At 42.5% G+C, this 230,425-nt stretch overlaps 2 protein-coding genes and 2 long non-coding RNA genes across 6 annotated transcripts; 3 read left to right on the top strand and 1 right to left on the bottom strand.

The window, feature by feature from the left end:
- The first annotated feature begins 11,270 nt into the window (after window positions 1-11,270).
- Window positions 11,271-183,289, top strand: BRF1 (BRF1 RNA polymerase III transcription initiation factor subunit). 2 transcript variants are annotated; one of them, XM_064422875.1, is made up of 18 exons: window positions 11,271-11,569; window positions 25,725-25,805; window positions 55,003-55,176; window positions 80,631-80,662; window positions 89,447-89,519; window positions 98,413-98,562; window positions 100,078-100,171; window positions 109,775-109,901; window positions 110,876-110,915; window positions 111,005-111,097; window positions 111,783-112,061; window positions 135,495-135,556; window positions 137,683-137,764; window positions 137,863-137,918; window positions 139,708-139,964; window positions 174,235-174,286; window positions 177,319-177,487; window positions 179,647-183,289. In XM_064422875.1, the coding sequence occupies exons 1-18, from the start codon at window positions 11,383-11,385 to the stop codon at window positions 179,682-179,684; spliced, it is 2,046 nt and encodes a 681-aa protein (XP_064278945.1). In that variant the 5' UTR covers window positions 11,271-11,382; the 3' UTR covers window positions 179,685-183,289. The 2 variants fall into 2 exon arrangements, with proteins under 2 accessions (XP_064278945.1, XP_064278946.1); XM_064422876.1 differs by lacking the exons at window positions 11,271-11,569; window positions 25,725-25,805; window positions 55,003-55,176; window positions 80,631-80,662; window positions 89,447-89,519 and adding an exon at window positions 95,415-96,115.
- LOC135302447 (uncharacterized) lies at window positions 11,645-19,917 on the top strand. Its single transcript, XR_010364055.1, has 2 exons — window positions 11,645-17,284; window positions 18,136-19,917. It is a non-coding gene; the product is annotated as an uncharacterized LOC135302447 (long non-coding RNA).
- BTBD6 (BTB domain containing 6) lies at window positions 91,369-94,853 on the bottom strand. 2 transcript variants are annotated; one of them, XM_064422878.1, is made up of 5 exons: window positions 94,223-94,837; window positions 93,675-93,972; window positions 93,391-93,481; window positions 92,991-93,109; window positions 91,369-92,759 (listed from the first exon to the last, which is right to left on the bottom strand). In XM_064422878.1, exons 2-5 carry the CDS (start codon window positions 93,881-93,883, stop codon window positions 91,727-91,729), a joined length of 1,452 nt encoding a protein of 483 aa, XP_064278948.1. In that variant the 5' UTR covers window positions 93,884-93,972; window positions 94,223-94,837; the 3' UTR covers window positions 91,369-91,726. The 2 variants fall into 2 exon arrangements, with proteins under 2 accessions (XP_064278948.1, XP_064278947.1); XM_064422877.1 differs by having other exon boundaries at window positions 93,675-94,853.
- A 39,239-nt stretch (window positions 183,290-222,528) lies between the features above and the next one.
- LOC135302026 (uncharacterized) lies at window positions 222,529-225,409 on the top strand. The gene is made up of 3 exons (XR_010363714.1): window positions 222,529-222,725; window positions 224,150-224,334; window positions 225,049-225,409. It is a non-coding gene; the product is annotated as an uncharacterized LOC135302026 (long non-coding RNA).
- Window positions 225,410-230,425: the final 5,016 nt, after the last annotated feature.

Raw genomic sequence — 230,425 nt, 5'->3', positions numbered from 1 at the left:
ATGAGCCTCCTCTGGGGGTACAGAGCATGAGTGAAACCCCCAAACTGGACCCTGCCAGAGGGGGCTGCTGAAGAGACCCTGTGACTGCAAAGGAGGGGGAAAATGAAGAGTCCATACAGGTGCTGGTAATTTACCTGGGATCTTCACAGCTCTGAGAATGTGGCAGATGTTGGATATCCAGCAGTGCTACTCACAGTGTACTCATAAGTGGGTCCCAGCCCCTCAGTGTCACCATCTTGGAGGGACAGAGAGGAGCCCCATGGCTTCTGAAGCCACACAGGCTTTTTGCCTCTCAGGAGAAGACAAGGGCCTGGCTGGAAATAGCCAGTACCCGACAGCCAGGGGAAGGTCCTGTCAGTGAACAGCATGGAGTTATTTTGGTCTCACACAATGCACTAGCTTTGCTATTTATCCTCGAGTGTCTTTTCCTAGCAGTGTGTTTATTTATACTCACACAGCTATAGCCCCCTCGGGGACAATGTCAATAATTCTCAATGCAATGGCACTTGGAGTGGAGAGCAAAATGCAGGAGCTGGTCCCTGTCAGTGGCAAAGTGTCCAGGGACAACAGCAGAGAACCAGAGAACTCTGTAATTCTTGACTTGCTCTTACCTGGAAAAGAAACAGAAGGAGGGAAATGGAGATCAAAAAGGCAAGTCACCAAGGTATCCCCATAAAGGCTTAGCAGTTTTGCCAAGAGAATTAAAATGTTTTACAAGGAATCAGGTAAGTTTATAGGAAATTTGGAGACCTGTGTATGTCAAGGACTCCTCATCCTTACCAGGCAAAGCTGTTGATACTGCACTTTTTAAAGGTACTTCCTCAGTATTCTAGTGATGGCATTCCAGTTTGGCAAAAGGGAAATTCATTGTGTCTGACAACATATAATTTTATTCTCTTTGGGAAAGAATTGATTCTGTGAGAGGGCAGATTCAACAGCCTCAGTTAATATTTACATCAAAGAAATGAGCTGATCCTTTTACTGACCTCTGAAAACTGAAGCTGTATTTCTTTGAGCAGGGCATTTTAAAGGTTTTTTTAAAATCCTATTTGGTAATATGATACAATAATCAAGGCACACAGAGCACCTGGACCTGTATGCTCTGTTGGTAAGTGTGCCTGCCTGTTTAGAGTGGCACAAATTTCCTGGCACCAACGAGAGTGATACCTCAGGGCTTTTTGAGGATTAAGCCTTGGTTCCCTGTGCTGACATTCTCCATAAAGGTCAGTTAGCTTTTCCCATGTTCCCTGTCAAACTCTCTGACACTGAGCCCCTCTCCTTTGCTAAAGATGATTCAAACCCTGGAATATGCCCTTGACTAAGGAGCTATTTTGGTTTCAGAACCTGCTGTTTTTCTGGTGCAAATCGTTGTAGCTCTGATTTAAGTCAAAAGAGACGAGCTTGGCTTTGACAGTAAAACTTACACCCTCCTCCCAGGTGGGTCTGTTGTCCCTACAGTGCTAATGCCCCCTGCAGCAATCCCTGTCCCCCAGCTCCAACTCCATGCCACCTGCATGGATGAAAATTCTCCTTCAGCCCCCAGGCTTGCCAGAGCTGTGCTTTGTTTCTTGGATCAAATCACATTAATCTCTGGGAGGATTCTTACACCTCATCCCTCCCTTCCCTCATGGTCAAAGAAATCTCCGTCTTGGTCCATGGCTCTGTTTAACAATATAGGAGAACCAACCAAAACAGAGTGGGGGTCTTCAGCTAAACTTATCTTCATTGTATAGCTGGATGACCTGGGGTTGGCAGTATCTGGTGAGTAGCCCAAGGTCATAAAGAAAGTCTGTGTCAGAGCCTGCAATTTTATCCAGCTTTCCTGAATCTTAGACCCTTATCTTAGTTATTAGAGCACCTATAACAGGTGCTCTAATAACTTTTCTACACTTCTCCCTTCATGTATTAATGAATAGTGCATATTTAACAGTTTCAGTCATGAACTCTTTATTTTGTACTCAGATGCTGCCAGAAAAGTCCATGTTTTCCCTTTACTAAGGCAATGGAATCATATATATCTGATGAAATTTGGCTTCTGCAGCCAATGGATCAGCAAAGCTTTTTCTGCTGCTGTATTTTCCTTGGTTCTTGAAATCAGCACTGAGACTAGTCCATTTGTGTGACATGCACTTATAAATTGGGATCATGAATATAAAATCCAGACTTCTTAGATCAGTCTGAACATACCAGACATTCTCTAGGTCAGCATTTGGAGCAAGCTGTCACAGGCAGCTTATAGCACAGGAGTGGATTTCATACATATGACTTATAATCTAGTTTTAGTGTAGGAATATCTGAAGCATGTATCAGTGACTCATTTGTTCAAATACTGAGACTTGAAGCAAGAAAGTTGTCTCGCTGATTGTGTTTTTATGCTTTCTAATATGTGTCATGGAAAAATTTGACTGTCATGCCAAACTTTGCCTCCTTTAGCACCTGTTGATTAACACAATACCTGAAACACCCTTCCTTACTGTTAATTATTAAGCATGATTGAAACCTATCTGTTTATTTCTAATAGTTTCTGGCATGCTGAGATAGTAGATATTTACCTGTTCTGGCCTGCTGGGCTAGAACAATCCAGAAGTAGTCATTTGTTTACATTAAGATTCCCATTCTGATGAAGTTTTCCCAGAAGACTTGACAGTGTTGTATTGATAAATGTCCTGATCAGCACTTTGCTGCTCTCCCAGACCTCCTCAGGGCTGGTTAGTTTTTGTCATTTCAGTCTTTCAGGACCTTTTCTAGTAGAAAACCTCTTACATCCAGGAGGAGATGTCACCTAGGGGGGATTACGTGACAGTGATAGGCTGAAGTGTTGAGGATAGAAAACTCTGATAGGTCGTGATCCTGTGGCGAATTAGAGGTTGAAAACCATGCATGAGCTCCCCAGTGGAATTGCATGGACTTAGGTGACACCCTGGCTCTCCCTCCAAGACCCTGTAGTGCAGAGGTAGCTGTCCATGGACCGTGGGGCAGGAGGACACAGGTACAGAAGGAAAGAGGCCATGGCCTGGTACCACAGAATGTGTGCTGTGAGCTCGTCTGCAGAGGAGTTTGGCTGGAAAAGTCTCACCTTCAATCCCAGAAGCTGCTGGATTGGATTGGGCTGATGAAGACATGCAGGGCAAGCCGTGTCCTCGTGGGTGCTGCATGTCAGCATCCCTCATGTCAGTAGAGGAAGGCAAAGCTCTGTTGAAGGGGAGAATACATGTCTGCAGCCAGTTACATCAGCTCTGTCCAGGCTGCCAGGCCCGTCATGGCAGAAATGCAGGATTTCAGCAATGCTGCTCAAGGTTCATGAGCTTTTCAAGAGAATTGTCAATGCAGGCCAGTGCTGTTTTCACTGAGTGAAAAATAGTGTGGAGGGAACATAAATCAGCAGGTTAGGATTTATTTCCAAACTGGAAAATGAATATTTGCCTTGTGATTTTCCAGCTTGTACTTTATGTGCACATAGATCAATTTTTTTTCATTACTGCTATAATTTAATTGTGGGATTTGCTTTTACTCTTTGGAAAAAATCAAACCAAACCAAAACACCACATCAACCTTTCAGTTCTGTTATTCAGAAGAAAATTTGTTAGCAGGATATGTGCACTTCTTAAATTAGAATGTTTATTAGTTGCTCATTTACTCCTTAAACTATGAGAGGAAGTTTTCTTTTTTTCTTCTTTCCCAATCTAGTTCTGTCTGGGAAAGCTGATAAAATCTCACTTTTAAACTACAATTTCTCCTCCTGTTTTTAGCAGACTTGATGATTGCAAATGAAAGGTGACCACAGAGGGAGTGCCTAAATTGTCATCGTTGTACAGGCTGATGATCATTAGTCATGGTATATATTGGGAAAGGCTCCTCATAATTTTATATGCCATAAAAATAATTTGGTTTTGCTCCGAGTCCACTAAATTGCTGTTTCAGCTGGATATTTGTTGCAGCTTGCTGCATTACAAAATCTTTGCTCATCTGGATAGTATGTCTGCAGCATGGGTGAGAAGTCATGGTAGTAGCTCTAAAGCTTTATTAGGAAGAAAGTTCCACAGTTACTGTTTAGAATGGGATAAACTAGGAAGGGAAGATGGTTTATTTGTTAGAAATGCCAGCACTATAATTTTATTCTTTTTTTGGATGTCCTTTCTACTGACATCATATATAAAAGCTCTTTCAGTAGGGGCTTTCTATATGTAAAATATCATAGGCGGAAAATGTATAGGAACATCCTTTTCTAGCTTTCCCTTCCAAAGAAAAGCATAGAGTAGTTAAGCTCTACATTTTCTGAAATGTTGCATGCATGTGGATGTGGAATTAAACATCCTAAGAGCTCTCTGAAATACTTCTCATACGGATATAAATATACACATTTTACTAACAACTTGACAACTTATTGACAACATTGTTGTCTACTGTACTCATTTAAAAAATAATGGTTTTGTGTAATTCTCAGCAATATGATAGAAACATAACCCCTGTAATGAAAACTGGTTCAAAAAAGGGACTGAAGACCTCATTGTTTGGTCGAATACATAATCTGCTGACTGCTCTGTTCAATTTGGGCTCCAGACTGTAAACTCCTGGGTCAGGTTTTTTATAATCTTGGTGTGAGCTGACTGATTGAAGCACAGACAATGGAAGGGCAAGCCAAAGGCTCCAGATCTTACTGGCATATTGTTATATCAGATTCCCACTTTGAATTTACAGGGAAAAAAAAAGTTTTTAACTCATGAGACGGGGAATGAGAACATAAAACTGTGATTTTAATAGGGACAGGTGGCAGTGTGAATCTGCAGCACCTGGAAACAGAACCAAGAGATGGGAACCAACAGATCCTCCCAGGGAAGTGTTAATTTTCAGACCTGTCCCTCACTCACATCATCAGTTCTGTGGCTCCCAATTCACAACTAAGTAAGGTGAACGGTAAAATACAGAGGAGAGAGATGATCCCAGCTCCTTCTGAGGAAAGCAGAGATTGGTACAGCTGTGGTGATAGCATTCCCCCCTTGTGCTACAGACGTGGTCTTTTTTTTTCTGAAAAAATGGCAAGATTGCCTCTTTGGGGATGGATCCTGTTTAAGAAACTTCCTGGGGTAGGATTGGGGAAGAGAAGATGTGCTTGCACAGTACTAAAATTTTTCTCTTCAGCTATTTTATAATTTTTAAAAAATACACTCATGGAGACCTAAGCTGACGATAAATGTCTCATTTTGGAAATTGTCACAGATTTTCCCTTTGATAACTCCATGCTTAAAGAAAATATAAGTGATTTTCTTTTCTCCTTCTTCTTCTTCTTCTTCTTCTTCTTCTTCTTCTTCTTCTTCTTCTTTTTCTTTTTTAATTTAAGCTGACTCAATTTACTGGTATGAAACAACTTGATTTACTCAAGACATTTTTACGTCTGCCCTCTGAAAAATGTTACTTGTCTAATTTATTCAAGTAATTCAAACTAGGAAATCTGCCAAATTCTTGAAAATTCTCCAGTGACAAGAAATTATTATACTGTGACTTCTCTAAGTCTCATGGTGTTTTTATTTAGCCTGCTCATAGTTTTAGACAGTAGACAGCAACTTGCAGTTTTGACTGATGGTTTCTTTGGCACTTGGGTAACTTTGGCATATTTGAGGCACTGGGACTCTTCTGTTGGAAAAGCAGGCAATGACACACGGCTCATTCAAAGGACAATTCTCTGATGTCCTCTATGACCCAAACAGGTGAGAACTGGCCTCACCCACAGGCCAGCCTGTACTTCCCCAAGCTGCTTGCTCCACCATAACTTTCCCCAGTGTGTGAAGGAGGACACTGTGTTCTTACCCTGCTTCCAGCCTCTCCTCCATGCTGGAAAGAGCAGAGGCTTGAGTGTGGCTGCAGCAATGTTCTCTCAACGCTGCAGGTTTCAGCCTGAAGGGAGTCCCTGGTGGCCAAAGGGCTCATGACATTAAAAATACACACTTTTGAGTCTGTGTTGACACACAGGCATTCATGGTCTTCAATAACACTTCCCTGGCATGCTCTCCTTCGATGCCAGCACACCCATTCTGGCCATGGCAGACTTCTGCCTAAGAAATGCCAATAAAGAGAGTTTAATTATTAATACTGCCTGGTGACAGCAGGGTTTTTAATGTCCTGACTCAATGCTAGTGAACTTCTGCTTAAGTGGCTGTCTTTTCTCCTAATCCTATTTGCAACTTGCCAGGTATAATTTATAAATGGTCAGCACTATCTTAGGTACTTTACAGAGTTTATAGTATATATACTTTTTAACTACACTGAATTTACTGCACTGAATTTACCTCAATTCTCAAGCAGATAATGAACCACTCCACAGCTATTTTTTCAAACTTATTCTTCAGAACTCAAGGAGGCTCATATTTACTTTCTGATGCTTCCAACTCATTTAGTCTGAATTTCTGGCTTTCGGTTCCAAATTTGGGAAAACAATAGGAACACTCTGTGAGATCTGTGGTATGCCTATGTGTTTGAGTATGCAAAACCACACAGTGTCAAGTCCCTGGTTTTTTACCCTTTCACATCAATATTTATTGAAGGCATCATTTTTAGGCTATACAGAAGACATATTTGCATTAAAGTATCAAGTGTACACACAGAAATGAGACCTGTAGCCTGGAATTTCCTCATTTCAGTTCAATTTCCTTATGCAGACAGTTGCTTAAATAGGCAGTTTGCTGACTGGAATGGTTCTGTGATGGTGAGTGATGAATCCATTAGTGTTTTAATAAATAATGTTTTGTCTTCAGAATACAAGAGATGCAGACAATCAGAATTGCATTTTTACAACAATATTTGCCTGTGCTTATATCCCCAAGTGATGGAGGCCTGTAGTAACATAACCTATGTTTCACTAAAAAGGGGTTCCTGTTAAATGACTCCCTGAACAGATTATTTTCTGTTAGGACTGTCTGATCAGCATCACATTATTTATCTGGAGAAAGAGATGCTCTTTCTTTTAGATGCTCTAAAACAGGAGTAAATAATCCCAACTGACATGAAGGAAGTGTGATGGGAGCAACTCTTCACCACTGACTGTAGCACAAGAACAGGATTGCCAAGTGAAATGTTTAGACCATTTTTAAACTTTTTCACTTGCTCCCCAGCTATACTGTGATACACCTCAAAGCACCAGATGTTGTAGTTGTTGAAAGCATACACAGACAAAAAAAATTATTAAAGAGATAAAAAGTCTGCTAGTGTTTATGAGCCTTCTGCTGGTGAAGCCTTAAATTGCAGATTGCTAGAAACTAGGAGGACACATCTATTTTTACTTTGCTTACATCCTTCTTAAAAGCACCCACTGACAATTCATGCATCTTCAAGTGGTGTGTTGGCAGGGGCAGATGTTCAGAGCAAAATAGCTGCTCACAGCTTCCAGCTTGTGAGAGACTTCCTCAAGTGGTGGTAGCTTCTGGCTCTTTGTGCTCAATACCTTTGGACTTTTCCTCTGCTAATTTCTGAGCAGATTTTCTAAGTGACAGAATTTGTGCTTTCTGCTGTTCTCATCTACTATCAGGCACAGATCCTGGGAAAGAAACTGGGAAAGCCACGGGGTCTCTGCCACATACTCAGGAATCAAGGTGAGCCATCAAGTGCTAGCTCTGGCCAGCAGTGATGTGATTTAGCAGATGCCAAAATCTTTTCTTCTTGGAATGTTCCTCTCAAAGCTTTTGCAATTACCATTCATTGATAAGCGTCATGAAAACAATGTGAGGAAATAATTACAAAAAAAGCAGACAAAAAAAGAAGAAAAAAAAATTTAAAAAAAAGAAAAGAAAACAGATGGAAAACCAGCCTGAACTTTGGGAACACTGCAGCTCCTCGACGATTTCATTTCCTTGGGTGCCCCCTCGTGTCCATCACCAGTGTAGCCGAATGCTACAGTTTGAAATGACACAGACAAAAACCCAAAGTATCCACTTGCTATCACCTTATAAGGTTAATTCATTTCGAAATCTTTTTCCCACCTCTCTGTCTAGAAACCCTATGACTTCATCTCCAAAGTGTAAATTTTCAGGTTGAGCGCATAGTCTATGCCTTATCTTGGACTGTCCAAAACCAAAAAAGGCTTCCTCTGCTCGTCTTTTGCCTCAAGTTTTGTGCATTTTCAAACTTCTTGAGTGACTTCATCAATGCTCTTAGGCATGATTTGAGGAGGAACAATTCCAGCTGAAATGCCAGAAAGCTGAGGATACTCACAGAAGCAGATCATATTAAAGGATTAAGTTTTGTTCACCTCAAGTATGAAAATATTTCCCATGCAGGCTGGTGTGTTGGGAAACTCAGTGCCCAGAAAGTTGAGTTACACAGAAAAGCTCCGGCTTTTTTTGTCATATGGTACTGAAGTATCTGCTTCCAATCCTAATGTTCATAGAGGAGGGTCTGTCTCTTGTGGAAATTCATCAGCTTGCCCTGATATACTTCCTGTTGTGCTGCACAGCATTTGCAGCATTCCCTCACACTCCAGGCTGGATTTGTACAGCCCACTTCCATTCTTCCTGATGCTGTAAGAGCAGTAGGGAAAAAAACCCCAACATACATATATATATATATATATATATATATATATATATATATATATATAATTTTCAAGCAAATAAGAACAGCTCTTGTCTTTGAAACCTCAACAACTGAATGTCAAAACTGTACACCCACAGGTGGATTGTATTTGATGTTTTTGGAGGCATGGCAGGAAGGAAATTGGTTGGTCTGGGCTAACAGACATCCTGATCATCACTTTTTGGCACACTTAGGAGTCAAAATAAGAGATACTAAACATGAGTAGGCGAAATGGAAAACAGGTCCTTTCCTCCTCTTGACTAAAACGACAAAATAATGCAGGGAAAGGGGCTTTGTCAATACAAATTTTTAAATGACCAGCTCGTACTCTCAGGCCTAGGACAATTTAATAAAAGGTTATTTTTTAGCCTAAATAAACCAACCTAGGGGTTATTAATTCAGCAGGCTCAATGCTATAAGTCAAAAGAAGTTTAGTTAATCCTCTAGCAAGCAGAATGGGAAAAGAACTTGAAGAGATGAAAAATTGCTTATATTTTGGCTGGTGGAAAACAGTCCTGTGGAAATGTCTGAAATATTTAAGGGGTATTGTATATGAAAATTTTCATGAGTGGGAGGCAAAGACTGAAGTCTCCTGGACTGGGAACCCATTTTTTTTAACATCATTGACCTCACCTTATAAGAATATAAAAATTGAACAGACATCTTTCTTCAGTATGACTTTAAATGAGATTCTTTCTTTGGACAGCAGCTGTATCTTAGGCTTTCACAAGTGTCCTTTGCTGCTCACATTCCAAGTGAAACACTCTGAACTTGTTTGGGACTCACAAAAATGTCTTGCAACACTTAACTGAAGCAGCAGCAATTTTGAAAGGGATGTAAAACCTAAGTCCTCACGGGACAGGATTACATTAGTCTCTACCTAAGTAAGGCAAAAAGAAACTTTTTAATGGAAAGATATTTCAAAACTGCTCACTGCAGGATTTCTTGTGTTCGTGCTGGCCTTTGTCAGAGCCTATCAGTGATTGTTTATCAGGAATATAATTTTGCCCTGATATTATCTACACAGTGCATAATTTTGTGAGATCATGCTTGGCTACTGTGGCACTCATTATCTCATCATCAGCAGGAGGAACTTCAGGAAGGAAATAACCTCCAGAAGCAGAAGGAATTTGGAGAGACCCAACGTTCGTATTTTAAAAAATACACCTCTGTGAACAGAATAAAAAGAAAGACCAACTCTGTACATAGTGGTACAATCTCCATTATGATATTGCTTTTTTTTCTTTTCCAAAGCACAGAATCTTAAGATTTTTAGGTAAATTACATAATTTGAGGCCTGTAAGACGCTGAGCTTTCTGGATGGAAAGATATTGCTTTAGTGCATGCCCCAGTGTGCCTCTAAATGAACAAATCATTTTGTACCATGTTCCTGGTCAGTTCATGGAGGTCTGCACCTGATCCCTGGCTGCAGCTGAGTCATTTGGTGGAAGACAGATACTGACAGTATTGAGTTTTACAAGGTGAAAATTTCCGCTTCTGCATTAATTGTTAATTAATTCTGCATTTCAAAAGCCGACAGATGGAAGTCTATACAAACATCCAGCTACAGCAGCTATTCTGCTCAGCTTCCTTCCCGTCTGTGTTATGGCGCTGATTTGCTACATGTGGGTTGAGTGCTAAAGTGAGCAATAACTTGGATGAAAACTGATTTCTTTGATTCAGTGATTCTGTGAATCATTGAGGACATCAACCCCTTGGAGTAAGTCCAGAGGAGGCCACCAAGACAATCAGAGGGATGGAGCACCTCTCCTCTGTGAAAGCCTGGGAAAATGGGGATTGTTCAGCTTGGAAAAGAGAAGGCTTTGGGGCGATCTAATTACAGTACCTGAAAGCACCCTACAAGAAAGATGGACAGAGACTATTTACAAGGGCATGTAGTGACAGGACAAAGGGGAATGGATTCAAAATGAGACACAGTATGTTTAGATTAAATATTAGATTAAATTAGATTAATTAAAGTAGATTAATTTAGATTAAATATTAGCAATAAGTTCTTTGCTGTGGCCATGCTGAGGCCCTGGCACAGGGTGCCCAGAGCAGCTGTGGCTGTCCCATCCCTGGAAGTGTCCAAGGCCAGGCTGGATGGGGCTCTGAGCAACCTGGGATAGTGGGAAGTGTCCTTGTCCAAGACAGAAGGATTGGAACCAGATGATCTCTAAGGTCCCTTCCAACCCAAACCATTCTGTAATTCTACAATAATAAACAAGGAGTTCCAAAGCACCAGACTTCAACTTTACGCTGCCTTTGGCAGGCAGGGCACAAAGTGCTGTAATGAAATAAATTCATTAGGCCTCAACAACTTTCACCTCAGCATTACAGAACGATTGAATAGATTTAAGTGACGAATTTGACTGACGAATTTTATTGATGAATTTGACTGATGCCCAGAGGGTGCTGAGGCCCTGGCACAGGCTGCCCGGAGAAGCTGCGGACGCCGCATCCCCGGGAGCGTTCAGGGCCAGGCTGGACGGGGCTCTGAGCAGCCTGGCCCGGTGTAAAGCATCCCTGCCCGCGGCGGAGGGCCGGAGCCAGGCGCTGGGAGCAGCAGGAGCGGCACAGAGCGCGACCCCGGCGGCACGGGCACCGGCGCGGCTGTGAGGGAGGAGCGCGCCGGAGGGGCGGGAGCGGCGGGCGAAGCCTCGCGAGAGCGGGCGGGGTGGCGGCGGCCGCCGCGCTCCTCCCCGTGCCGGTGCCGGCGAGCGAGGCCTGCGCGGGCCCGGGCCGGGCTGTGCCGGGCTGTGCCGAGCTGTGCCGGGCAGTGCGGGCGGCGGCCGGGCCCGTCCCGGTGCAGCGGGCAGGATGCCGGGCGGGCGGGTGTGCGGCGCCTGCGGGTGCGCGGAGATCGAGGTGGACGCGGCGCGCGGGGACGCGGTGTGCACGGGCTGCGGCTCCGTGCTGGAGGACAACATCATCGTGTCCGAGGTGCAGTTCGTGGAGAACAGCGGCGGCGGCTCCTCCGCCGTGGGGCAGTTCGTGTCGCTGGACGGTGAGTGCGGCCGGGCCGGGAGGGGCCCGGGGGCACAGGGAACGGGGTGCGGGGAATAGCGGGCGGTGTATGAGGAGAGGGTGTAGCGGGGACGGGCACGTGGCAGGAGGGAAAGGCAGCTGCAGGAGGCGTGGACAGGGAAAGGGCTGCGAGCAGCGTGGGGACAGGGACAGAGCACAGGGATGAGCGACCCAGCGGAAAAGCACCTGGGGGTGCTGATCGACAGCGGCGGAACGGGAGCCCAAGGCGTGCCCGGGTGGGTGGGAAGGCCGGCGGCATCCTGGCCTCCGTCGGGAATAGCGTGGCCAGCAGAACCAGGATCGTCCCCCTGTGCTGGGCACTGGTGAGACCACACTGAGTGCTGTGCCCAGTTCTGAGCCCCTCAGTTCGGGAAGGACGCTGAGGGGCTGGAGCACAGCCAGAGAAGGGCAGCGGAGCCGGGGAAGGTCTGGAGCACGGGTCTGCGGGTGTTCAGCCTGGAGAAGAGGAGGCTCAGGGGGCACTTAGCGCTCCACAACTCCCTGACAGGAGGGTGGAACCAGGTGTGGGTCGGGCTCTGCTCCCAGGGAATAAGTGACAGGACGAGGGGACATAGTCTTCTGCTGCACCAGGGGAGGTTTAGATCGGACGTAAGAAAGATTTCCTCATGGAAGGGGTGATTAGACATTAGAATGGACTGGCCAGGGCAGCGGTGGAGCCGCTGTCCCCAGAGGTGTGTAAGGAAAGGCTGGCCACGGCACTCCGTGCCACGGTCTGCTTGGCAGCGTGGTGTTCAGTCAGAGGCTGGACTCGGGGATCTTGGAGGTCTTTTCCAACCTAATTGATTGTGTGATTCTGTGAGGTCAGGGACAGGGCATGGGGCTGAGGGAGCAGTGGGCAGTGTGGGGAAAGGGATGGGGAGATGCTGTGCCTGAGCGTGGGGTCTTGCAGTGAGTACCCCTTGTGTGAGGACACGAGGCTTGACTCCATTTTCATCAGAAGGCTGATTTATTATGTTATATATTATATTAAAATACTACATTACAACTATACTAAAAGAACAAAGAGAAGAAGATCAGAAGGCTACAAAGACAAGAATAGAATAGGAATCAATAACAAAATCCTGTGACTTATATGCAGTATATTAATTCTACATTGATATCAATAAATATTTTTCATATTTTGTCTAATTGTCCAATTATACTTTCTGTTTGGAATCAGACTATAGGGAAATTTCACCAGTAAAGAAATGTGTATGGACTTTTTTTATTTACGTGTCTGTGCATTTGTTTCCTCTTGGAATACAGAAATTTAAGAGTCAAGGTGTCCCTGTAGCTGATCCTGATCACAGCTGTCCCTGTCCCTTGGCACAGGTGGCTGTGAGTGGTCACCAACTGAAAACAATCCACAAGGACCAATGGAAGATGCACCTGTGGCATTCCACAGCAGCACACAGTTATTGTTTACATTTCTTTCCTGAGGCTCTCAGCTCCGCAGGACAGGAAAAATCCTAGCAGAGGCTTTTTCACTAAAATATCATAGCTACAGTGGGGTTATGGGGATGCTGCATGGGGGAGTGAGGACAATATATAGGGGAGATAAGGACAATGTATAGGAGAAAGGGTGCTGTGCAAAGGGTGTGAGGACAGACTGTGGGAAACCATGTGGTGCAAAGAAGGGATATGGATGGTGCATGTGGGAACTGGTGCTGCACAGAGTGGAGAGGCAGTGCATGGGGAGAAGGAGAGCATGCTCTGCAGGGAGTGGGAGGCTAGGGTGAATAGGAGAAAATAGCTGTGCAGGATGAGAGAGATGCTCTGAGTGTGATGGAGTACGTGTGTGAGGGACTGGGGCAGGTGTGTGAGAAAGTTTGGGGCTCTGTGGAAGGGCTGGGTGCACAGGAAATGGGGAGGTAGGTGAAATTATTTGGGATAGAGGACAGCAAAGGTTGGGTTGGGTGTTTAATGGACAGAGGGGACATGCAGGGGCACAAGGAGAAGAAACAGACTGGACATGAAGGGTCAAGGGTCTCTTGTCAGGTTGGGGTGATTGTGTGAATGCTCTGGAGGATAAAACATGGAAAAAGGCCACATCAAGAAGACAACAGCATTTAAAAGGGGAGAGAAGGAAAATGGTGTGGGAAGGATATCGTGTTTGAAAGGGGAGAAATGGAAAATCTGTACAGGGAATGTGTATAAGGAGAAAGAAACATAAGCAAAAGCATGGGAAAGAGCTTAGCAGTGAAACAAGCGGCTCTGATGGATGGTATAGCTGTGGGGAAGAAAGAGGAATTCTTTCTGTGGTGGAGAATGCAGCACTGCAAATTGGAGTTTGGGAGTTTACTGTAGGCTAGGAGTTGTCGGATGCCATTCCTGTCTTCCAGCTCAGGGTGCTGGCATTACTTTTTTTACAGCTTATGAGCAGCTCTTGTATCCTTCACTTTTTCCTGTTTTGATGTGGAGACTACGTTTTTAAGGGCTTTTTCTGCTTTTTCCCTCCCACCCAAAATTACGCAGGACAGATGGCGTGCAAGCTAGAGCGCATTTTGGGATGCCTTTATCCTTAAAAAATAAATCTGAAGGAAAAGAGAGAAGTGCACCATACTGAGGTTTTTTTACCCTTATGGATGAATTGCACAGTACTTAAAATTTCTTTAAGGTATAGCCTTTCTTTTTTTGTGTAAGTCCTGAGATGTGATTGTAAGTCTTGAGTCTGTGATTTTGTGAGTGCAGGCCTTGTTTCACACCAGAAATATTTTAAGGAAATTAGGATATGGATGACTTACACTGGTACAGTTCTTTATGTCCCAAAACAGATGCTTCTGTTGTGGATAATTTTTTTTTCCTCAGTATAAACTGAGTGATGCAAGCTAGTCTGAAAAGACGTATTTGTGCTGCAATAAGTGTCTTCATCATGTGTGCTTGTATATTAATATGTTTATGACTGATTAAAATCCTCTGGAATGGGGAGAAAAGTAATTTACTATGTAAGAAGGACTTTGTATCTCCCCAAAGGGTGGAGAATTTACAAAGGAATGTATATTTCTTTTAAGTCAGAAACCATGTACTTTCTGAAAGCAACATTTTCTGGTAAGTTACACCTTTCAGAGACTTTTGATTACGTTAGTAAATTTCCACCAAAATTGAATGAAACGCCTTGGTCTGAGACTTCTTGGATTGTGTGGTCTGATGATCTCAGAGACTCTTACCGTGTGGAGCATTTGCAGTGTCAGAGGTGCCTGGGGTGCTGTTTTTGGGTCCCTGGCTCATGGTTGGTAGGGCTGGGTGTCTCAGAGAACATTGTCTAAGGTTTGCAGAGGATGAGGGATGTCAGGTTCTTTATTGCAGGGCTGGGAATTGAATGGGGCTTTTGGTATCTGTGGAGTTCAGAGCTACTGGTTGTGCAAAAATATTCCTCACATCTTTTCAAGATCCACAGCAGCTTCTGTGTGTGTGTTATTACATGTTGAATACAGATGCATTTATTAATAATTTTTTTTACATTCATAATAAAAAGCAAAAGGGAGTGGAAAGCTCTGAGACACTGATTTTTCTTTTTACATGTAGCAAAACCTTTTATTCTGCCAAGCTACATGTTAAGATTTTAGAATCTTGCATCTGTTTACTGAAGGAGTGAGTCCTCTACTTCTCTATATTAATATGAAATGGCCAAGTTCTTGCTAATAAGTCATGTAGAATCCCTATAAAACATTGGAAATCCCTTCTTTTATTCTCTCAGGGTTGGAGGAAGGTGTGAGATCACAGTTACGTTTTCTCTGGCAGTATTTACATTGAGCTAATTATGTGCCTGGTGTAGGAAGCCTCAACACTGATGCCTTTCACAGAGGAGAAGTTTGGTGTAGCCAGTATTTTCCAGTGCAGATGTGTGAGTCCTTTAGAAAGTTCCTTTCCTTTTTTTTTGATGTTTTAGCAGTTGAGATTTTGGTGTGCTGAGAAAGCGTGGGCTTGTGCTTGGATGTGAATGAGGGAATTTGCTTTGCTCTCCATGAAGTCTTGGGAAAATGCAGTCTTGTTAAGTGTGTTGGACAAGAGGGTAGAATCATAGAATCATTTAGGTTGTAGGAGAACTTTAAGATGATCAAGTTCAGCTGTTAACCCAGCACTGCCAAGTCCATCACTGAACCATGTTCCTGAGTGCCACAGCTACATGCACAAGATGAACCAAGAAGGTGGAAGTAAGTGAAGGACAAAAAATATGTGTTCTGCACAGGGTAACAATGCTTTTTGGCAAAATGGCTCGCCTTGAAGATCCTTTGGAGCTTTTTTAAGGAAGTTGGTAAGTGGGCAGAGCAGATAGTTGGATTTTCAAGGGAAGGTCAGCAAGATCTTCCACCAGAAGCCTTTTAGGTAAGTGGACAAAGCAGAAAGTTGGATTTTCAAGGCAAAGTCAGCAGGATCCTTCACCAGAAGCTTTTATAGAATCTGAGCTGTCATTGATAAGGAAAAGTTTTTACAGAGCAGAGTAGCTCTTCAAATGATAACAGATATAATCTAGAGAGTACAGAAGGAGGTGCCAGCGAAATTCCATAGAATCTGGACTGATGATCTGGAAAACAGGTGACTGGTGAGTTAGTGAGGTTTGTGGGCAATACTGAATTGATTGGGGTAGTAAATACTGCAGAAGAAATACTGTTGCTTTTAGTGGATGGGTGGTAGGATAGCAGATGGGGTCAGGAGTTGCTGTGAGAGTTAGCATTGTTCCTTTCTTTCACATGTGGGATGGTTTCTTTTTCTACATCCAGACTGGCTAGGGTAACATTGGAAGGAAATCCCTAGGTCATAATGGATAGCTTTATAAAAACAAATTGCTCAATGTTCATTCATGGTACAAAAGAACCTGGGTGGGGAGGGGGTTGTTAAAAGAGCCCATACAGCATGCCTCTACACTGTTACATATCCACAGTGTTACCTCCAGCTGAAATGCTGTTTGCAGTTCTGGTGGGTTTTTCCTTTCCTCCCCCTCCCCAGGAAAAACCTCTAATAAAGCTAGAAAAGATACAGAGAGGAAGATGGAGTGATTAAGAGGAGAGCTTCCCGAAGTGCTTCTCAGTTAGGCTGACTGAATAGACTCAGCCTCTTCAGACTGGAAAAGAGATGATTGAATGGGGCCATAGCAGAGATTTGTAAATGCAGTAAAATAACAGAGCAAGGATGAGCAACTGCTCAGGGTCACATAATGAAAAGCTAGAGAGGGCTAAGAAATCAAGCAGCTAACTGATTGCAGTGGTAGTGGGTAGGAGGTTCAGAAGCATTAGGAGGTTTTGTTTGGTTGGTTTTGGTTTTTACAGAAACCCCCATGTGAATCCAAAGTTGTGAATGTTAAAAGTTTACATGAGCTTAAAATGATTGGGCAGACAGAATAAAAACGTGTCGTGGCCATTAAAGAATACTTATTTCTGATTCAGGAAATCCTTGAGCCACAGATCTCTAGACACTGGGAGATTATATGAGAGGACTATCACAGCAAGCTTTCCTCCTGTATTTTGTGTTACCCTTGTAGTCATGTATATTAATGGGCTTTCTCATTCAGAGGTGAGATACTGGACTAGTTTTTCAGTCTGATTTGCCACAGCTGTTCTTTTGACACTTCACAGGAAGATCATGTTCTTTGAGCTTTACAGAGCTAATCCCACCATTCCTTTCAATGCTGTCTGTCTGAAACACTGGCAAGTCAGCTCTTCTTGCAAAGTACCTGTCACTTCTGGGTTGTGAGCTGGTAAGTTATTTCACTAGCAAGGGAATAACCCCTTCATGCTGTAGAAGGAGCTGCTCTGTATGGTTTTGTTGATCTTTTGAGAGGAAAGTCCTCTGAAAGCTTTGATATGCCCCATATTGGTCTAGTTGGGTGTAATTCTTAACTCTGTTGTGAGTGGTCACAGTCAGGAAAGAATCCAGCCTCAACACTCCACCCTAGCTATGTTACTGCTTTGAAGCTTGTGAAGGCCCTGCCTTGAAATTTGGTTTCTGCACCTGGCTGATTTGACCCTGGATAAGTCAGGAAGTAGTGGAGAAGGGTTATCATGCCTGTTTTAGCTCCAAGGAACTCTGCTGATTGCACAGAAAGTGTTTGAGGCATGAGCTTTTCCTAGCTGAGTCTAGTTTTGAACAATAACTATTCACTTTATAATTGATAGCCAGTTCAGACTAGCCAAATAGATTGTTCACTCTGACTTCTTAACTTAAATTTGGAGAGCTTTTGAATCCTGCTAATTGCAATGAATGTGTCTTGCTTTTTATTGTTCTTCATACCCAAGTTTTTAACAGCCTATCAGTTGCTGCATTTGAACACATCCCAGCAGGAAGTGTCTGAGGGTCTGAGAGCAAAGTACATTTCTCCCTCTCCATTATGCTGTAATTGCATCCTGGAGGATGGAGTTACACCGAGCCCTTTGCCAGTTTGCACTGGTTTGATGGCTGCTGCTTTTGTAGAAAGGCAAGTTAAGAGCTGTGTGCCATGTCTGAAGGTCTGGAGTTCTCTGATTGCTCTTTCACTGTGTTGGGGTGGGAGTCCCCTGTCTTATGGTAATTGCTGGGTGGAACTGTTTTCATAAGTTGTTTTTTTTTAAGCTGACAGGAGAAAAACTGAAGCTGAAGAGAGTAAGAGAAAGCTGAGCATGGAGCAAACCTGACAGCCCAGATCTCTCTTCAGGTTTTTGTTTAAAGAAGCTGAAAAAGGTGAAGGCTGGGACTTCTGACACTAATCAAAGGAGAAGAAAAGTCCCACCTGGAAAGGTTGATGTGCAGGCAGCAAGCTGGAAGATGTAACTGAGAAATACAGCACAAAGAAACAATGCTGCAAGGTGTACTGAGCTTGTGATCCTCAAGCATACTGTCTGGGGAAGCTCAGCTTCTTTTGTTCCAGAAATTCCCTTTAGATGCTTGGTAGTAAGTTGAGAAAAACAGATCTGATAAGCCTCTTGGTCACAAACCAGGTACTGCTGGTTCTTGCTGTTCCTGACCAGCTTCTCTCTGGGGTTCCCCAAGGCTGCTCATGGCCCAGGAGCCCATCCCAGTCCTCAGGGATGTCAGCCCCTGTCCCAGGGACTGCACAGCAGGGCAGGTCTCCAGCTCCCCACTGCCTTGCCCTGCCCACCCACTGACCCTGTAGAGCCAGGCCCGTGTGCTGTCTGGCCTCAGCCCATCCTTGTGGCCCTGTTTGGACACTGTGGGGCTGTGTCTGACCCTGTTCCCCTTGCTGGGCCTGACCCTGGCCCCCCTGTGCAGTCTGATGTCCTGCCTGGCCCAGCCCATCCCTGGACCCATGGAGCTGCCTGATGCCCTCAGCTCTGCCTGTCCCTGCCCTGCTGTAGAATTCAGAGTCACATCTTTAGTACAAATTTAAATGAGAATTATTAATAGATCTTTTAACTTACTTAGTGACAAAAGCCTGGAGGTTTTAGGGCAGTGACAAATACACAGACACAGTCACAGAAACAGGATTCTGCAGTGGGCACTGACAGCATCAGTTCTTCAGCAGTGAGTCAGGTTCTCTGGCTCTGGTACAGCAAACATGCATTAACACTCTGCATCTCCCAATGTACACGAGTTTGCAGTGCACTAATTTGAGGCTGGGGGAGATTATTTTCTTGCTTTTGCTCATAAGGGGAAAAGGAAGTTGTGAACTGGTAATCCTTAACACACCAACAAGGGTTTGTTAAAGTTTTTGGTGTAGGAGGTTCCACAACATTTTTAAGTGGCCTGCTTCAAATTTTAGAACATCAGGGAAGAGTTTATTTCTATTATTACAGGGTTTTTTTTTTCAAGTGACTTACAATGAAATTACTACAGAGACCTCTTAGCACTGCCACAAATTCTGAATGTGTACTGTCACTCTTCAGTGTCCCATGACAGGTTTAATGTATCCTTAGCTCTTTTACTAAAGCTGTGGTATGCTCCATGTTTTAGATATACCAGTGGGAGCTTACTGAAGTATTTTCTTTACTATTTTATCCTTAAAATCTTTATGTTTTTACATCAAGGCATGTGAGCTACATTGACCTTGCATGTAGAACTTGACAAGAGTTTGCCTTGATGTAAACATTTGTATTTTGGAGATTGTGAAAATGAAAAGTTATGGTCAACAAACTGGGAAGAAGAGAGGGACTGACTACACAGAGAAAAAAGCTTATGTAAAATTTAAGCTGAGCTTATTAGTCATTCATCTTCTCTACCTTTTTGTCCTGTAACACTTTTTAAGATGATCAATTACTGTCACAGTGATTGCTAGTGAGGCGGTTGGGAAAGGGGATAAACTCTGTATTTGTGTAGGATTCTGTGCTTTTGTCTGCTTGGTTCATATGTACAATAAAGGATTCTCGTGTATTTTCAAATATTAAAAAAGTGAAAGGAGTAAGGGTTTTGTTTTTAATTCGTAGTTGTTAATTGGTTTTTCTGTAAGATATTGACAGACCAAGTCCTGACATTAAATGTTTCTTACAATGCAGCCTCAAATAGTCCTGAACTGGGCTCTGCCAATAATACACATGCTAAACTTGAAATGAAAACACTTGCTACTGAAAAGTTAAAATAACATTAATACCAACAAGTTTCCTTATATTTGTGGCCCAGCTTTTTAGAGATTACTCCAGTTCATGGTTAATTTTAAGTTATGCAGAGTGATCATGATGTCAATTGCAGTACAGAGGAAGGGAGTATAAGTATGCTGGATTTGCAGACCCTTTGATGGAAATCCTGAAGAGTATTTACCTCATTTATCCTGTGTCAGATTACAAAACTAATTCATAATCATGCTGTGGTGGGAAGGAAGAGGGGGAACTTCCATCATCTGCTGTATGTTTTAGTGAGAGGAATCAAATCAATTTTGCTTCTCTCCCCAAATCCTCCAGGTGGCAATCGTGCACCAGAGTTAATATGAAGCTTTTTCTGGCATTGAGTCTTTTCCATACTGTCCCTGGGATGGCAGCAGCAGAGGGTGCTGCTGTCAGCTGTGGCAGGGCAGAACAGTGCAGATAATTGGGATGCAGACTGATTTCACAGAGTTGGGCAGTCCTAAGTTGGGTTGTGGTGAATGCAACTATATTTATCTCTACAGTTGGTAGTTAGGAAAATAAGCTATGATGGAATAGATTTAAAGTTTGTCTATGTAAGTTTATTTGGCAGTGCTGTTTCAGCAGGCTCTGGTGCCTGCAGTCCTGTTCACTTCCCTGGAAAAATGAGTGAGAAAAGAATTGTTTCAGTTCCAAACTTCAGAACTTGAGTCACCTAATTTTGCTTTTTTAGGTATAATTTGTAGTGGGAGGCTTACTTATCCTCCTTTTTACTTTTATGGTCTAACTTCAGTAGGAAGCTCATTGGTTTTTTTATATTAAATTACCTTGTCTTCCCCAATTATGAAGCCATTGGTGTGATGCAGTCTGCATTTTTTATCAGACTTTACCAGATTTTATGCTGTATCTGTAAATAGATGTATTTGAAAGAGAAGGTTTGCCCCTACCTTGTCCTGAAGAAAGGACTGGTGGCTTTTGGGTTTAATTTTACAGGGAATGATTTTGGTAGGATTGGTCCTATCAGATAGCGGGTGCATTTCAGTTCAGGTTACAAGCAGCTTCATTCCCTGTCTTCACTTGCTCATTTATGTAGAGGAAGCAAAATCTTAATGCTGAGACTGAATCTGTTTCTCCTGCAGGTGTTGAATCTGAAACTCAGCATGTCACTGCCTGATAGAAAAGTGTCCTTCAAGCTGCAGATGCCCAAGTGGCTGCTCTTTGCCTCCACTCTGTGGAGTGATTTGATAAGTGCTGTTCCTGTTACCTGTGGTTTTTTGTTGCTGTTCGAGTTTACCCCAGACTTCAGGCTTTGCTTGCACCTTTTACAGCTTGAGGAACAGTTCTATTCAGAGTGATGTGACTTTGTTAGGGAGTTGGTGGAGCAAAACAAACTGCTGAGGTGCTTGTGCTGTGAGCAGCAGAGTGGGAATGGCTGCTTTTGGCTGATGGAGTGATAGTCACTCTAGAACCGTGTAATTGTCCTTAAGATTGTAGAGTCCACATGTTAACCCAGCTCTGACAAGTAGTTTTAACACTCGAATGATGCAGGGTTACGGTCTGGGTCTGGACCTGTGTGAGCTTAGACTATCATCAAGTTTCCAGACATGATTTCTTGCATCTTCAGTTCTGTTGGGTTAAGGCAGTGTAGCTCACTGAGAGTACCACACAAAAACTGGAGTTGCTCTATTTCTGAGCTGCCTAACACATCTCTCCACACCTTCTGTTGTCCAAAATTTCATGTAAATGTCCAAAGCAAACTTGAAAAGGAAGCTTCAGTTATGTGAAGCTGCAAATCTGAGTGAGTCTCTAAAAGTAATCATAGAATATCCTGTGTTGGAAGGGGACCCACAAGGATCATGAAAGTCCCTGCACAGGACACCCTAAGAATCACAGCAAATGTCTGAGTGTTGTCCAAATGTCCCTTGAATTCTGCCAGTTTTGGTGCTGTGACCAGTTCTCTAGGGACCCTGTTCCTGTTCCAAACCATCCTCTGGGTGAAAAGCTTTTTCCTAGAAGCCAATCTAAAGCTCTCCTGACGTGCCTTCATGCTGTTCCCTCAGGTCCTGTGACAGGTCACCAGGGAGAACAGCTCGGTGTGTGCCCTCCTCTTCCCCCCAGGAGGAAGCTGTAGCTGCAGTGAGCTCTCCCCTCAATCTCCTCCAGGCTGAGCAGACCAAGTGCCCTCAGCTGCTGCTCGTGTGGCTTCACTCTGGACCCTTCACTGTCTCCTTAGCCCTCCTTTGGACACTCTCATGGCTTTATGTGTTCTTAACATTGTGGTGCCCAAAACTGCCCCCAGGAGTGGAGGTGAGGCTGTCCCAGAGTAGAGTGGGACAGTCCCCTCCCTCACCCAGCTGTGATGCTGTGCCTGATGTCCCCAGGACACAGCTGGCCCTCCTTGGCATGGCAATGGACCTGGGAGTGCATTTGAGTTGCCTCAGGGAGATGGTAGTGTTAATGTTGAAGATTTGGCAGGCAGTACTTGAAGACACCAAATACTTCTCGGATATATTTTTGTACGTCTTGAAAGCTGAATGTGAAAAACCAAAAGCCTGCTTAATTCACTTTTGAAGTTGTGGGGGAAGAATGGAAAAGGTCAAGAAATGTAAAAATTGCAGTTAAGCTGGGATGTTAATTTGGTTGTGCCTAGCAATTGCTGTTCCTTTCCTTTGTACTTTTTAAATTGCTAGCTTTGTAGGGATTTTTGTCTTTAAATGAATTTGATGATTTCAGTTTTCTTTTTTTTAAGAGTTTATCTTTTTATTACCCGGCCGAACAATTATGATAATGAATTTGGTTTGCATTTTGCTTGTAAGATTAAAGCTGATGGTGAGACTACATAGTCAATGGCAACATTAGTTTGCAGTTCTGAGAGTGTAAGTGCTCAACACACTAGTTTTGTGTCAGTTTTCAAAGACAAATGCTAAGTAGAGATGTTCAGCCTTTCCAGTTAACTTGCTGAAAAATGGGTACATCAATTCTGATAGCAGAATCTGTCTTTCAGATAGCTCTGCTGGTATCTGCTGCAGTCTCTATAGCTTGGAAAGAAATTACTTTATGTATGATGTTAGAGCTTGATGGCTAATGAAAAAGAGTCTTAAAGAACAAAATCATTGAAATCTCAACTTAATTCCATTTTGTTTATATTATTTTGGATTTTAACTCCTGAGTAACTTAAATTATTTAGTTATTAGTATTGTTCATCACCACTGTAAGATTGTTTTTTGCAAGCTTTTTAGTACTAACAGGGAAACATTTTAAAGTGTTGTTTTGCCAATGATAGTCCAATGCAGTTCAGTATTTTGATATATTCCATATAGAGGGGACTGGGAAGTGCAGCCTTTGCGTACAGGAGGGGCCAACAGTGCCTTTGACACAAATCCTGGGTGGGCCCCCTGCCTCCACCTGCTTGCTCATGCTCCTGCCCTGTGGTTGGTGTCCTCCTTGCATGTACTGATGCTCCAGTGTGGGCTCTCCTGATGCAAATCACACTAGTGAGGAAGCCTGTAGTAAAGCAAACCTTAAAACAATTAAAAAAAAAAGGAAAATGGGATGTGGATTTTCTATTTAGATTTGCTACTGAAGAAAAGGAATGTAAAACTATTTCCATTATCAATATATTTTCTGCCAGGTAAACCATTCTCACTAAATGTACACAAAAAATGTTATGCCTTCTTTTTAGCTTGGTCACCTCACTGGTTTGCTGCGTTAGTTTGTTTACAAGTGTTTGTGGAAATACAAGGTTGTACCTGTAAGAGTGGCAAGGAGACGTTGCTGTTTCTGATGGTCGAACACAGAGTTGGGAGAGTTACCTCTGTACCCAGTGAGGAGATCACTATTGAATATTTCTCCCTTTTTATTAGGATTATTATTAGATCAAGATCATTTAATCTGTGGGGCATTTAGATGAGAGCTTGTTACGTGAGGTCGTCGGTCGGAGACAAGGGAGGGCACAAACTCACCGAGTGTCTTGGACAAACAATGTGTTTTATTGTTCAATTCTTCTTTTTACAGGGGGCTTGCATTTCCCAAGCTCAGAGCTGAGGTCTCTCTCTGCCCAGATCTCTGGCCAGTGGTGTTTCTGCACCTGGGCTTGAACAGGATTGGCTGTGGGTCCCCTGTATAGGTTTGAATCCAGCCTATCTGGGGAATATTTATCTGTTTTCCTGGAAAGAACCAGGCTAGCCAAATTGGATTTGTGTTATATCTAGATTTACCTTGCCCAGCTACAGACCAGCTGCACTGTGGTAGCACTGCAACAAGAGATGATTATTGTTTGTTGAAGGATGTGTTAATGAAGTGAAGTTGGTTTCTGTTGTGGATAGCACTGGAAACCTAATTTAAAGGTTATATGGAAAAATAAGCTTTGAAGGCTGATAGTAATTATGCAGGAATATTTGCTTATTAGCTTTTCTGGGTTTTGGTTTTGTTTGGTTTTTGTTTTTTTTCTCAGTACTGATGTACATTAAGTGCAACTGAGAGGAGACCAGAGCTTCAAAAGTCTGGTAAGAGTGAGCAGTTCAGGTCACAGTTTCTCATCAGTTGTAGCTGCCATGGAAGTATCTTGTTCAGGTGTGCACAAGAAATGCCTGAACTGCTTTAAAGAGCGACTTCATTCCCCTCTCTGTGTCTGTCCCAAAGCCTTTCTAGTTTGTTCTGAAGAGCTAGTCTGAGAGGAGGAAACAGCCACAAGAACTTGAGGAAAAGCTGTAGGCATCATAGACAACAAGATGGCTTTTTCCCCTATCCTGAAGAACAGACTACTTGAATTAAGTACACGTCCATTACTAACAAATTGCTTGTTTTCAGTCCTGTGCAATTTAGCTTTTTGGTCTCACTTGCTGTTAAGCTGATAGATTCAGATATCCTGCTTGAGGTACCCTGATTGTTTTTAAAAAAACCTTCCTGCTTTAGTGAGAGACTATTTTTGTCCTTGGTAGTTTAATTCACTGTTCTGCAAGATTGGTTTGCATGAGTAGTTCCACTGACTCCCAGCAATCTCTGCATTCAGGCTGCTCTGCATTGGCATGGATGCCCAAACCAGACTGTAGTTTATGCTGATTTACAGCTCAGACTTCTTTTAAGTCTCCAGCCTTTCAGGGTGTAAAAGTAGCAGCTCCAGACTTGCAGTTTTTGTAGCCTAAGTGTTGCTGTGTTTACCTAATGACAAACTGAAGTTATTTTAAAATAAGTGTTATGTCTGTAATAGCCAATTCAGTCATTATTGAATGCTAAACATGTTTTATGTTCTGTAATGCCAATAATTACCTATTAAAATTCTGTAAATTCTTCATTGAATATTCTTCAGACAAAAATAGTAGCTAAGCAATTTTTTCCTCCTTTATTTTGAGAAATGTTTTACGGTACTGATTTTCATGTTCTTCTTAAAATAGATATTGGGAGATTTTTGTAGTTTATTTGGCACTGAGATTGGGAGGGCTTATGGAGCCATGTAATTCTTATGGTACCCCAAGAAAGAAATAATTTGCACAGTATTGGTACTTGATGTCTTAAGACCTTCTTCATGTAGTTTGGCATATTGTAGATGATACAGACACTGACTATATTGGCAAAATACGTTTTGTTTTAATATTTTAATTAAGTTATTCTCTTTGACATGTCTGGTGTTTGTTTTTTTTCCCCTAATAGGTGCAGGGAAAACACCGACTTTAGGAGGAGGATTCCACGCCAATCTGGGAAAGGAGTCACGAGCAAAAACTCTACAGAATGGTACTAGCAAATTTTAGTCTTGCTGATATGAATTATTTTTATTAATATGGTTGATACAATTAATTTTTAGTTTTCAATGTGACCTCAAAACCTTGGCAGGCCCCTCATTATTCAGTGGACAAGTCTGCTTAGTGCTGATTTTTCATTGTGCTCTCATTTGGCTGCTGCACCTGATTTATGAGTTCATGTGGCTGACTGACAAAGGGTAATGGCACCTGACACTGTTACTGTGGTTTAAAAGGGCTTTTTCAAGGTTGACATGCCCATTGCACCTTTTTATTATCTGTTGAACCTATTGTGGCTCTTTATTTAGTTCATTTTCAGGGTTCTTGAAATACTTTATTCATGTTTATTTAAAAGTATAATTCTTCAAATATTTTTGTTCTTAAGCAATGCAAGTGTGAGATAATGCATATAAGTAATCATGTGCTTAATACGGGATCATTGAATAGGGAGAGGAAAAATGGAAAAAAGGTTTTAGTGCACAGATGACATTAAAATAAATATTCTCATTACATGCTTTACATTTTAATTGAGATCTCCATATTCTACACTCTTTAAAGAGGGTGAATAAAACCACCTTTTATTCCTGGAGCAGAATGGTCTTCCAGTTTGCTGTTGTTCATATCAAGGGACAGGAGTTGTCATTTTTTTGTTAATTAATACTCCTGTCTCATGACTCTTGGAGATGACAGCTGATGGACTGTCATAGCAAAGTCTCAGAAGCTGACATATAATTAACCATGGATCTAAATGGGTTTTATGATAAGGTACTCATTTGGGGGAGATATGTTAGAGAAAGTTATTTTCCTAAATTAATCTTATATTTGCAACTCAACACACAAAAATCTTGCCTATATTATGCCTTCATAGGTATATGAAAAGTAAGATTGATCTGATGTTATATCTTCATAGGCATAGAGAGGCTAAGATTGATCTGTGTCATTAAAGTATAGTCAGATTACTCTACTCAGCATTATTCAGCTGATATATATACATGTTATTTTATATATAGAATGTTTTATTCAGCTGTTTTTACTTAAGAGTATTGAGCCCTGTTTGTTTGGCAAAGTAAAGCTTGCGCTTTAGGTGAGCTAGTGTCAGTGTCAGGTCTGAAGTTAGTATCTTAGGAATTTTAAATTTCCTGTCTAACGTGTAACCTATATAAGCAGTGGGATAAAGCCACTAAACTTAATGAAGTCTGGTTTTGGATTAAGGCACTTTAATCAAAACTGTAATTTTGAACAGGCATTTTAAAAATAAATTGGCTTTTTGTGCATAAGAACTTCACAGTTGTCTGTAATTGTAGAAAAGTAAAATGCTGATGGAAGGAAATCTGTCTTGTTGCTTCGTGGAGTGTTTGAATCCTTCAAAAGCCCTTTTGGTTATGCCAAAAGGTAATCACAAGTAAAGACAGTGTAGGCGTTTTTCTAGAATCTAAACACAGCTTTTTTCTTGGATGAGTGTTTGCTGGGGAATATGTCTGAGCATCTTCCTTCCCCACAGCTCTTGTGTGGGGGGCCTCCCTGATTAAAAACAATGATTGTGACTTGGCTAAAGTATATCAGCATTGTATACAAAAAAATTTAGTTGCTTTACATGAACTTATCTCCCAAACAGTCTTGAAACAGGAAAATAATTTGTCTTTTTAGTTACACCTCTCTGAAGCCCTTTGCAGGTTTTCTTCTATTTTTTTTCCCAGTGTCTATCCTTTATATAAGGAGCAAGTATTTGGTCTTTGATTTGTGTAGCCAACCTGCATTTGTCATGCTGCCAATCTATCTCTGGGAAAGTTCTTTTCAGTGAGCTAAGTAATGTTCTTGCTCAGTCCCAGGCATGACAACAGCAGCTGATATTTCAGGTAGAGCAATTGGTGTTTGAAAGGCTTTTCTTTTCTGTCGCTGAATAATGAGCCGGTTGTCTGCTGCTTTTAATCACACTTCTGGCTTTACATAGTTTTTAATTGCAAATTGAGCTATGGCAATGAGCTTACAAAATCTCACCCTGTCAGTGTGGGCCCATGATCATGGCTTTTTTTGGGGTGAAATTATGTTAAATATCCATCATGGTTAGACATGAAAATGCAGCAAGGTAAATGAAATTATTGGATGTGTTTTAAAGGAGAGGTATGGAGTTGTTTTGTCCACTGAATGAAACTGAAGTGCACTGGTTGTTGGCTGTATGAAAAATGAGCAGTTATAAAAAATGCAGAGCTACTTATTTATTTGCTGGTGCCACTGTGTTGGCACTTCCAAAGTTAACTGTGCTGCAGGTGAAGTGCTGAACATCCCGCGGGGATGCTGGCACAGGACAGCCCGCGAGGGCAGCCACTGGTGGCTCTAACATCAAGGCTGCTGCTGCTGCTGCCTTCTTCTCTCCTGTACTATCAGTGCTCCTGCTGAAGGGAAGAGCCAGGCCCTGGGAAGCAGGGATGGGCTGTGGATGAAGTCCCCGGAGTGCTGGAGAGCAGCTGAGAGCCCGTGTGTGGTCCGGGAGCGCTGGCAGGTCTCGCTCTGCGCCTGCTCTGCTTGCCAGCAACCTGCAGGGAAAAGTCCAGCCGTGGAGCAGGGACTTGCTGGGTTTAAAAAAACAACCACCTCCCCCTGCTATCCCTCCTTCCCCCCACTCCTTCCCCATGTAGTTTGGGCCAAATTCTTTACTGTAAAGTCTGTCTTTCCAGGGGAGGTGGAAGGGAGGTGATCTGGACTCACTGTCTCTTACTTAATTACCAGCAAAGCAGCTGGGCTTGGCTGAGTGTATGATGCTGCTGTTTTTTGAGGCTTTTAATGAAAGGATGTTTAGAATTAGATGAAGAACAGTTTTGCATTAGAGTGCTTAAGGTAATAATTTTTTTTTTCATGCATTTCATGCATTCTGAAGTGAAGAAATGCAAAAGTAAAATCTCCCAGCAACTGCTCATCAGTTCTGCACTCTTCTACAAAATTATGATGTGCATTGGTGTTTTTATAAATACGTATATTTATGCTCTAAACAAAGCCATGGGCAAACCCTGAACATTTGGTAGTTTTCAGGTTTGTGTAAGAATGTCCATTACACAGAACTAGTCTCCCTTAGCACACATGCCTTTGCTGTACCTTTCCTCACTATTTATAATGCAGGAGGGCATGGCTGTTCAGTTTCTCCCTTTCTTTTCTGAACCAGCTGATGTTTGTGTGTGTTTGTTTGGGAATGGCTGCTTACAGAAACTGGAGTCTTGTTTACACTTGCTAAAATATTTATGCAGAGAAGATTTAATACTGTTGTATTTGTTCGTAATCACTTTGATTTTCAGAGTGCAGTACTGTGCTAATTGAGTGTATAAAGTTCCACGAGTTCAACAAGCTCAGGCCCACAAAATGCTTTGTATCTGTACCTACAGACCTCATTTTTGTAGTAAAAACCTGCACACCTGTGAGATGATGTGGTGTTTCAGCTTCAACTTTGTTTGAAGGGATATGGCAAAATAGCGAAATACTACTGATTTTCTGAAATCTGAAAAAGAAGATTTATGAGTAAAATACCAGCTCAGAGGGGAGATTCTGACAAGACATCTTCCTCTGTTCCTGAGCCTCTTCAAATTTCTACAGTCAACACTTCTATTGATCAACACTTAGAGTTACTTCCAGAGCTGAAAAGCAGAGTGGTGTCTCTTTAAATCTCATTTTACTGTTCCGTGCTGCATTACATAATCTCTCTAAATAGCCAGTTTATTCTTGTTTCCTTGCAGGCAATCTGCTCTCTCTGTATCAGTGTCAGAGTCGTTGTTACAAGGGAGTTGTTCTTGACTTGGAGCTCTGATACTTTCTATAGTCTTCAGTGACCAAAAAGAAAAGGGACAGGGGAAGGAGGGTCAATAGCATGATTATATATATTATATGATTACTGGAAGTTTCAGTTGCAGATATTCAACTTTGGTCTAAACTAAGTTTGAAGATTGCAGCTGCATCTAGTGTAATCCAATTTCTGAACTGTTGTGTTTTTAATTATTTCTTTAAATGAATGTGTTTTCCCTCAGTCCTCTTAAATACCAAAACATAGCTAACAGTATTTTAATACTAAATGGAGAGTGTTTCTGAAGATGGTCTGTGATGCATTTTTTGCTGTTTATATTTAAACTATTTGCTTAATTCTTTAACATCTGCTGTCATCACTCATTTTATAGCTGGTTTGTTACAAGTCATCATGGAGGGTTCTGCTTCCTCCCAGAACTATACATTGTCACTTAGAACAGGACAATATATTACACATGTGAAGAGCAGAAGTATCCAAAGGGGAGGAACAGAGAGCACTGTTTAACAAAACTAGAACAGCAAGGGAAGGGAGAAGAGTGGAATCCTAGAATAACTGAGATTGGAAGAGACCTCTGGAGGCTGACAAAACGGTGCCTTTGAAGTTGCATTAAGCTGCTGAGGGCCTAGGGCAGCTGAGCTCCAGTTATTACCAAGGAAGGGTATGACAGTTTCCCTGGACAACCTGTTCTCCAATGGTTGGCCACTCTCACTGTGAGGGATTTTTTCCTTGTGTTGAGTCAGAACTTATTTTGATGAAATGCAACACTTCTTGTCCTTTTGCTGTGCATCTCAGGTGATGCAGCTCTGGCTGCATCTTTATAACCTCCTACTGCAAAGCTGAAGGCACCAAAGAGAATTTATTGGGACCCAGCAAATTCATCTGTCAGCCTCATCCATGTTCTGCAGTCTCCAAATCATCATAGGGACTCTCTGCTGGACTTGCTCCAATGTGCCAGTGCCTCTTCTGCAGAGGAGCCCTGAACTGGACAAAGTACTCTAAATATAGTCTCACAAGGGATGATAATCACTTCTCTGGACCTGCTGGCTGCAGTTTTAATAACGTGGCTCTGGGATGAAATTAACCTTCACCATTGTGACTGTGTGCTGCTGAGCCATGTTCAGCTTTTTGTCCATGAGGAACCTAGACCCTTGTCTGCAAAAAAATCAAACAGTCCCCACCCTGTGTTTTTGCCCTGCAGTTTTTCTGTCCCAGATGCAGAAAAATTGCATTTGGCTCATGAGACTTCTGTCTGCTCATTTCTGCAGCATGTTAAGATTCCTCTGAATAGTGGCAGTGCCCATCAGCATATTGGCCACTGTTCCAATGGGATGTCATCTGTAGGCTGGCAAAGGAAACCTCCTGGCCTATTGTTCATGTTGTTAAGGCAGGCATTAAACAGTGTTGATCCCAGTGTAAGTCTGATGGTGAAAGTGCTGAGCACTGCTGTTTGAACCAGGCCAGCCTTGCACCCAAGTTGCTGTTCACTGGCCTAGCCAGATCTCTGCAGTTTGGCTACCAGGGAGAATGATGAAATGGGATGAGGGAAGAGCTATAGTCAGAATTTATTTTGTCTGCATTCTAGCTGTTGCAGCTGGCCATGATCTACCCTCACTGAATCTGTGCTGGCAATTCCTAGTAACCTTCTTGGGTTTTGTGGGTCTGGAAATGGTTTCCAGGTAGATTTGTAGACTTCAAGAGGCTGAGAGGAGCCTGACTCATCTTTGGAGTCCTACTTCTCCTTCTGGAAGAGAAGCCTGATGCTTGCTGCCTTCTAGTCAGAGGGAACCTCTTCGAATTCCTACAACTTTTTGATGATGGCAGAGATTACTCTTTTTACTGTCTCCCTTTGCATTCTCAGATGTGTCCTATCAAGTCAAAATAACTGTGTGTAGATTGTGCTTAAGGGAGCCCTTGCTCAGTCTTTCTTTACCTTGGATAGTTGCCTACCTCTTCTCTGAACCAACTGCAGCCCTCTGAAATCCAGTGTTGTAATTATGCTACCCATCTTTCTCACATCCCTCAAAATCTTGTTTATCTTTGGTTGCTGTAACCAAGCCTGCCGTCAGATTTCACAACCTCCACCACCTCTTCCTTTCCAAAGAGTGGTGGGTGTAGCACAGCTTCTGCTTGACCTGCTCTGGAATTCCACTGGATTTCCTGTGACCCACTGTGGTTCCTCTACAGCAGCTGCTGGGGTGGATGCAGTTCACCATGAGAACCTGGAGGTCTTCCTGCTTTCTAAAGAAAGCTTCATCTTCAGGATCAGATGGTCTGTGGCAGGTGCTCGTGATTGTTTCTTTTGGCCTTGCCTCTCATCCAGACCTATTTACTTTTCATTGGCCTGTCAATCATTTTTCAGCAGAGCTTCACTCTTTCAGGCTGTTTCTCTGTATAGAATGAATCCCTGTTACCTTCCCTGTCTGTCCTTGTGCAGCCTGTTACCATCCATCTCACCACTCCAGGCACGTGAGCTGTTCCACAGTGTGTCTGTAACTCCCCAGTGAATTTGTAGTTTTGCAGCTGTGCATAGGCTTTGAAGTCTTCCAGACTGTTTCCTTTATTAGATGCAATCTTTTCTTTGACTCTTCCTCCTGTATCAATTCCTGTCCCCAGCTTTGATTTCAATAATGAAACTTCTAGTCTAGGCTCTCTGCCATGATCTTGTCCTTCTTGCCTTAATTTCTGTTGTGATAGAAGCTAACCCTAATCCTCTCATCTCTGTCTTTATTAGCACCACATTGAGTTTTCTCTTGTTGTCTTTTAAACTAATCATTGCTTAAAGTTCTCCTTTTCTGGTTTGCCTCATATCTTCCTAAATTTCTTTACTCACTAAGGGTTTGAAAGACTTCCTCTTCTAGCCAGACCATTACTTTACTTTTACCCTTTGATCTGCCCTGCCTTGTCCCTTACGAGTCCTCTGTTATCATTAGCAATTTCTCTCTCATCCATTTCCTTCATCTTCACATTTCATATGGTAACTTCCCCCATCTCTCTTTGAAGGAGGATAAGGGGGCATCTTCTCCTTTTCATTTGGGATGATATTACATGTTTTCCATGTGTGGGTGTGTTTGGTTGGGTGATGGATTTTTGTTGTTTGTTTTGTTTGCTGGTTTGATGTTTCAAGTGCAACCTTTTCCCTTGGTAAACTTCTTCAACCTCAATATACCTCTTCCATCTAGTCCTGTATCATGGCTGGACATGAGTGGCAAAATTTAGATGTCTGTGTGAGCTCCTGTTTCTCATCTCCTTTCAGAGGTTCTGCATAGAGGCAGACAGATTTAGGGTGTGATTAATTTAATCCGAAGGGAAGTCAATGACTCATTCTGTGATGCGTCTGTTTCTCTTCACTCACTGAAAGGAAGTCTATATTGACTAAGCCCAGTCACTCATCTCTGAAGATAAGGGTGATGAATTGTAGGCTTTGGTGTCTGCTGAGTCTGTCTGTATTTGTGTATCTCCTTGTTGACATAGAGTTAACATGGCCAAAACTGAACTACGAATTGCATCCAACTGTTCTGGCCTTTTGCACGTTAGCAAGTTCAAACTTCTTCCCACTGAGGCCACTCACAGCTTTCTTTCCTCCTGTCTTGTAGGTCCACCCTCTCCAGCATCTGCTAAACCATGGATGTGTCCTAGCCATAACACTCACATACTTGTTTCTTGAATAAGTGTTTCTTGACTTTCATTACTCTTTCTCTCTCATCAGAACATTCTCCAGAGCCAGGAATGCAGAAAAGTTGTGACCTGGAATGCTAATTCTTTGGTCCTTAACTTCTTCATCAAACAATTTTTAAAGGAATGTTGTTTTCCCCACTTGTTTGCTCTTTCACATTTGTGATTGCTGTTACTGATCACATAACAATTCAACAATTCAACTTCCCTGGTGTTACTGGGCTGTTGTGTTTGACTTCCAGCCTGCTGGGTATCTGTGCTTCTGAGGCTTTTTTGGATGTCAGTAGGTGTGGGCTTTCCTGGTCCTCTGCTTCAGGGTAGGCTTTGGTAAGTTGCACAGCTTGATGCTGGACTCCCTGGTGGGTGAATCTTCGGAGTATCTCAGTATCTTGCACACTTTTCTCAGAGCTTTGTGTTCCAGGGTTTGCAGGCAAATCCACTAATCAGCAAAGACTTGAAGAGATAGAAAAAACACTTAAGGAAAACAAACAAAAAACCTCAGGGGCAGAAAACCTACTCTTTAGCCAGCATGAGTTACTGCAAGAATTTGGGTAAAAGCAGAAAATTGTACTTCCCTGCCTGTTTCCTTGTTACTCTAGAGTGTGATTCAGAGGTCTCTGAGGAAGCTGGGATCCTTCTGGTTGGTATTCTTGGTCTCCTTAGGCACATGGAGAATCTCTTCAATCTCATTTTGCTAATGAGACCCTGTTCTTCATCATCTCCAGTTACCTTTGTTAAAAGACCAGTTGAGTTCATCAGGGACAGTTGAGATCAGGGACAACCTTTTGGTTATACATTGATTAATTAGTTTCTACTTGAGTTGAAGTTTGGAAATTTTTATTGTCTTAAATCTTAGCCATATTTGTGTTTCACTGGGGAATGATGAATAAAGTACCTGTCTTGGAGATGCTTTTGATGTGCTCTTTATCCTTACAGGGACAGTTTAATGGAGAGGAATCCATGTGTCCTTTAATGAGTTCTGTTTTGTTTCTAAGAAGAAGATCTGGGATCCTGTAAGAGTAGAGGATCTGCTGGAGATAATGCCCAAATTTTGCCCAGAGGCTGATTGACAACTTAAAACTTTGAGCACAGCAGTCCATTGGGTAGAAATATGTGAGTCAAGCTTTGCTGGTCTTCGTAACTTTGTTCTTTGTGTTTGCTTAGCCAGAAAAGGGAAAAACTAGAAAAGGCATTTCTAAAATTCCTCAGAGGTGTTGGTTCAGTCTGTATGTGACTGAATAAACAGAGAGATTGTCTTGTGACTGAGGACAGTCTCCGTTGTTACTTTTTCTTTTAATTTTGAAGGTTGTCTTTGAAGTTGAAAAAAAAAAAAAAATTGCAGTCTTAATCAAATGAGTTAACATGACTTGTGTTGACTTAACTAATAACTAGAAATATTTGCATGTTCAGCGGCTTTGAACTGGCCTGTTTGAGACTCTGGAGTTAAAAGCATCTTTCATGATTCCTTTACTCTGTCTCCTCTCCGGTCTCTGCTCTGTCTCTTGGTTTATTAGCTGGCTGTGGGCAAGAGAACTCTTGTGGCAGGGAAGCACAAGTCTCTCCTTTATTTTATCAAACAAGAGAAGAAATGCCCTCTAAAGTTCTGCACACTTGTGAAATTTCTTGCTTGGATATTAAAGTTTTGGCCTTTTTTATCTCCAAATTTGTCTCTGTTAAATTTGACCATTTCTCTGTGACAAAGAGTAGCATGGTACTGATCCCATTTGTGGAATTCACTGATGGAGATTTATCTCCCTGCAGCCTTGTGTAGGTAATTGAAACCTGTCATTTCTCTTGAGATCAATTCTGTAGTTAGTTTACCTAGTAGGCTAATGTTTTTTAAAAAATTTGCTTTTAATAGTACTATTCACAAGGAAATGAACTTGGGTATTAATAGGTTTATCTTCCTTGTACAGTGTGGCAGAAAATAGGTGACTGCCTCTCTCCTTCCTCCCCCTCTAGTAATATCTATAAATTTCAGAGCTAGTAATGTGCCTCTTCTAAGAAGCATCTGAATTAAGCCATTTTGGCTTTGCAATATTGTCAGACAAGCAGGTAATACTCCAGGTAATATAGCTTTGGTCTAAGTTCCATGTAACTGCTGCTTTTTTTTTATAATGAAAGAACATGTACGTGACTTTTTGGCATAGGACTGTCTTAAACATTGAAATGTGAGTTTTGAAGTGTTTGTGTCATTTTATAGGCACTGTGGCTCAAAACTTGAGAGGAGGAACGTTCCTGTTGCTTTTTACTGCTGTGTTCTCTGATAGTGCTGAGTTCTTGTCATGTGTTGAAAGTGCTTTTTGTTTTGCTCTGTGGAATAAGTGTGCTGGTGATGTGACAGTACAGGAAAGAATTCCCTAAGCCCAAGGGTCTTGCAAGTGTGATTTGCTTTTGGAGCTATTGCATTTTTCTTGAAGATTGTTTTTCTGAAATGATGGCCACAGCATTAAACTTCTGGACCTCTGTAGAAATAACAACAGAAAAAATTCAGAAACTGCTGGGTTTCTCTATCAGGTGTGAAATGTGTGTCAGTGGGAGCTTCCTGTATCCAGTACAGCAAATTTATTAGCAGACTGACCTATGTCACCCCCTGCTTAAAAAAAAAACCAAAAAAAAACCCCAAACACCAAAAACCTCAAAACCAAGCCCTGGCCCCAGCCTGAGCAGCAGCTCTGTGCACACATGCAAGTTCTCTTTGAGCTGGCTGTTTGCAGTCCTGGGCTTGCTGCCCTCCCTGCAGGTTGTCCTGTCAGCCCAGAGGGCTGATTTGGTGCAGTGTGTGGGTGGAAGGAGCTGTTGTGTAAAGGGTTGGGAACTCCTCTGAGTGGTATTGCCATCGGAACCTGCAGCTCTGGAGTCCAGTTCCACCTTGTAACAGCAGAGCCAGTTCAATCCCAGCCTTTCCCATCCCTCAACTGCCCCTTCCCACCCCTTCCAAATGTAGCTTGGGCAATGCACCTCTTTGCTGGGGCAGTGAAAAGATCTGGGTTTCACAAGCAAAATTTAAAAAAAATAAAGAACCAAGCCTTGTTTTGCTTTTATCATTTCACTCCTCCACATGCCACCATGGATTGGAGGAGGGAATGGTGACGCAGAGATGAGCAGGAGCCTCTCAAACCCGTTCTGCAGCACGAGAGGCTGAACGCAGAGCTGCGTAGTGAGCTCCTCTCTCTTCTTTTTTCTCTTAGTGTTTTTAAACATTTATTTATAACCCACTGTCCTGTTACGTTCAGTCCTGCACAGTCAGAGTGAAGGAAGGTGTTTTCTGTTCTTTTGGCTTGACTTACTGTGAGTGGGAAGACTTTTAGCAATGTTCTGTTCATTGACTGCTGCTGGCAGATGGATGCTCTCCGCTTGAAGTGCCTCAGGCCTTGATATCTTCCGTTTTCTCCCCCTCCCTCCTCCCAGCACACACCCCGGAGTGTGCAGGCTGTGCTAATTTAGTCACAACTTAAAAGGAGTGATGAAGAAGAAATGCTCAGCTCTAATAGAATTCTTGTCGCTCATGACATCTTTGGGGAGTACATTTTCATTTCAGGATCCCTAAGGATTTTTTCCAGCCGTGTGTATTAGATGTTCTGTGATGCTTCGATGGAGCAGCAGTAAAATTTGTGATGCATTTTAGGACCAAGATGCTAATTCTGTTTATATATTAATCAGTTTAGAAAATACAGCATACATGACATCCAGTTTGATATTTTTGAAGTGTTTTAGTACCCCAGGCTTGACTGTTTCTGGTTCTGAGGTGACTTTTCTATCTGTCTAAACTGCAAAGCAAACCTTTAAACAATCATTTGGTTAACTGATATGTTCAAACATTTGAACCAATTACTGTATTTTACTAAACTGAGTGTTCCTATGTCAAGAGTTTTCCTTACACCATCAGAAGGCAGCTGATGTTAGGTCTGAGGAGTTTGATTAATTTTTCAACAGAATCACAAAATTTTACCATTTGCTCGTAAAAATTGCATGTATTTTTAATGGAAAAAAAAGCCAAATTATACCCAACCAGACTTAAAAGCTGTTCTTCTCTGCTGATGACTGTGCCTTAACTTAGGGGATGTTTTCAAAATCCTGTACAGCCTCAATCACCAGGTGGTGCTGTTACACACTGCTCAAAACATGAAAATAAGTTTAGATTCTGCCATTGCTGTACTTATTCAAGTGTAATTTCATGAGAAGAGTGGTGAGAAAGAGAATTTCTTTCTTTAACTATGTCTTTAAAGTAGACCTTTCCTGGTAATTTTAGGTTTGCTCTTGTGAGAGCTGCTCAGAGCAGAATTTTCTCTCACATGTTTTGTGACTGTGTTTGATGTAAAAAATGTTGTGTGGGATAATTTAGGAGGTTGGATGCTGGCTGTGTGGGACCATGTCTGGGTTGTAGCCAGTGTGAGTCCTTCTTGGGTGCTGAGGTTATGAAGGCTTGCAATAAGGAATGAAGGAGTGTAACACGCAAATATTGAATGTTTTAGCAAAGGTGAAATGCTGAGCAATGCTGTCTCTTCATAAGCTGGACATAACCTGTTTCATGAATGAGATGTAGTTTAACCTGGTGAATTTGGAAAGGCAAGAACTCCAGTCTCCTCTGGAAAGAAGCTCTTTAAGAAGAGAAATCCAAGCGCCTAATGCACAATTTCTTTTCAATGTCTTCAGTAAATGTAATGCTTTTACTCTTATTTAGAAAATAAACTTTGCAACATACATATAAAATGTAGTAATTTTTTCCCCCTCAGCAGTTGTAAAGTAATTAGAGTTGTAAAGAAAGTTGCTTTTTTTCCTAAGGCTTTGCAGAACTGGTTGTTTATGGGTAAATGTGGAATGGGAAATAATGAGTTTAAAGTTGCAAACTCTTCCTTTAGATGAAGATGTTTTCCCCCTCTTTGTCTGTTTTTATTCAAATAATTGAATCATTTTGGACAATAAAAACAGCTAAGTACTGTGCTGCTTAGACTAAACCTAAGTAGTGCTAAACATGTAGATAGAAATGAAAGAAGTTTAAGTAATTGCAGGAGGGGGGAAGAAGTCTCAAATGCATACCCCTCCTGAAGGCATTATTATTGCTGTAATTTTAGATGTAATTTCATACATTAAGACTATAACACTTGAAAAATTAATGTTATTATTTCCTACACAGTGATTTTTCTTTTAACTTTGTTTTCTAATAGACATTATAAACAAATGACACTTAAACAGAGAGAAACCCAGGCTCCAGTGTGGCAAGCTGGGTTTAGCATACTTAAGCCTGGTTTTGATCCATGCTTTGTAAACCTGCCCTGGCTGTCAGCAGGAGCTGTATTTGCTTGGCATTAGTGCTTGGGACACCAAGTATGTACCTAGAAGATGGCTTTAATCACCAAGATTTAAAGCCTTCATGCTGTTACAACAAAGCTGTCCCAAACAAACACAGTGAAAATTAATTGGAAAGGCCATTGATTGCTTAGGTGTTTAATGTCAGTTCAGAGGATTCCTGCGTTTTCCACACAAAGAGGCTTCTCTTAAGTTTGAACAATGGAAAAATCAAACATGGATCTTTCTTCAAAGAAAGGTCATTAGCACTGAATGCCACAAAACAAGTGGCTAATTATATCCAAATGTGTGACTCCCTAAGAAGTTATATTATGTGAATGAGCATGTAAATGGATTTTTAATAAAATCAATTAGAAATTAGATTTTTAGAACAAAGCTGTGTACTCTTCCTTTATGTGCCCTAATGTCACTCAGTTGATTATTTATACTTTTGGGTAGTATATTATGAAATGCATAATATGAGGAAAGGAGATTAGTGTCACAGCTCCAATTTCTGAGTTTCTGTGTTTGTGGAATCACTTAAGATGTACAGGAATTATACCCACACCTTCTCCTGTATGGCTGCCGTTCCACAGAGAGAATGTATTGATTAGTGTTTCCATTGTATCTTGATATTTTTACATATATATATATATATATATATGTCTATCTATATATATATTTATCTATCAGATATGCTTCTTGATTGCTCTTGTAAATCAGTAGTCAGGGAAAGCACTCTGTGCATTTATATGGTAGGAATCATGAATTTGCTACTTTGCTTTGTAATCCATCCACTTAAGATGAATTTCTGAGAATGGGTTGCTCTGCAGACACTGGTCATTAGGTCTGGTCTGAGGCTTGATGGTTTTTTTGGTAACAATATGAACTAAGGAACCTGAGGTTGCTTGTTTCCTGTCCTTACAAAATTGATGCATAAGACAAAGCCACTTTCAATGTCCTTCCTTTTTAGAAAGCATCACATTATCTTGTCTAAAAGGGAGACATAAATATTGTGGTTTCTAGCCACACTCTCATGGGTTTGCACAGGTGCTAAAGTCATCTTATTCCATACTTATTTCCAGAGTTTGGCAGAGCCAGCTGATGCATTTCTGGTTCCATTGGGCACGTGTGCATATGTGTGCAAGCTCAGGTGCATAGAAACACTTCTACATGGAAAAGACAATTTGTAAATTAGTTTGGGTGATGGATGTCTTTGCTCATGGCATGCAGTGACAGGACAAGGGGGAATGGCTTTAAGCTGAAGGAGGTTAGCTTTAGATTAGATATTAGGAAGGAATTCTTCCCTTTTAGGGTGATGAGACAGCGACTGATGCTGCTTGGAGAAGTCGTGGCTGCCCCTGGAAGTGTTCAAGGCCAGGTTGGATGGTGCTTGGAGCAGCCTGGTCTGGTGTCCCTGCCCATGGCAGAGGGGTTGGAGCTTGATTCTCTTTAAGGTCCCTTCCAGCCCAAGCCATTCTGTGATCCCGTGATGTTTCAGAAGTTGTGTGTTACTGATGAGCTTCACTCAAGGCTTGTGGCTGCACTTCTTGCCAAGGCTTGTCTCACTTCTCTTTCTTGCTCTGGCTGATGCCTGTAGAAAATGGACTGTTTGTCTTTTTCCTTGGTTTGTGTCTCAGCACCAAATCTTCAGAGCACTGGGAGCTGGTGCAAGGGGTGGTGGTGGGATGGATGGGTGGATGTTGGATTTCCCCTTTCAACTGCCTCCAGCAACTTCATCCTCTGCTATTTTACCTGATTTACTACGAAAGAAAAAAGTAGATTTCTTCTAATCCAAGAAGGATAGGGAAAATACTCTTACAAAAAAACAAAATGATGCAAAGCACAGGCGTAGCTGGTCCAGCTGAATCTAGTCTTCAGGCTGAGGTTTTTGTGTGTCCTCTCCTGCTTTTTACTCTGCGTTTGCTGTGGAGTGGAGAGAGGAAAACAGACTTCATAGGAAAACGCAGTAAATCACTAATAGCTCTTAATTTATCATTCACTCCTCTCTAATTACCACCTCCATTTTAAATGTGAGATGAATCCTCACAATTTGCTAATCCAAATTCATCCTCATTTTCAAAGGTGAGGATGAAGCTGTCCTCTTATTGTCAGCAAATCAGCATCTATAAATTAGGAGATTTTAGAGGGGTTGCCTTATTATCCTGAGCCCCATGCAACTTGCCAGATCCAAGCAGGTGTTGTTTGCTTGCTCCCTCATTGTGAAAGCTCAGGGAAAATAGCTAGAAATAAAATTATTGAATGTCAGCAGAAATCTTGTAAGTGATTTCGCAGCAGTGCTAATGTGGGTGAATAGCTTTGCAAATACGGTCCCTTTCTACCTTAAAAAATATTTCTGTATCTAAAGGTTTCTTTTTAGAAGGTTGGAGGTGGAGAAATAATCTGACATATTTAGCTACATGAAATCTTGTTTTTAAACTGAAATACAAGGAAAATAATTTACAAGGTTGCTTAGTGATACTGTGGGAGAACGTGTATCTTGAGACTATTCTAAGGCATCTCAAAGTAGATTTAGAAACTATGGTTCCTGACAAGCACTAGAAAAAAAAAAATACTGCTTCTGGTGCAAGCTGAATCAGTCCTTGAGTGTGTCAAGAAAGAATACCACTTTTCAAGTGATTTTTGGAACAAATCCAGGGTGCTTGTGAGGTGACGTTTGTTGTCTGAGTGGTCTGTGTTATTCCAGCTGGCCCTATACTAAAAGTTAACTCTTGCTTGCTGCCAGCTTCTTTCTTGAGAGCAAATGGGTATCTGTAGCTTTGGTCAAAATAAAGTTGTTAGACATCCTGTGGATCATAAACATACTTCTGTTTCTTTGTGTTCTCTGTCCATGGTGAGTCCTCCATGCATTGATGGCAGATGGTCTCCTCAAGGGTGGTTTGCACCCTATTGTAGATCTGGGGGAACTGAGAATAGAAAAAAATGTTCATTTTGCAGGATTACAGCGGTGCTCAGATGCTCTTTTTGCCATCAGGTACACAGTTTTCTACTGCATGTGTGGATGGTTTGTTACCCCCAGCATTGCTCTTTGCTTTTTGATCTGACGTGTATAATAAATTTTATTCTGAGATCATTGCAGTGTTTGATTCCAGCTTTAAGAAGAAGAGGAAACTTGATGTTGATCAAGGTCTTCGACATAGAGGGAAAAAAAGCTTTGAGGTTGTTTTGGATTTCTGAAAAACACTGATTTGTCATGCCAGCAAAGTTGAGTTGTGGGATTACAGTGACACTGAATATTGCATACCAAATTCAATATCCTAAGAAAACTTCAGCAGAGAAAAAGGGGAGCATAAGGGAATGCAAGCAGTCACATGGAAATGAAAATCAAGTTCTTAAAAAAGTACATGTGGAGTGAATTGTCTCTTCTGCATTTTGCAGCAGAAGTCGAGGGCTGTCACCTGCCTCCGTGGCTCAGCTCGGGGGATCGTGTGTGGTTTTCCAGCTCCTCTAGGGGCACTTGCTCCCTGTTAAGCTAAGAAGGATCCTTGTGTCACATATCCATTCCTGATTCGGTCTGTAAAAGCATAAAAAGGAGATGACATAATAACAGCCACTTGCAACAAGATGTTGTTAAAGTTTGAGTGCTCTGATTTCAAAATGATAACAGGCGCTGTTACTAGAGGGTGAAACCACAGCTGAGTTGAGGCCCTCAGAAATGTTTGGTTGTGCCAAGCTCAGCTTCCCATGCATAGGGGCATGGCTTTCAGTAGGAGTTGAGTGCTTAAGATAATAAAAGCTGGGTTAAACAAAGCAGCACCTATGCTTCTTGTTGTAGGACAGTGCAGCAGGATGGCAATTGACCATGGGGAAATGTGAACTTGGCTGTGTCCTGTGGCTGTTGTAGCTGCCAGGGACATGGATACCTGGATGTAAGGTTATCTTGCACAAAGCTAGGCAGAATTTCATCAGCCTGTCTGCTTTTCATAACACTCAAGTAAAATACAAAAGGTAGGAAAGGCCAGGTTATAATTGTTTTGCAGAGGGAAAACATGGTCCTTGAGGCTGATTAATGTAGCAATAGAACTTCTGAGACCTTCAGTGAGGAACTTGCTTGTAGCATAAACAGGTCTCAGGCAGGCAGTTGATTGAAGTGTTTGTTTATTTTTGTGGATCTTGAAATAGGTCAGTAAATAGAATTTACTCTGTGGACTGTATTGAAGCAATATGTTAGTTAGGTACAAGATGATGCTGATGTTAAGCGATTCCTTAGGGCAGCTTCATTGATTACAGCTCCACAAAGTCAAAGAAAAAGCTCATTTTGGTGTTCACAGCACCTGCCTGATTGAAACTCTGAGGCAGGTTGTGTTTTATATTCAGCTTATTTAAAAAAAATTCTAAACACTGTCACCAATCAGAAAATGCTATAAAATTTAGACCTGTCTGTAGTCAGACCTGGGAAATATTAAATTCAGATAGATCATCCTCTCAGCTGGTCTCAGAACTATTTTGGGGTTTTGTTGCAATCAATTCTCTTTCTTTTGCTGAGCATCCTGTAGGAGCAGTGGCAGTATCAGGGGAGAAGAATCCATGTCTCCTTTAATGAGATCCGTTAGGATGCTACATAGCAATCATCACAGAAATCCACTGATTTCTGTTTAAGTCTTTAGTAGGCAGTATGTTCTCTGGTAGCTATTTTTCACCATGCCATATTACCTAGAGGAAAAGGAATTAATAATGCATCTAGTCTTGGATATGTATGTTTAATGGATGATCTCACATCCTATCTTGGAGTCAGGCTGCACAGAAAAAGCCCTTTTGTAATTGATCTTTGAGGTTCAGCACATAAAGAACAGAAAAATGTAATTGTGCTTACCTAAAATTTTCTTTAACTACTAAAGGCTGGCACACAGGAGGTAAGTGGATCATCTAGAAGAGCAAAGGAAGTTGGTATCTGAAGATGTGGTTACGGAGAAAATTTCTCAGATTTTGTCGCATGAACAAGTGTTGAGATTTTTTTTTTTTTTGTGGGATGTGCTGTTAATACAATATTTAATAAATAATGAATGCCATTTAATACTTAATAAATATTTAATTTAGGAAAACTAGAATGGAGTGGTGACTGGAAAAAAAACTTTAAGAGGCAGAAACTTGAGTAGGTGGATCTTTGCTGTCCAGGTCAGGCTGTTCTGTGTGACTGACAGGGGCTCTGTGCTGTTCTGGGTCAAACTGAGCATGCTGAAGGCTGTTGTAGAGTCAGCAGTGGTGGCTACTTGGGGAGGAAAGGGTGGAGGGATTTTTTTTCTTTGTTTTAACCACTCAGAATACAGAATGATTCTGTCATGCAATGCAGCCTCTCTTTGAAGGTTACAGTTTTGCAAAATCATAAGAACTTCCTTTGACCTAGTAAATAATAGCCCATTTTTCTTACATAGCATCATTCCATATCATGAATTTTTCTTGTGCTTTGCCCTTACTGGATTCATATGTTCCAGGCAGTGGGAGTTTCCACCAGTTCCCTTGGGAAACTATTATGAGGTCCAGTGAGTTTTGTTGTAAGGTCCTGTTAACATAGTGCTTACATTTTCCATTAATTTAATGTTATTAGCCCTTAAGCATGAACTCATGCTTATATCTATTTATGGCTTAAACTTCCCTCATCTTCCAGAGATCTAATGATCTTCTGCTTTCCTCTTAACAAATCATGTCTGATAATTAGGTGAAGGTTCTAAGTTCAGTCTCTGGGTCTTTAAACATCCACCCTCTATTTCCCAGCCATGCTCTCAATCTTTTATTCTAGGGTGACCAGGGCTCCAGAGAAGAAGACCAAAGTCTGGTGAGAATTTCCTCATCCCAAACAGTTGTTGATGTATGACATACCATACATAAATTGTAGCCTCATATAAATGGACGCATCACAAACATACAGATAAATATTATTCAGAGATGCCAAATACATTCTAAGAGGGCCACGTTAGCTCACTAGAGATATGTAGATGGCATTGTAATTTTAATTCCTTACTGAAACAGTCTGTACATCTTACTTACACAAATGTTATTGTTTAAAGAAATACAAGGCTGTTCCTGAAATATGTGCATTCTGTCTTTGAACATAAATCTCTTTCCAACTCCAGGCTGAAGTAGATACCACAAGAGACTGACTTGATAAATGGCATCACTGATTCACTACATGGCTTAGCTGAGATGTGTGGCAACCTTCAGTTATGCTTAGTTTAAAAGGGAAGGAAATGCAAAATAGAGACTGAAGCCCTGTCCATAATGTCTTCTGTCATCTCTGGGCAGGACAGAGGTGCAATTACCAAGGGCAGCTGTAGCTTTGATCTAAATAAGCCGTTTGTGGTGCTAAAGGGGAGCAGCCCCTGCACAATCACTCTGCTTGCATGAATGCTGTAGCTGATGGACTCAGCTGCCAGGGACAAGCTCAGGGCAGAATTTAATTCTTCAGCTGCTGTCTTACCTAACTGCCAGGTTTCTTATCCCTTCTGTGTAAAGGAATAAGTATTTGACCACTCGTCAGCTTCATATAAAAATACCTTAAATAAGTATTAACCTAATACAGTCTTTCTTGCTTTTGTAACAGCTCTGTGCTTTTCCCTGCTTGATTTCAGTTCTTTCTTTCTGCTTCCATTTTTAGACCATGTTTTATCTTTTATCCCTTTGATATCTTTAATAACTCCCTCTTTTTCTTCACCCCCTCAGCTACTTCTCTCTGCATCCTTTTACCTTGATGCCTTCTCATTGTATCTCCCTGTGTTTTGATGATTTAAGAAATTTGCCAATTAGTTGATATTTATGAAATTTTTACTTTGGAAATGACTGTGTCATCTTCTTTGGCTGCCAGCTGGGTAGGGTCTGGATGTGGAGAGAGTGCCCTTTGTTAGATGTGTATGTGGAATTACAGGGGAAGAGAAAGGAGAGAAAACCTCAAAGCCCAAAAAACAAACCCCACAATGAAAATCAGAGCCTGAAAGTAACTTTGGGCTCACAGGCCTTTTTCAGTGCTGAGGAAGCAGCAGCAACCTTAAGTAGAGGCTGAGAGCAGAGTGGGCATTAGTGTCTGTCTGTATGGTCCTTCCTGCCTGCACAGTTGGATGGTGGAGAGTGGGAATAACTTACCACTGGCAGTTGTATTTTGACAGAACAACTGGTGTGCAGAGGAGCAGGGCTGAACTCTAGGAGAGGAAAATTGTTCTGCATGTGTCTGAGGACAAGTAAATTCTCAGACATGTTATAAAAGGTGAGTGTTAAAGGTGGACAACGAAAGTAGGGAAGGTTCACAGGGATATACAGGGGCCTCTTGGCAGGAAAAGGGAAAGGCTGGACTGGCTTTTATAGCAGGGAATATGGATTAAACAGGAAGGTTGGTTTTGTTTGTTTTATTTTTAAACAATCTTAGTATATGTGACCTTATCTAATGGCTGCTGCAGTGCAGCTGGGAAGTGGTAATTGTTCAGCTGTGGTAACTCAATTACTTCTGCTCCTGTCCCTGTCCCTTGGTCTCAGTGGCAGTTCTGGCAGGGGATGCCATCAGCTCCTGCATCCCCTGCTCTGTGAGATGCTCTGGGACTCCTGTGGGCTTCCGTGGTGTTTGCAAGGCTGAAAAATGGCTCCTGTCAGCTTTCACTCTGCTGTGCCCGATCTGCAGGGAAGGCAGGAGAGCTGGCTGTCAGCGAGCAGATAACACTGCACTGATTTATATGCTGCTCGCATCTGCAAAGTTTTCCACTGCAGCAATGGATCCCTTTGTGTTCACTCTTAATTTTTGTTTTGTTTTAAAGATTTTGGTAACTTTTACCAATCCACAGTGGAATTTTTCTCCTGTATTGTGGTGTATTCATGAATTTTTCTAGCTGGGTAGATTGATGGCAGTTGCTTCTTAATTAAATGCTTTTTACGTTGTAAAAGTATGAAACAGGTTCTATCATTATCAAAATACTAGAATTGCAGGTTTTTAAAACTTTGGAAAAGTGATTTTTTTTTTTTTGCAGTGATGTAAAAATGATTTTGGGTGGTTGAAGGTAGTGCTTGGATCAGCAGTAATGCTGTGTGACAGCAAAAATGTTCAGTTTCTTGTTGTGACAAGAGTAACAACTAGTAATTGATAAGTAATTGATAACTGTAATTGATAAGGGAAAGTAATTGATAAGGAAAAAGGTTTACATGTATATAGATATAGAAAAATCTCTAAGAATAACTGTCCTTTAAAATGTAATTAAAAAAAAAAAAATTGCTGCCCAAACAATACAGAGGAAGATTAAAGCAAGGCCTAACTGGTGCTGCTTTCAGAAGGAAATCTTGCATGTCCAAAAGCTACCACTGTCTAAAAGTTCTTGGTATTTTAATTTTTTCTTTCCAATTCCCTTAATGTGAGACAGGTAAGGGTTATGCTACATTAATCATACATGTGCTCACAGTTCTTGCCAGTAGTGCAGCTTTCCAGCTGTTTCAACTTTGAAACAGCTGCAAATCTTCTGTGAGTAAAAAAAGTTCAGTTAGCTAAACTTTTGGATATAAAAAAGCCCATATTTGCTTTCTTCCAAAATGAATCTGAAATGACCTGAATCATTGTACTAGACAAATAACTAATGAGCACGATAGCATTTGTTTAAACTGTGGTAATCAGACTTTTGTGCAAGCTGCCTTGCACAGGAGGAGCAGTGAGGGCTGGCAGCAGTAGCAGGGAAGCAGGAGGAAGCCTAGGGATAGTGTGTACTTTTCTCTTTGACCCATTTAGGCTTCAGTCTCACATTTCTTTAAGTTGATCCACGTGTATGTGGCTGCTGACAGCATTTCTCCTCGCCCCTGCCACATTCTGCTGCCATTGGGGCTTGGGAGGCTGCTTGTTGAGTTACATGAGGGAGCTGGTCCAAATGAAAATTCGGCTTTTTTTGTTGTTTGGGTTGATTTTCAGCACAGCAAATTCCCTCATCTGTTTCAGTGTGTGGCCATGTAAATGCCATGTTGGAGGTGGGAACGCTGTCTGCAGGAAGAGTTGGGCTTTAGCTTCACTTAAAACAGTTGTGATCCAATTCCTTCAGTGCTGGTGAATCAAAAGATAAGGGTTTTGTTGGGGTTTTCTTGCTTTTGTTTTCTTTTAATGTCAGCATTGACTGTGGTTTTCCAACATGACGCCATAAGTGAAGTTCAGTGAGGACTTTATGAGCAAGCAGTTCTTGAGCTGTGCTGAAAAGAATAATTAAGCAGGGTTAAGAAATGAGCAGGCTGCTGTCTTGAGGATGCTGGGCAAGATTAGCAATAGGTTAAGTGCAGCCCCTGCATCAGCTGCATGGCTCCTAGTCTGTTGTTGAGGTGTGGGTAGCAGTTAGATGGATAATGGGAATGAAATGGCAGCAGTAGCAGTGCTACCTGTGAGGGAAGCAGAATTCCAGGAACTGCATGCAGAAAATCAGAAAATCACTTGTGATGCCAGATTTTTCAGAGTGGTTAAAACAAATTAATTCAAATGGACAGTTGCTGTATATGCAAATAGGGAGTGGTATCATAGGATCAGGGAATGGAAAATGTGCTTGAGGAGAAGTTGTGTGGGTGCTTTGGCATTAGTAGAATACAAGGGCCGATTTTGAGGGAATGAATACTTAAAGAAGTACGAGTAAGTGCTGAGAAGATATGTTAACAGCAAATTTTCTAGGTGAAAGAAAAGTAGCTTAGTATCAAATATTTAAAAAGTGGTTGCAGCAGTGACCACCATCTGAATTTTTAAGCCATTAATCTTAAAGATGCATGGTTGTTCTCTTTAGCTGAATGAGTGAATGAGCCTTTGACGTGCTCTGGAAGGGCTTTGCCAGGACAGAAGGGACCTGCACCTGGTGGATGGGGCACTCTCATGGGAGGCAAAATGGATGGGTTGGATTGTTGTCAGCGGGCAGAGAAATTGAATACAGGTCTCTGCACTCAGCTAGTCTGGGTCTGGCCCTACAGAGATAAAGAGGAGGCATCAATCCTTCAGTAAACAGGTCTGGATTAAGTCTGTTTTATTTCACAAGGTTATTTTTAACACAGGTCAGTTTACTGGTTTGGTTTTCTGTTCATTGCCACAAACAGTTTTGCTGGCACAGTTGGTGAAATATCGCAGGGAGAGGGCCAGGAACTGTTTTATTCTGCTGAGATAACAGGAACAGAGTGTACCCTTGGGCAGCCCCTGCAGCAGGTCTGCCAAGGTGACACGGGCACTGGGGATGCATCAGTCAGAGCGGGGCCAAGTGATCCCCGGCTCCAGGTTGCTCAGCCTGGAGACTGACACATCCCATAGGGGAACTGGGGAGTTCTTGTGTGAAGAGCCTGGGTTTGGGCATGTGGATGAACCCAGAAGCAGATGGCAAGATAGGGACTTGGAGCTGGGCTCGAGTTAGGCAGAGCGTGGGCACGAGGCCAGCATGGTCATCACTTTCCTCACGGGCAATTAGGTGTTACTGGGAATAACTCTTAGCTAACCTTGATAAAATTAAACTTGTTATTGTGCTGGGTCAGCACTGCTGCAGTGTCCTGCTGTGCTGCTACTTTTACTGCTCGTTGGCCTTTTTCCTTACAGGCTCGCAGGGATGAAGCTGTTCCTCACTCCCAGTATTGCGTGTGTGGCTGGAGATGCTCGGTGTGAGCGCTGCAGCCTCGCTTCCCTCCCTTTAAATGTGTTCTTGTCTTTGATCACAGGACTCTCCCCTTGATTAGGCTGCTGGGACCGGCCTTCACGAGTGTATCCCCACTGGTCTGCCCCTTTTGTGCCTTTGTTTGTTTGTTTTACTGATTTGTAATACAAATAACATAGAAGCCTGGCATAGAGCAAAGAGCAGGAAATTCATTCAGGCTTTGAGCTGGGAATTGCTGAAATTGAAAGATGTGACAAAGCATGCAGGGATGCTCACACATAAGAACTGCTCTTTTTCCTCTTTTTTTTGGAGTTCTTTTGGGCAGCCTTTTCAAAGAAAGAAAAGGAAAGAAAACCCAAATGCAGGACGAAATCTGCACATAAAATTTAGTTGGTAAAGCAATTCAAATGCTGGAAATGAATATCCAAGTGAAAACCATCCGAAATATTTCTTTTAATAGAATCTAGTGTTTGTTACCATAACAATCCTTTTTTGCAAAAGAAGGATTAGTGCTGTTAACATGACTCTCTTCCCTGCTTCAGGTAGCACTAGTTTTCAGGGCCCCTTGAGCAAATTGCAGAAAGGGAGGAAAATCCATATGCCTGGATTTTGATGATGCACTTTAGTATTGTAATAACAATTCATTTAGGCTCTGGCTTTGTACTGCCTGTTATTTCCCTAGAAACTTATGATTCATCCTGACAAGTATATGAAATAGCAGTGTCACAGCCTCTGTCAGACTGAAGGGAAGGCTGCAGATGAGCAGGCAGAAGCCAGATAAGAGTAATGTAGGGCTGTAGCTGCTTGACATTACTGACTTTTAAGGGGTCCAAAAAAAGGTATGATTCCTCTTCCACAGAGGAAGAGAACAAGATGTTTCTGTAGTAACGAAATCATAAAAGAAAGAAAATTGCTTGTAAAGAATATGTCTGATTTTCCCTCTTTCTCTACTTTGCTTCTATTATAACTTAAGCTGCAGTTTTGCTTTCAACTGCCTCTTGTGTAAGCATTTAATAGAACCAAGATATTCTGCAAATCTATTTTCTTGACAGTGATTTCTGGCCTACACATTTTGTTTTGTAATAACCACTGTTTCCTCTGTCAAAAGAATGGAAATTATCTGAAATAAAAGGATAGTAGTGTTCTGTGGTCCTATGTGAACTTGTCACTTTAGGTCTGCTGTGCCAGTTCAAAGCATTGAGCTTGGCATGGGATGAGAAGATGATGGTGTTTTTTTCAGCATGCTGGGAGTAGATGGGTAGAAACACTTTTTTTTTTTTTAGTAGGCTTGGAACTAAAAGCTGAAAAGAGCCTTTTGTTTTTTGATGCAGATTCAGGAGCGTGATAAACTTTACTACTTGGTAGCCTGGGAACTTGATTTTGTGTGTTGATTACAGAAGTGCAAACTTCTCTCTTTCTCTCGCTTCTCCCCCTGCCTCCCCCTCCACCCGATGGTATGATGAGCCTTTGAGAAATAAATGGGAATTGCGTGGTGTGTGCTCTGTGCATTGCAAAATTTCTGTAGTTTCCAGACTTTTGTTCTTTTGCTCTGTAAAAGACAATTTATTACTTTATACTGCTAAGGGATGGGGGAGGATTTTTGAAACCTTGCTGTTGGGCCTGTCCTGCCTTTTTAAAAAGACATTGTTCCCTGCCCTGCTCCCAAAGGTACTTAGATACCAATTTTCTTGCTGTCACTGAATTGCAAGGGTAGCATGAAATGTAAGCTTTGACCTCAAAGGTGCTATTTCTTGTGGTTTAAAAAAAGAATCCCAGCATCTGTCAGAAACCTGTAAGGCCCAAAAGAGACAAGGCTTATTGCAAGTTACTAATAAAAGATGCATCTACTAAGAGAGTTGTATTACCCCTATATATTTTGTGTTATAGCTTGTGCTTCTACGTAGAAATTTAAAAAAAAAATTGCAATACTTAATTCCAACTGTTCCATGTGATGATATTACTTTTTTGTACTGAGATAGTAGCTGCAGGTTTTTAGAGCAGGGTCACATTGAAACTTTTTAAAAAGCTGTCCTGCAGGATAAAATGGATAAGAAAGTCAGGAAGGTGTTGTTGTGAGTGTTCTATAATCCAGATCATGGTAGGGTTTAAAGGTGTATCAGTTCTTTCCCATCCATTATAGAATCTCAGTTCATTGGAGTTTGTAGCACTGTGATGGAATCAGGTGAACACTGAGTGGAGCAGATTGCTAATAAACTGCTCTGTGGTGTTGGATATTCCCACTGTTTTGGCTGAGATCCTCAGGCCTGTAGCATCCCTGCAGCTGGCTGGAGCAGCCCACTGGGAGCACAGGTGAGAGTGGCAGTGCAGGCACTGAAGCCACGCTGGCACGAGAGCAAAGATGGGCACGGGAGGGAAGCAGCAAGTGCAAGGTTCTACAATGCCACCCAGCTAGCCAGGAGCAGTGGGAGTGGGAGGACGTTCCAGGGCTGATGCCATAATGCAGTGCTGTAGGTCTGCTGGAGGGAATTGCTCATCCTCCCAGCCCTGGAGCTTGCAGCTGCTCAGCAGCTCCTCCTGCACGGACCCTGCTGCTGGGGGAGCAGCTTCCCAAGGCTTAGCAGGGCTTGTGGCTGCCACTGCTCAGTTTTGGGGGGTTCTCATGTTGAGCACTGGCAGTATGAATGAGTATTTGGACTCTTTTCTTGTTTGTCAGCAGTAACTGGAGCATTGGATAGAGTTTATTTTGATCAGTTGTTTTCTTAAAGCCTAGTTTCTCTATGTATGAACATCTGCTCATCAGATACCAACAGATTAAATCACTGTATTTATAGTTAAATAAAATGTTACAGAGGCACATTTTTCAGCTCTGGAAATGTCAGATTGGCCAGCTAGGCAGAAAAGGTTGGAAGTCACACAATGACATACATTTGGTTGTCATCTGACTAGGGTGAGGGCCCTCTACAGTGGCTTGGTTGTGTACTGCAGTGCTGGGGTGACAGCCATCTAGCTGATTCCTGCCTTTTCTTGGGCTCTCTGAAGTGCATTCTTGAATCTGGGATGGAACCAGAAGGAGTAAAGGGTAGCTTGAAGTTTCCTGTGGAGAAGTCTAGAAGCACAGTTGCTAATGCTAACTTTTCCAGCTATTTTTTTTTTCTTAGTGTTACATAAGATAACAGAAAAATAGAATTTTGTTGTCATGTTAAATTCAAGGGGCGGAGGTGGTGATGGGGAAACAACAAAGCTTTTGATCTTTCTTTAGTAAATAGGAGACTGGTTGCAGAATGTAAATGTTTGTCTTAGATGATGCTGTGAGCAGTACATTTCTTTCTCTCTTCTCGCAAATAAGTACAAAACCAAGTTAGTCATCAAGATACACATAATTTCTAGGATGATTCTTGTCCTGAATTAAGTTGTTCATTTTGGAGATGAGCAGCAGTGTAACAGTTGCCTTGTTTTTCCACAAACTGTATGACTGATATAATACCACAGGGCAGCTTGAGGGAGTCCTAGCACACAGAATTAAAGCCTTCTCTGGTCTGCAGAAGGCTGAGTAAAGCATTCAGAGAAATAGCATTTCCTAAGTAGACAAGTACCTTTCTCTTAGATCACTTTGGTATTTTTTCAGTAGACAATTACCCCTAAAGTAATTCTACTTTAAAATATTGATGGTGGATGAAGAGTTCAGCTAAAAGAGCAGGTATTACTCAAACAAGGATACTGTTTTCTTAGGATGGATTATGATGAATTAATTATATTTTAACATTTGAAATTAGGAAAAGGTTAAATACTCAGAATATTAATGGTGTCTTGGGGATGGAAGCAGCTCAGTGGTGAAAATAGCTTATGAAAGAAATTAATTTCAAGTATCTTTCACTGTGTTATTCTTTTTTTTGTGTGTGGTGAAAATAGCTTATGAAAGAAATTAATTTCAAGTATCTTCTTCTATGTTATTCTTTTTTGTGTGTGTGCTCTTTGTTTTTGAAGGGAAGCTGGTTTGCTGCTGCTGCAAAATGAGTTTTTAGTACTGAAGTATACTTTTTTCCCTCCCCAAATAAGTATAAACTGATTCTTTCTTAGGGACAGAAGAAGCAGCATACAGACTGTAGAGTGCGAAATAAAATTGTGGAAAGACCAGGTGCTAGTTACTACCTTAATTTTAGGAAGATGTGGTATTTGTATTCAAGGCTGGTGTGGTATTTGTATTTGATCCTGAGTTAGCACCTAGTTAGTGCTTTAATTTTAGGAAGATGTGGTATTTTTATTCAAGGCTGGTGTGGTATTTGTATTTGATCCTGAGTTAGCACCTAGTTAGTACCTTAATTTTAGGAAGATGTGGTATTTGTATTCAAGGCTGGTGTGGTATTTGTATTTGATCCTCAGTTAGTACCTAGTTAGTGCTTTAATTTTAGGAAGATGTGGTATTTGTATTCAAGGCTGGTGAGTCCAGGGCCTGCTGATGGCAGTGGAAAAACTGTTCACCTGATGGGCTTTGGATTACCCTTGAGTAGCTTATCGTGCCCACACCTCCCGTGGAGGGTGCTGGATCCTTCCTCTGCTCTTACTTCACCGTCCAAACGTGTTGCACCTGGTTGACCTGTGTGCCTTAGAGGATCTCTTGGTGCTGAGTGCAGTGATTTCCAGGAAGGAGAAGCTGCTGCTTTGTGGCAGCTCCTGTTTGGCTGGAGTCCTGCTGACCCCAGCTGCCTGGCTGGATCACTTCTTGTTCAAACCAGCATCTTTGGCAAAGGGGTGTTCAGAGGTGAAGCTTTTTTACCATGGTGTTAGTGATGGTGGTGTAGGGATTTGCATTAAATTAAGATGTGTGGTCCGTGCAGGAGCTGGTGGTGTTCTGGGAAGCACTGTGTGGTTGCCATCTCTTCCTGTGAGCAGTGGTGGGCATGGCAGGCACCTTTGTGCCCCTTCCACAAGCTGCTCCTGACATCTCTGAAGGGAACAGATGAGAGTTTCCTGTAAATACGTCTGCTGGAAACATCTGCCCGGCACATTGAATGAAAGGATTTTTCTTGGTGTGCTGTCTGACCCCGTATGCTGAGGAGCTTGAGTGCTCTGTTTTCCTCATGACTTCCCCCATCTTTTTCTTAAGCTGTCTTTTCGGCACATCCTTCTGAAGCTGGAGCTCTGGGGACGGGTTGGACCTCGCTTCCCGCATCTGTCCCAGCAGCTGGACCACTTCCTGCCATGAATCATCCCAAACACACTTTTTTCTTTTTATTGTTTTACTTAAGGGTGAAGGCACATTTGTTTCCTGAAGCCACAAGCTAATCTAAGTAGTCTGGCAGGCAAGACTCAAATGAAGGCTGGGGTGTGAACGTGTTTGGAGGAAGGAAGTGCCTCCCATCGTTGGGTTCTTGGGTGAGCCAGGAGCAGAGCTCTGTCCTTGTGGACTTCATTTGTGGTCAGAGGAACAGCAAACTCCATCACTTCTTGGAGAGCTGCAGCAAAACGTCTTCTCTGTTTGCACGTCAGTGTCAAACACATCATGACCTCTGGTTTTTGGCTGCAGCTAATCAAGTGCTAATTGGCAAGTGACGTTAAGGGAGAGGGGCATAATCTTTTGTCTGAGAAGTCTTGGCTGTAGCTTGGATCCTCTGTGGGACTGATCTTTGTGGCTTAGTTTTCCAGAGCTCATTGATTGCATGTGTTTCAATTTTAGCAGTCCAAAACAAGGTTTTTGGGTTTTGGTTTTTTTTTTCCTGAGGAACTCAGGCTAAATAGTTCCTGAAACTTGAGAGATCATTGTATTTCACAAAGAGATGAAATCCAAAATCCGCCTCCTTAATTTTGTCTTCAAAAATCACCCCAACACTAAAAGACCCCAGCCTAAAAGCACATTAACAGCATAGTTGTTAAGCTATTGTTTTCCTTGTTAATTTTCCTAGGGAAGCGTCAGATTCACCACTTGGGAAACCAGCTTCAACTCAATCAGCATTGTCTGGATACTGCCTTCAATTTTTTCAAGATGGCTGTGAGCAAACATCTCACACGGGGCAGAAAGAGGACCCACGTCATTGCTGCCTGTCTCTACCTGGTGTGTAGGACAGAAGGAACTCCTCGTATCCTTTCACAGTTATCAAATACAAATAAATACAAGACCCACTTTTAGCAAGCCAACTATCCCAGTCAGACCTTGTTTCAAAATGTGGAAAGGTAAGTGTTTGAAAGCCAGCTTGGTCATTGCTGGTTTTATCCATGGGAGTGAATGGGAGTGTTTCCTGTGGTTCAAGTAAATTTGTTCCCTGTCTAAATGTACAATACTTAGTGTATTTAATGCTATAAATGTCACTCTGCCTTTTATCACTAACTCTGAATTTCTTCTTTTGCAACATTTGCTTCAAGTAAAAAATTGCACTTCCCCTGTGCTTTGCTAGGGTTTATTATTTATGGAGTATTTTTTTTGTTTATTTTGTTTTTCTCTTTTAAAGTAAATGACAGTTAACCCCAAACCTCCTGCAGTGTCAGCATCAAAGAACAGATAGGGTTCCAGTGGGTTTTTCATCAACATATTTGGATTTCCTTCTTCTGATACTTACAGGAAGGACAGTATCACTCCTGTTTTAGTTCTTGAAAAAAAAAGATGTTTCATAAATTCTGAAATTTGCTCAAAAATCATACAGGAAATCAGTGGCTGGAGGTGCACACAGGACAGATTTCCAAGTGAGTACTCCCTGCTTTACCATCCCTATTTTTGTCTTGGGGGGGCTTAATTAAAATCCCCATAAGCTGTAAATACTGATGACCATTCAAATTAATTTGTCTTATATATTTTTATTTCTTTTATTATTTGTTTTAGTTGCTGGAGTTCAGAGTTTAGTATTAAACCATTACTTCTGTTGTTCTGGCTCTGAGCAACCTAGTCTAGTGAAAGGTGTCCCTGCTTATGGCAGGGGTATTGGAACTGGATGTATTTTAAGGCTCCTTCTACCCCCCAAATCATTCTCTCATTTCATCATTCTACAATTCTGTGTTTAGTTCCTTCCTACTTTAAAATAGTATATCCACATCTTCGGTATTCTGATTTGATGCTTTTTCTAGATTGCTGCTCTCATTCTATATTTTTGCAGTTAAACAGTTTAGCTTTCCTTTTAAGATTGAGATGATTTTTTTGTCGCTTCAGAAAATATATTCAGTATTCTAAAAGTAGTTCTTTCTGATCTTGTAGTAGTGCTATGGTAATTGTATTTGCATGTTTAAAAAATATGGTTTTGCAGGAATCATGGAATTAAAAGGCAGGCTTGCCTATTAGACTGGTTTTTCCTACTGTAAAGTCTCCATGTGAACTTTGAACAGTAGCACTCTATCATTGCCATAAAGACAGTGTTGATTTTAAGGTGTTACCAATATTTTGATAATATATCTTCCGGGTAACTGCCTGAAAGAGGGTGGGATTAGATTAGCTATTAAAAAATTATTTACAGTGAGGAACCTGAGGGCTTGGCACAGGTTGTCCAGAGCAGCTGTGGCTGCCCCATTCCTGGGAGTGTTCAAGGCCAGCCTGGATAGGGCTCTGGTCTGGTGCAAGGTGTCCCTGCCCACGGCAGGGATGTTGAAAATAAATTACCTCTAAGATCCCTTTTATGATTTTGTGTTATATTTATGCTCCTGTCATGTTAAAAGTAATTTTTTTACAGTTGTTATTTGATACTTCTGAATGATAGCCCAGCTGTAATTTGCAAATCCATTTTTCCCTACTGATAGGGATAAAAAGCATTTGAAGAAATGTGGGCTGTGAGAGGCAGGAAGGTACACTGCAATGGGCAGCCATGTGTGCAGCAAGAGCAGCTAACATGTAGCAAACAAATAAAGCAAAAATAATTTACTTGTTTTTTAACCTTCTTTAAAGTATTTCAGCGTGTATCTCACTTCTGTGAAAGATGTACTGATCTGGTTGACACTTAATAAATCCCTAAATGAATTTCCCAGCTTTCTTTGTTAAATGGAGATGATGTCCTGTGTGATACTTTCACATGAAATACCAGCAGTAAAGTATGAATAAAACTGCAAAGATGAGTTCTGTCTTTCTATACCAATAATACTCTACCCTCTTTTGCATAGTTACTGTGTTGCTTGGGAGTGAAAAGGTTGTTGTGCATGTCCATAAAGCCCAATTTTTTTAGTTTTTTTTTTTTAACCTTTGCCACTTAGGGAGAGGGAGTTCATTCAGCTTCTGCCTGTGTTCTGCTATGGTTTTGTTTGTTTGTTTTGTCTTGTATTACTATTTAAAATCTGGTGTAGTATAAAAAACAAAGCCCAAATAAATGATGGACCCTCAATAGTGAAATACAAATTCCTTTTCCTGGTATCTTTTCCTTTCAGAGAAACTTGAAAACCTGAGGGCTGTGGGTGCAAATTGCTGACCTTTGAAATTCAAATATGTTCAAGGCTCCGTAGATTAATTATGATGATCATTATCAGCATGTTGTACTTGTTCCCAGATTAAATCTGGCAGTACAGACCTGGGCCACAGGAGGCAGGGCTGTTCCCAGGCCTTTGGAGCAGAGGGGCCAAGAGCAGGTGTAGAGAGGATGGCCATGTGACAAAGTGCTTTATCAAGAATTAAAATCCATATTCAGGGTAATAAACCCGCCATTGGTTTTTTCTTTTTGTTCAAGGTGCTGAGGAGGGCTTGGAAAGAGGAGCAGTACATTGATTAATTCTGTACAAAGGAGAATTGCAGTATTTTTAACACTCCAACATTTAAATGCACTGCTCAGCTGAGTTCCTGAGTTTAAAGTGTTCATTGTCATTGTGTTCATTTTAGAATTCTAACAAAGAACTGTGGGAGAAATTTAGAAAAGGAAGGTGAAAGCTGAAGCTGGTGAAAGTATTTTAGAGGAAAGAGGTGACATGGAAGATGTAGTGAAGGGCAGCAGCATCCTCAGAACTGAGGAACACCTCACTAATTTTGGCTGGCCCAAATGAGTTATCCAAGTGACCAGGGAGTTGTGGAGGCAAGAGATGTTACCTGGGAACAGAATGGTGTTAACAGTAGAAGACATCACATTTCTTAAAATGTTGTGTAGTAGAAGGAGAAAGAATGCCTGGGGAGGTACAGGGAGATGCAGTAAGGGACTGAAGTGACAAGAAATGTTGTGTTCTTGTGGCAGAACTAAAGGAGTGGGAAGCATTTGGAGAGGGAAAAGAGAATTTAATTGTGTCTGCAAGTTCACTTTGAGGGAGTGGAATGTTTTTATCTGACATGGTTATCTGCTTAGTCTTCTTTTTTTCATAATGTACATGTCGCCAGCCAGCCTCTGTGAAAATGTGAAGAATACTTTAGCCAAGTCTACTAGAGCAGTCTGAATTATGCCTGCATAAACCTCAGCCTGAAATAGGAATACATTATGTCCTCCTTGGTTCTTATGTGTTATTTAATTAATGCAAAAATGCAGAATATTCTAGTAACTCAAATTTTTTTGATCTGAAAAAAATAGTTCCATAACTTAAGGAGAAAATAAAAAATTACTAATGAGAAGAGCAGCTTTTATTTGTAATCCTTTGGAAAGTTTTGTATGTATTATTTGATATGTGAATTGATTTTACATCAGTTTATAGTTTTTCTTAGATTATGTGACACAAACCCCCCCAGTGCAGCCACTTTGGCATAGCTTTTCATTTGCCTTCCTTTATTGCTTGTCAGTGTTAATGTTTTCCAGGGAAAACAGCTTGCTAACTATTAGCTGGATCTGGGAGGTGTTTCATCCTTCTGATGAGTTGCCTATAAAAGCTTCAATTTATTATTCTCTTTATAAAATGTGTCAATGTGTCTGTATTATCAGTGTCAGAAGTAAAGATACAATGCAGAAAATCCATCTGAAGGAGACAGTGGTTTTTAAACAAACCCTCAGGTGTGATGGAACCTGTTGTCCCTCTCCCAGGGACTGAGTGATGCTGAGCCTTTCCAGTGACGTCTGACTTCGGCACTGCCAGCGCCCTGGGCAGTTCAGACTCTGCCTTTTCATTTGTTTCTTGGAATAGCAGCAGCCCTGAGTTGTTTCTCCCTAATGTTTTGAACAGCTTTTCCACCCTGCACGTGTTAGAATGGAAACAAAGGGCGCTTTAGCTGGTCTCACATTCCCAAGAGAGAGAATTTGGGAAGAGCCAGGCAGGGTGTCTGAGTGACTTATGGGCTGGGCTGTAACCTGTGGCTGCCCCAGCTCACTCAGGAACAATGACAGCCTGGCCAGGATTTTCCAGGTGGGATATCAGTTTGTTTTAATCAAGGAACATTTCATTCTGTTTGTAATCCTGTTACTGTACACAGCGGTTAGAAAAACTGTACAACTGTCCACTCTTTTGTGTAATATTTTCCAGTGCTACCACCTGGGGTCTTTTATAGCAACATTTTACGTGGTAAATGTCTTTTATCCCACACACACATACACCTTTTTATACTATTTATTTATTCTTTTCCTTTGAAGCTCTCTGAAAAATGCACCTTTAGTTGTAAACCAAATCCTGTCTTGTCAGAGCATAGTAAATAAAACCTTTTCCACATGAGAAGAGTCCCTGCAAATTTCCCTCACTAGCTATCTTGTGTAAATATCCCTCTGTGTGCCTCTGAAGGTAAATTCAGGGCAGGTTTTTCTCCCTCCAGTAAAGCTGATCAGTCTTGATGATGGGGGGCTCTGGGCTGGGCAGCCTCTGAGACTGAGGTTGAATTATTCAGGGGATCTTTGGTAGCTTTTTTTTTTTTGTCAGAGAACGAGGTGGGATCCTCCTGGGGTCAGACCAAGGCAGCCAAGTGAGGCCTCTCTCCTGAGTTTGCAAAAGAACATTTCTGAGAAATGTATAAGAAAAATGACCTCTTGAGTTTGGGTGTTGGGAGCAGAAGGCTGTCAGGAGAACATTTGGTGCCTACAAGTCTTTCAGATGTAAACTTGAGCTGGGTGGGAAAGCACAAGGAGCTTTTCCTCCCTGGCTTCCTCTGCCCTGTGAACCTCCCTTTTGTTTGAGGGAAGATCACGAAGGCATTGCCGGATCCCAGCAGGCAAGAAGGGTTTGGGAAAAAGCTGGGCAGCTGAATGGGGCAGCACTTTGTTATTTCCTATCTGTCTGCAGTACTTGTTCTTTATTGCCAAGCTATTTGAAAGTCTCCTGCTTTAATGTGTTTATTTTCATGTCACAGAAAGGGAAGTTGCGAGTATTTATCTTCATTTCCAGGTGCAGAACTGACACGTTCAGAGTTACCCAGAAAATCTGTGATGGAATGAGGAGCTGGTCTCTTTAATCCTTGGCTAGGCAGCAGCTCCTGGGCTTTTCTGCCATCTTGGTCTCTGCAAGAAGAGTTCAGCTAATTCCCTGCAAGCTTTAGCAGCTCTGTCAGCTCCGTGTTGTCTTGGGAAGCTTTGTACGGCCTCGCCATGAGAACCTTTGATGGATACAATCTTTGTTTCTCTACTAACACTTCAAGGTCTGTCTTTGCAAGGAAAGGGGCAAGACTTCCTTTTTTATTAGAAATGAAAAATTAGATCTCCAGCAATCTTTTGACCTCGACTAAAATTTCCTGGAGCCAGCAGGCCCTAGTGTTCCTGATTAAAAAGTTAACTTTTGAAATTAGGCTTTAATCAAGAAAATTTTAAAGCTGTGGTTAGGGAGGTTAATAAAACCAGTTTCTATTTCTCTCTGGTTAAGGACTTTCTTTTTAGTAACTGACCTTTTACTTTTTTTTTCCTTAACTGGTCTTGCATTGAAAATGTGTTTTGTTCAAATGTGGAGTGTGACAAGGACATATGAGCATAAAAATGGATTTTAAATTGCACGGTTAAAATACATATAATATTTACTGAGGCAAATTACTTCATTTCACTGTGTGGAAAGAGATGCCAAGATCTTTGTAGTAAGTTGAATAGAATATTTTCAGTTGGAACTGACCTACGATGATTATCCAGTCCAAGTGCTTGACCAGTTTAGGGCTGACCAAAAGTTATACCATGTTGTTAAGGGCATTTTCCACATGCTTCTTTAGCACTGACAGCCTGAGGGCTTTGACCACCTCTCTAGGAACCCTGTTCCAGTGTTTGACCACATTCTTAGTGAAGAAATGTTTTCTAATGAAGCATTTGCTTGAACTTGAAGGCTTGCAAAAGCCTTGTTCACTTAATTTCAAAATGAAGCCTTAAAATTGCTGTGTTTTTGAGTGGATGAATTTTAGCTGGAAGAGCTTCATCTATTAAGAAAAAATTGCTGCCTTAAATAGGGTGTGACTGCTGTTGCCCCATGTTATTTCCATAGATTTCCAAAGAGTTAGGTGTTTGGTAATGCTTGGCTTTTGTGATCATTCCTATTTAGTACCACACGAGAAAATGCTGGAGATGTAGGGAAGAGGGCAGCCAGGGACAGCAATAGAAATTTAATTTCTGCACCTTAATTTCTCCCCATCACCCTCTCCTCCAGCCAGGGCTGGACCTGTTGAATTTCAGCAGCAGGTCTCATGACCTGAAGCCTGCATATCCAGCTGCTTTTCCATGGAATGGAAGAGAATCATATCATCTTTCACTTGCAGTGCTGCCTCACACATTTTTTTCCCCTATAAAGCGGTATGTATAAAGCAAGTGTGGTGCTGAAAGAATGACATGTTTCATGTTTCCAGTTGATGGGAAAGCAATATTTTCCTTTCCATGTGCTCACTGACATTGTGATTCCACTGCGTGGCTCTGTCCTCTTCCCTGCTGCACCCTCTTACTGCCAGGGCTGCTCATGGGTGGGCAGCAGTGGGGCAGTGAGGCAGAAGGAGCCTCTCAGATAACTCACCTGGCCTCCAGCTGTGTTGCAGGAGAGCCTGTGTTTCCTCAGGATGTCTTTGTGGCATCTGAAGTGGTGCTGGGTACTTGAATTGCTCCACTTGCGTCTGGTGCTTTGCATTGTTTTTAATTTTAAAGAGAATTCCTTCTTGAGGAGATAATAACCTGAAGCCTTTCAAACTGGTTGTGTGGCTCTGCACCCTGGGGGACAGGGCTGGGGACATGATTAGTGGCCCTCAGGTTCTCCTCTCATCCCTTGGAGGGGAAAGCCATAAACCTTGCTTGTGCCTGAGTCAGATGTGGCAGGAGAACAGGGAGCGTGATTGCTGACTGGAATTATCCTGCGGGGTGCCCTGCTCTGGAATCATCGAAGCTTTCTGCTGGGAGCCTGCAATTTTAATGTGGAGATTCTGTACTTGGGTGATTTCCTTTGTTCCTTTCAGATTCTGAAAAATATAAAAGGGGAAGGGAACTTTACATTGTGGTTTGTGTCAACTCAACATCCGACTGTTTAAATCCTTGTGCTAAATGCCCATCATGGATGCTGCAGGGAGGGAGGGGAAAAGCTGCTGTAAGTGCAGTAGTGATAATTGACCCACTTAAGAGAGCTGCTCTAATTTTGCATGTTACAGCATCCTGGAAATTCAGATAAGAATGTTGATCTCTCCAGCTAATAGGATTTCTAAATATATCATCCAAAAGAAGCAGGAGGACTGCAATTTTGCACGCATATGTGTGTGCTCAGGCTAGTGTTTTGTTTAAGAACTGCACACTCTGAAAATTTGCTTTTCTGTTCACTTGTTACTAACTCTGGATAAAATAGAGCTTGACCTTTGGTCCTGCCAAGGGGAGACCTGATCATGCCCCATTAAATTCACTGATGAAATTCTCACCAGCTTTTGTGTAGAGGGGTGACCAACTTTTTTCCTTTCAGGATGTTGGTACACAGCAGGTGGCTCAAATTGTCAGCTTTTCCATAATGCAGCATTAAACAAACCATCTGCAGAGGTGGAGAGGGGGACAGGGTCACAAGATGGCCTATCAAGATTACAGGTTTTGGCTGCTGTTGATAGCTTTGTTTTCCTCATTTAAGGGAAATTTTGAACAGTAGAGGTCAAAATAATACACTCTTGAAATCCGTCTGCAGAAATACTTTATTGCTTTGCAGAGCAGAGTGTTTCAGGTCTCTCTCTGGGCAGTTTTTTTCTCAAAGCACAGCTCTGCAGTGGCCTCATCTCCAGTCCTGGGTGCAGTTTTGGGCCCCAAAATATAAAAAAAAAGCATGAAGTTGTTAGAGTGTCCAAAGGAGGGCCATGAGGATGGTGAACAGCTCTGAGGGGAGGCCCCATGAGGGGCAGCTGAGGTCTTGGGGGTTGTTCAGCCTGGAAAAGAGGAGGCCGAGGGGAGAGCTCATTGCAGCCTGTAACTTCCTCATGGGGGAAGAGCAGGGGCAGACACTGATGTCTTTGCTGTAGTGGCAGGACCCAAGGGAATGGCCTGAAGCTGTGTCCGGGGAGGTTTAGGTTGGATATCAGGAAAAGGTTCTTCACCCAGGGAGTGACTGGGCACTGGAACAGCTCCCCGGGGAAGTGATCACAACACAAAGCCTGACAGAGCTCAAGAAACGTTTGGACAATGCTCTTGGACATATGGTGTGATTCTTGAGATGTCCTGTGCAGGGTCGGGAGTTGGGCTTTGATGATTCTTGTGGGTCCTTTTGAACTCAGATGTTCTGTGACTGCTGAAAACCTTGGGGTTTACAGTCAGTAGAGCTGCTGCACCTACACTGTTTTAACTCTGGAGGTCCTTTGCCCTTGCCCATCATATCTTCCTGTGTTGGGACAAACAAGAATCACTGTTCTGTTGCCTTTTGAAATGAAGGGACAGGCTTCTGGAGTAGGTTCACTGAAGCCTTTGGGACTGTGGGCTTGAATTACGTGATGTGTGGGTAGGAGAAGTGTTTGGCAACCCTGTGCTCCATCACCACGTCAGGCCTTGTGTAACTCATAAATACTAAGAGCAGAAGCCTCTGAGCCAGATTTTTAATGTGTGCAATACTAGTCTGCTATTGTATGCATAAAAATAATAATTAATGAAATGAATTGCATGGTCTGTTGTCTTAGTAATTAGCTTCCAGTTTGGGGTGTCTGAACTGGTGAGACATTCTCATGGTAAAGGTGAAACAAGGTGAGAACCAGAAGCAGGGAGTGGGAGACATACAAAGGCATCAGTAATTCTGGGGAAGAAATACAAGGGACAGCCCTCGCTGGCAGCACTGAGAGGGGGTGAAGCTGGTGGCAAAGGCAGGGGGATAACCACAGGAACAACATCAGGATGAGTTCTGGGTGATGGATGAGGGGAGGGAAGTGTGATGGCAGGGAGGCCTCCTTCCAGGGAAATAAATACAAAGGAGGGATGATAAGGAAGGGATCACACCTCTCATGTCTTTGACCTTCAGTGATCCTTGCATGCTTGTGAAAATAAATATTTAACAATCTTCTTAAAGCTTGTTTAAAAGAGGAAATAATTAAGTTGGCTCTCTGCTTAATACGGTTTATCTCTGCATCTGAATTTTGGGGCTTAAGTCAGCAAAACCAGAATTATAACTGGGTGGTGTTTTGACCTGATGAGAGCTAATATGTTGCTAACACCAGCTGAATAAAAGCAGTGGGGTACAGCCGGTCATTGTGCAGCACATTCTTGCTTTTGTCAGAGGATATGCTGGATATGGTGTGGGATGAGGAGGAGACTCTTCCCCTTCCTTCCCTGCATGGCCATGCTCCCCTTAAGAAAAAAAAACAAAAAAAAAAGAAGAAAAAAAAAGTATTACTTGATGTTTTGTTAAAATAAATCCTGATAGCAAACATGATCAATTATGGTTGATGTTTTTGATTCAGTTACTGAAAAATATTCCTGGTTGTAGCCATCACTAATATTTTATGCATTTTAATACTTTTAAAGTCAATTAGAAAATTAAACGCTTTCTTTCATTAAAATACGAGATTGTGTATTTGAATTTTAATGCAGTAAGAATGCTGCCTCAGAACACAAATTCATTTTATTAGATTAATTAAGATCAGTAATGCAAAATAGGGTGAACAAAAGCCAGTGCATTGAGACCTATAAGCCCTTCTGTGCTTGCTATCTGCAAATATTTTAGCTTGAGGTTTTCTCAAATTGTGTCCACTTTCATCCTTTTCTTAGGTCTTACACAGCTTTTTTTTTGTCTTGGCAGTTTTTGATGTGTTAAGAACAAAGTGAAGGTATATCAGAGAAACAATATTACCTGTCAAATTTGTTTTGTAAAAACAGGATTCATTCTCACACCTGACCTGGCCTTATATCTTGAAAGTGGTCTTGATAATAATTTCTCACATCCTAGTAAAGTATAAGCCTTTTAAAAATGTGTAAAGGTCCTTCTCAAGAGCTCCTTCTTTCCTTCAGATGTTTGTCACTAGGATTTTGTTTGCATGATGTAATTTTCTTACTCAAACCTCACACTGGAATTGCTTCTCGATGAAATATTTTTAGCATTTTGTAATTCATGCCAAGTGCAGTGGAGAGCTGAGCCTTTTCTAACTTTTCCCTGTTCATCTGCCTTTACAAGTCCATGTCCTTCCTCGAAGGCAAAGAAAATGTCTTTTCAGTTCAACTGCCAGACTGGCTCAGTATTGTTGTAAGTATGAATGATGTAATACTCAATCACATGGTGGTATGTCTGCTATTTTCCCTTCTTTGAGAGAGAGAATAATCTTTCCATCTCATCCAGTTTCAAGAGTCTGGGAAAATAGCAGCCCTAAATGAGGCCCAAAAGAACCAAAATCTTGATTTCTTCCAGAGCTTTTCTTTTGAAGCCAGATGTTCCCCATATCTTCTTTATTTTGACTTGCTAATTGGAAATAAGATGTTAAAGATAACGTGTGCTCTGAAGCTTGTGTATTGTGTATTTTATTTAGATTTAATCCTTTAAACATTTGAGAATAAAACATAAATTGCGGAGCTCTCATCTTTAGATCAGCTGTAAGTGAATCATTTAAGTTTTCAACATCCTTCCAGTTTGGGAGAAACACAGTAGTCTCAGTGATGTTTTGGCTGCATGTGTTAGTAAAGTGCTGTAAGATTTGCTAATCAGTATTTTTTTAATGGAGATATATTGCTGTTTCTTCAATGAAGGAGCAGCTTAGCTCCCAAAAATAAAGTCTTAGCTTATGCTTAAGCAGGGAGTAGAAATCTGAGTTCTCTTCAGGTTCCTTCAGGTGATATGCAAGGAGGAATAGTGGACAATATATTTTATGTTGTCATATATCGTAATGAAAAGCGAATTTTGAAAGAGGGGAGTTATACAGACTGAAAAAAAGAAGCCTTTTAGTGTGGACAAAAAATAGCATGTAACTTCTACTGAGCTATAATATTTTTCATATGAACAGAAGACTGTGCAGTGTAAATGCATATTCAGCAACATGACATGTACTAACTGAAATGGAAAAGTCCTTATTACATAAAAACAAGAACTCCAAACGTTGCCTCTGTCTTATTATCAGGAGAAATTCTTACCTTATCTGTTTTACAGTATTTTTCCTTCTGCTATTGGTCTTTAAACTTTTTATTGTGCCTGTAGTGGCCTTGCAGCTTCCAAGGGAAAACAAAGTTGGTTTTGTCATTTCAGGGGCTGTGATGTGTGGCACAACCCTAGGGCAAACAAGGAGCTGGTGTTTCAAATTAGACTGCAGAAAATTTGAGAGGTTACCTGAACCTGCTTGTTTCTGAGAAAGCACCACTATGCCCTTGCTTTGCAAGGATTTTGCCTCGTTCTAGTTCACTTGCATTAAAAATACTCTTCTTTTCTTTCCTTAATGAATCCAGAGTAATGCAGTTCTACTTATCCATCTCTGAAGACTGTGAGATTATAGATGCTTTTCTTGCTTTTGGACAAAAGAGGTAGGCTGTCTAAATTGAGACTATTTCTTTTGAAATTTACCATTGAAATCACCAGTGGACCATCCTTGATCTCCAGGGAAATGAGGAAAGAAATGCAAAATAATTTTTAGTCATTACTGAGGAAATCTTCTTTTAAAGAGACATTGGGAGGTTGCAGCTGCTGCCTCTCACTTGGTGCCTGGGATCAGAGAACATTCAATTTGTATTTATCTGGAGTTCAAAGTCTGGTTTTCCCATGTAAGTGCTTTTAACTTGTGCAGAATCTGAGCTGAATTCTCTTTTCCATTTGAAAACTTGTGGTCCTTAAAGGATCAGTCTTCTAGAGGATGCACCAGCTGGACTGCATCTGTGCTGCTGCCTCTGAGGGACTCCCAGATCTCTGCATTCTTGTCCCATCTGGAGGACCCAGTTCATTGCCAATAATTATTTCCACTGCATATTCAGATTATAGTTTTTCAGTGGAAAAAAAATTTTTGTCAATGTCCAGTTTAATATTTATTATCATTCACCTTGACTCTAAGGTCTCCCTGTGGCAGAGGAAAGCGACTCAAGTGTTGACTGCTGCTGTTCTCATTCCTCAGACTTTGAATGGGTGGCTTCAGCATCTCAGCTCTTTCTCACAGTCATTCAATGGTGAAACAAGAGAATGTTCCAGTCCTTGATTTCTGCTGATAATGTTGGCAGCCCTCCCAGCAGAGCTGTGAACTGGTCACTTTTCCTCCTGTTTCAACTGGAAAATTTGGGAGCACCATCAGGAGCAGAGAACATTGGCTGAGAGGTAGTATCTACAACATGAGGGCAGCATCAAAAAAAGAAGCTTCAAAATGTAGCTTGACAGAAGTATTTTATTACAACAGTTCATCCTACTGACAGGGTCTAGGGTAGGATGAAAGACAATACAGTGTATTTTCCACTCCAGCAGTCAGAGGTGTGATACAGGGAAATGTTTGTATAGGTAATGTATCTGAAGGTGATGAAATATGTAGAAAACCCTCTGTCCTATACAGGATTGTAGAATAATTTAGATTAGAAGGGGCCTATGGAAGTAATTTCTCCATTCCCTGCTTACATGCTCAGTAGATTCCTGAAGACCTGCTCTGGTTGAATGTTGTCTTTAGCAATGGACATATTATGTTCTCTCTGGGCTTTACTACCATCATGCCAAAGGGGTTTTTTTCTAAATATGCAAACAGATTTTTCCTTGCTACAATTTGCTTCTGAGAAGAATTTGGCTCCTCTGTATCCTCTTACTAGGCAGACAGTGTTAGATGTTCCCTAAAGCCAGGCTGACAAGCCAGGCTCTCTCAGCTTTTCCTTGTAAATCCCGTGTTCCAGCCCCTCAACCATGTCAGTGTCACACTGACGTTGTACTGGAGAAGCCAGATCTGACCAAGGCTCTCCAGGTGCAGCCTCACTGGTAGTCAATAGAGGGGAATATCCACTTCCCTGGACTGCTGGCTGCACTTTTGTTAACACAACTGAGTACCTGTTTGGCCTTTCTCAGTGCAAGAGCCCAGTGCTGCTGCTGCTCAGCTTTTCTGTGGGACATGCAGCTCCTTTGTGCCGGCTGTTCTTTCCCCGGTCAGCCCCAGCCTGTACTGTAGCAAAGGGTTATTCTGCCTTTGCCTGTGAGGCTTTTTAGGAAGTTGGAAGACAGATGCAGCTCCTGTCAGCCCAGTTCTCCAGCCTCCTAAAGTCCCTCTGCTGCAGGACTGCTCTCAGCTCTGTGCCACCTGCATCCCTGCCTGGGGTGCCTCTGCCTCCCTGTCTCACTACTGCTGGGCACACCATTGTCCCCAAGGGATGCCTGCAGCAGCTCTCTGCTAATTGCACTTTGTGCTATTAACCACAGCCCTTCAAACCTGGCAGCCCAGCCAAGTCAATGCTTGCCTAGGCCAGAAAGCCAGACCATGATGTCTCAACAACTTGGCTTTAAGAGCACCGTGGCAGAACACGTGTTCAGCTGTGCTGAAGTCACAGTGAGCAGCTGCCATTGCAGTGCCAGTGTCCCTGAGCTGGTGTTGGCTGGGGCCACGTAGAACTGATGGGTAGGTGACACTTTGCACAGGGGTGTCTGTGCACGGAGCAGTTTTTTTGGCTTGTGCTCTGCGTGGAGAATTTCTTTTTGTTCAGAGTCTGGAGCTATCTGTCTTCTGATGGGCAACACAGCAGGTGCTCATTGATTTAATGTCAGGGTTTTTTTAAAGTACCGGTGACTAAAACCTGTTCCTGGCTTGCACAAACCCACATTCACATCTGTAAGGGGAGTTAAAAGCTGAGAGGGGAGTCAGGGCCGAACACTGCCCATTCTCCTTTTGAAGCTGTTGTTGCTGTGCAATCTGAAACACGGGAATTGTGAGGCCAGGAGAAAGGCAAACAAATGGAATCTTTTGTAGGTGAAATGGCCAAGCTTAGAGAGGGCGTGGGTATACCTAGTTCAGCTTCTTTCTCTAAGGTTACTCTTGTGTGTTTCTTTTTTTACAAATGTATTAATTATATATTATTCTCTTGACCTAATGCATAGTCAGTCGTGGCAGTAGGACTGTCATTCCAGTTTGCCTCCTCCCAGCTGAGGGTCCTGCTGGTGGAGGTGTACAATTTGTAGTGTTTTATGGAGAAGGTCATTATTCTCATCTTCTGATTGGAGAAACTGAGGCATAGAAGGGAAGCAAAACAACTTGTTCATCAAGATGTAGATATTTTTGTGTTCTGTGTGCATCTATACCTCTTAATGCTGCCTCCCATAATGTAGGAGCCCTATTGTACATATTGCTTTCTATTTAATTATTGTAAGATGCTAGGCTATACTTTTCCAAGTATATTGGCTAAATACGTTGGAATTTTTAGCTAAAATTTCCAAGAGGAGCAAGTTCTGCACTGAGCTTGTTAGCTAAATTCTAGGCTGAATTTATAAATCTCACTGGTGAGAAAAAAGTTATCTTTTTTTTTTTGAGAGCTTTGCAAATATGACACAATCAGTGAGCAGCTGTAAACATGAGACTCACAATAGCATTCTCAGTTGTTCAGAGCAGAGCTGTATTTTAGGAGCTTGCCATCAGCGTGCTGGATAATGTTATTTGAAATCACACTGCTGGGTTACAATAAAACTGCTGCAAGACGCCGTGAAAGGCGTCTAAGGAGATCTTTCCCAGCATATCACTGGCAGTTTTTATTTTCCCAGAGGCAGATGATATGTACATCATTACTGACTTTTTTTTTTTTGCTTTCTCTCATGAAGAATTCCAACCGCTGAGATAAGTTTACAGCTTCTTAAAAACTGATAATGACAGAGCAGTCTCTGTGCTGTAAGAGAGACGTGAGATAAGTGCTTGCCATTGCTACAGCATTCAAAAGAAGATAATAAAAGGATAAAAGTTTAAAATGACACTTCAGGAAAACACCTTATTTTCCAGCTTGATTAAAGCTATTTAATGAAAGTTGTTAACTTTTAAGAATATGGGAAATACCATTTGCAAGTAAATTGACTTCAGTATGTTCACTAACTCATGCTGTGCAACATTGTCTTGAGATGCTTTGAGAGTTCCTACCCAAGTGAGGGAAATATTGACAGTAATGCCAACAGAATTCCAGTATCTTTGACAAGTGAATTGTACCAGATTGCTTAGTGAATTTTCAGTAGGATATCAGTGGGGTATTCTGTCCCCTTCCTACCCTCTGTTCTCCCCACACACCTTGCCCCAGTAAAGACTTTTCCTGTATCCTTAATGATCCCTTCATAAAGATGTGTAACCAATAACAAAGAGCTCACTTTATCTTTTTTTTTTAAACACTGAAAATTGATATGTGTGGTAACAAAGTGATCGTAGAGCAAATTGATGCAAAATAGAATTTAATATTAAACTGAATAAAGGATTTAAAAGTTGTTGTAGGAGGTGCTTAGCTATGTGTGTTGGACAATAGAAGCATGAAAATTAGGACTGTCATACTTGAAAGGAGGGACTGAATCTGTGATATCTCTTGCATCTCTTTATTCTAAGGAGTCCAGGATGTCTCTTAGCTGTTAAACCCTTTTGCATGTTTTGCACAGGGGGACAGATTTCTTTGTTGATTTGCATAGAAAAGCTGTAGCTTGGGTCTTTCAAAGGCAGAGAGCTGGTTTGAAAAAGAACTGTTGCCCATAAAGTTAGTCGCCTGCTGGGGTATTATAGCTGAAATACATTTGAAAGCTTGTTTCTGTGACCTTTTGGGGAGACTCGGGAACCCCAGAGTCAAAATGTGTATTATAGTAGTAAGATAATCAGGATATTTCAGAGCATTTTACCAAGGAAGGGGAAACTGTTATCTTCATTACAAAAACATTATAAAGGATGGAATGTTTTTTGTCGGGCAGTGGCAGAAATGGAAACAGAAATCCAGAGTCCTGAGGCACAGCCAAGAGTCCCTCTGGGTTATGCCTTTCAATTTCTTGGGAAAGATAGATTCCCAAGGGAAGCATTTGTTTCCCATCCTTTTGTGTAGATAAAATACAAAGTGTATCAAATGCCTGTGACTGTATTTTCCCTGCTTAATAGATCACCTCAAAGATTTATTCTTGTAATTTAACTCTCTGAAAAGTTAGCTGCCTTTAAAATCTCAAATATGGAAACTCCTCCCTCCACCTGCTCTATTATGCTTGTTCAAGGACCAAATTTAATCTTGTTCTAGAGACAAGCTTTTGAGACATAAATTTGTTTTAACTTTAAAATCCAGTATATTAGGTCCTTGAAGAGAATGTGTCGTGTTGAGAATTGTATTAATTTCAAAGTATGTTGCATCACTTTTCCCTAGCCCTGAAAGGTATTTTAAATTGCTATTTGGTAGTTTGAAAGTTAGAAAAGCTGTTGAAGTTATTTTTGGGGCTTTTTTAGTTCTTATTGGGCTTTGCTCAGTTGGGCTGAACAGAAAATATCAGTGAAAGTATCTTCTTACCCTGCCAGTGACAGCTAAAGGCAATCTCTCACTTGGGCATTGCTGGGAAGTAGAAGTGAAGATGTGTTTATATATTGCATTTTGTCCATAGGTTGGTAACTTCAGATGTGCTAACTCAGTGCTTCTGTCTGTTACCATATCCCAAGATACCTGGGTAGCTGTCCGGGGGGATAATTTGCATTTTCTCCTCTCTTATTGCCCAATAAACCTCCCTTGAACACTCCTCCAGTGGTACTCTAAAGGGCAAGATGCATTATTATATAATTTGGTGGAATGCTTTATTAGTATCATTTGGGATATGCTGCTATTTATGAACCATAAGGCAACTCTGTAATACAAACCAAATTCAGCATACCTCAGTGCTGTTAGGACTTACATGGTTTTCTGTAACAGTGAGCATGCAGGAATCTTTTTTTAGGTTTAGTGTAGGCATTTCTTAAGTTGAAAGCACGGGCTGAGGAATTTTCAACACACTGATGCAGTGCATCAGTTCAGCTTCCTGTATTTGTATTAATTTTATTGATAATCCCTAAACCAAGCTACTTTGAGGGGTTCAGCCACTGTAAAAGTGGGGTGTTCTCCTGGCAGGCAAGCTCAGGTGAGCTTGTCCTGAGTTTCCAGCTCCACACCGAGTTCAAGTTCTGTAAGAAACACAGGTGATTGGAGAAGTTGCTGTGAGTTACTGTAATGCCTTTAATCGAACTTTGATTACTGCAAGAATAATAATTAACAGTTTGGCAGCATCTGTGGAAGCATTGCTCCACCCATGCCCCAAGAGAGGGCCAGCCATGCATGGAGCCATGACACCTGACATTTTCCCAGTGGAGTGCTGTGGGTGTGAGGGAGGGTGAGAACACAGAGAGCTCTTCCACCTGCCCGGGTGAGGTTTCCTGATCAGCAGGAATACACCATCAGTGGGAAAGGTACTCCTGTAGTGCCCACTTCCAGAACACAAGGGCTCCCTTTGGTGCCGTTCAGGTAATGAAAGGTTTCTGCAGGTGTGTGCCTGTGGGCATCTGATAGAGAAAGGTTTGTCATTGTGTTATGTGATACATGCAGAGATGGTTCTCTAAAGGCCTTTGAGAGTGGGAAATTTAACACATCCCATTGTTGTACTTGCCACCAAAGGCCATTAAGAGCCAGCAGCCTTGGAAGGGCAAGGATGCAATTAATTCCTTTTGAAGCTGTATTTTCTCTTAAAACAAAGGCTCTAGTGTCAGAATTTTTAAATTTTTTTTCCTAAATAAGTGGCAGTGTTTTATGTGCATGATATTAGATCATGCCTATGCCTGGATAAATCAAGTCCACTGATCCTGGCAGAAAAGCAGCATCTGAGTTTATGTGCATGTCCCAGTGCAGGGACAACAGCTGCCATGCTCCCATCCCAGCAAATGTCTGCTGAGATAATTCACCCAGGAGCACTTAATACCAGTGCATTTGCCTCAGTGTGGGTATGAAAACTAAGATGTAACACTTGGGAAATGTAAAACATTCTGTGTCCACAGAATTTGGTTTAACTCTGGTTTAATTGAGCACTGTAATGCTGCTTTTTTAGGAAGTATAGGTGAGTGCCTGCTGGGGTAAAACCAGAGTGGTACTGTGACAACTCTCACACAGGAGCTGTGTTTGTACTTCAAACAAGGGAGGTGTTACCAGTTTTATAACATTTTGGTTTCTATAAAGCAGTAACTCTGCAGTAACTGCTTACTTGTTTTTTCTCCTTAGTTTTTTTTTTTTTTTTTGGCTTCTCTTTCAGATAAGGTAGGTCTTTGTGTTTTGGAGCAAGCTGGGAAAAACCGTGCAAACTTTGAAGAGAAATTTGAGAAGGCGGGATGGGTGACAGAGAGATTGTCTCAGGCTCTAGTTTTGGAGAATGTGTTAAGCCGCTGTGAGCTGGCACAGCCTCAGAAAGAAGTTATCTTGCTTTGGCCTTGCTTTCCCAGTCCTCCCTCAGTCCATCCCCTGCCTTCTATCAGCCCAGGTGTTGATGCAGTTACATGTGAACTGGGGAGTTAATCCAGCTGAAAACAGGCAAAAAGACAAGACTGTTCATTTCAGACAGTTCCTTTGGCTGGTTTGCCAGGTTGCTGCACAAATAGCAGCCATGGGGAGGGGGTGGTAATGAACTGCAATCAAGCTACTTATGGCAGATTTTTTTTCCGTATTTTTACATATTTCCAAACTTGCATTTGGAGTTTTCTGAAAAAGCAGAGTTATCAGGCTGATGACTCTGCTGGTTTTCCTCTGTCACCTCTGAGCAGGCAGTGATTTTCCTCTGCTGCTTCCAAATGTGTGCACTGCTGCTGTGCTGAATACTTGAGAGCCATCTCAGAATAGTTCTTCTAAGTCTGCACCTCTGACTTCTTTGGAACTTTTCTTTCACTGTTAGTACAAGAGTCGTAACCTTTGTAGACTTTGTACACACATAAAAGAGAGAGAACTGAGCTCCTTTACATTTACTTAAATCTTTACTATCAATGTCCTCCTTCCCAGCTCCTTTGTAAAAGCCCACTTTATTATCAAATTGTCACTCTGTGCAGATTTTTGTACTGTGCACTTTCATACCTGCTTGTGTTTTCTGCAGTAATTTTGCAATTTATTCTGGTTTATTTTTCCCCTTGCAGCTTGAGCTTTGCTCCTTTCCTGCTGCCTCTCTCCCATTCTCATCTGCCAGCCCTGCTCTTTCAAGTTCTTCCTTAAACCTTGCTTCTCCTAGCAACCTCTCTTGTTTTCCCTTGCCAGTGCTTGTTCAATTTACTGTTCAGAGGATGGGGTCTCTCTTTTCTTGTTTGGAGACTTTTTGTTGTTTGAATATAGCCAACTGTTATTTATACGTGGCCACATCATTCAAGTTGAAGATTAACCTCATGTCTCTCAGAACTTTTAAATTAATATTTACATTCTCATTCTATGCCTAAATTTTCTTTTCCCTAAGCAAATATACTAACTAGATTATCTTTTAGGGGCTTAGTATGGATATTCTTTGCATATTTTATCCCTTTGATACCCTGTATAATTGCAAGTTGACTGTACAAGCATTCTGAGACAAGAAATATATTTTTTACTTTTTTTTTTCTGTTGTGTTGCACCCTGTTATAAATTTACATGTCACTATTAAAAATTTACATGTAACTGTGTAAATATTTGGCCCTACCCCACAAAGCAGGTTTTTTACTTGAAGTTGGTAACACTGGGAGCACAGCTTAGCTGTGCTTGCCCTTTGAAGACCACGTTCTCCAAGAGCAGCATTTCCAGAAATGCTGAACGCTCCCTGCATATTCAGCCAGCCTGGGTGCTTTGGAAAGTGTTCCTCTAAATGACAATGACTCTGAAGACAATTATTGAGGAAAAAAAAGCTGCAGCATTAATTTAGGATAGAGTGAACTGTAGGTGTGTTGGAGCCTGGGGGCTGATGTAGCTCACAGGCTTTGGATCCCTCCTGTCTGCAGCAGCCCAGGTTTGTCTGCTGGAGAGGCAGGTGGGGAGAACTGGTGTCAAAGGCTGCTCAGGTCTTAGGTGAGCCAGAAGGGCCCACTTGTAACCCTTCCAGTTAATGGCAGGCTGAATGCAGCCCCAAGTGCCTTTGATCTGCCTGGTGCTGGCACGATGCTGAATTACTGCTGCTGACTTTGCCTGGGCTGTGCAGGCAGTGAGGCTGCACGTGCTGAAAGAGAACTGCTGCAGAAACATCCTGATGGACGTGGGGAAGGAGTGGGACACTGCTTTTTGTTTTCAGATTGGGGATTTTAGAATACAGAATTTAGAGCAATACACTCCTATGAAGCTTCTTTGCACACAGTCATACAGCTGTGTGCAAAGAAGGAAAAAACGCCGCAGACCAAAATGCAGTTCTTTTTTTATCGTGCATTAATCTACACATAAATAAAGATTGCTTTTCATAAAAACAGCATTTGTGCTTAGCAGTTTCATTTGTTAAGTGCTGTTTTTATTTGTGTACTCGAGTGCAGCCTGTGCTGTGTGGACTTCTTTGCAGAGGCAAAATTGGAGACTGAAGAAATTTTGGAAGCTGGCTCTGTGGGAATTCAGCCTTGAGGCAAAACTTTCATTAGAGTTGTCAGAAATGAGTTTTCTACAAAAGAATTGAGTTTGGGTATTATTTTCTAATTGTTTTAGTTCGGTGTCATTGGAAAGAGAAATGTTTACTTTAAACAATTAGTGTTGTCAGTCAGTCTCAATTAACGGCTAATTAAAATGGTGACAGTTTGTAAAGCAGCAGAGGTATAATCATGGTACGTCATAATCAGAAATCATATGGAATATGAAATTGTGGAAGGGGAAGGATGTGAATTGGATGTTGATCTGAAAGGCTGGAAACTGGGTTCTGGGCCATACAAAGCTGTCACTAGTTTTTCACCCTGGTATCACCCCACTTCTGTGTTCAGCCTCCCTTTTGTCTTTTCTCCATGTGTTTGTTAAGGAAAGTGCTTCTGGGAAGTTCTCATTTGTTATGTTGTTTATCCAGAACCCTGACACTGAAATTGCAAATATTTATTTTTGTTAAGAACTTGAGAAAATTTTGTTGTAATATTCAGATTTTTTTTCTTTTCAGACATGTTTCCTATTAGGCTTTGCTTTTTTATTTGCAACCAACAGAATTGCTGCTGTTGAGTATAGAAAGTGAGATTATGTTTAAATATTTTATATGTTTAATGGATCTGGTTTTAGTTTTTGTGAGAAACAGAAAGCATTTTAGCTTAAGCTGAATAAAGGTGACACTTCATTACAGCAGCAGGACTTTTATGGATGTCAAATTTCTCCTGAGTGGCTTGCAGTCACAGTTCCTTGACACCAGTCCTCCTTTCATGCCATGGCTGCTTTTGTAGTAAGCTTGTAAAAATAAGTAAAAAATGTTCCAAGGGTAACTTACAAAAACTAACTGAATAACTAAAATCAATGCTAGACTCTTTGTCTTCTCCCTGATTCTTAATACTGGCCTATGTCTCCCAGACACACTATGCTACCCAGTGGAAGAACTTTGAAACAGAAGCATGAAATAATCTGAAGATTTCCTGATTATTGTAGATTGTCAGACACCAAAGATTTTATTTTTTTTTTTTAAGATTTCTTTAGGAGGGGTAACAATTGTATTGTAAATGGTAGTTGTTATTTTAACAGCATCTTGCACAATTTATTCCTGCCAATGGCAGATTTGCCTCCTGCTAGATGTTATTCTTGAAAATCAGGGGGATTTTGCTGCACAAGTACTTTAGGATTGCTAGAATATGTAAAATGTAGGTCTCTCTGAAGTACAAATGCATGCTTGTTTTGGTATTTTGGGTTTTAGGTTTCCGGTACTATTCATTTCTTCATGAACTTTTTTTTCCTCTGGTGCTGAGAATGAGATCATTATTGCAGTGAATCATGGAGTTCTCATATTATCCACATTATAAAGGCAGCAAAGGAACATTTTGGCCACTCAGTCTGACCTTTTACATCATGTTGGCCAAAGGATTCCCTTGAATTTAATTTTTTGAAATAATGCATTTAGACTTGACTTATTTTGATTTAGTAATTTCTTTTTTACATTTTTACTGACAGACAGTTGTATACCTTGGTGAAACTTGCTTAAAGACTTAATGGCAAAGGAAAACCAGTTTAAACTGTTAATACTTTTTCTTTTCCATTTATTTTTTTTAACTTGGGCCCATTTATAACCAAAATCCCCTTGTGCCTTGTTATTTTCATGGGTATTTCTACAGTACCAGTAGCTTTCCATCCCTTCAGGAGCTTTTCCATGTGGGTAGCAGTCTCCATATGTAAAATGATCATTGTTTTCTTCCAGCCTCAAAGAAAACATTTGTCTTACGATTGTATAATTTTTGAATACATATTAAGTATTATCTGCTGTTTTCAGCTGTTGTTGTATGTTCTCCTGGACCGTTCCAGCTCTGAAAAGGAGTTTGAAAACAACGGCTGTTTTTACAACCACTTCCTGCTGATAATCGTGCCCACAACGTTCATAGTAAAGGCCAACCCAGTGCTACTGCATGACTCAAGTTTCCCCTTTTGCTTTGCTGTAGTAGCTCCACATCTAATCAGGGAGAGAGATTGCTGGAGGCTACCTTAAATGAAATCCAGAAGCACCGCATTTTTATTGTGACCTTTGCTTACAATTTCGGTGGACATTTGAACCAAACTTCTCTAAGGAGCAAGGGAACTGTATGTTAAAGCATCTATAGTGTAGCTCCAAATTGATTCAGAGTTGCCTGAACCTGCTTGTGAATTTCCCAATGCTTAGCTCTGATCTTGTGTCATTATAAATGCATAAAAGGTGGGTTTGTTTTCGTTGCAGTAATAAAGCCTAAGCGTTTGTAATGTGTTAGTAAGTTTAGATTTTCCATCAGAGTGTGTTCAACAGTTTGAGGAGGTTGAAGAATACTCTGGTATGCAGATTTCATGACGGTAACTGAAATGCCTGGGTTAGAAAAGTACCTCTCTGGCTCACCTAAAATCTGAATTAGCATTTGGCACTGATGCTCCTTCCGACTCCTCTTCTGTCTCCAGTGACAGCAGCCAGGCTAAGGACCACTCAGTTATTCACTTTGTGCCTCAGTAACCTATGAGATGCATTTCTTTTGGTGTTTCAGGGGTTTTTTTCCTCCTAAATTGAGGTGAGATCTATCAGATATCAGTGATAATTTTGCTTTGTCTCACTGGGGACAGTATCTCAGGGTGGGCAAAGAATAATCAGGCACTTCAAGTCAATAATGAGCTGGGAACATTTTCAGACTTAGAATATTTCTTGAGCACAAAATTGGCATAGTGATTTCTTCCTAGATCTGTTTGATGAGCTGACAATTATTATGGTTCCTTGGCAATTGCATTGCTAACGTCTTTCCATTTTCTCTTTTTTCACTTTTACAAAAAATTTGCACTGAATTCAGTATTGCTCTGTGTAGATTTCTAAGCTGTGTATTTTACAGATGGTTTTTGTTAGCAGTTCCCTTACTGTGTTAAAATTTCAGATTACTGTAATGTCTTGCATAATACTACCTATAATGGATTTCTGATTTTTTTTTTCAGAGCCATACTGAATTTTCAGCTAATTAACTACCCAGCATTGCTATGGTTTTTAATGTGGAAATTAATTTCGACCAAATAATATTAACATAATGTATTAAATTTTGTAACAAATTTGGAGTGCATTCATACAATTTTGAATGCAAACTGAGGGTAGAAATGCTCAAGGATAAAAGTTCTTAGCAAGGAGAATGTTTATGTTTAAACTGATTACGTTATCTGAATTACTCTCCTTCCACAGCTGATAATGTTTAGGAGAAATGTGCACTGTATTACTCTGGCTTACTTGAAGAACATTCACTAATTCTTATGTTACCACAGCATGCACCAAACTACACTGGTGTCCCTGCGTTTTATTTAATGCTGGATTTCTTTGCACATTGCTGCATGCAAAAACTCACACACAGCCCTGCATATATATTTTTTTGCGTGCCTCACTCTCTGCCCTTCTCTCACACTTTACCTTGACACTCCTTTTAATAATAAAACCCTTTTACAACATGTGAGCCACACCTGAGTAGCTGATAGGACATCCAGCATGTGCTCATTAACAGCAGGAAGAGAGCTACCTTTGTACCTTGGGCCTCATGGTGCTTTCTTTTATTTTTTCCTCCTCTATTTTGGATACTGTTTAGACAATGCACCCATAACTGTGCTTGCTTTCAGTTAATTCTAATGGAAACTTATAGTGGTTTGGCTTGTTTTTAACTATTATGTTTTCCAAGTGTGCCCATAATGAGTAGGTGGTGACCTAACATTTTGCAGCAGCACAGGATATCATGAAGGGAGTGAAAACTAAAAGGTAACACTGGATTTGCTTGGCTGGAGAAGGGAGCAGCCAAAGCAGCTTTCTCTTCCCAGCTCTTTGACGTGTCCTCATAGAAGAGAGCAAAAGAAACTTAGTTCAGTTTTCTTAGTTTGCTCTTCCATCTGTGTTTCTGGGCTCATAAGCTGACATAGGAGATTGATGATACTTGATATTCTAAAGTGTAATAAGGGTGTTCTGTCTTGAACCTATTCCTGCTTTTAGTTATCACAGAATAATAGAATGGCCTGAGTTGGAGTTAAGGGTCATCCAGTTCCACCCCCTGTCTCGTGCAGGGACACCTTCCACTAGTCCAGGTTGCTCCAAGCCCCATCCAGCCTGGCCTTGAACACTTCCAGGGATGGAGCATCTGCAGCTTCTCTGGGTAACCTGCGGCAGGGCCTCAGCACCCTCACCCTAACAAATTCCTTCCCAATATCCAATCTAACCATGCTCTCAGTTTGAAGCCATTCCCCCAGGTCCTGTCACAAGCTCTTCTCCATATTTCTTGTAGGCTCCCTTCAGGTACCATAAGGCAGCAATTAGGTCATTCCAAAACCTTCTCTTTTCCAGGCTGAATAATCCCAATTATCTCAGCCTTTCCTCATAGCAGAGCTGCTCCATCCCTCTGACCATCTTGGTGGCCTCCCCTGAACTCTCTCCAGCAGTTCTGTGTCCTTCCAGTGCTGGGATCCCAGCACTGGGGTGGGCTCTGAGCAGAGCAGAGGACCCCCTTACCTTGGTCTTTCTTGGGCTGCAGGATATGGTGAGTGTTGTAGGTCTCACAGTTGCTGGCTTGCTCTTTGAGACCCTCACTTCACTGTGTCAGCTTGAGCAGTGATTTCAGCAGGTGCTGGCAGGGTGTTTTGGGCAGCTGAACAATTAACTGGATGTTGGATGTTAGCAGAAGTGGTGAATTGTCCTAACCCATATTTGGCTTCTTTAGCAGTTAACCTGGGTTTATTTCTTCCCTTTCTTTGGCTTGCTAATGAGGTGAAATGAAGAAATACTGTCACGTTCAAGAAGCGTGTATATTCCTTGACTTCTTTCACAGATATGTTACTTGACCTCAGCGACCTTCTTCAGGTATTGTACCCTATTTATTTTGACTTTTTTTTTAATTGTTAAAGTTTAAGATGTTTTAATTTTTCTCTAAAAATTCTGAGTGGAGAATCACCGTATTTGAAAATCTGAGTAATTTTTCAGTAAAATTAAATGTCAAAAAAATTTTATGCTTTTAATGCTGCAAACAACATAGCAAGAGTTAGCATTATCCTTTCATCAGGATTCAGAGTCACTGCAGTGGCACAGGGTCAGATGCTGCATATTTTTAAAACAACAGTTGTTGACGACAGAAATAACCTTTTTGGTAGGTAATGCTGCGTAAATGTATTCGTGCACTTCAGAAATGTGTTTTATAAAATGTATTTTGAGAGAAATACGAACTTGCTCTGTCTGTGGAAACAGAAAGCTCCACTGACATATGTTGTCTTAGCCTCATTCTCTCTGTTACAACTGTTTTACATACAATGCGAGTAGGTTACTTGCATCTATTTTTGTCCTCCCAGCTGTCTTGGTAAATGGCATTCCTCTGAAGACTATTTATTGCTTGAAGCAATCTGCTGGAATTGCAATAATCAAATGCATCTTTAATTGTGAAATTTAGTAACTTTCTTCTCTTTTCTAAACTCTGATTGAATTATTTTGATTGCTCACGACCAAACAGTACATGTATAGAATGGGAGGTTTGTTTCCTTTTAAACACAGGTAATTTTTCATGGTGAGGGTTTTGAAATAGAATGATCACAGTGTATGAAGAACAGTCACAATGTGAACTAGAATAAGGGGTATTGTATCTGTAAGAAGAAAAAGAAAAGATGTATTGTCAGCAGAAACAGACAAGAAAGATTGATTTGTGTTTTCCCCTCTGTGCATTCCAGCAAGAAAAGATTCTGAGATGAGACTTATGGGGGACCAAAAGGTTAAAGAGGAGTAACTGAGGAGATGGGAGAGACAGAAATATATTAGTAGTAGGGAAATAATCAACCCCTGAAAGAGAAAAATCCAAGATTTCAGTATCTTGATTTGCATTTAACTGTGTCTTCTGATGAGCTCTACTTTGTGGCTTCTTTAAGGTGAATCTGAGCAAACAGGGATGTTGAATGTTATTGTTAACTCTACCTATCCAGAAAGTCCTGTTTAAGAATACATATGTGAGTTTTTCAGGTTCTAACTTGATGGTTTTTTCTTCCTCCCCAAGTTTGTTTAAAAAAAATCAAACCAACCCCCACAAACAAAACCACAAACCAAACAGAAAACCACAGCTACAAACTGAGCCAATAAAAACCCAAAAAACAAAAACCCCAAAAAAACAAATCCAAAAAAAACCACCCAAGCCACCTTGGTAGCAAAACATTTGTGGCCCAGGAGGTAAATTTCAGTACATTCTGCTTTAGATAAGTTTTTGCCCACAAAACCTAAAAAAGAATTAGTTTGTTTAAAATAGTCAATTAGATGATACTATTTTACTTTGAAGTGACTCCTTTTTCCAAGGACTACTCTCCCATCCTGAAGTTTGGATGTAAATGTTCTTAAGGAAGAAGAGTTGAGACGAGCAGTAGTAGTGGTGGCAGCAAGTTAAATACTTTCCAAAATATTTAATTTGTTCATACTCATCTGTACAAAATTTGTCGTAGTGGTCCAGGTAACTGTTTTTCTTGGTGAGATGAAAAAAGTGTTGACTTTATATCACAAAAAAAAAATCACATTTGAAGTCTAAAAAATGAGCTGCTGCTGAGCTGCATCAACTCTTGCTTGGAAACTGATAGTGAATGTTGAGATTTTTCTTCAGAATGTTCCTGATGCAGCTCAGTTGCAGAGGGAGGGGAGGGACCTGCAGGTCTCTCTGTCATCTGGCTGCAGGAATTTTGTGAGAAAGTCACCACATGAAACATCTTTACAGATTGTCTTCATGGAGGCCTCTGACTGAATTACTGAGCAGCCTGAAACAGGTTTTAGTGCATTTCAGGGTGAAAAAAATCATAGAATCATTAAGGGTGGAAAAGACTTCCAAGATCACCAAGTCCAGCCATCAACCACCATCATTTAACCAAGTGCTGAATCTGCTGTTACCTGCAACTCAGTATTTGTTTAATGGCACATCTTATATTCTTTCTCTCTTGCTGCTCTTTAGAAAAAAGTGGCAGAGGAAATCCTAAGAATGCCCTCCTAGGCTGTGGTTTGTACTTGTTGTACAACCCCTCTTCCTGTCTTTCTTGAATTTCTTTGGGACTTAAAGATATAAAAAAAATAAAAAGCTGTCCCCTACAGTGTAATGTGCTTTTAGGATAGTATTGTGCTGCTAAAACTTAGCAATAGAGGAGACTAATTTTTACTGTTAATGCAGTCTGTTTAAAAAGTCATATCAGTTTTCTTCTGGTGCTGATGACTGAGATGTGGGAGTTTGTCTTGTTCCACTGGGGGCCTGCTGCATTTTCATAATAATTTTTGGAGCTTCAAAATTGCTGCCATCTTGGGAAAAGATAAAAAGTCTTTTTTTTTTTGTAATTTTTTTTAAATTGGAAAGGCAATTTCCTTGGTGTTTTATCTTCATGTAAAATACATCTTACATCTTGGAAATCTCCTGTTGAAAGTGTTGTCGGATCCAGAATGCCTCTGATACGTTTGGACTTCAAAGCATGATCTGAAATGAACTGAAAATGTCCAGAGCCCTGCTACAAATCAGGCGCCTTCCCTGTGCCGAGCAGTCGTGCTGCTTGTTGATTGAGTTGGAAGGACAGGGAAAGTACTTGCTTATATTTTCAGATCCTGCATTTTACTTGCAAATATAGTCCTTAGAGAGGTCTGCAATCAGGCCTTTTGTTTGCTTTTTTGTTAGTCCAATCTAAGCGACAGGCCTGGCTTGTTTAGGAGAGCTGCAAAGCCTGTCTAGCCTTGGCCAAGTTTTGAACAGTTTAGGTTTTCTCCCATCTTTCCAAGCATCCCATTCCTTGCACCTGGAGGACTATTTGGCTGAAGTTTCATCTCAGTGTGGTGAAAGGCTGCCTTTCACAGGCTCAGAAATGCCTGGGGTTTTTTAGTCTCTTGTCATCTCCAGTGTCATGGTCTTTGCAATGGGGTTGTGGGGAAGGGGTTGGCATTGCTCTGATCCCCAGTTTCAGCCTAGTAGAATATAATTTTTAGCATGCCTTGTGGTTAAACAAGGAAGTGTAACAAGGATGATGTTCACTGTTAAACCAGGATGATGTTCACTGAAGAGATCTTAGACATCTGAAGAGCCAGGCTCTTTGTAAGAGCGTGCAGCAGGAAAATTATGAGCAATGGATGTAATTAATTACAATGGGATGTCTCCACTTGATATCAAGAAAAGGTTTTTCACTATGAGGACAGCTAAGTGTGGAAACAAGTAGTTTAGAGCAGTTTTAAAGTTTTTATCCATCAAGGCTCTCCAGATCCAGAGCAACCTGGTGTGCTTTTGTGGCTGAGCCTGCTTGGAGCAGGAGGTTGGGCTGGAGACCTGATGTGATCCATTGCCATCTGAACTACACTGTGGTTCTAGGTAAGGGAAGAGGATGCACAAGAAGTGAAAATCAGTAACTAGTACTTGCTTGGTCTCTCTTCCAATTCAGAACACAACTCTCAACCCTGTTTCTTCATCTGCAGTTTATCTAGTACTTGCTTGTCTAGAAGGATTTTTATTGTGAATTACTTTTGAACACTTGTTTTCATTTATTTAATCTAAAGGCAGAATTGAGCTCCCTCTCCCTGACTCCTCTATGATTATTGCAAATTATTGCTCTTTGACTTTCTTGCATAGATGGTTTGGTAATGGCTTATTGTACTGCTGTGGTATTGGAGGAAGAACTCCAGGACTGCCATGGATGTGACTAGCAGAAGAGTCTCCTTTGGAGTCCCCTGACTGAAGGCAGTGCTTTAAAGCCCAGTATGAGAGGGAATCTGCTTAATTTTGATTTGTGTCTCTTTTGAAGGACAGCCTGACAAGCTGAGATTGGTACTTGTTTGTATTTTTGTGTGTTACCTTTTGACTGCTCTAAATGCAGTATGGATCAAAAAAATTAGGAAGTTTGAGTTTATTGTATGGAGAAAGGTAAAATAGAGTAGTCTTTTAAAGACTGTACTGGTTTGCTTCAGTTTTTAATACCCTTTTTTCATATAAAGTTATTAACATGTTGACTGTATTTGCCTTTATTGCCCCTATGCAAATTACTGTTGATTGAGTTAATTTAAACAACCTGTTTGGGACCTTCAGGCATTACTACACTAGAAATGTTAATAATGAATCAAACAACCACAGGTGCCTCTTTCCCCAGCAACAGACACTCTCCTTAAAAACTCATTTGCTTTTCATGCTTGTTTAATTATTTAGGCAGGCAGCCATGGATGTTTCACAGTGTGAATTCTCATCGTGTTCCAACTGCCCGGTCTTTGTCTTTCTAGAGGAATATCTTAACCACTGTCACCATTTGTTGTACTTTGCCAGAATGCCACACTATGGTCTTGAAAAGCCTTTTTGGAAATTGCTTGTAGAAGGGTTATTGTTTTATAACTTTATGGAGCTTACAGTCAAACAGAAACTTCCATTCAATGGTAGCAGCTTTATTTTTTGCTACTCTCCAGAAGTTAAAGTGACCTGGTAACCTGGTAACTGTATGAATGGGAGATTCTCTGTTTCCCCAGGAGAGTTTAAAATTCTGGAGGGTGTTAGACTGACGAATTCCTGTGTTCCTGGAAATGAGGTGTTTGTTGTTATTTCTGAAAGTGGAAGTATATTGGTATTTGTGAACAGATCAGGCATGATGTGAAAGCAAGAGGAAATTATGAAAGGATAAGAGTCTCTCTGGAAGTGTCCCTTTGAAATCAGTGTCTGATGACTGACAGATGTGAAATGAAAAGACTGTCTCCAAAAAACACTGTGAAGGGCAAAGAGCATAACAAGTAGAAGGATCTTGTTGTGAAGATGTAACTGAATAATTGGAAGCCATTCCTTCACTAAATGCCCCTTTTAATTAACATAATGTGTTTGATAATGAGAACAGAAATTAACTATTGGTAAAGGACAACATCTTAGAGAATCTTAAGGGCTCCTGTAAAAAGAGGTTTTTGCAGTGCCTTGGTGAGCACATATTTCTTTCTTTGAAAAATGTCTTCCTGCTAAAGAAGCTGCTTGGTTTTTGTTTTGCCTCTTTTTTTTTAATAAAAAAAAATCAGTGATGGGTCCACATGCTTGTAAACTCACTCTGTTAAATATGAGTTGAATCTAAGAGAATATGGTAAAAACTATCAGGGTATGCAGATATTTTAAAATCTCCCCTCTAACAGAGGTTGACTCCCCTCTTTTGCATTAGGTGTTGATGCTTAAACCTAGTGATTGCATCAAGTTTAGGAGATTTTAATATATGGTGAAAATCTGCAGAAAAGACCACAAGTCTTATGAAAGTATATAAAGCAATTGTCTCACTTCAACAGTTTTGATTGGGGAGAGTTTGGAGAAATACTGTTTTTCAGTATGATCCTTTTAAATTAAGGGGAAAAGAGGCTGAAGTTGATGTGGTAAGCTTTAAAGCTGCACCAGTTTAAGTTTAAGCCAGAGACACCCTTTTAGAAGGGCATTTTTGTTTATTCACTATTCTAAGAACTCATATAAAATTAGGTTTTATAAATGCAAATGTCATATGATTCTAAATTTGGAACGTTAAGCTTTTGATGGATTGGAGTATATGAATTTTTATAAGAAGTTCTTAATGAAGAAAGAACTAGAAATTAAAGTAGGCCTCTAAATTAATTCTCCTAATTTTCTAAGCTTAATGGAGTGCAGAAAAACCAAATGATGAGAATAAAGAAAGACCTCTCTAAATGCCTATTTTATATCATATCTCTTCTATCACAGGATCTGTGTGTGTGTGTGAGTAATAGCTGAAATCAGTGATAGCAGAATAAAATTTTAGTGAAAGGGCCACATTCCACTAAACCCAGGAGATCTTAGGTATCATGTTTCAGGAGTTCAGTGGCATTACAGATTTCTGGGTGAACTTTATGCCATCTTTAATTTTTTATTTATGAGAAATGCCCCAGAACCTGTGAATCTGTTGACTTTTAAAGTTGAGAAGAATATTGTTTGAGAGGGCCTGAAGTCTTTATTCCTACTGATTTTCCAGAAGAACTGGAAGCAATTAAATATTCCTGATTCTTTTTGTGACCCTGGCATTAAAAATGTGTGAGCTTCTTGAGAAAAACAATACAGAACATGCACTGTACTGTATATTTTGCTTTCTTTCTAAATTGATAATTACCAAAAGCTACAAAGAAATGGGCTTGTGAGCAAAAGAAAGAAAGTCCTTCATTTACCATTTCTTTCTGTTTTAATTTTTTATTTTGTGCAAATACATTGCCTGCACCTTGAAGTCAGTCATAAAACACTGATGATGTGGGTGAAGTGGAAAAGCAGGTTAGATTTAAGTGCATTACTTCTCAAATAAGCCATAGATCAGGAGACTTTTAGTTAGGCCAAGGAAAGAAGGATAAATAGTAATTGAGCACATTTATTATTCATTTGTCTTTGCTTTCGATTTAATTTGGAAATCACTTTGATTGTTAGAACTTCACTAGAAAAAAAATACCTGCTTCTTTATGCCTCTTCATATTTATTTGCTATTTATTATTGCATTTATGGAAAGTTTGCTTGGGAGGAGTTTCTTAGGGAGTGACGTGGTTTGATGGTGACAAACATCAAGTGTTTGGATGTCGTGACAAGGAAAAAGGCTAGAAGGAAAAAATGCTTGTTTGGATTAGAGTTTTATGGGTTTTTTTAGTTTTTTTCCTAGACTAGTATGAGAACTAGATGAGTTTGTGAAGCCTCTCATGGAAACATCATATGTACTTGGCTGCACTGAAGTAACTTTATTGATTTGTGCCGTGAAGTCGTCCTTGCAGAACAAGATCTAAGTGATGAGGTTCAAGATTTATAGAAACTTGGTCTGCCAGCTTAGAAGGCTGAAATTACAGCCAAACACTCATTCTTTATGTTAATATTTTTTAGACAAAAGGTCAAAACAGCCCTTTTTGAGCTTGCAGTGAATCTAAAGCCAGCTGAAATGCTGCAGACATTTTGCTTTAGTGATATCTGTTCTGTCTCAGTGGCTCGTGGAAAGTCACACGCTCTCAGGCTCCAGTATGAATTGCCAGATTCAGTAGGTGTGTGGTTTTTTTCTGTATAAAACTTGGTGATTTACTTCCTAGAAAATAGACTTCTCATTCAGAGGGTATATTTTGCTCTTTTCTTTCCCCTAGAATAGTGCTTCTATGTTGTCTGCTATTTCAGGAAGAAAAAGGACAGTAAAATTTAAGGCTGTATTTTTGCATCTTCTAGGCCAGTCCAACCATTGGTCAGACACAGCACGAAATACACTCATTTCTCACTAAATATGGAATGAATTACTGTTATACCATGTATAATTGATTGCACAGTCATTTTCAGGATATGTGATCATTCTGAGGATATCTTTGAAGTTCTAATTTCTGATTTTTTTAATATATTTGAGAAAAATACATGTTAAGAATATTTTCATGTAAACATTTTGAAGGGCTAGGTGAACATATGTCAGTTGTTTGGGGGTTTGGTTGTTGTTGAGATACATATATTTTAGCTAGGTTGGTAGAAACATCCATAAACTTGGGAGGAAAGCCTGCTTTTAACCTAATGTTGGCACAGCTCTTTGATGAAATGGAAAGAGCAATGGTTCTTGGCTTGTGCCATAATCATCACTCAGTTGTGTAATTGACTGCTAAGTAAACACCTTCACCATCCAGCCATAGGAAAGAGAGGGGCAGTTTTGTTCCATAAAAGCAACAGAGTATATACCATTGTTCAAAACAAACCAAAAACCTACTTGCTTGGAGTGTAGGAGGATGGATTTTTTTATACTAACCTTGACCTTTACATATGCCTTGGGGGAAGCAAGGTGTTCATGGAGCTCCGTGGGAATGTTTGAGACTGATTGGGAACTGGAGTATATCCTGCCTTTCTTGCTGACCACAAAAACACATCTTAAGATAGAGAAAGAAAACTTCCTCAGACTTGTAAAATACAAATATGGTTGTCTGTGCTATAAATTGCAAATCAGAGTATGAAGTGTAACTCCTACCCTCAATTTACATCCTCCTGGGTGCAGTGAAGAAGGGGATGGGAGCAGAGCTCTGTCCCTGGTGCCTGAGCAGGTTTAGTGTGGTTTAGGGCTTTTCTGATTTTTTGGTGCTGTTTTTTGTTTTATTCTCAATGGTTTTAATGTGATCTGAGGCAATGTCCAAACAGCAAGATATGACAAATAACCCTTGAGGCATGTAGCACCACTCCTTGATTTGGTGAAAAGTTTGGTGTGTGCTTGTGCAATACTTAATTATGCCACTACAGATGATCATGCAGAACTGAAATTTGCACTGACTTGTATTTGCTCAGGTTTTGTAATGGTACGAGATAAATGACACTTTATATATTCTGATATTACATTTATGCCTACTTAATGCCTTATGATGTAACGTGACAACTGAAAAACTGTGCTACAGAGCAGCACTGAGCCCACTGAAGAGCATGATGAACAACTTTTTTTAATTTCTTCAATATAAACTTATGCTTTGATTTACAATGCTAATTTGTGCAGATTTTGACAGGCACTGAGTATTATCCTGTACATATGAATATTGCTTGTATAACTTGATTTTTTTTTAAGCAGGTTAAGATTTTGAAAGTTGGGGTTTTCTCCTTTCCATATAAATGTTCTATTAAAAACATTTGTGGTTTATGATCTACATAATGCTTTTTTTGTCTTTTAATAGGTGAATGTCTATGTGCTGGGAAAAACCTTCCTTGTGCTGGCCAGAGAACTCTGCATAAATGCTCCAGCCATAGGTATTTTATTAATGATTTGACTTTTGACTATTTGAGTCTTTTATTCCTATGGTTACTTGAAAAAAATGTATGTATGTATATATACACAGTATTGTATGTTAATACTCAAGTAGAAACTTTATAGTGAAGCTGGAATCAATCCAGGCTGAGGAGCATTGCTGACTATAAGAGCCTGTTCTCCTTCATGGAAGAGCTTTTTTGGAACTAGATGCTGTTTTCTTTTGCAAATAGTTTTGTTGCTTTTTCCAAGAGTAATTTGGGCTATACTAAGACAATGGACTGACATGTAACAAATTTGTGTGTGTCAGCAAGCTCCTACAGGCCTGTCACGCTTCAATTCCACAGATGCAACATTTGATAAGTATTTGCCAAATTTATTATCTGTCCATCACCTGTAGCTGAGCTGTTCAGAGTGGCTTGGTGGAAAATGAGGAGCAACTTTTTTCAAACATATGAGTAATTTCTAATAAGTCAACACTGAAATCATAACACTGATAGGAAGGTGGCTTTTAACCTGTTGAAAGGGTATAGAAGCCATTCTCTTGGTTGTGGGTTTAAGCCAAGGGAATTTGTGCCAATTCCAGTTAAAAGAGTGCATTTATACTGAGATCTTGTGACTGTTATCCACCTCTGAGCAGGAATTATCTGCCTGCATCTTTACCCACTCTCACTCCCACTCTCTTTAATCTGTACCAAGAGAATCAGATGGCAGTGTTGCAGAAGGACAAGACAGGCACACCCCTCAGCTGTGCTGGGCTGGCACAGGGCTGCTGCCTCTGCAGCAGGGGAGCAGCAGCTCGCACACGGAGCATGGCGGCACAGCTCCAGCTCTGCTGCAGAGGTCTTGTTCTCAGCAATTCGCTTCCCTTCTTACTTTTCGTTACTTTTTTGGTCTCTTTTTTGGAGGGAGAAAACAGGCAGGATTTGCATTGCAGCTTAGTTTCAAGGTGAAAATTAATGCAGCTTGGGAAAAGGCAAACGTGTTAGATGTAGAGGTACTTGTTATACACGGAAAAAATACTGGCTTAGAGTGTTTGAGCACTCTCTTCCGAGCTCACCCTAAGATTTACAAAATCCCATAAATGTTTCTAATTGGCTTAGCTATCATCATGAGACCTTTGAGAAAAAACTTTTATCATTTTCTGAGAAAAGTACTAGCATAGAGTGATTGCTGATAATGCCTGAGACTGTGTTTTCCAAAAAAGAGCAGGAGGAAAGATCCAACAGCCTTTTTTTTTTTAAGGTGGCTTATTTCTAATTAGTAATCTTAAGTGAGCCTAGACACCATCTTGCAAGTGTTTCTCTAATGCCTGCTGCTCTGTATAAGGATGGGATGTAAATTCAGATAGTGTCTGCCAGTAATACAGCCCTGGGCTAAATTTGTGATGCAGCCCTGTCACTGCATCACTGCATTAATTAACTTCATCTGTGTGTCTTGACTCTGGACATTCAAGGGGGGGTGTAGTTTGACAGGTGCAAGTGGCTGTGTTGCTGTTTGGTGGGAAGGCTGGAGGATAACAGAGATGCTGCATGTGAAGGGGCATTAGGAGTTTTCAAATATAACCACAGGATGATTTTGATCAGTTTTGATTACACTGATGGTTTGTCTATCATCTTCAGCTTGGGCAACACACAAAAAACCCTAAGCTTCTTCAAATGTCAGCTCCTTTTCTCATGAAGGGAAAATAAAGGCTGCTGGTGGATAGTTTCAGTTACCAAGAGAGGGAACCTTCCTATTTGCTGGGTGTGGATACACACAGGGACCAGACTACAGTGTCATCACCCCTGTTAGCTGTACATGAATTAACACACACAAGCCATAACGTCAGCAAAGATCAAGTACACAGGATTTAGGGCAAGTAAAAATGTTTTATATTTCACAGATTCTTAAACTGCTCTAGTTTAGAACATTCTGTTTGAGTCAGCTGCAGTCTGCAAGTTAGTTATCTATATACAAAATAAATGCACAGTACGTGCAAAATTTAACATTTTTCTGCATGTTGCAGTCTTAATAATTAAGTCAAATAGCTTATGAATAAATAAAATAAGATTAAATTCAAGAGCATTCCTTCACTTATTTGTATAGCCTGATGTAGCAGATAGGTAAGTAGCATAACATTCCATACTGCTGCAGAGTTCGTAGTAAAACCGAAAAATCCCTTAATGTGCATCATTGCAGCACTGGAATACAATCAAGGTGAAATGCATCATGCATAGAAAATGAGCTCAGGTATTTGTCCTCCTTGTACTCCGGTTCCATTGGTACTGTCCGAGGAGCACTGGAACTGGAACGTCACTTTCCCGCACTGCACTTCAGTCATTCCCTCTTGTCCAAAGTAACTGAGTTCGTTACCATCGAGAATAGCACTTACATTGTAAAACGTGTCTTGCTCAACCTGCACGGGGTGTTCAAACCACACAGAGAAGGTGTTACTGGAGCCGTCAGAGGTAAACTTTGTCAGATTTTGAGCAAGCACAACGCCTAAGCGCTTCAGTTCGATTTTGACGCTGTATTCAGCTTTGCCACAGCTTGACCCGTACAATCCCAGTCCTGCTATAAATATCCGTTTGTCTACGGCAAACTGAATACTGTCACATCGCCCCCGGTACCTCCACTGATTGCTGCGATACGCAGACGACTGAAACCGGTGGCAGCGCTGAGGCACGAGTCCTTTTCTTTTCGTCAGGGGGAACTCTAATTTGGGTTTATTTGCGGCTGTGTACCATAGGAATATGTTGTGAGTCTCCTCGAGGGTGAGGATGTCGGACTGGGCAGCTCCGTTGGCAAACTCTTCCAAAGTCATGGTTGGAATCCGCACCAAGTACAAAGCTTTCCCCAATACATTCCTCTTGTTGCGTGGCGTAACCGGCAGCCCTTGCCTTTTGCATTCAGCCTCTGCCCAGTTGAGAACAGCCTCGAAAACTACCACTTCCTTGGTGTTGAGCGCTTCCCGGGTTACAATGATCTCTAGTGTTTGTTGATCTATCTCACAGAAGCCCTCTGACTTCAGTGCCATTTCTGCCTGAGCATCAATCACTTCCCAGCAGCGCTGCGTCAGCTCTGGCTCCTCGAAGAGCCTGCTCTGAGACAGCAGGACACAGGCGTTCTTCGCTTCTAAGCTGGTCTCCAAAAAATTGACGCAAGCCTTTGCTAGGGCCGGCACGATGTACTTCTTGGCAGCATACAGTGTAGCCAGAACTGTGTCAGCTTCCAGGTCTATTTCATCACTGTACATGTATCTAGACGGAAGGGGTGAAAAAAAAATTAGTTTCTCAGAGAAAAAAAAAAAGTAGGCCATGAAAATAATCTATATTCGTCTTTGCTGGCAGTGAATCTGACATTCAGTATTTGTCAGCACATTAAGTAAACAGCAATAAGTGCATATTGCACAATGTCAATTAGGAGATGTATATTTTATAAGCTACTTTGATTCTGTCCGTGTAATTAGCAGACTTGTAGTGGCCACTTACTTTAATAGGATTAGAAAGGCTGCAGGTTCCACATCTGGTATATGGATTTCAGATTTGACCTCTGCGAGATCGCCATAAAACATAGCATAGAAGACAGAGCTACCAACTGCCAAAACATACTGGAAAATAAAGAGAGAGAAACCTCAGTAACATGGATCAGGAACAGCTGAGCGTGCTGGCTTTCCTAAGAGCTACATTTAGCAAAAGTTACAAGCTGCAGAGGATGCAGAACACTGCCTTAGACTGCTTCCTTTAATTGCAGTGTATGTGAATTACTTCTGGGATTAGACAAGAGCTATAATTAGGAAAAAAAAAAAAAAAAGTGGAACCTAGTTGTAAGGCACGGGGAAAAGGCGACCTGCACAGCAGCATTAAAAAGCCAAAAATTATCTGCACAAACCTTATGGGCAGGAACTTTCTTGGATGCCCCTGGCGGGCCCACGATGAAGTGAACGTCAGCCATGAGTTCGTTATTGAACATCAGCGCGTTCCTGCAAGCAGGGGAGGGGGGAGAAGCCCGGTTAGCCGCGGGCTGCCCCTCGCCCGGTGCCCCAGCCTCCCGCCGGCGGCCCCGGGGCTCCAGCCCAGCCCTGCTCACGCCTGGCCGGGGCGCAGGTGCACAGGGCGGGCGCCGCTCTCCGTCTCCCGCCCGCCCGGGGAGGGTCCGGCGGGCCTGGCCCTTACCTCTCCCGCAGCGTGGGATGGAAGGATTGCCAGTTGGCGCTCTCCAAGTTGTTGTTGTTGAGGTTTTGGAGCTGGGGCGGCGGGGGCGGCTGGGCGCTCTGCTGGAGCTGCAGGGCGTTCTTCTTGCTGTTGGCAGCGGTGGCGGCGGCGGCGGCGTTGCTGTTTGCAATGTTAGTGTTGGTGCTGGCAGGGTAAAGTTCTGCAGCCATCTTCTTCTTCAGGGACAGGGGCACTATCTCATAGCATCCTGGCACCTTGCCGTTTGACCTCACACTCTTTTTGGACTTCTTTAAGGTCTCTGGAAGCAGAAGAAAAAAAGTCAAACACTTCATGATCCTGCCATTGAAGCAACCAGGGGGCAGTGGCATGAGCAAGAGAACTAACAGATCCCAAATGCGAGTCCCACTATCAGGATATTTTGTACGCTTCTAGATGCAGGGTGGCCTTTGGTTTTTTTTTGAGTGTGTGCCCGCTCTTTGGTTACCGGCCCGACGCACCTTTCCGGGGGGAAAGGGGTGATGCTGTGTCGGATCAGTGCCAGCGCTCACCTTGGCTTGTGGGGGGGTCCCAGCCTCCACGGCACTGCCACGACTGCAGCGGGGAGCCCGAGCGGGGCCGGCAGGCAGTTCCTTCCCCAAAGAACGGGGAGAGAAAAATTAAAAAAAGAAAAAAAAAAAAAAAGCAAAACCGAAAAAAAAAAAAAAGCCAAAATCCAGCAACAAAACCCCAGGAATCCGGCAGAGGCGGTGGGTCAGGAGCGAGAGTCAATCCACAAATCCTCCGAGTGCAGCAGCCCGGCGAGGGTGAAGCGCAGCCAGCCGCCCGATCCCCGCTGCCAGTGCTCCGCTCCGTCCTTCCCGGCCCGCCGGGGGCACATCCGCGGCGGCCGGGCCGAGCCGAGGCGGCGGCTCCCTGCAGTCCCGCTCCCGGGCGGCCCCGCCGCCGCTCGCACCAACTTTGCTCCGGTCCCCGCGGCGGCCGCCGCCGTTGCTGCCGCTCCTCCGCGCTCCTCCCGCCCGCGCCAGGGGCGCTGCTGCCCGCGGGGCGCCCCGGCTCCTCCGCGGCGGGCGGGAGGGATGCGGCGCTGCCCTGGGCGCTCCCTCGGCGGTGGGATGCAGCGCTGCGCGGCCGGGTTCGGCGCGGCTCTGCCGGGCCCTGCCTCCGCCTCCCGCACTAAGAGGCAGCGGCCGCGCCGCGCGTCACGGCCGCCCTCGCCAATGGCGAGCGCCGGGGCGCGGCGGGGAAAGAGCCGCCCCCCGCCTGCCCGTCACCCGCCCCCCCGCGCCTACGTGCGCAGCGCCGGGCGCCCGCCGGCAGCGAGCCCCGCGGTCCCCCACGAGCGGTCCCCCTGCGCCGCTCGGCGTCCCCGCTGCGGCCGCGGCGGGACGGGCGCGGAGGGACGCGGGGCAGCGCGGGGGGACTGCGGCGGGGCGGAGGGGGCGGCCCCGAGCGCGCAGCGCCGTTCCCGGGCGGCCCGGGCGGGGGCGCCGCCGCTCCGCGCAGCGCCGGGCGGGGGAGCCGCGCTGCCCCCGGGGACACCCAGCGCCCGGGGCGCGGGGCACGGCCGCGGAGGGGCTGCTCCCGGCCAGGGACGCTGCTGGGGTTCCTCCCCTTTCCCCGCAGCCGCCGTGCCCTCCCGAGCCGTCCCAGTTCTCCGGGACTGTCCCCCGCGCTGTGCCCGTTCCCTGGGGGTGACTGCAGCGGGGATCGGCGCTCGCTTCGCTGCGGGCCCTGCCGCTTTCGGTGGGGAGCAGTCTTTGGAGCACAACTCGAAATTGTTCTTGCGTCCCTCTTAGTGACCGTGTGGCATCAAAGTTCTTCCAAAAGTCCAAGTTCCGAATCAGAATTGGGATCAGGAGAGAAGGGAAAGTCTTCAGCAGCACACGTGCTCCTTTCTTAAAACATGAAATAATGTTTTTGTTGTGATCTGCTTCGTGGCCCCCAACATCCTCTTTGAGGCAAACCAACTTGCTCGCGTGTGTGTGTGCAGTTGCAGCCCCAGGGGTCACCCAAAGTCAAGGGGGACCCTGCTGCCAGCAGGTGCACCCGTGCTGATTTGGTGCCCCTGGAACGAAGCAATGTGTTTGGGGTTTGCAGCTTCTGAAGTTCTTATTTATTTATTTTCAAGTGTTTTTATCCATGGAGGACCTGTATATGCTAACCTGGGCTCAGCCTCTGATTTATATGTTCACTGTCCTACTTTTTTTGGTTTCTTTAAGGCTTGCTATTTAAAACCCACCCACGTATTCATTTTCTGACTGTTTGGTAGCTTCAGAATTCAAATTAACGATGTGCAATGTTTTGTCAAATGACCTGTGGGCATGAATGCCAGCGCAAATGTCTGAATAGCTACAATGCAAATGTGTAAAGGCTCCCGAAATTCAGCTCTGAAACTCAGCTCCAGAGAGAGAGCTGAAAGTTGCTCCTCAAAATCTGGTGAGGTATGTGATGAGAAGAATTGAGGTAATTCTGGTCCAATTGGTAGTATTATTAAACTGGCCAAAGTTTGGTCCTGTGAAGTTTGACTCCATATAAACAATGGATTGCTTGAGGAGTGATAGCTGAAAAGGGGGCTTTCCTAAAGGTGAACGTATTTGTTTGCATTGTGTACTACTATTATTACTTCAGCCCAATTACTAGAAGGTACCCCTAACAATGGTAAGTGTAATTGTTGTAGCTCTTCAAAGCGAGCTATTGAAGGTTACTTGGTTTGTGCTGAAACCAATAACAAGGTTACAAAGAAAATTGCCAAGGGAGGGAGGTCTTGGGCTGTACATCCCTTCCAAAGATGCCAGGTGGATTTTACCAAAATACCCTGAGTGGCAAGATTTAAATTTCTTCTGGTAATAGTGTGTCAGGGTGGCCAGAAGCATTTCCAACTGTTTCAGCAACTACAGTTATTAAAGTACTTTTGAAACAAATAATTCCAAGATACGGGATTGTGGAAGCAATAGACTCAGATAGAGGAACTCATTTTACAGGAAAGATTATGACTGCTTTAGGAATACATTGGAACCTCCATATCCTCTGGCACCCCCAGAGCTGTGGCTGGGTTGAAAGAATAAATGGAGAAATAAAGAAACACCTTTTGAAGCTGGTGATAGATACTAAGATTCCATGGGTACGGCTCTTGCCACTGGCTTTGGCAAGAATAAGGGCCAGACCCAGAGGAGATATTCAGTTATGTCCCTTTGAACTGATGCTGGAATTCCTTACCTTTGTAATTCTCATCCTACTGGGGGGATGGAAATAAGTGATGTATATTTAAAACATTATGTGGCCAGGATGCTGTCTGCTCCAGGAGCTGAAGCTCGGCACTCTCTGGATAAGAAGAGATGGAAAAGCAAACCAGGCATTGCTACATGTTCCTGTAGTACCAAGAGCAAAGTTTAAATGCATGTTGAAACCCAGGCTATGGCTTCTAAAAGGTTGGGTTTTTTTGTTGTTGAATTTGGAATATGTAATTTCTCTAAAGTAGAGCTTCATAAAGTCGTACTTGGAAGTGCAGAACACCTGTCCTTAGGATCATGGGGATTGATAAAGTTCTCCTAAACCTTTGGTTTTTTGAGTCATGTTTGGGTCATGTTTGCAGCCTGGAATTTCTTCAGTTTTGAGGGAATTTGAGGTTGGAAGTTCTTGCTTTATAAGTGCTTTCATTTAAATGCTTCTGCAGGGCTGACAGGCATTATCACCTATGGTGTGATCTTGGTAATTACGGATAGCAACAGGGCATCATTGCTAGAACTTGGTGCTAAATGAAACTGCTTTGATTAGTTGTAAGATTTTTACAGTATTTTGAGGTGAATTTTCATCTTTATCGGTTTAAGTGCCCACGTAGGGGATCAGCAGAGGAAATTGAGTTGAGACTAATAGTTAACAATTTACCGTACATCATGGATTTTCGGTCAAGTGATAAAAGGCTGGCAGGAAATGAGAAATTGATATCTCAACTAAGAGTAAACATGTGTTAAGTGTAGCTCTTACAAGATTGTTTGATAAATTATAAATTGGTTTAGGCAGAGCACAATCTGTACTGACATATTTTGGTTAGTTTGAAGCTGTTAACACCAACGCTTGAAATAAGTTTATACATCTGGAGGCAGATCTGTGGCCGATGTAAATTGTCATAGTGCTAATGATGTTAATTGGGTTCCAGCACTTTATGCTGATGGAAGTCTGCCTTAGTGTCTGTAATAAACAGTGTTTTGTATTCTTGGAATGTGAGTCTGAGAAGCAGCTGGAATTATCTTGGAAGGTAACTAGATTTTTGTTAGGGAGGATTTTAAGCATATGAATTTTTTCAAGCTTAGTTGGTAGTTAGCTTTGAGATGAAACATACAAGTTACCTTGTTACTTTTTGAGAGATGTTGGAAGAGAGATGTTAGATGTTTTGGGCCTAAATCCTGTCCTCATTCTGCAAAAGCTTTTGTAAATGCTTCACTTTGGGCATGATTTCCTTGATACCAGTAACACAGCTCACATGTCACAGTCAGCGTGTGCAGCCTTGGATGCTGAAAAGCGTGTAGGAATGTTTGTGCAGTGCTTTAAAGAACTCCTGTCTAGAAAGCAAGGAATCATTTGTTTTAGGTTATCTAAAAAAGTGCTTTTAAAGCTCAGTGGCAGAGGAGCACAGTCGGAGTTTGCTGAGGTGAAGCCAGACAAGCCCAGCAGCCTCGCTGCGCTGCATTTCCTAAATCGATGTTAGGGTTAGGCATAACTGTGCTACTTTCTGTTGCAGATCCGTGTTTGTATATTCCCCGTTTTGCACACATGCTGGAGTTCGGGGATAAGAACCACGAGGTGTCCATGACGGCTCTGAGGCTGCTGCAGAGGATGAAGAGGGACTGGATGCACACCGGGCGCCGGCCCTCGGGGCTCTGCGGGGCAGGTACGTCAGACCTGGACCAGATGAGCCCTTCCCCTTCTCACGGGTGCTATCCACCTGCTAGGGGGTTTGTTCTGTCAGGCATCTACACATTATATAGGTCTTCATCGAAATAGTTTCTGAAACTATAACTTCATTTTTGCCCTTGCTCCTACAGTGCTTGCTCAGACCCTTTGTAGCTTATAGTTTGAATTTTTTTTTAAGCTCCTTTCTGGTGCTTTTCTTGCCCCCACTCCACAGGCTCTAGCTGCTAAAAGGGTTTTTTTGTCAGCTAAAATGACACCATTAGTACAAGCACTTTGATTTGTGTCTTTACACAGAGTCTTATGCAAGAAGTGCCCTCTTTGACCTGTTTTCTGAAACTATTTTTTTCTCTTTCTTCATCTTTTTCCAAGATCCATCACTGTCATGGTGCTTGCATAAAACCTATGGGTTTGGGAGGACTAGGTTAAAAGACAGTAGCCAGTGGGGTCAGAGTAATGAAGAGTATAGGTAGTCACAGAGTTCATATATGTGCTTTATTTTATTTGAAAGTTCTTATATGTTTATGCATGGATGGGAAGTAATGCTCAAACGTTTGAGAACCCAGGGCTATGCAAAATTTTTTTTTGACATTTCTAGCCCCTTTTTGTTAATAGTACTTGATTGTTGCACATTGCTAAAAATTTGAATATAGGCTATGGGAGAGCAGTCTGCTCTTTGACGTGCTACATGGGCTATATCCACACAAGCAAGTAATTTAATTCAACAGGCATGGATCAATAGAGGGAAGCAGGTGGTGCTGAGCCCCCTCCATCACTCTATGCAATATGCAACTCACATGTTGGACTGTGGACTGGGTTTAGTTTGGTTCCCTGGCTTAAAAGTCTGTGCTACACATAGCTCAAATGGCCAATTGTTAGTTCAGCCCTGATGTTCCTGTTAGGAGCACTTCAAACATATACCAGGACTGGAGCTCTGGTTTAGTTTCCTCTATTAAAAACCACTTTTTTATGCCTAAAACTGCTCTGTGCAGTGAGCTACTATATGATGAGTGGGGGTGGTGCTTCAAACCAGAGCTGGTGCTCTGAATCAAGACACCAGGTAAATTCAGCTGGTTATCTGGCTGTGTAGAGAGTCTTGCAGGAGAGCACTTGGGCACCAGCAAGTCAGGGATAGTAGTGGCAGCAATGAGGAGACCAGCATAGGCACATTCAGTGCTTCTCTGGAGATCTTTTCATTCAGGACAGAATTCAGTGAGTCCTGCTAAAAGGGTGGTAGCTGAAAATCATTGAAATATTCTTGTGCTGTAGATAACTGTGGTTTCCCAAATGTTAAAGCACAGAATTTTTCAGGGTGCAACTTGCACTGGGCTTAGTGGGTAGAAAGCAAAGTTTGTGAAGTCAGGTCCATGAGCAGTATTCAGGGACACAGCTGAGCATAGGCATTTACAGCTCTTCAGCTGAAGGCAGGGACAAACTGCTTTTTTTCAGGAAATTTCCATCTTTCTGATATGAACTTTCTCTGCTTGTTCTCTAGCTCTGCTAGTGGCAGCAAGAATGCATGATTTCCGACGGACTGTTAAAGAGGTCATCAGGGTGGTGAAGGTTTGTGAGTCTACATTAAGGAAAAGGTCAGTGCAGTCTTACTGCTTTTATCTTTGGTTTACAGTACTGAGCAGTGATATAGTCTAAAATAAATGGATATTGGAGAAAACCAGGTTATTTTTGTTAAAGTGCCATGAATCAATAAGTATTTGTTTTAGCTGGTCATTTTAAAGTACTGACACCTTATGTAAGGCCTCAAATACTCAGCAAAGATGGTAAGGAGCACTGTGCCTATTTAACAGGTGAAGACTTGAAGGCAAAATAATGCTATGTCAGTAATATTGACAGTATTGTCATGTCCTCAGAAAAAATAATTTATTGATTCTCAAAGCTGATAGTCTGCTGTGAGATTTTTTTTTCATTAATCCAGAAGCCAGGTGATGAAAAGTCTTGTCTTTAAGCTGTTGAACAGAACTTTTCAAAATATTTTGCTGAAGTGTTCATTTTTGGTAATGTTGCACTGCTAATAAATAGAAGATAGCACAGTGAACCTAATGCTAAGTTCAGTGAAGGATCCTCTGAAAGAGGGAATTTTCCAAGTACCTTTTGTGTGTTTATTTTTTAAAAGATCAAGTAATGTTTTCCATAGTTTAATGATGCAAGCAGATACCCAGTTTCAGTCATTTTACTTTTGAAAAGTTGTAACATAATCCTTCCCATAGATTAAGTTAAAAATGACCTAACTGAAATGCCATTATTTCTGTTGCCCACAGCTGGAAATTCTTCTATCACCAATATATTCTGATGTTTGTTTCCCCAAAGCCTTTAGAAAGCTTCCTTAGTCTCTCTTTACCTTGCTGGGATCAGCTTAAGCACATCCAACTGAGCCTAATATTTGTTACAAATATTCACTTATTAATTGTGAAAAATGTTTTTCTCCCAGGTCTTCACTGGTGGAACAGGAATGAGGCTATTTTCCAGCTGTGCATGGGTGGTACAGGGATAAATTTAAAGTGTTTTAAATGTTTCAAGGTACTACAGCTATAAGGATGGAAGAGTACCAATGCCACCTTTTTTTCTCAGGCCAAGAGGTCATGTGTTTCAGTCGTGCATTTTGTATGATTAATGAGTTATGCACCACAATCTACTCCAAGATGCTTTGGTTAAATAGCTAAAGAGCTTGTACTTACTAAGAAAATAAGCATAATAAATTAGAGTTGGAAGGGAAATTAATTTGAGCAATTGTTTCAAGCGAGAAAATCTTACTTCAAAATTCATGCTTTGAAATGTTTACTCAAGTCACACACATCAACTAAAATGACAGCCTTATTTACTTTGACAGGGTAAACGTGACAGCTGAATTATTTTCAGGCAGCTATAATTACAACTATTTATCACGAATCTATAAATTTGATTGATGTTTTTCAAATAAGAGCACGTTATATAGTATTTAACGAAGGAAAATAAAAAAAATACCTTTGAATAACTCTTTCTGCACTCTAGCTTTTTTCCTCTTCTTTCAAGAATTCCTTTCAAAATGCCATCAAATAGAATTTGTCTAAATGAATAAGAACTTATTTCACATTCTTTAAAATTCCTTTGCTTCTCAGTTTGATGTGCAGTTTTATTTCCTTTTAATTATAGTTACTCTGCTTGGTAAAGAGTAGCTGCTGCTGTGTTTTATGAAGGTGTTGGATGCTGTGCTCACTGCTGATGGCTTTGCCCTGACAGCTCCAGAAGTGAAACCCAACATGAGTCCAGATAATGCTGGCACTTCCAGCCTGCAGGTCCTGCTGTGTGGTTTGGTTTAGCTCCCAGCTGGCTTCCTGGGCAAGCACAGGCCATTGGAAGCTGGGTTTGCTTTGGTGCCCGTGGCAGAAATCTGCAAGGGAAGGTCCCACATGATGTGTGTTTGCCTGGGAGGGACAGGAATGTGTGGATGAGGATGCAGGAATGATGCTCTTTAAGAAATCCTGATTGGGAATCCCTAGGAATGTTTGGGGAGGACCCTCAGCAAGGAGTGGCAGCCCTTCCCTGAGAAGGGCACTATTTCTGGTGGGGCTGGATTAGTTCACCCTGTGAACTGGAGAGCACCAAGCCCCCTGCCTGGAGGCTGTGTCCTCTTCCACTGCTCTGAGCTGGAGGAGGTTCACAAAAATGTGAAGTATCTCCAGGTCATAAAAATTCATGACCTGATCATAAGGGGAATCTGTTTTGAAAAGAAAAAGTGACAAATCATGGCCCTTGTGTGCTGTCACTCGTCTTCCAACTAAGAGCTCTTAATTTGGGCATCGATTTGGTTAAAAAGCAGGGCTTGTTTATTTTTAATGTGAGTGGGTTTTTGGTTATATTGGTAGAGAAAACTTTGTAGTCACTTTGCAGGGTCTTCTAGCTTTATGTTTTGAAGCACACAATTAAAATGTAAAGCTTGTTACTGTTGTTGAAAGCGAACTTATTAAATATTAATAAATGCACTGATAATTCTATCTCATTTCCAGTCTAATTGAAATTATATTAACTTATATATCACTTTATGTATTCAAAGTACTGTACAAATATTAGCTAATTAGTCAAATTGTTATTTTCTATGTAATCATCCGTGGAGGTAGCAGAAATTAACTTTTAATAAACCCAGTCCTTCTATTTAGTTCAGTCCTTACATTTGTACCTGTGTTCAGTGCACCTGTCTTTGCCTCTGTCTTTTTAACCTTTAAATACTTTGCCCCTTCATCTTTTTATTCACCTCTTGCATGCTTTCTCTGTGTTCCACATTTTGTGTTATCTTCAGTAAGAATAATTCTTGTGATACTTGTCCATTGTGCGTTATCTAATACTGTGCAGTCCTTATGCCTGTTTGGAGATTTTAGGCACTTCTTCCATAGAATTTTTTTTAAAAAATCAGCTTATCTTTCTTAACATTTGCATTTTGCTGCTTTGACTTGCTCACTTTATCTTTAAATTGAACTGGTTTTTGCATAAAAAATACTTCTTCTCAGTTCCATAAAGTACTGTCTGCTAAAAAACTTATTTGTGATGAACTTCAGAAGCAGTAAAGCTTCATTTAGAAGAAATTGGAACGAACGGCCAGAATGGGTTTAAATCACTTTTTTTTGGGGTGAATGTTTTTTTCTCACAACCTCATAGTGTTTTGGAAAGGAAGACAAGACTTGTTACAAAGAAGCTTCATTTACCAGTTGTAGATGCTGCAGGGACTTTCATAAATGGGGTCCTTTGCTTATATCCTGTGAGCCCTGTTACAGCTCTTTCAATGACTGCAGTGGTACTTTTCTGGAAAAATTAACAATTTATGCATAGAGATAAATGCCCTGAATATACTGCCTGCAGCTTTTTTTTTTTTTTTTTAAATTTCTGCAATATGTGGCTGGCATAAACCTTGCATCTGTCTCAAGTTGGACAGATGCCTGAGAGAGCAGGCAAAGAGAGGAGCCATACATGAGTCAGGGTGAGAAGGGAAGGTAACAGGGACATGGGTAGCTGTGAGGTGACTGTGAGGTTGTTATTCAAAACACCAAAGCCCCATCAAGGGCAGGACTGAAGGGAAAGGTGTGTAGGAGTCAGTGGTGGGCTGTGATCCAAGTACAGCCGTGCTGAAATTCTGTGGAGGGTATCCAGTGAATCAGGGAGAGCTGGCCTCCTGAGGGGTTTGAGCGTGGAGGGGCTGAGGATGCTCAGAATGTCAGAGTCTTGTAAGGGCTCTTGCTTGAAGTGTGATGTGGAGAGAAGCATTTAGAAAGCCAGGGAATTTATTTCATGTAAAAGACCTGGTGGTGGTGTCTGCTCTGATCTCAGCTCAGCAGCTGAGCAGCTCCTTTGCTGGCTGCCATAAGCTAAATTGAGAAATGTCTCATGTCTCCAGTTCAATCACTTCAAGTGGCTTACAGATGATTTCAGAAACCTTTCTAGTATGGTGAGTAAAATACAACTTGATCCATGTGGGCTGATATTGCATACCTTTGTAAGTTGGATGGTCTGGTTTAATAAAAAAAAGGTTTTATTTCTGAGGAATCCAATTTCACAGGCAATGTTCCTTTTTATAAATCCAGCTTCTATACAGTTAGCAAACTAATACATTAATTAGATTCCTAATATATTTTAGTACATCATACTTAAAGATACAATTTCAAAATTATTTGGTGACTCTTACTTTTGAAACAATCAGTAACTTGTTTGCACTAACTGAGGCTTAGATCTTGTAAATAGTTTTCCTGTGTTTGACTTTCCTCATCTGAGTGGCTGTTGAGAAATTAAGCAGCTCTATTTTTCTTTTCCAGGAGATCATAGAGTGCTTTTGACAGACCATAGCAGAGAAACCAATGCTAATGAAGCAGAATTTTAAGGAATGCTAAGACATTTTGTTTCATTAGAATGGTGTGAGCATTTGAATCAGAGGGGAGAAAAGAGGAAAAATTTTCAGGTGGTTTAAACTGACAGAATTCTGGGAGGGCCAGGGAGGTGCTGGTGGGATGATCCAGGGGCTGATAGTGGGTCACAAGTCTTAATGCAAGTTAACTCTGTGTATAAGCATTTGTAGAATGAGAGCCTTAAAATTTATGTTAATGAATTTGTGGCAGTTTTAAATTTCTGTGTTGGTGTGAGCAAGTAACAGGAACTAATTCTAAAGGGTGCTTTATTTAGTACAATCTGTAGAGGTACCTGTTCTTAATACTTAGAGAAACATCAGAGAGTTGCCAGCAAATGAGCCCCATAAATTATCAGTCACCTATTAATTGGAAGTAAATTACTCTTAGTCCTTTGCAAAAAGAGATGATGTGTGTTAATGTTGGAAGTTGTGTAAAGGGAGAATATTTCTCTTTAAGAGCTGCATTTGGCCAGGAACAGACAGAATAATTTAGCACAGCTCAGGTGATAAGTTGTAAGTTGTAAAACCACAGCAGCTGGATCACCTCTGATTTTGTCCTTACTTTTGATAATGAGATACTCATTTATACAGGGTTAAAACTACCTTTTATATAACTGCAAATACATGTAAAATTGTATATATGTACAATGTTTACATATCTGATTACTCTTCTATTTATTTACATACTGGTGGCTGCTGGAGAACTTTTTGTTATGTCATGTAGGAAGCATTTAATAACTATTTCAGATATATGTTCTATATTAAGTATCACTTTTAGTGTATGTGTTTATATACTTCCATAAATAGTTCATGTGTAAACATTGTATGGCTTGGAAAAAAATAAAGAGAGAAAGATGATGCAACAGACTGTTAGATTTGTAGTGTAGAAATAGGGATGGTTTGAGCACCAGTGTGAATTCTGAGCTTCTCTGCTGTGAGTGCACAGGTTTGGAGTGGCAGGAAGCACTGATGAGGGTTAAATTAAAACAGAGGGGATGTTCTGCAATATTCTGGTTCTTCACTAAGACACTGAAGTATGTCCCTTACTTTTCCAGAGTCTGGAATTGTCTGAGGTGTCAGAACAGCTGATCTATTGCTAGAATGTTTGTAGTTGGTACAACAGTTAAGATTATATAGATATCATGTAAGTTATTACTTATTGTTTTAATTCTATTGTAATTTGGGAAAACTCAGGGGAGTTTAGTTGCTAGCACCAGTTTATCTTGCAATAAAGGTTATTTTTTGTATATTTCTGCTAACAGTGTGGCATATTCAGTTTATTATTTTTCTAATCCATTGAGAAAATACTTTAAGTACTTTAAAAAGATCTCTCACAACAGGTAACTTAGAGGCTGATGGCTCAGGCTAAACCCCACGCTCCCTCTTTAACAAAACAGCTCTCTCTGCTGTTGTAATTTGTTTGCCCTTCTGTATGGAGATACCTCTGCTCATGCTGCCTGCTTTCTGGAGCTCGATGCTGATTTTGTGTAGGCAGAAGGACACCGTGGCTGTTCCTGAATGGTCTCTGCTTAGAAGTCCCTCCTGGGCTTTGAACTTGGGCTCCTGAAGGATTTGTGAGTTGGAGTCCAGAAGTCCTTGTTCTTTTGTGTTCTTTGTTGCACCCCACTGCTGCAGAATCTCAATTAAACGCTAAACCCGAGCCCTTTGCACACATAAGTCTGTTTTTTCTGTCACTGCAGACTGGATTCAGGAGTCTCCACTGGAGGGTATCCCTGGAACAAAACAAAGTAAAAAGGACATTGCATGTAACTTCAAAATGATTGACCCATTTTCCCTTATTGGGAGTTAAATTAAGTGTGAATAGAATCGGTTTACTGGTTTGTGCGCAAAAGTGCTTTATCAGAAGAAGAGGTGTGGTTTTGTCTGTAAATGGATGAAACAACAACTGTGGAAATTTTTCTTTTTAAAAATGGTTGGGGTTAGAGGCAGATGACACCAGGCTGTGGAAAAACTTTTCTCCCAAAGGAATTTTATTGAAAGAGTTTGCTGTGAGAAACTGTAAGAGGACGGTTTATACTGGAAGTTGAATCTTAGCCTGAGCTTTAGTGGTTGCCTCTGCTTTGACTATAAATAGAAAATCCTTGTCTGCCAAATTTCAATTTTTAAAGCCTTTTTGAATTTGTGCCAAGGAAATAATATTTTAATTTGTATATCTGTTTATTTTCCCTCTGTCTGTGCATAACTTAAAGTGGCAACTCTTACTAGATTTTTTTAGGTTAGCAAAAGTGAAAAATTAACTTGGATAGCATTTTTATGTGGGACTTAAAAAATAGCCTGTAGCTATTTTTTTTTTTCCATGAAGCCACTCCCTTGCCCCTGAAATTATTGTGTTTATAATTAAGGTTGTGTCAGTTTTTCTTAACTGCCAAACTAATGTTGCTTTGTTTCATGTGGTGCAGACTGCTGCAGCATCAGTTTGTTGCCTTGGTGGCATGTGTCCAAACACTGGATAAAATTAAAGAATGTTTAAAAATATGTAGACAGGATATCAGCCAATGTAAAATGTTGAGGCAGGCATATGGTTGACAAACACAGGTATTTATTTATATCAAGTTAAAGGAGAAAATGTTGAGTGTGCAGCTTGCTCTCCCACTGAGATGATGCTCAAGCTGGGATCCTGACCATCAGGGATGGTTCCTCATTTTAGGAGAAGGATTAGAGCCTTGGGGGCAGGACTTGAGAGAAGTGAAAAAATACCATTCTGCTCTAAATTCGCATCACCACCAGCCTGTGCTTAAACTGTGATGCTGGCAGCCCTCCCCCTGGGTGGGCTTGGATCCCCCTGCTTGGCTTGGATCAGGGCTGAGGAAAGGAGGGAGGGTAGGGGTGTGGGACGGGTGGCCTGGTCAGATGGGTGAACTGTGCTGTGCTGTGGATTTGAGCTCCTTGGCAGCAAACATGATGTAGCTCTGCCCTGTCCTCGTGCAGCCACACTGAAGGTGTTGGGAGAGCCCCTTCCTGCCTTGTGGTGGGAGCTGGGGCTTGCCTGGAGCTCCTGCTAACTCACCCCAGGGCTGACACCTGATGGGTGCAGGTACGTGACGTGAGTCAGGTGACACTGTGGCCAGGAGAGGGACAGAGAGCCTGAGCTGTCTGCAGGGGTTAGGTACTGACACCCAACCACAGTCATCTTGTCCCCAGCCTGGCTTGGTGGGTTTTGCTCCTGGTGTTTTCCTGGCTGCTCGGCATGCCCAGAGGTGGTGCTGCTTTGGTGGGGCTCTGGCAGCTCATCTCAGACTCAGAGCAAGTGTTGGATAAATAAACTGTGTGTTTTTGCCAAAGTGCACCTTGGCTTTTAACACTGGGAGGAGAGTTATATTTTAATAAGGTGAGGCTGGATGGGAGGAAGAGTCTTGCTGAAGTGGGGCTGCCTGTGAGTACATGGTTCATTCGTGGATGGCTGTTCTTTAATTATTGTGACTGGGAAGAGCCATGCTCCTCAAATGATACATGGGTTTGGCATTAAGTGAATCCTGAATTTAAATAATAATAATAATAATAATAATAATAGTGCCCTAGCCAGGTTTTCCCTCTAACCCGGTAGATGTGGCTCCCTCCTGGAAGGTGGGTAATGCATGCTGGAAGCCCGTTAGTGCCAAGAAAGATTTCTAGTCTTTTAATTAAAAGCTGGGTGCTGCTGCTGCCAACAGCATCCTCCTCTCCTTTCCAATTTGATCTGAAAGAGAGGAGGAGGGAGCTGGTCCCTGCTACTCTGAGGGAAGGGTTTGGGCTGTCAGTCACTCTTAAGTACATGGCTAATTTGGGGCTTTGTGGAGATGCTTGAATTCCAAAAGCAAGTCTAGTTTTCAGAAGCTTTCTCCTCAGCAGCACTAACTCTGGCATAGCCATGCATGGGCTTAGTGTGCTGCTTGCTGTTGGAGTCACACAGGGGTGCCTGGCTCTCTCTGTGCATTTCATGGCATGAGATGCTGCCTCTGGCCTCTGGCCCCTGCTGCAGGAGTGGGATGTTTCCAGGCAAAGTGTCCTGCAGTTGCAGCCTGCCTACACTCCTCCTTATGGGCTGTCTTTTCTCGCTCCTGAATTTGTAAAGGAAGAAACACAGAGACTGATGAGGATATAGTAGGAGAGTGTGGCCCTGTGCTCCTGGCTTTGACCCTGGTGTTGGCTAGAAACTGAATTTCTGTCCTAGAGAAAATTTCCTCTTCAGAGAGACTTTTTTGCAACCAGAGGTAGAGAACTGAGGAGAAAACCACAGCTGTTTTTAGGGGGAGAGAAATGCAGAAAGGTCCTGTGCTGATAGCACTGAATCACCATTTTTAGTTCCCTAGCTTTGCAGATGGAAGCTGTTGTCAGCTCTGCTTCCTCTGAAAGATGGGAATATTCCAGTGAAGCAGCTGCAGACCCATCATTGCCATTTTCCCATGGAAAATGTTGATATTATTAAAAGGGCACTTTCTGTCAGAGAAGCATTCTGCCAGACGTTTCCTGACCTGGCTTTGTACTTAACCTTTTGTCTCATTTTCTCCATCTGTAAAATGGATGTGCTTATTCTCAGCCACCTGTATAAAATGCTGGTATTTGTGGATTAAGTTATGACCACGTGGTCTTATTTAAGATTGAATTCCTGTGAAAGACTCATCTGCTTTCATGGCAATTCCCCATGGAGCCAGTCCGATCTCTCACATAGGTAGGAACTTTAAAAATGCAAACATTAAACAAATCCAAAGTTTATTATTGTCAAATTATGTTCCTCCATCTATTTAATCTGTGTGATGTGCAAATGATCAATTTATTTTACCACTGCTTCTGTGTGTCCTGGGAAGATTATTTCTTGTCCCTCTTCCAGCCTGCTGAAGAGATGTTACTTTAACATTTGCTTTGTGTAAATTAATCATGATGACATATCAACAAGATTTTTGAGCAAACTTCTCAACCAGGATGACAGATATTTTATTTGGTGAATCCGTTTTGTTGTTGGTGTTGATAACAAAAGCAAGGAGAGGGGAGGAATGAGCTGTGTTTCTTGTCTCAGTTTTGTCTGTACCTAATTGACTGTAGGGGCTGCAGTATTTCTGTTTAGTCTTTGTTCATCAAAAAAAAGTATGTTACAAACTCTAATAAATCAAAAGCTAATCTGGGATATGAAAAGACACTTTCTTTGCAGCAGATGAAACAATTAGTAGCAGCTCAGTTTTAATGTAGTCTGTGTTAGAGCCAGAGCTGCTAAGGATGATGTGTTTATTCCATAGCTTGGCAGTTTGCAAATTTTGTTACTTTCAAAGGAGTTCTTACGGATGTTTTGGTCATGTGCTGTTTGCTTTGGTAGGTTGACAGAGTTTCAAGATACACCAACCAGTCAGCTGACCATAGATGAGTTTATGAAAATTGACTTGGAGGAAGAATGTGATCCTCCTTCGTTTACAGCTGGTCAAAAAAAATTGAAGATACAGCAGGTAAATTCTGAATTGAATGCTGTCTGTGGTTCTTTCCTCTCTCCTCCCTCTGTGCATTCCCTTTTGAATTTAGTTAATGCTAAATCCTAACTGACCAGCCCTTGGTAAGATTTAGTACATTTATTTTGAGGTTCTTGAGAGAGGGATGAGTATTAGTGCATACGGTACCCATTAACTAAAGATATTTTTTGGTTTATTGGCAAAGGAATTTGGAGTTTCCCAATTAAAAATGTCATTGGATTAGAAACCATGCACTGTTTTTAAGGTGATACCTGTGGTTAGAAGAAGTGACATTACAGAGAACTTCTTAAAAATAGATATGAAAACAATAACCCATTTACTTTAATGGGACTGCTGGTGGTTTGGTGTGGTACAACACCCACTTCCACAGAGATCAGTTCTCATGTGGCTTAATTGTTTTACAAATCATGAACTAAAGCTGGCAGCAGAGGAGAAGATTTTACTGCTGTCATAGCCAATTCTTATATTATTGGTTGGTTAGGGTTTTTGCTTGCTGTAGCTGTGCTATCATTTAAGGTCTGTAGGGGTGTTAGTGATGTTCTCAAGAGCCAGCCTGGTGCTGTAGGTCAGAGCTTCCCTCTGCCATCACCCATGTGCTCTGACTGGTGTGGGCACTCCAGTCTCAGCACTGTCCTTGCACTTCTCACATCTACAGGCACAGTCACAGGATCTGACTGCTGGAGAATGAGGCCTTTATTTACAGCTTGCCAGACTGGAGGCTCTTTTTTAAGTATAAAGATGGGGGAGATAACATTTTGAAATTGGTCAGTGTTTTGAAACCTGTCTGTCATGGCTGTCTGACATTACAAAGTAATTTCAGTGGTGATTCAAAACCTGCTTATGCTTTTGAAATACCCAGCTATTCTCTGTCTCTATGTACAGCTCACAAACAGTTTACAATTGTGCCTATTTTTTTAGTAATTTCATGTTTATTTTGTCTATTGTCATTTCAGCTTGAAAAGGCATTATCAAAAAAGCTGGAGGATTTTGAAGGTATGAGTTGTGTTTAGTGTAACATATCACTCATTTCTTCAATATTACATCAATGATTGCTGAGTTTTATTTTTATTTCAACACCACAGGAGAAATATCGAGCTACCAAGATGAAATAGAGAGTGAATTAGAAAACAGTAGACCGAAAGCAAAAGGCGTATTTGCAAATTTCACTAAAGATGGTAAGTCTATAAAGTCTTATGACTCCTTAAATAGTATTGAGCTCAGATCTGGCAGTCTGGAGTGTATGAACGTTATGGTGATAAATGTGATCATATATATACTTGCATAGTACAAGATCTCTTGTGTTGGGGGTCTCTCTGCCAAATAGGTGGTTCATAAATCAGTCCTCAAAACAACCACATTGTTCATTTCAGGGATAGTTCATTAATGATTTCAGTTGTTTCTCTTTCCTGGTGTGGTATAAACTTGGCACTGGCACCTGAGAATGTTTCTTTTTATCACTGAAGGTGCAGTGGACCAGTATCTAGACCCTTCTGTTGCCAAATTCCCCAGTTGACTTCCCATATGGAAGGGCTTTGTGCAGGTTTAACTGGCTATTTTTAATTTGTAATTATACCAGGAAATAGCTGACTTCTCTCACAAAGCCCTTTTACCTAATATGATAAGATGATGCTTCTATTTTAAATGGTGACTGTAGTCACAAAAATACATTTTAATAGTCAAGGTAATGAGTTTGAAGAGCATCTGGAAACTCCATGTATTTATACACTGAAGTAAAATATTGTGTATTTCTTTTACAGATTTCTTCTAAAGATTTCTATTCTTTAAGTGAGCGCCTCTCTATTTATTTAGTTTCTGTAACAGATGGTATGCAATGATCTGTTGGGTTTTTTCCCCTTACAGATTCTATAGATGATAATGCCTCTAGCATTTTTGGAGAGGAGGAGGCAGAAGATGAGGAACTAGAAGCAGCTGCTAATCACTTAAACAAGGACTTCTATGATGAACTTAATGAGAAGGATAGAGGTAAAAGGAATGAAGATGGGGAATGCAGAAATGGAAATGAAACTCTTGTAAGACCCCCTGCACTGGAATCCTTGCTTGGCCCACTGCCCACCGCTGCTAGTCTTGGCATAACAGAGTCCATCAGGGAGTGCATATCCACAAAGGACCAAGAGCCTGGTGAGTAGGAGTTCAGCTCAGAGCAGAAACTGGACACAGGCAGCCAGCTGTGGGTTTGTTGTGTCATTTCCATGAATCTTGTTGGTTACTGTGGTAGCAATTCCGTGAATTGCTGAGACGTCAGGGTGCAGGAGCTGCGAGGCTGGATGGGACCAGTGGTCTTGGTTGTTGATGTGGTTGTTGACATCTGCTCTTCTGGAAGCCGCAGGAAAATCTGGGGTGCCTAATTATTTTCTGAAGCCTGAGAATGTGTATCTCTTGGTTAAGCTGATAGCTGATTTGCAGTCATATGATAGCTGATGGGCATATTTCAAGCCATGCACTCTCAATTAGGAAATTGGAGGAAGCAGGTTCCTGTAAATATGACTGGAAATTAAAACCCAAGTATGAGAATCTTAGATCAAGGCAGACTTTCTCAGGAGACATTTTACTGGAGTCAAACATGATGCAGTCTGTCTCTGATTGAGAGACAAATGGCAAACATTTAAAATGTTTGCAAGAGGAAATAACTGGTGTTGTGCTTTTTTCTTTGATATGAACTTCAGTGTGTATTGTGCTGGTTTTGCTCCGTTTTTCTTAAAACTCACAGATCTGTTTGCATCATACAGCTCTGTATAGCACAGTGGGAGTAGGACTGATCAACTAAAGAAGCCAGTTTTGCCAGAGCCAGTATTGCAAACAGTCATCCAGGCATGTTTGTTTGCTTTTTTGTACACGTGCTTGAACTTTGTGGAGACAGCTTTTTTTTTTAATTCCTTTTGCATCCTAATGACTCTGAAAAAAACATATCTAAGAGGCATTTTATTCTTTATCACAGTTAATTTTTCCATCATAAGACACACCCATCTGAATCTGTTTTGTCAGCTTACTTGAAGGTCTGTGCAGCAGAACATTTTGTTATCCAAACTGTTGTGATGCTGATTCCTGTTCAACAGTAGATGAACTGAACGCATTCAGATTCTTACTACTTAGTGTTCAGTCTCCAGAAACATAGCAGGATGACTGCACGTTTTTATTTTGTACAAACAAATTGATATAGAAACAGTTGAGTGGCTTTGGTTTTGCTTTGATTACGATGAAGAAAATGGATGGCTCATGGCTTGTCTTTCTCCTGGAAATCAGCGTTTCGTGTCGCAGAGAGGTCAGCCATGGCTAGAAGCTGTTGTTGTCTGGGTGGCCAGTGACCTGTATAAAAGGAGTTCCCAGTGATGGACATTTCTCAGCTGGCATTGCTATTGACCATTTTAATGGGCAGGCTGAGGACTGAGTGTAAGATGAAGCTAAGCTGGTTAGCCAGGGAGGTTCCTCTGGGTTGGGCTTCAGGCGGGTGGGCAGGAGAGTGCAGGGCTGCTCATGCCATGGCTTGTCTGCCTTTGCTGTTTGTTTTCTTGCAAAAGTGGAGGATGTGCCAAATGAACTGAATTTCGAAACCAAGCAGGTTTCAGTATGTTCACCCTCTTCTCCTGCGTCTGAGAAATCATTGCAGGTGTTTGAACAAGTACTTATTTTCTTAACATGTTATGAAGCACATATGCAAAATTACTGTTTTGTTTTCATTTTGATTATAAATGCTGCCCCAATCTTTGTTGGATTTGGAGATTTTCTTTGGGTGGTGAGGAGGGTGTTTGAAGGAGTTTTGGGTGGATTTCTTCGTTGTTTTATTTTGTTTTTGTGACTCTGCTAATTTATTTTAACAATTTAGAAGTCGTGTGATAAGTCCAATTCAGTTTGGTTATGCCTGCACTGCAGGGTAGTCAATCTGGGTGCAGTTCCCAGTCTCCAGGCCCTTGCCATGCAGTGCCTGTGTGGTGTGGGTGCATCCCAGTGACGCGTGCATCATCCCCCTGAGGACCTGGTTTCCTTGGGGAAATCATCTGTGCTCAGGAGCTGTAATGGAACCTTGTGTTTTGGGTGAGTGGGAACCAGGTCTAGCAGACAGGTTGGGAGGTACATCTGGCTTGCAGTTGGCTTGTTATTATGTAGAATAAAGAAAAGCTCTTAAGATGCCTCATGCTGGTTACCTTTGTGTCGTAGCTGTGAACCTGATGAAAACCAGTGCAGATCATTCTGGCACCTCAGGCAATGTTGTTGAGTTCTGCCTCATAGCTCTGGGAAGTCTGAGAAGGTATTATTTTCTTCTGTCAGACCAACTGGTACAGTTGTAAAACTTAGACATTTTCCAGGTTTGTGGGCCTTTTTTCAGGCCTGAAAAAGAAATGACAGTTTTCAAAACTAAATACAGGATGAGAGCAGTTGCTCAGAGTTTAAATTGAGATAGCACAGTTATAGACTGTCTTGAAACAAAAGTAGTTGGTAAGCATGGAGGGAGGAGGAAAAGCTCACAAAATTTCCTGCATTTATCCTGTGTATTTGAATTTGGTTTAGTGCAGTTTATATTGTGAATTGCGGCTGGCCATGGCTTTGTTGTGGTAGTTCATGTTCCAATATCTAAGTTTACTGAGGAGGGAGAGATCTCCTGCTGGGCTCCCCACGTTGGATGGGTGAATCATGTCCAGCCAGTTCAGCAGCTGGAAGCAGCATGCCTGGTGCTGCATGGTGAGGATGCCCAGCAAACTCTTGTGGTGATGTGCTGCAGACAGAGCAGGTGGCTCCTAAATAGGAGCTCAGCAAACAGGTGCAATGTTTGGCCTCCTTGAGTGCAGGGTATCTCTCCTCCTCGCTGTAATGATCTCTCTTCCTCAAAAAACCTCTGCTGCAGGTACCTTCTACAAAGTTTGGCTTTGGCATGTGGTAATTCAGTTTATAATTGCCTACATCAGCTGCTTTGGGAAATCTTCCACCTTTGTGCTGCAGTGGCAGCAGCAGCAGGTTTCTCACAAACTGCTTATGCGGACAAGACTTAGGTGCAGAGCTGAAATATTAGGAAAAAGTAAGTGTATTTTTGCTCCACTTACAATTGGTATTTGTGCAGTGTGAGCTTGTCTGTATGAATGTTTTATGAAAAGCACAGTATTTTAACAAATTTGCATGACAAAGACAGCATGTAAGGTACCCGGTTAATGAGTCTGAGGCAGTAAAGTGCTTAGAATAAACACTGCATTTGACTGTTTTTTCCTACAAAATGTATTAATTTGCAGCGATTTTAAGATGAAAACTATTTCTCTCTTATTCTTCATGATAAAAGTGCTTTATGGTGAGATGTCAGTTTCAGAGATGGAGACCAGGTACATCAGTCTGCCTGTTTTCCTGGCCATGCAGCATCCCAGCATCCTCTCCACACTCGATATGCTCTTTTGGATTCACAGTTCCTCCAAAAAAAGTGCATCATTTCTTTTAGGAGACTATCACAGTCAATATAATTGAGTTTGTTCTCAAGAAATAACATCCTTTGGTGTGAAATTTCTCTCTGCAATTTATTTTATGTCTTTTTTCATACCATTTCAAATATTTTATCATCTTCCTTGGTGTTTCTGTCATTTTGCTGTTTGCTGGCTGTCACCTTGTCCTTCCCACACTTGGCTGTACACTGCCAGTTCATCTCTTGCCACACGAAGAAAACGTGGGGAAGGTCTGATGATAGCAGAGATAAAGGTAAAATACAGGGTGTAAATTACTGAATGACTTTATATAACTTCCCCTTCATAATCTAGGTAAGGTTTGAGACCTGATTTATGTTTTGTTTTGAGTCAAAAATTCACATGCAGTCATGCAGGGCAGTAATTTCAGGTAATGTGTGTGCGGTGGGTGGTAACGTGCTCCTGCACGTCCTCATGAAAGCAAGCGGCTTCAGCAGTGAGCAATCCCTGTGCAAGTACCATCTTGTGCCTGCTCAGGCACCCCGCACTCACTCCTGCTTCACAGAGAATACATGGGAAAGCTTCACAATTAGCAGTTTGCTCATTTATTGCTGCTCGTATCTATGCCTCCATTAGTGCTGCAAGCGTGATCTGGCAGGGGCTGAGGTTGAAGGATATTGCCATTGATTTCCCTGGGTGTTAAAGACCCCGTGCAGGCAGTGCTCATTGATCGTGGTCCTTGTCCTGTGTGCCAGCACTGTTCAGCTCCTTACTCCAGGAGGATGGGAAAAATGGCCAAAGGTGATCTGATCTGAGGTGGGGATGGGCTCATCCTCCTGGGTCTTACTCTTGTCTTCTGCATTTCATCTCCTGCAGCCTCCAGTTCCTACTTTCTACTTCATCCTGGCCTTGGGGTTTCACCAGTTCTTCTGTGAGCAGATTCAGCTCCCTTACCCAGCAAGAACAACACGTGTGTTCTATCCTCCTCCTTTTTTTGACAGCAGCAGATGACCAGTGCCAGCAGCACTGTGGGCAGGGGAGATGGCAGAAATGTGACATTTCTGGCGGGGTCTGAGCTGCCATGGAAGGATGCTTGAGGGTCTGCAGGCATGTGCCAAGGAGAGTTGTTGACCCCACCTGGGATCCCAGCATGGATTGCAGGATGGTGAGCAGCAGGCTCACTGCTGGTGCTGTTGTTGCTCCATCATTGGTTGGGTGTTAGATCCCTCTTTGGACTGATTTCTTCTTCCAGCATCCTTTCTTTCTCAGATTTTGTCTGAACACATCAGTGCAAACTGTTTGGAAATATATAAATGTATATGTTACATACAAAAGATTGTTCAATTGTTTCAATTGTTCAGTCTTTAGAACAGATGTGTTAGAGGAGGCTTATCACCATGTTCCAGTATTTAAAGGGTGTGTACAGAGAGGATGGAGATCATTTTGTGCAAGGAGTCAAATGGAAAAGACAAGGGGTAATGGGTGAGATTTTTATTGGGCAGAAATGAAAATTTTTTCATGGTGAGATCATCCTTTGGATTAATCTCCCCGGGGAAGTGATGGATACTCCAAAATAGGACACTGATAAGATTTGCCTGGACAGAGTGCTGGCCCATCTTGTGTTGACTATGAAAAGTTGGCCCAGATGATCCTTAATATCTCTTCCAACCTGTTATTCTTTGATTCTATGATATAATCAGTAGAGAGAACATTAGGAAGCCCTACTGCAAATAATTGCTGCATACATGAGAAATAAAGCTGCTGAGTTTAGTGCTAATTGTGTTACATACTGAGGGGACACTTGGTCATCAGTGCAAGCGTGCGTGTCCCCATCCTGATTGCTCCTCTGGCCTCTGGCTTCAGCACTCCCATTGCTTCAGTGGTTTTATGCCCCACCTGTGGAAATGAGCCCTGTGCATGACCTGCTTGGTGCCACCTTCCTTGTGCACAGCCTTCCAAGCACTTCGAGGGTTTGATCTTTGTCTCCGTGTGCCGTTTGCTCGCTGGAAAATATTTTCTGTGGCAGGACTAGCTCTTTCCCAATTCCAAGATCTAAACAATAAAAACCTTGGTACAAGCTGATCTTTCTCCTCTGGCCTCTGTGTGCCAGTGCTTGGCAGTCTTGATAGGCTGTATCCCTGATTGAGCCTTCATTACGCCGTTAATGAGATGTGAAGAGCTTGCTGCAGCCAGCACGGTAATACAAGACCACCAGCTGCTTTGAGTGCAGTTTTTTGATACCTGGAGTCTTGGGTGTGAATTACAGATGACAGGATTTTCTTACTTGGCTATGTATGTCACTCGCACACAAGTACTGCGTGTGCGTGTCTCACTCCAGAATCCATGTGAGTGCTTTTTCATGCAGGATCTTTGCATTTCATTAAGGGATAGGAATGCCATAAATTCATTCCATATTCATGCCTTGAGTAACTAGAAAGGTTAAGGGATGAAAACTAATCATAGAGTTTGGCTGAAGTATTTTTAAACAAATTGAGATGGGGTTTTGGAGAGAGACCTGCAGTTTGTTAGAGCCATCAAGGGGATAAATTTGAATGAAAGCATAAGCTGCATCATGTGAATACATTTTTATAGCATTTGTGGCTGTTTTAGGAATTTTCCAAAGGATTAGGTTGTCAATACAGACACTCCCTATAGGAAAATTTGTGTCATTTTTGTCAGAAGTCTTGGTCAAAAAGAAGTGCCCCAGAGTAATGGGTGCTGGGGTCAGGAAAAGATACTGGAAATTTGGGTTCAGGTTCCTGAGCCAAGTGAAGAAGACCCATCTGTTAAACATTACTTGGCTATGTTGCCTGTGAATAAAGGCCCTTAGCACCTGGCTGACCAGCCTGTCCTGTTATCCCTCTCCTACCCCAGCTGTTTTAGAGGAGAGGGTTTCTTTCTTTCTTTCTTTTGGTTTGATAAAATTCTGGTCTGGAATGGGGAATGTTAAAATCCTGAAAGATTTTCCAGGCTTGGATTTTTATATTTTTGTTTTTGCCTGCTGTGTTGTGACTGCAGTGTCTTTTCTGTCTTGAATTTCTCTAATAAAAGCATGGTGGAAAATGAGCTTTATTTTCAGTTTGAGTAGCATAAAAGCCTTGCATTGCTCTTTGATGAGTCTAGCCAGCCTCTCAAGGCCTCATCCTCCCTTGCTTGAGGGGAAAAAAGGGCAAAAAGCTGCATTTTCCTCTGGCTGCTTCAGCTGGCTGCTGGCCACAGGCTCTTTGGAGAAGGAGGTGGCAGCAGGGCTGTGTCTCTGGCTTGCAGAGGTTGGACATGTGGAAAAGGGGCTCTGTGGTGTCATTCCATGTGAGATAATTGACATGTGTGTGCTGTGGCACTCATCCTGCTTTCTAGAGGAGCAAGGAGAAGCAGCCAGCCCTAGCAGGTTTTTTATCCATTGTTTTCCATTGTGTTGATGGGAAGTCCAGGACTGCTGTCACCTGCTCTGGGTTTAGGATTAAGGAGGACAAGGCTAGGCCAGCAGGGAGGAGAAGCTCAGTTCGAGCTTTAGAAATGGACTTTTTTTCTGTGCCTAAATAACAGAATTGCATAAACAGTTGTTCCCCAGATACTAAGGGGGGGTTGTGTCCTGTGGTTGACTGACATGCCTCACCATTTGTAGGTGCCAGTCCAAGGTTTTCCTTCTGTTGTGCTTTCTTTTCAAGATTCTCTCCTCTCTGTACTCCCAAGCATCTGAAAAGATGCTAGTTCTCTGCATGGGATATCCTTTCAGGGGCATTTTTATTTCTCCTGTCTTTCTGGGGGTCAATTCTCAAGGAATCTGTGGAAGTTCAACCATCTAAAGAATCACTATCCTGCTCCTAATCCTTGGCTAAAATAGAATCATGGAGTTACAGAATGGTTTGGGTTGGAGAGGACCTTTAAAGGTCATCTAGTCCAAGCCCCCTGCAGTGAGCAGGGACATCTTCAACAGCATCAGGTTGCTCAGAGTCCCATCCAACCTGACCTTGGATGTTTCCAGGCATGGGATATCCACCACCCTTTCCAGGGCAACCTGTTCCAGTGTTTTACCACCCTCAGCCCCATAAACTGCAGATTAAAACAAGACTGGGGAGGTGATGTTTGGTGGTGATGACTCAGACACCTACAGGCACTCAGAAAACCTGGCTAAAAGAACTCCCTGCTGGTATAAGAATTATTTGATCCTTTTCTGCCCCTGCCAGAGCTGGAGCCCAGTAATGCTCCCAGTTATTTTGGTGGGTGGCCCCTTTGCAGAAGAAACAGACATTCCTGCCCTGCCCTTCTGCCAAAAAGGAAGAAAAATAATCAAAAAACTCAAGTGATAACCAAAATTTTTCTTCAAAGAGCTGTGGAAAGTGAAATATATGGAAGCTACAGAAAGGACCTTAGGTTTGCAGGGAAAGCTGACTGCTGAGGGGGATGTTATCCAAGCAATCCATCACAGTATCTGAAATGTCAGGAGTGGAGGCCTGGGTTCAGTTCAGGGAGTCTCCGTGGTCCCAGTTGTTATTGAGAATAAAGACTTATTAACCCAGGTCAAGGAGCCACAAAACGTGGCCCTGGAAGAGGGAAATACAGCGCCAGGAGATTTGCAAGGCTTAGCTACTTTGGGTTTAACACCGTGGGTGATAAATCTGTGTGCAGTGCTGTGGTGGATCCCAACCACTCGGGTTTGTCTGAAAAAGCTAAAATAATCCTCCGTTTAGTGCTTTATTTTCTGGTGGTACAGGTTCAGCTGGTAAAGGCGGTACCTGGAAACTGAAAATCCACCAAAGTAAGCCCTTTAAATGGAGTGCTGTTTCTGCAAGGTTTTAATGGTTTTGTGCAGCAGTTGTGTTGTTTTGCTTTTGTTCGGTAGCTCTGAATTTAGTTTGAAAAACTAATTCCTATATCCTCTTAAGGATTAACTTCATCACACCCCTAAACACTTCATCTGTTTTGTTTGTTGGTCTTAAATCTGTGGGACTGTCACAGCAGGCAGGATGCATGGGCTGGACTGTGACTTGTGTAGATGACCCTTGTAATTAGGGATTTCAGCTGTGGCACTGTGGACTCGGGATGAAAACAGCCCTGAGTTTAGCCTTGTATAATTGTAGTTTGACATTTTTAGTTTGCTAAATGCTTTCATAACTGAAAGGGATTTATTATCCAATAGGAAGACTATTAATGTTGACACTGTTGGCAATTAAAAACAATCCTGGAAACGGAATTTTACTTCTCCTGATTGCTTTTGAAATAATTTGTTTTTCAATGTTACTTTAGGATTGGTTCATTTATTAGGTCTTTTTTCCTTGTGTGACAATGAGATAATTGCTATTTATTTTTTATCCCGCAAGCAATTATAATCAAAGCAGCCAAATATAGAGTCTGCTTTGACCTGGAATCAGAGTGACCTGTCAACATGAGGCTACTGTAGTCTTTAGCTTTTCAATTTAATTTTATTTCATAGGCACTCACCAGAATGCATTTAGCAGGGCTGAAAAAATTCTGGGTAGAGTTTTGGGTGTTCATTAATTACAGTGGTGCAGAGCCAAGGAAGTGGGCAGATAAGAACAACTTTGGGTTGGTTATTAATAGCAAAAATTGTGATCTTTTATCTCGGGTTGGGTGGACTGTGTTGGACCAATGTCCCAAGCGCTCAGAGGAGGAGATGCTGGCAGCCTGCCAAGGGAGGGGTAGCTGCAAATTAAGGGAAAATTGCAAACAATTGTCTCTAGGGAGTTTCTGCAGCCAAGTTTTGCTGAAAGGAAGCAGAAGATACTTTATTTTTGAACTAAGCAGTTTTAAGGTAAAGCTTGACTCTTATATTGAAACACACATGAACACATAAGAATGTAGAAGTTGTTTTCTGTTATGAAAGACCTGGACATCTACAACTGTGTATCAGGAATAAGGGAATGAATATGAAATAAGAGTGAGTAAATAATGCTGTTAAGTAGTACCTGGAAAGAAATTTGCAGGAAGGAACGAGGCTCTTGAGACAGGTAGAAGCACAGAAGCCAGAAGTAAACAGCTGTGCAGGGGGCAGAAGGGTACCATTTTTCAGCAAATTCACTACTTACATGCCAGGTTTGATTTAGTTATGGTGGGGAAGCCACTGTGTGCTCACAGATGGGAAGGAAGTAAGACAGTGCTCTGTGACCAAATCCTTAGCACTAGCATGGGATCAGGGCAAAAGGCTGATTTGGGGAGTTGTGCTTAATGGTTCTTAATAATTCTGGCTAAAAGTGAAAAATGCAAATCCACACTACCATTGAAGTCACATATTGAAATGCCAGGAGCATCTTATCAGCATGAAATTATGTCCCTGGTGGCAGTATTATATTTTGGCAGTGGCTTCCATGAAATAAAACACACTTCAGTAAGAAGTTGCTTTTCCATCAAGTCTCTCTTCTCACTTCAACCCAGAGTTTTCTGCACTTAGTGGGAGCAATTCTTTTGAGTCTCATGGCTCGGTAGCTGCTGCAAGACTATCTCAAAGCTCCTGTCCCAAGTTCTTTCCCTGTTTTACACTGCACTGTTTGGATTTGGCCTCCAGTCTAAGACAGAGCAGATTTGTTGGGATGTTGTGGGTGCTGTTGGTTGAGCTCAAGAAGTTCCTTGCCTCACTGGCTCATCCCCCTCCTATCTCCTGGCATCAGTGTGGTTGCCTCCCTCACCAGGTCTGTCAAAAATGTCACAGGTTTTGCAGGCTTTTTTAACGGCAGGGTTATTTTGATGGATGTGTGTTAGGGAATGACACCTTGGCAGGTGCAGTGGAAGGTGGGGGGCAGCAGAAGGAGGGGGCACAGGGCTGAGTAGGGGGGAAGGAACCAGCTCCCCCAGTTCAGCTGGGGCTGCAGGAGCATTTCAGAGCATGTCTTTGCAGCAGCAAAGAACATGTATTTTGGAGGCTGAGAGTGGCATTTGTGCTTCTGCTGAGGTTCCAGTGCTGGAAAAATTTTTACAATCCATCAGTGACTTGGAATTGACAATTTCAGGTATGCTCTTGCCCGAGGTCACTTTACATGCAGGGTCTTTTTAGAGAGTAAGGTTGTTTCTCAGAAGTTCAGCTCCTGAAATGCAACATTTTGAAATCTGGGAGCAATGGAGAAGTTTGGTTTAACAAGTGGGGAGGGAATTCAAAAAAGGTATGCCAAATTCTCTCCTGAAAAAGCCTCCTTTTAAATTCAAAGTTTATTGCTTTATCTTGACTTTTAGAAAACCCGCATGAAACTTCCTTGCCTTTGAAAGCTTGATAGAAACTCTTGAAGTACTTTGACTGAAACAGAAAATTTAATAGTGAGGCATTTTGAACACCGAACGATGTTTGTGGGCAGGTAATTTAAACAGGTACTAATATGGAACAGTGTTGTACTTGAAAGGCTACAACTGGTGTATACACATAAATGGGGGAAATATCACTGGGAGCAATAAAATCTAGGGATGCTTCATACTTCTTTCATTGCAAACAATTTTTATGGTATGGCCTGTGAAGCAATTGAAATGCAGAGAGCTGGCACATCACTAGATTGATAATTCTTCTTGCTTCTTATAGCTTATTCTCAGTACAGATGTCCCCAATTCTTTCTTTCTATCACATTAAAGTTTCTTGTCTGCTTCAATTTCATGCCTGCCTCAAACGTAGCATTTTTCAAAATTGTCCCTCCAATTTATTTTTTTCCTCTTTAAAAGTTTATATCAGATGAAACCTAACTGCTAGTTTCTATCCCAAGGTTTACACTTAAATTTTTAACAAGCTCGTTTTTAAGATTGGTCTTCCTTGAGAGAGCACTTGGCTGATCCATCAATAATTATGTAGTAATAAAGCAACTGTGTAAAAATGGCACCTTCGTGCTGAACAGATTGGTTTGCAGTGCCACTGACAAAGATGAATGTTTATTACAATTTACTACTTTTGGTTCTGCAGATGCAATAGAGCTATTTTCTTTTTGGCTTAAGTGTCACGAAAAGTAATTTCCAATTGTGGAATCTTTATGATAATAAGGATGTATAACTAGGAGAGATCAGACTAAGTTTCAAATACCAGCATCAGTTTGCAAGGCTGGTAATTTAGGAAAAAAAATAAATAGAAAATTATTTACTTCATTTTGTTGCTGAAAAAATTTTTTAAGAACACACAGGGAAACCTACAATATGATGTGGTTACTCTTCTGAATTAATTGCTGTAATATTAATTGTTGATTCTTTAAAAATTGGCAAGTTTCCTCATTTTCTTTGCTGCATCCAAAGATATCTAATGTTGATTGTACTACAATGTGAAGGAAAATGTAACATCTAAAATTAACACAAAAGCCTGAAATTGTTGTTCTTGTTTATTTTCTTTTTTTTTAAGTGCCACACTTTTTCTTTTTTTTTAAAGCACAGTTAAGGCTGTGATTTAGATGACTTGTATTGTTCAAATCTGTCCTCTCCTTTTGGGTAAAATGCAGAATAACATTCTGTAAGTTTTTATGGTCGGTAGATGCATCATTTCAGTCAGCCAAGCTGGTTGATTGCAATGTCACTGCAGTGATGAAATTGTCTCTTGGTAGCAGCTGAGAAACACCTTGAGAATTGACCTTTAGTGGATGCAGATGTTGGGATCGGTGCCTCTGCAGCCTCCGGGTGCTCCTTTGCTGGGTTTCCCCGGGTGGTTCTGGGGCACCGAGGTCCTGGCACAGCCCCACTGGTGGCTGGCAGTGGGGGCAGAGCTGAAAGGTGCTGTCACCCACCTGCAAACCTCCTCTGGCCACAGGCCAGAATTCCCGGGATCTTTCCCTTTGCTGCCTGAAATAGTGCCTTGGCCTGATGTTGGGTCTGTTCTCCCCGTTGGAGGGAGGGGTGCAGGTGGTCCTGCTCCAAAAGTGGCAAAGCTCCAGCTTCATCCCCTCGGTCCCTGGTTTGAGTGTTCCACAGACCAGTTTGCTGCCACAGCCCTCAAGCCTTTGTGGCAACTTGTGGCTACGTCAGCAAACACTTTCAACCCAGGTCATTCATTTCAGTTGGCAGTTGCTGACAGAAATGTTCCTTTGCTTGGCTTTATTTTAGCATTTAATGATTTTTATGTTGGTTTTGATGGCCTGAAGGGAATTGCATGGGAGCGTTTTGTCTGGACTTTAGTATTCTCTGCTTTATCTTGCTAGCAAGATTTAAAATCTTACTCCTTCAGGAGATAGGGCTTTTGTCTGTGCATCTTGCAAGATCTTCCCTCACTGGTCCCTTCTGTCAGCTCATTATCCTGGGCTTATTTCACTGCACAGTTTGTGATGGTAAAGTTTGCTGTGAAAAGAATTTGCCTAGTTAAAACTAGCATAAGGAACAAGTCATCTATTCTTACCTAAAGAAATAATATATACATAAATGTCTATTCCATAGAAGAGGATGGTAGATCTGAATTTGAAATAATGATCTGGTGGGATTTTGTAATGAAATAGTAAAATGTTATCCAGAACTTATTTTCGGAAGACAACTCTGGTTTCATTAATAAATTCAAAATAAACTTTCCTGATTTCAGAGAGATGAGTGTTACTTGTGGTGCTGAATGTGTTTAAATGGACTCATACAAGAAAATAACATCAGTCTCTCCCAGTGGGCTGTGGGCATTACTCATGTTCCTGAAAATGGATGCTATAATACTGTGTATTATGGAGGACCTGGATTGAGCTCTGCAGAAAGTATCATTATTCAGTTAATTAAACAACTCTGATATTATGCCATATGCTGTACAGTAAAATGGGTGCATGGCAGAAAGAGCCATGAGTCCTTCCAGACTGAGACATGATTTATTACTTTCTGCCTCTGCAACACTGTGTTAAGTAGAGGCCTAATAGATTTAAATAAAGAATTAATTACATGTGGATGTGGGACGTGTCTTTTCCAGTAAGCTCCTTGAAATGCTTACTGGGTTTTTGAGACTTAGTAAAATCTTTCCAAAGTCTTTGCTTTGCTGTGCAACTAATCAACATTTAAGCAGGGTCCTTTGTGTGCCTGTAACCTGGAGAGGATGGCCAGATTGAGAGAAACTGTAATCAGCAATGCAGAACTTAGCTAAAATGAAACATGAAGTATAGTCCTGTTAGTATATAAACTTTATATACAAGTCAGATGTTGAGATTAATCATAAGGACAGGTTGCACAAGCAGATGGCTGGCCTTTCTGATAGCCATTAGCTTGAAAGGCTGGCTTTGAAACCGGCTCCGTGCTTTATAGGTGAATCATGCTGCTGGGCTTTGTTGGGAAAAGGTTATTTCTCCACCTCCACCAAAACCTCCTGTGCACAAAAGTGCCTTTTTCCACTGTTCCTGGAGGATAAGACAAATTAGTCTCCAGGAACTTCTCCACAACTTTGTTCTCTTGGAGAGTTGTGGTGTCAGAGGGCATTGCAGCGCCGTAATGGATGGATCTCAGGCATATGGAGTACACATGCTAATTGTGCTGTGCTTATGGATCAGTCCGTCCAAATGCCAAGGCCTCAGAGCTGCTGCAGGCAAAATGTAAAAATCCTTCTTGTCTGTCTACTATGCACTGGGGAACAGGTTCATTGCAGTCACTAAAATGTAGGGGAGAGGAGGAGGAGGAGATGAGAGACAGAGCCCATGCCTGTCCTCCCAAGGAGTTCCTGCAGGAGCTGAGCTGTCTGCAGCAGCCTGTGAGGTGACTGAGGGACCTTGCTGTGCTCCAGTGGCACCTGGAGCCATGCAGGCAATGCCTAAACTTTGGGCTGCAGACATCCTTATATGCTTTGTGTATATAGTTGCCTGAATGGACACAAAACTGCCTTGGTCTCTGGGGAAGGGCTCCTGCAAGAGCTCTGTTTGATAGAGAAGTACTTTAACACCTACATGTTTCTCAGCCATTAGGCATGGTTAGAGACAAAAAGATAGCTCTTTCATCTAACAAGAAACAGTGCAACTGCTGTAATTTTTATTTTAAAACGTGGTCTGTGCTGGCTGCAGGTCTCTGCTGCATGATGGCTGATGCTCTCACCACTACAGATCTGCATTTCTGTACCTGCCGCCTTTTAAGAATTCAAACCAAATATCTCCTACTTCCGTGTTTGTAAACCCCAACTGGTGATCCTGATCACCAAACCAGTCAGGATCTTATGTGTCCTTTCTCTCTGCTCCATGTCTCTGATAGTCCTGGCAACATGGTACTCTGCCTGAGTCCAGCTCTGAGTCCAGCCCCCATCCACCTCAGAGGATTTCTTTTGGGCCAGGTTCCCACCTTGCTTTTGATAGGGGAGCTTCTGCTCTTGTCTGTTGTTCTATTTAATAATAAGAATAATTTTTTATCTTCTCTTTCCTCTTCCCATCTCTGTAATTCCCTGCTTGCTATTTCTCATTAGCAATGAAGGAAGGAAGAAGCTGGGTAACAAAATGAGAAATTTCTTACCTTATAATTTTCTTTCAGTTAACAGCTTCTCACCATTCAGCCCGCCCGGACAGTGCGGTAAATGGCCAGGACATAAATTGATTTTTTTCCTCTAAATAAAGACTTGGGTATATAATTTCATACTCTATGTTTTGATGTTGTCTTAATGCTAATAATTTTCTGCTGAAGCATTTCTGTAGTCTGGGTGGCTTCTGGTGGCTGGTGCTGAGCTTGTCACAAGATCTACCATAGATGAGCCTGAACCTCAAAGGAGGGGGTAGAAATCTGCCCACCTTTGCTAAGAGATGGTAAGGGTGACTAGATGCAGGTTATAAGTGGAAAGTTCAATTAATTTCACTTTCTTGCTCAGCTGGGTAAGTTATTTTGGTGGGCTATTTTTGACCTGGAGCAGCTCTTTGGTGCAGTTTGTGTTGGAAGGGACCTTAAAGATCATCTAGTTCAACCTCCCTGCCATGGGCTGGGTTGCCACCCACTAGATCAGGTTGTGTATGTTCTATACTTATATGGCTGTATACATTTAAATTTTTTTCGTGGTGGAACAGAAATTGACTCACAATTAAAAAAAAAAAAAAACAAACAAACCAAACCATAACAAACTATAATAGTCCAAGCAAAATTCAAGGATTTGCTTTTAAGTTCTCTGTAGTGCAGAGCTCACCATTGTGTTTTACTTGGTGTGGGGGGGTTGCAGGAGGAGATTTACTTCTCAATAAAACAAATGCTGGGATAGCTGAGTGCTGGCCAGACAGGGACCCTGGGCTTGCAGGGATGGACAGCAGAGCATTTAGCGCCCGCAGCAAGACTGGCGAGTTACAGAAGTGATGCCTCAGCACTTAAAACATGAAGCCAGCTGTTCCCTTTGTGGCTGGCTCGGGTGTAAAGTGCTCTTGCTGTTGTACATAGTGGTCTGTCAGAATGGGGAGAGCTGGAGTGGGATCTGAGCCTGGCTGCTTTTGCTGTTGGCTCTCCAGGGTGCTGGACTGCCCTCGCCCTCTGCCAGAGATAACGCAGCGCTCTGCCCTTGTGGGGTTTGGAGAGGGGAGCTGATTGAGATGCTGATCAGTTCTTCTCCTTGGTCTCTCCCCTTGTATAAACTGTTACTCTTGGATCCCCCTGCACAGATTTTTAAAAAATGCAGAAAATACAGGCCAGAAGGCACCAAAAAAAAAAAAAAAAATGAAGGCTGGGGGAAGGGAAAGGGAAGAAAAGATGCCAAGAACAGCAAAAAAGGCAAAGGAGGAAAATACAGCAGGGAATTGGTGATCGGCTGGAAAAGCACAATAAGCAGGGGAAATCTGTCTTTATAGTTTTCATTTTAAAAAGTTTAAAGTCCATAACTGTTCAGGCACGAGGGGGTGGATGTATGAATGTAGGGTGAGGTTTGAGTGGGTGGCACTTTCGGCACTAATGCCGTGGTCAGTCTTGGCACTGCTGGGTGCAGAAATCACAGGCTGGAGAAGACTTGTGTCTGTGCTCTTACAGTTTCCAGGGTTTGCCACTGAAAAATATAATTTATAATTTAGGTAGTATGTTTCCTGGTGAACATTGGTCAGTTTGACTGTTGGTTATTGGTTCCATCAGTACAAGATAACTCTTTTGGTACTGTTCAGAGCAGCCGTTCTCTGAGCGCTCAGTCGTGGCAGCGGGGTTGCGAGCTCAGAAAAGAACGACAGGTTGCAACAAGCAGGTTGCATAAACCATGTTCTTTTTCATTGTTTTCCAAAGGTGTTGGGAGAACGTGAATGTTATTCCAGAAGAACATCTGCTGCTAGTTTTGAGGACAGTGTCAAGATGTTCTTCTGTTCAAAAGCCTAATTTTCAGCTGTATTTATTTTGGGAGGTTGAAAAGGGTTTTTTTCTTAAGGGCTTTTTATGTTGCTATGTAGTTCAATGAACATGAGCTTACCTTTTCAAAGAAAATTCTTCAGAATCAGAAGGGTTTTGTTTATTGCTGGGCTGGTTTTGTACTACCTGCTTTGAAGAAATATATATTGCAGGGAGGATTTCTGGAAATAATGGAGAGATTAACTGTTTCTCTGAAGCATTAAGTTTAAGTTAACAAGTTTCCATGTCTGTTAGACGAGTGGTATGACCTCTAACTGGATATAAAATATGAGGATGTGGTTTGGTTAGATCCTCTGTGGAGTATGAGGTGAAACAATAGCATTTGTTTCAGTATGGATGTGCTCTCAGGAAAGCAGCAGGGTTGGTGGTTAGGTGCGCTTTTTTTCAAAATTGAAATTTAATTTATAAAAAATATGTTCACTATCTAATAAAAGTTCTGTGAGAGTGATTGACTGCAGGAAAAAGCTTTTCTCATAATTTATTCCCATGTATCATTAAGCACAGAAATCTGAAATTCCGTTCCTGTGACAGGGTAATGGCTCTGAGACCACCGTAGGAAGGTGGCTGATGGGGGAAGGCTCTCGGGTGTCACTCAGCTGTGCAGGACAGACAGAGCACCTGCAGCTTGAGTGTCAGTGTGGGGAAATGAAAGCAGGCTCTTAATAAAGATGGGTTTCTAGTTCTGTGCTGCATTAAGGCAAATTGTAGGAAAATCTTCTGCAGTGCCCTGGCCCTGGCTGTTACACTGTTCTGCTTTGTGAGAAAGTCCTATTTTCAGTCAACAGGAGTGAGGAAATAGCTAATGAGCTTGTACATCCCAGCTTTTGTACAGGCTGACCTTGCATGGCTGCAATATTGAAGTATGTGGAATTTTTTTTTTTAATTATGCCTTTTTTTAATTGTGACTTTTCCCTCTTTGCCCTTCATTTGCACCATTTTGGGCTTTGCCTCTACACTCCTTACGGTCCCAGTGTGAGGAGCTGTCCCGTGGGCACCTTGCAGAGGCAGGGCTGTGTGCCCTGGCACTGCCAGGCAGCCTGGTGCCTGCCAGCAGAGCTTCCCACCATCCCTCGTCAGCAGGAATGAATGTTTCTGGGAAGATGGGGCCTCGCTCTGTGTGCTGTGATGTGTTTGCTTTCTCTGAGGAACTAGCAGGCTGGAAACTTGGCTTTGGCTGGAGAGGACCCCTTAACCTTGCCTTGGCAGAAGGAAATAATAAAGTGACAGACTTCATTTATCTTTATGCTGTGTGCGTGGCCTCGTGTGCTCTGTACACCACCAGACCTAAATCCTGGCACTCTGATTTGGCACTGTGACGGAGTAGCTGTAATTTTCAAGGTGGCTCCAGGTACAATAAAGCAAAAAAAACATTTTCTCCTAAATACGAGCATACACGTCATGTTTTGTGACCTTATTTCGTCAGCAAGTGCAAATTAATTTGGCTCTGCCCTTACGTTTTGTTTTTGTGGAATACTTTTTCTGTGACTGTGTTGCTGAAGGTGAGCTGGGGGAACTGGAGCCCTTGGCAGCTGCAGGGTGCATGCTGTGGGATGGGAGCATGGCAGGGCGGGCTGGGATTGCAAAAAGAGGCACCTTACCTGGAGCAATGGGGTTGGCAACAGCTTGAAACAGCCAGGATTACCTCCCAGCCTGCTCTGGAGGGAGGCTCCTGCCCTGTGTTAGTGAAACTCACAGTGTTCTCTGCTCTCACAGCCCTGCAGATTCTGCTCACAGCTTGATGTGTGGTGTGTTTGTTTGCACACCCATCGATCCTTGTACTTCATCCTGTGCTGCTGCTGCTGCAGCATTTTCACAGCCATTTCTCTTCCCTGCCTGGTCCCTACAGCCACGGCACTTTGTCTGCTCCCCTCCCAGGTACCCACCCTTAATGCCTGTTCCCTTCCCTCCCTCTGGTAAATCAGTTATCTCCCCCTCCAGATGGGTTTGTGTCCCCTCTGAGCAGCCAGTCCATTATATCCTGGCATGGTTGTGCAGTGCCTTTTTTGACTCTAAGCCACCTCCTTCCCTTCGCACTCGTTGCAGCTCCCCAAAGTGGAGATGTTAAAGCATTTCTGCCCATTGGGTCCCTCCTATGGTCTGCGGGAGCTTTTTGTGGCTCCCATTGGATTTAATCCCTCCCTGGAGAGCAGCAATCAATCCCAGTGTTTCTGCTGCCCCAGGCTCAGGTTGTTTGGTTTGTTGCATAAGGATTTTTGTCGCTGAAAATGCATCTCCCAACTCTTTTCAGATTTTGTGGTGCTCTAGCCCCAAAGTATTTCTTGTGTCTGGTTTTGTGCCAAATAGGTGGAAAGGTTCTTTGTTTAAACTCTTTGCTGTGGAGCGTTGTGGTGAAGGATGTATTTGCTGCATAGGTCCAGAGGACCAAGTGCCTTTCTATTATATCTGCTCTAGAGGATTTCCTGGGAAGTGTTCAGCCTCCATTTCTGTCTGTAAGGAAATCCTCTTATCTGGGCAGAGCAATAAATAGTGCTGCCTCCTGTAACAGAAACAGAAAAACATATTCTTCACATGGCTGTTTTTAAAAATGTGGGGTTTAAAATATATCGGGTGGAATGATTCTTCTGTAATAAATCCCCATAATAGAGCACTATGTATACATTTAACTGGCTGCACAGAGGTAGGGAGAGGGGCAGAGAGTGTGTTAAAAGATGATTTAGTGTCTATTTAGTAATGACAAGAACAGTAAATAATCCTACAGGTTTACAAACCTAATCCCCAGTGTCTGATTGTAGCCCTCATGTCTACTGGAATTGGTTGGAAAGATGTTAGAAGGCTGCAAAGGGAGGGCTTTGGGGGGAGTTTATTTTTAAATTTTTGGGGAGCTGGCTGGATGATTGATGGTTTTAGGTAGTATGAATGTAGCTGATTCAGTACCTTGATAGAAAACTCTTGAAGTGCCTGTCCTCCTCTGCTTGCTACAGAGATGTTGGGTGGGGATGGAGTAGGCTCGTCCTTGCTCTAAGCTCTTCCTGGTGATCCTTTCATTTAACAACTGCATTTGGAGGAAAAGGGAGGAGTATTGTTGTTTTTAATGCCCAACTTATTTTTTGCCTGTGCCCTGCAGTAAAGTGGTTGTTTTTCTTAACAGAAGAAATCCGTGATGTCTCAGAGCTGTGCCACGTGATGCTGCTGCTTTTAAATAAGCTCTTAAGAGGCTGGACCAGATGTTGGCCACATCTGTGTTTTCATTTCGTCAAACATTTCATTCCGACCCTTTTATTAAAAGAGAAAATGATAATTTAGAAATCACTTTGAAAAGTTTAGCAGCTAGGAAGATCTGTCTGGTATATAAAAAAGCAATGGGTTTGCTTTCCATGCCCTGCAGTGAGCCATGTAGCATCAAGCAGACAGATATTTGTGTCTGGTAGGGTCTACTCTTGTTGGAAACTATTGCCATGGAAATTTTCATGCCAAAATGGATGTGTTTTATTTTGAATTGGCATTCTGTAATGAAATGTGTATTTTTTTTTTCTCTGTGAAAGCATTAAACTAGGGATTTGAAGGCACCTTTGCTTCTGAAAAACCCATTTAATGAATGCCTATCGCCATGGCAGGAAAAAGGAAGATTTGCAGGCAGAGGGATATCCTGCAATTACTCCCTCTGCTGCTGTTATGGGGGTCTAAGAAATGCTTATTACGTGTAACTTGCTTCTGGATTCTTCTCTGCAATTTAACAGTTGGAGAATGAGTTTTCTGTCCCTGTTGCTAATTGATCCAATGAGAAAAACTGGCACCTAATTCAGTAACAAGTTATATTTAAAATGACAAGTGAAATTGTTCATGGTGCCTGAAATTGCATCGTTTTCAGTCTGGCATGTTAGGGCTGTATAAGAAAACAGGCACCTACTGTACTGTGACATATTAAATTTTAAACCTCTGATTCAAAAATATAGCGGGGTATAGGAGGAGCAGGGTGTATAATGATGAAGAGCAGTGGCAGCTTGATTTCAGTGGGATACTTTTATTGTTTTTAAGATGCTTTGCCAGTTTTTACTACAATAAATATTGGGATCAGTTTATGTAAAGTTGAACAGTGAGTGTGTCCATCACCACTTCCAAGTTTTGGTTTTCTAACCTGTGATTTTCAGAACTTACTAGTGATTTTCAAGATTGGCTCCATTTTTCTCTGTTGATAATTCCAAGCCTGTGTCGACAGTGGACAATTTAGTTTATTTTTTACAATGAATAGTGAAGAAAAATAAATCCTTTATTTGTGCAGGTAAACCAAATTGAAAATTTGGGTTTTTCTCCCAAAAAAATCCCTTGAGGAAACAAGGGGTAGATAATGCAATGAAGGTGGAGGCCATCCTCCCTTCTGTCCTACAACTTGGTGGTTAAAGTGCTACCCAGAATATGGGGGACCCAATTGAAGTCCCATTTTTGTATGAACTCCTTCCAACCTAGGAGCCAGGTTATCCTGGTCTGGACTCCCCTTGCACTCTCCTGTTGAGCTGTTTTATTTTATACAATGGAACATTTCTTGGACCCAGGTAGACCAGCTCCTGGGAAGATTTCTCAGACAGTGGACTACAGTATTTGCTCCTTTCCTTGGTGAAAATTCAGCCATTTTGCTCACTGGAAGTTTCTCTCTCGGTTCCAGCAGGAGAGATGTAAAGTACTTTCTTGAAGAATACCCTGCCCTCCCTTGGGTGATTCCTCTCCACGCTTTGAATGATTATGCTTTGCTAAAAAAAAAAAAAAAGTCAGTCAGTTGCATTAAAAAGGCAGCAAACCACTGGGATGTATTTTGCCACCTTGCTTTTCCTGCCCACCCTCAAGCCAGGGAGTGCTTGGCCATGTCCTGGGGGTGCCTCCCTGCCTGGCTGGTAGCAGGGTGCCTGCATGAGGAGCTGCTGGCACCAGTGCAGAAAGTTCTGCTCTTACTGCACTGCAGAGATCAGAGCAGAAGTAAAGCATATGTACTGATCAATTATGTAGTTACTATAAAATCTTCTGCACTTCTAAAGTATTTTGGGGGAAAAGGGTTGTAAAGTAAATCTGGTGCTGCCTGGGACTAAAGTGTTTAATTTATAAATGTAATGACAGTGAGAAATGTTCTTTAAAGCTTTTTTGGTTAAATTAGCACCACATCTGAACTGGTAAACTTGATATTACTTTTAGGAGACAATCTCAGGAAAATAAATCAAACCATAGTGTTACAGAGGGCTGGAGCACCTCTCCTGTGAGGAAGGGCTGAGAAAACTGAAATTGTTGAACCTGGAGAAGAGAAAGTTTCAGGGTGACCCATCTCCAGCCTTTCAGTATCTTAAAGAGCTACAAAAGAGCTGGAGAGGGACCTTTTACAAGGGCATGGAGTGACTGGACAATGGGGAATGGCTTCAAACTGATAGAAGGTTTAGATTGGATATTAAAAAGAACTTGTTTACTCTGAGGATGGTGAGACACTGGAATATGCTGCCTGGAGAAACTGTGGATGCCCCATTCCTGGAAGTGTTCAAAGCCAGGTTGGATGGGGCTTTGAGCAACCTGGTCTGGTGGAAAGTGTCCCTGCCCATGGCTGGGAGTTGGAAGGGGATGATCTTTAAGGTCCCTTCCAACTCAAACCATTCTGTGGTTCTGTGCTGTTCCTTGTGATGGGACATTTTTGGGGGGTTAAAACCCCTTTTGCCTGTGGCTTGGGGTGTAAGTAAAGTATAAAACTTTATGTTGGTTGTTTAAGGTGGATTTGAAAAGACATTTGTGAGTGCTGTGTCTGATCCCAGGGAATGTCTGTTGAGTTGAGCAGCCGTACCCTTTGCACCCCCTCAGGAAGCTCAGGCTTTATTCCTAACCAGGTGTTTTAGTTGGATTCCCTGTTATTTCACATACTTCAGGCAACTGGTTTAAACCCCTGACTTTTGCCGAGCAGATCATTGTTTATCTTCTGGGAATACTCTTAATTCCAAGCTTTGCTTGACTTTACCATTTGGTTGCCATGACCTGCCATTGGATCCTGGCATCACCCTCTGCTGGTCCAGCACTGTGCAGGAGCACCAGGCTGGGGAATCATTCCATCAAAGATCTTGGTTTGTGGGGAGGCACATCCCCAGTACTGGGGAGCGGGAGCTGTGAACATGCCATGCTGTTCTGCACCACTTTGGTTTTAATTTGTTATTGTTGATTGTTGAAACTTAATTTGTTTATATTTTTTCTGAAAGTGAACTGGTGAGGTCATCTCTTGTTTGATCTTTATTAGATGTAATGGAGATGACCAAGAAGATTGCTTCATTCCCCAGCATAAGTCTTTGTTAAATAATTTGTTTTCTTCTCTACCTGGACTACATTAATAGTGTATTACTATAGTTCTTTAATGTGATGTGGAAAATCAGGTTTTGCAGCTGTATGCTGTTCCAATCCCAAATTAAGCCTCAGCTTTTTAATGGATGGAATATTTGAAAATTTGTTTTCAGAAGTCTTAATAACTACCAAACTAGCAAAATTGCAGTGAAATTGTAATTATAGAAAGTCAAGAAGAAAGCGTGGTATAACTGTCAGCAGTGGTCTGTGCTGCTTCCCTGAAAATAGAAAATATTTTTTAAGTCATAATTTACAGATAAATTACTGACCTATATGCTCTAACAGAGAAATTTTTGTTATGATGAAAGAAAAGTGGTCATCTTTTTGAAATGGTTTCCCCAGCTTCCTGCTGAACATTTGTGGCTGTAAATTAAAATGGGTGAAAAAAAGGCGACTGGAAGTCTCTGGCTGATTTTTAGTACTGATGAAGACTGTGCTTGTTCCTGAATTTTAAATTAATCCAATGTGGTGAATTTCTGTGTGTGAAGGTCTGCAGTGAAAATACTCACCAACACATTAAACCTCCTGGATGAAGGCAGAAGGATGCAAATCTCTGAAGGACAGTCCTGAAGTGTTCCATTACTGCAGAACTTAAGTTGCAATAGGTATTGGACAAACATATGGGCTGATTAAAATGTGTTCTTTTCTCTAGGTGAGAATACAGGGGATGGAGAATTAGATCTGAGTGGAATCGATGACAGTGAAATAGATCGGGTAAGGTGCCCTGTGCTTCCTGCTGTCTCTTGTCCTGCTTGTCTGGATAACTGGGAAAGACAAAATGCTTCTTACCTGGTTTATGCTCTCTGCAACTGCCTCTTCTCTCTGATCTGTAGAGAGGTTTGAGCAATTTTAGTGGTCTGAAATCTAATGTTCATGCAAACCTGTGAATTTGGTGTTCCTTGCCCAAGTTACATATATATTTATAAGGCTGCTGCTGCTGCTTGCTTTTGACATGCTGGAATAATTATGTTTTAGAATGTCTTTTATTCCAAAGGAGAACTTTAAAAAGTTTGGTGGAGCTCTACATTCATTATTTAATTAAGATAGATTCGACATAGGAGGCTGCCATGGAAACCAAACTGTAAAACCAGTATGTGCGGCTCTTAAGTACTTCCAAAGATTTCTGTGATGTTTTCTGGATTTATTTTTATTTGTGTGGCAGCAAAAAATGCCATTTAACCTACAGACTGAGTGGGACAGGCACATGGCTGTGGAAAAGGGCTTGTTGGAGGGCACACAGCTGGTCAGCACTTGGACATGCCACAGACGAGCTCTCTGAGCCTGATGCCCTCTTCAGCTGCCACACTGCTTTACAGTGTCATTTGAACAGATAATGCCAGTGCTAAAAACTCATTTTGGGCTACAAAATCACTGAGACTGATGAGGTTGCACAGGAATTACTGATGTCCAAAATGTAGCTGTGAGGTGGGATTTGCTAGGCTGGGCATTAGTGTCTCACAATCTGAGCAGGCATTGAATGGAGGGAGCAGGAAGGCTGAGGTTTTTCACCACAGCCAGTCCATAATTAAAACAATCACAGGAGAAGAACACATTTTCTGCTCTTCCTAGGCTCTGTGATGAGGTCATAACTCTGCTTTTATGACTTCATGTTCATTTCTGTGGTAATAGACTGTAATATTGTAAGTCCAAGATTATGAAATCTCTGAAAGCCTAAGAGGGATGAACAACTGACCTAGGGAAAAGTAGATCTTACTGTTATGGCCCACTTTTAATAGAAGCAGATGAAAGAGTGAAAATATTGGTCTGATAAACCAGGACTTGCACAGCCATTTGCTCTCCTGTTTAGCCCTTGGAGCAAGGACTCCTCCCTGCATTAGTTTTGTTTGACTGGAATTATTTTTCTTATGAAATCCTAGATGTGCATCGTACTTTGGAGAAAATCTTGAATGCTCAGCCCGAAAAGATGGAGAAACCTCAGATTGCTTTTCTTGCACTTAAACATAATTTTACAAGTCTCAGGTGCACTGCTTAAAACTGAAGTGTCTTGTTCATGATGGATGACCTCATTTGTCTTCATTCTGCTGGTCTTCACTCCCAAACAGCATCGTCTGTAGAGAACTTCTGTTTCATTGCTAATTGTGCTAACTACTGGGTTAATTTTTACATTTAGGTCATCTACAATTAAGTAATTGCTACCTATCTGTCTATTTATTTCTGTGATTCATCTGAATAGTCCTAGATGTATTTTATAGCTCCATTCCCAGTAAAGATGTTATGGAGACTAGGTGGAGTTAACTGCAAAACATCTACATGTGGTTACTGAACCCAGCTGTCTGAAATCTAGAGGGCTAAAGCTCCAGCAATCTGAGCTGGTTTCCTTCACACAGATGTGGCCATTGAACTAATAATCTCAGTGTAAAGCTTCACAGAAACCTACCCAGAAGACACATGTTTTTGTTTTGGTCGCACAGGGCAATGGTTCCCATCCTGTTTTGAATTACAGACCACCACCAACACACAGAATTACTTGCAGACAACCACGTTGTCATGATAACCTCTTGTATCATCTGAAAAAAAACATAACCCAGGATAATTTTTGTTTAATTAATAGACCATGTATAATGAGTCCTGGATGGTTTTTGGTCGCTTCATCATAGTTTGGAAACCAAGTACTGTTTTTTGAAAACAGGTTGTTGCTTGTGCCAGCTTCAGATGTTACTAGAAATACTCTCTGATTGCCTTATATCACTCATATTTTCTTTTAATGTATTTTTAAAAATGGGATATGAAATGACCTTGCCAGTGTTTTTTCAGTTCTGTTTTGCTCTGTGGTTTTCAATTTGATTTCTGAAAGTAGATAAATTTGTTTTCTCTTTTAGTATATACTTAATGAAGCTGAAGCTCAGATAAAAGCAGAGCTATGGATGAAAGAAAATGCAGATTATTTGAAGGAACAAAAAGGTAAATATGTAGGCCTGAAATTTGCCTTTTGGCTGGTGTTGCTGAAATATGCAGTCTTGTGTAATTTTCATACTGGTTACCCTTTTGTCATCTTTCAGAAAAGGAAGCAAGAATAGCAAAAGAGAAAGAACTTGGGATTTATAAGGAACACAAGGTATTAAATTATGTGTTAATTGTGTCTGTTTGAAAATGTCCTGGAAATGCATTATATCTGCTGATCAGCTCCATGTAGATGTATGGGCATAATGGTACAGGTCACCACTAAAGGAACAAAAGCTACAGTACATCTAGCTCTTACTGAATTGCAAGGCTCTATTTTTTTAGGTGGTGAGTAAAACACTTTCTTGCCCAAACTTTTCTTTTAAATTGCTATTATGAGAAAATTCTGTGCATGTCAAAATCAGAGCTAGCTCTTTGCATTTATGATTGCTGTTCTAATTGCTTGCTTATTAAAATACAGGTTTTAAGATGTCTGATTTTTTTTTAACGTGTGCATGGGGAATTTGTTTGTACTTGCCATAACTTCAGTGGCTTTCTTTGCTCTTACAATAATGATTTCTTTATGAAGAACTGAACAGATCCTTGTTGCAGTCACTTGAAGGGGTATTTTGTTCTACCTTTCATAAAGAATGCAACGGTTGTGTTAACAAATGGCATGTCCTGTCTCCATGTTTAGCAGTTTAAAGCAGCCTAATTGGCCGTATATTCACGATTTACAGCATTAGTATTTTGTGTAATTGAGCAAGTGACAACTCAAATCTTCCACATGCAGCTAAAACCATGTTAGTTTTTAGCATGTATATCCTCTATCTTCTTTTCTGACTAATGCAAAAGGCAGAGTTTCCTGCTTCCCCTAGGTATTTCAACAATAAAAACAAAACCAGACAATGAAACACTGTTTTAGACTTCAGAGTTTCTCATTCATCCTGCATTTATGCAGACGTGGCAGTCTACCAGCAATTTTCAAAATTGTATAACTCCTTGGCACTGCCATGTAGCCCAAACACCCACTTTTTTGTTCGGACAACACAGGAGTTTTTCTCTAACCTTTTATTGTTTCTGACAGCTCGAGTAGAACTTGATTAATATGGTGCTTTCCAATTTCAAGGTAGCACTTGACCCATGTAGGTAAACAGAGGGGCTATTATCCATTAAAAAATAAATCTCCTGCAGAGCTTGGTGTTAAAACCTTCCTTTGAATAGGAAAATGCCAAATGAGAAACAGAGGTTCTGGGTTGTTTTCTTTTTCCTACCTACCCAGGCACGGGACACGGCTGGAAATGTTCTCTGGTGTCATTCCTGGTTGCCTGGCTCTGCACAGCATCAGCCGTGCTCGCAGCCTGTGCCTGGGAGAGGCAGCTGCAGGTGGCAGAGCTCCTGTGCCTGCAGCCTCCTGCTGCCTGTCCCATGGCTTGGGAAGCTGCTGCTGCTGCTGCTCTGGGCCCTTGGCAGCGAGGAGGAGGAGTTGGGCAGAGCCTTTCCACGCCGTGTTCAGATTTGGTCTGACACACGGCCGCGGTTCCGTGTTGCTGTCAGTGCTCTGGGGAGCCGTGACCCAGCTTCACTCTCGCTTTAATTCAGGTTTAGCAGGGGAGATCCTTTATTTCCATGCTGGGTGATGCTGTGGGGTCCCTATTCCTGTAACAAGAGTCCCTGTTCCACGAGTTCACTGGCCCGTCCTTCTTCTCTCTCTCTATTAAGTAAAGAATTTCTAATAAACTCTCTGGGCATTTGGCAAAAAAGCAAACATTCGTCTCTTAGAGAAGAGAGACACTTTTATCCCATTGAGTAGCAGGAGATGGAGCACTGGCTTAGCCTGGGCACATCACCTGCATCCCCCACATCAGCAGCACCTGAGCCAGGACTGCTGCACTCCAGCTTGCCCCTCTGCTTCATGGAAACTTTGTTTGTATCTACATCACTAATTTTATATTTTAATTAAGCCAAAGAAATCTGCAAAGAAGCGGGAGCCAATTCAAGCCAGCACAGCAGGAGAGGCAATTGAAAAGATGTTAGAACAGAAGAAAATCTCAAGTAAAATTAATTATAATGTGCTAAGGGACCTGAACAGCAAAGGAAGTAACACACCAAAGAAAGAGGATGACAGCACTGATGACAGCACCAACACCAAGAAGCTGTCAAGAAGAAAATCTATTGCCAGTAGGAATATAGCCAACCCTGTAAACAGTGTGGGAAAAAGGTACTGCAATTGTTCATTTATATCTCTGTCTGTGAGACTGTCTATGTATCTTTCTGAGCCAGACAATGTAGGGACTGAAACATTTGTTTGAGGCTAAAATAATGTCGAGGCTCTGTTTTTATTTATTTTGCCTGCACTGTCATGGCGACACCTTATTTATAGTTCACATTTCAGAGGTTTGCTTTGGTGAGTTAATCATCCCAAAGCCAAAAAACCCACAAAATCAATGGAAATTCACAAATGTGAATATATCAGTCAGGGACACCTTTTCTTCATAAAATCCTGACATTTGCTGTCCTTCCTTTAAATTGTCTGTATGAGCTGACGTGACACTAAATGTTCGAAAGCTTTTCCTTTTTGCTTGATTTGAAAACTATAGTTCCCATCTGTTTTGACAGCTAGCTGCTTTGATTAGCTTTTATTTTAGTTTTATTCCAAACTTTTGTTGTTAATTGATGACACAAATACAAAGCTTTACAGTAAATATGCTTGTCGGTTTTCTGGTCTGCATTTGAAAATGTTTTATAGTGTGATGAAAGCTCCTGTTTTAATGAGAGAAATACTCAAATTGCTAGGCAGATTTGTAGTGTGCTGTAAAATGTATAAGGAGATTGATGTGTCCAATCTGCAATATTCAACTGTTTTATCTGTCTGTGGTTTATGAAGTCACGTTGGATCATAATTTTGACGTATAGTAATTTCTTACTTAGATGTTGTTTATTTATTTATTGCCTATTTATTTACTGCCAGAATGATAGGCCAAATGCCACAAGGAAATCTCAGTATCTAATTTTGAAACATAAAATGTTGTCTTTGCACGGCTGTTCAGATTTAGGCATGTGTTGAAACTGGGTAAGGGACCCGGGAGGGCAGGAGGGCAGCCACCTACGAAGTGTGAGAAAACATCTGCTTGTGAAAGAACAGGATACGTGGGGTACCTGGAGACATGATGCTGGGAAGGATGCTAAGTGCAAATCTCTCAGAATCTGAGGAAAATAAGGATGGCAAAACCTAACCCCTTGTTTTAACTTCATTTGCCAGTGAGGCCAGAGGCACGGGCTTCAGTTTGGGCTGAGAAGCCAAATGCCAAAGTCACTGGTCCCACTGTCACCAGATTCAGATTTTTACAGTATATCAGCCTTTTTTTCTTCTTTATTCTGTAGTTTTGGCTTCATCCTCATTCAGCTTCTCATTCTCAGTATCAAAAGCCTTGCTTTCCAGCTGTTGACTCACTGGGATTTTAGGCTCCCCTGTGAGTTGCACGGGGAAGATGCATCAAGGATTAACTTCACAGCATTTAGCTTATGCTTTATTTGCAGTTAACAGGTATTCATGAGTCGTGTTTCTGGTATTTCCAGTAAAGTAGGACCAATTCAGTTGTCTGAAATGCATTGCTGGGTAGGAAGTAGGGGCTGGGCAGGATCCTGCTTGCATTTCAGAGCTCAGCAGTGACATCCAAGCTCAAGCTCCTTCGTCACATCCCAGCCTTGTCACTGCTGAGGTTTGCAGAAATGCTGGGCCCTTGGAACTCCTGTTGAATTCAGCATGTAAAACTCTTAACAGGTGTTAAACTCTTTGGAAAATCATGCCATAAATATTTAATTTAACAGTGGTGCAACTTGAAAAGGTTTCTAAATAAATACAAATCAGTATTTTCCAAAAGCAGCTAATAAAACGTATTTATTTTTCCTCTTGAGAGCCTAAAGTACATCCTTAAGATGCATAACAGAGTTTCCTGATGATGATTAGCAGATCTCAGATACAATGAATTTTGCAGCAGAACACTTCAGAGGAGGTTGATGTACAAGCAGATAAGTGAGCTAAGAAGATTTTGCACTCCTGAAGTAGGCAGTGCTCTTGCTTAAATATTATCAAGGATTTGACAAACATTAGTTGGGCTGCTTTTTTTCCCCTTATAATTAAAGATTTATGACATACTTTTTATTTTTTTTAATGCCATGCCTTTTAAATGGCATGCATAAATTTCTGTGTTCTGCATTGTTCTTATATGCCTTGCATTCATAGCCTTTGTTCAGTACTGTTCCTCTGAGAGGTGAATGGCTAAATACTTTCTCAGGGATACAAAAATCATGATAATTTATATGCAATTAATAATAATAAAACTCCTGAACATTGCTCATTAGAAAATGAATGAAGCAGATAATCTGTCTTTTTCCAGGAGGCATTTGCAGAAATGGGATCATATGGTTTGGGTTGGAAGGGACCTTAACGATCATCTATTGTTTTGGTTTGTAGTGATTTACAGGCCTGCATATTTATCTTTATGTATTTAAAATATTTAGTAAGCTGCCTCTGACTGCAGTATCACCACGGATAGCCAGGCTTTGATCCAGTCCTTTAGTTCATTGGAGTTGTATCAGATTTTAAAGAGCTATTTCTTGAGTCCTGATCCCAATTAAAAGATGCCAGTACAGGGAGTACCAAGTTACAGGATGGGGAACAAATATTCATTCTTGGTGATTAAAGCAGTGCTCCTGTAACGGTATAAAAATGGAAATTTTATAATATATATAGATACATATCTTTCTTGCTTTCCTTTTAAGTAATTTTACTTATCACACCAGATTTGGACAGATGATATAGCCAAGTTTGTCATGTGTCTTAGAAATCATCTTTGTATACAGTCTGAAGCACTCTGGAAATAGGAAATTGATATTAATTCCCATCTTTCTAATTGCTTCTTGCTCTAAAATAGTCTGTGCTGTTATTTCCACACAGAGGACTTTAGATTATCCCTAAAGATTGGGTATCCCAACCAGACAGGGTGCAATGTCTGGGTGTTTTTTTTAATATCACATAAAGTAGCAGTTACTGTGGTAATCAGTTAAATACAGAAAAGCTTTTGTTTCCTGATGTGATAATGATAGGCAAATTTTACAGTCTTGTAAAAAGTTGTTGATTTGGAAGAAATTTATAAAGAGCTGAAATGCTAAGCAGGTCCCAGGAATATGCTTGAAGTGGATAGTCTTTCAGTTGGTGGCCCTTTTATTAGAGCTTTGTTGATACCATAATCACTTAATGGTTACTTGGATTTCAAAGACAATACAGTTTTATCTACCTCTTATTTTATCAAAAATCCTAATTTTGAAATCTCATAAATGTTTGGTAAATTCTACAGTTTTGGTAGGAAGACAGTTCAAAGAATTCTTCCAAAGATCATGCAGGTTTCTCCTTGTTAGGTGGGCAGATATTAAGTATATTTGCGTTTTCAGAAGGAAACTGATGTTTGAACAGGTTTCTTTACTGTGAACTTTCCGAGCTTTAGAAAAAGCCTGACTTTCCTCAGACACATCTCCCAGAATTGTACTGGGGGTTGACTTAATTTATCTGTCAAGATGGTAGAAGACTAGTAATGACAATGTAAGTAGTTTTAGGAAACTTCATATTGTGTAAATGTATTTTATTCTGTTTCTTATTGCATTTTTGTTCCAGTGAGTATCACGACTGGTGCTTCATATGCAAAATCCTTTTCATTCCCAGTGTGTTGCAGATGTGGCACAGTGGATGTTACCATAATAGATGTTGCAACTCTAATTTCAATTACCAGTTGCACAGTTTATCTTTACTAATGTCTTCTATGCATATGAAACATAAGAATAATATGTTGAACTCCAAGAAAAGAACAATTGCTGCTTCAAGAACCTTAAAATCTGAACTTTAACTAGAGCTGTGCTGTGCACTGGAGCACTTCAAGCTCAGTAAAGAGGGTTTTTAGGACTGGAAGTATTTGGTTAGAAGCTTAATAATTTATTTTATATTTACTTGAGCTGAATTTTACAACATTACATGTAAAGTGAAATGTGTTGTACCAAGAAAATGTGGAAACAAGAAACCTTTCAAGTCACTACTTTTAAAAAATTTTATGCCTATTTCTTGCTATGTGCTTGAAATTGGTAATGATATCAGAAAAGACAGGATCCATTATCAGGGGAGTAAATGTGTCAGGTTAATCTCCTGAAGAATTTGCCTTGGAAGAAATGAAGCAGGACTGTGAAGCACAGTGGAATCCATTGTAATGAAACAAGCTTGTTCTGAATGGGACCATATGAATATATAATAGCAAACCAAATCATGCCTGCTATGAGTATGACAAAAACCCTTGGCAGTAATCTCAGATCTGATTAGATTTGAAGATTCACCTCCAGATTCTCTCCACAGTCTCCCTTGTATTTGCTGACTGTCCATATTGCCAGTACAGCTTGGTGCATGGCTCCACCTGTGCTTTAGAGCCATGGGATTTGGGGATTGGGAATTGTGCCCTTTCAGTACCAGGGACTTGTTCTGCTGCTCAAGTTCCTGCTCTAGTTAAATTTTTAACTCCAGCTAAATTTTTGTTAGGTTTTCAGTGGGTGTCACAACTCCAGAAAAATCTTCTTTATTAGGGAGAATGTATGAGATGCTTTTCTGCAGCCTAGCATGCGACATCTTGTTTACCCTGATAAATTGCTTGGTGCTTTCTTGTCTCTAATTGGAATCATATTTCCCTGGAGAGTCAAATGTGGGCAGAAGCCTAATTTTGATGCTTTAGAGGAGCCTGTAATACCACACTGCCAGGGAGCTGAGGAAACAATGAGAGGCCCTCAGCTGCCTCCCTCAGCCTCCACCCTTGTTTGTAGTTGTCCTTTTTGGTGTCCAGGATGGGCTTTTTGCTCTCTAAGGCTGGGTACTCCAAATTCAGCTGCAAGTCTGAATGTTGCCCAGAGCAGCTGTGGATGCCCCATCCCTGGAAATGTCCAAAGCCAGGTTGGATGGGGCTCTGAACAACCTGGTCTAGTGAAAGCTGTCCCTTGGGCTGGACTAGGTGACCTTTGAAAGTCCCTTCCAAGCCAAATCACTCTATGATCCCATGATTCTATGAATGCTTTTTCTACACTGGCCATGGCTTGTCACTGATTTTTATAAAACCAAAGGAAATGGGTTTTTCCATGTACAATATTTTTAGTTTTATGTTATGAGACTGGTATTTGTGGAGGGGAGGACCATCAGCTCGTGTTTCTTAGCTGACTTGGGCAAATCCAAAACAGCATGAAACAAAGCTCAGTTGAATAATCTAAGGGATCCCTGAACATCTTAAAACCTTTGTATTTAACCTTTGTTAAACCAGGTGATTACAATAGTTAGAGCTCTTTTGATTCACTGCATCAAGAAGAGACCTGTTGGTTCACAACCTTCTTTGTTAAGAAAAATGACATTGCAGTAATAATTTAAAAGTTTGGGAATGGCTGTCTTAAAAGTTCCTTGTCTGCAAGAGGTGCAGTGGAGTCTGGTGGGCTGGTGGGTGTCTGCAGCCAGTCCTTACAGGTTGGCAATTGGTGATAAAACAAAGCTCCTGAGGAGGGACAGATCCTATGTTTGGTGGATGTGAAGCTTTTGAGAATCTTTTCCATGCTGGCTTTGGTGGCCCCTTCTACAAATGGGCCCTTTCAGATGAAATCTTAATCTGCTCTAATTTTCTACCATATATTTTTATTTTTTGGAATTGCCTCCGGCTCTTTGTCTAATTTACTTTTGATATCGTGTTTTTCTCTCTCTGCTTTGAATTATTTTACAGGGTTTGGAATTAATGTATATTTACTCAAAGTGAGATATTAAATTTTATTTCTTTTCTTGTGCTACATTAGACCTTCTTTTTATATGTGACTAAAGGGGTAACACTGATTTCCCAGCTGGAATAAAATTCCTTACAGAAGATACTGTGAGTCCTTGCTGAGATGGTAGCTAGGAGTTTATTCTATAGCTCAGCTGTTATTTGGTATTATTTAGTGTTTTGTATGGAAGCAGTCTCGTGTTGGCTGCAGGATTCTGGCTAGACTGTGATTCCTGGGCACACATGGTGGGAGTATGTGGAGTCAGCTTTTGGTTTGAATCTTGGGTACATGGTGAATAATTCTCTAACCACTTGGACATAACTGTTTTCTTATGTGATCTGTGCTTTGAGAGTTTCTTTGGAGTGTATTTTCATGTGTGTTTTTGCTTTGCTGTGGTATATAATAATTTAAATCAAAGGTTAATCAAAATGATTACTCATTTTGAACAGGAAAACGGTGACATTTGATAAGTACCTCCACTTTAAATAAATCCTACCAGTATTTTCCAATCTTGTAACTTTTAGAGGGGCAAGCTTATACCAATTATGTTCAGTATTTTATTTACAAAAAGCTATAAGCCAAGGAAAAAAAATGAGTTCAAGGCTTCCAAGGTTCTGCCTTTTAAGTCATGCATCTCCTTATTAAAGCTAGCTCTTCGAGGGAGAGCCTCCTCAGTGACCTTGAGAGGAGCTGACACTGGAGTTTGCTTGTGCACAGCTGATTTGAGGAGTGGATCTGCTCAAGCCTGTAGTGTTGTAACCTGGCTAGTGCTGCAGGTTACTGCTGTTCCTGTGAGCTAAGCAGCCTTTTGAAATAAAGAGATAAAGTAGAGGCAAGAATGCGAGGGAAATGGATCTGACCCAACATGTTTTAAAGGAGACTGTGTGGTTTCAATGTCTGAACGCTGAAATGTGATGGCCAGCAGTCTTTCCTTCTTCAGTAAGTGAGGACACAGGAGCAAAAGGCATCATCTTCTGCATGTAACACCACTCTCTGAGAGGATGCAGAGTTGAGCAAATGCCACTGAGAGACTGGGAGGCAGGAGCCAGCTTGGGGTCCAGGCAATGATGCAGCAGGTTATTACTTTACCCTGAAATTCACTTCTCTTGGCACTGAGCTAAGACAGAAAGATGGGGAAAGAATATTTTTTTCTTTAAAAAAATCCCCAAAACAAAACAAAAAATGCCTCAACAAAGCAGCCCTCCCCCCCACACAAACTGTCCCCAAACCTGTCCTTACAGAAGCTGTGAGGTGTTTGTCAGGAATTTATTCTTCAGACTGTTTTGAGGATCAATTCCCCTGTTCCCCCAATACAATAGCATTTTTATTTCATATCTGTCATTCTCGATACCTCTCAAAATACAGCTGCATTAAACTCTGAAACATGTATGGATAGTGCATCACTGGGAAGGGAGCTCCCAGCCAGCCATTGCCTGGCATGGCTTGTGTCCCCAGCCTGCTGCAGGAGCTGCTGCTGACAGTCATTCCCTGCTCATTCCAGCATCTCTGGACTTCTTGTCATGTTTCTTAGGGTGAGGTTAGCAAAAAACTTCATTCCTTCATCCCTTAGTTCTTTCCTTCCTTCTGTAGGAGGTGAATCATTTCCCCTTTTGTGCCTGTTCTGCCAGTGAGTCAAGAGAAACCAACTTAGAAGATTTTCTAGCCTGTTAGTAAAATGAGTATTCTTGTTAAAAATCCTAGTTTGGGGTTCATTAGTTTCTGAATATTGGAATAAAATGCCAGGATTTCAGTATGGCAATTAACCCACCTGTATCCTCACTCTGTAAAATACAGTTGGAGGAAAAATAGCTTAGTGATAGGGGAAATAATGTAAAGAAGCCTCCTTGATGTGACCTGTACCAATTTATTTAAGTTCAGTGATGCTGCAAATCATCCATCCCTGGTTGTACATCATTCATTAAGAACTTTCAAATTTTATACAGACTTTTAATGCTGTCAGAATGTGGTTTAGTATAAGGATAAGGGAGCATTGTCTGCTGGGACTGCAGAGGAGTGTTCCTGAGCTGTCATTTACTGGAAGTTATGAGAAATATACATATATAAACCCTTCAAGATTGGGTGAGCACACATCTAGACTTGTGTCGAGTGTTTCAGGAATAACAAGAATCTGCCAAATCCAGTGCTCTGTTCCATTTACCCCAAATTATTAGAATGCCTTCAATTTAAAACTAAAAAGGCATTGATCCGGCTCGACCTTGTGGCCCAGACCCAGGTCAAGTCTCCTTATTTTTACAGCAGCCTTTTTGTTTGTTTAATATAAATTGGATATTTCTTTTCTGCCTCCCACTCAAGAAAGTCATCTTTGTGTTGAATTCCAGGGGAGGGTGGCTGGGCAGTACAAAAATGCAGAGGGGTTTTTGGTGACTGTCTGAAATAATTTCTTCTTGCATTTTAAAACCAAATAGGAGCAATTTGAGCCCAGAAGATAATTTTGTGTGACAGTTGGATTGCAAGTGCCTTGTTTATCTATGTTCTCATTTTCAGGTTGGTTATAAGAAAAGACTCTGCGAGCTTTTTTCTTCCAAATTACACTCAGTGGGTCTAATGGGAGACAATATAAATATGTATGTGCAGTCTCTTGAACTTTATAGCGTGTTAGCAAAAATAGTTATATGGTTATATGTGGTGCAGGGATGAGGACAGTGGGAAGAAACAAAAAATTGGAAGTGTTATGTGTCTTGTTATCAAACCCTGGAGGTGCATGTCCTGTGGCTGAGAGGGCTTCAGCACTGTGAAATGCTTGTTCTCAGTCTGTAGGTTTTTCCTGATGTATTTTTTCTTTTTTTTTTTTCCCCACGTGTGGAAAATGGTTGGTTTCTGAATTGATTTTTCGTTGACCCCTTTTCCAGCAGGGTCTGCTTGTTGATCTTTACAGTGTGTGTCTGCTCATTTTTCCAGTTTAAACCACGGGAAGTGTATGTCTGATGTGTCTTAGATGTGTCAGTGAAGTTGAGTCTTCAGTGAGTATTTATAAAATGTTGAAGGGAAAGGAGCCAACCAAACAAAATGTTAACTTTCCCTCACTGCAGTATGGCATACATTATTTTACCAAGGCCAATACCCGAGCTAGGGGAGCAGTCACATGAAGCTTCTTGTTCCTTGCTGTGTGCAGGCATTTCCAGATGGGATGGCTGGCAGCCACTCTGTGGTTAGGAGTGCTGTTCCTTCACCATGACAGGGTAAAGGCTTGGAAAGTTGCAGCAGTTTTTTACAAAACTTGAAGTCCTATTTGCTCACGTAATATTTAACAGCATCCACATAATTAGTTTTAAATCAGCCAGTGTGCTGTAACTTACTCATTTATGTAAGTGCTGTTCCATTACCCAGTGATGCTGCTGGTGCACTCGCTGAGTTCAATTTTACCTTGGCTGCAGTTGTTGCTAAATATGGGCTGAAACATTCTGAGATAACTTCTACATGTGGTCTTGGAAGATACATGCAGCAAATTTAACTTTTTCTTCTGTTGCTGGATTTCCAACTTATTGTGAGTCAGAAATCTCTGCCCAGCGTTTTCCCCTTCCTCCAGTGCTGCAAGACCATGGATTGAAGAAACCCATTGCTGTGTGTGGGATGTTCAGAACCCAGGACACTTCCTGACCTGCTCTAGAGCAGCTCGTCTCCTCTTCTCTCTTACAGGCCCCTTCCTTGTGACCTACAAAGTATGACAGAGGGAAACCACCAACTTTTTGTATATATTTTGCTCTCCCCCCGAAGTTTTGCCCATGAACAGAACACTTGTGCTGCCACAGAGGTCAGATGGGAAGACACAGAACAGAGTACAGCATGTGTGGACCTCAGGACCTGCTGTCCATCTGCAGTGGAGAGCCTCTGGCCCTGAGCACTCTTCCCAGGCATTGCTTGGCTCAACAGCTGTCAAAACCCAGACAGTTTAAAGGAGGCTGTAGCAGCCCACAGCATGACATGGTGCAATAGATTTTAAATCTTTATTTATACTCAGGGTTGAGTGTAACCTTCCTGCTGAATTGGACATTGAGAGCCCTCTCAGGCCACATGCAGAACAGAAGTATTCAGATGTGTATTCAGTAGTCTGTCACCTCTTTATTCTGAAATGGTTTAGATGTGGTATTTATGTGAAAGAAATACATGCTGTTACAGCATAGTGTTCTTTTAAGAAGTTATCAGCATATTTAATCTGAGTGGTTTGAGATATTTAATCTGAAGTATGAAGGACATGCATACAGATTTGGAAGTGGAATGAAGTGGCTGGCATATTTATTTTGTAAGGTTATCTTTGCCTGTCTAGAGGGGTAACAAAGTAGTTTTAAGAGAAAAATGGCTTTGCAGACTTCTGTATGGATTTTATCATGGAGCAGTAAAGAAACAAAATAATTGGAAACCTAACTAAAGCTGTTGGCTGAAGTTGAGTGAGACAATCATCAGATTAAAGCTGTAGTTGAATCAATCAGTCATCTGATGAATTAATAACAGAGATGAAAGTCAACAATGAATCGAATTATTAGATGAAGAGGAGCAAGACAGGAACCAGGGTAGTTTAAAACATTGCAGCAGGTTATTACAAGGCAGTGTCACTTGCTACCTTGTTCCTGGAGGCAAAATTGGGACTGTCCAGTCTGGGCTTAGTAAGTCAGTGGAAGGGTTAATTCTGTGCCTGAAGGTGCTGCTTAACCAGAGGTGGTTTAGAAGCTTGTTCTTTTTCCTGCCAGATAAACTGTGTGCAAGCAATATTGGCTTAAAATTTGATATGCAAATAGAGCACGTCTTAGACATGTTTGCACTTTATTCATACCTATTGAAATATTACAGAGAAATATGGTGGGAACAGAGCAGCAGAACAGTGAACTCCTTTGTGTGGATTGTTTGTGGAACAGGATGTCTGGGAGAGCAGCTTGGGTTGCTCATATCTCTGGTGGTGCCTACTGTGGGCTTTGTCTGGGTGTTCTCATGTCAGGCTGTACCTTCTGAGCTTTCTCCTCCACCTCTGGACAGTGTCCAGGAGATTAGGATCATCAATGGCTCTCAGTGATGTGGCAGTGCAAAAAAAATTGCTGTTTGCCAACATGTTCATTTGTTGCCCCACCTCTAAAAGCATCTAAAGGCAGTGGTGAGTTAAGAGCTTGCTTTGCCTACAACCTGGTCTAGTCCAAATGTGATTTCAACCCTGGGAAGTCTGGAATATAAAAAATATTATTGGGCCTTACTATCAGATTACATGTAATTTATTTTTCAACTCAGAACATAAATACTCCAAAAGTACAAGAGAGAAGCTTGCTGAGAAAGCTTTAGTCTCATCATGGGAAAAGTCCAGAGTATATATACCTTAAATTTCCATAAATCCCTGTAGGAATAGAGATACTTTATTTCCATTCTTATTTTCATTTTCCTGTTATTTCTTGAAACATTCTTGTTCCTTTTCAAGAGCAAAGCATTGGGGTAATGAAATCATTTGGTTTAACTGGATTTCATGCATTGATCTTGTATGGCTCAGAGAGACCTTGTCATAGATTTCATGAAAATAAACCTAATGCTATACCAATTCAGCAAATCTAAAAGCATGAGATGACAATAGTTGCCTGTTTTATTAAAACAAAAAAAAAATATATATATAAGGGTTGGGAAGCCACGAAGGTCAGAAAGACAAAGAAAAAGAGCTAATTAAGGATTTAAAGCCACTGAGGTTTGGACATTTTTGCAACCAGCAAACTGAGTGGAATGTAAAGTGTGGTGCGTGTAAGCTGTCAGGAATCATAAATTCCGAACATAAATTCTGTATAATGCAAAATAACTTCATAGCAAATGACTGAGTAGCTGGAGAGATCTTGGATGGACGGGAAAGGTTTCTACAAAAATAAACCTCATCTCGCTGACCTTTGCCGACCCTGGCTGCCTCTCTCTTAATCTAACCTGAAGAGATTAGAACAAGTCCAAACATCAAAAGGAGCCGTAGACACCATTGTCTCCCGGAGCCCCATTGTGTTGAGGAGGGATTTCTCAGGAAGCAGCAGCCTGCTCCTGCTCCGGAGCCTTCCCCCGCTGGCACCAACAATGCAGCCCGGGCTGGGGTCAGCCTGGCCATCCTTGGAAAAACAACCCACCACCCTTGACATGATGGATGGGAAACCCGACTCCGGGATTCATTTGCCCAAACTTGTTTGGAAGATTTGCTGGGTTTATTGAGCCAACATTTTTCAGGTGCTTCCTGTGTTTTATCCAGGAGTGGATAAGTAACTCCTGTGTTCAGCAGCAGAAAACACAAATGTAATTGCATCACACTGAAGGTTTGCCTTTCAACATAGTAATCTCCAGAGCCTGGATTTTTACAGAAATTATATGTTTGGTTTTTTTTTACACATTCAGTTATATATACACACATGCACACAAGTTTTACAGAGATTTTCTTCAGATAGTTGTTGGAGGAAAATGCAGCTTTCATGCACTCGTTTCTTATCTCGTGGGGAGAACTGATAACATTTCTGAGATCTGATGATTACTAGGCTGTAGTTTTCTGGTAGCTTTGGGTCACAATTTAAAATTACTCCTTAAAGCTTAAGGAAGCCTTAAATTATGAAGCAGTAGGAAATCCTGAGATCGAAGGTGCTGAGTGAGCTTGCAGTATAGTATATATTCATTATTTTGTTACTACTTCAGTAGCTCACAGGTATTAAGCACAGCGTTATATTAACTTTTTGGTGAAGTCCAGACACTAGAAAACTCAAGTTTATGGTTCAGCATTTGCTGATAGGATTTGCAACTGAGGGAAGTCCAGACTTCAGATGGCTTTTGCAGAGAGCTTGTAAGAGGCCAACCACAGGAACAGATGCATTTTTGTCTAAATTACTTTCCCTCACTTTTCAATTTCAGTATCTGCTGATTTCATTTTAAAACCCATTTTAAAGCAAATGAAATAGCTGAGGGTTTTTCTAGCACAGTAATCAAGACCTTTAATACCCTACCTCTCTACAGACCACAGTTTTAAGAGCTGATGTTTGTGCTGCTGTTGCCTGTGCTGGGCATGGTGTTGGCATATGCTGTGGGAGGCATAGTGGAGCAGAGGTGACCCATTTCAGGCTCTACTTCCTAGTAATTTTCAAAGTTGATGAAGATTTTCAGGCTTTTATTGGAAGACTTATCTTTTCCTAAAGCACTCTGAGCAGCAGAGCTCCTCTCGCCTGTGCACTCTGCTCCACATCACTGCTCCAGAGATATCTGGCCAGCCTCCAGTTTAAATTCTCTTAATAGGGTAAATTTGAAATGATTTAAACACTCTCAATTTACCACCATAACCAAAGGGTCGAAGCCAGGAGCTGCAGAAGCACTGATATTCAAGAGAATTTCTGAGGAGGTATTTAGATGTAGCTGCTTTTAAAATGTCATAAGATGAGATAAGGAATGCTTTAGGTAAGTGATTCCAATCTCCCAAATCTTCTGTTAATGGATCACCTGAAGATTTTCTGTGCTTACCTCGGCCTGGAGTTTGTCTCACTGACCTTGGTGGACTTTGGTTCATGCTCTCACACCTGAGCAGTGTGTATTTTGGTGTACTTTGGTATGTATATGGGGGTTTTTTGGTATGTATACAGGCACCACACAAAATGGTGAGGCTCTGTCCTTTGCAAGGCAGCCCTTTGACTGAATGGATGTACTCGGGCATTGTGCATGCTTTTGGGATGAAATGGTGAAACAATCTTCTTTAAAACATCTGAATTTTTGCCAATTTATGCTGCAGCTTTCTCAGATAATTAAGTTACTGTAGATGCTGTCTATTCTATTGATGCAAATCTCTTTTAGGATGGGCATCACCCTTTTTTTTAATGATCTTTCTTCAGCTCTTACCAAGTACATCTCAATGTGATTTATTATTTTTCTGTCTAACAGGCTCCTAAGCATGGGGTTTTTTTGACTGCAGTTCTCTCAAAATCTAGAAAAAGAACCTTTCATTTTGCATCAAGAGGAGAAAATAGCTGTGTTTTTCTTTCCCTTAGAACTTCAAAGGACAAAAAAATAAAATAGGAAAATAGAGAAAAATAACTCAGAGACGCTGAAAGGGACTCACTGATTTAGCTGTAGGGAACATTCACGTATCTGCCATTTTGGTCTCCTGAGAATCAATACTGTGAAACTAATCTATGATGCTGCTGCAGTCTATAATAACTCCTACATATTATCTTTCAGAGTATTATTACTGGAATAAAAATTGTTGGGTTTAAATTTCGGAGATATCAGGATACTCGTCCTGGCATTCATTATTTCATAAAATGGATCCACAGTGTTCTCTGTGTGCAGACACAGTTCAATATTTCTTCAAAATTGTATTGAAGGATGGTCATGCTGTTCCAGTGATCTGGTCCAGCACAGTTACTCTTGGATGGGGATGTAAAAAAAAACACCAAGAAACCCAAGCAAACTGTGACTGCTTCATTTCTGCTGCTCATCATTGCAAAGATGTCATCTCTCAGCTGGCTGATGAAGGGAAGGCAAAGGAGTGTCTGTGTCAGCCTGATTTTTCCCAGTGAGAGCTGCAAATCCACCTTGAAAATTTTTTCTGTTGACTTATGGTCTTTGTTTGTTAGATACTGTGACTTTGTAATTGGTTGAGGAGGGAGAAGCATCTTTAGTGATGTATTTATTGCTATACTGATAGACAAGTTATGAAGTTTGGGCTAATTATAATTTCCTGTGTCTCTGTAAATGGATTTCAAATGACTTGTTTGCTCTTGTGCTATAGTAACTTTGGTCATTTATTATTTTTTCTTTCAAGCAACTGAATCCCATATTGCCTCTAATCTGGAAAAATATTAGATTTCCTTCACCTAATAGTAGAGTCTTGGTTTTGCAATTACATTTTGAAACAGTGATGGACAATTGTTAGTGAAAGCAAAAAGACACAATTCGTACTGAGGCTGAATTTGGAAGTCTCTGTTAAAAATGTGTTTGGAAAACAAGCAGTAAGCAATGGAAGTAGCAAACTCTAATTATCTACTGGTTGGCATCTTGTTTCCTGTGGTCATTCCCTTCCTTTCCTGAAGCCAGATCCCCAGTCCTGCAGCTGGTGGCTGTGTGGCATGTGGTTGATTCCTTCCCCTTTGGTCAGGGAACTCTGTTGAATCTCTTCCTTGTACTTCCAGTTTTCACAAAGGAACCTGTTTATCTTGGTGACTTCTCCCTCTATAGCTTTTTGTGGTCATCAGGTGTTTGGAGGGATTGGAGTGTAAGAGACATACATGAAGGATATTGCATACTTATCTTGTCATAATTATCTTTTCTAAACAGTGGGGAGTGCACCCTGTTTGTGTGGACTACTTGGAAAAAAGGAGTGCATTTATCTTAGGTAGTAGCTGATTTTTGGGGGTTAGACTAGATGGCCTTTAAAGGTCACTTCCAATCCAAATTGTTTTATGATTCTATAAATTAATGGGACTTTCTGAACTTGTAGTGGTGTGGGGTTTGGTTTTATTAGTTTTTGTTTTTGTTTTTTTCCCAACTGATTTACTATCTAAATATCTTCTAACATTTAGAAACTGTTGTTTTTTCCAGGATGAATCCAAAATCACCACATTGCTAGGGGAGGAATAACCTCAAAAATAACCTTTAACCCTCAAAAACATCTATGTTAGAGTTGCCCAATATTGGTAATGAATACATAGGTGTGATGCATTTTATCAGCTTCACTTGTAGAGAACCACAGGGAGTTTGTCATAACACGAGTCCCTTATTGATGACACGGTTGTCTGTGATTGATTAAAAGTGGCAGATTTATTTCAGCTTCAACTCTTTCTATTAGCATTCCTATCGACCATCTGGCAGTGGAAAACCTCACTTGTGAGATAGACTAGGATCTTGTTAAAAAAATTACAAGATTTCTTGGGGCCTTTTTTTTGCCAGTGTCCTGATGAGCCAGAAAGTTGTCACTTCTAGTGACAGTTCTCATTGCCTGAAAGGGTTGAGACTGATGCTGGGTCAGCCTGTGGCTTGTTTTTAATGGCTTTTAATTATTGCCTTGATTGCAGCAAACATTCAGTTAATGGTTATGCAAGTATCATTTTGTGGGCTTTGTAGCTCTTCAGTAGCCTTCAGTTGTTGGTTAGGATGAGAAAGATCAACTTGCTGTTTAAGTGGGAGGAACAGAGAGAACAACTCCTTTCAAAATGGTGCCTGCATAAAGCTAGAACTTTCCCTGAATTGCTCAATTATGAAAACATCATATCATAATCAAAATCATTTGACTGTACTTAAGATGCCCTAATCAAAATAATTTACAGATTATGTGCAGGGAGGGATGCTTAAGGGGCAAAAAGTGAATTCTAAATGGATTGTGATGTTGCAAAGTGTGGAGTTGCCTATGTGTCCCTTACATGGTAGATACATGCACTGATAGGAGAGAAATATGGAGCTGGCATGAACGGGTGATGACACCTGAGGGCATTCAGGGAGGCTTTGCAGCAATACAGTGAATTACATCACAACCTGAAATGCAGCAGCTGCTCTGGCCCCACTGCCCCCTGATGAGTAATAGAGCAGGGCAGTCTTTGGTAAACAGCTTTATGGGGCTTTTCTGCTGCTGTGTTTGGCACTTGGAGTTGTAATGCTGGCCCTGGCTTCCCCAGAAATACAGCCGTTCAAAATAAAGGCATGAAATCTTGTGGTGAGGACTGCTTCCTTCTAAACTTTATAGGGGGCATTCTAAAGATTAATGTAACCTGTGTTTTGCAGAGAGGTGAGTGATGAGAGAGAATATGTGAGTTTCCTTGTATCTTCTGGGTTTGCTTAAAACAATTCTTTGACATTGTTGTTAACCATACTTTTTTCAGGGAGGGAGGTTTGGCAGGAATGTTTCCATTTCTCAGAGTGTGATAGATTTCTGTCCAGGCTCTCCAGAGCTTGACCTTGGGGGCTGTAAATATTTTAAATGGTTCCATGGGTATTTCAAGGTTGTGGCTTGCTGAGGCATAATGCCCAAGGGACTGCTCCCTAAATGGGCTCTTCATTGCACTTAGACTCACACAAACATTGCAGCAAGTGAAGGTGTTAAAAAATATGCGTGAAGGTCAAAGTGACAGGTCTTATTAGGAGCTTACTGGCAATAGTTTTCTTGAAGAGTAATCTCCTAACAATTTATTCTCAATTTTGTATTCTATTTTGGATATTGTGTTGATGCAGCATTAAGATTACAAAGATGGTAGTTACTTGTGCAATATTTAGCATTAGAAAGGGGATGGATCCCTTCTGATTCTATTTTGCATCATTAGAAATGTTTATGCTGGGGGAGTATGCAATTTCTGAAAATGAAATGTTTTTGGAGGTAGCAGGGATTATCTGAAACCCATACATAATGTATAGTGTAATTCTTTTGAAGGTCCTCTGTTTTATCCTTTCTTTGGTCTGAAGTAAGGTAATATTGGAGTAAAAATAGGGAGGAAATTTATTCAGCCACTTGAAGGCATTTGGTGGAGCATTAAGATTTGTTTGGTTTTAAGTGTTTCTCAAAAAGTGCTTCTCTTGTCCGCTATTTTAATTGTGCCATCACATCTGTGGAAGATCATTATCATATTCTTTTATGCGGGCACGTGTCAAAGCATTACTCACTTCCAACCATCTGTAGACTATTTGATACAAATTCAAAAATTGAGCTAATAGCCAAGGCCCCATCCTTGTATCAGAAAGTTTCTTAAATTTCGTCACCTACAGGGTTTTTTTGTCCTACTTACTACATTTTCTTTCCAAAACAATGCCTTTTGGCAGCTCCTGTTGTATTCATACCGTTGTTTTGGATAACAGGCCAGACTTTCACACACCACCATCTCAGTGCACTCTTCTGGATCCTTTGCCAGTTGTCTGCTTGAACACCATCTGTTCCTGGCAAGGACTTACCTTCAAATACCTAACAAAACAGGTCATGGGAAAAACCAAAGTCTTCCAGGAGCTAATGGTGATAACACACCCGGATTCTCTGTTAGCATTTTCCTCCTAGCACTTTAGGAAACTTGCTCTGTTCAGGCAGATTCTCTTACCCCAGGATCTTTCCTTTTGAGGAGCAGTTCCACAACTGCCAAAGTGAACAGCAAGGAGGGTGCTAACTTGCAAGAAGATGTTTTGTGGAAAGCTTGAACAATGCATGAAATTCAGTCCTACCCCATAATGACTTGGAAAACTGCACTAATGAAATCTGCAGGAGACAATAAAGTGAGTCATACAGCAAAGTCCTCTGAAAATGGCTGTGCAAAGTAGTGCTGCTAAGGAAAAAAAAATATAACCGAGAGTAGGAAATAAAAAAGAGCATCTTGGAAAACATCCAGGCTAATGCATCCAAAGAAATACAATCTGAAATGCAGAGGAACATGGGAGCAGAAGCTGTAAAAGCCATAAGGCTGAAAAAGATGAAGAGATAGTGGACTGCAAATTAGATATGAGGCTCTACAAAAAGACCAATTTGGACCAGTCATTGGAGGAACAGCATGTGACAGATTAGGGAGGCATTAGGCCTGTCTTGGAGAACCATTTGCCTCTGCAGATGAGAGAATGGGAGTCATTAGTGTGGTTTCAGCAGGAGAGAAGATAGTGGTGTTGATCTGGAGGAAATGCTGAAACCCCATCCAGAGTGTGGAGTGAGGAGCCCACGAACAGGGAGGTGTGCAAGCTTTTGGAGTGTAGATGATGGAAACAGCAGCATATGGCATGATGGAGATGGGATACAGCTGAGGAAAAGGCTGATTTCAGTGGGACAGCAGGAGTCTCAGTGGTGGTAAGGTTGAGTGCTGTGTTGGAAGACAACGTAGTCAAAATACAGGTTCAAGGCCAAATATTGAAGTGAATTAAGATCTTTGTCTCCTTTTGGAGCTGTATCTGATTAGACGAAGTCTGAATTTCTTCCTTAGTGTGCTCATGAACTGGAAGAAAGAGATAAATGGTGATGGGGAAGCATTTACTCATTTCCAAGGATCTTTTGTAGCTGGAGGTGGACCATAGCTGTGTGCAGTCAGAGGGTGCTGCATGTCCCAGTCACCAGTGGGTGAGAGGGGAGGATGAGGATGTCAGGCTGGGCCAGTTTCATCTCCCATCATTGAACTCAGCACCTGAAAAGTTTATTTTTTGTGGCTACTCACACAAGTAGAAGTGCAAAAGTGTTTGAAAACATCTTAAAAGGAGTTTGTAAATCACCAGGGCTGGTTTGTTTCTCCTGAGTGAGGCTGTCACATGCTCTTTGGAGTGGGGGCAGCTGAAAGCTCCTGCCTGCAACCCTGGGCCCTGCTGGTGTGAAGTGGAGCTGTCCTGACCTCTGTCCACCATTGCTCCTGTTGACCCTGGTAAAGTGGGTTTAGTCTTAAAGAAACAAATCATCAGCTAATTATTTCCCCACTCTGGTGGCCCTTCTCACAGATGTTTTACCATTTCAAGTAGGAGCAGTTGTTTTAATCTTTTTGTTTGGTTGGTTGTTTGTTTTTTTTTAGTGTAGCAAACAGAAGGGGCAAACTAAAATCTGATTCTGGGTTCAGGTTAGTTGTTCCTGTCAAAAGGGTTGTTTGAAAACAGGTTACTTGGTAGCTTTGAAAGTGGTCCAGCTTGCTGCTTAGTAGTCCTGCATTTTGCAGAGCCTGATTATTCAAATGAGTTTTTCTAATATTGGCATTAATTCCCTTACAGCAGTGTATGAAGTTGCTTATTTCACAGTCCTCTCAAACGTGGGAGCCTGGCTGTGAGCAGAGCAGGCTGCTTATCAGCTCAGCAGCCACTGCAGCATCGTGTGTTCAGGAAATGCTGGGAGTCAGCCTTGAGAGTTTACAGACACTGGCTCGCTCTGCATTTCAGTGCACTCTAAATCAGGAGTTTTAAACTCATGCTAAATTTAGAGAGGAGAGGGAATTCCAATTGCTGGAATTGCTGGCCAGCAATGCATCTCCTGGCCAGCTCCAGCTCTTGCTGGCCAGGGGGTGAAGGGGATGGGGTTTGGGGGGGCTCTGCAGACAAACCCCAGCAGCAGCAGCAGCTCTGTGGTGTGAAGTGAGCCCAAAGGTAGTTCATGATGTTGTCAGAGAAGTGCAGAGGGAGGAAAAGAGCCTCCAAAACAGCACTTTTCATCTCTCTGGGCTTTTTTTTTCTCCTTCCAAATGGTTTTATTTTACTATATCTGACACCAGTCAAAGAGAGAAGAAGCTCTTTAACCTTAATGCAAATAAAACAGTAGTGTTTTAGGAAAAAAGTCTGCTTGTTTTAGGCCGATGGTTGTGACAGACCAGAGAATTTAACTATAAAATTACTCATTAGTTGGGTTTTTTTTCCTTAATCTGTTTAGCTGTAACAATCCATTTGAAGCCTAATTTTTGCTTAGGAGGAATAAAAAAATTACCTGTAGCAATAAATTCATCTGTCTGTCATGCTGTTTATCTGTCTATCTGTCCCCTAAAGACTAGAAAATGTTGTTTTTTATTTCTATACTCTTGCTGAAAATCAATTGTGACATTTTCTGTTTAGGCTGCTAAAGGTTTTGGCAGATAGAACATGGATTTTGTCTTTTGATGGTGAATTCAATTCAACATTTATTGCAGAGACCTCAAGTGTTTAAACGTGTGGTGATAGACAACTAAACCTCCCACTGTGCTAAACTCCACCAGGTCTCGTCAGTAGTTTTGCTATTCAAAAAGAATTGGGACTTGTTTCATCTGTTTTTAATAAATATGAGGCTTGCACGCTGTTCATGTCAGAACTAAAGCCAACTTTGAGTTGCAGTTTGACGTGCAGAGTCTTCACTTTTTTAGCTCTTGCTGCTAAAGATACCTACTCGGGGTGTTGTTATCCTTAAAAAAATGTAAGGGGCTTTCACTTCTTCTCATCTGAGCTGTGATGTTGAAATGTGCGAGGGAAAGGAAACAAAAGCCAGGCTGCAAAAATGCTGGTTCTGTAAGAGGGCGCACACCTGGACTTGCTTGCTGGCCAGGGTGGATGCCAGCATTTGGGAACAGTCGGGTTTGGTCGGGTCTGAGGTGCTGTTGCTGATGCTGGGGTGAGTCTGATTGGAGACCTCTCCTGAAAACTGGGAAATGGGAGGAGAGCAGAGCTGGGTTGGGTGGGCCAGGCATCAGTATCAGCATCAGCATCAGCCTGGCCTCTCCTGCATCATCCTGGAGGATTGGTTCAGGCGATGTCTACAGGAGAGTGACTGGTGATGCCAGAGCCTGTGCCCTGAGCTTCCTGGGAGCTGGAGCACCCCACGGATTTTGTGAAGTGCATTAAACACCAGCAGCTGTTGCTGGGCCGTGGGGATGGCCGGGATCGGCGCGTGGCAGGCGAGGGGAGCTGCTCCAGGGTGGTTTTGCCAAGCACACTCCTTGTGCTGCCAGCGGGGCTGGTGGGCCAGGAGCCCAGGGCACGGCTGCAGTGACAGCACCTCCCCAGACTGCTTTGGTTGAGAGATGAGAGAAATCTGCTCCCTGCGTGGTGCTGCCATTTGGTGCAAACACCACATCGCTCGTATGCCGTGTCTGAAGTGTATTTTGTCATATTTATAATTTATCCCGTGAGATGGGTAGGGAATTTGAAGGTCAGGACTGCTTGCATGGGCATCAGAGTTCAGTGGGAAGACGTAGAGGCAGTAAATTAATTCAATATTGGATTGATCAGTTTTTGCCAGTGTTGACAATTGGTTTTAGCACCTTTGTGTGAAGTGTGTTTATGGTAGAAACATGTATTTTGTTTAAGAGGCTTTATTTTGTTTAAGGCTGGTTTCTTGTGCTCTTAAGATTTTCAAATAAATTATTAATACTCAGAAGCCCAGAGGTAACAAGAACCTTAGAACTGTAATTTCCCCATTGAGGCCAGGCAAAACATAGCACTTCTGAACTTATACATTCTTGCTCAAAGAATGACTGTGAAAATTCACACCAAAGGATCATAAATTGCTACCAAATTAATTTCTAATGTAAGTCTATTGTGCATGTGTTAAATCTGAGTCAGTTTCTTTAAAGCAGTTTACTCTGTAAAACTTTTTCTATAAAAACATGCACAGTAAAAAGTGTTTATGTTGCAATATAGCACCGAAATTGCATTTTAAAAAAAACCACACAACAAAAAAACCCCCTGTTTTATACAACTATTTATTTGCTGTAACATTTTACTAACCAAGGGAGCAAAGTAACCCAGAGATCTGTGATGTCATGCTGAAAGCCCAAGTGTTAGCTTGCCAAGTATTGATGTTCTCACGATACTTTGTAGACACAAAAAACTAAGGCAAAGTGGAGCGATGCTGTGGTGCTGATAAAGGAAATCCAGTGTATGGAGATTAAACAGCTGAAAGGCGGGCGTGTGTCACCAGTGAGTCTGTGCAGACTGTTGTCTCCCTGGGGCCAAGCACTTCTTAGGCATTTGCTGCATATTTTGACCAAGTACAGAATGTAGGAGATCTAAACTTCATGCATTGAAGTTTCTTTAAAAAGCAGGGGAGGGTGTCACTGGTTTTTTTAATCAAATTTTTTCCTGAAACTGATGCTTCAGAAATGCCTTTAGAGAGCAAAATGAGTGTGGTGATGAAGAAAAAAAAAAGAACTTAAGCAGCTTGCTCATTAGGCTCAGTTAAAGCTAAGTTGATCATTGATACAAATTTGCATTATTTTCCCAGCGTGGCATTCGGTAACAACTTTTCCTCGGTGTGCTTTTGTTTCAGTTGACATTTGCTTGAATGGCCAAGCCAGTTGGCAAATTCTGTGCTGCTGGTCTTTGAAGTTGTGACTCCAGCCCAAACAGCCTGGTCTTTGTGTGCAGCAGGGAGCCCCTTGCCTTTGGAGAGGGTGCATGCAGCAGAAAGCCTGGAAAGGGGCTGTGCACACCCAGCCTCCCAGTGCTGCTGGGCACTTCAAGTAGCTCAGGTCGTGCAGGAGTATTGGTTTCTTTGCTGGGAATTTTTATTGCAAGGAGTTGAAGTTCAAAATATATAAAATAAAATATTAAAAAAAAAAGAGGCAGAAGATTAACCTGAAAGTATTTTTTATTGATCTTCAAACATAGGTTAGTATTTAGAGGGATTTGAACTACAGTGGGAATTTTCTGTCTTCTCTGTTCAATACAGTTATTTCACGATGGGGTTGGAGAACAAGCTCTGCTAAGTGCAAAGGAAAAAGCAGGGATTTACTTGAGATGGATAGCATTTGTTTAAGAGTTTACACATTGTCACTGGAGTTGTACTGAAATCTGTTGTGTGTCCAAAATTGTCTGAAAAACTAGACACAATACAGTGACAAAATATGAATGATTGGATGGCAAGGAGGAAATCTGTATAAATAAGACAGTGTATAAATATCTATTTATTGTATTATTTGCACATTTCATGGTCAGTTGATCTTCTTTTACTGTTCACAGCCCATATCTTAGTAATTGTGGTAGGAGTGTAGCTTACACAGCATTTATGTGACTCCCTCTCAGATGGAGCAGCACAATGCTGAAGGACAACTCCAGCCCCTCTGTATTTCTGCGTACACAGAGCTGAGGATGTGCTTGAGCTGTTTTTGAATGGAGCCTTGTAGCTGTAGTAATTTTCTTTTTTAATGTGCCTTCCATAGCTACAATGAAGTGGAGGAGAGGGTGTTCAGCAAGAGGAATTACTTGCCTGGCTTTTACACTGGCCCTTCTCAGAAGCTGGATTTTTGTTGGCTGAAGAAGTATGCACTAGGGGCCACAATTTCTTGGATGGGCTGAGTAAAAAGTTGAGGTGGAGTAAGGATTTTTAAATGGATTTTGTCACATGGGTTTCACAGTGTTTTGCTTCGATGAGGAGTGGCTGGTGCCCAGTTACAGAAATTTTGGCCATCTGAATGTTGGAAATTGGGGTCAACCTTCCACCTCTCCAGGTGAGGGCTTGGTGCAGAGGAGGTGCTGGTTGTAAGCCAAGGTCAGGAAAACACCTTCCCAGCTGAACTCAGCTTCTCCGTGCTCAGATCTGCTGCCTGACCTGCTTGTGCAATGCCCTTCAACTGATTGTGAAAACTCCAGCAATTTCAAAGGTAATGGTTAGCAGAGGTCTCCTCAGGCTGACCTGGCTTGTTTTGACTGAGCCAGATAGGGACTGGTGGCCCCGAGCTGCCCCCTGTTCACCAGCCATGTGCAGGCAGCACAGTCCTCCCCTGGACAGGTTTTCCAATTGATCCAGTTAAACCAGTGTGAGCAGCTGTGAGAGGCATCTCCCCTGCAGCTAGAGTGAGCTTTCTATTGGATAATTATATCTGTTAACACTAGTATTGAGCTGTATTAAAGCAAAACACTATCAAATAAGTCTGCTTTACCCACAGGATCCCCTGCAAAGCTCACCTAACTCCACCACAGATGTGCAGCCTTGCACACACCAGAGAAGATGGTGCTGTCTGCTCCCCACATCAGCAGCAGTGTTCTCATCTCTCAAAAGCAAGTTGCACGTATTGTACACAGATTTTAAAACAGCAATTAGCATTGTTCTCCTTCGTAACATTTCCATTTGGAATTTTCTTTCTGTAAAAAAAACGTGGCTGCATTTTTATACTCATCTTTTTATTTGTACCAAATGCATTGTGAAGGAGACAGGACTTCTAGATCATGAAGAGCTTCTGTGACCCAGTTCAGCGATTCATTGGTTCATAACAGAGTGTATGAGCAAGCACCCACAGTGTGTAGCAATGCATATTTTAAGCTTGTGTCATATTAAATGGTAAATAGCCATTTTCCCAGTAATTTGTATTGGTTTTGCACTTCATTATCCATGCATACTTATACCCAAGTAGAGATTGCCAGGCAAGCAGTTTCTGAGGTTGGAATAAAGAACAGTTTGCTTTCTGGTCCTTTCTTATGCCAGTAAAGATTGGATCCAAACTTGTGAGAGAGCTGTATGAACTTGCAGGAATTTTATATTGGAGGTATATTCTTCCTGTTGACTGTCCTGTTGGATTTTTGGGATGGGAAGTGGGATCAACCTCCTATTAACTTTGAAAAAAGCTGTACAGGTTAATGTGTATGTATTCCGTGTGTGCTGATATCTGACCAGTTCATGCACTGGGTGCAGCTCTTCTTGCCTGATGCTGAAATGGTGCAGTTTCATCTCTCTCTGTCAGGTTCCTTTTGCACAGCATCTGCAGGTGAGGTGAGAACAAACATCCCACAGTGTTCTCGTGAGGAGCAGGGAGACCAGATGCAGGCACTCAGGACATCTCAGCACTGCTGCCAGCAAAGCCTGGCTTAGCCTGTATGGCAGAGCAGGCAGACCTGACAGACCAGTCCTGCTCCTTCACTGGGGAGCCCAGTTTAGACAGGACAGAAAGCACTCAGGTGCTTCCGTGGCAATCACATGCTGGCCTGACCTCAGCCATCAACAGAGCATCGCTGTGGTTATTAGCTAACTATTTCCATAATGTGTGCCTCTCCAAGCTGTAATTAAAGCCAAGCCTGCCCCTAGCTAATTACAAGCTTGCTTAGAAGTGTAGTTTATATAAATCTTTTCAAACTTTGTATGGGGAAGATACACATCCACAGGCATAATAAGAATGACGCCTTATTTTCAAAATGAAATTTATAGGCTTTGGTGTCTGTTTCTCCTTCCCTTTAGGTTTCTACAGGCTGTTTTTTGCATCCTTGTTCAAAGTTTTTGCCAGAAATACTACCCAAGTTTCACCGACATCAAGCCAGTGATTTTTTAGTTTTCTTCAGAGTGTTTTTGTTCTCACTGCTGAGAGAGTAAACCAGATGTTAAAATGCCTTTGAGCTTTGTGTGTGGAGAAGACTAATAAATAATACTTAGATCTCTCATAAAAAGAAGATAAGGAATCCTGAAAGTGGTGAAACTTTTTGTTGAACACATCACTACAAGGTCTCTGTAAATAATGATCCATCTATGGAGAGCTGCTGTGTGCTGCACCTGTACATCTTCAGCTCAGTGTCTAGCAATAAAGCAGTGCTGGCAGTGTAACCCCCTGGAGCAGCAATACAGGCAGGGCTTGGTGACAAGGCAGGTTGTGACTGTGACATGTGGTTGGAGGGTGGGCTGGTGTGGCCATGGCTTTAACAAAACATTTCCCAGTGGTTGTTGCACACCACGTCAGCCAAGGCCACCCTCTGGGGTGACTCTGTGGCAGAGACACAGCCAGGTGGAACTGACATTGTCCCCACTGCCCTTCCAAAGCATTCTCTTTGGATTTTTTTATTCACTTGCTCTCTTCCATTCCCCATTTCCAGGTGCTTTGCTTAGCTCATAGTGCAGTCTGGCAGGGAGGAATGCACCACCACGTTCTCTCATGAGTGAATGGTATCTCAAAAGGAAAGGGAACACAGTGGAGGCTGCAGCACTTGTGCATTTGTCTTTGACACCTTTGGAACAAGGGGATGTTCCCACAGCCTCCATCACCATGGCTTTGGGAAAAATAAAAGAGGGGTGCCTAACCCAATGTATGGCCGAGGAGAGTGTGAGATAACTCCTGCAGCTGAAGAATTCCCACTCCTCTCTCCTGTCTAGCCATTTTTGAATTTGGTATTTAGTTTGATTATTCAGGTCAGATCAGATTTAGGTCAGTTGTGATGGATTTTTTCCAAATCCAGTTCCCTAGATTCCTACTGTAAACGCTTACCAGATGACACGATGTGAAGCTGGAACAGACTCGAGCTGTGTGATGACCGAATAAAATCTCAGTGGGAACCACTTCCACGTTCCTGAGATCAGTTTCTCATGTAATAAATTCTGTATCCAAAATTGTATCAAATACTTTTCTGACAAGAGTGAGGTTTTTTTCCTAACGGACAAATCCCAGCAGAGCTATTTATAAGAAGCCTCTCTCTTGTGTTTGCACTCACATGCCTGTTACTCAGACCTACACTGAAGAACAAATATAACTGAAATTTTTTCTGTGTCCTTGCCTGTGCCTTTGGACTGACCCTGTTTGGTCTTATCTGACAAACTCCACTACATTTCTTTGCTGATGTTCTGTTGGTAAGGGTTGCCATAGCAAACCACCATTAAAGCTTCTCCCCAAAGGAAGAATCTGGAGTTGTTTGGTGACACTTTTTCTCTGCTGTTTCATTGCTTTGTTCCTTCTGCCTGATTCTCTCCTGTCTGGGAGGGATGGGGAGAAGTGATCTGAGAGAGTGCCTTTCTCATACTCTATGCTAACACCTGCAAAACCCATGTAACAGGGAGTAGGTGTGATGTTGAGCACCTGGGCAGTGCATGGGGGAGTCCTTTGGCTTGGGGGAAGGAGGTCAGCCCATTTCAAAAACAAATCCAGACATGGGAAAAGCTACTTGAGTTGGTTTTTTTTTTAAATTTTAAATTTAGAGCTGTGTTCTTTCACTGTTAGCTCCTAAAATGAAACTAGACGTTGCCCAGAAGTTCTTACTTAACCAACCCACAGCTTCTTCTGCCACAGCTTCTTTATTCATTTCCTGACACAGTAGAGGGAATCCTTAACACCAGCCTTCCCTGAGCTGTGTCCTGGCTCTCTTATTGCTGCATGTAATTCTCCTCTGCATCAAGTCAGGCAGATGAGACCTGTGCTTTCAGTTTTGAAAAGTTCTGGTGTGTACAGGCCACAGGGGAGGGTGGATTCTTCCACTTGTGTCTTCTTGGTGGCTGCAAAACCCACGTTAAATCACCGTTCCACCATTCAGCTGCCTGATTAGATGTTCTTTGCATACCTCAAAATATGTGATGTTTTACAGTGAGATTTGCTATTTAAATAAGAGGTTTGCCATAATTGGCTGTTATAAATTACAAGCAAGAAGGAATGATTTATTGCTTATAATTAGAAATGAGTTACGATGGGGAATGTTGGTAATCGTAAAATAAAGCTTGGAATACATTGATTTCCAGATGGCTGCCAGTGAAATTGTTCTTTAATGTATAATAGACCAGACACAAGAAAAAAAAAAAAATCAGTCATCCATCTTTATGCCTTGATGGATTACTTGTATGAATCTATAGTTGCCCAAATTCTGAAATATTAGTTTTGCCTGCATAATTGGATGAGAGAAACTGAATTTGCCCGGTGGTGTAGGCTGCTAGAAGTGTGGAAGAAGTGAGTTCCTCTTTTGTCTGGCATGTTTTTTGTCCTTGTAATGTCAACAGGGAAGATCCAGCGATCGATCTGGCATCACCTTTGGGTATAACAACCTCAATGAATTGTTCCCAGAGACTGCAGGTTACTAAGGTGTTTTCTTTTTATCTTTTGCTTCATTTGAAGCTTTCATGAGGTTAAGATTGATCAAAACACTTGTCCAAAAGCAAATATCTGTAATCCTCCTTGCTTGAGTCTAGAAAAATACATTTGCACCAGAAACAGACGGCGGTGCTACTGCTGAGAATTTTTCAATAGCATAATCCTTCTGTTGAGATGATAATGTGTTCATTTAACTTTTAAAATTTCACTTCTTGTTACTATAGTTTCAAGCACCGTTTTAAATTTATTTTTATTTGCCTTATCTGCTAATAATGGCTCTTTCTGCCATAGCAGTTGCATTCTGCACTGTTACCATTTGAAATAGTGTGCTACATGATAGTTAAGACATATGGATTGTCACAACATGAGTTGTCTCACACCCATGTTTTAAAAGTGACATTGCCATTAGACTTGCTTAACTGAGACCATTATGATTACTCATTTACCTTCATTAAAATGCTTCATAGCTTCCTTATTTTAAGTGGCTTTTCTCAGCAAGGTGCAGATTTGCCTTGCTGCCATCATTTCATCTGGAAAAATTTCCATGGTGAAAGGAATAACATATTTTCAACTAATACTTTTGTGACCTGTGGAGAGATGAGCTCATCAGTGTCTTTATTGACAAACCCAGGAAGAAGGTGTGTCAACCAGAAATATTAGATCAGTCAGCCTGTCTTGTCCTGAAGCAATTGTAATTTCCCATGGTCTGCAGCAATTTCCTTTAGAAGCAGATATGTGGAGATATTGTTTGGGATCTGCTGCTGGAGCATAATTTCATTTGGTCCCAGTGAGGTGGCCTTAGATGTCATTCTTTTCATTTTTGCTGCGGAAAATCTGTTGGTTTAGTCAGTGGGAAGAGCAGCAAGTTGCTATTTTCCAGCATCTAACTGAGGAAAAAGTGTTGCAGCTATGCAGAAAAATATTGCCCACTCTGAGCTGGGTTATTGATGACAGATGTTACAGCCCCTGCCCCTCTCTGAAAAGCCTGAAATAGGTGTTTAACTCACGACACGCTGGCAAAGTTCCTGCTTTTCAGAAGCCTGTTGGAGAGTGATGTAGGTGCTTAGTTTCTCAGTGGTAAATCTATTCCTTAGTGAATGATAGAGGTTCTTGCTTTTGTCCAGTTTCCTCCTGTGAGTTTTGGTCCCTCAGTGCTCAGTTCCAGGCGTTTGCTGGGAGAGGCTGCTCTCTTTAGCCCTGAAGATGTTCTCAGTGCCGTGTTGTCTGGTGCTGCACTGATGAAAGCCAAGCTCCTCTGATCCAGCATGAAAGAGGACTGAGTGGGAATCAGAAGTGGGAACAATTCCTCACTTCACTTTCGTTTTTGTTGTCAACCTCAGTTTGCTTTTTTCCTGCTTGAAATGGCTCTTTCCTCCGTGTTGCTTGCTCGGAAACAGGACGAAAGCACTGACTTGGTGGAGTTGGAGTTCACGCAGGGGTGTTGGAGCAGAGTTAGCAGGAACTGGCTCAGCTGTCTGTTAGTATCCAGGAGGGTTCACACCCTGCCTGCTGCTCCATCAGTCACATCTGTACAGCTGGCAGCACTGAGCCACCTCCAAAGGAGCCTTGCTGTGTGGGAGCTGAGCTCATTGCAGTTTGGACATGCTCATAGTTGGAGTCTTTCTGCCATTAGTTAGGGTCTCTGCGGCCCTGGCATGTGGGGGAGTGATTCAGGGAAACTCCTTGGCGCTTTCACAGTGATGGTGAGCTGGACAGGGTGAAGAGCCTGGTCTTGAGAAAGCCAAAACCACCTGCCTACCTCACGTTCAGGCACACACGGTTTCAAGGTGTGAGCATCACAGGTGCTTTGTCGTTCTGCAGAGCATGATGGTGTCTGTGGTTGTATCTGGACTTCTGAGGTGGGGCAGTGCACCCTGACCCCCCGCCCCTGTCTTCAGGGCATCATGCTGCTGTCCATGGGTGTCACGGCCAGCCCTGGCCTTGGCTGTGTGCCTCCGCTTCCTCTCGAGCGCAGGGAATGGCTCCTGTGAGCATCTGGCTCTCAGGCAGAAGCAGATGTAGAAGATGGTGGGATCCACAGCTGGATGTGCAAACCCTGAAGTGCTCCAGGGTTATGGTTGTCATTGCAGCCTTTGTTTTGCCCTCTGGAAAACAGCAGTATGGGAGGGTCACCTCTTTGTCCTGACCCAATGGCAGGACAGCGGGCAGTATCTCCTGCTGCTTCTGTGTTTCCAAGAAGAGATTTAAATCCTTGCAGAGAGGTAATTCCCAGCTTTCCGGTAAGGATAGCATTGATGGTAGCTAATTAAAGGGCACTCTTAGCCTGTATAAACATTTATATTAATTTCCTTCTCACACAGATGTCTAGTAAACTGATGTCCTGAGGCCAAACCATCTGGCCTCAGGTGGGAGGAGGATCTCGGCCAGCATGAGGAACCTGACCTGTCTCTTGTTGAGTCATTTCTCAATAGTTTTTTCTGTCCCTGCACATGAAAGGCCTGTGCATGGATATATAGTTTTCATGGGCAGTTGTCTTGGCTGACCTGCAAAATTACACTGCAGGCTTGTGGCTGTGGGCTCTGTTCGATCTCTGCTTCCCACTGCGTATTCTGGGACCATCCGTGTATAAAATTAGTATGGGTGGTAAGCAGCAATAAGATGTTCCCTACATGGGTGGATTAAATTAAAATTCAGCAAGAAAAGAGCTTTGGGTGAGTTTTCAAATTACTTGTAGGATTGCACTGAGGAGATTGTTATGGTATTGTCAAACTTTTTGGTGGATGAGCAGTCTGATGCAAGTGAGGTGGGTTTATTACCTCTCGCTGCTCTTTCTCTTTTATGTACTATGCTGTGTAATCTTTTGTTATTAAATAATAAGCAAAATAAAAACTGTTGTTTGTCACAGCCAGCTTGTTTTGCAGAGAAAAACACTTTGAAAGTTCAGTCTGTGTGATCTCCAGCTCTGTCAGGAGCTATTATATTGAATCTTCTTTTAAATTGTTAAGCTGGAGGACAAACCCAGACGTTATCGTGCACATCTCAGCTGAGAGCGGAGCGGATTCGGCAGGGAGCAGCCTCTGATGCCTTGTACCATGCCATTAGTTTTTGTCACAAACATGTCAAGATAATCTGCTTCCAGTGTTATGTGTGTTGGCTGACATGAGCATTAGTTGATCTGCATAATTTTTGAAGTAGTTTGAAGTGTGGATGTAACACACTTGGGGCTGTGTGAAATCTTTTTTATCCCCTTTTACGGATCGTGTTGCTGTTCAGAAACTTACTTGTTCTGTTTTTCCCTCCCACAAGGTACTGTGTTAATTTGCAAAATTCAAATGGAAAATGCCCCAAACTAGAAGTCATCATAAATAGTGAACGACAGCTGACACACTGTGGAAGACCAGGAGCCCCGTTATTTCCCAGTCACAACATTACATTTTAAATGGATGCTGTTGTCACTTCAGTATATATGGAATTGCACTTTAATGTAGGCTGTTATTATTTATTGAGCTTGTGAACCTCTAATTCAGTCTGGACTTTGATGGACAGGATCTTTCTTCTGTGCATGTGTGTCCCTTGGTAGATTTCTACAGATGATGTTGGGTCATGCCCAGTGAAAGTTGGATAAGATACTTCAATTACTTATTTTTTCATTAATACTCAGACCTGTCCCAGCCTCAAAAGTGGTCATGCTTTTCGATGAAGACACTTTTTTCCACCCTCTGAGGTGCAGCCAGACAGCAGAAGGAGCCTGTATCTGTAGCCATGGCAGCCAGTAATTTATTGCTCCATATGGCTGGTGTGGCAGCAGCTGCTCTGGTTTAAGAAGGTCAGGACTTTGGGGCATTTAAGAAACAAAACAACACCCCAACTATAAAACCTTCTTCAGTGGTTTTGTACAGTAATAGTAGGGTTCTCCCTAGGCATAAGGAGAGCCAAGGGGGTTATGTATTTATAACTTTTATAGCTGTAGTTTGAATCAAAGCCATTATTTCAGCGGGAAATAAGTTTTTGTGATGGTTTTGCCTTTTTCCAGTGTCGTGGGTAGTGTTTCAGGAAGCAGGTAGTATGGAGGGGCAGTGGGCCGAGCCATTCCACCCAGGTGAGGAGATCCACCCTTGGATCTGGCCTGCAGCAGGTGCTGACCATCCATGGCAGGAGCAGGATCCACCCCACTGCTTTTGATGCATTTTATACTGTGCTGAGAGAGAAACTGTATTGCCAGATCAGATGGCAGTGCTGTACCTGTAGTAAGGAAGATGTGCACCTTGTGAGTGGCTCTCGTGGAACAGAAATACAGCTTTAATTTCAGTTTGGGTCTGAATCCCTTGCTGCTGAGAAATGGTATGGAAGGGCTCTTGGATGTAGCACTAAAGTTTTTGCAAATAGGCTTTTCATAAACGTGAATCTTCTTATTTTCATTAGGGGACCATTTTAATTAAAATGAAACTGGAATGTTTACTCTGCTTCCTGTAGCTGTGATTGTTTTCTTCACTGTGTGAGCACATGTATAATTTGCTCTAAAAGAAATGTCAGCAGTTTCTGATTACCTTGTGAGTCTTACTCAACAGCTTGATTTTAATTGGGGGGAGGAAATATTTTCAGGGTGCTCCAGGGAGGTCTGATGTCTTTGGGTAGCAGGAGGGAAAAGGTGCTATCTTTGGTACAATGTTAATTGCAATAATCATGACTGTGAATTTAAAATAAAAGTCTTTCATTTCTTACCAATGTTGGGTGTTTTTCAGTCATGTCAGTGAAACACAACCTGTTTTGTAATTAGAATCCTTCAGCTATGCAGCCTTTTGGCTTTGCTGCATCCATATGTTTATAAGCATCTAAACAGGGTGATTTTTTTGGAAAACAGTGATTGAAAGTAAGTAGGTACTCTCAAATCTCAGGAATTAAGGAAGAAATTGTTTTGCTATGAAGGAGGTGAGGCAATGGCACAGGCCCAGAGAGGTGGTGGATTCCCTGACCCTGGACACATCCAGGGTCAGGTTGGACAGGCTCTGAGCAACCTGCTCAGGTTGAAGGTTTCCCTGCTCTTTGCAGCAGGTTGGACTTAACAGCATTTAAAGGTGTAAACTCTACAATTGGGGTTAGATAATGGAAAGAGAAGGCTGAGCACATAGGGAAGAGTGTGGCCATGTCTTCAAATATAATCTCTCTGAGCCCAGAGGTCGACCAGGATTTGTAAGTAATAGATATTTATGTAGGTCAAGTGAATATATTTCTTGATTTTTTTTGTAATTATATAATATGAAAAGAAGTATCTGTAGCAGAATAATGTGTTCTGGATTCTTCAGTGCCACTGCTCCTGAAACATTCCCTTAGCTTATTTTTGTTTTGATCTGCTAGGAGGAAGCACCTTCAGTTACTTGAGTTGCTGAAATGCCTTTTGGGTCCTGCAAAGCATTTCAGAGATGACCAGTTTTTGAACCTTTCTGGAGCTTAGCTAATACCTTGTATTTTAATATTGTCTCCACCATCAGAGATAATGATCTGAGTCTCCCCTGCTCATTCTCTGGGGTTTTGTTTTCTCTTGCTGATTATTTGAAATAAATAAATAAGTAAGAAAACAACGAGTTTCTGTGTGTTAACAAGGAGGAATGACTAAGAGAAAAATGAGAGTAAAATACTGCTTATCATAAAAGACTGTATCTCTGGAGGCATAAATTGGTATTCATTAAGTTGTTTGCCTAGACTTCGTTAAAAGACGTGCTTGAGGAGCTGTCTGAGCAGTGTTTCTGTAGAAAGCAAGTCATCCTCTTCGTGACTAGATCCATCTAGATGAGCAGGAGAGACCAGAAAGTAACACTAAATGATGGATTGAGAGCAGCCTTCTTGGCAGTAAGGAAACAACAGACTATGAAATGTTTTTCAGAAGTAATAATATTTAACACTTAGCTGTAAAGTTATACTGATCCAGCTCTTCTCCCCCAAATACTCAGCTCTCTTTCACATCTGATGCAGAGTTTTTAGAAATGTTTATGTTCAATTTCTCTCATTTCTCATTCAAGGTATTCAGGATCCCTGTGGGGTTTTTTTGATGATTTCTGTAGCTGGATGTTAAATTCTTGCCTGTGAGGATTATGGTATCCTGCATGCATAATCTTACTGGTATCCTCTATGCATCACCAGATGCAGAGAAGCAGTTGCAGACCAGTGCTGGGTAATCAGAGCATGGCCCAGTCTTGCCATGTCTGCATTCTTCCAAAAATCGGTTTTCTTTTGATTTTTGTAAAATGTGACAAAACACAGCTATTTCAAAGACCTTGGGGAGAAGCTGGGGCTGCAGTTTGAGATGAGGTTTTGCTACTGTGCTGGCATCTTTTATTATTACCTTGATCTGGGACAGACACTTCCAAGGGAATGTGTGTGTTAATTATCGCGGCATTTGTGGCTCTCTGCTCTTTATCTCAAATCATTAAAAAAGTAATTGCACAACGTAACACTAGCAAAGTGCTTTCACTGTTTGGAGAATGAATACTCTGTGTCAAACTCTTGTGCAATTTTTCTGGTGTTCAGCATTTTTTCTTTCTTTCTTTGCAGATTAAGACCCTTGATTTCAACCCAGTTTGCTAAGAAGGCTGCCACCGAGGAGGTATGAAAAGTCCAGCACTTCTCCTGGTGCAACAGGTTGACTTTGGAAATTCCCACAAGCTATTTTCTGTCTGGCTCTGGTCATGTGGTAGATAAGGGTAAAAGAAATGAGTCTGGTTTGTCTGACCAGGCCAGGGATTGGTTACTGTGAACCCTGCAAAGCTGAGATTGGCTGTTTTCTAACCCAGGCTTGCCTTACTTATCCATCCAGAACATTAGCACAGCCTCATGATGCTTCATTGGACAGCAAAAAAGAGAAAACTCCCTGCAAGCATCTAAAAAGGTCCATGTCAAATAAATGGTCAGGGGGAGTTGGAGAGGGCAGAGCTCGTGCCTGTTTCTCAGCACTGGGACTGTCCTCACAGAGAAGAAGGACTTTGCAAACTCCACTTTTGTGCAGCCAGAGCTGACCCCAGGGATGGGCTGGGCTTCTGTCGGAGACCAGTGTGGAAAGAGCTTACCCTGTACAGCCTGGCTTTGTTCTGTTATACTCTTTGTATACTCTTTGCTTTGTTTCGTTTGAAAATGTAATGTGTGCTGGTAAGTGGCCACTGGCAGGAGCCCTCCTTGGGTGGCTTTGTGCACCTCCCAAAGGGACCATGATTATTTTCACATCATTATTATTTTCAGTGAAACCAGATAACAATGATGGCTGCTTTCTTTCACTATTAATCTCACACTGTACAGAGTGTTCACAGGCATTTTCTATACAACAAACTGTCTACTGCATATCTAGAAATTCAGTATGCCAAAGGTATTTGTCCCTCTTGCCTGTGAACGTGTGAGACTGACATCCTTCTGAAAGTGAACCAGTTCCCTTGGGTAGTTTAACACCTTTGACAATTGCCCATCCATACATAAAGCTAAGTGCCAAACTCCAGTCCAGGATGTCTGGAAGTGAATTCAGGAAGTTCTATTTAAAGGTGTTGTTTGACTGCCTTATTTTTAACATGACTAAAAGTCATTGATTTTCAGAAACAGTTTGATATCCTGCCTAGGGAAATACATTTTCACTTCTTATTCTATGCTCATTAGAAAACTCTGCACATTTTTAGAAGTACAGCAGTCTGGAAGTGGACATGATAATTAGAAGAAGGTCACATTTTAATTAGCATGGTGCAATTTTAAAAAATAATGACTCAATTGTAGCTCCTTTATATTCACCCACTTTTTCAGAGCAGATGGATACTTTTAAACATATAAATTGATGTGTATTATGATGCTGATTTGTTTCAAACTCTTGTGTCTATTTCTGCTATACCAAGATGGACTCAATTTGATCACTCTGGAGGCAAAAGCAATGGTAGGAAATATAAACTGGAGGGAAGTTCCTCTAAATAATATGATTAATTTGGGCATTAAAAAATAATGAAAACCTGTCTTTGACTGATCAGAATATCTAAATACTTGATTTTCTATTAAAATTAATGGGTGTCTTTTGCCCTATTAATGAGCTATTGGAGAAAACCCTGAGGTGACTTTGAAAAACTCAAGCAGATTCTTTAGGTTGACTGTCATGGTATATGACAAGTTCAGGAAAAGCTTTGATGTTTGAATAATTAGACTATCAACTTTCTGGTACAGGGATTTTCTCTTATGGTGTATCTCTGAAGTGCCTGGAGTTGCAGGGATCCTGGGAGATACTGCATCCCAAGTAAATACATTTATAAATAAATAAATAAAAATAAACTACAGCATTTTATCAGAGCTTGCTGCCTATGGAAGTGGAGAACATGTTGCAGTGCATGGTTGTGTACTGCAATTTAAAACCTAGAGCACTGTGGCACTTTTCTCATGGTATGGACCAGAGGAGTTGGGGTTTTTTGGGCCATTCATTTTTAGAAGCACTTCACCACTGGTCTTCCAAGGAAGTGGTCCCAGTCTTTTCCATCCTTCTTACTAGGGAAGATGACTTGGTGCTGGTAACAGCTGACTGGTGGCAGGTACTGTCAATATTCCCTTCTCAGAATTCTTTACATGACAACCCAGCATTCATGGTTAATCTTTAAGGTTCTTCCAATTGCTATTAATTGGCTGGTTTTGTGTGCCATGGGCTCTGATGCATGAACCCTCAACAGTCCAAGAACAGAATGAATGTGGAAGGTACCCTATTACAGAGCTGATGCAGATAAAGCTCCTGTGATGTTTCTTCCCTGGATGAGAGGAGGTGGAGCTCCAGACTGAGCACACCATGAAAATGAGAAGAAAGAGCAGAGCCTGGGCTGTGCTGGCACAGGCTTTGTTGCAGCTTCCTGCCCTGTTCCCAGATCTCTCCTTAGTGAACCAAAGACAGCATTACCTACTCCAAATTCACCTCTGTTCCCTTGTGGTGTTGCCCTTTCCCTCCCTCCATGCTGTGTCCTGCCTAACCTTGGAGCAGCTGGGGAGGACCACATACAGAACAGGTCCCATCCATGATTGATTCCCAAGTTAGTGTTTGGAGATCATTATTCCGCTGAATTCCATAGGTATTGGTACAGGTGCCAGTGTGTATTATCAACTGAGTGCTCTGCCATCACATTAAGTGCTGTCTGCAGAGTGCTATTTGTTCCACAGCTCATTGCGCCGCCAAATAAATCCAACCAGAGCTGTCAAAACTAATACATGTTGGGCTTTTTCTGATCTGAAGGGTACATTTTTGCTATCATTAAATTGTCAATAGCGTTGTTATTTTGTAATAGGCCTGATGTGAGTTGAGCACACCGTGGGAGAGGTTTGTAAGTTTTCCCACAGAGCTCTACTGAGGAGCCTTTGCTCCCAAATTTCTCCTGCCCTTGTGCTTGCCAGAGAATCCTTGTTCTGCTGCTACCATTACAGGATATTTCAGTTGTCTGGTTCTGGACTAAATGAAAACTGGGTGGCTTTGCCTGACTTTAATTCAGACTTCCATTAGGACAGCTGAACCTGTAGCACTGGACATGAGCTTCCATCTCTCCTGTCCCTATTGTTTGGAAGCTGCTAAAGTTCTGTACAAATATTGGACCAAAAGAACAGCTGCACAGCTGCTCTACTGTTCTCTCTTCTTTTATGCAGGTTACCTTTCCAAATGCACAGGCTGAAGCCTCTAATTTAGAAAAACCAGCAGCTGTGCTTGTGGAGAGTGGCCCAGTAGCTTACAACCCTGATGAAGAGGTGGAAGAGGAAGAGGTAGAAGAAGATGAAGATCACTGCATGAGCGCCTTGCAGTTAATGGGAGGAAATGGTGAGCTGGGGTTACCATCTCTGGTGCTGTGGGCCTTGTTCTTGCAGGGATGGGGACACAGGGTTCCCCTGTTTGTCCCAGAGCTCCTGCTGCCTTTTCAGCATTGCCCCTTCCTGTGGGAAGCCTGGAATCACCCTTGTCTGAAACCTGACCTTGGAGACTCCTCCTGAGAAAACTTTGCATCTCGAGCTTTAGGCTAATAGGGCTTCTCAAGAACAAACTGAAATGTGAGGTGTTTTCCAGCACTGGGTTTATTAAGGTGGATCTGAGGAGTTAGGGGTCAGTAGCCCCTCCATTAGCAGTGCCTGGGGTGCCCTGAGCCTCCCCTCCCTTCTCCTGTGCCTCCTCTGTGGAGGCTGCAGTGATGTCCAGGCTGCCCATGAGCCCTGGGGATGTGTCTTTCCAGCTCAAAACACAACAAATCATCACACTCCGTTTCTGAGGAAGGTGTTAGGAGGAAGCAGTAGTTCCCCAAGTGCAGGAATGGCATTGTTGGTGCATGTATGGTACACAGATGTGTGCTAATTTCTTTGGGTTACCCAGCAAAGCCACCGGTTTAATTAGATTTCTTTGCTGGCAGGAAAAGGCAGTCCCCTCTCCACTGTGGTTTTTCCTAGCTGGACACATCCACATTTATCCTTTATTAAAAACTTCCCTTTAGAAGTTAAGCTTTGAAAATACACAGAATTATTTTTAAAATGGGAACTGCTAATTATGGGTTGCGAAGACTCAAGATGAGAATAAGTTTCCCACTGAAATGTTATTTACTGCAAAAATCTTTCCATCACTATTCATTTAGCTTTTTAGACAATATGTATACATTTCACAAAAGTGTCTGTTGCTTTTAAATTGATTTCTCTGCTGGAAAATAATTGCTGAACTGTAGGAAAAACAGTTTGTTGCCTGCATTTATTATTAGAATAACGTTCCCAAGAAAAGGCATCCATGTGGGGGAGGGTGGGTCTATGTTTATTAATAAACCCCCCACAAAAATAGAATAAAGGTCAGTGAGTGTTTTTTTCTTTGTAAATGTTACTAATTTTGAACCATTCTGAGAACATTCCACTACTCCCTGTCTGGTCTGGACAACAGCTGAAAAATTAGAGTTAAAAAATAAAAAGGAAAAGGAAAGTAGTATTCCCAGAATTCGAATGCAGGTGTACAGAGCTGCTCAGCACAGCAAATAACTCTTTCCTAGCTGCTTTCTCTGTGGATTTTAGACCTGCCTGCCTGCAATAACTACATGAATTACAGATGGTGAACTTCACCCATTCTACACAAATCATTATAGATTACACTTAATTCTGCTTCTGAGCATTTGCTTGTCTCTTTGGGTGAGATGTTGCCCTGTATTGGATTTGGAATATGAAATTTAACTTTCCTCAGTGCTAAAATGCAATAATTATCCATAGGTTCATCTACACAGCAGAAAATATCTGTGTCAGTGCATTCAGAAGCACACAGAAGAGAAATTGGTGCATTGGAAACATACAGCCTTGCCTTCTGACACACAGCACACAATCTTTGCACTCAGCATTGTTTAAGAAAACAAAACCAAATTAAAAAATCTGGGCAAAAATTTTAAGTCTAGAAGTAAGAAGATAAGGGAGATCTGAGTCAGATGCAATGGTCAGGATTCATTCCATGACTCTTTTGATGTTGATGGGAACTCTGAGCTATCTCTGAACCCTTGCAATTTCAGCTCATAAATCCATGAATAATATAAACAAACCAGCTTTTTCCTTGGTGCCTATATCTAGTGAAAAACGTGCCTACTTGTAAATGTAATGCTGCTGCTTATCAGCCACTGTGGGCCAAGTCACTTGTGACAATCAGGCTTGATCACCTTAACCTCTAAATTAAAGCAAGTATTTCACATATACATGTGCCAAGTATTCCTAAATGAGGGTCTAGTGACAAGTGAGAAGAGATATTTACACATACATGCTTAAAAATAATTTTATTTCATTGAGGGAAGTACATGCAAGAACTTACTTAGGCCTAAGAAAATAGATTATTTTTAAATGCTTTCCTAAGGCCAAACTTATTCTGTAGTTATATAGCAAGAAAACAACCTTAATGAAGCAATACTTCTGTTGTGTCTTCCATCTACCCAGAATATTTGCATTTTTATATGCCCTTGTCTTTGTGTGTTTCAGATTATGGCTGTGATATGGATGAAGATGATGGGTATTAGCTCCAGTTACTTCCAGGGGACATGGACTGTGTCTTGTTCTCAGCAAATCTTTGGTCTTCAAGCTGTATGAATAGGGAAAGAAGCTGTCTATGGTCAGCAAATGTAATCAAACAATCCTTACTTTTCTAAAGTGAATTCAAGGTTGGCATTGGGTCTGGTCAGTTTACATTGACCCATAACCCAGCAATAACCAGTTTGGATTCCTACTTGAATTTATTTTTATTTTGGTGGATCATAGTTGGAGAATTAAATTAATGAGAGTAATGTTTCCAGAGAGCAAAAGGAAAGAGACAAAACAGACTGTGCATGAAGCCTGTGTGGCTGAAAGCAGCACATCTCTTATTTATGTGACTGCTTTTAGGCATACTGCTGGAAGGGAGCAGGTTGAAGGACAGGGCCTGTTGATTATTTGAGTGCAGGAACATTAGTCAGTCTCATCATGCTACGGCTGACAGAAGGAAATGTTTCCAACCTGGATTGTGAATGTGACCATGTTATTGTATATGAGTTCCCTTACCCAACCCTGTCAAAAGTTATATATTTGCAGAGCAGTACTGGCTTTCTGAAACAGAGTAAATACTTCTTTATATTAGTAAATTCATAGATTTCTTAAAATATCTGACAGTGGAAGGCAATGAAGAATTGTCTTCCACTGTGAGTCCAGTGTGGTTTTGTGGAAGGAGGGAGAACACCTGGGCTGGGTAGGAAGTGCAGGGAGTAAGGAGGCAAAGATGCTGAGCTCATGAGCTGTTGCTGGGCATCCTTAGGGAAAGCCAGGTCTACTTTAGCCTGGTGTTGCTGCAGGAGAGTTACTCTGGCCATCTCTGTGGAGCTGCTCTTGCCTGACTTAGTTAGAGTGAAGGTCTGCTCCCAAGAGCTGCTGGTCTCTAAAACCAGTTGAAAGAAAGAGAAAGCTGAGCTTTTTAATAAATAAGCTAGCATCTGCTTTGACTGAATTTAATTTAATGTAATTTGCTTAGCATTCACTGGGTAAATTAAAGGTCACCATGCAGCAGCCTGACTTTCATGGCTCAAATCCCATCCTTGAACAGTCGTTGCTATGTGAATAAAGCTGGAGCTCCAGCCCTGTGTGCCCCAAAATGTCAGCAGGCAGGTCCTCTGTCACAGATAGATCAGTTCTGGCAGTGCCAGGAGAGCAGGGGTCCCACCCTGGTGCCTCTGAGCTGCCTTCCCCTGGCACTGCTGGGCCCGAGGCTCTGGGCTCCGTGGGAAATGCACTGCACTCTGGATCACACTCTTGATGTCTGCAGCTGATGTTTCCATCTCTCTCCCTTATCTGGTGACAATCATGAAAACTGTAGTGCTGCAGGCTTCTCTTAACACCAGGGAAAGATGGATATTTATCTTAACAGCACAGTTTCTGTTCAGCTGTGTCTCCAGGTTGGGTGTTCCTTTTTTCATTTTTTGAGGAGCACTCGTTACTAAAGCACCATCCATCCTCCTGCTACAGAGATTGGATCGTGGCAGGAAGAGAAGCTGCTTCAGGATGCTCTGCCAGACAGGGTGATAATGGTGCTCACATCTGAGGTCATCACCAAAGAGGGGAAGGGGCACACAGCCTTCCATACTTCCATTCTTCTCTGTCCCTCTTGGTAGCTTGCATAAGATGGATCGTGCAAGAGTGAGTGCCTTTTTTAGGAGCAGACTTGATACTATTTGGCTGGTAAATATGGCTTGGTGGGTTGTATCTGTGAGGAATTGTTGAGCCCTGTATAGCAGTATTTCTGTAATGACTTCTTAGAAGCAGAATTTGGTAACAAAATTGGTGTGGTAAGGCTACTGGAAAGAATAGCTCTTCTGAACCAGATTCCAGTTACTTAGTTTACAGCACTTAAGTGGAAAGAAGAGATTCCTTATAATTCTTAGGAGAAAAGCTGGCATTTTCACTGAAAAGCTATAGATTTTTTTTCTGACATTTTATAAATACTGCACAGAAACTGATACTGAGGAGATAAACCTTTCTACCTCTCTTTTATCTACACCATAAAATAGAAGTATGCTATAAGCAGACAGTTTTCTAAAAAGTGGTTTGTTTTATCAAAGTTTGTGCTCTGCAAGTCTTTGAGACCATTGAGTTTGATTGTTTGGGTTTGAATTAATCTTCCATAGCACTGCTACAAATATACTCTCAGTATGTTCTCAAGGCTTGGGTTTTATTCCAAGGTACACAGTATTCTCTATGCAGGAAATAAACATGCATAAATAAACATGTGTATGACTCATGTAGGTCGAGTGCTTTTCTCAAATGCAAGATGTTGGCTCTTAAAGAAACTGCTAAGATGGGCTAAGATGGATTTTGCTGAGGGTCTTTCCTCCAGTCTCCTGCTTTGTGCCCCCATAGGATACCAATCCTGCTGCCAGGGTGGTGGTGTTGTGTGTGAGAGCTGAGAGCCCAACCAAATAACTGCAGCTAGGAAATTTGAATTTCAGTAGTACATTGTGTTGCTGAGAACATTGTTTTGTGCACTGCAAGTAGAGGGCTGCAGTTTTTGAATGCTCTCATATGATTTGATTAGGAAAGGCCATCAGGCAATCTGCTGGAAGAGCAAGGGAAAAAAAAATAAAAGACCTACAATTCCATAGCATCTCAGTATTGTTGGTGAAGTTAATGGCATGGCTTCTGTACAGGATTCCTAAAGAAAGAATATTGGCTAGGCAGACTTCACTCTGAGCTTCTTAAGCTGTAGTGGTTATGTACATTTTTAATTTATTGGTGACTTACCGGGATTTTTGTAACGTTCATTCCTTCTTCATTTAACAAAGCTCAGGAAATGTAAACAGATTTGAACATGCTAGTTTCTGTTTTTATAGCTAGTCATTAAAATGTAAAAAGATTAACACTGCATTAACTCTGTTTACTACTGTTGGTATATCTGGACAATTTTGTTGTGTATACATAAGCCCGAATTCACTTGGAGTAATTTGGATCCTGCTTTTCTCAGGATTCTGATTATGATGTAAAGAGCTTATAAGGCTTCAACATTTGTTATTCTTAGATCATCTTCCTTGAAGCCACACAAGCTGTGTATCATTGGGTTTGTTGCAGAAAGCACATCTCTTGCTGCAAGTCACTTTGCTTGACAGGAAAAATTCTCCAGCTGTTGCATCCAGCTTGTCTGCCATGCAGCCTTTTAACACTCTGGTACTGTGGGAGTGAAAAAAGAAATAAGGAAAATAATGGGCTTCTTCACTGTGCTGAGTGCATTTTCAGTGTCTTAATCATCTGTGACATTTCTTTAAAATCAGTGTGTTCAGTACAGCAACTTTTAAATGGTGCCAGACAGTCTTGTCTTGAGGGTTAAACATGTTCATCAAAAAAGTCCTTGCCATCCTGATGACTTGTTTGTGTTCTTCGGATTGCATTGAAACCCCAGTTGCAGATGTGTACAGTTAGAGTTTGCCTAATAAATGTTCTGTTTCTTATTTTTGTGTTGAATCCTTGTATTCAGTTCAGTTAGTGCCAAGAAAATGAAACCTTTTTGATGTATGCATATGTACCATCCTTCCACAACCATGAGTCATGTTAACCTTTTTTACTGTAATATATTTGCTGTAAATAAAAAATAAAACCTTTACGTAGCCCATCTGTTACTGTGATGCTCTCCTGATGATTTCTGATTTTCCTGTCTTAGTTCTTAAAAATCTTCAGTTTTGATTGCTGCGTGATTGGTTGGTCGTGGCCAAAATTTGTTATTTAGAGCTTTCTTTTGTCTCTAAAAGGGAAGACACAGCAATCAGGCAAGTGTTTTTTACAATATACTGTTCCACTGATAGATGTAGATACTTTCTGTAAAGTACATAACATTAACGAGGCTTTTCCACTAAGCTGTATAATTAACTGACTGTGGGAACAATATATGGTGTGTGTATTTAGTGGAACTGTTCCAGTGCTTGTTTTTGAAAGTTGTATCTTGATAAATAAGGTGTGTGCTGACTTAAAAATCATGTTCTTTTATCAACATCTGGCAGTCACAGTTTGGAGACAAAAATCCACATCTGCCCTTTGTGCAGATGGGTGTTTGATCCTTTTTGTTTTTGCTGGAAAAAGAGGTACTACTGGATCCTCAGGAGTGTCTCCTGCAAAGTTTTAGCCTATAAAAGGATGATTAACAGTGGATTTGATAAGGCAGTATGTGTCATTCCAGCATTTCACTGTGTTCCCATAGTGTGATCAAGGCACACTTCTGCTCTCATTGACATTGGGATGTTTTTATCTGGATTTCTCTTCAGCTGTTCCAGCCATTTCCAGTGGGAGTTGGAGCTTCTCCAGCAGTGTCCATCACAGATGCCCTCTCCCTGCTAACATCTGAGCTGTGAAAAAGTACTGACTGCCTTGGCCTCATCTTTTCTGCTCTTCCCAAGCTGTACAGCTCTTGGCTTTGTCCTCTCATTTTTCTCTTCTGTGCCACACCAGGCCTTCATAACGAAAACCATTCTGTCCCCACAGCTGCATTCATCAAATATGCCTCCTTTAATGGTTCTCAGAAGTTAAATAATGCTAATAAAGCTGAAATCTTACAAGGCTTTATATTACCTTCATTTGTCACCAGTAGGTCATAGCACATTTGTTCTTATGTTCGTGTTTTGTAATACAGAAGAGGCTGTTGCAGTTTTCTACTCCTGTCCTGTCTATAGGAGGACTTACAGCACATTATTCAGGTGGTTTTTTGCCCACCCTGATACCTGGCAGTGATCCTGGTGAGTGGTGGCTGTTTAACAAAAGGAGTTAAGTACTTGAGAAAGGAGGCTCAGTGAGAATTCAGGACTTAGGGCATAACAAATTTACTTGGTGTGTTGCTTCATTGTAATTATTTTTTTTCTCTACAGGACCTGTTGTGCATTCTCATGGAAATTAGGGAGGCACATACAGTTCATAAAAATGCAAAATAAAATTCCCTTCTTGCCATGGGACTCCGGGAGCACAGGATTTAACAACTTTTAGCCTGAACTGTAGATTTGTTATTGTGTGGGAGGGCAGTAAGTCACACAGTACTGGGCACAGGGATGGCAATCACTGTGTAATCCATTTCTATTGCCAAATTGCAGCAAGAATGCTTTCTCACTGCTCTCAGTGCTCCTAGTAAAGTTTCTCAATTCTTTAAAAGCAGAAAAATACAGCACATTAAAGGAATTTGAACAGAGCAATAAAAAGAAACAGCACCAGCACTCTGATTTCCAAGTAATTTTTTTTTCTCAGTGCTCTTCTGTGGGAAAAGTAAAAGGGATTAGTACACAGAGGCTAAGAGGGACAAAATCTGCATCTTGGCAGCAGCAGAGGTGGGCAGTGTTGTCCATTTTCCACACAAAAGTGCCAGACTCTTCTGTTTCATGGTATATCCTGCCTGAAATTCATCATTTATAGCCTGAGCAGTCCACTGGAGAATATTGAAAGAGGTAGGACACCAAGCCTGATGAGGAAGAAGAGATGATGAGATATCATTGTTTCTTGAGTAAAAAAAAAAAAATATATATATATAAAAATTATTTAGAGTGAGTTTAGGGGTTGTTGTTTGATGCTAAGGAGAAAAGCTGCATTAAAACCAGAAAGATGAGGGAATATTCTTTGTAATGATGTGCACTGGGCTGTGCAGTAAGCAGTGAGCAGGAAGAGCTTTGCTGGGTTACATCACTCGAGGATCTGTGCTGTTACCAGCAATCTAGAGGTGGTAGCAGTAGTGAAGGAGGGGATAGAGGTGCTCTGGGGTAAAACCAGAGACTGTGCTAAGTCCCATTCCATCTCTGTCAAGCCTTGGCTAATTAAACAGCAAAGAGGAGTTATCTGTTCTGCTGCTTTTAATATAAATGGGGGTGGCTGAAGTTGTCAGAACTCTCTAGGTGGTCACAGCCTTACTCTGAGGTGGATGTGTTGGAATTGAATAACAGTTCTTCAGCACAGCATCGTGTCTGGGAAACAGATTAATCCTTGTATTGGCTGTGATTCCTGCCCAGGCTCTGGGAGCTCAGCAGAGGAGAGTGCAACGCACACCAGCACATTCAGGTAAGATTCATGGCTTGGCATGGCATAAAATACAGCTAAAGCAAATGTTTTCAAAACTCTGCTCACTGCTTTCAAGCAAACTCTTACGCAAGGCCACTGAGAAATTGTTAGTTACTGCTGCATGGTGCATTAAATCAGTGGGACTTACCATGAGCTCTGAGGTCTCCAACACCAAATCGGCACAATGTGAATCACTGTGTTTTCTTTCTGGGCCATCAGTCTGAGTGTATTTTCTGCCTGTGGTAAGATGGATGATCTTTCATCTTGTTCATCTTTCAGTATAATTTATGTTGGTTCAGAGTTGCTGGCTGCACTGCATGGATCAGATGCCATCTGAAACACTTTTGGCCAGTGCTCTTGGCTCACGTGCAGGTGTGGACTTTGTGATGTCCCCTGGCCTCTTGGTGGGCAGAAGGTCTCTGTCAGCAGGGGTAGTGCCAGCCCTGGAAACTGCCCAGCACAGCCCCAGGTATTGTCACTGCCTGTGCATGTGTCACAGAGTGAAGGGGGCTGCACCAAAGGTGGCATGTGACAGTACATCGGTTAGAAGATCACAAATTTTGTCTGAGTGGGGAAACCATTGCACTAATCACTGTGCAGAGAGGTAGTTTAGGGGTCCCAAGGGCTGCATTCAGCCCACTGATCAGCCCCATGTGTTAATCTGCCACAGCAGGTATGAAGCTCAGGAGGAGATAAGCAATTAAAGCCATCTGTGACACCTCAAGTGAAGACCAGCAGCAGGCAGGATGAAGACACAGCCATTACAGGACTTAGCAGAGCTTTGGAAGGCAGGCTGTAGCTCTGCCAGTTAATTTCAAGCCTACTTTCACAGTCAGGCTTAGCTGTCATTAAATTTTTGATTATATCTTAGCTTGATAGGGCCACAGTGTGGCTTGCTATCCAAGAAAGTGCTTTGGGGTGGGATGTATGTGTTTTTTTAAGTTACTCCCTCTATTGCCGTATTTTGCAAGGACTGTGTAGAGCAGAGTCCTCAGTGCTCAGCAGGAGTAATCAATCACTACTGAGGAGCAGAGATGTTAAATGAGATAAAAAGCAGGGGAAAGCAGCACAAACAGAGAATGATGGTGAAACCTGAAGTGTGAAAGTATCACTTGGTCCAGGTATCAGAGCCAGGGATGTCCCACATCAGAGGTGAAGAAGTGAGCAGCAAGTGGAGGAGATCTGGTAAGCTGTGACCTGAAATTCCTCCTCATTTCAGCTCTGAGATGGACTTAATAATTCCTTAATACTGCTGAGGAAGGTGGTGGAACCATCCCAGATGGCTCCCCATGACTTCCCTTACTGCTTGCCATTAATTGCTCACAGGGGCAATTAAACCCAGTTTGTTCTCCTGCTGGTGATCACAGCCAGATCACAGCCAGATCCTGCCCAGCCCTGTGACCCCACAGAAAAGGGACTGGGCTGTAATGGCAACATCTCCTTTTCCTGGAAAGAGCAGTGCTGTCCCTTGGGGTTTCTCCCAAGCCTTTGCTCTGAGTCAGGCTGATCACTGTCCTTGATGATCTCACCATGATTTCTCATCTCTTGTTCCATTTCTGGGTAACTCAGGGAAGTGAATGAGGGCTGAGGGAATCTAGAACCACCAAGGGATTTTGGCAAGTGCATGCAGACCCTGAGCAGAAATGTTGACTCCCCTTCTCTGTAATGTACCAGTCACTGGTATTTTTGGAAGAGAAGGATGCTGAGAAATAGTTCCTGGAAATGCTGCTTTCAGTTGCTGTGTGTCAGGCTAATATCCTGAGAATAGGATTGCATTATTTGTACAAGGAATATTCAAGGGGCTGAAGTGTTCAGTCACTTTAATTAGCCATGGGAGTGAACATCATCAGCTTTCTGTGGAAGAACAGCAGATTGTTGCCATTGTCTTTCTAAATACCTGTCCTGTTTTCCCCTTTGTATATTTCATTCTAAAATAAAATATTAAAGCTTTAAAAACTCTTCATTAGCTAGCAGATGGTTTTGCAAGTCGCTTTAATGAGATGAAGAAAACTTTAATGGCAGACATTTAAAGTTGTGTTTAGACAGACTATTGCCATTGGAAAAATCTAGTGAAAGTTTTCTCCATGCTTTTGACAGAACTTGGCGCCAGATTATGTACAAGGAATTAGAAAGGGATGATTTACACCAACCAGTTCCCTCCCAAGAGTGGTTCTACATCAGTGAAACATTGTTGAGTCCCGCAGTCACACACTGATTTACAGAGGTGCAAGGGGGGAGGAAAATATCATTAACTTGATGCAGTTCAGGAGAAATAGTACATTTCTTGTGTATTCACCTCATTCCCTTGCTGCAGTCAAGACGTTTTTTGGGAAGCTTAGAGGCAGCCCCCTGACAGGCAGTGCAGCAGTGTGCCAGCTCCTTCTGGACATCTCTGGATGTCAGCACGTGGGGATAAGATAAATGAGGCTGGAGAGCACTGAGACCCTGCCCATGAAAACCTGCCCTTCTTGTCCCACTCTTGCTAAATTTCCTGAGGCATAAGACGCTTGTGCTGGAAGCAGGTAGGAACATGGTGGATAAAAAACCCTTTCCAGGCCTTTATGGTCCTTCCAGTTCTGTATTTCTCTCTTCAGCAGCCAGTGCCACTTTCTTAGGAGGTGCGAGCTGCCTTACAGCAATATGTTCACATCCACAACACCCAGTCCATGACAAGAGGGGTTTCTATCCCTTCTAACATGTGAATTCTTGTTTGTGGCACTGTGAGCAGCTGCTGGCTCTCAGATCTGCTTCCTCCCAGGGCTGGTTTGGCTGTGCAGGGTCTCAGCCCCATGGGAGCAGGGAGAGGGGAGCTTGTGCTGGTTCATTTGCACAGCCAGAGGATCGACTGCCCATGCACATACTGAGAGATGAATCATGCTTCACAAAAGCAATAAAAAGTGCCTCCTAAATGAGTAATTGCCTGGCTACCTCCTTAGGCTGTCCAGCCCTTTGTTCTGACCTGGCCAAGCTTCAGTGTCAGCTTTTTGTACTGTTGGGGACCTTTGTCCTTCAGGTTTTTCTAGATCTGGCTGATGGGATCTCAAAAGCTTTTTTTTTTTTTTTTTACAGATTTGGAAGAGCCTCACAGCTAAACACAGGTCCTCAAGGAAATCCTTCCCCTTTCTCTCCAGATAGAGTGTGTAGGATCAGCTGTACACTAGCAAGAAATAACATCTCTAATGAGCTCTAGTGATAGACTTGTTAGAAATGCCCTGACCAATGCATAGAAGGGAAAACAGGACAGTTTGCTGGGATATTGACACTCAGCAGAGGAGAGTTTCTCTACTTATTAGTCCTGAGGAAAACAGTTGGTCTGAAAAGCCCTGTGAGCTTCAAAGACTTGTCATGAAGTTTCCTCCCTCAAAAAGCAGTGTTCCCCTGCCAGCTGCTCAGGAGGAGCTTGGGAAGTGGAGATCAGGGTGAACTGCCCTTCAGGATCCCAGTAGTGAAGGGATGGATCAAGGGAAGCACCAGCTCTCCATCTTCTCCCCTGCTTTGTGATATTAATACCAAATGGGAAGCATCCTCTGTCATTTTGTCACCATCCCCATTAGCTCCTGAGCAGCTCTTTGGTGACACAGACCCTTGTCATGTTCTGCTGCTTTCTCTGTCCAACAGAGGGTATTTCTGTGGAGCCCTGTCCTGAAAGAAGGGTCACTTGCCGAGAGAAACAATCCCTCCCTTTGCCAGGGACAGACAAGAGGCATCTCTGCCCTCTGCAGCAGATGCCCTACATGTGAGCCCTGGCTTACAGCCTTCAAGTGGCCACGGGGCTCACGAGCAGCAAATTGCCACCCACGGCTCTGTGATTCCTGCAGAATTCCACTCCTGACAGCTCTGCCAGGCTTGGCCCTGCAGAGGTTGCAGTTTCCAGCTCTCAGATTGCAGTGCTGGCTTGAGTGGTGGCCAAGGGCACAAAGGGGCAGGAAGGAGCCCTGCCTTTCAGGTGGGTGAAGAAACACCTTTGCAGTTGGGAAGGTTCCCATGCCAGGGTGTTCTGGGAAGAAGCAGACCTGTCTCCATGGTCACAGGGCCTCGGGTTCTTGCTCTGCTTTGACTGTGCTCCATTGATGTGGCCTGTTTATCTCGCTGGCTTCCAAATTCACCTGTTCTGTGCTCTCAGGTGTGGCAGTGGCAGCCACACCCACAGACATACCTATGGCAGTCTGCTCTCTAGGAACATTTTCCTTCATTTAAAGCCATTGTCTTAGCTTGGTGACTCCCTGGGCTGCCTGTTGCTCTCCACTGGATGTAAAGGAACTGCTGGTGAGTTCCTGGGACAGTGTGTCAGCCTTGTAGGCACCAGGAATGAGGTGAGGAAATCCCATTCCCACCTGCCTCACCTTTCCTTTATAGTCCTAATTGTTCTGAGGAAAGGAAAGGCTCGAGTGCCTCCCTTTGCTATTAACCAACCATCCTGTGCCACAAAACAAAACAAAAGGGCTTTTAATGTACAGCCAGGCTGACTAGTCATTGTAAAATGTTGCACCATAAATATCTCAGATTAATAATTTGTTTGTTTTCCTCTCCACAATAGGCAGGGGGAGCATTTGTGAGGCTGCTAAGCAATGCTCATTGCAGCTAAATTTGGTGTTTAGAACATGCTCATGCGACAGGCATCACAAAAACTTGGTGAGGAATGAAGACAATGTGAAATGTCTGAAGCACATGCAGAATAAATTGCAGCTGGCCCGTTTGCCCTGCACATTTATTGATGCTGCTGCTAGCTTCTTTCTCTGGCAGTTCCCACACTGAAGCTTTATTACTCAACTGGTGTCACATCCTGGTGCCTGTGCTTGTTTAATGTGGGCTCCATCAGTGAAATCTGAAGTCCATGTGTGCCAAGTTAAGCCACATCCTGCATGCTGTGGGTCTCCTCCTGTCCCTTGGCTCACTGCTGTGGTGCCTGTGTCCATGTGCTGCAGCTTGGACTCATCAGAAGCCCTCCAGGGAGATTCCCAGGATGCTCTGATCCCTGCAGAGGCGACTGCTCCGTCTACTTCTGGAAATCTTTTTTTAAATGATGCTTCACCTGAAAGATCTCATTGTTTTCAGGCACACCAGAATGATGGGAAGGGAAAGGGGAGTCAGTGCCCTTCCCTGGGGCAGGGGGTCACTGAAGGGCAGGGCAGGTACGTGGGGCTCCAGGAAACACTTGCATCCCACGGAGAACAAGCTGTCCTCATTTCAGTGGAGTAAAACAACAGGGTATCTCCTGGCAGCAGGAAGGGACTGAGTTTCTGAGTAAAAGAGAAAGTTGTCAGGTCCCCTGGAAAGCTTCAAAGCTGTGCTATGGGCACGTGTGGAGGGTTCTCCCTTCCACAGTGAGGTGTGTCATGGGGTCAGCTGGCAAGGGTGGCTTAAGGCACAGGGTGACTCCCAGGAATGAGGGAGATGGTTCCCATGGCAAGCTAGGGATGCTAGATGCCCATATTTTCTTATTTAATTGCTCCCTGGATTTTCCAAACAGATTTGTGATGGTGCTGCTTGGGTAAATAAGTGCTGTTATTGGCACTTGGCTTCAGTGGCTTGTGTGAGCCAAGCATGGATGAAGGCACTGTGTAACCCTTCAGCTGACCTCTCCCTGCAGCTGGGCAAACCTGCCAGCAGGGCTCTGGGGCACGAATCCCAGTGCAACACCTTCCCAGGGTAGTGGGGGATTCCTGTGGGCTGTGGCAGAGCTCTGCCTGCAGGTTTGTGAGAGGCCATCAGCAAAGTCAAGGAAAACAAAAGAAGTTCATTTCCTCCCAAAGCAGCTCTCTGGAAGAGCTGTGCCTGCGATGGTGAGGATGAGTTCCCTGCCACGTTTGTGACTGTGGAGAGCAGGGGAAGGTGTGAGCTGACCTGGAATGTGGCAGGCAGGTGCAGGAGCCCTGGCTCCGGCAGGATGGGCAGCATCCAAGTTAACCAAAGGTGTTAAAATCTGTGGGGAGACTCATCCCAGACTTTTGCATCACTTGGAAGCTCTCATCATCTTGTGCTTTCTTTTTATGTGGCTGTTGGGATTTGAGATTTTTCCCTGCTGTTGAGGACTGCTCAGTTATATGGTGAAAACAGGACTCAGTTCTCTCAGGAAGGACAATTGTTCCCATCCAAGTTCTACAGCATGTTAATGTTTCTTTTATAATTCATGTGTGCATTTGTTTATGAAGTGAACATATTACAGCCTTGTCAAGGCTGTCATCTGGGTCTCCCTTGACACCAGCCCCAAGCTTGCCCCTGCAGCCAATGACCCTCATTCCAATGTCCCCTCTCCTCCTTCCTCTCCTTCCACATGGAGAACGTTTTCTCCTTTGCTTCCTTCTGCCTATTTCAAATGCAGCATGCAGCATGTCTGGATTGGCCCTGGGGCTCCTCACGGGTGCTGCAGAGCTGGGGCTGTGCTGCTGTGGGAGAGGAGTCCCAGTTTTCCAGTCCCACTTTTCCAGCTCCTGTCCCGGGAGAGTCGGGCTAGGGAGGCTGCCAGGGAGAGATGCAGAAGTCCCAGGATGTTTCCTGCTGCTGGAGTGTTCTCTTTTGTGCAGAAAGACAAGCTGCTGCGTTTGCTGCCCCCAGCTAAAGCTGTTTGGATAGATACAGACTGCATTTCTAAACGGGCAGTTTTTATCCACTTTTTAACACTAAACTCGGGCCCAGGGCAAAGCTGCTGGAGAAATTCCCATGGGAATTAGTGCAGAGTCAGAATGGGAGAGTCTTAAAGCTCCTTACAGTGTTTTCTAGAGCAGCACTGGAAGGGGATGGTATGTCAGCCTTAAACTGAGATTTCCTGTAATTTGTCGGTTTTCACAATTATACAATTATTAAAACGAGAATTTTCTCCATGTTTTTCCTTTGCATTTGCTGGATGCCATGAATCAGAAAGTGGCTGGAACAGTTATCTTGCTCCAATGTAATTTGATTCTCTTCCCCCAACCCCCTTAGTATTTGATGAGAAACCTTTGTGTTTTCATGCTTTAATACAATCTGGCACATAATTACAAATGACTCATAGATAATCTTGGTCATGGAGCTCTCTGAAATTAGATGATAATTTAGACTGGAATTTCTGTAGAAAGAACGAAGGAAAAGACAATTATAATTATTCTAATCAAGATATCTTTTTCTTTGCCTGGGGTATTGCTCTGTGAACTGCCAGAAGCCTGAAAGTATTTAGACCATTTCTGCTGCTTGCTGTTTCCCAGGCAAACACTGCTGAGCACCATGGAGAAATTCCCAAATTTGCTCCTGTGCCTCCCTGTGAAATTCCCAAAAATGTTTGTGACAGAGGAGAAGATGAAATGTGTGGGAGCAGGACCACAGAGCTGAGAGCTGCTGGGGTGTGAGTGGGGCAGCCACTAAAGAGTTCCAGGTGAGGAGCTTTGTGCAACCCCTGGGGCATCCTGCTGGGAGGGACTGGATCCTGAGTGGCAGCAAGAGGGCATTTGGTGACAGCCCCCACTGATTCTCACAGCAGCTGGCAGAAAGGAGGGCTGGGTGTTCCTGGTTGCACCCCTGGATCTTGTGCTTCTTCCCCCCCTCCCTTTGGTGTTGGTTCAGGAGCTCCCAGTCACCTGCTGGGCTCAACGAGGCCAAGAGCAAGGTCCTGCACATGTGTCAGGACAATCCCAGGGACAAATTCAGTCTGGGCAGAGAATGGACAGAGAGCAGCCCTGCAGAGAAGGACTTGGGGTCGTGGTTGATGAGAAGCTCACTGTGAGCCAGCAATGTGTGCTCCCAGAAGGGCAAACACAAACTGGGCTGGATCAAGAGCAGCAGGGTGAGGGGGGTGGTTCTGCCCCTCTGCTCTGCTCTGCTCTGCTCTGGTGAGACCCCACCTGCAGCACCGTGCCCAGCTCTGGAGTGCCCCAGCACAAGCAGGACATGGAGCTGCTGGAGCAAATCCAGAGGAGGGCACAAAGATGCTCAGAGGGCTGAGGCACCTCTGCTGATGGAGACAGGCTGGGAGAGCTGGGACTGTTCAGCCTGCAGAAGAGAAGGCACTGAGCTGACCCTAAAAGGGCTACAAGAGAGCTGGAGAGGGACCTTTTATAAGGGCATCTTGATAGGACAAGAGGGAATGGATTTAAACTGAAAGAAGACAGATTTAAACCAGATATTGGGAAGAAATTCCTTACTGTGAGGGTGGTGAGGCCCTGCCCAGAGAAGCTGTGGCCCCATCCCTGCAAATTCTCAGCCAGGCTGGATGGGGCTTGGAGCAACCTGGGCAAGTGGAAAGTGTCCTGTCCATGGCAGGGGGCTTGGAGCTGAATGATCTTTATTGTCCCAGCCCAAACCATGCTATGACTCTGTGACAGGACCACTTTGCACAACAGAAATCGTGTCCTTATCCTCACTCCAGTGCCTGGGACCCATTTGCAGAAGGGATGTCTGGCCCATGGGATGCTGAGCAAGGGAGAGTCACCGTGAAGTGCAGCCCCAAATTGGGAAGGAGCTGGTTGTGTAAGACTGACCCTGGACTACCAGATCTCCTGTCCTGGTCACTCCTGAGATGTGGCTGTAAATGGAGCAGATTGGTAGGAAAATAGAGCATTTATCTTAGGAGACACTCAGAAGAGTGTGTCTTGTCTTACCCAGCAAAGGCAAAGAGGGGATCTGAGTTGAATCTAAAAATACTTCAAAGGGGCAGGCACCAGGGAAAATAGAAAGCAAAAAAACCCCAAGGTTGCATAAGAATAAATAAGAATAAATTAACCATGAAGTAATCTAGGCTGAAAACTGTAAGGTTTGTTGGTATTCTGGGGAGTTTCTCCTGGTTTTATATTCTGTTTATTCAGGAGAGGGAGATAAAGGCTGCTCTCTGAATCCCAGAGGATGAGTCTGGAATGTAATGACCAACATGTTCATGCCAACATCTCTGACTGTCCTGCTGCTGATTGCTTCTGGCAGCAACATAAAATGAATGTGCTTATGAACAGTCTTGAGCCCTGCCCTGCACCCCTGATAGGCATCACCATCCTTCCATCCCACCTCCAGGCTGCCTGGGGCTGGCTCCTGGAAGTGTCTTCAAGGGGGTCAAGCGCTGGTGGTGCAAAACCCCCCCTGCTTAGAAACCAAGAGGTGTTGGGCCAACAGAAAAACCAATTAAAGTGCATGCAGCAATGTCATGGGAAGAGGGATGTGACTGCACTGATTTTCATGATCACTCTTGGCATTAATTAGATCAAATGCTGTTTTTGATCTGTGGAGGGTACAGGTTTCTCAGCTGTCCTCCCGTGGAGCAGCACCCAGTCCCACACACCAGGGGAGTGGGACCCCAGGTGGCTCCAGCCCTGGGAGATGGAGGTCTCTGGCCTGCAGATCCCCTGCAGCACCCAATCCATGGGTTGTACATGAGCTTTGCCTTGACTGTGGGCCCAGTGGAGGGGCAGGGCTGGCGGGGTGACTGTGAAAGCAATGAGCACGACTCCCACCCCTCACACTGTGGGTGCCAAGTGCTGCTTGCACACATGAAACTGTGTGTTAACAGCTGAAATCTCACCTCCTTTTTCCCCCCCTGCACCTTTATAGCTCTTGGCTTTTTCCCTGCCAGCTCTTTTCCCACCTAGCACTTGCTAGCACACATCATATTGCAATGTCACACCAATCACTGGGGGAAAGAGCTCACTGCTGGGGCCTGGGCAAAAGTCTCCCTAAAAAGAACTTGACCTATTTTGCATTTATTTCCTTTTCAAGTAAAAACCTTGCCTTGCTTCCTCAGTTATGATGGCATTTCCAGGTGTGTGCCAGGGTGCCATGGCAGCAGAGCTGGCAAACAAAGGCAAGGTGAGATGCTGTGGATGGGCAAGGGTAAAACTCAGGAATGTGCTGTGGAAGCCACTCTGAGGCCAGGAAGGTGATAGCACTCAGTTAAATCTGTTTGCCAAGCCACCATCTGATTTTGCAGCTGTGTCCCCAGCTTTGGTTCAAACCCTGCCAGCAGTGATAGCCCAGCCAGGACTCTCCCTCCCTGTGCTGCCACGGGCTCTGCAAGGGATGAGGGCAAAGGGGCTTTGCTGGAATGAATGAAACAGGAATTTCCCAACTTGCATTGAGATCCTCCACTCTAAATGAGGTTATCTTCCTTTTGTAGGAGCTCAGGTTGTTGGGGATAAGCCCTGCCACCTGCAGCCCTGACGCACTGGGGTAGCATCTTCCTGCTGTGCCAGCTCAGTTTGTGCCTGCAAAACAGTTAAGCCTGACTGTTTACTCCTGCTGTAGGATTATGCAGGCAGCACTGTTATTCTGATGGAGCTCATCCCTTTACCCCCAGGAAAGCAGCCAGAGGAGGCTCAGATGGCTGGGGAAAGCATTTTATCCTTATTTTGCTGTGATGCTGTGCTGCCAGCAAGTGGGACAGGACTGGCCTGGGGCTGGGCCAGCACAGAGGCTCGAGGAAACAAAACTGTGGTGGAGTTCATGTTTTCCCCTGTATTTATGAGCTGCACACTCAGGGCAGGCTGTGAAGATGGAGGGGCTGCAGCACCATTCCTGTGAGGAAAGGCTGAGAGAGCTGGGGTTGCTCAGCCTGGAGGAGAGAAGGATTTGGAGAGACCTTCCAGCACCTCAGTAAGGAGAGCTGCAGAGGGACTTTTTACAAGGGCATGGAGTGGCACAACAAGGGGGAATGGCTTCAGTCTGAGAGAGGATAAGTTTAGATTGGATAGCAGGAAGAAATTCTTTACTGTGAGGGTGCTGAGGCTGTGGAAGAGGTTGCCCAGAAAAGCTGTGGATGCTGCATCTCTGGCAGTGCTCAAGGCCAGGCTGGATGTGACCCTGAGCAACCTGCTCTGGTGGAAGATGTCCCTGCACACAGCAGGGGGGTTGGCATAGGAGAATCTTAAAGTTCCCTTCCAACACAAAGCAATCTATGGTTCTCTGGTTCTATGATGCTCTGTTTTTTACGTGCCTGCAAACCCTCATTAACTCAGCAACAGCACGAGCAAACTGGAAAGCAGCTTGCAAGAGGAGGGCCTGCTCTGCCAGGGGTTTCTCAGGGCTGTCCTGCTTCCTGAAGCCTGTCAGAGTCAGGTTTAAGATCCTGTAGAAGTAGCAGGAGACTAAAGTCTCTGATAGATGCAAAAATAGCAAGATCAGAGAAAAATGCAATTGGATTTGGAGCAGCTGCTGGGAAACAGATTCTCTGCAATAAACTGAAATGCTCTTAGCACTTGATGTTTGTGCACTACAGTGAAAACATCCCTGGTACAGTAGGTTTATTTTAACTACAGAGGACACAACCTGTCAAATGAGTGCACAGCTCCTGATTTGATCTAGTTCATTTTCATGTGTGTGTTTTTTCTGCTCCTTGGCAGCTCTTGTGGGGCTTGTTGAGGCTGATTTACCTGTGCTGTTGGAAGGTGGGCTTTATGGGAAGCCACAGCTTCTGATCCCCATGTGGAGATGCATTATCAGACAGGATGGAAGAACAAGCAGGGTGATGATGGATGTTCAGATTTGCCAGCTGAGCTAAAACACTGAAGGGGAAAAAAAAAAAAAACAAACTGTTCTAAACATTTCGTTTGATCTCAGTCCAGATATCTGATTTCACTTCAGAGAAACTGTGTATTTTTAAATATTTACTGCACACACACACCTGGAATGTAAGTCACATTTAATGCACACTTGCTCTAGGATTTATAGTAAGGGATCATGTGTAAACTTTTAAAACACTGCTTCACAAAGAAAAGTTAATTTAAAAAAAAAATTGCTAATACTGTAGTCAAACTTCCCTTTGTCAGCCAACCCTTCCAGCTCCCTTTTTCTTTAGCAGCCTGACATGCATCTGTGAACTCTTTGGGTCTGTCTGAATCTGCATTTTCAATTGCATAAGCTCTGAACAAAGCATTTCCTTCCTGCATTGCAGAAAGCTGCTCTGCATCCTCTGCCCCCAACACCACCAGATGCCCCTGCCCCTCTCCTGCCTTTTGTTCCTGTCTGGGAAGTTTTTGCATCACTCCTTTTGTGCAGCAGCAATATCAGAGTGTAAAATAAAAAAATCACTGTTCTGTATTGAAGCACTTGTGTTTTTGGGGTGCAGGTGGGGCCTTACAGTGCTCCCTGCTCCTGGCTGGGCTCACATCTCTGCAGGGATAACTTCTGTGTGTCCTCCTGATTCAGAAATCTCCTGATTTCTGAAGGAGAAAATTAATAGGCAGGGAGCCAACAGCTTTATAGAGGTGGGACTTTGTGACAGAAAGGGACTTTGGCAGTGCTGTGAAAGGAGAATTATTTCTATACAATTTAACATGAATCAATGTCTTTTGAAGATGAAAAAAAATCCACCACAACAAAACACCACCACCTGAGGACCAAAAGAAAGAAAATGCGATTGCTTTTAGCATGGTGGTGGTGCTGCTGTTCAGTAGAGGATGCAGGCTGGAAGTGACCCACATCTTCTCTGGTGGAGGGATCTGAGCAGAGGCAGGGCTAGGGGGGTTCTGCAGCCATGGCTGAGCTGGCTGAAAGGCCCACTTGGCCCCAGACTGGCTGCCCTGTACTTCCATGGTTTGGTTTGAGATGCTTCCTGGAGGTGTGGAAAAGGGGGGTGCACGGGTGGTCATCTCTTTCCTCTTTGTCTGAAGGCAGCACCACCTCTTCAGGAAACCTCCTCCACGTGTAACTCTTCCCTCTGTGGGAAATGCAGGGGGATGTGCATGAGCTCAGCCCACCACACACAGGTCTGGGAGTGAACTTCAGCAGCCTGGCAGCAGGGAACACATTTTGCCACTCTGTGGACCCAGCTCCATATTGTGCAGAAGACAAATTCACCCGGTGTCCATCTTGCTCAGCCCTTCTGTTCCCCTCAAATTCCTGTGATTAATCAGCTTTTCCTATGAAAATCCTACCCAGAACATGGCAAGACAGGAATGAGGAGGTGATTGCTCATAAATATGAATCTAAATTGCTGAACTGGTACCAACCCAATAACAAAAGTGATTTTGACTAATGCTCCACTGCAGGCAGAAGCTCCAGTGCTTTGAGGAGTGGAATAGCTCAGCCAGCAGGTACCTGAGTACAAAATTAATGGTTGATTCTCAGGTCTATATTTATTTAAAGGTGTCATCTTCATTTTGCTTTCCCTTGTACCTACCAGCTCGGGGATAAGTGGGTACAGAGGAGGTGACTCTCACTCAGGGAACAAAGCCATAACAGCCTCGTGCAGCACCACCCAAGGACCTTGGAAAGAGCCATGGAGGCACCTGGTCCTCAGGCCCCGGGAGCAGATGCTGAGGGATGAGTTTCAGAGGGAAGAGATCATGGCTGGGCAGAGGCAGTATGTTCACAGGCAGAGAAAGATTTTCTTTTAAATTTGATTTATGATAAGTGGAGGAAGGGCGGGACTTCCCAAAGCAGCTAAGGGAATTAGGTGCCTGATTCCCATTGATTTCCCTCTGACAGAGATTAATGCACTGTTTTCCACTTTGCCATGTACCCAGATGTGTTGGCAGGGCAGGATAATATATCAATCAGTGAGTCATCTGTCTGCTTGCTAACTCCCATGAACGGCAGGAGGATATTTTACATTAGGCTCTGGATCAGCCTTTTGTCTGCTAATCATATTTTGGGTCGTGATGTGTCGGTTGTTTCTCTTTTTGGTGACTGCAGGGCGTGTTTGCAGGGGTTCCTGGGGCACTGCACCAACAGTGGGCAAGGCTGATCCGTGGAGTGGCTTTTTCACAGGGTGAGGCAGCAGCAGGTTTCACAGAAAGGAACATCTCTGGTTCATTTCCATTTCCCCAAATTCACAAGAATCGCAGGAAGAATAATTGGGCTAAACGATATTTTCCAACCACCTTAGGCACTTTGCTGAGGCTGCATTTGCATGACAGAGCTTTTCATTTTCCACCTTCTGATACTCAGCAGGAGAGGGACATTATTGTCACTAGAATATTCCCAATTCAGTGAAATTTGAGTGGGCTAATTAAATAATGTAAAAACCTTGCCAAAGCCCAACACTTTTGTGTGAAAGGAAACGGCATGGCGTCCCCTCTCTTTATTTAAATGGGAGGAGAGGAAATATGTGAGTCTAATGAACTCTATAAGTTCCTGTGGCTTTCTCTGAGCAAAGCAACCTTTAGCACTATTTGCATTATTAATATCCCAGATGGGCAAACTGGCTGATACTTGACACCAAATAAAAATCACATGGAAAAACTTTATTAACTTCTTCCTGTTGTCTTTGTGAGGTTTCTCCTCAATCTCAGGGAGTGAACACTGCTCCTTGAAAACGTGCTGGAAATGGTGAGCACTTTCTGTCTGTATTTCATATTTTGTTTGTTTAAGGACTGGAAGTTTTGGCCTTGGAAGTTAATACCCAGCTCCCATTCATGACAGTTGACTTTGGATGAGGCACACATTGCTCCAGGTCCTCCTAGAGAGGGATGTGAACTTCCATCTTGGCAGAAGGAAGCACCAAACCTCTGTTCTCACCAGAGCAGTTTTTTGCTTTTTAGGGAAATCCAAAGTGCTTGCATGCTCCTCAGTGTCTCTGCTAGCTCTGCAAACCCCTTCTGCTCACCAGGTGCCTTTGTGGGACCAATGGTTTCTCCAGGGGGGAGTTCAGCTGGCCAGGCCTAGGTGGGGCAGAAACAGGGACCTGGCAGGGTCAGATCACAGTGCCCTGCTCTGCCCTGACAACGACTGAGCACTGGATCTCTGACCTGATCCTTTTTGGATACATGTTCTTTTAGTCCCAAGTTAAAACCAGATCAAACAGGGAGAATTTCAGTGCCCTGTTTGCAGCTGGAGCTGTGGGGTCTGATGGGAAGGAGGAACTTTGGAAACTGGATTTCAAAACTGGGGGCTTGCTCATCTTCACTTTATTTCACTCAGTCTTCACTTCTGCAATTTTCCTCACCCCTCCTTCATTGTCTGGGTGATAGACACTGTAAACCCAGGGGACTGGATGAGGTGTCATAGGAGGGGCTTGTGTGGAGCATCTAGAAACACTGCTATGTCCAGGCAGGAATTATAAGAGAAACCTCTTATAACACGAATTTACAAATAGCTAATGGGGATCCCAAGATTTCCCAGAGGATACTTGTGGAATCATCCCACCCCCTGGTGTATTAGTTAACCCTATGGAAATATTATATTCCTGCCTATCCAGAGCTCTGGATTGGGAGCCTGGCAAGTTAGATTTGCATTAAGAAGATGTCTCATGGTTTGGTGGGTTTTTTTTGCTTTTTTTTTTCCTGTACAACATGTGAGATGTGGTGAGAAGAAATGCTTGGATTGTTCAGTGCTCAGATTGCTGTTACAAGTGAGTGCCTGAGGCTGAATGTTTCTGAGTGATTTCACTGTCCAGTCAGGACTGTTGATTCTGCTCCATCAGGTGCTGGCAGCTTGCTGGATGTGCTAAGAATTGCTGGGCTTTTAAGAGGTCTTTAATATATAGTCTGTCCTTGCCAGTGCTCTGAGAAACTTTGTGAGGTTCCCAGAAGGTCAGACAAAGCTTGGAAATGTCATGAAATATTTGTCCCAAAATCTTTGCTGGAATTAGAGCTGCTCTTCTGGTTCCAGGCCCTGTCCAAGAAGGCTCTGTAGCTGCCTGCCAGCCCCTCCGAGGTCCTTGGCTGGAAAGTGTGTGTGTGTGCTTGCTTTTAAATGAATGAATAACATTGTTAAAGCCAATAAGGACATCCATGTGCCTGGTTTGTGTTATGCTCTGCTTTCAGTTAGGGTTTGGTGTTTGATCAGCCTCCCTTGGTGCTCCTGCAGACTGGTCCCTGCTCCTGTGCCTGCACCAAGCCCCGTTCTCCATGTGGGCATCCCGTGGAGGCCCGTGCATCCCTCCCTGCATCCCTCCCTGTCCCACCAGCAGCACGGCCCCCTCTGCCTTCCTTGCTGCAGGACACGTTGTGCAGGGCTAGGGAGGAGTGAGCATCACCCCTGCTGCTCCCCAGCCCCACTCAGTGACCACACCACTGGCCAGAGAGGGGAGGATGGTGCAAACGTGATCGCACGGGAGGTGATGAACTGAGGGGAAGCATTATTGAAACTGCAGCAGCTGCAGGCTCAGCTGTGGATAAAAGTTTGTAGGGATCCTGCTTCTGGCCTCTTCCTGAACCAGGCTGTCACCTTGAGGAGCCACATAATACCTTGCCATAGGTTACAGAAACTGTATGACCCAGGACTTTTTTTTTTTTTTTTTGAAAGAAGAGTTAATGCATCAGAAAAGGTGCAGAGGAGGTTGAGCAAATCAGCAATGCTGAAGTCCCTGCAACAGCAAATTCTTGTGTAACTCACCCCAGGAAGCTGCCTGTGCTACAGAGGGGGCAAGAGAGTCCTTGCAGCCCCTGCCAGTCTGATCACTGGGCTCTGCAGACAAGTTGAACTCCAACAGACTTGGAGGCTGAAGGAAAACTTTGTGTCCTAAAGCTGCCTTCTCTGCTGGGCCAGGTCTCATCCTCCCCTTTTATGTGCTTTCTGCTATTTTTATCTGGCACACAGGTTTGCTGAGTAAGAGTGCCCTCAGTCACTACTAATCAGCAGCCTCCCCAATCATGTCTGGATAAATAGAAGTGTAACATATGCCCCAAATGGCAGAAGAGCTGGAAAACTTCGGTGACTAATCACTGTGAGAGGACGCATCACAGCCACCAGAGCCATTTCTGCTAAGCTCAGGCTAAAATCCCAGGGCAGATGCTATTTATGTTGTACAGCACTTCAGAGGCAGCCCTGCAAGAAAGCAGATAGAGATGAAGGTCAGAGCAGGCCTTTTAAACACGACATTACTTAAATGGCTTTTCCTGCCTCAGCTGTCCTGCTCTGAGATTAGCCCAACTCCAAATGAGAAGGGTTTTTTTTTCCCTGTCACAGTAAATCCCATGCATATTTCTGTGCTGGTTCTGAGGCTGGGAGATGCAGAGCTATCCTGTCCATTTCCAAACAATTCCTCAAGCTGAACACTTGGCTGGGAGATCCCTTCTGAAATAGTTAACGATTACATCTCCCCAAATTGCATCAGTCCTTTGATCTGCTTGGTGTTTGAAAAAACCCAGCAACTCATTTTCTAAATTGCTGTCAAGTCTTTAATTTTTTAGATACCGAAAGCTGACATGTGAACACACCCATGTCTATAGCATAACCTTGGCTTCTCTGAATTTATGAGAAGCTTGGCAAAATTTGAATGATTGAGTTACTAAAATAACTTGCAGTGTAATTACCATGCATTGCTTTTCCAGGTACCAGGGAAATTGGATAATTGAAGTTCAGGTGGCGGTGGTTGCGTGGCTCTTTGTAAAAGCATGGAGAGTCCACTGCAGCTCTTTGAAGGAACCTCATTAAAATCAACCTAGCAGCACATGAAAACACTGAGTGGTTCATGGTTTGGGAATACTTCTGCTCTTCTTTTTTTCTGATGGGCTGGCTGGAAAACTGGCTGGGTGCTCATGAGTGAGGATTGGGTTGCAGAGGATGCTGCATTCAGGGCAGTCCGGGGATGCTGCAGTGGCTGTCTGAGTGTTTGCACCTCCCGACACTCTGCAGGGGCAGGGACCAGACTCTGCATTTTCAGAGCAAGTGTAAACCCAGATTTAGCACCCTACGGGTTACAGATTTAATCCAGTATAACAGAGAGCAGCATGTGGCCCATACTTCAGAGCTATCACTGGTTCTCATGTAATAAAGCAGTGGCACAGACCTGAATGCCTCAGAAACCATCTTTTCCTGACTCTGACCCCACCCTGACAACTGTGTGCCACAAGAATGCCTGCACCCTGGGTTAAAATTGCACTTACCAGCAGATAGGTTAACTCAGCACTTTCACAGCATTCAGAACTTGAGTGCCTTGTAAAGGCCTCCTTGTACCAAAACGAGCATGTCCTTGACCTATTGCTATTCACAGAGATTGCCAGATTATACATTTAGTTATTTTTTCCTGTGCTGCCTTGAAGAGCTGGAGAAAGAACCATCTCTCCATCAGCTGAGAGAGGCACCCCACAGATCTTTGTTCCAGGCTCTCAGCACACTCAAGGAAATATTTCTGCGTCACCTGTTTGTTCCACACTTTTAACTTTTCTTTGGAAACAGAATTTCTAGAGGCTTTTTAAGACATTTGAGATACTTGCCTGTGCCCAGCTTCCATATCCTGAGCAGAGCAAGGTGGGAGGCACAGGTGCTCCCTTTCACCAAGGATGAGAGGACTGAAAGATCTTTTTTGGGTCAGAACAAAATAGGACGCCCACACGAACACAAGGGGACTGTACAAATGCAGGATTTCTATTTTTTGTTCTTTGGCCAAAATGTGAAGGAAGCTCAGGTTAGATCAGTTCAAAGTAGATTTTTAAAAGTATTTTTGCAAGGTGAAATATTAAGCAAAATATTTTGTTTTACTAAGAACATAAAGTCTGACTGCTCTGGTACTTGACTTTGTTATTTTTTCATTACGAAGCTTGAAACAAAGCCATGTATTTAATGCCTGAATTTCCAAGAATTCCACTCCCCTATTTTTTTTTTTTTTATTTGGAACATACCCAAGAAGTTCAGTCCAAGCTAATAAAATCTGGCCATCTTAAGAACTTCATTAAAAAAAAAAAAATCTTTTGCACCTTAATATTTCTGGCTGGTTTTCCTGTGTGGAGCTCCCAATCTTACGCCCCCAAGCCCTGCCTCTGGCACCATGCCCCATGTGAAAGCTGTGGGTGAGCTGACATTTGTGTTGTCAAGCCTGACTTTGGCTTGAGGAGCATCAGGTCCTTCAGGATGGTCTCCTGTGACAACTCAGAGCAGAGACCAGGAATTTTCTGAACAACAGAAGGACTAAAAAAATGTTGGGAGGGACAAACTTTTAGGCTCTGATCTGCATAACCATGAGAGTGACAAGCCTGTGTGTTGCTGCAGTACTGCATCTTGTTTTGCCAGCCGAGTGTGATATCAGATCCAATTGGAAAAAAATAAAAATAAAAATAAAAATAGAAGAGCTCCAGTCCCAGCTCAGATAACAGTTGTGAAGTTGAATCAACTCAGCCCAAGCTAGGACAGCACTTAAATGTGTTCCCAGCCTTAGGAATGTACTTAAACTGGATCTAAGCATGGCCCTAAAAATGCTCATGTGTTTTCCAGAGCTCAGTTTGTTGCTGTCCCAAAGGTTCCCATGAAAGCTGTTGCCTCCCTGGGTAAAGAGAATGAGCCTGGTGCACAGTTCCCAGAAATGTAAAACCTATAGTTAAATAAAATGGCAATAATTGGATTTATGTCATCTAAATACTCTTTGGTGTGAAGTCTCCCGTCTGTATGTGGGTGAAACAATTTCTTTCATCTTTGCATAAAACCAAGAAGTTATAAAAATAAGAAGGCATAAACATATCCGTCAGCAGCGAGTGTTGTACTGAATTGGCAATTCTTCTGCAGCTGAAGGGAAAAAGATGTTGAATATTACTATATTGTAGTGTACACATTAGTAGAATATTATCCAAAACCAGCATTCACTGTTCTGCATTAAACAGAGGTATATATGCATTTAAATAGGCACATCATGGCTCGGGTTTATTGCGCCAACATTTTATTTATCTATCACAAGCTTATTTTTACTGCTGACAAATATTTTCTGTGTAGTTTGAAATTCAAAAGAAATAGTCACACACAGTCATTAATGTTTAAAGTCAGAGGATATTATTTAGTGTAGTGCTAGTTGTATTATATTATACATTATGCATTAAATACTTTTTGGTGGTACACTTATTAAATACAAATTGAGGCAAACCAATCCCTCAGTGGAAACAGACCTGCCAAATAACTATTTTCTTTTTACTTTCAATCTCACATACAAATGAAGATCTTTTGGATTTCAAAGCTGGTGCTGTTTTTACCCCCCTCTCTCAGTTTCCAGTGTGGATTTCCAGGGCTATGGGGACTTGTTAAGGAAAGATCAAACATAATATATATATGTATTAATGCATGAAACAGATATATTTACCTCACTGGGGCATTGAGAATTAATTAGCCGCTGATTAGAAAGTGTGGAAAGTGAAAACCACTGTCTGAGCACTGGATGCTGTTTTCCCTTTGAGAGTGCAGCTGGAGATGGAGCCGGGCAGAGCTGGTGCCATGGGATGGGTCTGGGGGCAGCCCCAGCCCAGCCTGGCAGCCCTGGCTGTGCTCTGCACAGCCCACCTGATGGATCTGTGCCTTTCCTGGTGAAGCAGCCCGTGCCTGCAGCCTCTGCTGCTCATTCTTTCATTCTCCCCTTGAAGCCAGGCAAACCCTCAGCATCCCCAGGGCAGTGCTGCAAGGAGCTCCCAGAGCTGTTTTCATTCCATTTTTTCGTTTATTTGTTTCTTTGTTTTTTTTCTGTTTGGTTGGTTGGTTGGATTTTTCTTTGTTTTGTTCTTTTTTTTTCTTTATTTTTAGAAAGCCCTGATTTTTGTTTGTTTTAAACCTGCCATCCACTGGTTTGATGCCTTCTTGCTCCTGTGCTGTGCAAGGCAATGAGACATCAGTCCCTGCTCACCCTCTCCAGCCTCCTGAGCTTATAGAGCCTTATCACATCTCCCCTGTCACTCAACTCCCAGCAAGAGTTGTGAGAGGCAAGACAAATCCTGCTTAGCTGTTTCCTGTGTGGGTTAATTTCCCTGAACTTTCCTCTAAGGACAAGGCCCATTGAGCCAGTGCTGAGGGATGGAGAGCTTGGTAAAAATGAATTTACAAACCCTGAGTTTTCCTGCAAAGCCTCTGGGAAGGTGAGAGCTCTCATCCCACTGGGAGGGGAAGGGGAGGCACCAGGAGATGAGTTTGGAAAGGAGTTTTTTGTAGCTAGCTCTGTGTCTTGAATTACTGCTCCTGTGTGAATTTTTGTTTCTGAATGCTGTGGCAGGTATTGGTGTATTGGGATTGTAATTAGGAGGCAGGACAACCAGGGTTTTATGCATGTATCTTTTGTTATTTAAATCTTCTACATACAGTCATAGCAAGCTCTGGAGCTGCCTTTGCAGCTCTTGTCTAATCAGTGAAACCCATTTAAATCATGGAGACTCTTGGGTCTCCCAGCTGTCACAGCCCCCTGCTACCCCAGAGCACCAGAAAAGCCTCTCTACCACCTCCAGCTCAGTTCAGCAAATGTGATTTGGGTTTTTGTGTGGGCTGGAGGATGGGGCAGTGTTGGGTGGGGTCACAGATATCCAGTGCATCCCCAGGCATACAGCTGCAAGTCTCAGACCACCTCTAGAGAGAAAAGGATGCTGCAAAATCTGGGGGGGAAAAAAATCAAAGAAAATAAGTAAAACATTAAATGAAAGAAAAATAATGATGGCTTTGTGGGATTAGAAATACACTTCTTAGGCAGCCTTTAACCCCTTAATTCACTGCCAGTGAATTAATTTAATTGACCCAGCTCCTTCTTGCCTGTGTGCTGAAAACAGCACAGTAAAAGGCCTCTCCACAGAGCCACGCTGAGGCCTGCCCTGAATTCCACTGGAGTTCCTTGACAGGACGTTTTCCCTTCCCTTGGGGACATGTAAAAGCATTTGTCCTCCCAATCCGTGAGGGCTGAGGGCTGCTGTGGGAGAGCATGTCCCTGTGTGTGGCTGCAGGCTGTCACTGGCATGGGGCTCCACACATTTCAGTGCATTTCAGTGCATTTTAGTGCATTTCAGCTAGGACCCCTTGGACACACTTCCTGAGCACACAAACAGCATTCCCTCAATATTGGTCTTTCTGCTTCGGCAGCAGACGGATTGAGCAGCGACTAATTCCTCTTTTCTTGAAAGCAGACCAAGCCTCAGCGCCCGAATCTCTCATTAAACAAGCAGATTTACTGCCTTCTAATTTCCTATAGATTTTGCATTAGCCTCTTATCTGCTGTGCCTCCCACAGCAGGCTGGATGGGTCTGGTCCCCATCCGGGTGGCAAACAGTGTCAGGACTTTAAGCACATTCCCAGGGCGTGGTGGCTGCTGGCTGGCACTGACCCCTGACTTTAGGAGGTGAGGGGACAGGCTGTAGCTGCCATAAAGGAAAACCTCCAGGCTTAGCCTCATTTTATCCAAATCTGTCAGAGACTTAGCATCTTTGTCTGCAAGTAATTAAAAAGAGGACATGAGAGGACAGGGAAGTAAGTGGATGGGCTGCAGCACAGACTGATGGGGTGACTGCTGAGACAACCATGAGGAATATGAGAAAACCAGGAAAGACTATTCAAAATAGCTCCAGCTTTTAGAGCCACATAGGGCAAGCTGTATAGAAACTGAAGCGAGGGTCATAAATCCATTAAAACTATTTACAACACTGTGAGAACAGGGGCAGTATAATATTTCCCCCTGCCACTTCAGCCCCCTGTGACGAGGAAAGGCGATGGATGGTGGATGGGCTCTGCCAGGCAGTGGGGTGAGGTGCTGGGAGGGGGCTCAGAGGAGGTGGGTGTGCTGTGCTGGTGTGCTGTGCTGACCCCAGCACTGCTGGGAGCAGGGCACACACGGACCCTGGGATGTGCTGGGTGCTGGAGCAGGGCAGGCAGTGCGGGCTGGCTCCTCTCCTCTCCTGGGAATGGTCCTGGAGGGGGATGCACAGGGCACTGGCTCCTCCCTGCTGGCCTGGCAGCTGCCTGCTCTGCCTTCAGCCCCGTCTGACCCCGCCAGAGAGCTGAAATTCAGTGTCCTGCTGTCCATTGGGAAGAAACCATGAGAAAACAGCAGGGCTGCGATTCAGAAAGGAGTCTGTTTACATCTTGGTAGAGTGGATGAAAGCACCCAACCAGGCCTGTTTATTTTAGCAAATGTTTTATGGATCGTCCGGAATTTTCATTAAAGTGTTATTTTAAAATATGCTTCTCCTCTTTCTGAATCAGGAGATAGTGGAAAGCCAAGGAGACCCTCCTGAGACCTGGTGTGGAGTGTCTAACAGGGTAATTAACCCATGTTCTCTAAGAAACTCTACTTCAAGTCTCACAACTTCAAAGAAAAACCCCACAGTATCCCTGGCTGCAGGGTGTCCATGTTTTGCCGTCTGACATTTGATGCAAAGGGGATTCATTCTCCCACATCCAAGCTGAAATTCCCCAGATACTAATCAGTGATCTCACATTTTCAGCTTGAAATGATTTGTGTGAAAGCCATTAGAGGGTAGGAAGTGGGATGTATGAGAGAGTTCTCGCTCAGCCTTTCCAAAGAGGAAGTAATTTTTTATTTGCATTCCTTGCCTGGTGACATATAAGATTTTTGCCCCCAAATTTTAAGCAGTAGAGGGAACTGCACCAGCCTGTTCTTCAGCAGTGTTAGAAACAAAATCTGGCTGTTGAGTGTTTGTGTGTTGTCTTAGACCTGAGGTTCCATGCTGAGATATCTTCTTTAGTGGAAATTAAATAACATACAGTTGCCCCTGTCTACAAGGCTCATTACTGTCTGTCAGTTCTGACCATTATATCCACTTAAAGTACCACAGGGAGAGCATATTGGGATTCTTCTGATATACTATTCCTCCAAAAGTCAATCAAAAACCAATCTAGTGCACTTAAGGCTTTTACTGCTTTGCTGAAGACAATCTCCCTGTATCGGCTAATCTGCACAGCCTGCTCCGATAGCACAAAGATTTTTGAGGGCATGTGAGAAGAGATTACCTGCCTGTTTGTAAATGAGAATAATGGCTCGCTTTCCCTGGGCTCTGGGTGTGCCCTCAGAGGCAACAAATGCAATTCCTCCTCCTTCTCCAACCGCAAGAGGGGAAAAACCCAAGTGCAAGTGTTTGGAAGGGAACCATCAGCGGGATCAGCTGGTCAGGGAGGTGAGCAGCAGGCAGTGGAGCTGAGTTATTTCCCCGAGGTGCTGGTATGTGAGGCAGACTCCAGCGTGGGAGGGGAAGGGTTTGTTTTCAGAGCAGCTAATAGTCCCAAAGGGCCTGTGCATCCTTTGCTCTGCAGTCAGGGCAGGGAAACTGGGAACTGGAAGCAGCAGAGGCACGGCAGGGTGCATGGAGAGAGACAGCCTGCCAGAGCAAAGACAGACTTGAGTGATGCTTCCTGCAGATGGAGGGATGGATGGACAGATGGACAGGCACAGCACTGTCCGGTGAGAGTGCCAGAGAGTTCAGAAAACACTGTGTCCCTATTGAGGGTCTGTGAACTTCTAGGACACTTCTCAGGGGCGGAGGGGAAACCAAGGCACAAAACAGTTCAGCAATTAGCACAGATGGTTTAGAGGAAACCAAAGAAGAGAGCAGAGGAATCCTTGTTCCCTGTCCTTCTTTAGTGAAAACAGTATCCCTTTGCTCCCTCAATTTAAAAGTAAGTTTCACATCTACATTTTTCAAGACTTACAGTGTCCCTGAGGGTTGTGTACTGGAAGTCAGCATCAGTCTGGCTTCCAGATGACACAGAATGCCTCCCTGGATCCTCTCACCACCCATAATCCAGGTATTCCAGCACTACTGGTGCTCTCACTCACCCTGGGAGGCTCAATGCCTTTGAGGAGAGACAGCCCATGCTCTGTTCCCTTCCTGTGCCAGCCCTCTTACAAAGCCAGGGCTCTCCTTCTGTGCCAAAACCACCAACTTAAGCATCAATTTATGCATATTTCATGCATAACTGAGGTATCCTCTGCACAGCTGTTCAGAGCTGTACACAGTTGTGCAGTTGTGCATCTGAACAAAGGCAGATTTCTCCAAGTACAGCTCGTGCTGAGACAGAGAGGTGCAGTGGTGGGGCTTAGGACAGTGTGCTATGGGTGTACCAATAGTGTGTTGTCTTTTGGTTGTTAGAAATTACTGGTGTCCTTCACAAACTCCTTGGGGTTCAGGTATTCTTCCTTCCCTGACCTCTGTCCTGACAATTTTCATGCCAGGGTGTGCATGTACTCTGTTAGCACATTTAGTGGTGTTTGAATGTGTTAGGGAGCTGGACACTTACTGTGATGTTCCAGGGTCCCACTTTTAATATCCAGGTTTAATCTCCCAGTTTCTTTTTCTCTTTCCCTTAGGTGAACCTGGAATCACCCTCTATTAACTCAAGGTGGAATTTCCTCGCCATAGGGATTTTTCTAGGGGACAGAATGGCACAGAACAAATGCAGTCACCTGAGGTGAAACTGCTGCAGACCTGCCTTCAGCATCCTTCCCTCTCTGCTGGCAGGGATGGGCTGCATGACACCACGGAATGCTTTGGGACTAGAGAGGGATGGCCTCATCTTACCTTGCTTTCCTAAGGGGTTTGTTGAGTAATAGTTCCTATTTTTCTTGATTTAACTATCAGTCTGAACATTAGGCTACTTATTTCTCTAATTCCATTCTGGCCATACTCTTGTAAAACCTCACACTCGGCATCACAAAATATTCAACAAACAGACTTTTGTGGAAGCACAATAAAGAGATCAATGTATTCCAGGTGGTTCAATGACAAATGTGGCTCCCAATTTGTCAGACCCTGCAGAGGTTTTCCCTTCCAGCTGTGTGCCCTGGAAGCACCAGGGCAGCAGCAGCAGCCCTGGCAGCGAGAGCAGGTGAGCAGATGCAGCCCAGCCTGCACTCACAACTCATTGCTGGGGAAACAGAGCCACCGAGGTTCCTCCCCAGCCTGGAGGGAAGTGTCTGTGTCTGAAGCTAGCAGAGGGGCAGACTAATCACTCCTGTCCTGCTGATTACTCAAAAGCAGAGGCTGGCTTTCTAAGCTTGTGATTTTGGATGTCCCCGCACAGACACGGCGCCTGACAGCACGGCAGAGCTTGATGTGTTTATCCACAGCTCCCTGGGACGTACAGGAGTGCGTTCCTCTCTTCTCCTTCTGTTTTATGGATGAGGAGTGGAGCAGAGATGCTAAAGCTCAGCCTGACTGTCTTGACAGCAGCCATCAAAGAATTCCACAGTGGAGAAAGGAGCCTGTCACTGAGTATTTCTCCTCCGCGCGGAGAAGCCCTGCAGCTCTGGCCAAAGGGACAGTGAGCACCAGGAAAGCTCCATCTGGGTCTGGGCAAGCATCTGGGAGGCATCCTGTGTCATCTGGAAGCCAGACTGATGCTAACTTCCAGTACACAACCCCTGCTCAGAGGTCACCTGCCTGGGGTTCATGTCCCAGGTGCTCCCATCCTGGGGTAGATAATGACCTCCTTACCTCCTTTCTACCATCTTCAGCACATTCTGAGGGGGAAAGTGATGCCACTGCTCTGTGCAGGATGCAGCCAGGTTCAGCTGCTGTAAATGCTTAACGAGGCTTAACTGGGTGGTCACATGTTGGGTTTGAACTGCTAAAGCCTGCATTTGCAGTTGAAAACTCAAATAGTGTAAAAACTGTAAAGTGACTCATAGAATGACTAACATGACATCTGTGTAGACTTCAGGAGACATTTTCTACCCTTTTCATACCCAATCACAGATTAATTCATCAGTTTGATAAAATAAAAAGTAATTAATATATTTCTGTCATGTAATCCTTGCAGTCAGAATGATAAAATATTCACAAGAGAGGTGGCTTGGAAACATGAATTTGATGAAGATGATTTAAAAAGAAAGAAACTTTAATTAAAGTCTAGAAAGGTCATTGAGTCCTACCATCAGATAATGGTGAAATTATAAAACAGATGGCAAATGTCCCCAAGAAGAAGAGAAGCAGTGGTCTGGAAAAAAAGAAAGAGCTACTGCTAACAAAGTAAAACTCAACTCAGCATAGGCATTGCTTTAACAGCCTGGAGAACAGGAAGAGGTGGCCAGACAATCTGGACTTGTACTAGACTTTTTGACTGCTATGAAAACTATTTAACTTATGGGGAAGGATGCTGTATTTAGATTTGTCTCAGCCATTTCACTGATTTGTTTTTTTCTGATGCAGTGTGGCAGAGGAGTGTCCTCTGGTGTCTCCAGAGAGAGCAAACCTGAGCTGATTTGAAACCTTGTTCCAGAGGAAAGCTAATGGTGAGGACCCACAGACCCAGATATTCTTAGATAACTGTTCAAAGCTGAAGCCTGCAGTTGAAAGGTCCTATTGGCAACAGACACCTCTGTGTCTTAATCCCACTGCGGGATGAGCTGTGGACTGGACCATGGCAGGGTTATCCCAGGAGCACTAAAGACCAGGGCATGACACCTCAAACTAACCTTCACCTCTAACCAGAAACCTTTACTTTTCTGGAAGATTATAGGCTGAGACAAGAATAGGAAAGTCAAGCAGATGAAGAAGTCCTAAGACCACAGTGAATACATATTTTTTGGCTGAAAAAGCAGAGATATCCAGCTTGCCCCATGGCTGAGATGTTATCTTGCATGTTGTAGGACTATGTGACCTGCTGTAATGCAATATTTGTCGGGAGGAATTGTGTAATGTATGTGGCAACATGGTGCTATGAAGGTCCTAAATCCTTTCTGTCTTTGAGGGAAATAAGAAGGTTTCAAAAAACCAGAAAAGTGGAGTATTTATTCACCAGGTGATTACTCTTATATTAAGTGTGGGCTGCTGCTTCCCCAGAAATCCCACTGCTGCTCCCAGAGCCTTGTTCAGGTCTCAGCATTAGGGAAGGCCAGGTTCAGCTCATGAACCCAACCCTAATTCCCCATGATATCATCCTCACTTACTCTGTCACAACCTATTTCTTCCACTAAAGCCCGTCTCAGCTGAGGAGAGGTGGTGCTCACTCACCGAGCAGCTATTGCAGGCACTTGGCTCCTTATTGCTCCACACACAGCCCCAGGCATGAGCTCCTGCTGGCTTTAAGCTCTCTTGGGATTTTCTCGTGCCTGTTGCTGCCAGGTGAGTAATGGAGGGATGGAGAGGTGTTGGGAGGTTTGCAAGGAGGCTGAGCACCTCCCTGCAGTGCACCTGGATTGTCAGAGTACTTCACCTCCCACTGCCCTGCGGTACCCCAGAGGGTTCAGCAGACTCTGGGGACTGAGCTGTGCTGAGCACATCCCCTGTGCTGATCACACCACGATCCCAGCTAGAATAAATGGATTTCTCTTCTCCTCCCAGCTTCCTAACCTTGCAGCCAGAGGAGGCAGTAAATGCTGTTCTTGGCTGGCTGGCATTGACTCGCTGCTCAAACACGTTTGTTGTGGTGAGCAATGCCCTTCTGGAGGAAATGTCAAGTGGCTAGGTAATGAAACATGCCAACAAAATATATATACCCCAAACAGTATTCCCAGGGTCTCATGCTTCACAAACAGAACAGCAGGGCACTTTGCAAAGGCATCTCATTGATTTCAGCAGAGGACAGGTTTCTCTCATCATCTGAGTCAGCCTTGATGTTGCTGACTATCAAACAGCATCCTTGGCACCTGTCTCAGCTCTTAGCAGGGGTATGTGGGATTTGAAGCAATGGTCTCAGACATTTAAATCACAAATCCTTCTCCCACATTGTAGATAAAAGCAGGTGAAGACAGGCAAAACTAAGCTGTGATACATTCAACCTGTCAGGGTGGGCTGAGGGAGGCAAACCAGGCTCTACCCAGGGTTATCCACACAGCTCCTCTGCCCCCTGTGACCCCTCCTGAATCAGGGCTGGCTGAACAGCTTGTTAGCCCCTCAGCTACCATATTTCTCGGGGATTTCTTCAATAATTAAAACATTAACAAAGAGGAACAACAAATCCAATTTCAAGGATATCCTGGGCTGTAACAAAATGGTTTCTAAATGTCCCCAGGCCATCTCTGCGTCCTCTTGAAATAAATGGGCAGGAGATCTTTCTCCTTTTTTAATGCCTTTATTAAGAAGAATCAGCTCAGGTGGGAAGAAATCGACGGGTTGCGCCCTCGCCGCCGCTGCTCCCAGGCGTGGCACGAAGCAGGAGGACGATGCAGTTTTGTCCGCTGGTCTGCAGACAGAACTGGGGACTCTGTCCTCACGGGAGAGTCGTTGAGTCCTTGGTTTGTTGGTTTAGAAACCCGGGGGGTCTCTTTAATCAGTTTCTTTTCAAGTTAGAGTGAGAAATAAAAAGGTTTAAGCAGGTACGGGACAACGCTCCCATCCTTAGACGTCACTTTAAGTCACTTATGGCTCGTGATTTTAGGGGTTTTTCTTATAAAAACTGTAAAACTGTAACAATCCAGGGTGCACTGCGTTTCTCATTTGCATGTTGTCTCTGGTGTCACTGGAGGGTTGTCTCTTTACCCTGGAGGGTTTCCCTTGGTATCTTCTTGGCATGCAGCCAGCATCAGGGAAACAATCAGTTAATCACCCACCATCAACGAGTGATTAAGGGCTTTTCTTCGCAGGGAACCTAAAGAAGTCTGACTCGGTCTGGCTTGGTTTTTTTTAACTCTGAAACTTAAAAAAAATTACAACTTTCTATTCATAACAGTTCCCCCCTATTTTTCTTTGATCAAGCTTAAGCTTGCATCAACTTATAATTTTTGGCTCATTAACATAGAATTTCCTATATTTTTTGTATTGATCATACATTTCCTCAGCACTTGGGTGATCATATTTACTAAGCTTCATTACCTTTTTTGGTTTTTTCAGGTTAATTTCTTTAGAGATTCTTAGGTTATTCTGTACAGCAGATGTCACTATTTTTGTTAAACATGGAAATAAGAACAGACTAACAAGTGTACCCACAGTGAAGGTTATAGTTTTCCAACTTTTTTGAAAATCCATAGATTATCTCACCAACTGGAATCAAGTGTAGGAGTTTTTTGATTTTGTAAATATGCTAGTTCTTTTATTTCGTTTAAAGTGTTTCTAATGACTGCCACAATTAATTTGATTTGATAAACTACTGTTTTGGTTTGGTTGAGTTGGTCATTAATATGATTAAGAGCCGATGCGGTCTGATTAGATATTACTTCTAATTCTGATTGTAGTTTCAAAATTTTGTTTAACATATATTGTTCCTTCAGTTTTGTTTTTCTCAAATCCTCATATATAGGAACTCTTAAACTTGATCCAGATTCTTTGTGTATTATAAAGACAGTTTGTTTTATAATTTTAATGATGCTACCACTAGACCAGTCTCTTGGCAATTCAGTGGATGTTGTGGTACCATTGACCCAAAACAGGTGTTTAGGGGTTTCCTGAAAGAGATTAATTTTTGTCGTGCCCTCCCAATATTTAGAAATACTTTTTCCTTTTACCAGATTTACCAGGTTTGCTTCAGTAGCATCACGTTCAAAGCACCACCAGGTTTCTCCTACAGGGTGCTCTCCCAGGAGTGGCTGCCTAAAGGTGGCAGTGTTCCGGGTCATCCAATATATTTTCTTATTCTCTTGATAAAAGATCAATTGGGAGAGGTTAACACAATTCTTGTGGACTCTCAGCAAGGAGCTTACTTCTTTCTCATAGAAAGATTGGTAGTACTCATTGCACAGCTCTCCTGGGCTCTCCAGAGCACCACCAGCAATCAGAGCCAGCACTACTACCCTTCCCAAGAGTCCGGTATGGGTCATCCTGCACAGCCTGCCCACCCGGCCTTGCCTCTTGAGGATTTTACTGAGAAGAAGTCTCCAAGTTCTTTAGAGTCTCTTGCTCCTCTGGTTAAACCTCTCTTGATCTGTCCCTGCTACTTTGGTCCCTCCTAGGGGAGCACTCTGGAGAAGATTAACCTGGGGTCTTTGGTACCAAGTTGGGACGATTTAACCAGAATTACTTATTAACAATTTTTAACTTTTACAAATTTCTTAAAACACTTCAAGACATGTTATGATTCTAAACTTTTTTCTTACGCAGTTCATCAGTCTTTTTGAATGTCAATTTTAAGTCATTTGGTCTTTTTATAATAGTATACTCAGCTGAATTAACTCCTGATGCAGTTGAATCTTGTCCTGAGTTAGAGTGTGAGGGTGGTGTGGAATCTGGTCCAATACCAGACACTGAAGAATCTTGTCCAATGCTCGGGGGTGGGACTGGTCCTTTAATTCTCGTAATGTGAGTCCAACCTTTTTCTCTGGTTCGCACGGCCGAATTAGCGATGAGTACCTGAAAGGGGCCTTCAAATTTCTCCTTTCAGGTAGTCTCCTGTGCTATAGAATTATATAGAATGACAGTCCAAAAATCATTTTATAAGGTGTAATCCTTATATCAGACAGGGGTCTTGTTTTGATGCGCAAGAGCGCTAGGGGTAAACACTTTAGCCAATTCGTTTTTGAGAATTTTGTTCATTTGTTCCACCCTTCCAGAACTCTGGGGGTGCCACAGAGTATGCAATCTCTACTTTATTCCTGAAGCTTCAATTATAATTTGCAATGTTTGGGCCACAAATTTGGACCTCAGTCTGAGTCTAAGGTATTCACTATTTCATTCTGGTTCACCTTTTTGGCAAGTTAAACACTTTTTTATAATTGTTTTTGCTAGATTATATACACCTATGCACAGGTTATTTCTTAGGAAATAATCACATAGTCCTTGGACTCCCCAGTGGGTTAATTTCTGTAGTTCTGTTAGCACTATCCCAGCAAGTGCTTTGTTTAGCAACACCCGTCTATCAGATATTAACTACTCCCCCATATCCCTTGATGTAACTTTAAATTTCACAAAATATGAGTTCTTTTTTTCTTTTTCCCTACTCGGGTGTGGTTTCTGCTTAAAAAAAACCACTTTTACCAGATCTTCTGGTCTTAAAGCTGCTTCCTTTGCTATCTTGATCAGCTAGCAAAGGTTTCACAACTTTAGGCTAAACAGTCTGGGGGGGGTCCAGTTGCTCCACAGTAATAGCAGTAGCTTTCACTCAAAGAGACTCGAGGCCTCTCCATGCCTCCTGTCCCTGACAGTACTGGCCTATCCTTGCCTGCTGCTGGTGGTGGCCCCCCCCACTCTTTTGTGGCCTCGTACTGTAGGAAAGAGTTGTTTGCTCCCACACTTTCTCTGGCTATAGCAAGCATGATCTTGGCTTTGGCTATTGCTTTTTCTTCCTCTCTCCTTAAATACACTTTCAATGCTTCCTTCAATAATTCATTAATATCTTTTCCTTGCCAATCCTCAATCTTTTCCAATTTTCTTCGTATATCAGGCCAAGATTTAGTAACAAAATGGACTTTTAGTAGCATTTCACCTTCGCTAGTGTCCAGGTCTGTTCTAGAATACAATTGAAAGTTCCGCCTCAGGCGATTAAGCCAAGCGGTAGGAGTTTCATCTTTCTCCTGTATACCCTCAAATGCCAGTTTTGTATTAGTTCCTTTGGGAATTGATTCTCTGATTCCCCGAATTATCAAAGACCTGTACTCCATCATGGCCTTCCTCCCTTCCTCCTGGTTAGGATTCCAATTGGGATCCACTAGTGGCAATTTTTCTTCTCCTGATGGCACTTGGGGCCCTGGACGGTTATCTTTTTCCCAAACTCTTATGCTTGCCGCCCTAATCATTCGGGACTCTTCTGGGGAAAATAATATATTTAGAATGGAATTCATCTCCCCCCAAGTGTAGAAATTTGGACCTAAAAACTGATCCACTTGGTTAGCAATGCCCACAGGGTCTTCAACTAAATTCCCTAACTCCTTCTTGAATCCTCTCACCTCAGAAGCAGTTAGAGGAGCATTTACAAACCCAACACCTCCTGCTACTCCTCCCATAGGAACTTCTCTAAGGGGAAAAAGTCTCTCTGCCTTGGAGGTCCTGGATCGGGTACTACAGTATGGCCCATCTTCAGACACAAGATTGTTCACTTGAGGGGTAATATCATTAACTTGGACCTGCTGTAAGTCAACGGTTATACCTGGTGATAAGGGGTTATTAGATAAGGAGGTATTTATGTCACAGTTAGGAGGAGGTGGAGGGACTGCCATAGGAGGGGGAGAAGAGCTTGGGTGCAGGTTAGGTGGAGCTGGAGAAGGGGTGGAGCATGCAGCAGGTGTAGTAGGTATTAGTGGTGGTGCAGAAGCAGCTGAAGGAGTCGAAGGGGGTGGTGAGGGAATGGCCCCCATGGCAGCCGGGAGAAGAACTGGATCTGCTATTTGAGGTGCTCGAAGGAGAGGGTTATAAGGTGGAGGGGCATCAGGAGGCAAATAGTCTAGGGGGTCCCACCTTTTACCAATTTCCTTAATTCTAGCATCTCTTCTTTCATTCCCTTCTTTCTTGCTCTGCACTTTACAAATTTGCACTCCTTCATTCTTTATAGCATTCAACCAACAAGTTATATACAATAGTTCCTCAGCATCAGTATTTTCTCTAGCTGTCAGATAATTACTCAGCTGTTGACACATCCACTTGTCTTTCGTCCCACACCATGGCCATCCTCCTTGCACTTCTAATTCTGGCCACACTTCTGAACAGTAATGTACCATCTTAACTTTATCTAATCCTTCTGTACTTTCTATAAAGTCCCATTTCTCTAATAGTTCACCTAGGGGACTGTGGGGAGGTATATTCTTTAATCTTTGGCCACTTTTCTTACTACCGCACCCTCCCATTATTTTCTGCCAAATCACAAGATGTCTTTTTCTCTAAAGGAAATATATCTTATTTAAGAAGTCTCGACCTCCTGCCAAAACTCCCAATTTCACTGACCCTTTTCGTCAGGACTTTGTTAAGACCTTGGCTTTCTTGTCAAGACTCAACAAACAACCAAAATACAAAAAAACATCCTCGAGGTCTTGACCTCTGAGGTTCGCCTGACCTCCTTCGTCAGGACTTAGAGAGACCTTGGCCTTCCCTTGCCAAGGCTCAAACAGTCAAACCTCGAAACCCTGGCTTCTGAGGCGCCCTTTGTATGGGCCAAACTGCCTGATACCCTAACTTCTTTCGTTAGGACCTGTATCAGGGCCTTTGGGGTGCGTGCCACTCACACAGCTATTTCCTCCGCACGCCCGGAGGGGGTTCCTGTGGGGTGCGTGCCACTCACACAACTATTTCCTCCGCACGCCCGGAGGGGGGTCCTCTTTACCCCTCTGGAGGCGCCTCAATCACCAGTTCCACTCGCTTCCCCCTGTTCCCGGCCGGCCCCCTCGCGGGGGTGCGGAACCGCGGTACTGAGGGGTCCTCACTCGCTTCGAGGGGCCGAGCTGCCGGCCCTCGTCTCACGCACACACACTCGCTCGCCTCCCTCTCCCGCCGCCAGATATTCTCACCTATCCGACGCTGCTCCGTGTCACTGTCCCAAGCCGATCTTCTCTGGTCCTGATAGCCAGCTGTCCTGCAGGTCCAGGGTGGGCGGCCGTCCCAGTCCTGGTGTCCTCTTCAGGCGTGGCTATCCCGGACGAGCCCCCAAGCTGAAATAAATGGGCAGGAGATCTTTCTCCTTTTTTAATGCCTTTATTAAGAAGAATCAGCTCAGGTGGGAAGAAATCGACGGGTTGCGCCCTCGCCGCCGCTGCTCCCAGGCGTGGCACGAAGCAGGAGGACGATGCAGTTTTGTCCGCTGGTCTGCAGACAGAACTGGGGACTCTGTCCTCACGGGAGAGTCGTTGAGTCCTTGGTTTGTTGGTTTAGAAACCCGGGGGGTCTCTTTAATCAGTTTCTTTTCAAGTTAGAGTGAGAAATAAAAAGGTTTAAGCAGGTACGGGACAACGCTCCCATCCTTAGACGTCACTTTAAGTCACTTATGGCTCGTGATTTTAGGGGTTTTTCTTATAAAAACTGTAAAACTGTAACAATCCAGGGTGCACTGCGTTTCTCATTTGCATGTTGTCTCTGGTGTCACTGGAGGGTTGTCTCTTTACCCTGGAGGGTTTCCCTTGGTATCTTCTTGGCATGCAGCCAGCATCAGGGAAACAATCAGTTAATCACCCACCATCAACGAGTGATTAAGGGCTTTTCTTCGCAGGGAACCTAAAGAAGTCTGACTCGGTCTGGCTTGGTTTTTTTTAACTCTGAAACTTAAAAAAAATTACAACTTTCTATTCATAACACTCTGACCCAGCACCCTCTCTCCTTCCAGCCATCTCTGTGCTTCAGCATTGCCTCTCCTTCACAGTAAAGACCAAACCGGTTTTAATGTGCAGTGTTTTATTTGTGTAACTCACATATGAAAGATCAAAGGTGGGCCAGCAGGGCTGCTCTTTTCCCTGACATCCTCAGCATCCCCTTGGCTAGCCGAGATGCTAAAGATGGATGACAGCATAGAACAAACTCTCTTGGTTATCTTTTGGCACACATTGGATGAACTGAGGCAGACAGAAACCAGATCTACATGCCTCTTTCTTTTCTCTTTTTGAAGGAAAATCGTGCTCTCGGGGAACAGGGATCTAACATAACAGTTTGAACACACTTTTTTTTTTTTTTGTTTTCTATAGCAATTAGTTGAGTTTCTTTTGCTTTGTCTTTTATCTGTTATCTCATGTCTACTACATTTTGCAGAAAGTTTCTTTGATTTACAGTGCATTATAGTTTCTAAAGGAAATAACTTCCCTTCCTTTTGCCTATTTAACTTGGTTAATGTGTTTAAACATTTTCTCCCCCTGCCAAAGGCAGTATAAAAGAAGGGCTTTTGCAGAGGTGTCCTTGGGGCAACTCACTGCTTTCATGTACATACCTAAGTTTCCCCCCATCGTTTATAATATTCCACCATCTGAAATGGGTCGGTTAGTTATACTTCTTTGCAAAAAAAGGAAATTTGAAAGCTGTTGCTTAAGGGATCTTTTTGTCATTTTAACCCCTGGCTAATGCTCTTAAAAGTAAACAAAACTTACTGTTATTGTATTCTAAAACAGAACTCCTATTTCAGAGTTACACCTAAGGAGAACGAGCCAGGAGTTTTGAGATTTTGAGGCAAGAAAGTTGAAAATGAGCACATTTTTTTTGCAAATTCCCCTTCATTCCCTTTGCAGATCCCCTTCTTGTCCCAGGAGGAATAAAACCACGATTTGCAGGAAATTTCAAGTCGACTTCAATTAAAAAAAAAAAAAAAAGTTTTTTCACTGTAAATGAATGACAAATGCTGTTTGAGATAGACTTCAAAAGAAAATACAGGCGGGCACCTCCTGCAGGTGTTCATACCTGCAACACGATTCCCAGCAGCAGCGATTCATCTCCAACAGAGCAGAATTTGTCCCAGATAAGAATGGGGGTATCAGCCCACTCCCCCTCCAAGGGCCATTTGCATCCAAAAGGGACAGATTCCTTTTGGGTCCAGCTCGGAGGGGAAGAATTTGGGAGCATTAGCATATGTGCATGCCCGGGGAAAGGGCTGAGCCCGAGTTTGGTGTTCCTGGGACAAAGGATGGGAAAAGCTTCCCGGTGGGACCGAGCAGCTTCTGCTTCAGGGCTGAAATCACCTGCCAAAGGCTTCCAAGCACAGGAGATGGCTGCACCTGGCCACCCAACCGCGTATTTGCATTTCCAAAGAGAGGAGAGCTCTCCCAGCCCCGCGGGAGAATCGCCGGAATTGCCTCCTCTTGGTGGGGCAGCTTGATTTTAAGGAGGGGCAGCAACAGGCTGCACCAATTCTTGATTATTCCCCTCACCCTCGTTGTGTGAATGCACTTCTCATTCTCAGTTTGCATCCTGTCACTATAGGAAATGACATATATATATAAAAATTTATTTTTATTTTTATTTTTATTTTTATTTTTATTTTTATTTTTATTTTTATTTTTTGTGGTGTGGGATGTTTCTATGGACTTTTGAAACATTGTGGTTCATTCTGGAACACGCCTTTTGTTTGTTTGTTTAATTTGACCTGGCTTGTGTTAAGTGTGATTGCAAAGTGGTGACCTTAAATCAGGGTATTCGTTTCTCTGGTGTGGTGAATCCAGTCTGGCAGTGCTCTGAACCCAGCGTTTTTGGCGAGGTGTGCAGGTGAAATACTTCAAGCAGCGGGAGCAGGGCATGTTTGAATCCTAAAAGGTGTGAATAAGTCTGCAATAGGGGTACAAACAGAGAGAAGTGAATGAAATGTAATTGTTGTCACAGACACATGATGAATGTCAAATAAATACCAAGTAAATTATAAATAAATAGTAAATAGAAAGTAAATTTATGTCCAGAAAGAGTGCAGTGTGTTGCTAAAAGAAGCAGTACCTTTTAATCTGGTTATAAGGGATGTAGAGTTATGCCATTACAATGTGCTTATCCCCACCTGGACGTGAGAGATAGCCACATAAGCACATCTTGTTTATTAGCTCATCCTTATGGTGTAAGGCCATATAAACACATCGCATTCATAGCCGTGCAAAATCTCTGCTACTTATCAGCTCATCATCTCACTTCCTATCTCAGCAGAAAACGTCCTCTCTCTCACTTGGAACTCCTTGGCTCCCGCTTCTCATTTAGGTGAGTGATTCGGCCCTTTAGCTTATCAGATGTGATGTGGGATGGAGCCCGGGTGAAAACCCCTGGCCCAAAACAGACCAGAGAAAACCAGTCTGGGAGGGTCTCCATGAAGTTTTGGTGTTGGTTCCCGGGCTGTGAGCCAGGACTGGCAACGCCTGGGCCATGCCTGTGGAAATTTCATAGCTACCCTGATAACTCCTCGATATGAGAAGAGGGGCAGACCAAAGCCAAGCTGGATCCATCCCAACACCCCCAGGGAGGGATTAAGGCAGGCTGGGAATGAGGGAAGCAAGCCCGGGGCATCAGGCACCTCCGAGGCTCCAACTGCAAGACAGGAGTGTTAAAGGAGGGCTAGCAGCCCATTTTTGCTCTTATTTTGATCTCTTCTTGCTTCTGGAAGTGCCCAGGGTGCCTAAAGGACAGCCTGTCAACACCTGTATGTGGAGATGTACTGAATTGCTATTCTTTCTTTGCAGTAGCAAATTGTGGAGCACTGAAGGCTATGTGACAGCAAGAGGTTTGTCATGGTCACCTTTTAATATCAGTGTCTGTTTTCAAGACCTTTCTGAAACTGTGTTGATGCCAACACCTCCATTTTGTAGGAGGGAAACTGAGGCACAGGAGCGTGCTGAGGTCTTGGGCCAGGTCTAATAACAGAATAGGAATTAAGCTTTCTGAGTCACAGTGGTACCAAATAAACAGAGCACACAGAGTAGCTGATTCAGATGAAAGATGCTTGTCTACTTTATTGATTTACACAATCATCTGTGACCCTGATGCTGCAGGACAGATGATGCTATTACTACCTCATAGTAAGGAGAAATTACAAAGGCTTTGTCAGGCTCATTTTAGTCTGATCCCTTACTCAGGAGCATCTGAGCCAGAAGTAATTCACAATTTGTTCCTCTGAGGCAAATTACCATTAAAATCTTTTCATCTTGCTCTTTTCTGTGAGGAGTTGTGGATATGCAGTATATTTCTCAGAAAAGCACGTTCTGAAGCATTTTCAGAGAATTTAATCCCTTCCACTCCATCTTTAACCTGCTTTCCTAAGGGAACAAGGCACACACAATTGCAGGAGTTATCCACCTACAGTCTATCTTCTTGACCTTTAATAAGGGTGAGCCTCTCAGTTGATTCCAACTGCAGCTGACAGAGGCATGGAGGTCTCAAAGACACTCAGATCTTGGGAGTTTTGTGGAAATGGCAGCACAAGGAAGCCCTTGGGGGATCACCACCAGAGACTCCAGCGTGACCTTCCCAGGTGTGGCAAAGTTGGGTGAGAGAGAGGGGAGCACCCGAAATATCATGGGTGTGTTGCAAAGCAATGTATCAAAATCACAGGCAAAATCAAGAAAAATAGCCAGCAGTGGTTCTGCTCTCCTGGGCTGTTTTGTTCCCTCTCTGCACTCTCCTTTTTAGAGGCATCTCTCTGGGAGTCATGGAATGCAGTTGCCTGAGGAAGGGATTGGGGAGTTCCAAGACAACCAAAAACTTGCTCTGTGTTTCTGGCCATCTTATTGAGACTTTGCTGGGCCACCTTGGAGGGATGTGAATGAGGACCAAAACCTGCATGCCTTAGGCACCTGGGATTTTGCTTCCCCATGAGGTCATTTCCCTTCTGTGTGGCAAACCACTGGGACTCAGGTGGCTTCAAAAGAGCCACAGCAGCTTCCTCTGGGTGAGGAAACCTTCCCTCTCCAGCCCCGAGGGCTCGAGTGATATTGGCTGTTAATTCTTGGGCTGCTCCAGGACTGATGGCAGCTCCTGGGAAGGGGCCAGCCGAAGTAAGATAAAATGACACATCTGCATGTCCCAAATGGTATGCAGAAATCTGTCTGATTCCACCTTGTATTCTCCTGGGAATTCTCCTGGGAGCACTGTATTCTCCTGGGGGACACTGAGGTGTAACCAACCTTTGGAATACAAAAGTTGTCAATTCCTGGGTGGGGATGGAAAATTTTCTGTGGGTCAATAAAATAGCTTGATTTTATTTAAGAAATAGGAGGGGCAGAGAGAAAGAGTCAGTTCCAGGCTTTTCCTTGAGAAGCATAAGAAGGGAGCTGCCTGTCCCTAAGGAAAGCCCCAGTGATGTCTGGAAGAGCAGGGTGCAGCTGAGATACCTTTCAGCTCCTCCTGTGGTGCTCCAGCAGATGCATGGTGCATTACTGGGTGTTGAGAAGTTAATGGCCCCAGAGAGAAGCTGATATGCCTGCTGAGCAAAGATGCAGTGCTCTTAAATGACTGGCAAGGCAGTGAGATGATGCTTGAATTACACCTACTTGGCCTCCCCTTTTTTAATATTTTTTTTTTTTTTACCCAGCTCACTTCCATGACATGAAAGCCCAAAAAGTGACACTCAGCAGCTATCAACAATTTTAATATGGACTTTTCTGAGAGAGCCAGAAAAAATAAAAGCTTTTTCCAAGGTCATTAGCTGACAATTGCAGCCTGTTTGAAAATTGCTTGCACTCTCTGCTAATTGGTCTACCAGACCTGTTCATTTGTTAATTTGATGCCATTAGGTAACTGGCACATCTCTGCCGCAGACAGAGCAAGGCAAGGACTGAGAGTGCTATTTTGGTCTTTTTCTTTGCAAGTTTTGACACGACTTGATGCAGAGCAAAGGTGCTCCCTCCGTGCCTGCTGTGGGGACCATCCCCAGGGTGGCAGGACACTGCAGAGGCACTCTGGGCTGGGTGTCACCCCTGCTGGGTGCCATAAAACCTGGAGTCTCGGTGAAGGGGAATAGGCTGAATGAATAAATTACTGTAGGTTGAGTGAATAGCTCAACATTAAAGCAATTATTGTAATTACTTAGATTGGCCCCAAATTGACTGGTTTGGGATTTGCGGAGTAAAAGAAAAAAAAAGGTGTTTCGGGGTTAAATGGATGCTTTATTTGACCAAAATTGAGTCCTATAAATAAGAGTGAAAGGTTGGACATTCAGAACAGATACCAGTACCTGTCATGACCCTCTCCTTTCTTACCATACCCTGGGAGGAGGGCTTGGGTCTCAGGCATTGCCCTCCACGAGGGTGCCTTGGAATTGGGCTGCTTTTCATCCCTTCTATTTGTGTGAAGCATGAATGGGCAGAAGGGTGAAGAGGTAGATCATCTCTCTGTCTGGTGTGCCAAGCCCAGGAAAGAAGCCCTGATCACCCTGTGTGGGAATACCCTGCTGTGCCCACCCCTGGACATGCCCTGTAGCTGCATGATCAGGCTATTTTTGAGGAGAAAGACTTTGAATTCAACAGATTTGAATTGAGATTAATGCCTGAGATGCTGCAGCAGAAGAGACATCAGCTGTGTCTCTCAATCTGTGAAAGGTGCCAAATGCCCTGAAACTATTTATACATTTAAGAGTACTCAGCAAGTGCAACCCAAACTGTTTCAGGTTGGCTGAAGCAGGATCTTTTAGCAGCTTCCCCGTATACTTGAAAAAAAAAAAAATTGCTTTCTCACATATCAGGTCTACCTCCTCCAGCCTGTTGCACTGCTGTGCCAAGCAGAAATCTTCAAACTCATTTTGCTGGTTGATGGTATCTCTGTGTTAAGGACCTGCTTGTTTTGGAAAATGGCAGCCAGAATTTCTCTGGTGTAAAGAAAAACTAATTATCCAGACAGTGCACAGAGTTGCTGGGTTCTACAAGGAAAGGGCTCAGCTCCCTGAGCTGACCCCAGGGTTTGGGGAACTTGTGTCATGGTCAGGCTGGACTTTGTGCCCCGTTCTCCAGCAGCTCTGCCTTGCTCTGGTACCAGTCTCTTACTTTTGTGCCCTATAAAGAGCCTCAGGACCAAGCAGTGTGTTGATCATCCCATGGCACTGCTCATAAACCCCCTTGCATCCTTCACTTTTATCCACCTTCCTCAGCCTTCCCTTGTATCCTTCATCCCGAAGAGACCAGAAACATCTCAGTCTCAGCAAGACAAAAGATAAGTTACAAATCCAAATTTTGAACAGTTTTTTTTTTTTTTTTTTTGCTTTTGAATTAGGTAGGAACATTATTGCTCTTGTTACAAGGTCACTCTCGGGTCCTGACTCTCACTGCCTGGACTTTGCAACTGAACATTTTTAGGTAAAGGTGCTTCTTTTACCCCACAGCCCTAAGAAAACACTGGGTTTGTGTGTGATCTAGGTGTTGGGCACACCAACTGGAGCAGATCCCAGGAGAACTGTGCCAGGGTGCAAAGTGAAGGGGACTTTCAATCCTTCCTTGGATCAGCCCTGGGAAGGCTGGGAGTGGGGAACTGGTCAAGCACACCTGGAGAGGGATTTGGCTTTGAGCAGGTAACCCGTGTTTTGGTGGGGCTGGATGAAGGAAAACAAGCAAAATCCTGTGTAATTCTCCCTGGATTGGGGCTTTCACCAGCCCAGCTACACTGGTCACAAATCACACCTCATTGAGCCTGACAGTCACAGCTAGGCTGGAAAAACCTTGTCATCCTGACCCGGCCTCAGGAGCCGGAGGATTTAGTGAGCTCCTCTTTGCTGTGTTTTGAGAATTTCTTAAGAAAACACTTTCGTTCTGTGGGTGATTTCACAAGTTGGGAGAAAAGCAGCTGTTGGTGCTTCACAGCTCAGATTTCCCTGAGAAGTGTAAAGTCTCAGCTGGACACCACGATGATAGATTTTATAGATTTCCCCCTTCCTCCACATCCAGCAGGCAGCTAAACCCAACAGTGAGCTACAGTGCATTTCTCTGTGTTTAACTTCTCCTTGAGATAATCCATTTGCCTCTGTTCTTTGAAAACTTACTGAATAAGCCACTTGTTTCACACTGGTGGGGAAATAACACTTTGGGGGCCCCTTTTGTGCCTGTCTTATGTACAACAGAAGCGTGGAGTTTTATAAAGTCTAATAAATACCCAGCTCTGCCAGATGTTAGCTTTTCCTTTTATTTTTTTATTCCTTTTTTTTCTTCTTTTCCTTCTTTATTTTTTTTTTCCTACTAGAAAGGAGGTCGGAATTTGAGTTCCAGACTTTGGCTGACTGCAAGTAAAATGGGACTGTTTCTAAGAGACATGTTGTGACAGTGTAAATTATCACATTTTAGATGGTGTTAAATATAGAAATGCCACTTAAGAGGGGATGCATTTTGTTCGGCGTCTGATATTTGTCTCGTCAAGACATCCCTGTGAGATGGTGTCTGTTTATTACCTTCCCACCTTTTCACTGCATTATTCTGCTCCCGGTGCTGACAATGGTTAATCAAGAAGTTAGAGCCTTTTTCTGTGTGTTTCGTGGTGCTTGAGAGATGGGGGCAGGTCACTGCCTAGCTCGAGGGGGCTGGCTCCAAATGAGCCTGTGGTGGAGAAAATTCCCACTTGCACTTATCCTGCCTGGGATAAACCTCTGGATTAGATGCAGGGAGCAGAGGGGGGTGAAAAGGCCAGGCTCATACACTGCCCTGAGTCTCCACCCAGGGCTTAGGGGCTGGAGGGTCCACAGGAGGCAGGAGGAGAGACAGCCCAAGTCAGGAAAACCAGGGTGAGGAAGAAAAACATTTTCCTTAGACTGGAACAGGCAGAATTCACTGGAGTGAATGGTTTTGAAGTTAATTCCGTTATTTTGGTTAAACCTGGCTCATTGATGGCTCTATTTCCCTCTCCCAATGGAAAAACATGTGTTTGGTCTCATTTATTAAATCAAAAAGTGACATTTTCTTTATGCTGTGTACTCTCTGTGCTCCTCAAGAGTGGTAATTGTGTGGAAACTTTCATAGTTTATACCTAGAGGAATCTTAATTTTAATACATACAAAATTATACCTATCTAAGCCTCATTTAGTTAGAGGCAGTGCAGTTTTCCAACAAACACTTCTCCAAACAGAAGCTGGCTTTGCACTTAAAGTGGATTCTCAGTTGTAACTTTATCTTCCCCACCTTGGACTCAGCTCCATTAAACTTAATCACCATCATATACTACTACCCATTCAGTTAATGAAAAATAGTTCTCTCCAAAGATAAAGTGTTATAATTAAACATCCTGTGCATCAATAATAGGTTTTTTGCATTCCACCTTTTTCCATTTTAAAAACTGCTTCATTCTGTGCGGAGTGAAATGCCTGAAGTGCTTATGAGACAAAATAATTCTGCTCAGACAATGAGAATAAAAAATAATCACACAGGATTACATGGCCACAGATAAAATTTTGCAAGAGGTTCTTGTCCCTGCCATGGATCATCAGACAGATCTGATAAAACTCTTAAGTAGGCCAGTGTTGCCCAATAAGTTAATAGCCATGTTTTATTCAGAAATGATACCTGGCTGATTTTAAAGCAGTAATGAAACTTGTGCATGACTGGGCATGTGGCTTGGCCAGAAATCCCAGCCCATGGCAGAGAATAGGTCCATCCCTCCATCCACAGCACCTGAGGCTATGCCACCAGTTCTGAGAGGTAATGATTCAGACCAACTGATATAAAGTGAAATAATTTCCATGGTTAGTCACAATTTGCTTTGTCAAAATTGCTATTTTTTCCCCTATGCACAGAATTAATTTTGTCCTCTCTTCCTTACCCTCTAAATTAAAAAAGTTCTGCTTGGAAAATTTCTGATTTGTGCTAATAAAAAATATGTTCTTGTGTATGTTCTTAGGGTGCACATCCAGCTATATAAATATAGATGATTTGCAGCTATTAAAAAATAAAGCGGGATTTTCAAAAGCAGTCTAACTACTCCCAGCCTAAACTAGTTGGAGCAAAAGCAGGGAGAGTTTATAATTAAATTCACTGGGAGCTGTGCTAGTCCCCTGCTGAGTGCTTTAAACATTCCTCGCCTTAGAATCTACTGGGAGAAAAATATACTGTATTTATAGCCATCTTGTTTCAATATAAACATGTCAAACTGTAAATCTCAGACACAGAGATGGGCTCAAGCTGAAAACCTCAAATCCAGATTTCCGACTTTCTCTGTTTCAGACCAGCTCCATTGTGGGCTTTGGGTTTGAGGATTTGGGACTGGTTTTTCATTTAGGTCCAGCTTCCCTCCTTGCATTCAAAGAGGATTGGCTCTCACACCCCATGTCCTGCTGCACTCCAGTTAAACTTCATGAACTGGGTTAGTTCCTGATTTCTCTCAACTCTAACTTGCTTTCCTGGAGTGAAACACCCTTTGTGTTTCAGCACCTCTGTCCCTGATAACCTCGGTCCCCTTCAGAAGATAATTATGCATTTCCCCTATCATGGGAGCAACGTGCACCTGTCTTTGGTTTCACATTTTTGTTCTCTGTGTCCCTGTGTTTTTCTTTCCGTGCCCTGCCCTGGAGAGAGCCTAATAATACAACAGCAACAGCAAAAATAGCATCGTGGCTATTATTGTCCTTGCACAGGTTTCTCAGTGGGAACAGATCCATCTGTGAAATGTCCGTGTGCTGCAGGACAGGCACCGCTCCCACTCCTTGGTGGGAGCCAGAGGCTGGAGAAACACAACGAACTTTGGCTAACTTGGGACAAGAACAACGCCTATTGGTGTGTTGACATCCCCAGCTTGTTTAAGCAGTAGATCCAAGGGAGAAAGGGGAGGGAGAGGAAAATGTTTCCATAACGACTGGCACGTGGATGCTGTGATGCTCCCGTGAGGTGCCGGTGTGTGTTCCCGGCTCCGAAAAAGGTGTGTGAGCTCTGCAGATGTTCCCTTGGAGCAGGAGATGTCCTAATAAGCAGGTACATTGTTCCACATGTTTAATCGTGAACAGC

Source organism: Passer domesticus, chromosome 6 (genome assembly GCF_036417665.1).
Source record: "Passer domesticus isolate bPasDom1 chromosome 6, bPasDom1.hap1, whole genome shotgun sequence".
Lineage (NCBI taxonomy): Eukaryota > Metazoa > Chordata > Aves > Passeriformes > Passeridae > Passer > Passer domesticus.
This window is presented reverse-complemented; position numbering and strand designations above follow the sequence as displayed.

Bases quoted from the DNA above. Each gene is read 5' to 3' on its own strand.
- BRF1 (XM_064422875.1), top strand. From the start codon at position 11,383: ATGCCGGGCGGGCGGGTGTGCGGCGCCTGCGGGTGCGCGGAGATCGAG. The intron at 25,806-55,002 runs GTACTAGCAAAT...TAATTTTCCTAG, and splicing joins AGCAAAAACTCTACAGAATG to GGAAGCGTCAGATTCACCAC. The intron at 109,902-110,875 runs GTAAATTCTGAA...TTGTCATTTCAG, and splicing joins AAAAATTGAAGATACAGCAG to CTTGAAAAGGCATTATCAAA.
- BTBD6 (XM_064422877.1), bottom strand. From the start codon at position 94,042: ATGCCACTGCCCCCTGGTTGCTTCAATGGCAGGATCATGAAGTGTTTG. The intron at 93,482-93,674 runs GTAAGGGCCAGG...CCCTGCTTGCAG, and splicing joins CATCCCACGCTGCGGGAGAG to GAACGCGCTGATGTTCAATA. The intron at 93,110-93,390 runs GTTTGTGCAGAT...TTTATTTTCCAG, and splicing joins AGAAAGTTCCTGCCCATAAG to TATGTTTTGGCAGTTGGTAG.